At 40.4% G+C, this 260,231-nt stretch overlaps 10 protein-coding genes and 1 pseudogene across 14 annotated transcripts; 3 read left to right on the top strand and 8 right to left on the bottom strand.

Annotated features, from left to right (window-relative positions):
* Positions 1-2,121: 2,121 nt before the first annotated feature.
* On the top strand, positions 2,122-160,114 carry cadm2b (cell adhesion molecule 2b). 3 transcript variants are annotated; one of them, XM_086216502.1, is made up of 12 exons: positions 2,122-2,524; positions 3,632-3,861; positions 110,780-110,806; positions 127,113-127,262; positions 139,454-139,606; positions 140,289-140,426; positions 148,351-148,509; positions 148,813-148,903; positions 149,084-149,262; positions 154,737-154,763; positions 156,545-156,667; positions 156,755-160,114. In XM_086216502.1, the coding sequence occupies exons 2-12, from the start codon at positions 3,801-3,803 to the stop codon at positions 156,871-156,873; spliced, it is 1,227 nt and encodes a 408-aa protein (XP_086072628.1). In that variant the 5' UTR covers positions 2,122-2,524; positions 3,632-3,800; the 3' UTR covers positions 156,874-160,114. The 3 variants fall into 3 exon arrangements, with proteins under 3 accessions (XP_086072628.1, XP_086072630.1, XP_086072629.1); XM_086216504.1 differs by lacking the exon at positions 154,737-154,763; XM_086216503.1 differs by lacking the exon at positions 2,122-2,524 and having other exon boundaries at positions 3,585-3,861.
* A 14,046-nt stretch (positions 160,115-174,160) lies between these two features.
* On the bottom strand, positions 174,161-177,236 carry rwdd2b (RWD domain containing 2B). The gene is made up of 4 exons (XM_086216508.1): positions 176,715-177,236; positions 176,552-176,619; positions 175,717-176,088; positions 174,161-175,617 (listed from the first exon to the last, which is right to left on the bottom strand). The coding sequence occupies exons 1-4, from the start codon at positions 176,925-176,927 to the stop codon at positions 175,374-175,376; spliced, it is 897 nt and encodes a 298-aa protein (XP_086072634.1). The 5' UTR covers positions 176,928-177,236; the 3' UTR covers positions 174,161-175,373.
* usp16 (ubiquitin specific peptidase 16) lies at positions 176,599-182,769 on the top strand. Of its 2 annotated transcripts, none has more exons than XM_086216506.1 (19): positions 176,599-176,918; positions 177,418-177,479; positions 177,650-177,716; positions 177,809-178,005; positions 178,090-178,193; positions 178,290-178,402; positions 178,498-178,706; positions 178,780-178,875; positions 178,948-179,078; positions 179,180-179,267; positions 180,184-180,265; positions 180,399-180,490; positions 180,576-180,629; positions 180,712-180,876; positions 180,990-181,620; positions 181,746-181,840; positions 181,983-182,069; positions 182,155-182,302; positions 182,386-182,769. In XM_086216506.1, the coding sequence occupies exons 3-19, from the start codon at positions 177,656-177,658 to the stop codon at positions 182,505-182,507; spliced, it is 2,475 nt and encodes an 824-aa protein (XP_086072632.1). In that variant the 5' UTR covers positions 176,599-176,918; positions 177,418-177,479; positions 177,650-177,655; the 3' UTR covers positions 182,508-182,769. The 2 variants fall into 2 exon arrangements, with proteins under 2 accessions (XP_086072632.1, XP_086072631.1); XM_086216505.1 differs by lacking the exon at positions 176,599-176,918 and adding an exon at positions 177,236-177,312.
* A 92-nt stretch (positions 182,770-182,861) lies between these two features.
* On the top strand, positions 182,862-189,011 carry bach1a (BTB and CNC homology 1, basic leucine zipper transcription factor 1 a). Its single transcript, XM_086216507.1, has 5 exons — positions 182,862-182,996; positions 184,175-184,432; positions 185,307-186,449; positions 186,546-186,752; positions 187,750-189,011. Exons 2-5 carry the CDS (start codon positions 184,193-184,195, stop codon positions 188,137-188,139), a joined length of 1,980 nt encoding a protein of 659 aa, XP_086072633.1. The 5' UTR covers positions 182,862-182,996; positions 184,175-184,192; the 3' UTR covers positions 188,140-189,011.
* A 4,387-nt stretch (positions 189,012-193,398) lies between these two features.
* LOC147254924 (glutamate receptor ionotropic, kainate 1) lies at positions 193,399-219,631 on the bottom strand. Of its 2 annotated transcripts, XM_086216509.1 has the most exons (16): positions 219,209-219,631; positions 210,214-210,381; positions 209,825-210,082; positions 207,708-207,889; positions 207,351-207,404; positions 206,207-206,380; positions 204,930-205,073; positions 200,418-200,525; positions 199,919-199,960; positions 199,453-199,566; positions 198,548-198,751; positions 198,249-198,472; positions 197,411-197,529; positions 197,062-197,279; positions 196,168-196,393; positions 193,400-196,094 (listed from the first exon to the last, which is right to left on the bottom strand). In XM_086216509.1, exons 1-16 carry the CDS (start codon positions 219,291-219,293, stop codon positions 195,805-195,807), a joined length of 2,610 nt encoding a protein of 869 aa, XP_086072635.1. In that variant the 5' UTR covers positions 219,294-219,631; the 3' UTR covers positions 193,400-195,804. The 2 variants fall into 2 exon arrangements, with proteins under 2 accessions (XP_086072636.1, XP_086072635.1); XM_086216510.1 differs by lacking the exon at positions 199,919-199,960 and having other exon boundaries at positions 193,399-196,094.
* A 771-nt stretch (positions 219,632-220,402) lies between these two features.
* Positions 220,403-223,363, bottom strand: LOC147254925 (claudin-8-like). Its single transcript, XM_086216512.1, has one exon. The coding sequence runs from the start codon at positions 223,351-223,353 to the stop codon at positions 222,259-222,261; it is 1,095 nt and encodes a 364-aa protein (XP_086072638.1). The 5' UTR covers positions 223,354-223,363; the 3' UTR covers positions 220,403-222,258.
* A 3,429-nt stretch (positions 223,364-226,792) lies between these two features.
* Positions 226,793-229,474, bottom strand: LOC147254926 (uncharacterized). Its single transcript, XM_086216511.1, has one exon. It carries the CDS (start codon positions 229,374-229,376, stop codon positions 226,812-226,814), a length of 2,565 nt encoding a protein of 854 aa, XP_086072637.1. The 5' UTR covers positions 229,377-229,474; the 3' UTR covers positions 226,793-226,811.
* A 5,489-nt stretch (positions 229,475-234,963) lies between these two features.
* On the bottom strand, positions 234,964-236,981 carry LOC147254927 (uncharacterized; annotated as a pseudogene).
* On the bottom strand, positions 235,734-239,199 carry LOC147254928 (uncharacterized). The gene has a single exon (XM_086215247.1). The coding sequence runs from the start codon at positions 239,035-239,037 to the stop codon at positions 237,595-237,597; it is 1,443 nt and encodes a 480-aa protein (XP_086071373.1). The 5' UTR covers positions 239,038-239,199; the 3' UTR covers positions 235,734-237,594.
* A 5,506-nt stretch (positions 239,200-244,705) lies between these two features.
* On the bottom strand, positions 244,706-247,154 carry LOC147254929 (uncharacterized). The gene has a single exon (XM_086216513.1). It carries the CDS (start codon positions 247,016-247,018, stop codon positions 246,038-246,040), a length of 981 nt encoding a protein of 326 aa, XP_086072639.1. The 5' UTR covers positions 247,019-247,154; the 3' UTR covers positions 244,706-246,037.
* On the bottom strand, positions 247,140-249,523 carry LOC147254930 (uncharacterized). The gene is made up of 2 exons (XM_086215031.1): positions 247,207-249,523; positions 247,140-247,147 (listed from the first exon to the last, which is right to left on the bottom strand). Exons 1-2 carry the CDS (start codon positions 249,182-249,184, stop codon positions 247,140-247,142), a joined length of 1,986 nt encoding a protein of 661 aa, XP_086071157.1. The 5' UTR covers positions 249,185-249,523.
* Positions 249,524-260,231: the final 10,708 nt, after the last annotated feature.

Raw genomic sequence — 260,231 nt, forward strand, 5'->3', positions numbered from 1 at the left:
AGACTCACCGGGTGTCTCAGGATCAGCCGTTGAAAAATCAGACTATAAAATCAACTATAGATGCATCGATGGATTTGGGCTCATCTGATTAAAGTGTTGCTTTTGCTTCAATGAAATGGTGAACGTAAGGATTAAGGGTTAAGATGCTGGTAGGAGTGTTAATTTTGATGTTGTAGGAACACCTAAGTAAGATGTTTATTAAATTAATATGAGACAAAAACTGTTTTGTAATCTAACAAGTTATTGGATTTCTCCTCTGGCTGTATCTGCACATTTTGGCTTTAATTTCAAAAGCACAGACTGCTAGGATCATATCCCAAAGATAAATGCAAAGTAAAACATGGTCCTTTGCATCTCAGGCTCGTGTCAGCACCCTGTGCTTTTCTGCTGAACTCACACAATGAATATATTCTCATTGTTTCATGAGAGGAATCTGCTCTCAAAGATCTAATGAAATGACGAGGAATTGACCTTCAGGACTCGTGGGATGGATTCTTTACCATCATCCACAAGGTAATGGGCTTTAAGTTCTGCTCTGAATTATAAATCAGTTATATGGTGAATGTATGTCACACAAGACTGCTTAGTTCATCTGGTTTTACAGTTCAGAAGGCAACAATGGATCCAAAGGGAATAGAGACTTGCATGGCTCCAAGTTAAAAGGCTGAAACACAGCATCAACATACAAAATGAGAGAGAGCCCAAGGCTTAGTTAAAGCTCCCTTTTCAACCCTTCCTGATTAAAAGATGTAACGGATTAGAACCTGTAGAAAAAAAATACTGCATTAATTTCTTCTTTTGCAATGAAAATCAGTGATCCCTCTGATTGATTGTTTGGATAATGACTGGCAAAGATTCACACAACATTTGAATATATTCCCTCTGAGAGAAAAAACAATGATTTAAAGCCTGAGATTATTTTTTAGCTCTAAAAGATTTTTCTCAGGTGGTACAGGCAGGTCAGCAGTTTGATTTGAAGTGGGAGTGGCATGGAAGGCCAGCGGGCAAAATTGAACCAAATTCAGCCAGTGGCATGTTAAACCATGTGTAAAATCCTTGCGATGGTCTTAGAAAATGATTCCTGACGCTCACACACGTGCACACACACACACACACACACACATGTGCACACACGCGCGCACACACACACACACGCACACACACACACACACACACACACACACACACACCTCTGTCTTAAGGGATGGTCACACTCATTTATGTGCACCACTCATAGGAGCCTTTGAAGGAAGAGGGATGTCCAAGAGCCCATTAACCTCGCCTGGGCACTGATTCCTGACATCCACCGAGTGTTCACAATCTCCTTTCCACACAGCACAAGCAGGTCTCTTTTTTGGGGGTTGATTTTATTTCCAAGAGAGTTAATAATAAATGTCAATAGAGCAGTGACACATTTTGAGCTGTCTAGTGTTGACTGCAGGTTTGTTTGTTTGCTCATGAAGCTGTTAAGCCTCAGGGGTGGCTGTTCAAGATTGTCCAAAATTGTTCACTGAACTCTGCTTGCTACAGGCATATTTGATTAATTAAATCACTAGTGATTTTTGCTGGCACGCACGTGCCCGCACACACACAGACACACACAATAACAATTGAGAGAAACAATGACTTCCTTTTAGAGCCATCCAATGCTGTAATGGAACCTAGAATTTTCTGGCAGAAATGGGGGACTTGAGATAAAAAATACAAGACTTGACACTAATGTGACTGACATTCTTTAAAGATTAGATCATGACCAATATACATGATTTGACACTTAGAATTGAGAGATTTAACTTCTTTAAAATACAATGTTTGCATTTCACTAAATACTGACAAGTTGTCATGACCTCGTCTGGGCTGTGTCCATTTTTAATTAAGGAAATAACTTCTTGTTCCTCGGTTTCTATCCTGTTTCTAGTCACTTTCTGTTTTATTTTGAAAGCACTTCCTCTTCCCAGCACTTGCTGTCTTTATCTGTTTCCCGCCTTTTTTGAGTCACACACCTGTGTCTCATCCGCTCATTGGACCTGGCCAATCAATGCCCTCTTCCTTTTGTCTTTCAACCAATCAGCTCCCTCCCTGCCCTCTTGTCCTCCCATCTGTTTCCGGTTGGGTCATTGGTTGAGTTTGTGTTTCAGTTTGGTCAACCTGACTGTAAACCTGTGTGTTGTTCACCCCTTCTGGTTTTGCTGCTCTGGAATCTACTTTGTGTATTTTTTTTTTTAATTTGTTTTGCTGCGTCAATTTCCTTCTCCATTTTTGTTGTCTGCATTTGGATCCACCTGCCTCCAAACCACCAACCTTGACAGAATTTTTGCTTTGCATTCAAAATGTGGCGGTTTTTTTTTTAAATTTCTATTCAGACCAGAAGACTCCCAGTGTGCAGAAAGAAAAATTAAGCAAAGAAAATTGAAAAAATTGGTTCAAAATATGTTATTGATGAGTCTGGTTGAAGGCAAGGACTGCACCTCAAACATGAGCCACATCCACCTTTACTCTCCATCACAAGAAGGCCGCCAAGAAGGTGAGTTGGTCAAATGTGAGTGAGAAAGCTGTCGATAAGATTAAGTTGCCCTATGTTAGGTTCGGCTAAGAATCCAAAAGATTTATTAAGAGGACAAAACTGCAAATTTAGACTTCAATTTGGGAAATAGTCTGACTTGACTTGTTTGGTTGTAACCACAGTAACTAGGGACTTGCTTATGACCTGGTGGGACCTATTCCCACCTCTATTTCCTGCCCTTAATATTACCACAGCCAAAAATGTCATGTGTTTGGAATGGTTTAGAATGGGCCAAGAAATAATTCATTAAGTCTGGCAGCAAATTCAGTCGGCGGGCAACCAGGTGGTGTGTTTTTTTTTTTTTTTTTTTTAAATGCGTTAATGTCCCCTTGGTGGACTGACCAGAACTGTCTCCAGTCTGGTCAGGAACATCTAAAGAGCTTGGTGATTGGTTCCGGTGAAGACTGAGGTGTTAAACGTGTTCCTGTGACAAAGCAGATCATTTTAACATTGCATTAAAGAAAATAGAACAAGTGTAAGCGGACTCCACTTGGTCAGATTCCCTCCAAACGCAACACGTTTGTTAGGATGACATTTACGTGTTGAATATAAGTCAAAGCGCCAGTGGTTACAGGAAGCCAGCCTGATGTAACTAACAAAACAACAAAAACTCTTGTCTTTACTTGATTGCGCTTATCAGACTGGTCCTTTTATGCAAAATCCAAACGTTATGTGTGTTGGGGGGGGGGGGTACTCATTGCTGCTTGCTGCTTTAATTAGGACGCCAGCACAAACATGTCAGGGGCTGAAATCTGGGATTTATTTTTTTTTGGTGTTCTGACTGGCCCTACCGATCACCAATTCCCTGCAGAAATGCTCCTTTTGAAAACACTTCTTCTTCTCAGCTGAGATGAAAGAAGGTAACCCTTGTGTTACCTGGTGTAATTGTTTTGACAGTTTACCAGAGACGGAACTATTTCTAGGTGTTCTCCATTGGTGAAGCGTCTTCATTAGTCTTAAAGCGTGGGCGGGACTCTTGCTCTCTGCAGCGAGTCAAAGAGAGGCAATAAAGGGAGGCAGGATCTGCACTTTACCGACGAGCATCTGTGCTGTCCTGCTTCACTACAGTGATTACTGCCCCCGGATCTGCGAAAATACACAGGCAGAGTTCATCAATGTAACTCCGACCTGTCCAAAACTGTCACCTGGATAAGTCCACCCCCGACGAGAGGAGCCAGAAAGCGAGACAAGCGCTGTTGGAGTGTCGCCGTAGAATTGTGAAGGAAAAGAGAAGAATATGATTGTCAAGCAGCACTTGGTCTTCATCCTCTACAGCCTCTGTACGAGCGTCTTTAAAGGTGAGTGCTGGATGTTGCTATATAGACGGGCGTGGTGTGCGGGGGGTGGGTGGTGGGGGGTGCGATGTTGGCTGCATTAAAGATCATATGTGACACGTGAGCGCAGGTATTGAATGCAAAGCGGGTTGATTTTCTCTTTCAAAGGATGTGTGTGTGTGTGTGTGTGTGTGTGCGCGCAGCAGTTTTGCTCGGTGCGCAGCTGTCGACTGTGCTGGAATGCCTGGAAGTTGAATTGTGCGGCGTAATGAAAAGCAGAATGCGGCTACACAAGTTTTTGTGGGGTGATAACTTGGATGCTGCCCTCTCTTTGGTCTTACCTGACACATCAAACTGCAGATGACTCGCCCGCAGTCACCCTCTGTTAGCCTTCATCCTGTTACGTCCCCCTGAAGCTGACACAGGGATGCACTTAAGGTTACAGCAGGCTCTTGTGTCATTGAGACTATTAAATCTGGTCTCCATGTGGCCGTTAATTGTGTTAAATCGCTGATTTATTAGAAAAAAAAGAACTCTTTTGGATGTCCGCATCTGAGTTGAGTTTTTGCCACCAGCGCGGCCACTTTGCGCACTAAGAGGAGGCTGTGTGTGTGTACGCGCGCGTGCGTGTGCGCGCACTCGTGTGTGTGAGAGAGAGAGAGGAAAGGAGGACGCATCCTCCACCATCACTGACAACACCGTGGTCACTCATTCAGCGTGAGGCTGCTGAGATCAGGTAAAGGTGCGAGTGTGTGTCTGTGCAGCCTGGTCTCGTCATGATAACTCTCTCAACTCCCCACAGACCGTCCCGCTCTTGGACTTGCTTGCGCAGCCACCGCCCTGTGCGCGACTAGTGCGCAGATACCTACAGCTCACAGGGCTAGAGGGGCTACAGGGGCTATCAGTGGGTGTCATGTAAGGAAGTCGAAAGTACATTATGATCACTGATCCAAATGTAACAACACGCCATCAGGATCGGTGTATTTCTATTTTACCCCTTTAAAAGTTGTGATGATGTGCCCTGCAGGCGCAAAATGTGTTGCAGGGTCCTGCCCCAAACTCTGAAGTTTTCTATTTCAATCTTTGATTTTTTTTTTTTTGTCCAAAATAAAAGTCAGAAGAAAAGTTAAACTCTCTCCTGTAGCTTTGACTCAGTTCTAAGGTGCCTTAATGTTGCTGCAAGGATTTAAGCTCATAAACTGATGTCCTTGATGATGGTGCTTTGGACACTCTGCTGTCTGCAATTATCATCCTTACACATTTATTTCATTCTAATGAGCTGTCAGATTTGTCACATCAGTAAGAGCTTGATGTCACATCCACTTCCTGCTGTGAACCCTCATGTTTGTTTTTTGTCATCTTCCGTGTTGGAGATGTTCAGGTTGTAAGTTATATAAACCCATTAGCGACAAACTGTGTTGTTGTGTAACTTTCTGATTCAGTTCTTTGGAAATTGACCTTTTTTTAAATTAGTTTCAACCAGAGCCTTTAACATTAATCCCAAACACACAGTGTAAAATAGAATTTTCAGAAACATGAATGCTATTTTTCATCTGGTATTTCTTGCGTAGGATTTTGAAGAGATTTCAGCTGTTATTTATGTTGTGACATGAATGAGGATATGGAAGCGTTTGAGTGGAAGGTTTCTGTTTAGTGGTGGACCTTGAATGCATCAAAAAGGGGAACATTTCCAGTTTGCAGCACATTACCATATGGCAATGGTTCACTGTCCAGATGACCTGAGCATAGTCAAGTCTCTGCAGGATGATCTGAGAAGCTGTAATGATGTATTAAATGTATACATTATATGTATCTAAATAAGTACATGTAAAACATATAAGCTGAAATATAAAATGCCTTTTATCAATCCATTTTGATAAAAGTTGAAAAATGTCAGGTTTTTAGATTATTCACCCCTATTACACTGATTAGTGATTAAGTTGCTCTCAACTAAGGGGACAGCATGGTTCAGAAGGTAGAGAGGCTGTCTGCTAATGGGATGGTTACTGGTTCATGACTAAGTTCTCCCCCAGGGAAGATGTTGTAGTGTCCTTGAGGAAGACACTGAACCCCCATTGCTTCTGATGAGCTGGTTGGCACCTTGCATACCAGCCTTTGCTGTGTGTGTATGTGTAAAGCGCCACAAAATTCAAGATGGCTCCTTATAGCTGTCCGTATATCAGACAGGGTTGCATCCTAGCTACTATTTGGCTGGATCATACTTTTCTTTTTATAGAGCTGCCAGTATTCACATTATTCATTAATGGGTTGACAATTAATAGAGAGCGTGTCTCAGAGTTACATTATCTTGTCCAAAAGCTCCTCAGATTAAGGATGCACCAACTGGATGCTGATGCTATCATAAATAACTGACAGTTTGGCTGATTGTCTGTTATGATTTGTCACTACATGGATGAATTGAATGGAAGTTGCTGCTGCAGGACAATGGAGCAGAGCTAACTGAACACTACCAACCCAACAATTCCATCTGTTGCGATGTCTAATGACATCAGTCTTCCAAGGGCTTTTCAGCTCCGTGAGGGACTGCAACGTTTTTGTCTTTACAGAGACGTGAATAAATGAAAACATCAGACGTGTTCCAGTTGGAAAGAGCAGTCAGAGTAATGAGGTGGCAGCCTGGCTGTTTAAATCTTTGTGTTTATGGTGTTGTAATGCTGAACTCACTTGCTGCATGTGGAGTTCATGATTATGAAATGTGAGCTGAAAGGTTGTGATTGTTTTAGTTTATGTACAACTGAGCGCTATTGTAAAGGTATGACAGAATTCTACAGCTGCAATTTGCACCAAGAGGCAAGAATTCACTCAACTAAATCTCAAACTCTTCGGGTGGAATTTACCTCTCCACATGAGCGACTCTGACCACCTTACTGGACTAATTAATAGTGAAGTTTAGTGATTTTGATGGCTGCTGTTCTGCTATAACCTAAGCCACCACAGTAGTCAACAATTCCTCCAACCCATACAGCTATATGAGCTGTATATTCAAATGAGCGCGGTTTTGATGGAAATGGGAAGCCAGCATTCACCGCTGGCATTACAAAATCAACAGCTGTCTCCTGCTGCAGCTCTACAGCATCCACTCCCCATCAGCCACTGTACAGTATCCAAATATCTCATCAAAACTGCTGCAAAACAGCAGTAACCACCAGCTTTTCCACTCACAAGCCTACAACACAAGTCAACACTCTGTAGCCATAATATCTGTAGCCAAGCACTGCAGTCGCTTATGTATTATACCATCCACCACTCCCTCCATTTTCTTCCCTTAATCAGAATTTTCATGACTTCCTCCTTTTCTGTGGTTATAATTACTACAGCCACTAGGTGGTATCAGTCCCTTATCCATGAATGAAGATCAGTTTCACCACTCATACATACAATTGCATAGTATTGGTGTGGCAGATATCAAAATGTAGGTACAGTATAAGAACTGAAGATGGGAGTAAGTGAAACGTCATGCACTGCCTTTTAGGCCATAACTAATATGTCACGTTCTAATAATTTTGGATCTATTAGTTGCTTTGTTCAGTAATTCAGTGTAACCTGCTCATTATTTTTCTTTTTTAAATATTTGCAATGAAATCAGTGAATTTCTCCAAGTAATCAATCCGGTCTGGAGTGAATGCATCCTTCTCAGAAGCTTCATAATGCTGCCCTGAGGACCTTGATGAGTTTTTACACAGATCATTTATGATACTGAACAACTTTTGGACTTTAAGTCCATTTTCTTTTTCTTTTTTGCTGAAATGCCTCGCTTACCGCTGTTTTGCCTTCGACCAATCAGATGTGTTACAGGAAGCTTAAGTGGGAGTAATGAGTCATGGGTAATAGTTTGGTTACTAATTTGTGTGTTTTTACAAGCAAAAAATAGAGAGATGGTAATAAGATACATATGCTTGACTTTTTTTTTTTTTTAAATTGAAGTGAGGGAAGTAGTCTGAGCAGCAGCTGTTTGGGGCACATTTACAAAGAGTGCCCTGCTTTGCAATGTTAACGAGTCTAAATGGATGTGGATGTGCATCATCTACCAAGAGCCTCTTTTTAGACTGTTAATTATCTGTAAACACGTTTCTGTGAATTCAGGCTCACTGTCAGGTGACATAATTAAAAAAAAATGTAGTGAATGCATCACCTTCTCAGCATAGGTAATAAAGTGCATACAACTGCTGTGTGATCGCAGTTCAATGGACAGTTAAATTGCAGTGCGGTGCAACACACTGCAGGGATATTGAAGGCAAGATCTCCGCAGCGCTACTCATGCACCATAATGCTGAGATCCACTTCAAGCCGAATGACCATATTATTTGTAGTTTGCATTGCTGAACTCAAATCTGTTGCTGCAGCCCAAAGTGTTTCAGTGCCTAAATATTTCATAAGCTGTCCTCATGGAGCAGCATAATTATTATGTAGAAATCAAAATGAGCTTGATTGCCTTAAATTAATATTTTGATATAAATGAATGTCCCCTTACATTCAAACCATTGCCAAATGAGTTCTCACTATGCTCATTAAGCTCATCATTACAAAGTCAATTTCTGCATTTCACACCTGGATGGAGTTTGTCTCTGGCTGAGCTGGCTACTCGTAGTTAGCCCTCTGCTAACCTGAATGTGGATAAATAACAATCACACTGCTCGTCTACACCTTCCAAATGTTTGCAGACTAAATTGACTAAATTCTGATTGTGAACAGTCATTCAGCGATTATGACGCCCCCCCCCCCCAAAAAAAAGAAATGCATTTGTTTTAAATCCATAGCAGAAATGGCAGATTACAGCAGATGTAATTTTTCACATTATAGCCTTAATATTAAAAAAAAAAATTGAACTAATGATGTCACCTCATTCACACGTTCATCATCATCATCTCTCCTCTTCATTTAAATTATCCCTCAGTTTTCTACACCTGTTCAGGTTGTATATCAATTGTCTCGTCTCTGGAGTCGGAGGTGCTGTCTCCATATGGCCTCAAATGTGCACAAACTTAGGGCTCTCCTCACCAGAGTCATTGCAACAGATTTCAACAAAGGTAGCTCATGCAGGCACCTGACAAACCTGTCACAGCTAGTGACTGTGGTGGGGAGGATAGTAATGCTAAATAGCCATATGGTGCAGCTATACTTAGCCTCTTTGGAGAGCTGTGGGCTGGTTTTGTCAGAAATATACCTTTTTTTTTTTTTTTTTTTTTTTTTTTTTTACAATCTGCATGTTTCTTTGTCTGGCACAAATTGTCTGATTTGGTCTGACATTCTTTCTACTCAAGTGTTTCATCACTTCCCGTCTTTCTTACAGAGACCAAAAAATCTTCAGATTCCACCAAGGGGTTTGAGCGCTGAGCCTTTTTATAATTTCTTATCTCGTCAAACACTTTGGCGAGTACAACTTGCAGGTCACATTTGAGCGTTGCTGTGTGTGTTTGACCGTAACGTGCGGGTGCAGTAATGAGGGCACAGCACAAGTGCTTTTTTTTTTTTTTTTTTCTAAATCTTTAATCTGGTATCAAAACCACAGTCATCAAAACTACTGACAACGAGACAAGGAGGTTGGGGATGAATAATTCTTTCCCAACGTAAATGAAAAACGTCCTCTCTAATTAGGGAGGGAATTGAGGCGAGTAATAAAAATGCAAAGAAATCTTGTAAAGGATTTGATATTTCATTTAAATCTCCTCCAAATAGATTTACCTATCAACAAAGAATGTAAAGCCTGCCGTCTATTAGCTGTGAGGTGCAGAACAGGAAATGATTTGATTTGATATTAACGTACATAAATAAAACATCAAAACATCATGGAGGACCTCTTGAAACTTGTTTCATCGATGGCATTTCAGAAAACATAGTGTGGTATGTTCAGGAGTGGCATTTGCTAATGATATTCATACCATTACAGTTTATGCGACGTTTTGTTTTGTTTTTGTCTGGGGATTATACTATGATACTTGAGGAGTTTCTACACACACACAAAAAAAAAAAACAATCGTGTTACACACAATAATAGAATACATATGAATGTGGAGAGTATATCATGTATAGTAAATGACTTGCACTATTCAGTGTTTTCATTTGCACCTCCAGTGAATGAATATAGCTATTAACACATTTTCTGGTCTGCATTCACATTATGACACGATATCAGCTTTCACATACCAAACAAAAGAATATGGTATTGTGTACATAACAAAATGAAGCGACATAATTCTAGAGGATCAGGACTCAAGTTATTACTTGTTTTGTTTTGTTTTTTTACTTTCAAGGATGTACTACTACAGGACAGACTTTGCAGAAAGCTATTTCAACCGTTAAAATAGTTCAGCATCATTCTCAACTTTTGCACAGTGTAGTTGAGTGTGAATAACTTTCCTACTAGCGCAGTCAATTTTTCATTTTGACTGTACTATGACGATTGATGCCCCGCTTCATAGTTCTTTATGTGAAAATGGAGTTCTGTTTCAGCTTGGATCTTGGTGTATTGGAAATCTCTTGAAATGAATACATATTGGACGCCGAGTGAAAGTGAACCCCAAAATGTCACATATTGTGAGTAGCAGGGAGCCTGTGAGATATATGCATGGGCGCATCTCCTGTGGGTTGGAATAATCAGGCAGCAGGAATAAGCTGGCTGAGCTGAAGGCAAGGTATGGCAGAGGACGGCGGTTTACATTCAAGGATACCTGTTCCTCACCACTGAGGGTTCGCTTATCCCTGCAGAATATCTCCAAGCTGCCAACGGCTGGCTGTGGTACTGTGTACTACTGCAAATGAATAATCCAGTAAAAGGGACAAATGTACTCCAAAAGAGCCGTCGCTGCTGTGCTTGCTTTCTGTTGACAGATATACATCTGTAGGGATAAGCCTCAAGCCAGAGGCAAATGTGCTCAGACAAGTGGGGAACAGGCTTAAAGATTAGCTGCTTACTGCCCAAACTATGGCGTGTGCTGTCAGTCTCCCTCTGCTACGCTCTTTTTCATAGCACTTTTACATGCCATGCCCCATCTGAGTGGGTAAAGGCTTAGCAATGACATTGACTGACTGTAAGGGCAACTATTTTGACCTTTTTTTTTTTTTTTTTTTTTTTTTTTGAATGAAAGAAGTAAAGAGATTTTTTTTTCTACTTGTTTAAGAAACCTGTCTGAAGATTCTTATAACTGTAATGCCAAAAATTGGTCATGCTGAAAAGTTGTTAAAGCAGTGCTACATCAATCTCAAGCTCCTGCAGAGGAACCTGTGTTCCACATAGTCACAGAGGAAATCCACCCTAGAACAGGATCCACATGTGTTCACATGATTCAAGACGCCTGATATCCTCTTGTTAAACATGAACAGCTCAATGCTGAAACTAAACCACACAATGAGTCTCTCATCAAGTGTAGAATTACAACTGCATGACAATGACCTCATATTTGGCATGTGGTTTGGAAAATGGATGCTTATTGTTAGAATAGAAGGTTGTAATGTTGGTACGCTTGCTCATTTTCTGCAACTTCTTGCGTAGGCCTTGGGGATGGGAATTGATAAGATTTTTACGATTTCAATTCTGCTTAACAACTCGGTTCTTTATTTATTCTCATCAATTCTCATTTGGAAAAAAGAGAACAAACGGGTCAATAAGCATAAACTTTGTTTGGAAGTAACATGACTTTACAAACCCAATAGTGAAGTGGCGCTAACATGATGGGCAGTGTTGGTTAGTTACACGGCGTTAAACTTTATCGCATGCTGTTAGTGCAAATGGTTCTGCATCGTGGTAGTATTTCCCCCTTTGATGAAGTATCCACTTTGCAAGTATTGCAAGGTCCCCTGTTGTCATCCTTTCTCATGAAATGTAACGTAACTTTTGAGCATTTGTGCCACTCGAGTGCCATGTTTCCTGCTGGCTGCAGTGGTGAATGACATCACCACGCACCTTGTGTAGCTTGCGTAAGAAACACAAGGTGCGGGGTGATGTCATTCGCGCTCACTGGAATCGATAAGGGAATCGTTTGTAAAATTGGCAGATGAATCCAAGGAACTAAAACACTGAGGACCGATTCCTATCCGTAGTAGGCCTGTCACAAACTTGGCTGGACAATAAATTGTCCCAGAAATAACTGATAAATGATATTGTTGTCAATTTAAGACCCCTATAACACTTCAGTAACGATAATATGATAGCATAATTAGGCAGTGATATTAGTCGTTGGTTGCCATTGGAAACAAGTTAATTTACTCTTTCAAATTCTGGCTGGAACTGTGCTGTCAGTGCACATAACCAGTTAATATTCAAAATGACAACATGGACCTTCCTGGTTGCATGGAAAGAAGCTGGTGTTCAGGTCTTGCAAGCGAATGATCAACTTTTTTTGTTTTGCCATGTGTGGTGTGAGTAAGGTCCTGCTGAGTGTTGGGTCAGTGAACATCAATCATAACATATAAAGTCATAGCCTTTAACCTGCACAGCCGAAAAATCTAAAAAGTTGGGAGGAATTATCCACCAATGATGACAGGCCTTTATACTGTTTGATAAGCCTGTTCATTGGATACTTCTTCAGTAAACCATGGCTCCACCACATGCAAAAACACAAAAAAACAAAACCTAATGGAGTGGAGCTAATAAATCCAGGCTTCCAGCAGTTCTTTCTTCAAAAGAATTTAAATACAATATAGTGTTTCCCCCAACATCATCTATTTGGTGTGTCTGCTGTGGTGAATTAGCAGCAGCTTCACGTATATTGTGCTCGTTGTTATACACCAAGCTGAAATTTAAACTCCTGCACTCTGTGTCATTTGAGGTTTCTAAATAACAAAGATTAATTTTCTATTACCACTGCAAATGTATGGGTGGATTATTGCAGCCATGATTCATTCATTGTGTCTGCAACACAACACGCTGTTTTCATCAAACTTCTATAAGAAATGGAAAATAAAATTAATGACTCTTTCAGATAGTTGTGAAGCTGAGGAGAATGAGAGCTTGAGGAATACTTCACTGAGCCATACCGTCTCATTTTAATATTTCATATACATGTATTTTCAAACTCTTTAATATTAAACCTTTTTACTCCATTTGCTAAAAACATAAATGACACCAAGGTGTTTTTGTACTCTGGTTAGAAGAATATGTAGTTAACTGTTAAGGTCATCAGCGCAAAACGGGTCAATGAACATTTAATAGGAAAAATCTGAACTGGATGGATGTGTAGAAGAAAAAAGGAAAGCTGAGTCAAGCTGCATTCAAATAGAATGAAAATGAATCTTATTGTTGGAGTGCCATGATATCATGGGATACCGAGTGCACCATTTTTCTTTTTTTAGGATACATTACAAATCATGATTCATTTTAAGCCTGCAATGTTTCATATTTTATTTCTGATAGATTTGGCAAATAAGCAGCTAACCAGCAATACTGTGATACACACAAAAACGATTGTGAGGCTGAGGTGTTCATGTAGTGACACTGGTTTAGTTGGAAAGGCAGAAAGCATCAAGCTGTGTGAGGTTTATGGTCAAGTCAGTTTTATTTATATAGCACCAAATCACAACAAAAGTTATCTCATGACACTTTACAAGTAGAGCAGGTCTAGTACCACACTCCTCCAATGAATTTACACCCGGCAATTCTCCATGAGCAAGCACATCCTGCAACAGCAGCGACGAAAACCTTCCTTTTAACAGGCAGGAATGTCGAGCAGATCCAGGCTCAATGGGGATGGCCTTCTGCTTTGACCGGTTGGGGGGAAAGAGAGCAGTAGAGCGGGGCAGAGACAAAGACAGATAATGGAGGAAGGCAGATATTCAGAAGAAAAGACAGGGACAGAGCTAAAGAGAGAGAGAAAGGGAAGAGAGTGATGGAAAGACGGGGACGTGAGCAGGTGGTGCTAAAGGTGGCAGCATGAGCCTCCTCAGGTCTGTAGCCTCCTCCAGCAGCGCCTGGGATCTGGGATGAGGGGAGCCTGAAGGCTCCAGAGAAGAAGATGAGTAACACATGAGTATGATTTATGTATAACACATATAGGAGGACAGAGAGGAGGAGAGAGAAGCCCAGTGCACCATGGGAGATCCCCTGGCAGTCTAAGCCTGTAGCAGCATATCTAAGGCATTCCCCACATTTCAGTGGGGTGCCTGAAATGAAGCCTCTGCTTGATTTTATGCCATTTGCAGTGCTGACCTTTGCCGATCTCTCTTGGCCCTCATGACTGTTGAAGTGGGCTTTGTGCCTGACTATGGATGAGCCTGTGGATCTCATTTAGCCTTTGAGATGATCTCCCCTTTTGCTCTTGCTGCAGTCGCGATGAACGAAGTCAATGTTTTCCGTCAGAAATGACAGACATCATTCACTGACCCACTGGGCATGTTACTGAGTCTTATTTTCACACTGGAGGATGCATTACCACCTCATGTTATGTCATCCTTGTTTTTCTGTTGTCTGTTCGTGACCTTTTTTGATTGATGTCACACAAGTAAAATACAGAAAAGTTGTTTTCAGTCTAAATGTAACAATCCATTTAGACCATTAAAAAACTGTCCTTGGAAACCTGTGGCATTTTTGTAAATAACCTCCAAAAAACCTGGGGCTTTTTTCAAGAACGAAATTATCAGTGTTCAGTAAAACCTTTTTATTTCTCATCATTTGTAGCACAAAGAAAGATAAAATTAAAACAAAACTAAATAAGCCCAGACCTTTGGCTTTAATGCGACATGACTTTGTTTTTTCAAATAATCATTTTTTTTTAATCGTAGAATGACCTGACACATTCAACTTGGAAAAGAGAAGCATGCAAAGGTTGCCTTGGGTCTTGAAGGTAGAAGAACCCATATATCGCATTAGTCTGAAAATCAGATGGTATTAAGAACAGAATATTGAGCATTAAATATTTAGACGCTCATTAAGTAGGTGCTATAGATGTTATTTGTTTTGACTGTTGCGTGTCTGGGGGGTTTCCAAAAAGAATGACTGACTATCTGAGGTGTAAACCAAACACCTGGCAGCCGGACCAGAAGTGACTGAAGGGGTGCCAATGTGCAGTTCCTGGCTGAAGTGAGATTTTGATGCCACGGGCGCAGTCGCACAACATGCACATGTTATTACACACATTTGTGTAATAATTCTGACTCTACTACCTTGGGGTTTTCTCCCATGCAAAAGAAGAAAAAAATAAACGAAAGATACACAAAATGAACGGAAATTTAAAAAAAAATACGATAACCATCTGAATACTTGAACTGTTGTGTAATTTGCCATCCTGGAAATTTTTTACCCATCTCTGGCCCTTGGGTCAGACGATGACCTCATAATAAGGCTAATAAGTTGTTACACATGTATAGTAAAACAGATTATTCAAAAATGTTCAGATTCATGACCTCAGGTATTCAAAATTTTTAAAAAAGGAAAATAGAGAAAATATGGAAAATGAAATTTTTGTTTCAGCAGCTTTTTCATATTAAAAAGTCAGTTAGATATCCATCCATTTTCGACCACTTTATCCTGTTAAGGGTCGCGGGGGGGCTGGAGCCTATCCCAGCAGCCTTCGGGAGAGAGGCGGGGTTCACCCTGGATGGGTCACCAATCCATCGCAGGGCCAACACATAGAGACAGACAACCATTCACACTCACAGCCACACCTTTGGTCAATTTAGAGTCTTTGTCTTTGGACTGTGGGAGGAAGCGGGAGCACCCGGAGAGAACCCACGCAGGCACAGGGAGAACATGGCGACTCCACACAGAAAGATCCTGTGCTGGAGCTGTAGATCGATCCTGGAACCTTCCTGCTGTGAGGAGTCTGTGCTAACCACTGCACCACAGTGCAGCCATGCCACAATTTGATATTATGTATCATATGCTGAGTTTTGGTGTTGTGGCATGAATGGATGTTCTGTTGACAGTTAATTTCTTCTAATTTCTGTTTCAGTTTATCTTCATATGATTAAATTATTTTCAGAGTTAGAAAATTAGATTCTGTTATCATTTTGAGCAGAATCTTGTTTTCTTTTAACAGTACTGCCTCAGACCAATTTAGAATGTAAACAATAGAAATACTGTTGGTGCATTTTGAGTTACTGTCCTCGTTCTACACTGAAGTGTTTTAAATGTGTTTTTTTTTTATGCATCAACGGGGATCGCATCAGTCGCGCACACTTGATAGGATTGTGGATGGCTTTGCTGTGCTCATAATGCCCCTTCAGTCAGGCTGGACCTTTGAGCTGTAGATAAAGGAGACTCTGTTGCTCTGTCTTTGGAACTTTGATAGCTTGATGAAAGAAGTAATGCATTTTTCAAAGACTGCTTAGCGGGACACCTTGCAAATGTAATAATTAATTTAAGGGTAATGTTTTACATTTTGTGGTCATGGGATTTTATGTATTAAACATAGGATCAAAACTAACCCTGCAAGCAACAGACCATTTACTTCTGAGGAAATCTTGTAAACCATTCATATTCTCAGTGCGCAGAATACTCTCAGGGTCATGAAGAGCTGTAGATGATATCCAAGCCTATATTTTACAGAATGCAGGCAGATGCCAGTGGAAGGCCACCTGACCACCACAGAGGCCATCGTCGGCAAACAGAGAATAACGTTCACGTCCCCATGCAATTTCAGTCAATTGCGAGGAAAGCTACTTGGAAAACATGACCGGTGAATGAACACGCACTTTCAAATTTAACAAAGATGAGGCAAAGTAAAAATATATTAAGTGACTTTTTGCCTTGGAGCGTCCTAAAAAAAAAATGACCAGACATCCAACCTGTTTAGTTTTTTTTTTTTTTTTTTTGTGTATTTACGCTTTTGCAGCAAGCAGGTTTGACAGTTTTACTGAGAGAACTTGCTCTGAGTTATTTGGTCATTAACGATGCACATGTTGTCAAGTTCACTGCAACATCAGCAAGTGAGTATTTTCATAAAATGACACTGACTTGTCAGTTTATTAAATAGACCTACATAAAACTATAATAGTAAAAATACAACAGCCCTGAAATAAACCACTCGGAAGGATTATGATGTTTGTTTGAGGGAGGTGACCGACTACTGAAGTTATCATTTTGGAACTTTTTTGTGTAACTCCACCCCACAAAAAAGTGTAATGTGAATTCAGAAGCATTTACGGGTCTGAAGAGTGATGGTCACAATGAGGCTAAACAAGCATACCAGCGAACAAAAAGTAAAAAAAATCGTGGTGACGTTCAAGTCATTCGTCTGCTGCTGCATAATGTGTCACATGATGTCAGTAGGACTGAATAAAGTTGGAGCCGGCAGTTGAAATGATTTCATACTGCCAATATTGAGAGTTGGCTGTCGTTTTTATTTAAATCAGTGCACAATTAAACCAAAATCCTGATATTTTCCTCAACCGAACCAATTGTTATTTAACTGAAACCTACCAAGATGGTGCTAAAATTGTGTTGTGTCAGAGGGGTGGAGCTGGATGTGGAGGACTTGTTGAAAATATGTCTGTTTTGCACCAGCAAGATTCACGATATTTATGATGAATTATGTTTGTCCTTTTTACATGTCATCTCAAAACAAATTAAAGATGAATAAACAACCTTTAAAAAAACAAAACATGAAAAAAAAACTACTCTTTACTCAGGGGTCAGGAGGATAAATTGAGGATCCTCATAGCCTGAGGAAACAGTCTGCTGGCAGCCTATGGAGCACATGTATGCCAGACACATGCAACAAATCACCCTGTATTTCTTTTAATTTGCATCTGGAGGAATGTAGACAGCATCACACGGGGGAATTATCTTGACAGGTAATGTGGGCAACATCTTAACCTAAAAAACTCGGCATCTGGTAAATATTTTCCTCACCTTGACTTGTCAAGGATGTAGTGACAGAGCCAAGACTCTGTTAAGATGTGAATAAAATGGTGCCTGTTTGTTTGTTTTTGTTTTGTATTTTTTGGGTGTAATTTCATCCAGCAGACATCAGCCGGGTGATAGAACAGCAACAGCTAGCTCATAACCCTGATCTTGGCTCTGGTTACCCCTTTTTGCGAGATTATCGCCCTGCTTCGTGATGACATTTGGTCCCACTGCTCTGGCTGAGATTGACTTATGGTCTGCTGCCTTCCTTTTCTGACGTTGATGAACTGTGTGCTTCAGTAAAGGTGAAAACAAAGCAAAATAGAAAAAAAAAATAGCCAAGTGGAACAAAAAAGTAGTTAGGTTTATTGACCTACCCATGTTGCATCTGAATGTGCCGCAATCACTTTGGCTAAAAAAAACATTTGTGCTCCTGCACTTTGCAACAATAATATATTTGTGTGTATAGATGGATAGATATGCGCATATATGTAGATGATGTACAGTATATATCATATATATATATATATACATATTTGCTTATGTATGTATGTGTGTATATAAATATATGTATGTGTATATAGAGTATATATGTGTGTATATATCTATATAGCTATAGCTATCTCTCTCTCTCTCTCTCTCTCTCTCTCTCTCTCTCTCTCTCTCTCTCTCTCTCTCTCTCTCTCTCTCTCTCTCTCTCTCTCTCTCTCTCTCTCTCTCTCTCTCTCTCTCTCTCTCTCTCTCTCTCTCTCTCTCTCTCTCTCTCTCTCTCTCTCTCTCTCTCTCTCTCTCGATAGAGATATAGATATATATATAGATATACACACAGTATATATATATATATCTATATCAATATATATATCTCATGGGTGTGTCTGTGAATGAGTATTTGTGCATGAACCCAAGCAAACACCAACCCAAATATGGATAAAAGACACAAAAAGCACAACTTTAAGCACATGCATGTTTATACCCTTTTATTGACTTCCTCTTTAAAAGCTTCCCAAAGGTCTCTAAAGCTGAAGTGTAGATACTGAATGCAGGCATATTTGCAAGTGAAGGTGGGGGATAAAAGCATTGAAACTCATGTCCTCATAAAGAGGGATCAGCAGTCTGACGGGAGCTGCATACCGATGCAAGAGCCAGTGCTCGGAGCCAGAGAGCATGCTTTGCTTGAGGAAAAAAAAAAAAGCCCTAAACCCTCTAAGCTGAGCACAAGAAGGGGAAACTATGAGAAGATATGAGGCAGGAAGGCACACAAACTGTAAAAAGCAAATAGATGTTACATGTGTTATTTATTTATTTTATATTAAAATACATCTCCCATTTCCTTCAGCTTTTGTGCAATCAAAGGTGATGCAGTTTTTAGATAAAGATGCTTAACAGATAATGCGGCACGTTGATGTTTCCCAGATGTACTTCTGAATTTGATCTTTTCTCCTTGCACATTTATGTGATAAAACTACATTCCCTTTGGGTCTTAGCAAGACAAATTTATGTGTTGTGCATTGCCACTTTTGAATAAACAACACCTCAGATTATTAAGGACATTCTGCAAAGACTAAATTATATTGGGAATTGGTATATAAAGTGTTGCAGCACCTGCTCCAGGAGCATGACAGTGCTGAGGGTGCATTCTCACTGAACATGGTTGGAACAGTTTATTCCAACCCTCAAGTGTTATTGTTTGGTTTATTTTGGCAGGCTTGAGCTTTGCCTCAACTTCAGGAGTACTGGGAACAAAATCACTTGTGAAAAGGTGCAGTAATCACACAGCATGATGCTATACACACGTTGCTCCTGTTTTTTTTTCCCCTTGATAGTTTTTTTTTTTTAACAAAGTGGTATAACAAACTTTTAGAGCATTAGTCAGAGATACCTGGTAAATATAAAGCCCAAGAGGTGGTGATGCAACTCAGTACGTTTCACTTTTTGCAATTATGAAATGTCAGGTTACCTTGCATGCGTTTTCCCTTAACTGGGCTCTGGAAGGAAGCTGGGGATTTTTCTTGATCAGTATGATGGCAGTGTCAATAAGTACAATTAAATTTCATTAAGTGCATCACAGAGAGCAGAAGGAGAGAATGAAGTTGAAGTTCTTAAAAAATCCACCCTATTCACTGTTGCAAAACTGGGATTTGCTGCATCCTCACAGACCACACTGGAATACTGAATTGCCTCCATGTAGTCAACAATCTTGATCTGTTGGGCATATTCAGACTAACACAAGCCCGGGCAGAGTTTGCTGTTGTTGTATTATAGCTCTGGAGTTTCTACTTCAAGAGAATGCTAACAAATGTTCTGAGACTTCTCAGGTTTGTATCGTGTTTGGACGAGGCAGGTTGGACCCAAATCCAAGAAGCAGAGGCAGGCAAGGAAACACAGTTCCGGTATTTACTGAACAAAGTCCAAAATAAAGCAAAAAAATATATTAGTGATGAGTTCAGATTGGGGCTGCACGGTAGTGCAGTGGTTAGCACTGTGGCCTCACAGCAAGAAGGTTCCGGGTTCGAGTCCCGGCTCGGGCGCGGGATCTTTCTGTGTGGAGTTTGCATGTTCTCCCCGTCCCTGCGTGGGTTCTCTCCGGGTACTCCGGCTTTCTCCCACAGTCCAAAGACATGCAATTTGGGGACTAGGCTGATTGGATTCTCTACAGTGACCGTAGGTATGAATGTGAGTGTGAATGGTTGTTCGTCTCTGTATGCCCTGCGATGGACTGGTGACCTGGCCAGGGTGAAACCCGCCACTCGCCCGTAGATGCTGGGATAGGCTCCAGCCCCCCCCCCCCCCCCCCCCACGACCCTTGCTAGTAAGGAATAAAAGGAAGACGACGATGGACGATGGTTCAGATTGAAAATCCAAACCTGAAACTCCAAACTGGGAAAAATAAACTATAAATGTCCAAGCCAGGCAAAGTTCAACAGAAAAAAAAAAAAAAAAAAAATCCAAGAATATTATCCAAAAACCCAGAATGGAACCTTGTACACAAATGAACCACTGAAAGATCTGACGAAGCCTGAAACAAAACAAAGGACTCTCCCTGCATTTGATAGCAAGTCAATCAATTCTGACTTTTTTGTGAATGTCTGTTCAAATTATGTTCCAGTTTATCCGCTTCGGGAAAACTACAAAGCGCCTTGTGGTGTGATGATGGCTAGTTTCACATGCACGCACACACATGCACGCGCACACACACACACACACACACACACGAAAAAGAGACCGGCAAGGCTTGCAAAGATCCATCAATCACAAACCACTGAATGGAAACGGAAATGTAAAACTGTTATTAAAGCTATTTTGGCTTGCAATTACAATCGAACGCAAGGTAAAGCCTGACAACAGCGTTGTGAAATTCCATTCACAGTTGGAAAATAATGTTTTATGACGTGTTGGTAGTATGGTCTGATGAAGTGGCCTTAAGGTAAAAGAAGGAACCTGGAGCCTGGAAGGTTGCTGGTTCCCTGTTCTGGATGAGGGTTTATTAGCATAACTGAGGTTCCCCTTAGCAGCAGGACTCTTGACCCCATCTGGTTCCAGTGGAGCTGCCCAGTGACTAACAGATTAGACTCCCACTGTGATTGTGTGTGAAACCATAAAAAGAAGGTATTACTGTACTCTCAATTAAACTTTTGTGAATAATAAGTTTAAACAAAGCATAATAAACACTTGGTTAAGGTGAGGAAAACATGGACAGCTTTTGTTGTGAGATGTGGTATGGACTGCACTGTAAACCCTGGTGCCAAGCCCACCACTCAACATGCCTCCTGACTTTCTTATATTTGAACAAGACCAAACTCACCCTGACTGATTTCCATTAGCATTGTTTCTGCTGTGCTGATTACGTACTTTACACGCACAATGTGGTGTTCAGAAGTAGTGGTCACTTCTTGCATCCTTCGTTAGATTGTCCTGACAAGGGAAATGCATTTCAGAGTTTGTAACGGCGAAAATACACAGCTTCAAAATCCAGAGCTGAAAACCTAAATTCCAGATGGGAATGTGACATTTTGAGCCCAACAAGAGTGCTGCTGTCCCAAGAGTCAACTCTCCATGCTGTCTATTAGAAAATACCACAGGGAAGTATGTAATTGTTTGAATTGAGCTGAAATAGCTGTATAAAATCAGGATGGACCCTACAATAAGCTCTCATAATAGCCAGTCTGGAAAGAGCCTGCCTTTTTGGGCTCAGGGATGATTACACATTTAGTATCCTCTAGTACTGCTAGTGGCTGAGGACATCCACTATGTATCAGGTGACCTTAACTACTGGAGCTGTAGCATCCCCCAGATAATGACCACTCTGAACCCCAGGAGCAGACATCATCACCCCCATAAATACAGGGACCATATGGACTGTCAGGGAAAAGCTGCCGATAGTCACTTTTCAAATGGACTCGTGTACTTGTGGGAGGCTTTTGTGCTGTGGAGAGAAAAAAAAAAAGATTCTTCTGGCATTTTCACCTGAAGCCTGTGTTTTGTGGAGGCTTCGGTTCAGTTACACTGGCCAAATGGCAGATGTCTTTAACAGTGTAAAACAAATCTTCAGTGGTGGTCACAACCTGAAGTAAACGATATGTTCAGAAATACCAAGCGCATATGGGGAAGGGCTGTTTGAGAGTTATGGTGCCATTTTCAGGTCAAAAGCAGTGTCTGGTGTATCATAATTTGTTGTCTCAAATTGTGAATGATAGTTTAAAAACCTGCTTCCATAGAAACTGGTACTGTTTGAGCCTCATATTAAGGTAGCAAAGAACCTGTTTGCCACTTATAAAACCGAATAATAAATTACCAATGTCTTTTGACAGCATAGCACTAAATGTCTCCTACGTTATCGAGGCTTGGAAACCAATTAGGATGCTTTTGAAAAATGATAAAAGGGTGCAGTTGCTTTGAAATACCAAATTGATGACCTTAAGCTGTTCAGGACTTTCTCTACTTGGAGATGATTAAAAATTTAGATACTCTTGGTTCTGAAGGGTCAACACAGTGTGTGGTGTGTTCCTGTATCCACAGTTTCTGCCCTGATTGAACAATCACTGCGTGCAGTAGCTTGATGTAGAAGTAGGTGCCTGAGCACAATTGCTTTCTGTGGCAGTTACACACCAACCAATTCTTGCTTGGAGGTCAGTATTGATATGACTCATCCAGGCGCTGACAGTCTGCAACGCTCCTAATCCACGATTACTAAATTTACAATTCCAAACTCGTCTATTTTTTTTAAAACTTGCATTCGGTTTTATTCTGATTTTATGAATCATTTATGCAGCAGTAATGATAATCACATCCTATTACAAACAAGTTTATTTTAATTTGTTGAGTATTTTACATTTAATACTTTAACACAACAAATATTGAAAGACTTCTTCAACCCCAAATTATCATGTGTAATTGTCATTACTCACTCTCAGGGGTTTTGAAGTCATAAAGAATCTTTTCCCTCTGCATGACTGGAGAAAGTGCTAGCCATTAGCCACTTGTTGCTGGAAGCAAATGTAGATGAAGAAAGAAGCAAAACTACAAATTTAAATAATATGTAACCCAACCACCTTGATTTGAGCTAAAAATGAAAACGTGACTGTCGTCAGCATTTTGACACATCCTTCTAACAGCCCAGCTAGGTGAATGGATTTAAATACAGTGAGAGAGACAGAGAGAGAGAGAGACTGCGCATGTCTCTATTGACACATGCACAGTCTGCATGTGTGATCAATCTTTATAACAAACAGCTACTGCAGTCAAGCTTATTGATGCGACCTTGTGCTCAGCTGCAATGCAACAACTAAAATATGTCTCATTGTGCATAATATACATCCTGTATCTGGATATTGTTTTCATTATCTCAAATTTCCCTGCACTGTGAAAGCAGGATCTGAATATGCAAATCAGGTAGATGAAGCAGACTGATAGTCAACAAACGTGGGTCATCTTGGGTCAAGTGGAGAGATACTGCTATACAATATTCTTCTTCATGTCTGAGAAAAGGGTCATCTGTTGCTTTTTCACGTTCTGTGTGAGATAACATTTAAACCTTTTTGGGGATTTAAGTGCTCCCAGTCTCAAAACATTGCTCCTTTATCTAAAAGAAGGGAAAATCACGCCCCTAATAGATGATAATGGCTGGTTTTAATGGGGTTTCTGTGTTGCATCGGGCACTGACATTTCCTCATCCTCTCTCTCTAGTCCATCTATCATCGTGTTAATTTATCTAATTGGCAGCAACAATAAATGGACAAAAGTGTTTCAGCACTAGGCTTCATCAGATGAAAAAATAATGCAGCACAGTGCAAGTCTAACTGATGACACTGGTAATTGTGTCTGACTTAAATCATGTCTTGCTGCTCCACTTTTCGTGGTTTCAAAACACAATCGGTGAAACACAATCAGGATATTTTAAGAATTTCCTCCCAAATGCTGCAGTGGGCTGATCTTGAATTACTCGCACTTTTGCCAGTGGCAACACAGGAGCAGTAATGGGAAATATGGGTTTTCAAGATATTCTTAGCTCTACAAAAGCTTTGTCAAATTTATCCTAGATTGACAGGCTCCAGTGGGGATATTCACACTCAGTAGTAACAGTGAAACTATAACCCACTGTCAACACTGCACTAAGAGACGAGAGTTTACAAATGAAATGATGCAAATTTGAAACACATTTGATCAGTCTCTTCATTAAGATTCTGAAAATGGAAGTTCAAATGTCATCCCAGATTTAAAACACCCCAATAATAAATGTAAACTTTCGAACTGTATAATCAAGTCAATTAATCCTACTCGCTCATTGCTTTGCATTACAAAGTCCCAACGGTTGAACCATCTGCCCTGGGGTGACCAGAACCATGTCTGATGGAGCTAACATTAATGTTAGCAGGGCTTGCCTATCTACTAGTGGTGTTAGCACCAGCTGTGAAGGTAGAGGAGTTACACATCAGCCGACAATTGAATGCTTCAGGGGCCTGGCCAAGTTCAGGGACCACTGCTAGAGACTCACAGAATGTTATCTCCACAGAATTAAATTGTAAAAATCCTGCTGCTGTGAAATGTGTGATATGTGGATGCAGCTGCAGTGGCAACTATATTTTTTCTATGTTGGTTTGTTCTGCAGCTCAAGAGGCAGTTATTTAATTTCTTTAGCCTTATATTACTTTTTGCACCTGCGGCATTGCCCATCGGTCTTTTTATCTGTTGTTGAATAAATGTTGTCCTTGTGGGTAGCACAAACTCAATGATTAGGTTTACATTAACTGTATCAGGCTTAGACATAGGAAGCAATGACTGTTGATGGCTTGTGTGTGTGTGTGTGTGTGTGTGAGAGAGAGAGAGAGAGAGAGAGAGAGAGAGAGAGAGAGAGAGAGAGGAGGGAGAACTGGAGCGAATCAATGACCAATGAAATAAGATTCTTCTTTCTAAATGCTAAAAAACACAATCAATACGGGTTTATATTGCACCGCCGCCAATAAACTGATCATACACATCCAGAAAGGTTATACTGTCATTTCAGCAGAAAACTAAGAAATGTCAAATTTGGCCCCAAATTCTGGAGTCTAGCTAGAAATAATGCCATAGAATTTTATACCTCTGCCAATAGTAATGACCTTGACTTTTAACCACCAAACTTTTTTTTTTTTTCCCGGCCATCCTTGAGTCATTTGAAGACATTAACTCGAGGAGCTCCAGAGATATGGCAGTTGTGAGGTAACCATGACCTGAACATTTCACCTCCAAAATCTTTCCCTGTCATCACTCACTGGACAGTTAAGCCAAATTTGAAGGAATTCCCTCAAGGCTTTGCAGATTGTAATGCAAAGCAATAAACAAGTAGGATGTAGTGACTTGATTACGATTATGATTTGATTTATGGCATCCGGATCTGCTCCCGTGCATCTGGATCAAGATTATTTAATAATCCATATTTGGGCAAGTTGGACAAATGATTTCCAAAGCCTGCCTTTTTTTGACCCAAGAGGAAATGGACATACAACTGGGTGAACATCCCCAGAAGACCTGCCCTGGCCTTACTCTGGCTGTGACTGGCTAGTTTGCAGAATGCAGATGGAGAAAAATATTAAGAGGATTTTGTGAGGATACTACAGAATTTTTGACATTTTCTCCAGGGCTTCTGTTTGGGAATCAGGGTTCTATATTCTTTTTTGTGTTGTAAATTGTACCTCAACCTTATTGATGGCGTACAAAAAAACAAAAACAAACAAAACAAAAATGACTACATATCCAATCAAATATTCAGGTCAAGCCTTACAGCAACAAAGTCCAGAGTTCATCCCAGGTCTTTTCCATGTGGCAATGGCATGTTCTCCCTGTGTCTGTGTAGGGTTTTACTCGGTGCTCCACTTTCCCCTCACATCAAAGACATGTATGTTAAGTAGTTAATACTGCTGTCGGTGCCCCCAGAATGAGGCAAGAACTGGGGTTGGTCCCAGAGTGCTGTGCTGCGGCCACCTACTGCTCCAGCGAGGATTGGTTAAGTGCAGAGGATAAATGTTGTCTGCTCCGTGACAATGCCGACCTCATTTCATTGTTTCTTAAATGACCGAAGCATTTTCTCTTTAGCTCTTTTGCACAGGAAAGGCATATGTTGGTACATGCTCATGTAGGTCTTTCTCATGCTTTTGCTCATGTGATTTAATTCCTCAGACATTTTAGTAGATATGCTATGATTGTCTACATGTAGGAAGGGTTGGGGGGGGGGTAATTATGGGAGTGATTTTGTATTAAAGGTTTTTGTTACAGGCAGCACAGTGGTGCAGTGGTTAGCCTCACTGCAAGAAGGTTCCGGGTTTGAGTCCTGGCTCGGGCACAGGATCTTTCTGGGTGGAGTCTGCATGTTCTCCCTGTTCCTGTGTGGGTTCTCTCTGGTACTCCAGCTTCCTCCCACAGTCCAAAGACATGCTAATGGGGATGAGGCTGATTGATTCTCTAAATTGACAGTAGGTGTGAGTGTGAATGGTTGTCTGTCTCTATGTGTTGCCCTGTGATGAACTGGCGACCTGTCCAGGGTGAATCCGGCCTCTCACCTGAAAGCTGCTGGGATAGGCTCCAGCCCCCCCCCCCCCCCGCGACCCTTAACAGGATAAGAGGAAGAAAATGGATGGATGGATGGTTGGTTTATGTTACATGAGCTCAATGGGCACAAAAATGTAAAAGAAAAAAAAAAGTAAAATGTTCTTTGGCTCCTGGTTCTCATTAATTGTCTCATAATACAGGGAATAATCTGAGCTGTCAAACCGAGTGGCGAGAACGTTCAACTCCACCGTGTTGACGTCATCCTTCTGTGCGCAGAGCCCCCCCACTGTTGGATATGCCTGGTAATGTTATGACATTTTGTGATGGAACATTACATTTATCGCGTGAAGAATGTAACACAATTTGTCCAGCTGTGGCCGGATTATTAATAGCCAACAAATGCATGGCTTTAGGAATGAAATAAGTAAGTGCATTGTATAAAAGGAATCCATGGAAGCAGCACTTGAAATATCACGATGCTGGAGAGCACGATTCCGGGAATCATTTCCATTAATTGGCTCAGTACTTGGAAAAATAAAGGACACTTTCTACCACCAGTGTATTTAACTAACACACTATACCATATTTTTGCTTAATTACTCACTGTGCCATTATTTTGAGGGATAATCTTACTTTGCAGCCAATCAGTAATTAACAAATCTGATTTATAAGAATTAAAATGATTTGTGATATAGCTTTGAGTATTTCACTTGATTGAAGATATTCAGTGATGAGTGATTAGATTGCCAATTAAAATGAAATGGAACGTATTTTCAAGTGAACCCCTGCTGACTGAAATGTTTTATATTAAGTCTGAAGTATGTCGATAGCCAATTACATACAAGTTCAGCAAATCCTCGAAGGCTGTTCAAAATAGGGAGGATCTTACAGGACATTAATGAAAGTGATGGTTGTGTAGAAAAGTGATAAAGAAAACAGCTTCTTTCGTGCTTCATTCGTGCTGCACCTTTAAGAACATTACATGCCTGTCTGCCGAGCAAATGTCACGAAACCATAGAGACGCATCTGAAGTTTTAGTAAATAATGTGTTAATTAACACGCCACACTGAGTTGGGTTAGCGGGGCTGCTTGGGTGACAATGCATGAAATTAATCACAACATGCCTCTGAACGAATTCAGTAAAGTTGTGTTTCTTGCCATTTGTGGGAAAATTTGTGTGATCATAATTCTGTAATAAACTAATAGAAAGCCACTAATCAATCAGAAACTTTTAATATATTACCAAATGTTTAATGAGTGTGATAAAAGGTACACATGTTGATATTCTTTTTGTACAAAATGATGCAGTTTTTTTCTTTTAGTTGATCAGAAAACAGATGCATTGTAATGTTTAAATCCAATAAATTCCAATAAGTTTGGGTGTTAGAGAGGCAGTATTAATGTCTTTTTGGTATTACATTTATCCCTGTAACAAATCTACATAGATACAGAATAATGAGGCTAAGGAACAACAATCTATTTCCAAATGAGCTTCAGAGTTAATGCCTCGGATTTCGTGTATTCACATTTATAATTATGGTCATTTTCAGCCATGTTTCTGGCGGCTACAGTGTGTAACTTTTTCTAAGATATCGCTCAAACGTTTCATGAGAATATGGACACGACACATCTCGACAGATACTGTACCAGGGCCTCTCTTCCTGTACGTACGGCTTTTTTTTTTTTAAAAGTGATTTGCTGCATTACAACTTACATCTCTTCTTTTTTCTTGCTTGCCTGTCCTGGAAAAAGCCCCTGTTAGAGGAATGGACCTTTCCATCATGACACGCTCAAATCCTCCTTCATATTACATTATGATCAAATCAAACATGCATTTCCTCTACTTTATCCTGAAGGATACTGGCAGGGAGAATTTATTTTCAGAACCTCTTGGCAGGTGATCATGTTACGCCTTTCCTTCCATCTCACCTCCGTCAGATACTGAGAAGCTGAGCTGATATGCCTGGAAGTGTTGTACGTTTTCTACAATGCACTGTCAAGTGTCTCAGTTGTTTTTTGTATTCATTTTTTTTTCAATTCATGTTACTTTAGTAAAAAAAAAAAAAAACTCACTCACTTAAGAATTTATTCACAAATTAGAGACACTGACAAGTTGGATTCATTTTAGTCATAGCTATGCAATTTTGGGATTTTTGACTTCCATAACACAATCGCCAGAATTGCTGATGACCAAAATTATTTTGTTTACCTTTACACTTCACTCCTGTATTCTGCTTGAGGGAAATTGCATTCTTATCTCTTCGTTGGGGGAACCATTATATGTGCAAGCCTTAACATTGTGCAGGGAAACACTCTCGTTTTAAGCTGGAGCAAATGGATCCCGTAAATGATGACGGTTAGGTATAATTGCTTAAATTTCCATGATTGGTAGATTATTTTTAAAACCAAAGGGCCTCAGTGCTCTTTCCTCTTATTTGCACCATGTCAGAAAAGGAGAGTTGTAACCTCAAAGGGGCAATTATGTCATAGAATAAGAGATTATAGTTGGGTTCCTGTTGTCTGGGTTTATTACTGTAACCATTACAACACTCGTAGCCAAATCCTAAAGAGGTAGGAATTCTGACACGATAGTTTCCCAACTCTGATTCATTGCTGTTTGTGTTAAATACAATTTTTTTGTGTTCTCATTTTTATTTTTCTGTCATTGACGTATCAATTCATGTAACTCACGCAGTCTGATTAATTAATTGCGGTTTCTAGAGCAACCGCAGCAAATATTACAACATCTATATCCTCTTCTGCCTGGAAACAAATTTAAATTGTCCTGGTATTAGAGTCGTGTGTGAGGTTTTGACAGAATGAAGGCAGCAGACATTTATCAGTCATCCCTCTGCTGCTGTTGGTGGGGTTGCTGTAGCTATGTTTACTGGAGTTAAACACATTTCTTTTTAAAGATTAATGGTGAAACTAAACTGCTGCGCTACATACAGAAAGCTTTTGCTGGTTCATACCAATTAGCTGCTACAAAGCAGTGCCGTTGTACTTGTTCATGATGTGTGGACGGGTTTTAAAAAATAACTTTTATTGGCTTTTATTTTGGAAGCTTGTATTGCACTTGCAGGAGCATTGTTTTGTTGTCAGCTCGGGTGAAAATTTGTCTGGTACGTCTCTTGGTTCACTTTGTCCGCTGCATCCTTTCTGCTGGCTGCGATGTGATCAGTGAAAATGAGCTTAACTCTGTCACACAGGGACTCACCATGACTTGATGTCAGAAAGTCAACATATAACACATCAGAATATATTCAAACAGTTTTGACACTGTGGGGAAAAAAAGTCTAGATTATGTAAGAAATCCTGATGTGAATTCATCTGATAAAAATCAGGATTTTTCCCCCCATACCTATACAGTCGATTCCAAGTCCGATTTTTCAACATTTTCCTCATCATGAAACTCAGAATACCTGAGGTTTTTTTTGTTATTTATTTTGCTGAAATCAACCTCACCTCAACTCTACAGGTTACACATCACAAAACGATATTTTTAAAGAGGGCTATCGTTCATCTTGTTGAGTTTATATTGCTCATGTCTTGTAATGCATCATTTTCTTGTAATTGATCTCATTTTAAACGCTTAAATTTAGTGGATTATTAATATTTACCGCCCATTATATGGCTGAGCAACTTCTGTCCTCAAGAGGGCATTTCAAAGTTAAAAAAACAACAAAAAACCATGGATCTACCACTTTGAAATGAATAATAATATCTAAGGGAAGAGGACTGGCTCAGATTGGGCTTGAAATGTTCTAGTGAAACTGTCACTGGTAGAGTAAAGGCTGCAATACCTACACAGTTTACAAACTAATTGTTGTTCCTGGAATGCTGTTCAGTATGACGCAAGGCCAGTATGACACAAACAGCACTATACAGCAAGTATCATTGAGCTGTATGTTTGTACCGTGAAAGAATACAAGAAGCATAAAATGATACCTTGATTGACATGTCAATGGAGCGGTGCAGGAAATACTATTTGCCAGTGTCCTGTTTCACAGAAGCAGTTGGAGAGCGCTGCTTACACACAGGTCGCAAATTACAGCAACTTCACAAAAGATTGCAGCTTACAGTATATAAATATATTGCAGATACATTTTGAGAAGTACAGCTCATGGAGGGATTGCAGGCCTGGGATAGCATTTGTTTTCGTTAATGAAATGGGGCATATTTATTGCGAGGGGAAATTGCAAATTGCTGCTTGGGTATGTTTCAAATTTGGAGAAATGAGCCTCTGGAAAACATAATCAGTAAAAGTAATGGATGAGCTTGACTCTGTTGAAATACAATGTAGGTGAGAGAGAGCAGGAAGGGAGATTCAGGAGAGTAATTCTAACTGTCCCATACACCAGAGCAAGTGTCGACTGTGAAGGGAACGCACAGCGGTTGGCGTTGAAATGTATTCCACATGGGGCTGCTCGCTGAAAGCCTGAGCGGACTGAGATTCTTCAAGAGCTCAGAGCATTTTTTTTTTCCACAACACTGCTGTTTATGTATATACTGATTCTATTGCGGTCATCAGCGAGCAACCAAAACCTACAGTAAATGAATCACCACTTTCTGCTAAAGGAGACTGCTAGTGTCAGCAGCAGACCTGTGTTCTCCAAATTTTCTGTGATTTGTCATCAGTAACAATAATTTCCCGTCATTTCATTATAAACTGTGGAACAGTTGTGGTTTATTGAGAGAGAAAAAGACGGAGAGAACTTTGAGGACAGACAAGGTATTGTATTGACCAGCAGAACCTAAGACAACACCGAAAAGGTTGTGTGCGAACTTAATTCCAGATGTGTTGGGATTGGCACGTGTCTTACAAGGGATCTTATGGAACCGGAGTAATATGAATGTGTCTGAGTCCTTTAGTTCTCTTCAAATAATGAGTCCATGTCAGATGTTGTTTCCCTGTAAGCATGATTCATGTTAATGCATCAGTGGCATCCACCCTGAAAATGTATGGAGTCAATAGTGAGACACAGACAGTGCAAATAACATTGACTTGAGGGTTCGCAGAAAAAGCTCCAAGCAATATCCATGTTTGCATGCTCATTATTGCCTCTGCTCTGAGTTTCAAGAGGGTGCTTATGCTTATCAAAGAGTGAATTATCAGGCATGACATAAACAGGCATAATTAGACCATCAATCAAGTAAATTAGTTATGGATTATCTCTCTGTAATTGACCCTTTTGTGTTACAGGTTCAAAGTTAAACTTGGCAGAAGATTTTAAAAGTGGGCTGTGATTTATGTTTCCGCTTCTGTCGTCTGTTAATGGAGTGGAGAGTAGCCTTTTGTATGTGCTCACCAAATTCCAGCAATCATAGTCCCTTTGGGATGAGCAACTGCTGTTATTTTGTTTATGCTGCATCAATGATGACGAATCCCCTTGAAATTTGTCTGAAAGAAATAGAATTCACATCCGCTTGCCCCCCCCCCCCCCCCCCCACAAATTAGCCCGAAATGAGTCCGTCTTAAGTGATGAATCAGAAGCTAATACTGAGAGGCAAAGCTTGGCAGTGAGTGGTCTATGCCAATATGGCACACTCCGGATCCTGAAATGTCCGTCCAGGCTTCTCTGAGATCTCTAAATGAACCTGACGTACTGTAGCAGAGGAGATAACAACAAAAGAGCTGCCAATGTACAGAGGTGATTTGCATCAAGACACTACTGGGCCTTCTGCTATACCTGAGTGAGCTTTCAGACAGGTTCCCAGACACACTTTGGTAAAGCAAGTAGCAAGCCAGTGATTTTGATGTCTTGAGATGTTTACTGCACAGGCGGCAGGGCAGCCGTGTCCCCCTCTGGATAGCTCCACAAATCCATCCTGTTGCCTGAAAAATCACTTGACCAGAGAGAAGTGTGAGAGGAGAGTCGAATGAGCGCTTTGAGATGTGCACCATTAATTCAAATTGCACTGTTTTCCAGGCGTAGCGCTCATTTGCTTTATAAGCCTCATGGAGAAAACTGCATGAAGGGACAGATCGGATTTCTGAAGTGAGGTTGTATGAGGTGTTTGTTCATATCTTTGGTAGATTAGGGTCAGCATGTCTTCCTTGAAGAGAAGCATTCCGCCGCAGCACTCTCGTGTCGTGGATATGTCAAAGAAAATAAAAGTATTTTATCCAGTGAAATAAACGCACACAAATCTCCAGAAACCTGTTGGCTATATTTGTATCTTTACCTTGAGACAGCCCTTTATTTTGGATCTACATTTTGGGGTTAGGGTTAACCCTGCTGACAGCTGTATCCCAGTGGAAGAGTTCTCATGACTGTCATCCCATGTTCGGATTTGTGGTTTAAAGTTTTATGAACATTTGCTCATGTGCTTATTTATTTGTTTTATGTTATTTCATTCTGATTTGAGCTGTTTGTTTCCAAACAGCGAGTCAAGCAGTCACACCACTTTTTCTGCTTTTTCACTTCATCTTCAGCATCCTTTTTAAAAGAAGAGGACAACCTTTAGAAGCCATTGCATTAGCTATTCAGAGCCTAACATCTGCCTAACATCTAAGAAAACGGTTGACTTTGGATCCCTGGAGAGGGGATGGAAGCTATCCAGTTTTCTTTAAAAAACGTTTTATTCAGAGCCAGACTCAAGTGCCTGCCCATCAGGGAGTTGCATCTTAAGGCATTTCCACATTCATTTCTGCATTTAGCCTTCGTTGTTGGCAGTCATAGTCTCAGTGTAGCTGTAGACTGTGGACGCTGGCTCTATTTGTCCTTTCACCATCATCAAAAGCTTCCAAAGTCTGAGGGTTAACACTTCTGTTTTAGCCTCTCATTATTAGCTGCATTAACAGCCATTTTGAGAAGCATATTATTCCGTGGCTTGTCGAACCTGGCAATGATGTGACCTCACGGAATGTCCCTTGCGTTTGGTGGCCTTCGTATTCTGTGGGCTTATTTTTCTCACACTGGGTCCGAACTGCACAAGAGCAGTGAGACACATGCTCACAGATGCCAAAGCAACTATTTTGATTAATGGCAAGGGCCATAGGGAAGGTGGTCTCTCCAGGTTTTCATCATACCATGTCCTGTTGCACGGAGGGTTTTTTTAGAGGCACATAATAATTACTCAATTCCCTCATGTCAGTCAGGGGCACCCTTCTATTGAAATGGGTGAAACGTAACCGCAGTTGCCCGTGATTTTTAGCGACATTGCAGTACTGGTATGTGGCATGTCCTCAAAATATTTAGTTCATATTTAAATTCAACAGCAGCAGGAGCCAAATAAGAACAGTGCAAGGTTGCTCTGACAATGGCTTCTGTTCTCGCTTACATAATAAGCTTCCCAGTGGTTGAAAATGTCAGTTTCTTCATTGATTTCATAACTCTGCTTTTAATCCTTTTATTAATTGCTGGTAAATTATTCTCTTAAATCACAAAATCTCAGCCCCGCAGCCACCTGGAGCCAACTGAGACTCGCTGAATTTCAAATTAAAAAGCACAAAGATAAAGCTATATATTTTTTCCTGTGCTATAAGGCTAAATTAAAGGTACAAAATAATATTTGCATTTAAATCTCACTGAATTTATTTAACAGCATTTCCCAAACATTGCCACCCACCAGGAAACCTGACATTTATAGTCATCCCCTGGAACTGTGTCTGTATGGCTTCCCAGTTTTACTAATATGTTGCTGATTAATTTAATGCTAGTTAACAGATCTGCTACATCATGAAATTGATTTGTAAACACCTTATTTCATCAGATTGAGCAAATAAGTTTTAAAATTCCTTTTTTATTTTCTCATGGAGTTTGTCTTTGTTTAGACGTGCATCACTGTGGTTGTCATGATGGTGAGCCGGACAGCCAACTGCAAGAGTCTGCTGGTGCGAATCAAAATTAAAACTGTAGAATTTCTCCAAAAATGCTCTGCTGTCGCTTGTTTAAAGAGAGAGTGCAGCTTAAATGGGTCATCATTGTAAAAAAAAAATGAGTTTGACAAATGAAAAGAAGGAAAGATCCAAGAGTAAAGTAAAACTAGTCGGAGCTGTAGAAGGTGCAACATGGCGTAGCAGGTAAGCCAGTTAATCAAATCAATTCATCAGTCAAATTGGATTTATAGAGCTTTAAATCTCAAGTCAGAATTTTCCTCAAAGCGCATTACGTCTAGCTGTGGATTTAGGTGGGTTCATTCGAAACTAAGGAAAACAACTATTCTTAGTTTCAGGTGATTAGACACCAACTGAGGACATTTATAAATATTACATTCCTTTTTTGCTCTATATTCATCCAACAAAAACCTCTTAATCTACTAGTTTAAGACAACACGGTCTTTTACACATCCTCGGTGGTGGCATAAATCATTCAGGACTCCACTACTCTGTTATTTTTGAAAGTGCTGTTTGTAGTCGCGAAAGCGGTGCCGTCTGACGCTGCACCGACTCTCACCACCACACTCACCAGCCCAAGTGAATTCTCAACCTGTGGGAAACACACTTCTACTAATCTGAGTCTCCTCTGATGAATCCAGATTACGACAGGCTGTTGGCACTCAAGCAACTAGCACACCAACACCCGGTATTTCAGACTTTTTGTTTTTACAATGCTAATTTCATGGTGTGGTGTATTTTCCAATTTCATCCTTGCATTCATTGTAGCATGAGGTAATTGTGGAGCACCAGTGTCTACCATATTAGACAACTGCTGTCCTGTGTTCAAGATGTCTGTGCAGTGTGCGTGTGTGTGTGTGTGTGTGTGTGTGTGTGTGTGTGTGTGTGTGTAGAAGCCTACAGGGAAGGACCATGCTGTGGATATCTGTCACTCCACTATTCCAAAGAGCTTATCACAGAGGGAACATTTTCTGCTTCACCAGTTCGTTGAATTGCGATTCTCTGTACGTATGTGTAATAGAGATTCTTACAGGATGAAATAGGCAGTTTTAATATGCAACTTTATATTGTAGGAATGGAAGAAAGACCAAATGGGCCATAATTTCATGCAGAAACACAATCGTAGTTTGAATCATGTCAGTTTCCATAAAAACATTTTTTTTTTCCGGTCTTTTTAAAGGTTGTCTTACAAACTGAATTAATTTCCATTAGTACCTGTAGTTAAAGGAGAAATACTTTATGTAGCAGCTCTGTTGTCTCACAGCAGGCAAGAATGTCAAAGCTGTGATATAACAGATGGCACGAGATGCCTCAAGTAAAAGTCCCTCAAAGGCATCTGTTAATTGTGTTTGAAGACAGACACAAGTTGCTGCGGTAGATTAGCCATTTTTCTGGGTTTGATGTTCATATATCAGATGACAAGTGCTGGTTTCTGATCAACATCAAGCATTTACAGTCACACAGGCTTGCAGTACAGGTTCAAATAGTTCCTTTACGGATAATCCTCATTTTCAGGGTCCTAAAGCAATCTTAACTAGAGCAGCAACATCACATTCTTAATCAGGATCATATTAGGATTCTTTTGAAAGATAATGCAATTGATAAAAAATTCAAGATTGTAAATTAAATTTGCTTTTCCTCCTAAATGATAATAATATCAAATACAAATGATGTTGCTGGGTTCTAAGCAAATAAGTGTGTCCCTGGCAGCTCTGTATCACCACACTGCTGCCTTTTTATAACGTTGTGACACATTTTTACCTCCTAGATCTTTTCAATTAGCTTGCTGCTAAGATACCATTCACAAAACTTTCAACTGCCTGTCACTATTTCACATTAAAAGCCTAATAGGGGCAGAGGGGGGATTGGCTTTGAGACACAGGAAGGCTCTTAATGCAATTTGTCATTGCAGGAGTTTTATAGATGATAGTTTAGCAGCAAAAATGATGTCAATTTGGAGATTAATTGCATTTGAAAAGAGAAACTATGAGCCAAAGTGTGGTGAATAGGACAACTGTGTTGTACTGTTAAATTTAGCAGCAAATTATAATGGCACCAGTTCTAATAATAGCGGGACACACACACACACAGGGACAGACACCTACCCATAGTGTGAAGGGGAAAAATAGATAAATAACTAATCTTTAAAGTATTTCTGTTTTAAAACAGACATTTGTGAATACAAATCTTTGTCATTATACATCCATTTGTCAGTTAATAAGAGGCCAAGTCTCCTCCTTTCAACTTCAAACGCACTCTAACTAATCTTAAAACCCAACGTTAATATTTATGAGAGTTCAAGAAATTTCTTCAAATGTGTCTTAGAAGTGATGAGCTGAACTGCTCGCAGATCATCACCACACAGAAAAGCATGAAAGAGGTTAAATGCTGAGAACTAATGTGCTAGATACACGCAGAGTCTGGAGTTTTGAAGAAATGTCAAATTTAATGTCTATCAATGCCATGGTGACCCTTACTCATGATAAATGGTGGGGAAATAACATTAAAGAAATATTAAATATCATCCTGACATTCATATAATTTGCATTTTACTTCCCACCGTTGTTAAAATTCTTTGCCTGCCACACATTGATTTGGCCTGTGCATGCACTGGCCAGCTCTGTGCTAATTCCTGGAGTAAGATATTCAGCCATTGCCCTTTTTAAAAGCCCAAAGTTTTCAGACCAACTTCACATTAATAACCAAATGGCCCCAGAGTCTGGTGTTGTGTTGTTGCCTGGAATTTATTTGTCCTCCTATAAATTATTCAGTATTTTGCATTGACTAACTGCCATACCTTTAAGGTTGGATATCCAGGACCTCGGCATACCTTGCATCTTAATATGGCAGGACTCAGAGGGTGAAAGACAAAACCTAAAATGGCCAAATCTTTAGAAGAGTTGGCCTGAAAAGCTGCAGTTTTGTCATCACTCCTTATTGTTTGTCAACTTGTGCCTGGAGATCTGTATATTAAATTTGCTGTGCTGTCATGTCATGTAAGCCTGTTGCTGTCTGAGTATCTCCGTAACAGCTTGTGGGGCAGAATGTCAGATTATTGCACGGTGGAAGGCTCCTTTGTTGTCAGGCCAACATAGTGTGGGGTATCATGGCCTGTCACCATCAGGATGTCAATGCAGATCCTCAGTCCATCTGTCTATAGACATCTACTGTGAAAGCACATAACATCCCCTCTGACACCGCAATTACAGACGACTGGCAGAGGGATGGCAGCCTGTAGCTGAGATAAAACAAGCTCACAGCGAACCATATTGCTTACATTCGATCCGGCTGCGAGTCAGGAAATGAAGTTGAACCTGTGTGTGGCAGTTATCCTGTTGTTTGGAGCATCTCAGGTATGTTATCAAACTGTTTCCTTTTTTTTGGTTTATTTACAAGGCTATGAGAGGGTCAAGATATCCAAGAGCAAATACATTTACTCAAAAAGAAATCTCCTATTCTACTGACAATTTTGTACTTAGGCTTCATTAAATACGCATATACTACAATTCACACGAGCTGTGTCATTTTGACTGGAGAACATAAATATTACACACTCATAACCAAAATTATAAAGGTAATTTCCAAATGCTAGAGACATAAATTAAATTTAGCTTGAAATAAAGGCTCTATGCTGTGTTTCTGCTCTTTTCACACGAAGGCTTACTCCCAAAAGCTCAACTAAATGAGAAAATTACATTATTTACTGATGTCATTTAAGCAGATAAAATAAATATAAAACAGTTTAACCATCAGTCTGACCAACTTCCTAAACATACAATACCTATTAGCTGAAAAAAGAGGATCAAATTGCAAGTTTAGAGCAACATTACTTGAGTAGAGAGAGTATCGTGTTTAGAAAGAGCTGACGCCACAGCGGAGTGGTCCAGCCTCTCTCATGTAAACAGGTAAATAAGCCCTTTAAATTAAAAACTGGAACTGGCTAAGCTATCTACTGCTTCCCCCTGAGATTACTCCATTGTGATGTTCCCTTTTACAAGTTTTTAGCAACATCCACACCAACTGATCTGGTTGCATTAGCGGGCAGTAAGTGCTTTGGAGGAGTGTTTGCAGCTGTTGGGTTACTGGGGAACTGTTGGGTGTTAATAACAAAGATTCTTGAAGGCTGAGTGAAAAGCCCTCTGTCCTAGAAATGAGGAAGATGCTCGCTTTTTTTTTTTTTTTTTTTTCAAACCCTGGTGATAGCAAAGTGCATTTTATTGTCTCCCATAGAAGGCTTTTATAACATTAGTCTTTGTGCTTCACATGAGGGAGGAAGTTTAATGCAAAGAAGAACTTAAGGAAATGTACAGTGGGTGTGAATGCCAGTTTTAAGAGTAACAAGCTCCTTCTAAACAGAATACAACTCATATAACTGGTAACTAGTTAGTAAGGTGACCTCTAATTTATTTACCCTTATCCAGAGGTTAAACTAAGCCAGTTCATACTGAGGTATAATTACAGCATGCCACACTGTTCTAATGTCTACCAAATATTGAAATTATAACTAAAATAGCATTAATTACATCATGAAGGTGATCAATATGCAAATATTGTAAATGCAGTTTTTCTACTTAATATTAGCTATGGCAGAACACACACACTACAGAAAAGACAGAAGGCGTTCACCAAAAATCTTTTTTTTTAATAAATTCTACAGATATAGTCTAATATTTGACAGCGATGGTGACAGATAAATGAAATGCCACTGTGAATAGCTTTCATCCTGAAATGGCACCTGTGGGAGTACCACAAGGTACCATTTCAGGATGAAAGCTATTTAGTCTAAAATAAGCCGTGTTGTGTATGTGAAGGTGTGGAAATCTTTTTCTGCAATAATTTGATATACTAAGTGAAAGGATGTGGCATAAATAGCTTAAATGTAATGGGTGATGAAAAAATTGCAAGCAAAGCTTGAGCCCAGGAAAGTCGCGCTGTATGATGTAATTGACTTTAGACCATCGTGCCAATTTTACAAACTCACTCATAGTTGAGGCGTCAATGCTTTGAGTCACGTTACAAACAAGCCCTTTAGATAAAACCTTTCAACAACATCAAAACAGACGCTTACTAGATATATCTTTTAATATTTCACTATGTATTCACATGTTTTTTTTTTGTTATTGTTGAAATAATTCACAATGCTTGCCCTCAATGGGTGAAGAGCTTTGTTCAACCCTGCTCTGATCTGGTCAACCTCAGTGGGGCAGTGAAGCTTTCCAAAATTAGATGCTGCTTTTGCACAATCTGCTTTCTCAATGAAGGGGTTGAATAAGCCTTCCTCTCGTATAAAAACTTGCACAAATCTCTTAACCTTCTCTCAAAGAACGGATCTCAAGTAATCAATTATGAAACCCCCAAAAAACCCACTGGATTCTCTTGGTAAACTCGCACAAGTGTGATGGTAGTGGGTGTGTGTGTGGGAGGAGGGAGCTTCAGGGATGATGGATATAATTGTCGCTGTGTGATTGTATTGTATTTTTATACAATTGAATTTGTACATCTTAATTGCATTTTGTGCTTCTTTTATGTGTACCTGTCCAGGGACTGCAGATGTAAATTAGCAAATCGCTCTACTTCTCTCATTAAATGAAGTTTTCTCGTACCTGGTGCCTGATGAAATGAACACGATAAGCTGAACTTACTTTGAAAGCATTAGTACTGACTTGGTGAACTTATCTGGCCCACCACTTGCATCCTAAATGTGCTGACATCATCCATTTCATCCCTTTAAACTTACAATTAGATACACTCTCGTTGGTGGGCTGACTTCAAACGCATCGCTTTATACTCATCTAAATTTATACAGGCAAGGATTTTTTGCCACACATCCTCCCCTCCATTTGTGCTTTACCTTAGATTCAGAACACAACCACACCCGGGTGATGCCCAGCGCAACCCCAGGAATCACTGAGCAGCTTCATCGGTGCAGCTGGAGGTTGCACGCCTTGCTTAAGGACAGTCTTAACATCATCATTAAGCAGATTTTCTCAGCTAATGCATGGATTAGGTCGTTTTCATGGACAGACATAAATTTAAACTTTTCATCAACAATGCGATTCAACGGACTGAATCTCAATATTTGATCACCTTTTCAAAGTAACTTTTGTTCACTAATGTTAAAGTTGCCTTCCATATGCTGTAGTGGTGTATTTGACTGGACATAAGCCGTTTTTAAATTTGCACATATATGACGCACTCATGCCAAGTACTGTATTTTATTCGTAATGAAAAGTGATAGGAGAAAAGACAGTGCAGAGAGAGCTTTTGTTTCAGGTTCTAAATAGAACGGAACAAACGAAAATTTTTATCTAATGATGAAATATAATTCATCCTGAGGGGGGTAAAGTCTGCACCAAATGTCACGGCAATCCATCCAGTAGCTGTTGGGACTTTTTAACTTGACGTAACAACCTGCTGGTGTTTCTTGAAGAAAAGCAAGTATCATTAAGAGACAAGGTTACATTCATGTAGTGAGTAAGTATTTCACACTGGAGGAGGAAGTAAAGACTTCGGTGGATGGTGGGCTTTATGAGGGGACACTATTTGCCCAAAATACATGAATACAAGTTTTTCTGAGATACTTTTACTTTCTAATAATCCCAAAACAATGGATCTGACTTGAAGCTGGTCCCCAGGATATCGTAAAACTCGTCATCAAGTTTGTCTTTCAAGAAACGGTGTCCCCGTTGGTCTTGTTATGTTACAAATGTTTCCAGGAATTTGTGTGTGTGTGTGTGTGTGTGTGTGTGTGTGTGTTGCTCAAATCAATAACAAAACTGTTTCTGTGGAAAAAATATGCAGCCAAAAAATAAATAAATTAATAAATTTTTAAAAAAAGCTGCAGAGATTTTAAGATAACTATCTTTAAAAATTAATCTTCTGCTGCCACAATACATGGTGGTGAAAGTAATTTTGCTTTTGCCTCTCAAAAACTTTGAACTGTGCTTAAGTGTAATGCACCAAAATCCACCAAAATCCACAGATCAAGCTGCCGGTTGAGCAAGATGTGTGTAAGACAAAAATAAATTAACGTGTTGGAGAAAAGCCCAGGATAAAATGTTGGTGATGTGCATTCTAAGAATTTATGTAGACTTTCAATGTCTAATCTCAGTTTCTGTAGCTCGATATGAGTTCTGAATATACACTAAATATGAACCTTTTTAACAAGAGCAAACGTAATGGCGTCTGTACAATTACCAACCTATTTGTTCTGAAAATGTCAACGAGACATTTAATTGAACTGCGTGTTTATTGTTTAGGTTGGAGTGGTGTTGAATTGGACTGCATTGTATCAAAATTATTTTTCATTTGGGAGAAAATCCCAAACACAACAGCACTCTAACACTATTAAAAATTATGATACCTTTTTATGATTTATGTTTACCTTGGACAGTGTTGGGGTGGGGATGTGTAAGGGACGTAGCAGTTTTATGCCCATACCTAACCTGACCTTGAACATTGACATCACTAAACACAATTTCCGTGACTCTATTTTATTTCAAGAATCTGTTTTGTGGATGAAAATCAATTCAAAAGGCTTTGTTGTCACATGGATGGACATGATTCTATAGACATTGATATGAAAAGCATTGTTGGGTTTCTTACTTTGCAGAAATGTCGAATACCAGCAAGTTATTCTGGGTTGCAGTGAAGGTGATAGGAGGGAATATCAATCCAATTTGCTTTCTAACATTCAGCCATTAAAGCAGTATGTTTTATATACGTACTCATGGACCAAAATCATTTACATTCAGGTGGAGAATTGCTCTTTTCCAGTTGGGGTGCCAAAGCTCTCATTATAAGACATGATTATACAGTAAAAATTGACATTTTCAGCTTCTAGATACTCTTGCACTTCAACAGGGGATTTATACATTAAGATTAAAAGCAACTGAGAATTTGAAAAACTAACTACTTGGACAACTTCAGAAATTATCCAGAAATGTTTTTCTTAAGAAGGTTAAAAGCTTGATAGATCTGAACTCAGACAAATAGCTGCTTTTATTTAGTTCTGAGTCTGTCTCCATTATGCAGCATTGGCTGTGATCTCGGGAGTTTGCATGGGGATACTGAAGGTTGCTTTAGTTAAGTGCCTCACATACTCAAACCAAGGACAGTCTTTGAACAAACAAGACAGATTAGTATGTTTTAATTCTAATAAGAAACACGTGTCTCCGAGCCAATCTCGGCTTCAATTATATGGGGGGCCGACCATTGCTCGAAAGTTTTTTGATGAGGTTTCAAGTAGCAAGATAATGTAAAGACTGACGGATCTTAATAATCAGTGGAATCGGTCAGTTCTTTACTTAGCATCCCGCCGGGTCATTTCCACATTACGCATTTTTGAAAATCTTTTAAGTAATTTTCTCAGATTTTTTATTTATTTTTTTGTTATATTGGAAAATAGTGAAATTGGGAGACAATAGAACCAAAGTCATCAAAGTCTCATCATTTGCATTTCCAGAAAAAGTAATAGTGCGATACTTTGTCTTCAGACATCACGAGCGAAACGTTTTTGTTTGACTTCACACTGCTGATCCAGATGACAGCAAACAAGACTTGAAACTGAATCAGTCTTTTGTATAAAGAAAATGAAACCCTACTTTTGTGATTGATTTAAGGTTGAACATAAAAGTAACTTTGATTATGAATTTCTTTTTGTCTGGGTCTTTTGTTGACATGAAAGCAGAAGATGTGGAATAATGAATTAACATGTATCTGATATAACCTGCTTGATACATATAGCAATAGCTATAGCTTGATATTCCCATCTCCCACTTTTCTGACTCTCTCTCTCTCTCTCTCTCTATTCTATACATTTTTTAATGAAAAACACAATCAGTATTATATTTCAAAAGTTGCCTCAACCTCCCCCTGTGGTCAGTGTGTCAAACCCCTACACTGTCATTAGAGCTGCTTACCTGAATATTTCATTTTCACTGCCTCTCACTTGAAATCTTGAAAACGCTGATGATATTTTGTTTTTCAATAAAGCCCTGGTTTCAGGTCAAATGTTAAAAACTCTTGTCAAATTTGAAACTATCACTTTTTTTTTTTTTTTTTTTTGCTGCCATTCTATTTTAAGAGCGACTGAACAGGCTGAAAAAGTAGGGTTTTGTTCTCAACTCTGGTTACAGGTTGCACGTCTGTTTCATCATCAGAGCTGGGCACACTGTATCAGATTACATAATGGGGTTCTTTTTCTTACTCTTCGTATTTTTAGATAAAAATGCTATTTCTTTGCAGCTGTTTAAAATACTTCAATAGTAAATCTTGAAATTGTATTATTTCTCTTTATTTATTCTGCTTTATGACTGTCATCCTGTTAAAAAGCAAATTTTGGGAGTAAAAAAAAGAGCGCATCACATCTGTGTTATATGGTGGCGTAATGGTACATAATTAAGATTTCAGAAAGTAGCTTGGATTTGAATTTTTGATTTGGTATGATGTCAGTACAGCAGAGGGAAACAAGGTAAACTCACTCATTATTGTCTCTACTTATTAAACGGCATCTTATTGGAAAAATATGGTTCTGTCTTTCTACAATATTTAAAATGTAGCTTCAACAGCTGCAGCCTGTTAATAAAATCCTTATGTATGTATGTATGTATGTATGTATGTATGTACATCAAAATGATAGTGCCTTGAGCGACTTTATGTCCTTCTGTCTCATTTTTTAAAATTAAGTTGTTTTCATTTAAATACCTTTTTTATATTTTGAAATTTTATTTTTAATGATCTTTACTGTTTTTATTCCTATATTTTGCACTGAGCGTTTTAACATGATCCATTTCCTGTCGTATGGTACGACTCTTCTCTTCTGCTGGACACTCCCTCACCTACCTGCCAGCTTTTCACTGGATCAAAGTCACATGACCTTTGAACTTACTTTTACAGTTGATCCTTTAGCTGGTATGTGTGGATGTTTATTATTAATTACTTTTTTTATACCCCTTTAACTACATAGCCATCTATACAAGTAATGCCTGCAATGTGCGTCTTGATGACCCTGATGAAGGCCACAAGCTGAAGCGCGTCAGCCTACTGAAGTTTTCCGATATATTACAAGAGTTGCTGGAGCGTCTTGACCTCTTCACATTTCCTTTTACTCTCCATGTACCTTGGAAGTTGGTGAAATTGTGCCAGAAAGCCCACTCAGCTTCATACGGCCTCATATCCACCGCCACAAACACATCACATTCTTCGTTGTTATTATTAGCCCAGTGTGAATAGTTAGCAAGGGGCTGCTTAAAAGCCACTGGGTATTTCCTGTTATCAAACATGAATTGTAGTCAATTTTAAGCAGAGTAACAAAAGAGCATAAATGGAGCGGTGAGATGAAAAATATCCGTTTGTGAACTGGATGAGGTTGATTGCATGACCAGTGATTCCATAGGAGGGAGAGCAGGGGGCGGCTTCCTTTGCAAACAAAAATAAGATTCCATCGTCGTCTTCCGCTTATTCCTTACTAGCAAGGGTCGCGGGGGGGCTGGAGCCTATCCCAGCATCTACGGGTGAGAGGCGGGGTACACCCTGGCCAGTCCATCGCAGGGCCAACATACAGAGACGAACAACCATTCACACTCGCATTCATACCTACGGTCAATTTAGAGTATCAATCAGCCTAGTCCCCAATTGCATGTCTTTGGACTGTGGGAGGAAGCCGGAGTGCCAGAGAGAACCCACGCAGGGACAGGGAGAACATGGAGACTCCACACAGAAAGATCCGAGCCAAAAATAAGATTATTTTTCCTATTTATTATTAGTATTTTTCTTCCAGTTTCAGCAGAACTGTAATCCAGCAGCATGGGTCCAGGCAGTATTTCAAAGTTATTCAACATGGGATTAAAGTTCACCAAAATGTTTGTGATTGTACAATGTTGGAGGAAGTGCATTACCGATGCTGCGGAGTTTCAGCTGGAAATCTTTGCAAAATAATACACATTGTCTTTAAATATTAAACAGGGTGGTGCATTGAGAGTATCAACAATTTCAAATGACAGTCTCTTACCAGCGGGGAGTCGCATAATAATTTGAAACTTAATGTAGTTCAAAATTTCACTGCTAACTTTAAGAAAATATTTCATTTTCAATAATAATTGCGTGTGTATGAATCAGTAGTTATATTGTCAAAGACAGGCGTTGTAAAGGATCAAGCATGATGACATAAGAAGTGATTGCAATGAGAAAAGCCTGTAACTGTGAGTTTGAGCTCTCATAACAGATTTAAGCTGCAACTGCTCGAACAAATGGCTGATAAATTAACCATCAATAAATTCAGTGTGTTTTTTTTTTTTTCCCTCCATAACTCATCAGGCTTCATTCCAGTTAAAGTCAAGTGAACTGTCTGGAACCTATGAGCTCATTTCCATATTGTTTGTAGTTGTATAATGACTCAAAATTAGCTCCTAATTAAATCTGAGGAATTCACACTTGAATGCAGACAGTGTGTGAGTGTTAGTGCACATGTCTCAGTGTGCGCCTGCTGCGTCCATCCATCCATTTTCTATACTGCCTACCCGTTAATGGTCGCGGGGGTGGGAGGTGGAGCCTATCCCAGCTGACAATGGGCGAGAGGCAGGGTTCACCCTGGACGGATCGCCAGTCCCTCACAAGGCCATCAGGATCAAACCAGCAACCCTCCGCTTGTTAGACGGCCACGTTACCTCTGAGCCATGCCGCCCCTCCTGCTGCGTTCACTGAAATTCATTTAATAGTTCTTCGCAGAGGATGCAGAAAATAAAAGGTGATACTTCCAGGATCAAATTTACTTTGAGGGAAAGTACATTTTGTTAAATGTGAAAATCAAATTTAAGCTACAAGAATGATATCTGTATGCAAGTGATGAAATTCTCACCAAATTACTTTTAATGAAAGCACTATTTGATTAAACTTCTGCACGTTATTCCCTCAATTCTAGAAGCCGACTGGATTCTGAAAACTCTGACAGCAGAATATCTTTTTCTGAATATTTGTCAGGCGCAGGGAAATCATTTACACTGGTTTTCTTTATAGCGATTCTGTGATCCATGTTTCAGCGCGCTTCATCTCTAATACTCCTCTCGGACATGCCCAGCCAGTACCTGCATGAATCACGAGTCAAACAATCACCTATTAAGAAATGCTTGGTGTTTTTTTTGTTGTTTTTTGTTTTTAATGCAAATAGGATGCAGCAAAATAAATGCAACAATAGCTGATCTTTTTGCAGAGCCCATAATTTATCACTATTCTATTAGCTTCTGTTGTTTTTTTTTTTTTTACAGTAATATCATTTCTTGATGTTTAATTGCACCGTTCCCTCGTCTTGATAATTTGCTAATTTACTGCACAATATTAGTGCATTACTGAAAACTATTCAGCTACTTCGATTATACACAGGCAGATGGTTTCATTTGTATGTGGTCATTAAACCACACATCCTCTTTGCTGATCGGTTATTTGAATTTGCATTTAAATGTGTTTGACCTTGAGACTTTGCACACACTGCCTCCTCTTTGTTGCTTCACACCTTTAATTGGCTAATTATTTTGGGTTTTGTGCTCAGCCTGCTTCATTATACTTTGTTTTTGCTTTCTCATGTGTTGCTGGTGAGAGGTGATTAGGCAGGAGATTTGTAAGTGCCAGATTTTCTCGGTAATTTTGTTTTAAAGTGTTCAGCAAATTATCTTGAATTTTTGAAAATACTGGGTATTTGGAGCTGTAGGTCCAATTTGGCCTTTCCTTCTTTTGAGGGTTGTTCGAAGGTAAGATAATATCGATGGTTCATTTTGTTGTAATACACAAAAGTGGTTCAGAAAGTCTGAGCTTCACAGTGTAGTTTGTGCAGAAATCTCACTGATCTCTGCATAAACAGATTGCAGGTGGTGGGTAACAATCCAAGCCAAGACTCTAAATGCTGTATGAAACCAAATAAACATCAGACCATTGTTGTGTGCGTGCTAATATAGGCTCTTAAACCTTTTCAGGCTTTAGGGACTCTCGCCAAGGAAGAGGTGCACCGCTCGTTCTTCAACGCAATCATCTTAAAATGAACCTGTAAACTGTTAGTCACACTAATTGACAGCGAGTGACACATGGTCTATTCATATTGCGGTGTAGCTCACCTATAGCTGACAGATGATGACATTTGTCTTGCGCATACAAAGCTGCCTGTGACAAATTCTCCGGGAGGAAAAAAAATGACCTCTTAACCATAAAGGTATGCAGCGTATCTGTCTGAGTTACAAAGATGAAGCTATTTTATTGGAAAAGAGCTTTTTTTTTTTCTTTTAAAGCGCAGGGATGCTGTGTTGAATATTGAAGATTTTATTCGATAAGACCTTCAGTTTCACTTTCCAGTTTTATATTATTGTTAGGCTGATTCGGTTGTATGAATGCACTCACTGATGAAAGCTAATAGCACCAGCAAGTTAATGAATTTCGTTGAAAAGCACTCTGGCATGCCCAGTGAAGTATAAAACATGTACATGATTAGGCTGTTGATGCATTACTGTTTTCTGCCACAAATTACATTTTAATTTGACATCACACATGTTTTTTTTTTTTTTTTTGGTCCTCTTGGAAGCGTTCTGGTATTTGGGACAATAGCATGCGGTGATCATCCCTGCAGCCTTATAAGCCAAATGCCAAGGAGCTGTCGCATCACAATAACAGTTTATTATTTTGCCACCTGGCCACAAACCCTGGCCTCAATAAGGAATATTTAGAACCCTGTAAGCTGATGACACTGATGGGCAAATCCTTGTTTGATGAGGAGGCACGTAAGCAAATGATTTACGTATAAATATTCGAAGCAGATGGAAATCAACCTCTTGAGAATCCATGATGAAAGCAGTTGAAACGGCTAAGTGCAGTTCAGGAGGAACTGGTCCCTGTCAGGTATAGAAATACATCTCTTTTCACACACGTCATATCTGTCTCTCTTTGCAGATAAGATCCAAACACAGATTGTAGGTTTCAGGAGCTTTTTAAGCATCCCGGCTGCTTTTATTGGAGCTAATTGGTACTTGACAGAAGGAAATACAAACTGGTTGCAGAGTATTTGCATGCATGCTGTGTAATGACATAAGCCCATGGCTCTGCTTTATATTCCAGTCTAGGTGTTATATGGGAGGTGCTGTAAAAAGACAACAAAATCCAGATAAGGTGCCACAGTCTTCAGAGTAACTATTGCAAAACTGCCAGCTATTGTATTCAAGGTTTACAATAAGACAGATAAAGGTTTATCCGTGTCACTGTAAAATGGAAATGGTCTTTTCAGACAGCTTAACAGAAATTGGATACATGGGTGAGATTTCACTATCAAATAGATGCAAGGGTGTAATGTGCATTTAAATATGTTCATTTAGAAAGGAAAATGCTAATAAGCAGTCTTTATGGTGGCTAAAGGACAACTGTTGAAACCTTCCCCCATTATGTGATGCAGGCCTGGGGAGGAATAATTAAAATTTAAAATGTCAAGGCATCGCTTCATCTTGTTTCAACTTTTATTAGACTTTTATTAGAAAGCCATCTCCTGACAGATAGCAATTTCAGGGGGTAAGAAAAGTGCTCTCCATTTTTTTTCTTCTTTTAGTTGTGTTTTTCAAGTCACTTGTTGCTTTACCGGTTATGCAATAAACACTTTTTTTTTTTTTAAATCATCAAGCTTAAGCATCCTTTTGATTGATTCATCAATGCGTCCGGACAGAGCCTCATCATCTTGTTTACTCTCAGGGCGTCTCTGTGTTGCAACTGTGAGTCGAACCATCTGGTTGTGTGTCAGGAAGAGGAAACACAAACCAGTTTACTTTTCAGCAATAGAAGATGATTCCAGGAGAAAATACTAATTACAGCTTCCTGAAATGAGTTTCCTTAGACAGCTGACAGTATCCAAAATAATCTCTCTTCCTCTCAGTTACAGGGAAATTTTCATTGATCTCCCTGAAATCGAATATTCAAGGTATGTGTTAAAAAAAAAATACTGATTTTACTGTTAAGAGTAGCCAAAATGGCATGTGTGAATTTATAATTAGCCAATAAGATAAGTAGCACTATGGATACAACAACTACAATAGGAGAGGTGGGTTATCCCATGTAATTATATTCACTGCTTGATCTCAAAGTCTGTCAAAAATTAGATTTTGTTCAGTGGCCTAAAAAAAAAAAAAAAAATCCTCAAACCTCATCCAGTGACATTAATCGTCACATTTACTCAGCAACAGAGCTGTCATGTTGAATAATGTTAACCCCCCCCCCCCCAAAAAAAACCCCACATCTGATCACCAAAATGTTGCAGACTTCGAGCAAGTGCTGCATGTGAATGCAATAAGGAATGATAAATGTGTCAGACAGCACAGCCGGAAGGGGTAATACAATTTTTGAAGCAACACTCAAATTCTGACACTAATCTATGCACTACCTGAGTTTGCTTTTGTTTCACAGTATTACAACAAAAGAAGGTGCAAGTCGCATAGCAGAACTAATGGAGAGGAGCATGATCCTATTCTCAGGAGGCCGTAAAGTCCCAAGATCAACAACATGAAAAAATAATGAGTTCAGCCTCAGAAAAGGCAACCACAGCAGAGTAACATAATGATCCAGGAGACTGAGTCTGATGTGTATACTGGCAGCTTTTTATGGTCACAGTTGCTTCACCCCTCCACCCCCATCCCACAATCCCTCATCCCACATCGGCTGTATGAGAACGACTGTTCAGGAAGATTTGAGAGCTTTGGGACAGAAACAAAAAATCATCTGTAACCATAGAAACGTAAATCTATATCTTTTAATTGGCAATGTGAGAAGCTCTGCAGCCAGATGCTGCTTGCTGCAGGAAGTAATGTTTTTTTTTTTTTTTTTGCTTCAAACCAAAAAAAAAATCATGATTGTTGTAAATTCAATTAAGGCGTAAACAAAGTAAGTGACACACGGGTTGATTGTGTCTGCTAAAGATAACTTGCCTTGCGAGGCGGCTCTAGCGAGGTGTCGAGGTCACAAGATCATGAGAGAAACCATCTTTTCAGGCTTCGACCTTGTGTTCAAACTGGCAGATCTCTCGACCAGTCAGTATCCTTTGAGGAGATAAGGGTGTGGTTGAGGTGTTCGGAGCAACAATGGCGGCTCCTGAAGAGATTACCATAGATGCTGTGATAGCCTCTGCTACATCGGAAATGGAGAGTGCTTCCTCTTCCAAAGGGAAGATATTTTTTCTTTACTACTTCTACTTCAGTTTGTGATTTGATTGGTCAAAGTTAATAACATGTCTTGTCCTGGCCCACTTTCTGTTTACTACACTTTGCGGAAAAATTGACTGTAATTTCTATCTCAGTCGAATCAAACAAAAACTTCCTAGTCGACCAGGCATAATGATACATGGCAGGAAGATGCTGATGGGATGTAATCTAATTATTTAGCCGTATTTCTTATATCCTTTCATCGTATTTATTTTCTCAGCATGGCTTTTTGACTGTTGAAACCTTCAGCATCTTTGTGAATGAGGGTAGAAAAGCGCCATCTAAATTTAGTTCATTTACCGTTTCAAATAAGCATTTCGTCTGCATCCATTGATACAGACACACTGAATACATCTAGAATGCCTGTGGTTTGTATAAATTCATCTGTATTAGCAGTTTGAGATGGCCAGCTAAGTCAAGCCAGGTACAAAAGTGTGGTGAAGAATAAGTTTCAAAGCAAAGTGAAACAATTCTTGAACATAAGGCAGAGCAATTGCTCTCTTTTGTCATTCTGTCTTTAAAACTGTTCTAAGGTGACTGTTTTTGTTCAAATGGCTCAAAGAAAGAAATGCCAACATCTCCTCTCTTAAATAAATCCCTGTTGCACTGGATATTTTTGCAGCACGCATGAACGTAATTGTATCCGTAGAGCTTTGATGGATGAGACTGAAGAGTAAAAGTCGTATAGATTTTGTAGGTTTGTGCTGTGTTATTTTAGCAGTCTCTTCCGGCTTTCCCTGTTTTTTTGGAGTAGACGGATGAAGGTAGGTATATGGGCACAGTGAGGGCAATGGAGTGTGGCTTGCCTCAACCTTGTCACTTTGATAGAGTGAATACATTGTGAGAGATAATGGAAACTTTCTATTCAGCGAGGGCTGGAATAAAGAGAGCCTCCCTACTCATTCATCAACATTGATTACTGTACAGCCCATGGCCTGGAAAGAGCATGGGAGCACTCCTTCTCACAAAAGACCCTGCTGAATCGCAAGTAGAGGAATCAGAAAACAACAAAAGTGCAATACTGGCCTTTAAGCTGCCCCCCCACCTCCAAACCATGTCAAATGAAAACCCACAAATAAACAAATGTTGATAAGGAATGTTGTCTCTGTACTGCATATAACATTGTAGGAACACCTTGCTCTAAATTTGCCTCGGAAAGTTTAACAACTACATGTGTAAATTGTCAAATGGGGCCCCATTAAACACTTAAACATGTCCTTACTGAAATCACATTGAAGACATTACATGATATTAGCACTTTCTCCCTGAGTGACGGTTTAATAGCTACTCTGCTTCCTCTCTCTGACTTTGGGATCATGAGTATTCACAGCAGGTTGATCAGGTTGTTACGACAGCTGGCCCCAGAGGACGTTTTACCATGTCACTGTGTTTTACAGGGTCCGTGGCAGATTCCAGCACATTAACAGCAAAAAAATATGACTGATCAAGGTCAATACTTAATATCATCATTTGGCAGTTTTACAACGAGGTAAAAAGATCTTTTTGTAAAAAAAAAAAAAATTGAAAAAATAAAAACCAATAGATTTTGACACATTAGTGTTGGACAAGATGTATTTTCTTTGTTGTTGTTAATGCTACTGTGTGATAAAATGACACTATTTTTAATCTTATTGGGATGAGTCACTTGCAGCATGTATGTTTTCCATAAGCCAGTATATACGATCTTAAACTTCAAGATTAAAAAAATGAATACATATTGAACATTAATCTCATTTCAGAGAGAGAGACAGCAGCTTTCATTTCAGTAGGATGACAAGGTTTTATTCGTGGAGGCTTTTGTTTGACCTGATTTAATATAAAGTACTTCAAGTTTCAAGAGTTGATACAACAGTCTAGAAAGACTTTGTTAGTGTTTGATGAATCTCAGCAGGCAACCTCTTGTCTGCCAGCATCATTTGATTTTGACATTTGGTTAAATATAAGTTTTTTCATCAGAATAAATAAATATCAGGATGTCTAATGCTTTTAACCAACCAAAACCCCAAATCTACCAAATATCAACCTTATTGTTTATGTCTTGTTAATGTCAACCTTATTGACCTGATAAATTCAAACCAAACGTCAGCCCAGTTCAAAGTTCAACACCAATGTCTGGTAAATGACAACAGCTATGGGTATTTCTTTGTTATAATCCAGGGACACTTGGTAACACCCCCCCCCCCCCACACACACACACACACACACACACACATACACACACTTGCCCCGTAGCAGCTCTTAGCACCTTGCTCTCAGCATCTGTTCACAACTGCACGAATGGTGACGTATTCCATGATGAGTTGGCTATCATCTTTAAACTGTACGCAGAACACAACCCATCTCCTTTGTTTGGGTGGAGATGTGAGAGAAGCTGGTTAAGACTAAATTACTGGGTCACCCTTTTTCAGCCCTAGTGAGCGCTGTTCTTTGGCCATATCCATAACATCCAGTGGAACTGGAGTGTTGCATTATTAAAGAACAGTTTTAACTCGAAAACATGGCTAAAGATAGATAGTAGTATGTTAATGCCTACAAACCCCTTGCCACAAGAGTACACTAAATTAAAGCCAGTAACAGTCTTAGGGAAACATATTCTCTGTGTTATCAAGTGGCAGTTTGCCTGATAACAAGCCTTGTATGTTTAATATCAACAGTTAAATTGTCTGGAGCATAGGAAGGCTTTGCCACAGCTTTATGGCCACAGGCCCATCATACATACTGAACACCGCCATGAAAATATAAACAGAAGTTCTGTCGGTGAATTAGAACAAAAGGCAGGAGCGCCACCACTCCTGGCTCTCCAACATTTCATAACAAAGTTGGCAGATATGAAAGCTGTTATACTGTATGATACATGCACAGGGTCCAGCGTGACAAAAATAAATAAATACTTGTCAGACCGCTCCATTATTGCAATTACAGGCTTTGTTTGCGTTGACAGTGTTTTTCCTCACTCGTTCTGTCTCGGACAAATTGAGGTACAGTACTTAAGTCATCAGTATTTAAAGGCCTATTTACTTTGCATTTATAGTGTGATGCTTACCTAAACAGATATAATTATAAACAGCAGGCACTGACAAGAATGGATGAGTGTTAGCGAAATACATTCCCCTCCAAATGATTCACTACATGCAGCTGAATTTCAAGGTTTTCTCCCTGCCAGGCGAAAGCTACCTCTATGACACATCTATGCAGTAGCACCACTGCAATTGTAACAAAAAGGAATCTTGCCGATCAAGTGGCCATGTATTTGAGTGCGGGACATGTATGACTTCAGCTGAAGTATCAACATAAAGCAGACCCATTGAAAACTCTTTCAGTTCACTCGATTTTCCTGGTAAATCTTCTGATGAATGTGGTTCTTCAATTGATGGCATTTCTCAGAAGCAAAATTAAAATAAATGCACCTATTGAACTCCTTATGGATTTGAAAGTACAGTTTAAATTATTTCAAGAATTTAACATTCTTAAAAGGAACTAGAGGGGCTCTCTGCAGAGACCAGCTCCCCCAAGGACAATGTAAAAAATTGTTTTACACTATATTAAACCGATCCGCCGCTAAACTTAATAGGCTCTTCCTCGGCCCATGTTACAGCCTTTCCACCAACTTCTGTTAATACTTGCCAGATTGTCCCCCCCAATTCTGCTTCAGTTGAGCACTTGGACAGTACACACCCTTAATGCAGTTTTTTCTTGTTTGTTTTTTTTGCTATGTTAAAGGAACATGCATGCAACATTTTTGGGGGAATACGCTGACTGTATTTGCAAGAAAATAAGTAGCTTTCTCTCTCTCCTTTGCGCACCCAGTCAGGAAGAGACCCACAGAGTGCAATCAATGGTAGTGGGTGGGAAGTGTTGGTATCCCTTCATCAAAGGTTATCAAATACACTTTTCTCTATTTTTTCCCCAGCATTTTTATAATTAATGTTGTGCATAACATTGTCACAAATCAATTAAAATTACATGATTAAGTCATTTTAGAATGAGGAGAGGCATGGAAGAGAAAGGGAAGGAGGGACATAGGAGAGATGGAATAGAAAATAACTATTTCCTAAAAAAGTTGCTGTGTTCCTTTTTAAACTTTTCTGCCTCAAATATGCAATGATTTCGTCTTTTGCCAATGCAACGAATGAAACAGACGCTGGTGGAATTGGCCTCCTTGGTGGAGGAAATGATACTTAATGTACAGTTGCATGGATGGAGACAAGCTACAGGGACATAAATTCCAACATGGCGCTAGTGCCCTTAGGTAAACAAAGATGAGAGTTTTAAAATGAAGAGTGATCTCTGTTACAACAACTGGTACTCGCAAACAGTACATGTATTGGGCTGATTGCTTGGACTGTTTAGCATAATGCAAGTACTGCAAGGTGGCAATTCCCCCGGGTGAGATTGTTTTATGTGAGCTGGCGGCCACATGTGTTTCACCGAGGATGCTGCATATGCAAAGATTCAAACGTGACTTTCTGCAAAGTGGATGTCAGCTCACACTGATGAGCCCTTCCACAAAAGCAACACAAACACTTAAAGTGGGAAGAGACAAGTCACAACATGACAAGTGCTCTGGCAAAGATCCAGGTTTTTAATCTCTAAACAGACTGTTTTTCAAAACACCAGATGCACTTTTAGCGTGTGAGCAGTTACGTCAGCTCACATGACTTTCCATCTAACACAAGACTGAGAAATGCTGTATTTTTCATTGTTCTGATTATGATGAGATATCAGATCGAGAGTGAGACATTTCTATCCAGGTCCTGCTGTGATGAACCTACGAGGTCTTATCTGGCTCCCCGTGTTGAGATCGACTTGCGACGTGAGCACCGTGACAAAGAGCCGTGATCAGCTGAATTTCCTAACGGAGTCAAATCCGTTATAGCTCTGCCTTTACTGTGCAAAAACTAACATTTGAAAACAATGTTTTTTTTAATCTGACACAAACTTTAATCCTTTAACATGATGTTTAGGTTGCATTGTTTCCCTGCAGCCTGTGAATAAATGCGCCGGAGTCAAATTTCGGCAGGCTACTGTGGATTTATTAAACACGTTGGATACAGGGTGGGAAGACAAATATGTCCTTCACACAGAGGATTAGATATTATCAGCATGTGTTTCCCACTGCTAGCCCAGCCCACTCAGTGAAAACCTCAGAAATGAATAGCTGAGCAGACAGAGAAGCCTGAAGTGAGGCGTGGCCGTTGACAGGCTATGAATGAGGAAGACTCTGGAAAGCAGAGAGGGCAGATGCTAATGCAACTTGTTTTTTGGGTTGTTTTTTTTTTTTTTGAGTTTCCATTTCTGGAAAGGCTTTTTCACACCTGCTTTGTTTAGTCCAGCTGGATCAATATCTGGTGTGTGTTTCCCCTGTAGTTGGTTTGGGCAGGCGTGAAACCACCAAATATGAATCTGACCTGACTGTCGACAAGGTGCGCTAAATATTTTTGGATATGATGGAAGATGCAGCGTATTTTTAATGATAATATGTATTATATGAATAAAAAGTAAAATACGAGCATGAATGCATTTGTTTCGATCATGATGACGTGACAAATAAATCAATTCTGCCCCTGGTATGTGGTTGGCCAGCGAACAACGAGCTGGAGCAGGTCAGCGTTTTCTGGCAGCCAGCTGTGCGGGTCTCCATAGATAGCAACACACAGCAAGCAGACTGTGGAGATGATAATGGCGTTTATGAGGAAAGGAAGTTGGATAAGGATTGTTGCAGTCTGTCAGTTTTTACGGATTCTTTTTTTTCTGTGCTTTCCAAGTTGATGATCTTGATAACTTACTATCAAATCATTATTGCATTATTTTTTATGCACATCCTACCTTACCAGCCACCCCCCCCCCCCCCCCCATCATAACAACATCTGGCAAACTGAACCTTAGGAGGAGCTACATTTGGCTCACAAGCTCCACTTTGGGCAGCACTGCCTTGTCTCTTCAGCTCTTCTTGCTCAAGAATGTGTTGAGGATCGTAATCAAATAATCAAAGTGGGCCCATGAAGCGTGTCTCTTGTTCTCATATCAGTTTGTGTGATGTCTATGTGGTTTTCATGCTTATAACATGTTGGGGGGGGGGGGGGGTTGGTCAATAAAAGAAAGGGCAACTGTCAGATTTCACTTTCTTTCACAGATAATGAGACTAAAACAGAATAATCATCCAATATTAATGCTATTAATGAGTAGTCCTTTTGGCTTTAGGATTATTTGGGAGCCGCTATGAACCCCCCCCCCCCCCCCCCCCCAAAAAAACAGGACTGAGGCCTGGTTGTTTTTGTTTTGATAGCGATGACAATATTTTGTGATTCGGTGGTATCATTAATGATGTGCTGGCTGCTAAGAACCTCATTAATAAGGGATTCAGATTATCTGGTTGATGTTGCCAACGCAGGTGACAAAGAAATTTGCTGCAAGTTTAAACACTAAAGCTCTGTTCCTGCAGCCGTAAGAGTGGCACGTCACAGTGTTTCCTTCCTTTCTAATTAAGTTTTGTTTGTTGCATCGGGATCTAGGGCATTCTTTTCATGACCACCCACTGGAAATGAAACTTGTCATACTTTCTTCAATGTCACATTCAATTGATGAGATAAAAAAAAGAAAAAAAATGCACCAGACATAAGTGCAAAGCCTTACGAAGAGAATTTTTTTTTTTTGAACTCTGCCATTATGTGCCAAGTGGGATGCTGAGATTAAATCTGCTGTTGACTCGTGGGTTTATCAGGAGTCACATTGCCCTTGGCGAGGCCTCCTGTTACTTGACTTGAGCCTTGCTTGTGGCCATGTTTGTCTTTCTTGAAAAGATATTTGCCTTTATAATTAAGTCAAGAGAGATGCCATCCAGGCCTTGATATCCCATTTCAAGGCTCTTTCTTAGCGCTCCTCTGAGCAAATTAATTTAATTTTCTTAATGTGAGATTACAGCCATGGGCATCATGAGAGCTCGGCTCTCAATCTATGAGTAAATACGCGATCAAGTTATCATTAAAATGAAAAACGGGCTGTTATATGCTAATTGATTATAAAATGACAATTGCCTCGCAGTTCAAACAGCGGTAGTTTTTCAGTCGCTGGACGTCCTCACAGGTTGTCTTCTGTCAAGATCAGATAACCTCATTAACATTGCTTCAGCAGGCATTTATGTGGACTCTTTTCCATCTCAGAAAAACTCAGTTTAACAGTTCTTCATTTATCTTGTTTTCACCGGTGAAAGTCCTTGAAATGCAGGAATGATGGCCCCACCCGTTTGTGGGAGGGTTATATAAATGACACAGCTGTAGTCAGCAAACTTTAGATTTGTCTTCAACTGTGAAACTATGTGTTTATGAGGAGTGCATTTGACCTATAAATCACTCAAAAATTATGCGTGGAGGACTCTCAGAAAACTGTTATGTAATTTAAGGAAGGCAGATTTTCTCTGGAGTCGTTTCAACACAACTGAAAGAAATCCACCTCGTCGAAGTCATTTTTCTTTTCTTTATTAACTACACAAATATTTCGGCATAGAAATATGGCTCGGTGTGTTCGACTGAATCCTTAAACATGGAATTTCTTATGCTGTGTTAACACCAAATGAGAAAGAAGCGAAGGAGATATTTTGCGTGACATGATGTCATCATGGGATAAATGCAAATTTGTGTCAGGCAATGCAAAAAAAAAGGATGAGCTCAAATTTGAGGTTTTGCAGTAAACCCCTACATTCTCGACCAAAAAAAAACGAAATCTTGAAATACATAAACTGTAGCTGTACAACATCACAGTTCTGAAAATTGCAGTCAATCCGGAGTGATTAAAGAAAAGTGTACATTCAAGTAATTCTCCATGTCTTATCGAGACCATTCCTAATTTGCTAATCACTTTTTTTCTTGTATCATTATTTGTCTTTTCATTCATTCATGGAATATTCATTTCATGCTCTCAACTTCCTGCATTCTGCCACGTCACTTAATTGTTTTTTTGTCTTCTTCTCGGATATCACGTATGACATTTACCCACCAAAAAGTGCAAGGCGTAAATGATTCATTTATGCATTTCTGTCAAGCAGTTGCGCTGCTGTGAGAAATGATCCTTTAGTGCACTCGTGTGACTTGATCTGTCCGTTCAACTGCATTTACATGGTGGCTTTTTTTTCTCATTACAAAACCAGTTTATGAGACCTTGTGAAAATGGGATGCTCTGCCTTCCTATCCTGATACCACTGGGATACATCTCAGTGCACCGTGTTGCTGGGAGGTTTGCTGTTAGCCCAGTGATAAAGCAGACAGTGTGGAGATAAAAATCATTTTTTACAGAACACCACATTCTATTTTGAATTGAGTTATCCGACTTTGGCAGCACGACGTTACCATGGAAGTGAGTTAAGGCTGTGCTCTTTAGAGTGGTTTATTATCTGTTTTATCTATAATTTCCCGACACCTAAAACACGCCAGAGACTGCATCTGTCTTAGCTCTTTCAGATTTGGTGCCAGCGGCTGGCGGTTTCGTTACAAGGGCACTTGAGCTGGCCAGAGTATCACTGCAGTCCTTTTTAGACTAGACAGATGGATGTGAGTCATAAGGCAAAATTATGCCAACCAGTGGTCGATGAAATGGCAGATGGGTGGGAACTTGTGAAGCATCCCATTAGCTATGTGGTATAACTGCTATCATCCTAATTACTTTTGCACTTTGGGATTATTAGGGAAGGATGTCACCATTTTTAGCTGAAGATGAGATAGGAAAAAAATGACTTACTGCTGCAATCAGAGTTTCCTGTAATGCTTCAACACTGAATATGAACGCGAGGAGCATGGAGAGAGCAAGACGCTTATGGCCTGATGTACAGTTTCAGAGCCCTTTTGGAGCCAGCTCATCGAAATGAAACACATAAATACAAAAACACAGCAATTTATCAGCACTCAAATGATAGATTGTTAAAAAAATCCTTTTGGATTCCTTTTTCAATTATGCCTGAATTGTCAGGGGCTATAGGGAAATGATAGTCAACTGATGTTGAGTAATTAGATTAGTACAATAATAGGATTCAATATATTTCTTTGTCCTCTGTGGCAGATATTTTAATAAGAGTTGAGACCCTACCAGGCCATTAGCCAGATGGGTCAGAGCAACTTAATCTCCAAACAATGTCTTCATTGGAGCAAATGACCTAATTAGCTTCATAATACAGGACGGTGAGTCGTAAATGAAAAGGTGGAATTGTCCTTCTCAGTTAAGAGTAATTATACATGAGTTTCTGTGGTGAAAGCAGTCATAAGATTAAGGAGCTCCATGATACGCCGTGACAAATACCGAAAAATAGATTTGCTCTGAAATAGCATTTATTCAAATTATTTTTTGCAGCTGATTTTTACCTTTTTAATGAACTCAGTTTACAGCTGTGAAACAACCCTTTTTTGGGATATTTTCTGATGAATGTGAATACAGAAATCCTGAGTACAAGATGATAACATGCTCAGTTAAGCTCCATTCATGTTGTAAAGTGATTCTGAAAGGATTCTTCTTTGGAACGCACGTTGAGTCCCTGTGGGTGTCATCATGGTTTTCTGTTCATCTGGCGACGTACCATGGATCATTTGTTTTGAGATGCAACTGATTAGCTTTTATTTACTAAAATTCACTCTGTTTTGACAAACAGCTCTCAGGAAGTAGAATTAAATTGGCCTCAACATATGGTCGTCAGACGAGGAGAAAAACGGAGCAAACCCACCTCCCCCAAGTGATGCCCTCAGCAATAGGCAGGCGACGATCGTGAGTCCAGTGCTAAAGCCAGGCTGCTTTTACTTGATGAACAAAGCTGTTTTAGAAACTATCTCCTTTGCCTTTCACTTTTGCACTTGTAAATGTCATCTTTGTGCTTCTGAAAGATTTTTACAGATAGTTTTTTCCTTTATTTCATAGCAGCTTTGGTGTAGGTATATCAGAGAAGCAGGGAGGACTCTGGGACTTGATGTTACAAATTCTACCATAAAAAAGATGCGTGTGGACTCATGCAAGTGACTTGCCGCTGCAGTGGTACTTGTACACACCAAAGGAAAGATCGAGCTGCAGCTGCTTGATTGTGGCAAAAAATAATCAGTATTAATGTGGTCAATATTGAAGTTGTGATCATTCAACACAATGGCTCGCTGACTCTGGAAATATCACTCAGGTTTTGGTTGTTTTTTTTTTTCGTGTGTGTGAGTTGCTGTCCTATCTTATTCAGTTCCACAGATTTTTAAAACTGTACACTCAGCTTTGTAAATTGAAAGTATTTTCAAGCCACTTATTTTCTCTCAGCGAATGCCAGTGGGCTTTAGTAAGTTCAACTGGAAAAAAAAGAAAAAAGACGCAGATGAAAATAGATAAGAGAACATCAGATTTATACAGTTAATGTGACCACATTATCACAACACACACGAGGAGAAAGAAACAACTTTTTACCAGTTGTTTTACCACTGTAACCCAAATGTAGTTACATCATCCAACACTGGAGGTGCTGCTTTGAAATCTACTTACAGTAAAACGAAAGAAAAAAAAAAAAAGAACATAAAACGAGCCAGTGAGGAAAATAAAGTGGGGTCCTTTTACACTCTCTTAACAAACTCCCACAGCCCGTTTGACATCCCCTCATGTTCCCTGTTGTTTAAATGGGGAAACGAGAGATCATTGGTCCTCACAGGTTTGCTTAGACGTCATTCACAGTCGAGGTGGCTATTATGAATTATTGCGCTCTTGTGGCTGAATTTCTGCACCTTCCAGGACAGCTAAAAATAGAATGTAAAAAAAAAAAAAAGAAATAGGCCTGCGGTATATATTTTATGTTTTTTCTTCACGTTCATGAAGTATTTGAGCTGAAAGTGCAGCAGCTATTTTCAAAGTACAGTATGTCTGAACTCATTTTGATCATTTGCCTCTTTTTCATGAATACCTCGCCATTTTCAGGCAAGGTGACATCACGTCTTGGTGTTTCTCTCATATATTCAAAGTACATGCAAGTCACATCCGTTGCCTGGAGGCATAAATGTAAGGGTGAAAGATTGTCTGTTGTAGCCCCGTGATTAACCGTTTCCCCGCCTTCTGCGGCAGTGTGTCCCGATACCGTCTTTCTGACCCTGAATAACAAGAAGTTTAATAAGTGCATTACTTAATTTTTTTCTCCTATTTTGTTCATCTTCCCGTCTGATGGAAGCAGCTACACCACAGACTAGATCGACGAGTGCCTTCTAAACGTTCGACTGCATCATCCTCCTCGCTGTGATTGAGGGGGCTTCCATTTCAATCCAATTAGAGATTTTTGTCTGTTCTTTGTCATGCTTAACCCTAATGGATACTGTGCCAAATCTGTTGTTGTCGGTATATAATACAATATTTCAGTTGTATGCCTAAAAACTAGGTGACATTTCAAATGTGTATGATTTCAAATTGGTAGTAATTGGAGTTGAATTCATGCATGAATTCCTAGTATTCTTATAGATGCCTTAAGATTTATTTTTTCTTTTATTTCCACTGTACACCCACGTCCTTAAAAGGTTACTTTTCTCTCTTGAAATTTAGCATTTTTGGATAATATCATTATTTCTCCTGCCAGAAGCATTGATGTGGGAGCACTTCGTCTTTTACCCAGGAGTAAAATTGCCATGATCATCATGCTTATGTCTGTTGAGATTGCACAGTTCTTTGTCAGTGTCATTTAAAAAAAAAAAAAAAAAAAAAAAAGGATCACAAGTCTTTTTTTTATTTATATACTTTGAAAACAAAATCCATTTGTTTTGACAGATGCTTGTTCTGGGGCAGCGGCCAAAGCTCAGCTTGATTTTCTGGATCGTCACGCAAGACTTGTGTTTTATACTTTGTTGTCAGACAAACAAAATTGTTCATTTGGCACACTGGTGAATAATTATCTCTCCTCAAAGGGATGTAATTGTTGAACTTGTTTGGTTGTGGGGGTGGGCAGGACAGGTTGTTTTTTTTGTTTGTTGTTGTTTTGTTTTGAGAACATAGCTTTGGCCTACTTGTTAGTTGTTAGTCATGTGAACCCCAGATGTTTCTCTCGTGCATGTATAAAATATCTTGGAAAGCTGATTTTATTTCATGGATCTCTGGGTGGCATAAAAAAACAGACATATTTTAGTAAGATTGTGTCGGGTTTCAGGCGCCATGATGTCATGTGTTTGATGTTTTTCCAGCATTACAATGGAGATTTAAGCCAGCCGATCAGAAATCCCTTGAGATTTGACAAGTCATGCCCTTCATGCAGAAGCTATTAATTATGTGTTTAATCATTTAGGATGTCTTTACTCTCCATCTTAATAACTCACCCTCTCCCCTGAAGCACCAAGCAAATGCAGTAGATTAGCAGTCATGTTGGAAGGTATATCTCTAAAGGTGATGCCAATGTCATTTTTCACGGGGCGTAACAAGGCAGAGATTTTTATGTTGGCTTTTATTGGAATCAAAATGCATATGATTTACAAAGCGGAAAGGAAAGAAGAATCATCTATTTACTGTTGCTGCGACAGCCCCGAGTGATCAGATGTAATCCTTGCAGGTAGCTAATGAGCTTTTATCACAGAGGAGGTTTGTTCCTTTCTTTTTTGTGGGGATGATGGAGCTGTTAACACTGCTCGGCTCCCTGACAAGAGTGTGTTTATTCAACTGTTTAACATCCATTCAAAGGTCCTGCCTGCTCTAAAAGCCTCTTTACAGGGCAACAATGCACAAATGATTTTGGTTTGATAGAGCTTTGAAATTAGACAGACAATTGTAATTAATTCCTTGTTGACACTGCAATGAATCCCCCACTTTTTTCTTTTTTTTTCCAAAACTGAGATCTGGTTTTGTTTTTTAGTGAAGGGTTCATAAGTGTTTTTTTTTTTATTTTTTTTTTTTTTATCTGACAATATCCAGAATTTGCAGCAGCAGCAGCGACATGTTTTTACCGACAATCCCCTCCTTTAGATTGAATTCAGCTTCCTTGTCAAGCTTTATTTTCTTAGCTTTGATAAGTTTGAATTCGGAAGTTTTTTTTTAGTTGTTTTATCCACACAGATGTTTGGAGCAGCAATCAGCAGTTAACTGTTCACACAGCCCTGCGTCGGCAGCTGGTGTTACCTCTGAGGACTGGTTCAATCATGGGAGGCTTTCATGTGTCAAAGAATTTGAATAGTGACCTCTGTGACTGGAGATGTGTTGTGCAGGTTGCAACGCTAATCTTGGCTGAAGTCTAAACAGGGAATTTATTAGCATTGCTGCGTGCATGCATAACAAATTCCCTTCTCAGCCACATTTTAAAAGCTTTTGAGTATTCTGGAGGTGTCAGCAAGGATATTTAGAGGTGAGTTTAATTAGAGCGCAACTCCCCTCTGCAGTGCTGGCAAAATGCATAATAGCTCGAAGACACAAGAAAGCCGCTTTATAAGCTTGTCATGGTTTTTATTTCCCGATGTTCTTCAATCTATTTTGTTTGCAGCAAATCAGCGCTATCATTTACAAACAAGCAATATTGTTTTATGCAATTTAATATGTTACCTACATTATGTCCCAGAGGGGCGGGGGTGTAGAAACTACATCTCTCTCTGTCACTGGTAGATGTAGAAGACGTTTTACGTCCATGCAGTGTTCCCTTATGAGAGAGGGAGGGATTGTGAGGTCTTTTACTCTTTAAAGGAGTCTGCAGCAACACAAAGGAAGAGTAATGATCAGTCATTTATATAACACCAAATGTTGGCTCCTCGAACATCACACCAAGTCATGGAAGTTGGCCAAATAATAAGTCATTATCACGCAGCCAGCCAAAGACATTCCAGCCATGGTCTTCCACTAGAATTATCACACATCGTTATTTTATTAGACCAGTGCATAAAACGAAAACATGTTAACAGCATAAATGATTGCTTGATTCAAGAATAATTTGTGGATTTGTGCAAGTAGCGTGCAGCTCCTGTGGAAACTGCACACACACACACACACACGCACACACACACACACACACAAAGGCCTTCACAATACGAGACCAATGTTTGAGCTGTTTGAGTGTCATCATCTAAATAAAACAAGCAAAAATTGTAGTTGTTCTCAACATAGAACAACGCAGTCGTGAGGTGTGTTTTCTGACGCTGCTGAGAGGGCACTGTGCAGGTGTGTGTGTCTGTTGGCAGCATATCTCAACTCCTAACAGACAGATTTGATGGAATGTGACGGTAATTTTAGTTGCTGGCAGAACATTAGAAATAACGAATCGATGCGACATGGTTGAAAAAGGAATGTTTCAGATTACATAATCATTTTGAATTAATCCAGATTTTAATTTGGAAGACTTATTGTTTCGCAGAACATTGATTTATCACACATTTCATAACAATACGGTCATGTTCTTTTGGCTTCTAATTGTTTTGATTCTCAGGTTTGTTTTTTTTCTTTTTCATTTTTGCAATTTTTAGGGTCGGACAAGAAAAAGTGACCAGAATGCACTGGGCTCTTGACCTTCCCTTCCTTCCTTCCTTCCTTTTTTTTTTCATCTGTCTTGCCTCAGTGCCCTTCGTGAAAACATAGCAGACAGGCTATTTCTTTTTTCGGGAGGAAGATGAGTTTTGCCAGGGATTTCTGCTAGCAGGTAATACAAGGAGAAGTTAAATATTGTCTACTCATACTGTAATGATGATGGTAGTGAATACACATTTTTATACTTAACGGACTAAATAAAGAGAGGAAGAAAACATCAATTAAAGCAATGATCTTTCCTAACTCAAAAACTAACCCTTAGTGCTGACACGTCATTAATAAAAAAACAAATCGGTTGTCATTTTGTTAAGTCACTATAGATGTTACAAAGACCTTTCTCATTAATATCACACACAAAAACGAAGAGGCTCTAATCAGTGCATCGTGAATGGAAAAACATTTCACCCAGGATGTAAAGACATAATTGAGAAAGCCGTTTAGTCGAACAGGAAGATGATTTTCAGGAGACGCAGGGATGCATCCAGACAGGACAACATTGCCTTATAGCTCCATTAAAAGCTAACTGTGTTAATGGAGTTTTAATATAAAGAAGATCCCCTGTGTTAAAGAATTTGTGCAGCTTGAGGGAAAAGGGAGCACACCTGTGAGAGTCAGGATGACAATCATTTTCATAGATTGGAAGGTGAGGATTAGGAGCTCTCTCTCTCCCTCTCCCTCTCTCTCTTTAAACGTAGAGATGAGGGCATGTTGGTTAACGAGAACAGCCTGGTTCTGCTCGGCTCTTATCCGGACGCATGCAGGACAGCACGTGTACTGTAGGCTCCCGCAGTGATATTCCCATGATGAAGATGTGAGAGGGTCGAGGTTTGTAATCACTTTGTCAGAAAAGTAAAACATTATAGTCAAGGACATGCATTTTGTTCTAGCACATCTCTACTGTGAGAATATTCCAGGTACAATAAGTACTATTTTAACTATCCCACGGCACAAAATGGCCTTAATACCAGCTATCTGGAGGGCTTGATTGGTTTGCTTTAGCCTTACAAAGGCTTTGATTTCCTCCATGGTGACACACTCACTGTGACATTTTTTTTTACATGAGTTTCCATTTCATGGAAAGGTCATGACATTTATTGGTTGGAATGTGTACAAAGCCTGTACTTAGAAACCACACACGGGCAAGTTTTAATGACAAGCCAGGCTGTTATGACATGACACCATCAGCACCTTGTTCTCCAGAGTTTGTGAAGCAGGTTTGGATCATGCATTGTTGTGGTGGATTTCAGATTCAGATTCCACAACCTCGTGTCAAGACAACAGCATGATTACCTTGATATACTTCTCACTTCAGCTTGTGATTGGCTGTTGGAGTAAAGAGGCAGGATTCGTGTCCTACAGTACAACCAACCGTATTTTGTGTCACCTATTTTTATTCAAGATTCTATAAGTGATTTATCCCTGGAAACATCATTTCCAGAGATAATGAGGTGATTACTGACTTGCCTCAGCATGTCAAACCCTAACTAGACATAATTCAGTCAGAATCTCTCTCTCCTCATACTGTAGAATCTTAACTTAACAATTAACTCTGGCAGAATGTCTCACACTTTGATCCCCAAACACATCAGCAGCAGTCATGATGTCCACTGCTGTACAGAAAAAAATGGATGGATGTCAAGAATACATTCAAGTAAAGATGTCATATGTATGTATTAATAACACACGTTTGCAAGCAATGTGGTCTGAAACAATTAGCACCATTAGCTTGTAAAGGGAAACGATAAAAACACATGAACAAAATAGAAAGGCGATGGTTAACGCTGCCTTCTTCAAAATTCATTGTTAGAGAATTAAAATGCAATGAAAATAAAACAGTCTGCAGCTTTTAACTTTGCCACAAGGAAGATTTGCTGCGTTCTGTACTTTGCATGAAGCTCCTGGAACATTTAGCAGAGGAATTGAAAGCGCTGTTGTTCTCTTCAACATATAAGCAGAGGAGAAGGGTGACCTCTCTCTCCATCTTTCTCCCGACGTGGCGTTCAGGTATGAATCAGACAGCCAGCTGTGACGGCTGATCATGGATGCTGTCAGCCAAAGAACTTTTCAAGGCACTCCAGCTTCATAGCCAACTACTCCAAAGGAAGATTGATGCCCGGGATGCATTGAAGGATTGCTTTCTGGTGAAGTCATTGGGCACGGAGATTGAAGCTCACCCATCGCAGAGCAATGGTGACAAGACTCATCACCGGAGAATTATATGGAGAGAAGGGAGATAGAAAACACAAGGTCCCTGTTCAGTCAATCCTGTTTAGGGTAAATTCAGAATGAGCTCCAAGTGGGAGGATCAGAGGAGAGTAAAAAGAAGTCTAGCTTTGTATTCCCAACATTTGTTCAGCAGTTGTTTATTTCAATGAACTTTACGTAATGTGCTGAACAGTGCAGCATCCCACTGGTTCACAAACATAGTGGCTTGCAAAAGAAATTCACCCCAGTTATCAATGTGTTTTGTCCAACAATGGAAGACAGGACGCTCAAGTGGTTAGAGAAAGGAAGCCAGAAGCAGGGGTTTTAATATGCGCTTAAGAAAGAAAACAGAGTTTCGCCTTCAACTGGATTCCGTTCATTTTAACTGCATTTTAACTGCAGGTGTCATATTGCAGCTGTGCCTCCCAAAAGTTGTGTTTATATTAGATTACGGTGCATCCATAATGTTGCTCTTGATAAGAGAGTCACCTTTATTCTCATTTCTAGGCTGATCTCTGACTGATGGTAGCACACATTTTAATAACGCCCTTTCAGGAAATCTAAAAAACATTGAAATTCAGTACACACTCACACTTTAAAAAATGTCATATACCCACATTACTTGCTTCATTTATTCTTTATGGGCCATCACTCTTTACTTTCATGCCCTCATCATTCTATTTGACTTCACAAAAGTGACTTATACTCAAGGTTTTTTGTTTAGTATAGATGGGCCCTCCAGACAATTACTTTACCGGAGTGAACGATTAGCTCTCTCTCTAAAAAAAAAATTTTTTTTTTTAAATCCTCCACCTAGTCCCACCAAGGAGGACTGAAGGTCATCCATCTGTCTGGCTCTATTTTTCCTGTGCTTTGTTGTTGAGTTGCTTTTCCAATATGTGAGGAGAGTCATTCCGTTCAATACACCGCTTGCCGCGGCACTACTGCTCGGCACAGTGATAAATCACAACACAGAGAAACAGAGCTTTATTTGCATTCAGCTTCCATCCACTTTTGAAGCTGCAGATTTGGAATTGAATTTTTTTCCCCCCTCCCAGCTCCTTCTTTCTCTTCAGTAAGAGGCTATGATCTCAGGACTCTGAGCTATCTACCTTGTTTTTCCGAGGAAACTTGATTCAGCTTGAATCTGTTAAAGCACAGCAAACATTTGCATATCCACAGAAATGCCACTCGCGGGTTTCTCAGCTCAGTAGCTGGAACTCCACAGGGGTGAATCTTTTAAAGCAGCCGTCTCTCAATCTAGCTAAAAAAGCATTAAAGTGAACGGCCATTTATGTCACCATAAGTTATGGTGATTAAAGTGATAGGAGATAGTGACTGGGGCAGGCCCAGAGGATGCAAGCCTTCACCAGATTTTGGAAGATAAACACTGGCAGGATGTTGACTGGCTCCCTCCTGGCTTTGCAGGCAGCAAAAGGAATCTATCACGTCAAAGAGGCCGTAGCCTCTAGCATACTCCAGATTGCTCCGTCTGCATACACACACACACACACACACACACACGCACATGCATACACACACTCATGTCTGCTCAAGGGCCGGCCCCTTCCACTTGACCGCTCACAGTGGCAGAAAGGGTATATACTCCCCGTGACAATGGCACTCTGTTGTCCTCCTGGAGATGGAGCTCAGCCCCTCCAACCTGCTTGGCTGCCAAGAGCTGGCCCACATCAAGCCTCATGTGCTGTGACCTTCATGTCCTACAAGCAGAGGTGAAAAGCAGAGCAATTCTGGAACGACACCTTCCATCAAGCCAAATGCTGGACGATGTTTCCTCTACTCACTCATTCTAAACGAATTAGATGTAATTTAGTATTCATCTGTGAGTCAAATGAGTCACTGGGGTCGCCGGTGTAGAGCCAGACTAATCTGCTTTGCTTGATCCTGTTTAAAAATGACTGACAGAGTCCTGATAAAGTCTGAGCAAACTAAAAGCCGAGGCCACTAGTTCATCTGAAGATGGCAGGAGGTTGCTCCCTTGTGATTACATCTCAGGGTGCAGCCACCATTTAAAACCACAAGGCAACCATTTTGAGTTCAAAATATTTCGAAACTCTGAACTTACCGTGTAAATAAATATACAATTAAATTGATTCAGACTTGCATCCGGAATTCAGTCTCAGACGTTCACATACAATGTGGTACCAATTCTGTATCACATGATTTGTATTTGTTTTCAAATACCTTCAAAGACAACTGACAATATGTAATGTTATTCCAGAGGAATATTACGAGAGATTTACTGTTTCTTGTTTTGTTTATCACAAGGACCCTGCTCTGTTGTTACCATACTTCTACGGTAGCCTAGAGGAGACACTTTTGCCATTTTCGCCTTCCCTGCATTTCTGCAACCTGGCTATGTGAGCCCACCATTTAGAAGAAAATGAAGAGTAATAAATGATTTATGTGGCTGACTATTTAAAGAGAGGTATGAGAATGCAAAATCTTATTGTTAAAGGAACAAAAACATGAGCAAGCGAATACCATATTGAGAGGTGACAGCAAAAAACAACAACAAAACAAAACAAGGGGAGACAATGAAGGGTTCTTTCTCCAAATGGAAATCACTGATGAGGGACAAATGTTTGCAGAGGGATGCTAAAGTTGCCTGTTTTCTGTATAACCTAATTTCATCTGAAAGGTTCTCCTGCAAGCTTGGAAAGTCATTCACGTGGTGAGAACTTGAAAACTGAACTGCTAGATATGAGAAACTCTGCACATTAGCCTTTACGATGCTTTTTCAGCGAAGAACTTAAACATGATTTTACATGGAAGCTACCAATCTTCTGAAAGGTGACCTGTAGAGAATTTGACCACTATTCTTGTTAGGCCATGAATATGACAGTTTTCTATCTTTGGTCTACCAGAAGCGAACGCAAAATAACTTTAGGAGTCTTATTTTATTCCATTCCATTTCATCTCATGTCTTAAGTCTTTTACCTAGCAATGGACGCTACTCCTCGTGCTGGGCTATTTTGTAATAAATTATGGCAACCCAAAAATGGAACCAACATAACAGACTCTTAAGCTCCAGACGGATAAGTGCGATCATGACCCATGATAACCTGAGGAAGGAGCACTCGGTTAAGGACTTCTCTGAGCCTATCAAAGAACATCTTCCATTCGCTGGCATTTAATTGGATGTGTAAAGCATTAAAAGTGCAGCCATATGCAAGTTACAGAAACTACAACCCTATGGTAGAAAAATGAAAGAAGGTATATGTTTCCTGTCTGATTATAAGAGAAACATTGATGTCGGAACTGTTATCCTGCAATCATTTACCCCCCAACCAGCTTCTGAATCTAATTACCACGGTAACCTAAGAGTGTAAACAGGGATGTAGATCATTGCTCTTCAAGTCAGACTTGCAAATCATGTAGGATCTTGGAGACATTCCACATGTATACATTGGTTGTTTTGTTGTTGTTGTTGTTTTGTTTTGTTTTTTTTCCAATTTCAGCTTTAGAATCACTAATGACAAATTATTTTAGAAGGAAAACATATTTCACAGAATTCACCATTGAAATGTGACTTTCTTACTCAAATAGCAAAAATCATTCATGCTAGATTCACCATACAGGAAGGGAGTCCATATAAAACTGGAGCATTGATAAACCAGCAGAGATGTTTCTGGTAGCAGAGCTGAAGCTTGACAGTATAATTAACAATTTCTTGGTGAGATGTCTGAGCACAGCAGCACTGTTTAAAAGATGTTACTTCTGTCATTAATGTCACCACCTTCACGTTCATCTTTTAGGCACTGCAGGTGCCATTAAAGCATACTGTGAGAGCTCCCGAGTGAAGACATTATATCAGAAATTAATATGCTAATCATTCTACATAAATAATCATTCTCGTTGAATATTGTCAATAGACTAGTCAGTATTGCATCAGAGGAGCTCCACGTTACTGGCTCCCACATAGCTGCGGGCACAGCCGTTGCTCCTTACTAAGCCTAATGAAGCATCGTGCACTCCTGTGGCAGCCTACTTAATCTCGCCACCATGGTCGTGTTGTTTGAGAAGAAACCCGGTGTTGAGAGGTTGGAGTTGTGAGCCCGACTTCCCATCAGGAGCATGAGGTGCCATCTGTTGAGGTGTTACAACTGGGGTTCAGTTGGAGTTGGATGGCATTGTTTCAGCTATGTCAGTGCTTTCCGACTTCATTCGTGAGGAGTCTGACGCATTAAATTAGGGCTGCACAACGAATTTTGAATGAATTTTTTTTGTTTGTTTATTTGTTTTACATTCTACATCGTCACAGATTGTACCAACAAAGTAATACTGTATTCCTACTTTATTTATAAATATATCTATATCTATCTCTATCTCTATCTCTATCGCTATATCTATCTATCTATCTATCTATCTCTCTATCTATCTATCTATATATCTTGTTGTTATGTTGTACCTCTATTCTTTTGGATTGATCAAGCACAAACATTTAAATTTCTACTTTTGCAGCAAAAAAACAACCAAAATCCTGTTTGCTTTTCTTCTATCTATGATATTTAAAATGCTTTTACAAGTTGGCTGCATTGACAGTTGCCACATAAACAGAGAGGAGAAGGATTTGTTTGTGTTGATGGCCACAACTTCAATCAGCTCACTTGTTACCACACTGGAAGCCAGCGGCACGGATCCTGGGAAAAAAAAAGAAGAAAAAAAAAAGTTGACAGCTCCTTTATTTCTGAAAATGCCAGAGCCCTGTCACTGCTGAACGGCGGCTGCCTTTTTTTTCTTTATGATTATAGAGTCAGCCAGTGCCTCACCAGATGTCATCACACGGTTCTGTTTATGTTGGCATGTTGAGGGGTGAAACATTGTTATAGAAATGCATTACCACCCTTCATTAAACTGAGACCAATCGCAGGCAGGATTATGTAAATGAACCCTGATATGAGAATCAGTATGCTCAGGACAGAGAGTCAGCAGTGCCAGGAAGAGCTGGCTGGGAAGCTCTCACTGGGAGCCAAGTGTCTCTGGCTCCAGTAGTGGAGAACATGTGTTGGTCTTGATGTTTGAGTTACTTTGCATTTCTGCTCCTGACAGTCTTCATCATCCATTTGGAAATCGCAGAGGTAATTGGGGAATATGTCAGTGCGGAGATAAAAAGGTAGTCATTAACTCTTCTTGGGGAAAAAAACCCCGTTTTTCCTTGTTGTTCTATAAATGAACTGTAATGGTCAATTTTTAAGTATATTACAATGCAAATCAATCAAGTAATGACCTCAGCCATCTGCGCATCTCCTAGTTCACATCAAACTGGCTGGTTGCAATCTGGCAGACACACATAGGCCCATACAGCTCTGAGTCAGGGAGGCGGGGTGACACCCAGTCATTAGCAGCATATATTTGGAGAAATTGCTTCAGTTCTGTTGCTGGAACTGTTGCAAATAATTCCAAACCGCTTGTTATTTCACGAAGAAGTCTGTGCCTCGACGATTAGCGAAGACCGATGAAACAAAGGAATAAATGAAATCCACACTTTTACACATTGGCTGCATTAGACAATCAAAACAGTCTAATTCAGCATTTTACAGTAACATGAAGTGGTCTCTGCAGAGTTAAACTAATCCTGTCGGCTCAGGCAGAGACCTGCACATTAGCTCCAAGTGTCTGCTCATATCTCTGCACAAAAAGATGGATATCTCCCCAAGTGGGTACCTCCACTCACATTTTTAATATTCTTGCCATAAGGAGAGCCCTCATAAGGAGCCTCTGAGTGTGTGACTGCCCACAGAGGTAAAGCTCCACAGGGCTGAAGGTAATGGCCATATTGCCTGAAGCTCTACCAAGGGAGGGATGAGTGTTGCCGGAGGCCACTGTCAAGAGAGGAGGGCTGAGCCCCATATTTGTCATGGCTCCTCTATAAGAACCACTTTTACCCCCCCCCCCCCTCCAGACATCTTTCCAAAGCATTAGCAGAGAAAAAAAACTGATATAACTTTTACCGTAACAAAGCTCTGTCGTCTTCTCCGTGAAATGATGATTAGACGACAGCAGCTGGAGACATGCTTTGGTTAGAAAATTAGACCACATCAATTATTCAAGATTCACCTGCTCACTTTGTGGCCCTAAGATCCTGTGATGCTCTGTTCAAATCTCTTCGGGATATTCTCCGCATGGTAAAGGCAGCTTGTACGAATGGCTTTGTAAAACAAGAACAACATTAAGTTTGAATGATGTCCTTCGTATCCATAATTAAACCGAACATCATCCCTACAGCTAGATATATATCAGAAAAGATGAGTCAGGCTGTGGGCCTGTGAAACGCCATGAAATAATGCACTTGGCTGTTAGCACTTCCTCATGGAGCCACAGATCACAATGTGCAGACCCCATGGCACCATAGTCCACCGCTGGGCAGAGGACATTATTAAAGAATGGCCAGTGGTTCTGATGTGATATAGTTTGCCTGGAGGCTGCGAGAACACCATAGCTATCTTATTTCTGGTCAGTCTGCCAAGGATGTTTTGTACATAGTTAAAATGAGTGGAAATATAAGAATTTCTTCAATAGCCTTTATTATGTTACAGTGCAGTTGTGCATCGACTGATGTCTCTTTAAGTATTTCTTTGATGTCAGATTGAGTGTTTGCAGGATGCCATTAATATGGAGCATATTGTAGATTTTTCTTCCTTCCCAGTAGTGACTGGATGTACTATATTCATTATATTTAGGTCATTTGCAGGTAGAATGTACAGTCTGTGCTCTTCTGCCGGGGACAAGCACCTTGCCTAAGAGACTAAAAGGATGGAACATAGTTTTGAAGGGTGGATCACTAAGAGCTCCAGATGATTATCTGAGGCAACTTGGAAGGATTATAGAGTGTTGGCCAGTCCGGAAGTTGCATTCTTTCATAATGTCCTCTGCCCGTGGGTTCCCTATACCACCAGCCAGTGGGATTTTCCATTGGATTTCCAATTGTTGCTGAAAAGTTCTGTGGCTAACAGAAGTTTATGAAATGAACACATTTTTTTTCTTCCAAAATGATAAATCTTCCAAAACTGAATCCCACTTCTATGTGGTGTACATGCATTTATACAAGTAGAACACTAACGCAACTTTGCACTTACTCTGCTTTAGCTGATGACATCTTATTTATCCACTTGGTAGCAACTGCCATATTTAAGATGCGTAATTGCTTCCAAATTCACAGTTGTCAAATTTATTGATGTTTTTCCTTCTATAGAACGTAGTGCTTTTCGAGTGTTAACCACTGAGCTTCTTCAGGCATCTTCTTACACTGAAATGAACAGTCACCCTCCTTCCTCGTCCACTTATCTCCTCGCCCAGTGCCCCAATCCTTATGAAACTGTTCGTGGCCACAGAGAATTGCCATACACAGAGAGTAATGTTTGTGATAAACATTATTTCTGTGTGAAGTTTTTTTTTTACAGACAACACTTTGGCCCCAATCTTTTTTCTTCTGAGTTAGAAAACAACGCCATTCTGCCATTTAATTTTTTACAGGAGTTACAAATCTGTTATTGTCACGTAGCAACCACAGCGACACAGAGACAGTTTTTGTCACTCAGTCATTGAACATCTTTGTGTCAGAAGTGAGGGGTGATGTCACATAGACAAACTACAGCCTTTTTTTCCCAAGGAGGAATATTTAAATAAGTCACACACCAATGCAGACATACATTTTCTTTGACTCCTTCTGGTACATGTTTGGATTAAATACAAAATGTTAAGTCTAACTACAAAAACATAAATAGGTTCAAATAGACACAATGTTTGTAAAGGTTTCAAAGAACTCCAGGTCTTCCTAAAATTACTCATAATACAGGGGCATCACTCTAAATGTTACATTATTTATTTGCATTTTTGCAAAAATCTTTAAATGAAGGTCTGTGCTCTGCTAGGTCACAACATTTCCTCAGCTCTGCATTTATTAGTGATGCATATGTCCCTGGGTATGGAGTAGTTTCACTGAAAACTTGGGTTCATGTTGGAGGTGCTTTTACAGATTTTACACAAGATGTCTTGCACAATATCAATGATTTTGGAGAAGTAGCCAGAGCTGTTTTTATGAGCACAGTTTCACCGAACCACCTCCCTTCCCAAAAAGAAGCTGTAGACCAAGAGTGTTGCAGTTAAAGATATCTATCCCTTGCATAATCCGTTAACAGAAACATTTGGAATTGGAAATAACTGCTAAATCTAAGGTCAAAGAGAATGGCTAGAGAAGAAGTTTGGTGCAGCCGAGCTGCTACTTGATGCCAACTTATCGGGCAGCTCTGGTTGCTCTTTCTGGAGGCCTTCGGAGCTCCTCTGAGAGCAGAAACATGATCAGATTTATAGGGCAGCAGCTGCCACTCTGCTTTCTTCAAGCTACTTGGCTGCAGGGAGATTTGTTAGTATTCACTCTCATCACTGATAATCTGATCCATTTCTGACAGCGCAGTATAATGATGATCATTCTTAAGAGAGTCAGCTTATCCCTGACTGCTTCAGTAAACCAGTTAATTTAAGTGTGGCTTCCTACCCTCGTACAATAGTGTGTGTGTGTGTGTGTGTGTGTGTGTGTGTGTGTGTGTGTGCGTGTGTGTGTGTGTGCGCGCACACACAAAGGTTTTGAGTATAAGGGAGGTGTGTTGAGGTGGAGTCACACACCACAGCCCTCGTGATGCACATTGATTCGTCTGCACAAGGTTCATTGACTGTACAATCAATCATGGGTGTTGCAGATTTAGTAAACCTTGTTTGCAATCATCTTATGAAGGTGATCTCACATTTTCCATCAGGCTTTAAAGTTACTTGTGGAAGCAGCCAGGCTTGTCAAATCTTTTAACTCCACTTTAAAAAACAATAAGTCTCACTTTTACTCTTATACTTACTTGCTTAAATACCGTGTATGTGTGATATTAATCTGTTTGTTTCATTCACACTATTTTTTTGTTGTTGTTGCATTTAGCTATGGTACAGCTCCAAATTGGAGAAGGATGAAAATTTCAAACTTACTTTGGGAAGATCCTTTACCATCATATTTACGTACCCCAAACTACCTCAGCAACTTAGATCCGCCCCCTCTTTCAAAGCTCAGCTCAAGGCTCACCGCTTTCATGTGACTCTCAAACATTTCTCAATCTCAGTTTATATTCTCAACTATTATTAAAAATTACTTATTTTTATCCCTTCATTTGTCAAATGAATTTTGTCATGCTCGCCTTTGGATTTTGTTTGTTGTTTTGCTCTGGAGATGAAGAATCCCTGCATCTGTGATGCACTGTGCTCATTTATCCATCCATCGTCGTCTTCCGTTATTCCTTACTAGTAAGGGTCGCAGGGGGGCTGGAGCCTATCCCAGCGTCAATGCGTGAGAGGCGGGGTTCACCCTGGACAGGTCGCCAGTCCATCGCAGGGCCAACATACAGAGACGAACAACCATTCACACTCACATTCATACCTACGGTCAATTTAGAGAATTCAATCAGCCTAGTCCCCAATTGCATGTTTTTGGACTGTGGGAGGAAGCTGGAGTACCAGAGAGAACCCACGCAGGAACAGGGAGAACATGGAGACTCCACACAGAAAGATCCAGTGCTGGAGCCGGGACTCCAACCAGGAACCTTCTTGCTGTGAGGCCACAGTGCTGACCACTGCACCCCCGTGCAGCCCGTGGTCATTAAATATTTCATATATGAATATATATTTATATATAAATATATGTATATGTGTATGCATATATATATATGTGCTTAAGAAATAAAAGTGACCTAATTTAATATACTTTTATGATATGCTGAGTACTCACTTCCATTTATTTTAGAGTTCTTTCTTTTTTATTGTAATTACTCTCTTTTTTTTACTCTGAAGCACTTTGAAGTGCCTCAGAAGGAAAATACAGGAACATGAAATACATACATTTACTCTGCCTTTTAGTGTAATTAATGTATTGGTGATGCATGTACTATATGTATGTATGATCTAGTGTTTCCATGTAGTATTTCAGCTCTTAGATTAGTCTCTTTGTGCTTTTCATAATGTGAATATTTCGGTGAGCTGCAATCATTTTAATTTTCATTTTAACATCCTCTGAGTAAAGTTCAGATGAATATTTTTTGACAAGAAATATTTCTATTGACTCTGATTCCATCCTACACATCAAGGCCTCAACTCCAAAGTGTAAAAAAACAAGTATTCTTCCTTTATGCTGAAGTTCATAGGAAGTAACAGTAACTGATAGCTGCAACCAAAATGAAGAGTTACATACTGAGGAGCTGTGCCATACTGGCCCCAGCATGCATGTCATCTGAGCGATGTGTTGGACTGTAAAGTTGGAGGAGTTGTTGTTGTGAGTCACTTCTGTAAGTCCTGGGAAGCCAAGGCTCGATAGTTCCAGTGAAAGGGAACGTTCATGCTGAGCCGATGATACAGTCTAGTGGAACTGCAGCGATTTTTGTGCCTCTGTCTTCTGCGTGTGCTTCCTTGCCAAAATTGGATGCCGTCCTTCTGTCATGAGTCATTGGTTCTTTTCAGAGATGTGAAACCTGTTCCATCTGGCTCCTTGTGTGCAGATGAAATTGAATGAGCAGGACGCTTGTAGAAACAGAATAATTTGTTACTATTCATGAAAGAACATTGCTTTGCCTAAGTGATACCGTAGCTTTCCCTCAAATAACAGCTTTTAGCTTGTGAACACAGAAGTTCAAAAAATGCTATTATAAAAATGTGGCTGGATGATCATTGTGATCTCGGAGGCAGTGAGACCACAGCTGCTTTGACACCCTTCCCAAGCGTATACACGCACAGACACACACACACACACACACACACACAGAGTCCGGTAGCTTACCTGCAGCTACAGAAATACTGAGACATTCATTAGCCGTCTTTCTCTCTGTGGATCTTGTTCCAGATGCTTATGCCTTAGTAGTTCTGTCGGCCAAGCTGCTGGTGTCAGAAATAATAGCACTGTAGGTGTATGGCCAAGAAAAGTGTGACGAGAGCACTTTCATTCTCTCCAAAAGAGGAATAATGAAGTACATGGTCTGTGCAACCCATGGGAGGTGTAATTTCATTTGCACACCTGACAGTTTGTGATGTGCATTCCTTTCTCTTGAGCAGAGAACATGATTTATTTGCGCTGCTATTTTTGCCTGACCTAATTTGACACTATTCGCATCACATCAGTGAGGTGTAAATGAACCTAAGGAATATCAAAGTTAAATATTATTCCCCTAAGGCTAAAAATATAGACAGCAAGGCTTTGCAGAAGAGCATAAAATACTAGCTTGCTGTCCTTCTACTTCCAAACTCCTCTCAGCTGCAAAAAATTATAAATTAAATACGGAGCAACCAAGAATGGTTGTGACAAATTCAGCCTCAGCACCTTGATTATTCCTAGCACCCTAGCTGTGACCACACCTTGCCCGATAAACTGATCTGTTACCCGTGTCAACAAATCATTATAAACTCATGGTTGACTTTTGATGGCTCTGATGCAGTTCCAACCTTCACTTTTACTGCAGTCCATGTGTAAAATTTTGTTTGGGCTGCAATCTGTGATCCAATAGCTGTTGCCCTGTAAAACCGGAGCAATTTCTCCTGGCTGCTCTGTTATGGGTTGTTCATCTCACAACAGATGTGTCAGTAATATGGCCCAGATACTAGAGTGTTGGTATTAAAGGCTGGTATAAATTGAAGCCTCGTAAGTCATGTTTTACTCCTTCAAGGATGTAATCGATGAGGAGGCCCTCAGTTTCAAGAACCATATTAGCCCAAAAAAAAAACAGCAACATGGTATCTTTTGACAGATAAATTCATTTTCTGATTACAAGTGTATCTGAATGTTTGCACTTGGAGAGGATGTGAAGTGGAACTGTAGGGCAGTTGGCTGAAGTTCATGCTCACAGCTCTAACTGGTCATCTCCTGTGGTTATATGAAGTGTGTCAGAAGTATGTTTTAGCCTCATATAGCTTTTGAGAGCGCATAGAGTTTAACCCCCCCCCCCCCCACACACACACACACACACCCCAGAGGGTGTTTCTGGCAATCATTAATTAGGAGAGTTTTCCTTTTTTTTTTGTTGGAACATTGTTTCATTTTTGCAGCACATCTGCTGTATAGTTCAGTATCCAAGTACATATATTGTTTCTCCACAAGCAAAAAAAGCGTATTTTAAGTGATGAGGAAGCTACAGACGGTCTCACAGACGTTATGGACAAAATGTTACCTTTTGTTCTGGTTAGATTGAGTCTCAAAAACTCCTGGTTGGTCCTCACAAAGATCTCAAGCTCAAAATGGAGTCATAGTCACTCCCCTCCTTGTGAGACCACTGAGTGTAGAAGAGTTTCCCTTCTCCTCTAAAGGATGTTGTTAACCTTGTTAACATGGGATTATAGCATTTTTTTTTAATGCAAAAAGATGCTTTTATGTTTTGAAACAAGTTGATACAAAATTTTGTCAGAAAGAAATCAGTCCTGTCAACAGGGTGGTTCTGTCATTGGTCTCCGTTTCATGAGCATGCTACAGCTGAAGTCTTTTCAAAGTATCTGTTCCTTTGAGTTGATAAATGTATTGAACCTTGGCACCAGTTCCTTTTGTTATGATAAGATACGAATTCTCGAAGAGAAGTTCTACTTCTCGGTTGCAAAGTTACTTCGCACCTGGAATCAAATTTTTTAAAAACATTAACGTATTAATTTCTGATTGATAGAGCAGTAAATCTATTGTGTTTCTTACTTGTAAAGATTGACATAAGTAAAAATTAATTACCATTCAAATACGTCCGCTTTCAGGGGAGTTTTCTCTTCACCTCTATGGGCTTCCAGTTGCGGTACTGAAGGTAAGCCAAACAGTTGGCAGCTAACCAGGAAACTAGCAGGGTTTAAGGTGTTTAAGAAGCAGACTTGAATGTGAGCTGTTAATCATCAAGCTGCAGGTGAGCAGTGGAGGTGGAGAGGTGGGCTGGATACATGCACGGGGCCACTCGAATACAGATAGATTAGCACACACTCAATAGAGGTGGTGTGTTACATTTAAGCCATTTCAAAGCATCTTCTAAATATACAGTTTTAATTAGTAAAGATATGTTTTTAGGGGTTAAATCAATGGCATGAATTCTTTAATATGCACTGGGGAAAGTTCAGTGAATTAGAATACTGCTGCTGTGCTCTGACAGCCCAAAAATCCCTGATCATCAATATTTCACAGGATGTCCAGGATATACATATTCATCTGATTAACGTTTTGTAAATAAACATAAATGGCCTTTAACAAACAATAGTTTATTCCGCAAAATAACTCTGTAGTCTAGATGAGTTATACCAACTTGACTAAACTCAGTTTAACTAAAACCAAAGTGGAGGTTGCAAAGGGGTTTCTCCCCTTTATTTCCAGTGTGACACACATGACAGCGGCTGCTCTGCTGAGCTTGTGAATCCACGCAGACGGCATTCATTAGGAAGAAGACAAGCTATCATGCATGAGCCCATAATCAAGGACTGGTATTAATTATGTGAAACAGATGACATGAATCTCAAGCAGGCGGGATTCAGCTAGTTTGAATGAAGCCAGATCAGCAGTGAAACTGTAGAGTAAAAGAGAGACTAATGCCAAGTTCTACATCGTGTTCTGGGCTAAATATGTAAATAGTATTTACATACAGAATAAAAACACATGTATTCCTTTAATAAAGCTCTTCGTGAGTATGTACATACTGTATATGTACGTATATGTGCTCCTACACAAAAATGCATATTGGTCATTTGATGAAAAATGTTCATTCTGAAGTAAAAGCCGATTCCGTGCCTCGGGTCTGACATATAACGAGGACGAACTGATTCTTTTTTAGCCTTGTGATAAATATAATGATACCACGTGAAAGTCTAAAGGCACCAAATTTATAAATCTCTAAAAGGGAAAAAAAAAAAGAAAGGGCACCATAAAAATGAAATATGCAGCCGATTTAATTTGCATGGAACTCACTCAAGAATGCAAATAATGATAACTTAGTCATAGAGCAGGTTAATGAGGGGCAAGGGATGAATGAGCTCCTTTGTCACACCATCTATAAATAAAATAAATAACTGGCCACCTCAAAATGTCCACTAGCGCAATCGAAAATGATCCAGTGAATTCCCTATGCATCGCTACGTGTATGTCTTGACATAAAGGATGATGTTGAATTCTATTGAATGATTCCATGTTTATTACTGAGCTGTCGATGTTGCACTGGAGTGCGTTCTATTAAAAGGTGTTCTAATATTTGGACCGCCGCATTTACATGCAGGAGAGGGACAGAAAAGCAGAGATACTTCTCAATTTATTTCATTCCAGTAGACACCTAACATTACTGACATTGTGAAGGAAAAAGTAGGAACTTTTAAAACTTAGAATTCATGGCAGCTGTTGTATTGGATAGATTAGATGTCAAGTACAAGAGCTATGAAGAGACCTGTTAGTGTAGATTCTGATTAATTTTAAATGGCAGAATTTACATGCTTGCTTCTTTATTGAGCCTAATCTTTTTTCTTTTTTTTTAGGTATATTAGACTTTTATTCAAAAGAAAATTTTAATATAAAACTGAGGAGTGCATTGCATTGAAGTGGATGGTTGAATATCCTGAATTTAGCGGTCATTCTTTTGGCTTAGGTGCCTTAAACATGGACGCTAGAAAGATTTGCCATATTATTTTTGCTTCGAGTTTATCAATAACAACCTAACATGGCATTAACATGGAATATTGTACAAATGAGACCGACACATGAGGAACAAAAATGGTTGCGCAACACGAGAATTAATTCAAAATGTTTTCATTGTGAACATACATTTGTTTTTGTCCGCCGTGTTTCTGCCATGACATCACAATTCATCAACTCATATACCAAAAATTGCAGTTTCAGAGTTATGGTTCTAACTTGAATGTGGCCGTCACCCGTTTCCCTGCCTGGAAATATTTTTTTCTGATTATTATGACACTTCATAAATGACACCTTAAACTAGCAGACACTAAACTCAAGTCATTTCTTTAACAAATTGAATTCACTTTGATTTATTACCTTCAATATGTTAACCGGGATATCTCATCACCCCCAAAAATTTGCCAAATGCTCAGTATATGAACACATATAAATCCTTATATCTCCAAGCTCACAAGGTTACAGTCTTCTGACAGCAAACTGCCGGCAATCAGTCTCTTTGGCGAAAGCCTATTCTCTCTGTCCATCTTGTGAGGAGTGTGATGGAGGGCTCAGCTGGGAACATCAGTTTGCTAACACCCACCCCAGCTTTGCCCTCTCTCCAGGGGCTGAAATGATACCTCAGCAGCCGTGTGTGAACAACCGCTTCCCACAGGGTGCATCCATCACGTAGCAATACAGATGCATTAGTCGAAGGTGATTTTATTTTAATTATGGAGTTGCTTTGAAAGCAGGTTATTAAAAAAAAATAGGGTAAATACCACTGCATGCCTTTTTTTTTTATTATTATTGTGGTGTGGGGTAAACAAATGCTTGAATAATAGCCCGTGTGCTGTACTGAAGGCAAGGACGCTCTGTGTGGTTTGACCAGGATGACTGCTGGACTGACAATGCTGATAAAATTGAAGCTTGTTTTTCTGACAGCATGGATACATGAGTAAATCTGATGATTGCTGCTGATCGTTCCGTCATAGACGAACACTGTCACACATATCGGTTATGACAGAGCTAAATTACACATTGCACAGTAGGCAGAGAAGTGAGTGAATGCTTGTTTCGACAGGGGGATGAGATGAGAACATTCTGAAGTTGTTGAAAATGTGAGAAAATAGACCCTGCAACAGCATCAATAGTTATGTATTTCTTGTTCTCTTTGGTAAGGGGGCAATTTTGGGCTCTTTTTAGGGGTCCTTCAGCACTCCTAAAACTCATACAAAGCAATACAAAGCGTAACAGCAGAAAAAAATAAGTAGGTTTGAAAGTTGTGGTGGAGCAGATTAAAAACATAAAAATAGAGATGTTAAATAATACAATTGTTGCGTTGTTTTTTTTTTTAACAGAGAATGTTAGATAAAATGAATTACGATGATTCAGAAAGTGAGTTGTTCCGCAGTGACTCAAGCAACATCTCTGAGCATTTCTGGATTCTCACTCTCCAGCTACCAAATAAACCAGAGCGGTCATCATGTTTCTCAAAGAATTTAACAGTCAAACGGACCAAAAACTGATTCATGAGAAAGAGGTTGATTTACTTTGCTGCTTCAATTTTTATTTATTTTTATTTTTTTTTTAAATGTAACTCAATCCTTATTGGAAACATTATTTTCTATCAATTAAAATTTCCACTAATATGAATGTATTGACTACTATGCAGTAAAATGTGTGACTTAGCATTGCTGTTGAGCCACCTTACAAGCTCCGTGCACGCAGGTTTACTCCTTGAATCGCCCCTGCTTTGACCATGATAATTGAATAATTGCTCAATAGTCCAGAGTAAAACAACAACCCCTGCTGCTTAGACAAAACTAAGAAATAGCTTCTCTTTCTCTTCAGTGATGCTGAAAAATTGAAGGCAATATAAAATGCTGTTTGAGCAGAAAGTTAGAATTAATACACAAAAGATCAAATTCCAGTTCAGCAGTTTCTGTGTGATTGCAATAATAAAGATACTGAGCCTTATCTTGAAACAGTGTCTCACCCTTAGACCCAGGCAATTGGTGGATTAGAGAGCTACAATTATTGAACATGGAGTGAGAAAATGGTATTTATTGGCATTATCTCAGTTCATGATGTCAGCCTGACTCGATTAACTCCTCCAGTGAAGAGTGAATGAGGTTATGGGTCTTATCAGGAGGGATTGTGCCTGTGAGCTGTTTGCTGTTTGCCTGTTTGCCTTTGTCAGTCATGAAGACCTTCTTATTGATGACTGGGGTCCGGGAGGCTAAACCGATATTACAGTTTTTAATGGCAGCTGTACAGCACAGTGGAACCTTTGTTCTGCCTGCCTCCAAGCAAACATCCCTTTAATCAACTTCTTCACCTTGTAGGGGAGTAGCTGTGGAGATATGTTAATGAAAACAGGGAGGAAGCACACACCCCGTGTCCAAATAGGCAAGGGCTGATGGTCCAACACATCGTGAGAGGTGTTTGCAAAGCTATCATCCTAACAACTTATGTCTCCCGCTTGTTCTCTTGGCATCATCGGAGGGGGACAGACTGAAATGGTGGAACACAGACCTCATGACAGACGAGGTGTTTGTTCTTCACTGAAGATATCAGTGGCAATCCAGGCAAAAGCAACGATTATTCATGATGGATGAGCACTGTTCATTGCCACTTGCAGTGCTGCCTCAAAAGAGTGTAATAAGTATAGGATTCAGTAAATCTCTCCTTATCAGCTGACTACACAGTATGAAAAACCTCAACATACTGAATATTTGCCATGCAGAAAGGTAGACACTGATGCGAGGGCCTATTATGACTAAAATGGTAACCATTAAAAGAGAATGACACACTTGGCTCGGTGACATTTTTCAGACACGTGAGCAACTTTGATCCCAAAGAAAGTGTATGAAGTCTGTACACCCAAAAAGTGTATTTTGCCTTTCAGTATTCACAAATGGGTGTCTTAAGCTCACAAAGACCCTTTCTGTTCTGCATCACTTCTTTGTGAGTCCAAAATTCAGAAGTACCTGGCTAGTTAGCTTGAGAGTAACGGCGCCCCACAGCCGCAAGGTGCCGTGCGGCAATTCACATCTCCTCTTCTCTGATTAGGATCGTTGTTTGCGCTTTGGGCTCTTAAAACATGAGAAGGTTGGCCTCAGGGGGCGGGATGGGAAGGCGATCCCTACCAACAAACACCCAGCTATGCAGCAGGAGATACATGATTAGAACCTGTTTATAACACGTTCATAACAAGTTACTTCTACACACAACATATTAGGGAAGAAAAACACAAATGCATATATACTTGCATACAAAATGCATTTGCTGAGCCACAATGTGGCAGTTTTGTGATATCCCCAATGAAAGCCCAGGAGGTGAGAAACAAGGGGCTTGATCCATCCCCCCCAGCCCCGAAAATGAGATTTATTTTTTTTTGGCTTCTGTTTTACTGTTTTGTAAACATGCTTTCAAATGTTTTTTTAGACCCCGCACCCTCTGCCCCGAGCCTGGTCCCGATGGAGTAGAACCAGGCACCAGACCTGTTATTGTTTAGCCAGTCAGATGCTTAGCAGCTCTTGCCTTGAGGTACCAGGCCATAACCATTGTTTTATATCTTTGTGTGCATGCACACACACACGCTCTGTCTGCGTTTCCGTATATTGTTTTTGCCGTAGTTTAAATCTGGTAAATAACGATTTTTTTTCTTTAAAAAGTGAACGTGTGTCATTTCTCTCTGTTTTGCACTGTGACATGCTGCAGAAAGCCTGGATGCCCTCCGAGCACTACTTTGATGATAGCTTGTGATGGCCTGCCCAGGTGTGAGAATAACATTAGACGTGTTGGGCAGGTGGCAGTGTGAGAGAGGAGGGCTTGGAGGCTCAATAATGAGGGGTACGCCAGCTAGACCCCCATCTGTTTCCATGAACACAAGTCTGATCCATTAAATTGCAGCACTCTCAAGTTTTGTCACAGATGAAGAAACGTCTACTCTGATGAAGTGTGATCGCAGGGCATCGAGTGCCTTGAAGACATTTGATGTCACTCGACAAAGCGCATTTTCGCTTTGACAGCTTCTTTGCATTCATCATCATTTATCATTTACACTGATATTTTTTTGTTTGAATATCAATTGAAAGAATTTAGTGACGCAGAATTCCTCAAAGGGCACTGGATCGTTACAGTGTATCTTCTTTGCTCTGTACTTTTACAGGAACATTTGTAAGGAAGCTATTTTTAAAAGGGCCGGCCCTGACCGTTTTCTTACTAATTGGGAAATGCGGTATTGCTCTGAGGAAGATGCCTCAGTAAAATGTAATGAAGCAAGAGATAAGAACTGCCAAAATAAAACAAGTCAATAAAACAGTTGCCTCTAAGTAACTGTTAAAATTACGTTTAAACTTCTACTTTAAATAGCCTGATTTCATATATATTCAAATTTCAATGTAAGTTCTACAATGTGCAATGAATGAGCCAACAGTTTTTGTCTGACAATAGACATGTGAAAAAAAATCCATTTGTATTGAGCTAAATACAGCTGATAAGTTATTTTACCGTTTGAAACATTTATCATTTATAAACATTAACAGCAATGCAAGTTGCAACTTCTAAGAAGGGCAGCAATAAGCAATAGATATTAAATATAGATACAGATAAAGATCATTTGAAGAGTCCAGCACAGAATGTTTTGGAAAAAATGGGACATTAGTGTTCATGACTGTTCTAAACTATGGTTTAATTTAATTATTCTAATAATTTCAATGAAGCATCTTTCAAGAAACACAAGGATGCTTTATAAGGCCAAAAAAATGCAACACAGTCAACACATGTTTTGAAATGTTTGGGGTTTTTTTTAGCTTTAAAAAAAAAAAAACCCACGTGTAATTAAAAAGTGTATATGGTGGGACAAAATTATTAAAGCTGCATTTTTCCTTGCTGTGTGAGATGGCAGGGATTATTTACACACAAACACAGCCAACAAATACTGAACTGCTCTTTAGGGCTATTTTTTCTTCAGCGGTTCGGCTCCTGGAGATGGCACACGCTGATTTACATAACACACACAGCTTAACTACAAGGGCAAGAGGTGCAGCAGTCCAGGGCCCCACATCAGTTACACAAATATTGTGATGTACTGTGGAATTTTCTTTCATTATACTGATTATTGCAGAAATGCTGTACGGTGATAGAATCATAGCATGAGTTGATCTATGATTCCAACCCTAGTCCATCCAGCTCACTTCACCTCACTGTCTTCATTTAGCCATATTTATTTATTCACTTGTTGCTTTCAAATGCAGCAGTGCAATTGTTTTTTTGTTTTTTTTTACACGGCTAGTTTCTTAAGAGTTTTTCAGCCATTTAGCAGTGTCTTTCTAACTCTGGATAATTGACTAAACACATTGTAGTTTGCAGAACTGCAGTAGAAGAGTTTGAAGGACTGTTATCGGGGTGTTTTTGGAATTATCCAGAGAGAGGCGACATTGTGTTTGGGAGAGAGAAATTGTTATTCAATATCGTTTCTCATTGATGTGAGCGTGACAAATGGAATGCCACTGACTTTCACTGTGGTGGAAGTTTGATGCCGAGAAATTGCAAAATCTGAACAGAAAGAAACTTGAAATAACACAATTTATAGGTGCTATAATTTTAATAAATCTGTTTTTTTTTTCTTTACATTGGAGAGAAAAGCCCTTATCTGCCATTCTAAAATATTCCAAACCTTGAAAAATGTCTGGGTCATTTGAAATACACCCGAAACACATCCAACATCACCAACTAGCAGAAATGTCTTCATCACAGTGACAGATTTGCACCGCTGAGTGAAAACATCCTCGAGTGCATGTTCTGTACATATTTTGCATTCTGGTTTTGAAAATTTAAAATGACAATTACACTGTGGATATTTCATGAATATTCCAGCTGTTTCCATTTTACATAATTTTTTCTTTGTCTGAACCCATGCAATCTTTGATTCGGTTGCCATGCTTCTCCCTGTCGCTCCTCGTCCGTATGACACACAGTGCAGCAGCAAACAATGCTGGCTTGTTAAAGCTAAACATTTTGCTTGTGTTTTCTCTCTCTTGTGGTTCTTAAATCATGTATTGTTTTAGAAAGGGGGAGAAAGGTGAGTCGAGGGATCAGGAGTAAATTACGGGACCTGAGCTTCTGGCAATGACCCGATCGACAGCGTTGTTTGCTTGCAGAGCAATTTCATGGGATTTTCTACTGTCGGCCAAAGTGGCTGCTGTTTTTGTCAGACCCTGCAGTGCGCCTGGTGTCAAAAGAAAGTGACTTCCCTCATACCCTGCCTCAGAAACAGGCTGGGGACTGTCCTCAGTGTGTCTGCTGGCTGGTTTCCAGCAGACACATCGTCTCATCCACAGCAGGGCGTGCCTCCAGTTGCGGTGGGTTGCTGCTTCCAGTCCTCCCCCTCCCCTCTCTATCGCTTTCCCTGAGCTAACCTCATCAAGGGCTTGATTGTTCTTGACTTCACTGGCTCGTATAGGCATTTAAGTTGCTTGATTACTCTGAAAAGAGGGAGGAAAAACCTTTTGTTGTGCACGTCAAAACCATGACGTGTCATCATACCACTCCAGTATTGATCAGGATGAAGGATGTTGTGCCAGCAAGTGAAAAGTGATTTCTCCCAGTTAGTCTTGTGAAGGGGCAGTTGCTCTGACATGAGGTTTTATTAAAATCACTCTGTGACAAGGAAATTATACTTTAACTTAGATGCAGAGTTAGACTTACTTCATACACCTCTGGTAATTAGCACAGTTTGCTAGTTTTTCAAACCAGCCAGAGGACTTTCAACCACCAGTGTTATTATTTTAAAGTGTTTTCTCAGCAGGGTTCTGGTCCAAGTGTAGATGCCAGTGGGAGCTGAATTTCTACAAAGGCAATAAAAGAGGTTGCTAACAATAGTGCATTTTTGATCCAGTGGATACTGTGTTCAACTGCAGCCGTCTTCAAAACTTTACTTTTTAGGGCCATGTTTACCTCCTTGAAGCTTTATATCTATTGAAACGTAACTAAAGAACGGGCGACAATACACCCGTATCACTGTTTTCAGAATGAAACGCAGCGCAGTTTCCCGTCCATGTTGCTGTGTGCATGAGAGAGAGAAGGTCAGCCATCTTGGACAATAAATTTTCCTTTTCTTCCTGGATTCAGAGGATCGTGTTAATGAAAAAAACAAAACAAAAAAGTTTCATAATTACAGACAAAAAAAATTCACATCATGTGAAGATCACCTGAAGCTGGCTATAAACACTATTTATATGACAGAAATTCCTGTATAGACAGATAGGATACTTTATTTCACACAGGGAAGTGTTGTTGCAGCAATTCTCATAAATCATAAAACACACATGAATTACAAAAGTACACAACGACCTAGTCCCATGCACTTGCCTGTTTATTAGGTTCACCTTGATAAATCAAATGTGGTGTAATTCAAAAGCCCTGCGGGAAATCCACCCTTCGTGATGATTACAATGTTGGGTGTTGTTCTTCAACAGCCGAATACTGCAGTTTTCTGTTTTGTCTTCAGTCGTATGCAGACACACTTAACAGGGGTTGAGGGAATCTGACTCATATGCATAGTGAGTCATTCTTGAAAGATTATTTTCAAGTCTAAAAAGTCAATCTGAAATTTAAAACTCGCTTCTTTAAATTATGATGGCCTGTAAAAGGAGCTGTACAGCATTTCAGAGTTGCAAGGCAGTGCGTGTGTTTGCGTGCGAGCGTGTGTGTGTATGGGCAGCTTCCATTCTCCCGCAGCAGCTTTCATGGTGACAAGATGAGAGGCAGTTGCCAACTGTTCACAGCTTGTTGATGAAGCAGGAGCCGACAGTCAGGGCGAGCCCGTGGACGCCACAAAGCCCGTCTGAAAAATCTGTTTTAAACCTACGCAGGCTGAGGGGTTCAACACGTCCAGTGTGGCAAACCATCTCGCCCACAGACACAGTGACCTGCTCAAAGACTTCAAAGTCTATCAGGTCAACCAATGTGATAGATACCATAATGACACAATGCCCTCAAATGAAAGTCTAACAAGTGTGATTTCTTGGTTCTTTGGTGACAAGGAACTCTTTTCATCACTGAAGTTTGACAAGGTAATAAAGGTGGATGATAACTGCCGCGTTGCATCTGCAACTAGTTAAAACTTCAGTAAAACTTCCAAGCTGCTCAACTCACCACTCTGCAGATTAACATAACCAGTTATTAATGGTAAACTTACAGTTGATCAGTACTGGTAGCAGGAATCAGCAGGAAGCATTTAGGTGCTTTTAGGTCGACTAGAAAATCTGCTCTGCAGGGTGCAGACCTGGATGAAGGAAATGTAGAGAGATTTCTGTCACAGATATGCTGTGTTTTAACTCCTTCCCTGCCAGCCAGTTCTTCAAAAAACAAAAAGCCAGCATCAGTAGTTGCTTTTGCTCTTTCAAAACTAGGCAATATCCTCTTCTATGATAGTGTAAACCAGAAATTTCTCATCAGAAAGTTTCTTATTTGCACAAAAACATGTTAATTAGCTCCCTGATTTCTTTCTTGCAATTTATTTGTTTTCAATATAAACTAATTTTCTGAAAGACAGTGTTTTTAAAAAAAAAAAAAAATCATCAAATGAACCAGAATTGCATTGTGAGGTACCAAGAGGTTCCTGTCACTTAGCTTCAAAACTCATTGTTTATATTATTCAGCTTTTTAAATTTTTTTTCAGTTTTCAATTATAAAACATATCCTACTGAATCCATCATCCATCCATTTTCTATAACACATCCGTTAAGGGTCGCGGGGGGGCTGGAGCCTATCCCAGCTGACATTGGGCGAGAGGCGGGGTTCACCCTGGATGGGTCGCCAGCCCAATCATAGAGCCATCAGGAGCAATTAGGTGCTCAGTACCTTGCTCAAGGATACTTGGACATGGTCACCGGGGGGAATGAGGATCGAACCAGTGACTCAGGTTGCTCGACAGCCACTCCATTTCTGAGCCATCCCTATCCTATCCCAATGATATACAAATACATATGCAGTTATTTCATTTTTTAAGGAGAAACAGGAAGTATCTGTCCAGGATGGTGTCTATTTCCTCGTAAATGCAGAGTTTTTTTGAGGTTTCTGTCGGATCCTGGATTGACAGGGTGTAGTCGGTCACTTCATCCTGGTATCAGCCTGGGTCAGATTAGGCAGTGCTCTCGACAGTCTGGTCTGTTTCTGGTTGTTAAGACTGTCAGCTGTTGCAGGTAGTGGGCTGCTTCTCTTTTATCATTTATTTTAGAGACGCCACAAAGCTGGAATCCACTTGTGTGTGTTACCTGCACCAAGAAGGTCATGTTTTTTAGTACCGCTTGTCTGAAACACACAGTTTGCTTTATCTACCTGTGTTTTCTTGACCTTGGAAATTGTTGCTCTTAATGTTATTTGTGCAGGAGATATTAGATGGAAAAAATAAAGGTCAGTCTTTAAGTGAAGATCTTTTTGTCAAACTTTTTTTCTCTCTTCATGAGGAGAACTCAATAACTGTACCAGCATCCCCGTCTGTTTTCAATTCAGCATCAGGCAGGCCCTGTTGCTCACATTTTACTCCTAAAATATACGTATCTAGGTTTATTTTAATATCCTCTGTCGTCTGTTACATTTCTTTACACATGAGCCTATTAGGTATTTGAATGGGCTACAGGATAATGCAATATTTCTGGCGTGCTGTGTTCCAGCCACAGCTGCGTTCTCTTTCAGGGCTGCTGTCCAGGGTGCTGAATGTGCAGCTGCCCTGTGTGTTCCTCTACATTTGTGCTTGGGGACAAGAATGTATATGGCTGGGACTAATGGCCATAGTTAGCTTTGACTGATCAGCCTAATTATGTTCCTCCCCTGGCAAAGTCAATATATGTTCAAGATTCTGGCAGCTAAATCTTTGCAATCCCCCCCCCCCCCCAAAAGTTTCCTCCACTTCTCTATCATTAAGAGTTACACATTACCTTCATCGGCGCGTCTGTTTGTCCATTACCAGGGTATCTCAAAAACGAATGGACTGTTTTCTTAAAATTGGGAGCATGTGATGAACATTCGGCAACGATCCTGGCTCCTGCAGGCTGTTGAACGCCATCAGCTGCTTATATTTCTGCTTTTAGCTGTATTTTCTGGACATGTCATCATGAAATTTTGATCAAATTCCTGCAGTCCATGTGGAATTTTCAAACGATGAAAATTTCAGTGTGACCATTTTATCTGTGATCCGAATCGTGTTTGTGATAGGCCTTGTTTTTTAAATCAAGGGAGAAGTAGAGCTGATGGATCGTCTTCTTGATTGGTGATGTTGAAGCGTCCTGTGTGTCTTCCCTTCGCCACTTAAATATACTCCTGTGCCTTTGGCTGAACAGGCCATGCCCCCCCCCCCCCAAAAAAAAACAGAAAAAAAAACAAATCAACAACAAAAAATCGAGGGGCCTATACCATATTTTCAAAATAAATAATTTGTGGATCATAAGACCGCAGCTGAATTATTGTGACTTAAGTAGGAGAATGGAGAATGCACAACTTTGTGAGTCTAAACTTAACCATTCTGTCTTAAAAATGTCAAGGAAACATCTTACAGCTGGGTGAAATTATTTTGACTTATTTGCTTCTGCTTTTCATATTCTTCAAAAAGAACAACATTCTCCTTTTCTTCCCACTTTGGCTTTCTCTTTCTGTCAGTATTCTCTTTGCTGTCCGTTTTGGAGAAGCTAAGGTCTTGTGACAATCATGCTGTCAGATGATGTGAGTGAAGTGTAACCATGGTAACTGAAGTGTACATGTGTGCATTGTAACAAAACTTGAAAGCCTCTAGTCATAACACTAGATGCAATGCTCCAGCTGAAGAAAATATTTATATTTTAACATTTATGCAACCAGTCATGCCCTTCAGTGACAGGACTGAGGAAGGGGCTGCTCCGCTGGATTCTCTTTCCAACATCAGATTCATTAAGAGTACCAGCATCACTTCCTTTGTCACTGGCACTGCAGTATCAGGTCGTAGGAATCAGTAGCATCAGCCAGCACCATGATTGAAAAGCCAGCTTTATATTTGTGCAAGAGCAGTTTGACCCTTAGTCTAGAGGAGTCTGGATGTGCCTTTCCCTGAGATGAGCCAAAACAGTTGAGGAAAATTCATTTCTGCTTGAGCTCAGCAGTGATGGCTCCTCTCGTCTCTCCTCCCTGGAAGAAGGCATCCATGAAATTTCCACTGGCTGTTTTGAAGAGTTCTCTTTCCTTTTCCTATTGGCAAAACTAGCCGTAAGTGCCAGCAGAGTTTCATGCAGGGACAAAAAATTACATGACCTGACAGGCTCACAGCCGCTACGACCTTCTTCACCGTGTTGTTCACATGTAAGCTCAGATATGCTGTCAAATAGAAGGCGGAACAAGGAGATAGTGAGTTTGAGCTTCCCCCCTCACGGGAAAGTCATCGTGTACTCGGTGCCATAAGACATTGACCAGATTGATGTTTCCTCCTCATTATGTCGAAAATGTAAATCTTCTGCTCTTCCCCTCACGCTCCGCCTCTCCAAACCAATGTATGACAGTTTTAGTAGAAACACTGTCTTTCTAAAAAAAAAAAAAAAAAAGATAATTCACATGACAGTCAGGAAAATCTGAGATTACTGTCACAGAAAAAGTCTTTATGTATACAACAAAAATAGAATAGAAGTGCATGCATATGAAGTGTTTTTTTTTATCATTAAAGCTTGCCACACAATAGGCGTACAATTGGGGTGATTTCTTTTTGGACAAATGCAGGTGCATTCCTAGGTTAATCTGGACAGATTATTTGTCTGAATTATCCTGTTGAGGTTATCAATCAAAATCTCCCTATTCCCATTTGATTTCCTGTAACTGTAAAAGGAAAAGCGATAGAATATTGATCATAAATCTGCAATAGCCGATGACAGTGAGCCTGGAGGTGTCACCAACCTGATGTTTTGTACTTGAAGCAGTAGCTTGTAGTCGTAGTTGGCATAGCAAACTAAATAAACTATGTTCCCCTTCTGTCGTGACTTTCCCCCCCTCCCCTTTTTCCTGCTTTTCTATACACAAAAGGTCTTGAAATCATCAATATTATTTAGGATGATGAGGGTTGTCCTTCTTATTGATTGAATCACTTGATGTGTGCTTTCTCATGATTAACTATTCAAAATCTGCTTAAATCTTTTATCACGTCTGTGGTCTCCCAGATTTTAAAATTCAATGCAAAAGCAATTTTTAACGCAAATGTTGGCTTCTCTTGTGATTTTAAATTTCAACCACATTGTTCTCCGTTTTAACACCAGTCTTAATACAGAGGTAATTTACTCCACGGTGCATGTCTTAACAAGCAAGGCAGCTGAAGGGATTTATGAAGCATTTATTTCACATCAAGGTGGAAGGTTGTCCTCTGGAAGGCTTTAGAAGATGACCATTTGAGAATGTGAGCAGATTCATCAAAGTGGATTATCTTTGTCGTTGTATTCCCCCTACATTGACCTTCTTTAGAAATCCATCACTTCGACATGTAAGACAACTGTGAGTTTATTCTGAAATGTAGCAACTGAAGGTGATGAAGTGTGTGTGTGTGTTTGTGTGTTTACAAGGGCCTCACTTGTACTTAAGTATGACATAGTACTATCCGCAGTTTCACCTGAGACATTTGTATGAATTACATTTAGTTGAAGGGTTCTTCACAGTGACAACTCTCACTTCCATTTTTCAGGCATGTAATGACCTTGAGAACATCAGCTCTTCTTCTTCTCTCACTTATCCATCCATTCCGTTTGACTCTCTCAGAGAGAGAGGTGAATCAAGGCCTGACAAGACAGACCAGTGACGAATCAAAGTGAAGAAGCTTGACCAAACACTTAATTAAATAATGCATTCAGCTCCACCCAACACAGTTTCCATAAATAGCACCTAAAATTATTTGTACTTGGCAAGAAACACTTCAGTCAATAAATGTGACATGTAGTCGCTCCAAGTGTACAGCATTATCAGTGATTCACAGCTTGAAGTCCTCTTCACAGGAAAGAGAATCTGTTTTACCTTCAAACATTATCCATGACAATGCGTTACAGGGCAAAATAACTCAAATACTTGGATCTAGGCCCAAGATAACCTCCGGGTATCATGCAGAGTTTTAATGTTTTGTAAACACTTTCAAATACGTCCATGTATATGTATGACTTCAAGTCACATCAAGCAAACTGTAAACATCTTGTTTGTGTGGAGCTTTTATTCTCCTGAACAGCACAGAGGATGCAGACTTAATAAATCAGTATTTTTTTGTAGCATGCCATCTCTTGCCATTTCTATCCTAAATATTAGGTTATATTTTTAATATAAATGGTCTTCTGCTGAACCAATTCCTGACACCACACACTCGCCTAAATAAGCTCACGGAGTATAATTTCTGCCACAGTGAAACGCTGTACGTGTAGTCATGCAGCAAATAAAGCAGCCTGCATATTGCCATCTTAGAACCCAATTCAGACTGCATTAACGACTACAGTCCTGAGCCTCCCAACTGTGCAGTGCTGTAGTCAAGGTATAAATCAGGTGATTTGTGTGTGTGTGTCTGTGTCTGTGTGTGCGCGCCCGCACATGCATGTGTGTGTATTTGGATGTGATGGGTTGCTAAGTCTCATTTCAAAAATGATTGGAAGATTATTGTTTTATCAAATCAAATGGTGGAAATATCAGCATAATGTGTAGGTATTTTTCATTTAAGCCTGTGATAAACCTCGTTACTGACATTATTGTTCCGCGCTGATACATTGATTGCAAAATTGGGTTTTAGAAAGATGCATTTCCCTCGTGTGCTATATGAGGATATGGAGTCTGACGGTGTCATCATCGTGCTAGACTGAAGCCAGAGGAGATGAGTGCAGGCCTGCTATTGTGTTGGCAGATTAAGACTTCTAAGAATTCTGAACTGGATTGCCGTAAGCAGGGACCCGCCTCATCTGCATGCACCAGGCCTCTGCGAGGCATCGGCGCGACTATATAATGTCAAGAAATTTTCTGTAAAACAAGGAAATTTGATTTATTTCAAAGCGTAGAGTAGAGATAGACAATTCAAAATCACTTTGAAGCATCACAGTATATACCAAGTACAACTCAGCTGGATTGAAGCGTCTGCTCATGGTGTGGAGTCATGCACCCCGTGGTGTACACACCATAAAGCATCTTGCAGGTAATGTGGAGTGATGGAAAAACTGCAGGCAGTGTGGCTGCCTTTGTTGTGGTGTGTTTCCCTTACGACTGCTATAAAAGCAGGTTTTTATAATCAAACAAACCTGTATAATTAAACTGTTTTTCTTTGTGTGTGATGTGATTGGAAGGTGCAGACAGAAGTCAGCTTGTGTCTTAAAATGAAATTGAAGGTATGAATCTTTCATGTTACCCTTTAAAAAAAAAAAAAAAAACATCTCCTTATACATCTCAATCAAAAAGGCAATTTTGTTGAACTGACAATTGTAATGGTAAATCTTAATAGTTGTGCCTGAAGCAAAATCGTTGATTTGTTGTAAGGGCTGGTAAAGTTCAAGGCTGCTACAGACTGAACTGTGTCAAAGAAAACAACTAAGTAAAAGGGGTCAGTCCAGAGGACGATGGTCTTGGTTTGATGGTTTGAGCTTCATCTTAGCATCAATCTCCAGTGGGAAAGCCACAACTTCTGCTCTCACCAGCGTGATTAATCTCTACACACGAGCTACAACTTCAAAAGCATGTTCATGAATTAAACAAAAGGCTTTATTTCTTCCATAGCTGTGAGTTTAAATGACTTCTTTAACATTTATTAGGTTGGAAGTTGGCTCTTAGGCTGGCATTTGGAAATGAACACTTCTCAATGGTGCTGTCAGTTGAAAAGCTTTATTTCGTATACAGCGATGACTTATAGAACTAGACTGTTTCTGCAAGTAATGTATTAAATATCAGTCTAAATGCATACAATGTTTAATCAAATATATGGAATATGTCCAGAATATTTAAAGCATAAAGCAAAGCAAAAAGGGACTAGAAGATGCACTCAGAGAACGTAGACCTCTGCAGAACTCTAGCTCATTACTCAAAGACTGTAAGAGCTGTCACTTAAATTTTTATACCGTGAGAGACGGCAGACCCTCTGCTGTACCAAGTCATATAAATTGTCTTTTGTAGTGTCAAAATGTGGAAAATACAGCCTGTTAAAGCAGTACCCTTTTTAGTTTCTCTCTTGAAAATCCTTGTCTCTCTTAAAGGGGCCATAATATGAAAAACTCTGGTTTTCAGTGCTTGTGCGTATATTTGGGTCTCTGATGTGCCTGCTAACACACAAACTGAAGTAAGAGAACCCAGTGATTTTGATGTAGGATGGCTTGCTCTGTTGTCTGTGTTTCAATGAGTCATTCAGATTTGATTCCCCCTTACGGATCACAAGGAGAAACCTCTGCACCCATAAGTGTGTGTTTTCATCACAGGCTGCCTCAGGATGCAAACTCTGGTTATCATAAAGAACATGACGTTTGCAACAGCCTGATGTGTAATAGCTCAGGTATGAAATTATGAGAGCAGTTTCTCCAACTCTGGAAACAATAACTAAAATGCCTGGAATGTTAATGAAAGTCAAAAATAAATAGCTATATCCAATCAATGATGTAGATCTACTATGGAATTCCTCCTTGACCTGTGCTCTACCGTGAGGGTCAGGTAGCTTTTGCGCTTCATAACACAGAAAGTTAAAAGAAAAACCTCACAACTCTTGAACTCAGTTAACCGGAGGGGTGGAGGAGAAAGAGGGAAGGTTGAATTTCTATGGCACGTTTTTGAATTAACAACAAATTTCCAATTCACACACTGATGCAGGCAAGCTTTGATTCAAGCTTGAACGAGTTCTAACGGTATAAAGTATCCTGTAGTCATAAGCTCAGGTGGACCCTCTCCTATCGGTGGCGGTAGGGAGATGGTGCTGTGTGGTGGTGCTGTTCATTTGGGGCATGTTAGGCCTCATTTAGAAGGCCATAATCAGAGGGCAATCCAGGGCACACAGCACTAAGTGGCAGTCATTAGACACCTAATTATTCATAGGTGTGTTTTGGGTATGACATCAGTCAAACTAATTTAAGTGGTTTTTTGTTGTTGTTGTTGTTGATGTTGTTTTGACCTTCACATGATTTTAGACCAATAGGTTGTCCTGCTAATGTTGGGGTTGGGGTTGCATATGAGGTATCAAAACCCTCCGGCTTGTATGAGCAAGCAATGTATTGAAGGTATTTGACACTGTACTATTTCTTCTGAAATTCCTCCTCTTTTTTCATAACATTTTAAATGCTTGTTCAGTTGTCAAACATTTTACAGCAACAGGGAGGGAAAGGAATATGTTGGGAGTATTTAATAGTATCTTCAGGGAATTTAAATAAAATCAGTTTATGTAATTTACACCACTACAGAAATCTCCTCTTGTCTCCATAATTCTTGAGTCTCAGTTATTTGTGTTTTGTTTTTTGTTTTGTTTTGGTTTTTTTTTTTTGGGGGGGGGGATTAACCTCTTGGCTGGGATTAAACTGTGCATCAGTTTCTGTTATTGCTGTGGATGTAAGCAGAATCGACTGAACACCAAAAGTGAAATGAAAAGACAAAAATGACGAGTTCAGCCTCAGGCTTAATATCTTTGCCCCGTGGCTTAGACATCAGACCGTAAACGTTGAGGACCTTTGTTGCATCTCTCACTCTGGTTTCCTAACATCTCATGATCATTTTTCTTTTTTGAAATGATGGAAAAAATAAACTTCTTCTGCAAGTTTACGTAGAAGCAACGGACCTTGTGTATTAAAGCTGATTTAATAACCCCCAAACTGAGGTATAAAAAAGATAAATGTGTAGAACAAACTGCATTTTCCTTAGTAAAATGTTGAAAAAGCAGTTTTGGATATTGCATTTTTATTAGTTTGAATTTGTATTTTAGAAAATGAATAAGAATGACCACCTCATGACTGTATGCCAACCAGCGGTTTCCATTCTTATTTTTCCAGACTCTTTAATTACTGTATGTGGTGCAGGAACTTAAATTTGAATATAGAAAGAAAACTGTAAACTGAAGTTGACCTTTCACTTTTTTTGATCGAACATCTAATTATTTCATGTTATTAGACATTGTTGTGAAATATTTGTTGTGATTGTAGAGTTATGACCTCTTGTTTAATCACAGTGACCTTGACACTTGGCTACCAAAGTCGCCAGCAAAGAGGTGTGAAATGTATGTCTAACCTATTGTTTTAGAACACACCTGCTCTATTACCAGGACACAAGGTGACGTAAATGAGAAGAATCAACTGTTGTGTTACTTGCTGAATTCCTGGCAGTGGTTTGGTTTTACTGACATCCTCCATTATGGTGTACATGGCTTTTGAGCTGCATTCATTTTCAAAAATAGCAGTGCGACACGAAAAGATGAGTAGGTCTCATTCGCACCATGACACAGCCCTGTGAAATCAAGGTTTCTCAATTACTGTGGCTCGCCTTCCTGTGCTAGTGTTGCTTTGCTGGAGGGACACTCTCGGGCTTTCGTTACATGAAGTGCTTCAATTGAAACACAGTAGATACAAGATGAGAAAATTGAAGATGGGATTGGATCAGGGTGTTGTTTATGTGTGCCTGTAATGTTACCTATCACTGTACTCTCAAAGGGTGCTTAAATTGTTGGGTTTTTATAGGATCAGCAGTGGAGGAGCAGGCAAAGCAGCAAGGGAACCCTGCATGCATTTCTGTGACGTGTGTCACGACTGCTTATTAAAGCCTGAGCTCTTTTAGGGGGTTTCAAAACTTCCGTTTGTTTGCTCTGGTGCCAATAACGCTTCTCAGAGGCGTCAACACATTTGCTAGTCCAGGTCAGATCTGACTTCACTGTCTGCTTGAAACTGATGATTTGAATTATTTACGTCCCAGTATTTATTGAACTATGTGTACCCTGCATTTGTTTGGAATATTTATGATTTGCTGAAAGAGAAGACACACACACGCACACACACACACGCACACACAATCACATATATAACAAAATCTTCTGCTTCACTAAATATTAGTTAGTATTTAGCCTTTGAAAAACTACATTATCACTGTTCAAAAAAGTTTGCGGTTGACTTTCAACAAATGTCAAGTGGAAGGAGCGCACCTGGCAGGGTGGAACCATGAATTATGAAGCCATAATAAGACTATGATAGCGGGACACACATTATTTCCTTCAAGGAATGTTCAGTTCCCGCCCACTCTGCTGTAATTTAATGCATTTTTCAGCCGAAAACCAGAATGAATATTTCTGAGGTCATAATACGGTGATCTAATAGTAATCTGCTTTTGTTGGAGTCACTCTCCCCCATCAAATTAGCCCTCATTAATTAATGAATACAGCTGAATAAAACACAGTAAACCGATTTTGCCTCTGTCATCACTTCTCCACCTAGTGAACAGATAACATACTGCAAGTGAGTTAACACATGGCACTTGGGAAGGTTACGCATGTGCCCTGCATTCACTATGTCATCACACTGAGTCTCAGTCCAGCCAAAGACCCAGCCGGTTCAGGGATCAGACAAGGAGCCATCATGGCCTTCCTGGAACTTTGTGGTGGCTCATCAATTACAGTAATAATGAGCCATTCTTTTTTTTTTTTTTTTTCTGTACAATGTCCAACACGCATTACAGTAACTGTAAAGGGCATTCTTATATAAAAACAAAACAAACTATTACATTGTGTGCAGTATGCAACATCAGTAGATCTGTATTACTTTATATGTATGTGTGGTAAGAAGAGTGTTGGTAATGTGACAGGTTGTATTTGTGGAACTCGTCCATCCCTAAAACACCAATGAACCCTGACGAGAGACATTTCCAGGAGGACCCTTCACGACTTCCATGCCACGCCACAGCATCAACTTGCATCACATAATCCTTCTTACACACTTGTCTCTCAAGTTAACCGCGATGAGAATATGATCACTCTGGGTGAGACTAGATTCCACGTAGAGTAAACCACGCCCCTTTCTTCTCGAAGGATACAGGTCGATTAAAATGAGTGTAATAAGGAGGCAAATGCGTGGCTTGAAGCCTGACAAGATGTTTTCTCATGTGATCCAATGACATTACAAATTTGGCTGCCTTGTAAGGTGATTGAGTCTTGATTAGCAAGTAAATCCATTGGATCTCTCCTGCTGCTTATTAACTTAGAAACATGACTAAATTCAGGCTGCTGGGATTCTGACCAAATCATGAGAAGGTCCCATGTAACTCCAATCCTCACTTCTTTACACTGGCTTCTCATCAGATTCAATATCGAGTTCAAGATTCTTGTGTTTACTTTGGGATGGTTGGGTTGTTTTTCTTCACATGACTCAAGGGACTAAGCCTAGAGGGATGTTGTACCTCATACAGATGGATAAGCCCCCAGAGGAAATTTGGGATTCCATCCATCTATCTTCAATCACGTATGCAAAATTGGGTCGCATTCCTGCCGCTATTATGCGCGATCATGTTTTGTCATGACTCATATTTCATAACCATAGGGGGAGTAGGAATAAGGACTGATGGGTAGATTGTAATTCCTACACTTTGGAACCCTCTCTCATTAGGCGTAAGGTCTGTGGATGATGTGGACAGTTAAAAAGTCCCGCCTGAGACCTATTTGTAAGGACTTCATGATTTTTTTTTCATACACATTTTGCTCATGTTTTAAAATGTTAACACAGTACATAAATCACCAACATCAAGAAATAATCAACAAAAGGCAAAAAGAAGCAGGACTTGTTTTTTTTCTTTAATAAATAGAATTAATAGAATATGTTAATATTTTAGAAAAGAAGTACATTTAAATTGATAAATGTTATCTAAAAAATAACATGTATAAAAGTTGTGCCAGTTTGTCGAAATGGACTTTGGGACGTCTGCTCCTTTGAAGTACTCCATACATAGAGTCTGCCTCCTTATAGAGATATACAGTAATATATCAACAGAATGATGATGATGAAAAGGATGAGCAGCTACATTAAAAAAAAAAAAGATTGAAACATACATTTGCAAGGGAAATAGACCTCGTAAATTTAGATTTAACAAGCATCCCGACATGATTTCACGCATGATTTCTGGTTAAAAAAAAAGCCCACAGATTTCTTCTCCACACTTGCATATACTGCTGAGGTAATAAGCGCATCAGAGGGAGATCGACCAATGAAAAAAGCCTGTTGTGCTCGTCATCATCCATTTGATTTATTAAAGTCAGTTGTATCTGGAAGCTTTCATAGAGAGTGTGCAGGATTTTCTCTTTGGTTATGGAAGCCTCCAATCTCAGTTACCTGCAATTTACCTGCAACTCGCAAAGTGCACAGTTGCCAAGAGCAGCTTCTAATCCTGCCTTGTGATTTCACCTGAGAGTAAGAGTGTGTGAGCTGAATATGATGAAGTGCTTCCAGTCGAAGAGTAACTTACAGACACATTGTCCCAGGAGAGTTTGTTTTGTGACACTGGCAGAAGAGGAGCACTGATGGCCAGCTGAGGGCCAGAGGCCACCCTTCTCTGTGTTCCAGGACAAATCTCTCAGTGGTTGGTTAAACTCATCGCCATAGGGACCCATGGCTTTGTTGCAGGCCTGCAAAAGCGCTTCAGAAATATGTCTGACAGATAGATGAATGCTCTTCAGTCTGTCACACTTCGAGCTTCCTCAGTGCAAATACAGCCAAGAAGCTGCTGCAAATGTATTCCTCCGGTGGCCAAACTGGCCTGACTCCCATCTTTCTGTCTCGTTGCTTCTCTCTCGTTCTTATTGCTCTCTTATCTCGTGTTCATTGACATGCTATTATCCATTTTATTGTTTCATTCCAGCACGTATTGCTCTCTCATTCCTCTATTGTGGGGTCCTTGTTAATTCTGGCATTGGTTCTTGGAGTTCTTGTCTTGTCTTTTGTCAGTAATGGGTGAATTGATGTTTCACATCATCCTCATCTGCTTTTGAGTATTTGTGATGGGGTTTGCCAACATTTAACTTTGCAATCAAGAACATGCCGAACCTACAGTAACATAGTGTTTAGCCTCCCCCTTTCAAGATGCTAATTAGCAACTGCTTTCCACAAGCGAATTTAAGTTAATAAATGTCACAAACCGTAGCCTTGTACCGCTTCAGACTCATCATGCACAACGTTGCAGTCTCTGACAGCCTCTTGGTCAAAGCGATAAAGAATGTAAGACCCTGACGTGCAGTTTACTGCATCAGGCGACGGATGGAGCGTCAAAGCTCTTCTCTCAATGGGCTTCATGTATGAATTATTTTGCCACAGCAACAGGTGTAGGTTGGAGGTTTTGGTGGTTTTTGGGTTGTCTATCAGATGGATGGCCACCCCATTCTTGCAAATTCAGTATCTCAGGATGCCCTGAGGAAATGTCCTCAAATTTGTCACAAATGGCCACTGGCACTCAAGGATGTGCTAAGAATACTTAGGTGGTCAAAGGACACGTGGTCACATACAACCGTTTATCTAGTTTGGCTCTTAGATTTGTTCCCACACAAGGCTAAGGCTGTGCCATTTTTGAAAATTATTTTGACTGATATTATGGAAAAAATGTGTGATATCTTTTGGAATGGTACTTTTTGCATGATTATTCCAATTTTCATTGAAATAATCATAAAATGACAGTGTAATTTTTGTGGAGATCAGTTGATGATATTTACTGTGAACTATCATGTCTACAAAGGCAGGAAATATCTGCTGCAGCACAATATTTAATTTAAAATGGTATTTAGAGACACACTTAGCCTTTAACAAACATTTCATCCTCCCAGCAATTTCAAAACCGCAGAAGGGCATACTGTGATTTTGATTAAAATGGGTTTTTTAATCCTCAATTGGTCATTAGCCAAATCTCTCCTTACAGTATTGCATATTTGATTATCTTGTTAAACCTTTGATCATGTGAGCAAGGTAATTTACAGATGAAATAAGGAAACACACAAAATAAACCCGCATCAAGGCAGCAAACGTGTTCAAACCTGAATTCCACCAACTGTTTGACAGGTAACATTAAACTCCGGTAAAAGAAAACTTAATGAAATGAAAATGTTTCCTGGGCCTTTGATAGGAGTTATTGGACGACGTATCAAAAGTCATCTCCCACATTAAAAAGCGAAGTGAGTTGCAGTCTGGTGTCAGCAGCGCTTAAGCGTAGAGCATTAGTTGACAATGATTGTTTTCCACTTCAGGCACAGTACTTAGAAATACTTTTCACCAGCTATGACTAACGTCAGCCTTCAAGTGACGTAATGGTGTTTCACCTGAGTGAGTGTGTGTCAGTTTCAGACCACCCCCTGCTGGGTCTGAGAATCGTGTTGTCATAAGTCATAGGAGTTCCAGTTCTAGCATAGCAGTGACCAATTAGCCATCCATCTTCAGCACCACATTAATCAACCTGCATACGAACTGTGCAGCATGAAAGAGCTGTGTGCTCTCCCCGGCCACCACGTAAGATGCTATTTTGTGCACATTTAATTTCACATTTTGATTTGGACTTTGACGGAAAAGAATTGTTTTCTTTTGAGGTGGGAGAATGGATCTGGATGCTGCCTTGGTGTGTGTTGTGCGGCTCTAGGTTAGTCCCACAAGAGTCTGCTGAGCAGCAGTATAGGAGTAACGCTTCCCTCAGTCGCTCATTATTAAATACGAGGAACAATTGGCATCTTTAACGAGTGTTAAACATGAAGACACCGATATGTGTCAGTGGGGTTGGGGGTTGATGATCTTTGCATCGTACACAGTATTAATGTAATGTAACACAATGAGTTCTGAACCTTGATCATTTAAAGAATGCCAATAAATGGGAAGGAACAGAAATGTCCATTGATTTTATTTGAGATTTTCCCATATGACTCCCAGCAGTGGTGGGTCCCCTTAGCACAGATGTAATTAATAGTAGAATATTGTATGGATCAAAAGGATCAGGACTGCAACGACCTAAAAACTAAAATGTGAGTTGACAAAGCTGCAGAAAATTTCGGGGTCAAAATGAATTGAGATTGAATTGGGTTCAGGGTTGGAACATAAGCAGGTTTTACAGTGATGGTTTAACATCTTTTGTCAGCCATCAGTCACAACTGGCTTCAAGGTAAATATGCGGTTAGCTCTTTCTGCGCCCTGAAGACATAAAGAAGTAATGGAGAGGAAAAAAAACAACTTTGAGTATAAGACACCAACTTGTGGGTACTTGAAAGACATAAAAAAAACAACCTTTTTGGTTCAAGTATCTGTTTAACTGTTGATAATTATCAACAGGAATAGGCTTGTCATGATACCAGAAATTTAGTAGTCAATACCAATACCACTTAAATTCCACAATACTCGATACCACGGTAAAAATAAAAAATAAACAATAAATCCCCTGCAGTTCAACATACATTCCTTGATTTGAACCAAGTGAACAACAAACAATATTGTCTGAATTCAAATGCACTCACCTTGAATTCTTTGTACAAATCTGAATGTTTGTCTTTTAAATGCTTTGCCAAGGTTGAAGTGTTGCTCCCCTTCGCCGTGGTACGGTGACGGCATTTTTTTGCATATCAATAAGTAATCCCTCCTCATCAGCCTCGAATCCAAAGTATTTCCATACGCAACTTTTGGCGTTTTTCTTCTCAATTAATTGAGGGGCAGCTGTCGCTGTAGTTGACGACCCAGATGCGTGTGCCTCCGCCATGTTGCATGTTGTTCTTCTTAGCAGGGTAGTCAGTCACGTTCATTTACAGCCAAAAAACAACGCTAAAGAAGCAGCCAGATCTGGCTCCTCGGTACCAACGGTACCTCGGGTATTCTACAAAAGTCAGTACCGTCACATTTTCAGAATCTTAGTACCTACTTGGTACCGAAGTATCGGTTCTCATGACAAGCCGAAACAGGAAGTATGAAAGTAGAGATGATTGCCACAAATTAAATTGTTCGTGGACGTTTCATGCGTGAAAGCTATCATCTCTCTCAACGTGTTGATTTTTCACTACAGTAACTGTTTGAGAGAAAAAGAATACATATGTTTTCTGTTGTTGGATATAGATTCCTGCACTAAATTGCACACTGGGTAAAACACTTGGAAATTCTCACAGAGTTAAGGTGTGCCTCAATGTTCAGCAATGTCAAAGCCTCGTACTCCACAGTTAGACTATATACTTGAAAACATTTCCAGCTCACAGCAGCATCTTCCCATGGTGTCTGACTTTGTCAACATTAATAAATTTAGAGGAAGTCAGACATTAATAACTTCTATGTAAAGAGAGAAGAGGAGCATGCCCGGGAGCGTGCAGGATGATTAATCAGTGTGTCAAAGTGTCAGAAACAATGAGTTTTCCATTAGAATGTCAGATGTTGCTTTGTTCTTCTCATTAGATCAGAGGGTGTTAAAGGGTCATGAAGAAATGACATATAGATTAACACCGTGTCCTTACAGCAAACTTCAACACGTATTTTTAACTCATTTGGTAATATTTCCACGAGGCTTCAGCCACGCGTTGATACGACAAAACGAGCACTACGACTGAACTCGTGGCACGGTGATAAAAAAAATAACAGCAAGTGACTGAGTGCTTTTAGCATGTACACAGACACATGATGACATCATCGACGATCATGTCGATAAAGCTGCTTTCTGAGGCAGAAATGAAGCCAAAAGGTTCAGCGTGACAGCGAAAGCCAACGTGAGACGTACGCGGTGTGAACGATGTCACCTACACATTCAGCTGGAAGGCGATAGTTCCCTGTTAACTGTTCGACGTTTCCCAAAATAAACTGGATGCGTCAGCACACAATTATAGAAAAGAGGCACAAGAGAGGTTAATACTGGTGAGTTAAAGTCTTGAAGAGCGAACCTCCGGTCGCAGGAGGTTGCTCTCTTTGAAAACATTTACCACCCTACGAAGCCTTGACATTCCGCTCAAGGTGAAAAAATTAGATTTAAAACCAAAAACGATTTGGCTTCTCTATCAATGAATGTAAAATTGTTATTGGGAATGTATTTATTCAGATTTTCACAAAAAACAAGCAAAAATCTGAGCAAATGGCATTCATTAGGGAAAAAGAATCAATTTGAAAATACATAAAAAAAAAAAAAATCTCCATTGCGAACATTTTGAATTGTCTTTTTTTGAGCTTTGGGTCATTTGAAGCATAATTGCTTTTCTGTTTCACTTTTTATCAGCTTTTTTTTTTAGACTTCTTCACAAGCTTAAGTGCCTTTTCACATTAAATGTAGCCCTCTCTATCAGCTAAAGTGATTGTGTGAGAGTTTCGTACACTTTAAAGATTGTTTGGTGTGACATATTTGGACAAAATTAATACTACTCACCACTTCAAACATGTTTGAAAAAGCTCAAATTTTGAAGTAAATAAAAAAAAAAAAAACTCTTTACACTTTTAATGCTTGTAGGTCAGAAGTAGACTTTTTTCAAAGTCAATCCATCCAGGAAATTACCCAAGCTGTCGCTAAAATCTAATTTTTCCTTCAAGCAAATTGAAAATGGTTAATGGTTGCTGCAGTGTGGTAACGGCGGTGATAATGTTGGCTCGGTTTTACAACTGTAAGGTAACCTGTAGAGTTTACCATCCGGGTTGTGGTCCTCAAGCACCTTTCTGTTTTCCAGCTGTAAAGTTGTCTTCTGCGTAAAGTCTGGGGCAAAGGTCGCCACTTCTTAATGTTTTATTCTTTCCCCAGAGGCTTTCATGAAATCTGCAGTCTTTCAGTAATTTGTCTTTTGTGAGTACAAAAGCACAGATAAGAATTTGTCACCTTTGAGGTGGATGGTTGCCTGTCTGATCCTGCTCCTATTGTACTACCTGGGGAAACTGGTGGATTTTGATTTAGTGCGTGATGTCACAATCTGAATGAGTGCCCTCATCTTTCTCAGACTTTGACTGCACTTCTTCCTTCGTGTAAGGTGGGAATATTCGTGGGGGGGGGGGGGGGTGTTGATTGCTAAAAAAAAAAAAACCTCTTTTCATTCCTTTATATTTGTTTTTGAGTTTCCCATTAAATTCAAATTCTTCATACAAATTCAGTGGTGGCAATAACCTGATGTGATTTAGTGAACTGTTCTCATCAGAAATAGCCTCTTTTTTTCAATCCAGGTACGCAGGGGAGCTGTGTCCTTGTGTGAACCGAAGCCAGGAAAAAAAAAAAAGTCTCTATCTTGGTTTGCTTGGTGAGGCTTTACAGATTAGAGAACAATTAATTTTATTCTAAACAGTGCATTCACTGACACAGATATGATGTTGGGCTTTTTTTTCTGTGTTGGGTGCTTTTAATTTGAGCTCATGCAATTCTGTCAGATTTATATTTTTTAACCAATGTAAAATCTAAGGTTTACAGCAAATCTAGTCTAAAGCCTTCAGTCTCGTTATTCCTACAAGCAAGTATCTCTGCCTGAAGCGCCTTCCTTTAAGTTACTACTGGAGACAAACAAAGCGCCCGTCTCTGGAGTGATTATGACAGTAAATTGTTTACCAATCTGCAATGCAAACCTGCGTGGTGTGTAATTTGCACCGAAGGTGAAAGTTGAAAGTCATTGACTAGAAGTCTTCCCAGGCACTGTCAAATTAGCCCTCGTGGGGAAGATTTAGCATGCTTAACTTTGTAATCAACAATTGTTCAGCACTTAATTGTTTGGCTTATTTGCTATATGATTAATTTTCTATACAAATATTGCACAACCAGATTATACATTATATCCTGTGCCACAATAATTTCATACAGCCACAAAAAAGAGAAACGGAGCAGTTCATCTTTGTAATTACTGTTTAAACTGTTTATTTTTGCTCTTGTTATGGCAAAGTATATTTTTGCAACTATATTTTTGCCCTATTGAGCCTGAAGATCACCCATCAGCCTCACTGTAGATCTTTTTATCTTAAACTGAAAGTGCAGTGCCAGCAATTGTTAGTGTTGACCCCAGTTTGACCTCTCCAATTTATTAGAGCACCTAAATGCTTCCTGCGTGTTTACCTCCGCGTAAGTATGTTTCCTGGCCCTTGGCACATATCTATGAGGCATTCTGTGTGTTTCTGAATCTTTAAAGTAGACCCTGACCTGCAGTATACAGCTACACATGATTTCTATCAAAGTGGAAACAAATGTACGTTTAATTATCTCATGCAATTCAGAGTAGCAGTGCATCCTGGTTAAACATGCTGGAATTATGTACTGACTTATTCATACATATGAACGTAGGCACAGATCACCCTCCTACATCTGGAAATGTGAAGCACGCCATGGCAGATGCAAAAAAAAAAAAAAAAAATCAGTACCGTGCAGACAAAATAGGGGAAAAGAAGGAAAAATGCCACCTCAAACACAAAAGAAAACGTATCAAAACAGGCAGCACGGATTTATGAACAAGATGATCTCACAGGCTGCAGATGCAAACATATTGATGTGCACTTCAAGGTTCTTAAAGAAGTAGCATTTTTTTTTTCTAATAGCATGAATCAATGCATGAGTACTATACTTGTAAATATACCCCTTCATTACTTCTTGTGGACTAAATGACTAAACGTATAAAAGTATATAATATAATGTTATGTAAATTTTAATTATAAGATAAGTAAACTTTGGGCACTCAGACCCAAACATAACTATTTTCATTTCCACTACTATAATTGCTGTACTTTTTCAATTGTGTTGTATTTCCTGTAGAGCATATTCAAGTGTTTTGCTCATGCTAATTATTATGTGTCGCATATGGTATTTAACCCTTGCCTGCTTTAACTGCTCTTACATTAACACACATAACCATTTCCATATTTGAGCCTAGGGCAGTGGCTCTGCTGCCTCCCTCCTGGGAGGAGGGACACCAGAGCATGTTACCACCCTTGGACGGGAATGTCAGGTGGCTCTTCCTCTCGTGACTTTTCTCCAGGTGCCTCTTCTTCCTTGGGGGCCTCTTTATCCGTTGACTGGGCACTCTCTCAAAGGTCTGGATCAAAATCAGGATCGATTTTGACTTCCAGTTCAGACAAATCCTCTTCTATCTCTGGTTAAACTTTGACTTCCTCTTCATCTGATTCAAATATTCAGTCCAGAGCCTCTCTGACAGTAAATTGCCTGCTCTACAGTAGTGTTACCCATTCATTTCCTATGCTGGTCATTTGACAGGTGTTACAAAGTTGATTAGACTGCCCCAAGTCCAAGTCGTGGTCAGTAATTTTCTATGCTCGAATGCCGAGGGTAGAGGATATCATAAGAACTTGAGGCTATCAGAGGAAAAATATAATTTTTATGATTTTAAGAATTCATGTTGTAAATTGGTCAGATTCAAGCCAAACACCATGGAAGGGTGTCTTAGTTAAGGGGTTTGTATTTTTTGAGAGGAGACTGCTTCTTACTGTGTCGCTGCCAATGTGGTTTCTGTTGTTTTGAAAACTTGATTCATCATTCGCTGACATTGGCTTCCTGTGAAATTCACAGTTTGAAAATAACACACTGTTTGGTTGAAATGTTGAAACAGGACTTGCCAACGAGGACACACACGACTTGTTTCTGTCTTTGTGATGTTGTGCTGATGCTTATAGGCTTCAACAGTTTACATACCATAACAGGATATATTAAAGTGCTCCTCACGCATTACCGCACGTGCTGCTTTAATCTCCCATTTTCTTTTCACTGGCTAGAGAGTAAATAATTATCATGCTATCAGTGTTCCTCCTTCATTTTACCAATCTAACCTGCTGTTTTCTTGCCTTGCCTCCTCATGCTATCAGTGGCTGGGACAAAAAGCAAACCGAAAGGTGAGTTATTGCCTCCATTTTCTTGCTACATGATTTATGTTGCACACAGATCCCAATAAACAATGTTTGGTGCACCTTTTTATCTCCCCCAAGAGCCCAGGAAGCATTAACATATACTCGCTTGTGGCAAAGCTTTCTGGGTATTTTTTTTTTAACTTGAATTTCTCTGGGAGATGTTTGCTCTTCCTCCGACACAACCTGCTTCACACATGTACAGATTCACATGTTAACACCAGGGAGTTGGCCCCGTCACACCAGTCCTGCTTTCCCTCTATTTGTGCAGCTCCATCGGAGCAGCTGGGGGGTTGCTCCTGGTTCAAGGACACCACAGCTGTAGATGAAGAAGCACTGTTTCTCATTTGCATTCCCTACACTCTGATTTTCCCAGATATACTGTGTTTTCAAACCGGAGACCTTCTGGTCACAAACATGCCTCTCACACTTTTTATTTTACCATTGCCCTTCAGTAGTTAATGGCTTGTCCTGATATTTGGTCGTGTAGGTGTTCACTTCATTGCTATTGATTCAAATCCATTGGCTAATAAATTGTCATTTTCAGATTCATTATGCACTTAGCTGAGAAATACAGAACCTAGAGGGGTTATTTTCTTTCTGCCCACCCACAAATGGCTTCTGCATTTACAGCCAAAAAAACTCGATGATTTACAGACCGATTTTCCTCCTTAGTCACGAATTGTGCCTCCAGAGTGTTAGCCTAGCCTCCTCAGAGCTGGAGCTATTCAGTTCATCCCATCCCTCCAATAAGCTGTTGGAGAGATTTTTTGCGCAACCCCCCCCCAAACACACAGTTTCACACACACACACACACACACACACACACACACACACACACACACACACACACTCATTTCATGTATCTGAGGGATGTATGAATCAGAGGATAGTGAATAATGCTATAGGGTATTGAATTCATCTATTTGCTATATTCGCTGGCTTGTTGTACATTCATTAAATGAATTTAACTTTTGATGGACTACTGCTTCCTTTGAGTTGTACAGTGGAATGAAATGGAGCCTCCTACAAACATGCCCCGCTAATACCCATTCATTAATTAGGCCATTGTTTTCGTCAGTTATTTGCATGTCCTGATTTTTTTTCTTTTTTTTTGGGGGGGGGGTGTTTTTTTCGTTGTTGTTTTCAAACCAAATCAGTGCTGCTGATGATGATCAGGAACGAGCGCTGAGGGTTTGTCTTTTTTCCCCCTTTTTGAAAATGCAGCGTTTTCTAATTACAGACGTAATTAGGGAGGTAGGTTGTAATTAAAAGAGGATACACATTCAGCATCCTCGCCATGAAATCTAGTTCAACATCGGCAGGCCTTTTTTCCAACATTACAGTACTTTCAGCTCTCTAATTACAGTTAATAACTTTTATTTATGACGACAAAGATAATGAATACGACCACATGTATCGGTTTTGAATATTGAACAATGGAAGTACTAGTATTCTAGTAACTTCCTTTTAAAATGTTAATTGTTGAAAGAACAATATGAAGGATCGTTCTTTCCAGTATAAAAGAAAACTATTCCTCTGGATTTATTTACCCTTTGTTGTTCAGATTAATTTGCTCTCTGACAAGCCTCATCTGGAACACACATGTGGAACAATGCTCCTCTGGTGCTTGGAAAAATGCTATTTTACTAAGCGTGGAAGTGTAAATTGGGGGTAAACTGTTTCATGACATGAATCTCAAACTTTGTGTCCTCCAACTTGAATAAGCAAGTAAGTAATTATGATATTTTAACCAAGTAAATCGCAAAAAAAATACTCAGTAACCATTCTAGTCGTACCAGTTGGGTGATTTGAGGGGAAAAGTCATCACCCATATTAGTAAAATAGTCCAAATGCATCCCCCTTGTTAACATGGCATCCCTCCATTCCCTCCCCCAGTGGCAGAGAGAGAACGGGGCCAGAGGGCTTGTTTACTTTAATGTGTTCGCCTGACTCGCTGATCCTTTATTTGACTGAGGATTGTGAAAGTTCAAATCTGTGGCCCCGACTGACACTCTGAAATCTGAATATCTGGAATCGTGTGCTGTGAATTAATAAATCCAATGAACTGTCTGTGATGCTGAAGTAGCAGATTTAGAACGTTTGGCTTTGAAGTAATAAATAACTACGACTATAAACAATAATAATCATAACAATGATTTCATATTTTATCCCCCGAAGATTTGAAAATTCCCTGGTGTGCACCATTAGCGCAGTCATGATTTACTATTTTTGTGAGCTCTGGTGTCAATATTCACATAATGTTGCAGCTCATGTTTCTGGTGGAATCACATAAATAAATTGTTCCTATTTATATCCTTGAGACTAGCATCTCTTTTGAAATTTAAGCGACAGCAACATGTAGCACAAGACCGAGATGATCCAAGGCATGTTACCTGTGATATTCCAATAATATCTCTTTCCTTCATCACAGTCAAACAGACTGCCACCTTCTTAAGACATTTTCAAACTCAGTCGCCTGCTTTAAATTTAATCACATATTTACTCATGTCTTTGATAAAAAGAAGACATTTGTTGCTGGGAGAGAAGGATGACGGAACACAGTCGTCTTACTGGGTCAATCTACAGAGAAGTAATTTATACTGAAGCCAAAAACCTGAAAGACAGTGTTGTGATTTCTTCATTGTGTTAATTAACTATAATTTAGTTCATATTCTAATATGATAGCAAATCAAGTGTTTTAGAGCAGGTTGAAGTGAGGGTTCCATTAAGATATGTTGTGTTTTTGATCATTTCGAAAGTTATTTCTGATCGCATGATTTTGTGGGGGATGCCTACAGCCTCATTTATTCCCATTTAAATTCTCAATTAAAGAGTCAAAGTACAGTTGAATTTTTTGACTCCGTTAGGCCATTTGTCACTATTAGATTTAATATTAACCTCTCAAGCAATTCTTAAACGTGTCGGGATTCTACAAATACTTTCATCAGATCAGATGTACAGCCATGTAAGCAGCAACAGCTGAACGTGTAATATCCTGCTGCACCTGGAGACAATACAGTATTTCTGACCCACTTTCTGAAGCTGATGTATTGCCTCTTTATTCCTTCCTATTTTTTTTCCCGCGCAGCAGAAGAGAAAAGAAAAAAAAACACTGCTAAGAGTTTCCCCCCGCAGGGATATTTATTGCCAGTTCTGTGGATTGTCCACCCCCTACCTCCCCACTGTGGTAAATCACAGGGGAGGACAACTTGCAGTACCACCTCTGAGTCCAGGGAGGTTCACTTTTGCTCAGGTTCTACTCAGTAACAGGCACAAAATGTCCTTTCTGATTGAGGCTAAGTCTGACAGACAAGCATGCCACCTTGGTTATTTTCTCCTGAACAGGCTCCACGGGGCTCCACGGCTCAATCAGCTCATTTAAGACCGCGCTACCACTGAAAACTTCGAACACAGGGCAGAACTGATACACAGTTGTCATGCAGCGCAACGCAGAACTGATAGAAGCTTTAAAGAAGAACAGCAATCCCCACGCGGGTAAAGAATGCATGCAGTTAAATGTGTCATGATAAGGCTGAATGTTAACGCACAAAAGATTCTTATCTAAATCTGCAAAAGCCATTCGGGTATTTAATCCTCAAATATAAACATTTGAAACATGAACTGCAGCTTGATTGTGTCATCCATCCGGTGTCATCCATCCGGCATCCATTTGTTTGTGAGTGACAAGTACATACGTTCCTATTGTACTTGTAAATGGGGTTCAAAGGAGTGTGACACTGAGTACATTACTAATCTTGACAAAAGTAAGCACAGCTTTTGATATTTCCATAATTACATATGGATTTTCCATAACTGAATCAATCGCATATTTGTATAGTCAAATGTTCCCTGTTGATTTTAAATTGTTACATTATCTAAGCAGAATATACTTGAAGCAGTACATCTTAAGTTTTAAAGCATGCATCACTTTCGACAGGTAATTTAAGGATTTACTTCGGTTAATGGATTAGACCTAGATTTAGTGTTAATTAGCTACTGTCTGTAAATAGGTTCTTAAATCTCTGCAATCAACTAAGCAACAGCTTAGAGGAAATGTTCATTGAATGCTTCACATCATCAGGGCAGCTTTATACTCCAGCATTCCTGTTGATGTTACAAATGTTTTCAATGACACATATGGTCTTTCTGTAGCAACAAATTACTTATAATATGTCCCCCCCACACCACACACACACACACACACACACACACACACACACACACACACACCTGTTTTCTCTTAAGAGTCTTAAGAAAAGGTCACCATAGGTGAAAACAATCAGATATAATGGTTTCACCTCACGGGGCGATTGATAAAAAGCAGGCTGTCTTATCTACACTCATTCACTTTCAGGACATTTCTGTTATCAACACTCACAGTTGAAGTTAATGAATGTGTCAGGGAGCATATTTTATTCAGATATCCACATGACGAATGTGGTTGGATTCTTCACGCTGTTCGCATCATTTTTCCACACGCTATCTTGGAATTTACCAATTTGCATAAACACTTTAACATACCATACTTAGCAGGCTAAGTGCATGTTTTGTTATTTCTTGTTTGGTTAGATATATATGCCTGTTTTATCATGATGCCATAACTTTCCTCACTCGTTCTCATGTTCACAAAATAAATACCGTTGTCACGTGATCTCACGAGTGTGAACAGATAAATAGTAGCGTGCAGTCAGGGTTGTAATGCAGGCAGCAGCTAACCAGCATCATCAGAAGTTTTGTGGACTCGAAGCATGTTGTTTACGTGATGCTCTTCAAAGACACACAGTATAGTATATATCAGTTTGTAACAAGGAGATAAGGCAGACACTGAGCTGCCCCTAATGGCAGAAGCTACACACAGTGTTAGCTGGTGTAAGTGTTTCCAAATGGAAGATTGTATTCATTCAATCGTCCTCCACCGAAGGGGCAGAATTAATCTAATTCCCCTGACTCCCTTCGAGGGAGGGTGTTGTTAGTTTTGACAGAAAGGCCATATAAATGCTATACCAAGTGATGATATCAACGCTGCTGTGGAGACTCATGTGACAGGCGGCCATTATCTGGACAGTCTAAGACAGACACTCTCAGACCTGATTATGGGTCTTTCGAGCTGCTTCATCAAGATCAGGGTAGAGAATAGAGGTGTGCAGAGTCATCGTTATCTCTGCATCTGATCAACAACAAAATTATATGCATTTGGAGTGGACCATGAAAGTGAAAGTGCCCCATGCACCATTTAGTACAGTGCTCTGGCACCACAACACACAAAACCAATTTTCAAACAAGGCAGAGAGAGTGCACCATGAAGTAAGTGACATAGAACCAGGCTTTCTTTGTGTGAGCCGTCATCTATGAAGCCTAAAGCCGCAGCCTAAGATAACGAGTACCATGACTGTGATTATCAATTTACTATGTTAACCACAGATGTCTTTCCAAAGAGGGTGTTAAGTATGTCATTTGGCTTTTTTGACAAACCAAATTTCACAAGGATCTCAATGTCACGGAGATTATAATCGACTTCCCAGGGCTGCAGTACCTATGTGAGATGGCTGTCGGCTCAACATACTGTACCTCTTTTACCCATTAATCTCGCTTCATGCTACACCCCTCAGATACGAGTCAAGACTGTGTCTCTGCCTCCTCTCTCGCTCGTCTTGATTTTCCTCTGAAGCACATTTAGTGTTCTATCTAGCTGCAAAAAGAGTTTTTAGATGATGGGACGGTTAGATTTTACTGGAAAATACTAACAAATTCTTAAGCCCTCAAAGGTCCACTAAAAAATTGGTACTGTACTCAGTAGACGAGCAATAAGCTGAAAAACAGTTATGGTGACAAACTGAATCATATTGTAATTGCAAACTGATGCTGTCACTGTTTAACCCCTGTGGAAATCTGCGGTACCACACAATTCTGACAATGCCCCAATAATGAATGGAAATAAAAGTGTCGGGTTCAGGGACCACATTCATTTTAATATTCCAGCTCTCTATCCAAAACATATTTAGAGGACGGTACACCTACACACTGCCCTATAATGTGGAAATGTCAACCCACCAGACAGAAATGTTGGTATTTTACACCTCTGCACACCACCAATATAAACTCAACATTTTTAAAAAAATAAAAATGTTTTGTGTCAACATTCCTCACAGCAGCGAAGGTGCTAATCTGATGATGTCTATATGTACAGAATATAGCTAGAAAGTCTGCACTTGAAGCTGTGTGAAGGTGGTAAATGGGTCCAACAAACACTGGATTTTGCATTTAGCGTAACCTAAAGGTGGTGTGTGTCACAGAAAAAAAAAGCGCCCATTCAAAAAAAACTGTTTGGAATCAGGCTGACAGGTGATTGGATGAGCCATCAGTCATGGACTAACTTCAGTTAATTAAGGAAGGTCGGGTTCTGACACGAAGACATAACTGGAAACCTGACAAGAGGGTTTCTGGCACGATCTCGCAAAACCAGCTGCCTCGCGGTTACACTGGGAGACCACCGTTCGAAAACTGTCAACCTTTCAACTGCAAGTTTAACCCAAGTCACGTTATGGTAACCGAGTGTCTATTTTAACCTAAACTTCAGCTCATCATTAAGCATTTCTCACGAATGAATTGTTCCCACAGTGTGTGCTGAACACTGATATACACATTTCTAAAAATGTTGATATAAACCACAGTTTTTGCCCAAGAATCGTTATCTATGGTTTGCAGAAAGGCCGACTTTTTATCTTTTCCGCTCAGTTCTTCATCATGAGGTAGTGAATCATTCGTGTCCTGTCAAAAGCTTCAGAAGTGCTACTCTTTTTTAGCGCAGACAGTAAAACTGAAAATACATGAATAAAATCCAGGAACAATGTCAACTAACTTGCTGCCAACTGCACGTTCTTTGCATTCGACACTGTATTTTTCTTTCACATCAGTAAAGGTATTCTCAAACGGTGCGATCCAGATCACATGTTGTTGAGCTCTGCTGCGTGTAAAAGAGCACATTCGCAGCAGTCCTCCTCTGTCTGTGATCAGATTCAGACTTCTTTAAACACTGAAGCTGTTATCTGTGTGAAATTGTCATTACCACCCATGTTTGCTGGTTAAACTCGGCGCCTCACTGCTCCTGGAGCTCTGTGAAAATAAAAGAAAATTATCACAGAGACAAGTTTGAGAGAAATGGATTTCATTATAACCTCAGAATATCCTTATTTGCAGCGAGGCGAAGATATAAAATATTTAAAGCTCTTGAAATGTTCTAGTGTGAAGGTTAAATGGACATCTGTGCATAAGCTAGAAATGTATAATCATTGGCTGCATGGGTTAAGATTTCTCTCGTGTCAAACTTCCTCTCTTCCCTCTGCTCGCTCCCAGGTTTATCTTCCATATATTTATTGGAAAATATATATTTAAAAAAAAAAAAAAAAGTTGAATGGCTGAATTTATACGAAATGATTTCCCTTGACACGTCTACTATTGTCAAAATGGCTGTTATAAATCTTTTCTACTTCACCCCCGTGTTGCCTTTCCATATCATAATGTATAGTTTCCGTAACAACACAATTACTGTTGTTGCTTAATGATGATATTAGAGAAGGATTCAACAAATTGCAAATTGGAAATGCAATTTTGTCTCAGGAGGGTTTTTAGACTGGATTTAGTGGATGATTTTGGATTTAGCAGTCCAGGCGTGTCTGGTAGGACATTTCACAGCCTTTGGGTGTCCTGACAGTGACATCTTTCATCTTGAGCCCAGACTAGAAACTGCTACGAGTTCTGCCTGCGGTACTAAAGCTGCACTCTGACTCATAATGGGCCAGAAGGTCAGGAGACATTGCTGAGGGCAAGTTATCAATAAAAGTTTGACATCTGTGTTAAAAAAATGAGTGATCAAAATGGTTGTGTATGGCTCTATTACTGTGGCTAAGAGCCTTGCCAGAAGTTGTTGGCTAAAATAGATAAATGACGTATGGCTGTCATATGAAAATAAGTCATAAAACATATGACATTTTGACATGATTCTTTAATCAGAAAACAACATCGCTGGATTAAACATGAGGAATGTAACTTAGAATGTAAACATAAATTATAGTTAGTTAGTAAGATATATTGGACTGCATTCACATGAAGAAACGAGTAGCGACCATCTTTGTTTTGGTGCCATTAGCTTCTCAAGGATGGTACAGAAAGGGAGCCGTGGAATTTATTTTACAGTGAGTGTATGTACAAGCGCAAGATGATCCACTAACTGAGAATTATGCATTAGTCATAGTCTGATTTGATGTGTTTACATGCACTTTAATTATGCAATATCTGAAAAAGACTTGACTGCACGATGTCAGATTTCTCAACGTAAAACTCATACTTCTTATTTTTTGACTGATGAAAAAAAAACTTTCTAGTTTGAAACTTCTTGTGAAGCCCACTTTGCCCATTTGTAAGAAACTATACGTAAGATGTCTACGAGTTCTTGAATGTCCATATTCATCATTTCACTGAGCATGAAGTTCATCTCCAAAAAATGCGTTTTATCACGGCTGCCTGACATGTTTACATTTTAACTTCTGGTTTCTTTTTCTTCTGGGTTTTCAGCAGCAGAGCGTACACACATGCAGAATAATAAAATGAAAGTAATTTGATTCATCTGTGTAAGTGCAATGAATAAAGTGGAGGATTGGGCAAAAAAAAAAAAAATAGGTGTGTTTACCTGACCACCTGAATACTTTGATAACTCAGAAATTCTAATGAGCAATTTATTTGTGTGCTCTTAAACACATTAGTACGACTAATTCATTTTGCCACTCAAATTTGTCTCTCAGAAAGTGTTTTAGAAACTACAGTGGCCTTGAGACTGATTTTGTTGGCTGTTGTTTCTTTTAAAAAGGGGATTCGTCTTCAGTTGCTTTTTATTTTGCTAATTAAAAAGTGTGATCATCAGTCCGTCAAAATTTCAGCAGTCAAACCTTTCATGTTAGCCAAAATTGAAGCTGCAACTTCAGCATCAAGCGTGAGCTGGTGAAAATGCAAACATGTTCCATTCTTTGTAGATAAAAACATGAACTTTCCTGAAATGTAACCAAGAGCTGTGAGTACCTTGGTGTTTGATCATGAGGATAATGTAAGGGAAATAAAGGAAATGTGAAAGGAATGTTGAAATAAAACTGTTCCCTGAAATGAGCCCTGATGTGCACCACATGTATCTGGAAAGGTGAAGGAAAAGGTCATTGATAGAAAACGGAAACATTTCTTTCGTACATTTAGATTGACAACTACTCGGAGTATTCTCAGAGACACGAATCTTTCATCTGCCGCTGCTCTCATGGGAAATGAACTTGGAGGAACTCTGCAGGTTATTTTCAGTGCTGCTGTAGAAACTGTGCTATTTTTCAAAATGTTATTTCCTTGACATATATCAAAGAGCACACATCAATTTGTCATCCCGAGTTACTTTAATCTTCCTTTCTTTAGAATCTTTTTAGATAAAAAGCAACGACTTTGTAGATCTTAAATGATGAGGAAAGGTAAATCAAGATTTTGCTTCTTCAGAGGAACGTTAACTGTAAAATTAGCAAAACAGCAGTTAATCCAATTTTTATGTACAGCAGAGAAAAGTCCTGGTGTCGAAACAATGTGATCTTTGAAAGTGCGGCTGTGTTAAGTGAGGACACCTTACTCCAGCTCGAGTGAAAGAGGAGTATCACTTTGAATCCTACAGGATGTTAAGAGCAAAAAGCCATGCTTTTAAAAAGAAAACTTCATACTGAGTTGGAGCAGAGAGCTGTCTATTTGTCTCACATGGGAGACAGCAAGCTCAGTTATTTCTTGTTCTCTTCACCAAGGAATGCACACCACTAGAGGCCTCAAGTTTTAATTAAATGGAATATTTATACACTGCGGATGTTCAACTTGCCTCTCTCTCAACACGCTGGCAAATAGACCCAACTGTTTAGAGTTGGCCAATTAATTACAATTTTGTCAAGTTGCAGCAACACCAGTGATTAATTATTCTCTTCTCAAGAACATATGAAGAGTTCATTTACAAAAGCAGATAAAGAGCATTTTTATGCTTAATATATTACAAAAAAAAATCATGATTTCATTTCTCAAATTGTACTGACATTTGTTTTGTTTTTTAATCAATGTCATCTGTTTTACAAATTAGATCTTCATATCCTCTGTTTAAAGGTATTAATGCAAGACAGTCAATTAAAAACAAAACCACTTTTTTGTCAAAGCTTTACATGATTTATGCACATAATGTAACCCGAATAATATATATATATATATATATATATATATATATATATAATATATTATATATTATATATAATATATTATATATAATATATTATATATATTATATATATTATATATAATATATTGTATATATATTATATATGTATATGATATATATGTATGTGTGTATATGTGTGTGTGTATATATGTGTGTATATGTGTGTGTGTGTATATATGTGTGTATATGTGTGTGTGTGTGTATATATGTGTGTATATGTGTGTGTGTGTGTATATATATATATATATATATATATATATATATATATATATATATTTATACAATATATGTATAAACAGAATATGGATACAAATGACATGTAGCACTAGCTGTATGAGAATTGAAAGAAACTCATTGGTGAAATAACTATAGATTTATAACTTTTGTGTTGTCATCAAGTGATAATAACATTGTAAATTCAAACATCAACCCTACATTTATAGTAGAAAACTTTCATTTGGAAAATATTGCATGAAATGTGGCACTTTATGCATTTTTTTTCTGTTTGGAATTTGGAATGAATACCGATTATTTATATATTGACTCCATTTTAATGAGTTGTTTTTTTATTGTCATTTTATGTCCATTTTGTAATAGACAAGACAAATTTATGTTTTAAAGCTCTTGCAACAAGCACTAGCAGTGACTTTACATTGGGACATTATTGTAGTTCCTCTTTTTTGATATTCCGTTTCTCCAATACACACTTATAGTATGTTAGGGGATCATATGACATAATTATGCTGCATCTTGCCAGTTGTTGGCACTGCGTGTGGTTATTGGGGGAACTTCGAAACAAGATTTGTAAGAACAAGCACCTGGGGTGAACTTGTGGTTTGATAAACTGCTTGGAAGACGTTTCAAATTAATAATTTTTTTTTTTTACGGCAGTGAATGGAGGCATTACTATTTCCTGAAGTACTTTTTTAGTTATTTGTTTTCTTTTTATCCTCCCTGCAGTTTACATTTCATTCTGCAGGGGTGTGCTTGAATGCTCTCTAACCATTCATCAAGGCACTGCTTTCCATTATTTGGTGCAGTCAGCTGAAACTGAGAAAAGGCTTTAGGAGTGCAATGGCTCATTCTTCCCCCAGGAACGTTCTGTTCTCTTCAACAGAGATGTTCCTCATATTTTTTTACTATATGTCCTGGATCAGCGGTCATTAAAGCAGTCTGTGAAATTATATATGCGCCACAGTTGTCTAATGATCCGAACCTGGTTGCTGAGAATGCCGAGGTTCTCCATGAGTATCATGTCAAACGTGAACCATCAGATTTCCACACCATCAATGATGATAAAGGTCTGCATTTACAGTACATCGCTTAACCCACCCCTCTAAGAACAGTCTTGGAGAATTCTTTCTTCGCCATATTAATATTTTCCCTCAAAGAACTCAAACTCACAAATCAATATCCAAAGTATTGCATTCTTGGCTTTTAAAATTGTTCATCCAGGCGCCCAGCTACGCTCTCATCTGTATTCTGATAACCGCCTGAACACAAGGCTGTCTGAGATTAGTTTATCGTTAATGCACATTCAACAGCCAGCCACTCCGAACATCTGTATCCATATTTATACGCCACACCTGCCGCACAGACCGCATCCAACACCAACATGTATAGACAAGATGAGCACACATCTACATTTAGTCTGTGTTTTGGCAAACATCTGTTCCTGTGGATTCCCTTTCAAATCTACTCATCAAATATTTGTGTTTACAATGAAGCCGCTATCCCCCTCTCCTGTTTACATTCCCACCTAATTTCAACTGTGCATGTAAATATTTAATTCATGAAGCGGTTGAATTTCTGAGAGTTCCTGTCACGGTGGGGAGATGTTTCAGCAGCGTTCCGACTGTGTGAGGCACAACTTGACTAATCTTGTGTGTGCTGACATTGTGACTGATGATCGGTGTGCTAGTAACCAACCTGAGTGTGGACTATAATCTCCCAGCTCAGGCTGATATTGCCAGTTTCACTAGAGAGGGCTTCTCTTGCTTTAACACTAAAAATAAAAACAGCAGCTCTCAGATCCATGTGACCATCATAAAAAACATTGTTAAAGGGAAAGCACTGCCAAGGGACCAATTATGGTTTTAAGAGTTAGGGCCATAAGCAGACTGATGTTGGAAATGTTTTGATATAGAGAACATACACATAAAAAAATAAAACAATAAAAGGCTTGAAATTTACTGATGAAGTGAACATTTAATTTAAAAATGAGTTAATTTTGGCTTCACGGGTCATCATTTCATGTTTTTAATCTGCACCTCCCTTTCAGAGAAGCCGTAAAGTGGCTGGATTGAAAAGAGAGGGAGGGAGAGAAGTGCCTATGTGACTGATCACATATTGAATTTTTCATTTGCTATAGCACTTCATGATATTCACGGATTAAAGGAGAAGAGTTGCCAGCATAAAAAAGCAAACAATAATGGTATTCATGTTTTAGAGGGCGCCAGCTTCTTTCATCAATATATCTTGTGTTACTCAATCCTCACCTCACCTATTTTGCTGTCATGGCAGGCAGTAGCTTCCTGTCTATTGTAAACATGGCAAGCTGTCAACCCGCAGCCAGCCATGACTGAAAATAAGCAGTTCCCTTTTATTCACTATAATACATCCAAGCACATGAAAGGGGATACTGCAATGCCGAATATTGACATTCTTTAGCCTTTGGAGCTGATATAATGTGTGTTTGGACCGTCCTCCCCGAAGACATATTGCAAAAATGCCAGTTTATTTGTCGTTTCATCTCTGCACTTCACATGGTTGTCTTGGATCATCGGGGCAGCAGGTGACCTTCATTCCTTTATTACATGTCTCACATGTTTCCTTTCACTTTTGTAGGAAAACACAGCCATGGCTCACTGTACTCTTCATTATCTTGTTTTTACCTAGAAGCTTTTTTATTGTCTTTACCTCACACACGGTGTTTTTTATTTACTCCAAAAGCCACAACATGGAGAAGTGATTCCTGCATCTTCTTTGCAGTATTGTACCCATCTTGCAAAGACCTCTTTCTGGTTTTAGTATGTCCAACTCATTTGTTTAAATGCTGGTTTACATTGTTGGTAGATTGAGCTGTATCATGGTTGTAATCCTGAGGCAAAATCTCGGGACTCTCATCCGTGCTCTCGTGCCACACATTGATATTAATAAATGCTCTTGGTAAGCTTTTTATGCTAATTTATCTATTTATTCTGCATCTTTACTCTGTTATTTAAAGGAAGCATAACTTTGTTTCATATGGATGTGCATACGTGCATAATTAAATGCCAAATGAAGGAAATCTGGTAATTACTGTAAGGCAATTCACTGAGTCTGTCGGTCACTGGGTGGGTGGGAGAATGAGTGAGTGGGACACTGATGGGCGCTCAGCAATGTGTAGTACCACAATTGACCATCAGGGGCAATGAAATGGGACTAAAACTTAAAACTGAAGCATTTTTAATCCAGTGTTTGTTGACATCTTCATCAAACCAAAGTGTTATGGTTTGTCTTTAGCTCAAATCAAAGTGTTTGTGGACTGAGCACACAACTGAGAGTTGGTAAACAGACATGTTTGGAAAGTTTTACTTGGTTGTAGTCATTCTTCATTATTCTGAGGAAGATGTACCTGAATCTCCATTCAGGAGTCACAAAGAAGTCAAAACTTATTTCAAGTACTCACTATTTGTGAATACTTTAAAAGCAAATTACACTCTTTGGGGGTAAATATGGCTTTAATTAACAACTCTGGTTAGCATTCAATATTCACACAGAAATGGTTTACACATGAGCATAGTCTGTAATTCTAATTAAACTTTAGTTGCCACCCAGTACCGAAAAAAAGAAAAAGAAAATGGAAAACTAGTTGATTGTTGCACTGTGTGACCACCCAAAGAAACATTAAATATGGACAAAACAAATTACTGTGAATTACTGCCAGCTGATGAGGATTTTTGTGATGATATTCCAACATGTGGCCAACATGTGGAGGGACATCGCTGCACCATGCTAACTCGTTATGCTAACCAGGGGCCTCCCCTGACAGCTGGTCCCAACTAAGGACAGTTCCACATCAGTGAATGCTGAGGTTTGCTGAGCAGTTGAAACAAGAGATGTAGTGAAGTGTTGCCAGATCATTATGTACAAAGTTGACATTATTAATTCGACTTTCTCATTAATATCTCATTTGTAGTCCAGTCTACACTGGGGGAACCCCTTGTTGACACACACGCACACTCACACACACACACACACACACACCTGAATGTATGTGTGTCCAAAGTGAGTTGGGTTCACAGGGTCATGGAGAGCAGTTCAGCGTCCTTGGAGTTGTTCTTGGTTCAGTGACTTTCTAGAATATTGTTTGGCAATGTACTGAAGGAGTAAAGCCGGCTGGCCTCCAATCACCATCTCAAAAAAAAAATGAAATACACTCTGTAGTTGGCGCTGGGGATTATGTCTCCACAGAAAGGACAGCATTTGCCATTCTAGACTGCAACAGAATGTCAAGACAGTGGAATTTCATGAATGTATTAGGAGAAGCCCAGTTAGCTGCAGTGTATACAGACCTGCACTGCTGCTTCTTTGAAAATAATGCTCTTGACACGGCAGCACTTTTGAATGTGTAAACAGCCTTTATTGGCCTCATGGGTATAATTAAAGGAATATAGCAATCAAATTTACCCTACAAAATCAAACTTGCGAGATGACAAATGTATATTCATTACTTTTTGGATTTCAATGCTGTGCATGGCCTTCACGTGAGAAAGATGGCGGAGATGTGGTGCAGCAGAAGATATAACACAAAAAAAGTTGCCGCCACATGGTTCCCAACGCACATCTGCGCCCATTATCTTTTTAATAGAATCACATGCATAGCTGATTTGATGGACTCCCTTTCTGACAGACAGCTGCTTTTGAATTATTGAAATTCTGACATTTTTTAAGGCATGTTATTGTGATTTAATGAGCAGATAAGTAATTTCACCAGATGGAATCATGTCACTATTTATAGCCATCCTCACCTTCACCTCTACCTGACAGTGGTGTCCATCAGGACAATCGAGGTCAAGGAAGGTCTGCAGACCTTTTGCAGTCCCACCTCCTCTGCCCCCCCCCCCCATGTGAGCTGGACTAATGAGGCAGACAGCTGCTCCCTTGGTTGAAATGTCTCTGTGGTGAACTGTCCCTGGGAGAGGCAGCGACAATGTCACCTTCATATTCAGGCATATTACAAGAGGAAGCCCAAGTGGACTTGGGAAATCAGAAAAAGAGTGTGCATGTGTAACGGTTCACTCTGAATATGGCTTCTGTTATGAGCTTCAATATAGTTGTTGTTTGCTATTGGATCCTTCAGGGGACCATTCTGGCTGTGAGGCTCACTTTGTCCACTTTGTCTTCCCCTCAAAGAGTATTGGTTTTAGACATCTGTTTCTGAAGCTTGGCAGAGTTCAATAAAACACAGGCAGAATGTAAATGCCTCTGCAATGTAATAAGGGGACTTTGCTGAGACGACAAGAACAAATGCGGAATAAGAAGGTACAATCCAGCAAGGCTGGGTGATTAGGCCTCATTTGGATGTCTTTTGCGCACTGTGACGAGCGTCTGTTTCAAGGCAAGGCAGTCGCTTGGATCTAAGGCCCACAGTGTCTAGGATTATGGGTCAATTTACCACACAGCTGCAGCTCCAGACTCTACAGAAGAACATGACTATCTCTAATTAGACCATGCTACCAATTAAGGCCCTGCAATAAGGCAACAAGGAAGGTGCTTTACTATTCGAGAGTGAAACCAACCATTGTTTGCAGCATGAAACACTATTTCCTTGCTATAACAGTGGTAGATGTCCATGTTAACCAGGCTCCCATTTCGCCATGCTATGGTTTAGTGTTATGTAATGAAGACATTAATGTAATTGGGCAATACGATGACAGAACATTAACTTTGAAAGTCTTCATAGACAGTAATAACTGGTGTAGGATGTATTCATGTCGCAGCCTTGACCTCAAACTCTGTCTCATAATCCCACAGGTGGCCAAGGTCAGTTCCCCATAACTCAGAATGTGACGGTGCTGGAGGGGGCCACAGCCAACATGACCTGTCGTGTGGATTACAATGATAACACTTCCCTCCAGTGGTCAAACCCTGCACAACAGACCCTCTTCTTTGGGGACAAGAAAGGTGAGTTATATTCTCCAGGATATTGGTACTAATGATTAAAAAAAATGATATAAGAGATATTAAGACAGATTATGTTTCATACTTCATTAACTTTCCAAATTTGGAATGTACAAAATTTTCCCTGCCTGCAAGCTAACAATTTGATTGAATACAGGAAAAAGCAGCATAAGAGAGAAATGTATTACCACTTAATGTCCTGGCAGACTTTAATCGATTTATATTTCCATTGATCTTTCAAGGACACAAATTAAAGCAGAATTGACCATTGCTGGATTGAACTTTAGTCATCGCCTAACACTGACGGTGTTGTTTACAACACTTTAAAGCCCCCAGATCCTGAAATGATTGGGCCTAATTAGCATTTTAGCCGACCTACATTTGTATTGCTGTTTGGGTGTCACTCTGAAAATGAGGCATACTGTTGCGACCTCATGAAACAAGTTGATAGATTGGAATTTGGCTAAAGGAGAAGAGTGGACTGGTCTTGTACGGTCTTTGAGGTGTTCATCTGTCGGAGTTTCTCACAGCCTATTACCCATTTCATTTATGCTGTAGCTGCTAATACAATATCATTGGTTCAGTGATTGAAGACAAACTTTCCCTTTGAATAACAATTGATAGGAGAGAGAGAGACAGAGAGAGAGAAAGAGACGCCAGAGTGAACCAGCAAAATGAGAGTCATCTTCTGATTCGAATAAATACATTCTCTCTCATGATTGATTGGATTTAGTGACGAGGTCGAAGGTGTTTTATTGGATTAAATTACTTCCAAATACGATTATGTGAAAGTTAACTGAATCCTGCAGAGATACTCTTGTGTGGACAATTGTGAATGTGCCAGCAGGATTTTAATTCAAGCAAAAGAACATTCCTTTTTTTGTTTTTGTCTTTATGTTTTGTTTGTTTGTCTGTACTCTGATGCACAATAGACCTTTTGTTATCATTCCTGGCAGTTTCTTTAAAACGATATTGAAATAAGATGTAGCACATAATGAATCGTCTTATGGACATTTCATTTAGCCTAAATGAAGAAGCTCGGCTTTGTTTCGGGTCACTTTTCCCTGTGAATACAGAGCAATAATATAAATGCAGAATGCTGCTGCTTCAAAGCACGTATACGGTGAGTTTTGGGGGCCACTCTGCCCTTCTTGGGTAGCCATTTATATTTCATGACAGAATCCTTTGCCTGCAATAGGAACAAAATGAATGTAGCCACGCAGCATAGGTTGCAAAGGCGAATTGTAGCAACACTTGCTCTCCATCATGTTTTAAATAGCCAAATAAAAAGCTTTATTGGCACAACTAATACGATGCCTGTGAGGCTATCAGGAGGCGTGGAGCAACACAGGCTTCATGCGAGGAAGAGGGTGGGACACCTGGGAAGGAATCGCCGCAATGCCAAATCACCAGTTAATTGCTTGGCACAGGGCTGCGACTGTCCTTCTCCTGTTTGTTGTGCCTTCTTATAGGAGCCAATGGAAAATGTCAGATTCTAAATTATGCCACCTTTCAGTTCAACAACTATCTGCTAACTGGCTGAGCTTGAGAGCTGTTCTTTCCGCCTGATGAACAGGCTGCTGTCACCGAGAAGACTTTAGATTATGAGCAGCTTTTGCATTTTCTTGCCGCTTGTTGTTTAGATAAATCTGTCCCTCTCCTTGTGCTTGTTGTCTTTGTCCGTGTTGTCCACCTCTATGCTTCCGACTATCCCTTTGGGAGTCCGTGAAAGGATGACCATATGCTGGCGTTTGATGTGCATGCAAGTCTACCCAACTCTCCCCTCACAAAGAAAGTTTGTCGTTTTGCATGTCTTATCCAGAGGAAATTCAGCTTTTATGTGTGATGATACCAAAAAAATTACATCTGCTGTTTTGTCATAAATTTAGACAGAAAGCACCGCGAGACTATTAAAGAATAAAATCTACTCTGGCTGTTTCCCTCAAACTCAGTATTAAAGATAAAGGCATTTGTCTGGATGTGTTGTGAGTTTGATATTAAATAGGAAGGGTGGGGGGGGGGGTTTATTAAAATGATCTTTTAAATCCTTTTGAACAGCTATGGCAGAGTGAAGAGAAACATCTGTATAAAAGCTTAAGTTCTGTATTACATTAACTGAGTTTGACAGCTGCTGGGTAAAGTAAGACAAAAATCTGATCTTTGCCCTGAGGATAATTTGTTCCATTTTAATTCAGGTCTGACAAATGAGAATATGAAAAAAAAAAAAAAAAAGCCCCAAAGACTATTACAGACAAGGAGGAAAAAAAGATATGTGTCTCTTTAGAATCTCAGACACACTGTGCCGGACGTTTTCGCCTGTGTAATACTCTTTATATGAGTAAGAACATGTAAAGAAAATGTTTGCATCACGCATCGTTCGTCAATAAATTTCAGCAATGCCAGTGACTAAATGCCTCCTTAAAATTACCACCAGTTTTGGCATGTAATTAATGGTGGATTATGGCTTAAACAAACTAGTTTCGACCAACGGGGGCAGAGGGAATCTGAGCCATGGGGGTCTCGAGTTTTAAAGTCCAATACTTTCTCCTTAAGAATTTGTATGCAACAAAACATGCTCAGTTAGGTGGACCTACTCCCAGATATGCATCACAAATTGTCTGCACAGTCAGTAGCAAAATAAGGTATCACCAGGCAAGAGGGAAGGACGGTAAAAGCAGTTCCTGGCCATTTGCAATGAGATATAATAATACTATTTGGAAATAAAAGAAATCCAAAAAGGAGTTTTAAGAAAAAGCCAACATCTTTGAAATATACCTGACATTTAAATGAAATGATTCTTCAGAAACCACAGGCGTAGGCTTTTAGTCAAAATTGCAAGGCCAAGAAAAATTAAATTATTTTGAACCAGTATTTTCAAATTTGATGCAAGGGGACAAGGAACACATGAATCCAGGAAAACAAGCAAATAAACTGAAAAAGCACAAAACAGTTGGAAAATAACACTGGCAAAGCAAAGTGAGGATTTTTGCTGACAATAACTGCCAGAAACCTCAGGACTGAAATGGAATGCGCTAACAAGACAACAATCAACAGGTGGTCACACATGGCAGGGAAGGAGCTGATTGGGTAAGAGAGGACAGAGCGAGGCGGGGCTAACTCGATATGACACAGGTGGGCTGCGTCTGAATTGCCAAGTAGCAAACTACGTCCTACTGCTACGACCTACTGCGACAGCCAACTCCTACAACCTAAACACAGCAGCACCATTCAGACACCCTAGAAGATTGGTGGTGAAGCTCGACCTCTGCTGGCAGAGCACAGATACAGCAAATAGGTAGACAGCATCAATGAAAGCCCCACCTGCTGGCCTGACTGTCGTACTGCATTCCACTCTTAACGCACCCTTCATTCATTCTCTATTATTAAGCACTTTAACGCACCTGTAAAGGTGTGTTCACACCGCGTCGCGTTTGGTGTGAACACACCTTTAGTCCTCAACAATGACTATAAATGTTCGTGTTGCATAAGAATGGGAGACTGTTGGTGGCGCAAACTTGGCTTGCGCATCCACAAGTTTTTAGGGGACGAAGAAGAAGTCCGCGGTGCATTGTGGGCCATAGGTTGCTCCGTAGGATGCACCTGAACCAACCTACAATGTGGGCATGTTTAGGCTGGAATTTAAGTTGCAAAGTAGGTCGCTACTCGCGCCAGTTGTGGTTTCGAACAGCCTACGACCTACTCTGCGACCTACTCGGCAATTCGGACGCAGCCGTGGTCACAAAGAAAACAGAGGGAAGTGCTCACACAGACAGGAAGTGAAATCAGCGAGGAGTGCAGTAACAGAGTGACATCAGACATGGAAATATAACCTACATAAAACAAAGGAAAAACAAAACAAAGACCAAACCAAGATTTTTCTCAAAAGTCTACAATAATCACAAATTTAAGAGGCCAAAACTTAAAATCATCACGGTCCAGACAGAACTGCAACATGTTAGGCTGTTCTCATTCACTGTTCATACTCATACCCACAACATGTATCGCATTATAATTCATACTGTATATGACCAACATTATCATGAGCCAGAAGCAAGATACAGTGACAAATTCCTCCATTTATTCTTCCTTTACCCAAAGCAACACTATGGATCCTCAGCATGCGTCTTCAGGTGTTGGCAAGCGAAGTACCTGCTGCTTACTGTTGCACACTGATTGCTTGTGTCACTGGACATTTATATTGTTACGAATGAATAATTTTGCGCAACATTTTGTAAGGTATATGGATTAGGGATGCACAATATTTATATTTATATATTTGATGCTTACATCATCACGGGTTAGCTTGCAACTGATTTGTCAGAGAGAGGAGATTTGCATCTCTTGATGCTTATAGTACATTTATATGCTAGTCACAATTTGTACATACTTAAAAGAAAAAAAAATTTAAACATTCTGAATTTGAAAAAGTGGCATATGAAAAAGCCCATAAATCAAATAAATATCTGAAACCAAAAGCCTGCCGATGATTTCATGCATCAGTAAAACAAATGTTCCAGGAGAGTACATTGAACTAGTAACATCAGCGATAGAAGGGTCAGCAGAGGGTATGTGGTAGCTGCTCCTCTATACAAAGTACTGTCACTCCTCATCACAGATCTGGGAGAATGATATGAGATGTGGTTGCGGGTGGGGAGGAAATGGTGTGTGGGTGACAGCTCAATGGGCTCATGAATCATTGGTGAAAGTGTAAACGATGGGAAGGATCTCATCGTTTCTCAAAAGAGGTTCAGTCAAACCTCATGGAGCTCCAAGAGAGTGTTAACCTTGCTGCATTCCTTAAGCCGATCCATATGGGTTGGTCTGTCTCTGCACATTTGTCTAAAGCTGAACAGAGCCCTCCTGTTATATCATGCCAGCTGGCTCCTTTACTTTTTCTCATCCATTATGTATATCTGAGTCTTGGTGTGTTGTTGCCACCTCAGAGGCTTCAGACTATACTATAGCAAAGACCTGCATGCAGATGCCTACACACTACCGTCACAGCTCTGACACAACACAGATAGATCGTATTAATGGCCAGGCCAGCACATCATTCATATATTAGGCCAATTAGTGGGAACTGTTGAAGGGAGCTGCTCTGTGGTGGGCTGCCATGATGAAGAAATTGATTTAGACCATATGTCTTTTGTAGAATTATCCCTCTTACGTGTCGCCAAGGTTATGAATTATTATTACTGAGCAGGACAAATGAGAACAGAGCTGTCCTTGGCTGTCGTCATTATGATTTACTTCACTTTTGGCTTCTGTGGAAAAAGAATAAAAGCTGTAGAGAATGGTAATGACATTTCAAAAGGCATGCTGGATGAAAGAAGAATCTTTCGACAGATGTGATGAATATGAATAATGCAATTAATGGCATCCTACTGCAGGTTGCACGCCGAACGCTGATGACAAACTGCTCATTTCGATCTACAGAATGTGCAGACCTATACAGCATAAACACGCTGTGGCCAGTTTCACACCACATTTCCACATCTCCATTACATCTTCCAGAAGTTTATGGTTCATCATTCATGGCATCTAATTGGGGCATTCAGTCTAGATCATAAAGGTCACAAAGCAAAATTGATCTTAATTGGCTTGTAGTAATCAAAATGCTGTTATGTGCTAAATGAATGCCTTAATGTGAGCATTAAAACATTCATTAGCTTTGGAGAATGAAGGATAATTGCCAAGAATGCAATTACTGGAGTCAGCAGCAATGGAAGCATTTTGGAACCTCCGTTCAAGTAAACACATTTAATGGCGTAGTGGACGCTCACCTCAGCTGGGTCCCACAAGTTTCATCTGTCTTCGGTCGCTACTGTTCCCGGTGTTTTTAGGAGCAGGAGGAAAGAGAAAAGCCACCTAAATTAACAAATGAAGTTCATTTCTAGGTTGTTCTTGTGAAGGTTTGCTGACTTCTCAGAGGTGCGATGTCAGGTTGAGAGACTAATGGGCTTTTAAGTTTTACCTCCATTATCACTGAATTGTGGATCCTCCATTATGGCAGTGCGTGAGGCTATTATGAGAAGAGCTGTTTTTATATGTTGAGGTCTGTACCTCACTCTAGTGATAAAGCATATCTTTAAATTATCATAGATGTCTAGGGTACATCTGACAATTGTTTATGTCCTCAAACATGGACTCTAGACTAAAACTAACAGAAAAAGTAGATTTCCACAACTCAGACAAGGCAAAATTTGCCAAAATTCAAATGGCTTAAATAAAACGAATCTGCATAAAATTCTGTCTTTTGATGGAGGCATGCAAACACTTCCCACCCACTATCATTCATTGCACTGAGCTAACTAGCACTCAGCTGTAGGTCTCAGAGTGCACACATAGAGGAGGGAAGTATATCTATCATCTCATCTGGCTCTAGGGAGGATGGACAAAAATCATGTTCCACAAAAGTAGGCGTCTTCCTTTGAACCGTCCAAGAAATAAAAAAAAAAAACAGTTTTTATTGTCTAAATCTGGAATAAGAGTAAAACGTTACTCATCAAAAAAAACAAAAACAGGATAAGGATGACAACAAACAAGTGCATTCGACATTCATTAAATGAAACAACAAAAACCAAATGCCTATATGGCCACTATGTCATTGTCATATGTTATTTTTATCAAACACAGAACTGGGTCAAATAACACTGTAATCTAACTGGATTATGTAATCCCACTGGTGCTTGTTTTAATAAAAATTTAATTTAGAGAGAATCCCAGTGTGCAGTACAGTGAATTTAATGTCAGTCGACTGAAAATGGACATACAAAAATATATTCGGTCTCATTATTCATTGCTTGAAGAGGGACGTAGCATCGCTGCTGGCAGATTTTCTCCTTATTTCCTTCCCTCCTTCAACTGCTGAAAATTAGTCCAATTTTAGTGGCATCTGCTCTGTGGGATCTCAGAGAGAGCGGCCAGTAACAATGGCCCTCTGGAATAAGGCTCTTTCCTTCTCTTAATTGCAACCACATGTGTGGTGGGAAAGAACCCCCTGCCTGCACCACTCGCCCTGGAACACATCCAGAATCGCCCACGCAGTCACTGAGCACACACAGCTAGCAGCAAACATACTGTAATTGCAAAGAGTGGAGCCCCTGGCTGGATGGGGGGGGGGGGGGGGGGGGGGTGAGGGCAGGACCCTGTGTTAGTGCTGAAGGACAGCAAGTGCTCTCACATTCCAGGACAAGCTTAACTTGAACAGGCCATGTAAAAATGGCCAAATAGGTATGCTGGAAATGTAACACTCTGGCTGAAATGGCTTCCTTGGTTTGATTAGAATGTGTAAAACTGGATCTGGAGGCAGAAAATACTGCTGATGTTGAGAAACATCTGTTTACTTTAGGGGTGGGTACCGAACTTCGGTGTTTTAATTGCACCGACCGAAATGCCTCGGTACTACCAGGTACTGAAAATGTCAGTGTCTTTCGGTGCCAATTTTCGGTACTTGCGAGGTAAAAAGCGAAGCTCTGATAATACTGATGGTGGCGACTCTGGCGACAAGTGGTCTAGGGTGGTAGAGGAAGGCCCCGCCTTAGTCTCTCTCTGATTGGCTTACCCTGATATCCCAACTGCCAATGAGAGGCCAAATAGGGCGGTTCATGACTTCACCAACCAATGAACATTATACTTTGCTTCCGGTTACACGTGTGTGTGTTTTGTTACCTGCATGTCTGTGTGAGAGAGACGCAAGAGACAGTAAGATAAGAAATCCCCCCGCAGTCAAAAGTGTGGCTCCATTTTATCAGAATCGACGCCAATAGAGCGCGATGCAAACATATATATGTTCAAAAACATTGGCAAAGCTGAAAAGTAAGACTCAAAGTTTTGTAATGAAAGGTGTAATGTAATTTTCTTTACACTAATTTCTTTCAATTAAATTGTTACAGAAAAAGCACCGTACCGGAACCGGCACTGAAAATCAAGGTGCCGGTACCGAAAATTTTTGAAAGGTACCCAGCCCTAGTCTACATGCATCTGATACATGCAATGTTCTCTGGAATCCATGGATGTGCAGTAAGACCAGGAGCACCAGCTGCTGAAGCCTTGAAAAAAGGTCTCACGCATACAACAATCTTGACTTGCTATGTAAACAAGACTCAAACGGTCATTTCAGTTCGCAAAGTCTGATCCATCCTCTTCCCCCCCAGACACAAACCTCTCTCTATAGATGTCATCACATTCCACCTTCTGCACTTTTTGCACACAGCCCTGCAAAACCACTGCCTTGAGGGCTTCCCGTAGTGTAGGAGCTACAGACTGGGCTTCGGTGTTTTATGAGTCTGTTGGCAGAATTTACCTATGTTGAATCAAAGAAATGATCGTTCTCTCAGGAGACCTCAGATTGGTTTTCTGTCATGGTTGGACCACCAACCAAACATTACTTAGTATCAAATGGCAGTAGCTACAGTATCCTTTGCCCTGTGGGGAATCAGGATGTCAGTTTTACTGATTTGAGGCAGCCTTGGTAAGGCTTCCATCTCAGGAGATGTACTGCGCATTAAGCTGCCACGCTGCAAGGCTGCAGCATATACACTACAAGGTCAGGGTGCAGATTTATGCTTCCTCCTAAGCAGAATGAACAGCACAGGAGCTATTGCAGCTTTAGTGGAAATTAACCTTTTCATCACATTGATTTCCTAAAGCACCTGGAAAAAAATCTTTGTCAGATGCTGGCATCTGGGTCTGATTGTGACGGATCTGCCCACAATCTGGCCCCCTTGCCTGCATTGGATTCTGATAGTGGGGTTTTCTGGCCACACACTGTTCAAGTAATAGGTAACACTTGTCTTTGGTTTTTTCAAACCTTTATACATCTTATTTAATCAATATGTCATTAACCCACATGCTGCAGTGCCAGTGGCTGCTGACAAAAACGCATCACTCAAGTTCATCTTTTATTTATTTCTGTGACTTCTGAGATGCTACTTTACTTTAAACTAAACCAGCTAATTTAATATTTGAGCAACTCATGTTAAGATTTATTTCTCTGCCTGATGAAAATGCTTGTGTTTAAAATTTTGTGTTGATTCTTGAGATACTGACACAAATAAAAGTGCAGTTCTTAATAAAAACTGAACTGAACAGAGATGAGAGTAAGAGGATCCAGGTGTGCTACATTAGGGTGGGGCATGGAATGGAAAAGAGCAGGAAACCAAACAAAGACAGGAAGTAAGCAACACACACATAAGAGCGGAACTACAAAATAAAACAGGAAGTAAAGTTCAACATTACAAGTCCAGACTAGAATTGTGACAATATCAGCCCCACGCTGGTGCTAAAATCTAGATCAGCTAGATTAGGTCCATTTATTAAATCCAGGACATGGACATATTTTTGTATTTCAATTCCTGTTTTTTTTAATCCGGTGTTCAAGATACTGGTATTATATATATATATATACCTCAGTCGATCAGTCAGAACAACTGATAGATAAATCTCTGTTGCCATGATTCTCTCTATAATACTGTTCTGTAGGTCCGTGTAGATCATGCAGAGCAGTTGATAATGTTTGTGGGGGGAAAAAAACAGCTGGAGAACACTGAGCACTCTCTTCTCCTCAAAACACACGGCTGCACGCAGCACAGATGGAGCAGGTGTAGCATGTACGGAGACCTGCTCCACCAATATGATGTCGTGCCCAGTGATTGTTCAGCGCAAGGCAAGCCAGCAAGCTTCTCTTCCCGCTAGGGAAGGTAGGGTGTTGTTGAATAAACGCTAGTATTGGATATCGGGTATCCAAAGCTAAGGAGTCATTTCAGGACTGAACAAGTTAGAATCCCCTCTCACTGTGTTGAAAGCTCTGTTCAGAACTTGGTTATTCCATTCTTCATAGAAAACAAGCTTTCTTCAACCTGAATTCATCCCACTTTCAATAGATTTCAGCAACAGATTTCAGCATCAAAGTTTGAAGAAATAAAAGAAATAAAAACCCAGCATAATCCTACACATCTCTGGTGTTCAACCATATGCTCAGCAGTGCAAAAGTGTGGTTAAAATATATCAAAATGCTTCAGTTTCCAAGATGCAACACAAGCAGCATACAATACCGTATTTTAACAAAACACTGACCATAAAGATGAACAGCAGAGCGGTGCGTTGCACTGCAGTCGTTTGGAAAATGCTTTTTAAGAGCATTTGAATTTCTTTTTGTTAAAAATCCTGTCAACAACAAATCCACTGTATTGCCGTAAATTCAAGGTGGTCACAGTTAGTGGAACAAACAACGTCTACGTATTCTGGCAGTGCAAATTCAACGAAACCTTCTCAGGAAACAGCAGGGACATTTATCAGCGTCTCAGATGTGTGCAACATGGGGTTAAGAAGACGACGAGATGTTCCTCTGCTCCCTCTTTTCTGTGTGTGCTGCACAGATAGACAGATATGGGCAGGGGGAAGTACAGTATGTCGTCTCATCCACAGCTTTGATCCTCCTTGCCTGCACTTCCATATCTTTTGAGTTCTTCTACAATGTTTGCTTAGACCCTAACACCTCTCCAATGTATCCATCCACCAAAGGGTTTGCTGTTTCCAGCGGGTGCCTCTGGGCATTTTTCAGCTCTGTAGTGAGGATGCTTAACTACAAAGAACATCAGGCAGCTTTGTTTCAGGATGCAGTTTGCTACAGTAAGACTATCAAATGTTTGTATTAAGCCCCGTAGCGCATAATAAGCTGCCTCTCTGATGGCACAGCTTGTTATTAAATTTTAATTCTAGCTTGAAGTTTGTTTTTTATTTACACTAGTCTTTATTCTTGGATAACAAAGACTTTCACACACAAAAAAACGTCTTTGGGGCAAACACCTTTTTTTTTTTTTTAAACGTATGTGATTATAAGATAATGATCATCAAATGACAGGGTTTAATTGAAGCAGTGTTGATAATGACCTATGTGTGTTTAAACCTAATAAGCATTTCGTTCTAATCTAATTGCGCATCACGTGTCTGCTGTGTATGTTTATTGATAAAATCAAATGAGAAAAGAGGCAGTGATTAATGATTTTCATAGAGATGTCCTCCGTATCTGATGGCGCTCCACTTTACATTAGCTACGTTGATTAAATCCTAATCGACACGTACTTCTGCTGCATTTTACCAGATTCGCCCTGTGTAGTTACAATCCAATAGTGTTCAAATTACTTCAGATGAAAGAGTGTCCGGGGAGGGAGCTGGCCAGGCCTAAAGGGAAGGAAGATTAGGAATGTGTAATTTATTAAATGAAGAACATTTTTCTTTCTTGCCTCTGTGGTTGGTGGCCAGTCAGAGCAGGTGATTTGGAATTTTTAAATGATATAAAAGAGGATAAAATGACCTTTTTCAGCTGAGCTGCATATTTTTGTTCTGGGTTTAGGAGCGTATTGTTATACACCTGACTGAGGTTGAACTGGGAGATTTGGATAGAAGTCAGTTCTCTACATCAAGGCAGTTTAAGAAATCTCTGAACTCTTGTTCATAACATCTAGTAGTTTGGGAATCCTAAGGTGGGAGCTATCTTAAAAAATACTGTTTAGCTGTTGTCTCGATGGTTTGAAGAAAAAACAAAATGTCAACACAAGTATTCACCTAGTATTTCTGCAGTTATTGCACTGCAAAATGAAGTAATAATCCAAGTTATGCGCAACACAGTGAAACTTCATTGCATTAATTTATATCATCAAGTATATGTTTGAAGCAATGCCAGTTACTCATCACATTTTGCTTCAAGTCATCATTACTTTTTAGATTGATATATCAAACATCATCATTTTGTCAAATATGACAAAGTTATACATAGAAATATTAAGTGGTACCATTTTGACTGCATTTGAGTGTATTGTTATTGATTGTGAATCAGGCTGGAAAGCAGACAGGGACGTTTCCATATTACAGTATTTATTGTCTGGTGAAATTTAGCTGTTAACTGGCTTCTTGTTTCCATTATACACACCAATTCAATTTCTAGATTCCCTCTTGTTTCTATCTTCATATTTCACCTTAGGTGTTATTTGGCATGTTTGTTATACATGACCTATATAATATTTGTTAGCTTTCACTGATTTTTGCTATCTTTTGCTGCTGTAAGTCTTGAAATTTAGTTGTGGGACTAATAAAGGATCATCTCATTTCTACTGGAACCAACACTCTTTGATTTTGTCCTGCATTAACTCTTTTACCCCCCCCCCCCCCATGTGTCATCCTTTACTCTGCAGCTTTGAGGGACAACCGAATCGAGCTGGTTCGAGCCTCGTGGCAGGAACTGACCATCAGAATCAGTGACGTCAGCCTGTCAGACGAGGGTCTGTACACCTGCTCGCTCTTCACCATGCCTGTCAAGACCACCAAGGCCTTCCTCACGGTTTTAGGTGAGCACGTCCTCTTCGTCTTCACAGACCGGTTACCTGCTGCTACATCTTCAGGTTCAGACTTTGAAAATATGTTTCTGCAATACATCATCCACCAGAGTAAAGGATGGAGGTTACACAGAGGCAAGACAGAAGCCAAAAAAATTCCATCAGGATCTTTTTCACACTTGAGAAAAACCTGACTGTCAGAACTTTAAAAGAACATTTAATGAGTTTTAAGTACATTCTTTTTTTTCACTGAGATGACCTTGATCAAGTAACTATAACCTCAGAAAAGAAAGTAGCTGAAATCAGTTTGAACAAGCTATGTGTCTGACTTTATTCAATTATCAAAATAAATTGTTGTCGTATCTGTTGTTGAATCTGTTCAGGTGCCTACATATCTGTAGTAATCATCTGTTTGTTCATTTATTCATTTAGCTTATTTGTGATATGCTTTGGTTTTATATTCCATTTTGCCTCAGAACACTTTCCAAACTAGACTTTCATAGAATTGTAGAATTAAACAAAGTCCTCATTTGCACAAGCTGAATTCTCATAGAAAAACCTGCTAGTTTAGATCAATTACAGCATTTGTGGCAAATCACACAGACAAATTCAGATGAATACAGCGGGAATTATATGCAGGTATATGCAGGTATTCACTGAATGAGGAACTGCATGACGTCTCCATTCATCTCAGGAGTGCCAGGAAGGCCGGAGATCACAGGATTCACCAAGCCTGCCATGGAGGGGGACACAATCACCCTGACATGCACCACATTGGGCAGCAAACCGGCTGCCAACATCCGGTGGTTCAGAAATGACAAGGAGGTCCAAGGTAAGCGTGCGGTGTGGATTTCACCGAGCATGGCATCCTCTCTTGTGCACTGTTGGTGGAGGCTTTGCAGTCAAGTCATTCAGCTTCTACTTTCCTCTGCGCCGCATTCATCTTCTTTCATCGTTTCCGTGGCCAGCGGTTTAGTGGTGCCATGATCCATGTGGCTGGCCGGCGTTTCTGCCATCATGGCAGTCTTCCACATTCTACCACCGGGCCGCCACTGCAATTCACCGTTAGTTTCCAACATCGAATTCAGTGAACAATATTTTACCATTTTTTTCAGTTTCTATTGTGTTATATACGGTATGTGTTCCTCACTTCCTGTCTATCTATTCTATCCATCTGTCTATTATCGCCAACACTCCAGGGGGGTGACTTTTTACTGTGTCACTAGCGAGTGGGAACGGGTGGGCTGAATAATGGCGACGGTTGCAGGAAACTGACCGTGGCTACTTATTTTCGTTTTGGCAAGCTTGAAATTAACATTGTGTTCTGAAGCTGTTACAAAATTATTACCTCAGCTCCCGAGCTCACGTCACAATGGAGACAGAAAGCCGATTAGCGAGCTTTTTTTTGTTGTTTTTTTTTTTTGTCAGTGTACCGGAGCCTCAGATCTCTTGCAGTTCAGTTCATTAAGATGAAGATGTAAGTGATCTTTTTCAGCACAACCTGGCCTATTTGAATATGAACGCTCCTGTAACAACCTGATATTGTGAAGGGTTGCAGTACCACAAAAGAAAAGGCAAAATACGCATTGAATGTTTTTTGAAATACGTGATACATTTTTAATTTTTAATTGCTGTTAGAAATATTGATCAAAGTATCAAATGAGGGCTTCTGACGATTGATGGAAGGAAAAAGAACAGCAAGTTCCGGCAGTAGAGGAAGAGCCTTCAGCAAGTGTGGATGTGTGTGTGTTTCATGTGGTGTGTTCAGTTAAAAAGAGATTTTAATTCCTCCCTGTTTGATAACCTCCGCAGCACAGAACTTCATGTTTGAATATGATGAGTCGATCTTACCGTGCTCCTCATTCCTACTTGTAAGCGAGTGGAACCCATCCATCCTATCCCCAGGTGGCTCTAACGGAGTGCTTTATTTCTTATTTTTGGAACAACAGAAATGAAGATGAGTCAAGAAAGATATGCAGAAATGCAAACTCAAAGAGGCCACATAACTAGCTTCACCCCGTCTGAGAGAAAGCTCCAACAAAGACGGTGCATTAGCAGCAGACGGTGCAGTGTAATGTGAGCTGATCACACTAAACCAGCAGAAGTTTCTGTTGTGCCTTACAAGCGCTCACTTCCTTGTAAACCTCTTTCCTGTCTGAAGTTCAGCTCTTTGTTTTTTATCGCTTTTATCATCTTATTTCTGCTGTAAAAAAAAAAGAGGCATAAGAAGACAAAAACATTAAAAAAAATAAGAATGGAATGTTTTTCCTCAGTTTGATAGCAGAGGTAAGCAGTGTGGAGCTCTTTAATGTAATGGAGCCTGCTGTGGAGATTCAGTGTGACAGTTGCTATTTATTGAAGATTTGCACTAGAAAGCTTTTTTCCTGGTGGTTCTGTCTGTGTTTGCCCAACATGGCATGATGATTGATGCGAGAGGGGCTGGGATATGAAGCTTTCTTGTTGAAATGACACGCACGTAGATTCCTGAAGGCCAGTGGAGAACCGGCACAGACTTGCTGTCCATCTAAAGAGACATAGAGAGTTTCCTTTTTCTTAGGTGTGTTTTCAGATATACATCAAACTGAATCTTTAATTCCCCTACTTTCAAATTTCAACAAATGGATATCAAACAAATCTCAAAGAAATCCGTGAAATGATTGTGACATCTTTGCATCTCAAGATTTGCTGGGACAGCTCATTAGAAACAATAAGAAGCCGGTTAGGATCCTGGTTCAGATGTGTACTGCTGTGGGCAGAGATTAATGTTGTTTTTCTATCAAAAGTGATTCAATCACTTTTCATTGACAACAATTTCTTGAAATTATTATACAGTGTATTATTATTATTATTATTATTATTATACATTCAGCTTTGGAGAATGTTCCTCGGTGTCAGCACACTTAAAAATTTTAAGCTTGAACGTCACCAGGTCCATAATCCACCGTAATCTCACTAGAAACAGCTCTGTTTGTGTAGTGGTTAAAAAAAAAAAAAAAAAAAAACAGCTCCCAAGACAGAAATTAACGCTTGATTAAAGTTAGGATTAGGTTAGATTAAGGTTAGGGGTTTGCTGTTAACTTTACAAACTTTACTAAAGTTATTCCTGATACCTTTACGAACAAGGAAGCATCAGTTAGGGTAAAATCTCTCATCTCCGACTGTAACGTCTTGTGCTTGTTGCTATCACGCTGACAGGTAATCACCACAGACAATAGGGAAGCAGTCTAATCAGCTGACCTGAGTCAACAGAGGATTCAACTGCAGTTCGTGGTTGCTATGGTGATGATAACCGCTTAGTCTGTTGTGATGAACTTGGATTATGACTGTAGCTCTTATTGCCTCACTATTTATATTTTTCTGAGAGAGGAGACTCCGAAAGAAACTGACAAATGGCAGAAAAAATAAAAGAACATTCTCTCCAATATATTAATGGGAATTCAGAATAATTTCCACATTTACCCAAATGTCATGATAGCGTGATATGTGAATTCCATATCAACAAAAAAATCATGTGCCCCAAGTCAGCCTCAAACTGATGTCTTGTATAAAATGTATTTTTATGAGCTTTACTCGGGTACAATAGGCTTTATTAAACCGCTTGGGCAAACAGACCTGGTGTGATGCATCCCCGAGTCAAAGACAGATAAAGAACAAAGCTGAGACTGGAGGGCTCGACTAAAAGACTTCATTTCCATGTCAAAGTGTCAAAGAGGGGGGAATGTCAATCAGTGCTCGGGATCCAAATCTTTTGTAGATGCTGCTTTAAAGCTTTCTTTAGAGAGTATGTGCTGGGAGCAGCATGTTTTGCAATTGGTTCTTTTGTGGTAGATCATTGCCACCAGTGTCTGCTGTCAGTCAAATCTATCCTCATTGGGGGGAGCAGTTTACAAAGCACCAAGACGACAGCAGGTGTAATAGCAAAAACATGTCATATTTATTTCATGCTCTGATGATTTGTTTTCCAACAATTTATATTAGAAGCACACCAGCATTACAAACCTCAAAATGCAAATGTCATCCAGTGTCAAATAATTTGCTTGCAGACTATAGAGCCATACAAATTATTTGTGTCGCTGAATGACAGCTCGGCTTCAAATTGTAATCTATTGAGGGGGAGAAAAAAAATCCACCTGCTGTCACTCTCTGCATACGCAAAGTGACCTATATTGGCTTATATTCCTTTCATAGTGACACAAAAGAACATTCAAACACACATTTACACTCCGACATTTATTATAGCCATTTTTATGTGTGTGATACCCCTCTGTGTTCCCTGTTCTCTCAGAGAAAGCAGAGCAAAGATGAAAAAATCATAAACTTTCTTATTTCATTTTTAATATCATACACCCTTTATAATGCATACATGCCTGGCTCCCTGCAGCTTGCTCACTTTTTCAAGCGTGTCTATTCTCCTGCTTTAAACTGTCAAATGCAAATGGCAACAAATCTGGCAATTTTCTCCAATCAATAGAAAATGTTAGAGCCTGTTGTCACCACCGCGGCTTCTGAAAGTAAATTGGAAGAGCTGATCAGTGTGTTTTCACTGCAGCATTAAGCATGCGTGGGCTGTGGTGTCTTTCAGTGCATCTTTCAGGCTTTTGTGTTATTTTCTCAAACTTATTTCAACCTCTGTGCTTCCATTCATAACAGTGTCATCTCCCCTTACATGCGCTTATGTTTTCACTGTCCCCAATTATAGTGCAGATGATCTTATCTTGTGCTGCTTCTTCAGATGTTGCATCGCATCCTCATCAAGGTTATAACTTAATACCAGATTATGTACCTTATTCATAAATTAGATAAAAAAGGAATGAGCAAAAAAAAAAAGAAATGTCACTCTATTATTGTGTGGATTCCTTTTTGTTTGTGTATCAAATGTCCCTCTTAGTTCTCATGCTTCCATCCCGCCCCCTGCAAATAAACCTAATATACATTTTAGTCATTTGATTATTGTCAATTTTAGTCTCGTTTTAGTGGACAGAATCTGTCACTGGACAAACATTTTCTACCTTTATTTTTTTATAACATGACTTGGATACAGGATAATAACATGTAGTCATTTATATTGTAATGCGTTTACCTCTTGAGCTCTCATCCAAAATACTAAAACTCAGACTTGTCTTAATATGATCAAAATGTGTTGATTTGTCCTGTAAAATACTTAATAACATGTCTGTGCTTCTACGGCTTGAACTATTTTATGCCATTTATCACAGTACTACTCCTGCGAGGTGCTCGGCTTGTTCAGCTATAACTGAAATGCAAATTGCCAACAATACCCAGAAACTGCATGTTAGCATGACCTTGGTCTAATTTAATTGTCTTTAGTTCTTAGTGACAGTTCGTGAAGTCAGACAGAAGAAAGGTTTGCAAAAAGCATGATCTGTACTGTTCAGTGGAAGACATACCGACAGTATATTTGATCACATACAAGCTGTTTTTTCTTGCTCCCGGTTATGTAGGGCAAATGACGTGTGTGTGTGCACGCGCGCGTGCGTGTGTGCGCGCGTGCGTGCGTGCGTGTGTGTGAAAAGGAAGACTAATGAACTAAAAGTGAATGAAAATTAAAACAGCACTTTTGGCACCATATAGCACCGTGGGGGTTCTAGAATATCTTCACATCTACAGTTCATTAGGTGGGCTAGTTGCATTATTATGTGGGGCTGATCTGCACCCTTGGGCACTGGTCTGTTGCAACCACCTGTGTTCCTCACGCAAACCCCCACGACTACACTGATTCTGTCTGGACCGAGGAGATGTAGGTATTTCAGTGTGGTTTTAATCAGATCAACCCCTTTCTTGCCCTCAATCTGCCACCTTGAGCCAAGACTATCACAGCGCCCCACAACTCAGACGGAGGTGCAGCTTCATCACCGGCATGATGATTTCCCCAAACTTTAATAACCATAAACGGGAGGAGACAATGAGGCTGGGAAGATATTTATGCTTCCATGCCAGCTGTGGCCGTAATGTTTTTAGGGTGTCTGTCCAGTTGTGTGTGTGTGTGTGTGTGCGCGTGTGTAGAACCTGTGAGGAAGTGGCCTTTACCACAATAATGACAGCTATGAAATCAAGACTATAATTAGCGTTTGAACTAGACCCTTTTATTTAAATTTTCAAACCTTCATTTCTTGTGTCTGTTTTAGTCAAATTTGCATCTGTTTTGATGTTTCAGCTTAAGTGTAATTGAAATACAAACGCCTGAGGGAAACCATTAAGGCATTTTAAACAGCTGTTGTGATTGCATCATAAACTAGACATGGTCAGTTGCCCGTAACTGCCATCCACAGAATGTAGCATGCTCATCTTCATGTCATTATTCAACCACCTCCCCCTGTTTGCAAATGGAATGATAAAATGTCAAAGCACACAAAATCCATTACGGCAAGTAAGAAACATTAAAAATTTTGTACAAGTCAATAATCCGATATGGCTACCACAGGAAGTAGAGATTTCAGATCATTCATTTCTTAGAAGAAGTGTCCTTTCTTGAACATTTCATCACTGTATGAAAAAAAATTCATCAAGGCATGTATGAAATATTTGAATTAATGAAAATGAACAAAAAATGAGGATCTGGCTTGGGCTTTATTGAAAAGGCGTACTATTTCAACATGATATACGGCAGACAGGAGCAGTGGAGGAAGTGGGAGGTTACAGGGGTAAAACAGATCATCTCTCTGTGAAACCTGGTTCAGAGGATACAAATACGTGATAACCTTAAGCTTAATAGATACCAGTATAAAAGTTGAAGTCTTTTTTTTTTTTTTGGAACCCTGTTTCTCAAATCAGATCTTCTTCTGTCTACAATTCTGTTTGAAAGTGATAAGATCAGATATATATTTTTTTTCCTGACATCTCCAAACTACCTACAAACCATAAACTCAAAATGTATCCACGGAGAAACGGCTTGGGAATGACACAAAAGGTGATTTTAAATGCTACTGGCATCCAGACTGAGATGCATCTGTCGAAATCTGATTCTTGTTAAGTTTCTCCTTGATTTCTCGACCCCCTCAAAACAAATTCTTATGTGGGATTTTAGGCATCATAAATAAAATTTGAAATTTGATTTGTCAAAAAAGAAAAAGATCTTAGTTTGTGTGGTTTTTGGTCGTCCACAATGTCAAAAATTAATCTGGAAATGCAAAAGACAGATTTGGGCCGGCATTCTGAACGAAGCCTACGTCTGAGATCCAATAAGAGCCTGTCACTGCAGCTCAGATGCAGATGTGGTGCTGACAGGAGCACCTGTAAGCACCTGAATCTAGATCTGCTTCGCCTCTTGGGGGTTCGGTTCAAAGCGGGCGCACCTGATGCACATGTACATTCTAAGAAGCGCTGCCTCTTCGTGCTCTCTGGTGATGCTAGCAGCCTCCTTGAAACAGACTGACAGACTCTTTGTGGCAAGCTCCGATGCTGCAGGCAATTCGACGAATGAAAAGAAAAGCTGGAGAGATTTGTGTTTGACTTCAGACAGACACACACTATCGGCCCCTTTGTATTTTAGGGCAAGCCGTTTGACTTTGGTATTTACTCAATTATGTCATCTTTTCGATGCGTTCACCAATGAGACGCCCACCACTTGCCTTCTTCTTGTTAGCACCGCTTTTAGTTTAGAAGTTGCAAGTTTTATTTTAGTTTCATAGAGGTTCTTAGTTTAACCATGAAGTAAAAAAATAAAATAAAAATATTTACCCTCTTGAACAAACAAGACAAAAAGACTTTGAGACGAGCTTTTTTTTTTTTTTTTTTTTTTTTACTGTCGGTGAACTTGGAGATTACTTTTGAATGCCAGTTGCATCATCACAAAAGACATTTAGAATAACTTATTAGTAACAGTGCGCATGAAGCAATCAAAGAGAGTCTGAGGAGTGTTTAATAGACAAATGGACAAAAATGTGTGCACTCCCTGTATGTGTGTGTGCGTGTGTGTATTTGTGAGCGGGTGCATACAGTGCGCGTTTATCGATCGACTCAGGTTCACACTGAATTCCAGAACATCCAGAGAGAATTACAGGAGGAGGATGTTAACAGGTGAGCAGTGTTGCAGCTCCAGTGAACATGACAATATTCCAGGTAATACCTTCGCCAGTTTTGCTTTGTTAAGGGGCAACAGTCTCGTACAGTAGTTTCCAGAAAAGAGTGTCACAAGGTGTTGACAGCAAACCCAGAAAACTACCAAGAAGGGATTTTTTTTTGTTTTGTTTTGTGAGTCATGAAATGAATACAAAATCACAGGATTGGAATAAATTGAAAGACAAATTAGGACCTGTAGCAGAGTAAAAGGGGGATGTTTGGTCACAACTGGTAAGAATAGAAAGGGAAGGTGTGACTCCGCTGCTTGAAATCCTCTATACACTGCAGGGGGGCTTGTTTGTGTTGACTTGGATGTTTAGGAGATGGTCCTGGAGGAGCAAACACACCCAACCAACCGAGTCGATGCTCACGCTGCTCTCTCCTCTCACTATTCACTCTACTTTGACTTGACTTTCAAAGACCAAGGATTCTCTCCCTCAAAGGAGAAGCACAGAAAAACAACAACACTGCAGCTGTCTATGTCAGAAAAACAACTTGAAATAAGATTTCAAGTGATACAGTTTTATGTTTCTCACGTTTTAGTTAGCATTCGAGCCTCTCAGGTGCTCTTGTAAAAATAATTTTTTTGTATGAAAACTGTTCCACAACAACATTAGCGATTCATAAGTACATCTTTCCTCCTGTTTTTTTTTTTGTTTTTGTTCGACTCTCTGCAGGGACTAAGGAGGTGAACGCCACTGGGAAATCCTTCCTAGTGAGAAGCAGCCTCCATTTCCATGTGGACAGAGGGGATGACGGCGTGGCATACACCTGCAGCGTTGAGCATGTGTCTCTGTCCAACCCCTACATGACAACTGAGGTCCTGGAGGTCCATTGTGAGTGGAGTCATACACACCCTGCAAAAGCTGGATTAGGTTTAAGATTAGCATTGAGAAGAAATACTCAAATTGAGATTACATTTATGTCTGCAGGTTTAGCTTTGCATTTCCTCGGGATTAGAGAAGGATTAGTTTGCAGGTAAGGGATTAGTACCAAAGCAGAACAGGGATATGGGCTAGAGCTAAGAGCTGCCCAATGGGTAAAGAGCTAACTACTGCTGTACTTTGCCAGTGTTAGAGTTAAAGCCTTTAACACACAGTGCTGTCACAGCTTTGGATTTTTATGTCTCCTCCTTGCAGATGCTCCCCATCTGGAGATCACGGGTTCACTGATTATTCCACAGGAAGGGCAATACTTCAAATTGGAGTGCGTTTCCATAGGCAACCCAATGTAAGTTGGCTACAGCCTAAAAATGGGATGAAATTCAACTTCCCATGCATTACAGAATATCCAAACTACTGTTTATGTATTCATAAGCAGCAAAATAATCCCAAAATCTCATCGGTTGTTTTATCTGTTTGTTTGTTTTATTTGTTTTGTTGTTGTTGTTGTTGCTTTTTGCTTCTCCAGACCTGAACCAGTGTTGTGGTCTAAAGATGGAGGAGAACTGCCAGACATAGATCGTATGATCGTGGAGGGCAGAGAACTTACTATCACCACGCTAAACAAAACAGACAATGGCACATACCGCTGCGAGGCCAGCAACCACCTGGGGACCAGCAGTGCTGAATACATACTGTTTGTATATGGTGGGTACTTGAGTGAGGGCTAGTCTTAACACCGGTGATCAGCTCAGCTGCCGTTTCACGTTCAAGGCCTTACTTTGTGCCAGGAGATAGTTTGTCTGTCTGGCAGATTTTCACAAAGACGAATGAAGATAGTCTCAAAAAAACAAACGGTGTAATAATAGGTTGCCATGATCTCCTGGAATTACAGTGCTTCTGTCAGGTAATCAGCGCCAGTCATAACAACTATTGGAGTTGTTGCCATTTTTGTACTTACACGTGTTAACAGAGCTTTTATTGCCAGTTTTGTGGGAAAAGTCGTTTGTTGACAGATTGTTGAAAGAGCCTCTGCAGCCTTGTAAAGGATAAGTGGATACAGCAAATGGTTATTTAGAAAGCCATAAATCTGGAAAAAGCCTACTAAATTCCATTTTAATTAACTTTTTTTTTTGTCTATAAATCCATGTTGGAGCTGCTTGTATTCAACTGAGATTTCAAGAATTTAACAGAGTATTTTTATTTCTCCTCACCTGCAAATAATGTCATATTTTGTTTTTGAGTCACTGAATGATTGTTTAAAATAATACATATATATATTTATATATATATATATGTGTGTGTGTTTATATATGTGTGTGTGTTTATATATATATATATGTGTGTGTTTATATATATATATATATGTGTGTGTTTATATATATATATATATGTGTGTTTATATATATATGTGTGTGTGTTTATATATATGTATATACAGTATATGTATGTGTATATATATTTTTATACATTTTATATATATGTGTGTGTGTGTGTGTGTGTGTAGAGAGAGAGATAGAGAGTGCACAGTGATATATCATAAGTAGTTACTGCATGATAGTGATGCAGCATAGGATGAAATTGAAGTAAAAGGCGGCTGACCACAGTATTTGTCCGCCTCAAATGGTCGGGGGTTTGCAGAAATTACATTTCCTCAAGAATTCACCTCCAATCTGGCTGTGGCACCATGCAGTATAACCCAGTTTACTTCACTGTACTCCACATATTGCTACATAGGTTTAGCTTTTCCCACGAAGAAACAGAAAAAAGTGTTAAGGATACAGAATTTAGCTTCTGAGTGGCGCCTGGAGGAGAGATAAGTTAATCCATGGACAGTGAAGGAGCTGAGAGAATAAAAAAAAATACAGCACGGTGAAGAAATGGATCATTAAGGCTCCTGCAGCACATGTTTAAAATGATTATCAAGTACAGCCAAAGAAAAAAAATGACAAAAACAAGGACAAAATATTAAGATTCAACTTTTTTTTTGTTATGTTTGTTTGTTTTCATTTTGCCAATTAAACAGTCTCATGTGAGCCTGTTGAGTTTGTTTGTGAGGAGCTATCTCAGCTCCGACGTCGGACTTATTTAAGCTCTGGAGCGGTTATGCGCAGCAGCTTCTTTGTTCAGTTTCAAAGGCGCAGGCTTTTGAGCAGAGAAAGCCCTTCAATGGGGGAAAAAAATTAAGCAAAAAGAGGATGGCCCATTTGTCCTTTCAACTTTTGTCATCTCAATCTCTTCTTTCATCATTGCTCATTGAACATGGGGAGGCAGTGCTGTCAGGCTGGCCCATCTCATCCTGTCATATCTGCTCACCACGTGTTCCACCAGAGTTTAATTCTCCACATTTTAGCTTTTTTTCTTCACTTTTTTCTTCTTTTTTTTTGGGGGGGGGGGGTATTACATATTAAAAAGTCAAATTTCTAATAGGCAGAATGGGATTTTTTTCTGCTTTTTCTCACTCTGTCAAATTAACAGAAGAAATAGTCAAACTGAAGTGGCTGGGGCGTAACGCTAAGTAACGACAGAAGAATGCCGACACCACCTGGGGAGTTTCACCCCAGGAAATAGTAAGAGTGAACCTTTTAATAATCGTATTACAAATCAGACACACAGGTTCATACCTGACTAGACAGATGTGCTCCTACTACATGAAATAGAAAAAGATTACTGCAAATTATCCACAGTAAATATGAAGATCGGTGCTGCTGGAAGGGAAACGACAGTGGAAGTCAATTTAAAGAGGATAAAGCTGAGCTAAAATTGGAAAGTGTTTTATTACAACAGTGTCTAAAAACATATAGCAAAACAATAATTATAAAATGATCAGATCTTTCAGATAATGCAGCTGCCAGCTTTCAAAATAAATCAAAGAAAAGAAGGTAAAGGCCTATTTCAGAGAGGCTGACGATAAGACAAAGCAAAACAACACAACACAAAACAACCCGGTTTGTTAACAAAGGACAACTAACTAAATGATATTCCAATAAACAATACAGCATCTAATTCAATTGATAACTCAATTACCCAACCATAAACTCAACTAATTAAGGGCAAAACTAAACAAAATGGATAAAAGCAAAGGTTTAAAAGGAGCAGTTAATGCTGGGCCACTGACCGTCGAAGGTACGGCGACGTCACATGACGGCAAGGCAGTGAGACGGCTGGGCAACCAGAGGCTCCAATGTCCGGGAGAGCCTTTACACGTGGAGGAAGCTAAGGTGGAGTCAGGCTCAGGGCTGCATTCACCACATTGCTCATTTTATTGCGGTTCACCAATAATGCAAAACTGCTGAAAAAATAGCATTAATAACCCTCCGCAGCCCTCTCCCACTCACTGCAAATGTCCCGGTTACGAGGGAGAGGATGAAAAATTGAGTCGAGCAGGTAAAAGATGTTGGAGATGGGTTCATTTCCGCTGATGATGACAGTCATTCTTCACAGCATGTCTGGCTGAATACTTCCAGGGTCTCTTCGGATCATCTCAGCCTCCGAGTCTAATTTACTAAAGACGGCAGAGTGGAGAGGCAAGAATGTCATTGCTCCTCCGCGATTTATTACCATCTACAATTATGCTCCCTAATATACTATATTAAATAAAGCAAGGAAACACAGCATATCATAATTACTCTCGGATCTGGTTAAGCAGACGTCTTTTCTCAAAGCTGCTACAGTGCCTCATTGTCTCATAATATATTATTGGTTTGTTACATTATATTTAATGATTTGTTGAATCTCTTTTGCCCTCGTCTTGAAGTCACTGAAGTCACTTAAATACAGTGAGGTTAACACAAGCTCAAGATAATTTAAAGGCATTTTTTCCTCCTCAAAATATGTGCGTAAATAACACACTTGTGAATTTGAATGCCTTTTGCATCTTAAAAATGGTATTTGCTCTCAAGTGTCTCAGCAAGACTAAAGAGTTTATCAATCACGAGTGAGAAGACGCTCGTTAGTGGTGACATTGAATTCTCGAGTCTGTAGTGTAGTTTGTTCATGGCCTAACTTAATCACAACTGAGGAGTGTTTCTGCTTTAAATTTAAAAGTCTCGTCAGCTTGACATCCCTGCGACTTCCCTGTGTGGCTCACCCCTTTTCTGAAGTAATGTTCTCATTCGCAGCCTGAGTCACTTGCTCAACTCTTTTCTCATTGTAGCTGTTTGCTGTTGCGCCTGTACTCAGTCAGGTGAAAGACGAGAATTAACCCGCAGCACAAGCCATGCGCACACAAGTGCACAAATTAATTACAGTTTGTGCACTTTGATTTTCTCGTACATTTCCTCATGTCGAACCTGCTCCCCATGCGGAGCTTCCTGTTTTGCTCCTTCATTTAGCAGACGGCATCGTCTTACGACCTCCATCATCAGCTCCTTTGCCCCCCCAACCTCCATCCTTCCAGTCGGCTAATGCCGACATCCCCACATCAGAGAATCCCTTCTGCCTTCACAGGTACACTCGGACCCCCTCCGCCGCCCTGCATCGACACTCCATGCGCTCGCAAACTTAACAGTGAACACACAGTTGATGATTGATGAGCTTTGCTACCAGGCTTTGAGCTAGAAAATAGCATTGTTTTACTGGATGAATTCAATACTTCATTCTCTCTGTACTCTTATTTTTTTGCTTTGTTTTCTCCCCACACACAGCATTGTTCTCTCACCAGTGTTTTATTACTGTTACTGATTGGTTTTATTATTGTTAGCTGGCAATAAATACTGTAGGAGTAACTTACCACACCGGAAAGTTACGTTTGTGAACAAGTGCGTAATTTATCAGCTTGGCAGAAAATTGAAAACATGACTGTCTTCATGTTTTTGTTGTTAGGCTGCAGAGTCTCGACCATAATAAACAAGTACACTTGGCTTGAATAATCTTCAGTAAAGTCCCGTGCTGCATTTGTTTAGGAGTTAATCTAATGGAATTAGTCATGGAGTATTTGTGTGTGACTTTGTAAAATGAATTCACAAGAGCACTCTGCAGGTGAAACAAGTGAAGTCAGCCAAAAAACTTTTGTTTTTCTAATAGAGAAAATGTTCTGGATTTGCTACGGTAGGATAATCACCCCCACCCCCCAAAAAAACCCCAAAAACTTTAAATTGCAAATTCGACAACTTTTATAATGATGCTGGAAAAAAAAAAAGTACAGATCATATTCAAGATATGACTGTAGTTTTCTTTGTGAAGTTTTCCAGTGTTACAAGTATCCCAGTAGACATTAGTTTATCCTCAGCTATCCTTCATCGCTGAGGTCAGACTGTATAGAAGCGCTTAGATATCCGTCTCTGAGGTTGTTGCCTTCATCTCACTCTTTGGAATGTTTTTTTTTTTTTTTTTGCCAATTTAGATATTATCATTCCTGCAAATGCAGGACCTCAAGGGATAGCAGTAATTATGACAAAGGAAAAGGAATAAATCAGTTAATTTGAATGTATTTGCAAAGTATCATGTAAAAGCAAAGAGGTTTGGTTGGTGCTGTCAGTTACGGTCAGCAGTGCCCTTCATTCCCGTTCTCTCCCTCTTCACATTCGTTTGTTTTGATCCACTCAGTCTATCAAAGGTGTAACGAAAAAAAATGACAATGCAATAACAGAGGGCGCATGAAGTTGAGTTATCCTGCTAGCAGACAAATGCAGGTGATCACATGGCCTCCGTAGCAGTGGTCAAAACTACGCCTCTCCTTGTTTGCAACAGTATGCATTGAACTGCAATGGTAACGAATCATTATTTATGACTACTGTCTTTTATTTTGGAAGGTAACATACTTCAGGAAGTTCTTATAGATAAAGCTGTGTTTTATCAGCGATAACAATAGATTACATGCATTCTCTGGTTTATAGTTTTTGCATATTCCTGCTAATAGACAAACAAAAAAAAAGTGACTTCGCTGGTAATTACAATTGGTGGTAATAATAACAGGTAATTTTTTTTCCTCAGGCACGAATGGACCTTTTGTTTTGAATTTAACACGTAAATGCATTTAATCTTGATCTTGTCCTTCCTTATCGATGGTTGGCTCCAGCTCTGGCTTTGCTTTCCATCACTGCTGCACGTGGTCAGAGTAATTCCTCAGATGCAACCATGCTAATTTCTCATGTTTCCTTTGAATCGTCTGGTCACCTTTTTTTATCACGGTGTTGTTCGTCTTCCCTTACTGCTGTCAATGTCTGCAACCATGGCAACAGACAAAGACTTTCCAGGGCCCACAACAGGTAAATACCCCCTTAGCTGATCATTCCAAGCCAGCTTTACTGTGTGTGATGCTGGATCTGGATCAGGACACATCCCGGTCTCCACCCAGCATGAGCCAAACCATCACCATGCATGGGTGCGCACTCCGCTGACGCCAGCCACTTCCTCCAGTCATGTCACAGCCTGCATTAGCTGTCACTCAGTATGATTCTGGTTAGGTTTGTCTTTGTGCTGAGATAGATGGATCTATTTGGAGTTACGCCGTTTACACCAGGGAGTAAATGTGTCTTTTCTGATCTTGTGACTGCAGCAGAAACGAAACGCGAGGTTAAAATTTTCTTTGAGGGAACTCGTTCTTGTTCATTTCTGATCACATGATGATTATTCCTAAATAGATGTATCTCTTTCATCAAGTTTAATCTGCATTCATTAATTACATCGTGGTTGGTTACATCATGGTATCACAAGGTGAAGATGGAATGTGGAATTCCATTTAATGTTGTCATGTAGCTGAACATCAGCCAAGATAAAATAAGGTTTTTTGTCAGAAGTTTTTGTGTCAGTCTGTGCACTCTCTTCATCTTAATGTTGAAAGATATTCAAATTTTCGCAACAGTGAATGCTTTCTGTAGTTTTTGCCAAAAGAGTGCATTAATGTGTGATTTAAAGCTCCAAAATCTGCTTTGACAGCCACTTTCTGATGTTAAAAGGTGGATGGAAGTACAAGTTTTTGTTTGGCTGACATGCTCAGCAGAAGTAATTCAACTTGCCTCGTTCCTGTGCACCAACTGAGTGTGATATGACAATTAATTGTGCTCCTTGTTGATAGTGGAAATTACCTGTTCAGATCATTATATCCATTGACATTCAAAACTTTGTTTTTTGAGGCGTTGTACAGAAATAGTTAGAAGTCTTGGGTGCCTGGCTGCAAGTACCTGATAAAACAACTGTGGTAATTCTCGTCTGCATGGAGTTAAATAAACCGCATGTTTCACACAACTTCATCTTTTTTAATTCTTAACGCCCCATAGGTTGGGTGTCTGAAAATTAGGGTTGCATTCAGTCAGGAGAGCAGCATAATGAGGTTTCAAGCAACATCCTCGCCATCATTTCCCAGGGTCACTTTGCAAAACTGAGCACAAGCCATAGTCATTCATCAGCTTGAGATAATGAGAGCACACAAGGTGCACAGTGAAGACACGGCCACTTACCGTTTATTACAGTACACAAAGGCATGCCCCTGCCTGGGAAACCTTCAGCACGCTCCCTGCCCGGAGGACGCCTTGTGTTAAATAACACTTAAAAACCTGACCCTGAGCAGCAGAATGTGTCAGCAAGCGAGGAGAAAACAGACGAGAGAGTCAATCCAGGAAGCTTTGGCAAAAAAAAAAAAAATATTGCTCATTTCAAGTTTAAAGTTCTCTTCCAGTTGTTAAAGTCATGATTTTAAGTTGGGTAGAGATGTGTGGTTTTACCTGTGATTACTTATTTTATACACCAATTCAAGTACTACAAAGCAACAATGCCAGATTGCTCTAAATATCGAAGAAGCTCATTTGGGACTGCTGTGCTTTGTTCCCAAGTGTAAAAGCTCCATCTGTTTTGTTCTGGGGGGGGGAGGTGTTATTGTTGGGTTTTTTGGGGGGGATAATTGCAGAATAAAATATTTTCATTGCTGTTTAATAAATGTCTACAGCTGCATGAAACAGCAGAAAAATAGCTTGCAGGTGTTCATATTTTCTCATGAAATTACCCACATTTCCTTCCATCTGTCTCTCCCTGTCTCCCCGTCTCGGATCAGACCCTAACGCGTTAGGACAACACGGACCTGACCACGCATTAATTGGCGGCGTTGTTGCTGTCGTGGTCTTCATCACCCTGTGTTTGATAATTGTTCTTGGACGATATCTGGCCAGACATAAAGGTAAGAGGGTGCTTAAACCTCCCTTGAATAACAATTGACTTGTAAAATGGAGCAGAGGCCTGTGAATGTGTCTCCTCGGGTCTGCAGGGACGTACCTAACGCACGAGGCCAAAGGAGCAGAGGACGCCCCCGACGCAGACACCGCCATCATCAACGCCGAGGGAAACCATGTGCATGCAGAGGAAAAGAAAGAGTATTTCATTTAGTTGTTTTTGTTTTTGGGGTTGTTGTTTTGTTTGCTTTGTTTCATGACAACTTTTGACAACGGTCGTGCAATTTTAAGCTGCCTCAGTGTCACAACATGATCTGTTTTACTTCTTATTCTTTCATCTTTTCCAGACAGCTTGGATATGCTGTTTTCAAAGCATTTTGCTGACAATATCGCCTTCTTCTGTAATCTGAACCACGTACAACTTTTTGATCGTTTCGATTTCAGTTAAGGGTGCCTAAATGCTGTATATTTTTCCGCTGCTCCTCCACTACTCGTATTAACTTTTCTTTTTCTTTCTTGTTTTTTTTTACATTCTCTTACTTACTCTTAATTTTAAACAACTACGTTGCATTTGTTTTAAATCATGCAGCAAAATTGAAATGTGATTCAACTCAAATCAGACTCCGATCTCAAAGGGATACTTCACCCAAAAGGTGTTTTTCACACTTCCAGATCAGCGCTGCTGTGAACGAGTGCCAACCTGCATGTGTTATAGTTTTTAGCTGAACTGAAATATAAGTGTTTGTGGATTACTCAGTTTACAGCTGGCTAAACCAAACACGGTTTAGATTATACCAGATGATACACTTGGGAGTTGTCACTCCGTTACTAGACAGGTTTTTGGGCAGTTTCGTCTTGTTGCTGTAGCTGTTGTTGGCCGTCATTCGCCATTAGCCCCATGCTAGTGTGCGTGGCTGACTCTTTCTGTGTTCTGGAGTCCCAAAAAAGCGATGGAGGAGGACAATAACGTCTTCTTTAGCTCAAGACGCTTATTCGCAAGAACTTGAGTGGGGAAAAAAACAAAACACTTTTTCAGTGAAGTGTCACTTTAAGGCCAATTTACACCAAAGTTTCACAGCTACTCGTAACGCACTGGACCTGCAACATTCGGAAACTTGTCAATTGTCACTGCTTAAACTAGATTAGAGTGTTTCGTTTCCATAGCAACGACCTTCAGCACTTCCACTCCGACAACTTTCTAGGTGGGTAGTTTTTTTGGGGTTTTTTTTCTTTTGGTAGCTGGATAATTTGTAGCATCTTAAAACATGGATGAGTACAGTGACAGTGAGTTATTTCCTACAGTTGCAGTTCCGAAACTGCTGAAAAAGCAAAAACATACACACACAAAAAGAGAGGGTTGAGAATTTGGAGTCGTCCTTGGGTGCCTTAACCACGTACCCAGGGGGCTTATATGCAAATTCAGTCGGTGAACTTGAGGCAGAAGATCTCCCCTTTTTGTCAGTTTCTCACGTCTATTCCCGCAGTGGTTCTGTCATTTAGAGGAGTTGGTGTCACCTCTAATAAGCAGAGAAAATACCAACGATGGAGGCAGCATTTCACCAGGGGAACGGCTGATGATAACTCTGCACCTCCTGAAATAAGTGACGTGGCTTACGTTCTAAATCCAGCCTCTGGAGACTTGACAAGCTGAGTCACAGTTGATGTAACTTTTCCCCGCTATCGTTTCTGTCTGGAATATTTGGTGTAAACTGGCCCCTCCATTTTCAGACTTTCAGACAGTTCAAAAAAGTCCTTATTCATGTTTTGATGTGATACCAATTAAACAGTGACCAAAACAACAAAAAAAAAAAGCTTTAAAGCAGAAGTGCGGATTTGTTGCTATGGAAACAATACACTGACTCATCTAATTGCAGACAGATTTCAGAACATCGCAGACAGGTTGCAATTTTCAGACTCTTGGCTACGAGTCTAAACTAAAATATGTGATTTCCCTCAGATTAATGACATCAGAGGAAACTTTTTAGCGATGAGTGGTTTTGCTTGGAGTTTATGCCACAGCCATGCTAAAGCAGCTTTCTTACAGCAGATGACGAATCCATGTGATGAAACCAACTCCTTCTCAGCATCGACGGAACACTCACCCACACGTTCATTTTCTGTTTCTCCTGCTCTTTTTTTTTTTTTTTTGTAACGTTGATTTTTACCGACAGAGGATAAGTTAGAAAATTAAAGCACAAAGTCTGAGGACTAACAAGGAGGGAAAACACAACAACTGATTCTTGTCTCAGGATTCAATATGAGTCTAGATGGAGAGGTGGTGTAAGATTACGCGATGGAGGTTTCAGTACCCTTGCAATTATTATCATGGACGAGGAAGTAAAAAAAAAAAAAATGTTTGCTGCCGATTCGAAGATCCACACTGAATGAGTGGAACCTTGTGGGGTTCATTATATATTTTGACTTTTATTGATTAACTATGCTCAATGTGTGGATATTGCTGTAAAATACTTTGCTAACGTGAATATTGGTGGACAATATTGTTGAATCTTGGGATCCCTGATGCATTACAATTTGTATATGAGCATATACAGTATTTAAGGTGGGTTTTCTTTTGTTTGGTTGTTTTGTTTTTGTTTTTTTTTTTGGTTTTTTTGTTTTTCTTGTTGTTTTGCTTTTAGTTTTTATCCATGGCAAGCAAGAGATTGTTTTGCCAGAAGGTATGTAAATAATCTGTATGTATTCAATTTTAGTAAAAGGAAAATCACACATTTTTAATTTCAGGTCCTCTCCATCACTTCGATGAAATTTCTTTCACTCGTTTGAAAATTTCTTCAAACAGGGATTCTAATGAATTGCTTAAAATGGGGGGGGGGAATCGGGTCAAAAATATATGTATTTATTATAATGATTGATTGACATTTATTATATAATACTATATTGATTGATATTATTGCTGTTATTACTAAAGTAGTTGTCTTACATGAACTTTTCCATTTTTTATTCTGTAACTTCTCATAAAAAAACAAACAAAAACGATACAAGGATCACCATTATGGCCTTTGAGTTTGCTGCAAACAGTATTAATCACATGTTGAGGCATTGGTGAGTCAGACATCCCCTCACTGTATAAAGTCACTGTATCAAAGATATCCAACCACATTGCCAATGCTCATACATGTTATTTTGTTAGTCACATATGATGCTATAAATAACTCATTTTGTATAAAGTTTTAATCGCTGTAATTAATTTGCTTTGTATGGGGGATGTGTGAGGTTTGCTTTTTTCCTCAGTATTGAATATTCATTTTTCAACTATGCCACTGTAAAAAAAAAAAAAAAAAAAGAAGAAAAGAAAAGAAAAAGAGAGGCAAAGTGCGGATTAAAATATGAACAACTTGAAAACTGCCGTTTTGTTGTGATTCGTGATTCTAGCGCTTGTGAGTACTGGGTTTGATATGTAATGTAAATGTATGTTGAAGGATGCGACTTTGACCAAAGCTGCACTTTAATTGTCATTTGCTTGCTCAGTCTTTGGCATTATTAATATATGCAAAGTGTCTAACTTGTGGAAAGATTAAAAAAGCATGAAGCTCCTCGGGAAGATTGTCCAAGGCTCTCAGCTCCACTCAGGATTTGTGCATTAATACGGGGGTGAAAAAAGGAAGACAAGTGTCTTGCGGAATTCCACCCGTCTCACCGGAGCTGAGTTCGAAATGCTTGAAGTGGCTCCGTGGGACTTGTTGCAGATGTCAACGCAGCGAGCTGCTGTTGCCCTTATTTTAACAAGCTAGAGGAGGGAGGAAGTGGTGAGGAAACCTGCAGGCGAGCGACTTTGTGATTTGACACTGTGGTCAAGTTTGCTTTCTTTAGTGTCAGGAGCTGATTGCATTAATTGGAAGAGAAATGATTACACTCAAGATGAAACTTTATTGATCCCTGTGGGGAATTACAGTAATTAAAAATGCTTCAGGGATAAAGGACAAATGGAGCCGTATGAAAAGATATTGAATGGGTAATGAACATGTGGAGGAGAAAGTGAAAACAATAGTTGTGTTTCCATCAGCATTTTCTGATGCTCTTTTTTGAAGTGTCGTGTTTAAATGTGCAGAATGGAAAATGGCAACTTTTTAAAAAAAAATTTAATAAGCTGTGATGTCAAATCTTAAACTCATTTGGCCAACCAGCTGTTTCTCCCACAGGCGTCTTCTCGGATATTTCTAAACTTTGTCCTTAAACCCAGACAGCATGCAATATGGCCAGTACTAGCTGGCACCGATCACACAAACTACGACTTGCACGTCTGAAAGTAATTTCCTCCAGACAGCTCAATTTTTCACTTGTGGATGTTTGAGTCCGGCTTCCAGGTTTTCAACCTTGTCTTCTCTCCTTCTGCTCTGTGTTTTAACACCATGTGTAATGTTTCCTATACCGTCATGTTTTGATTTATTTTTTTTAAAGCACATTTCCAAGTCAAGAGTTAGGGAAATGCAACTTCGATGTGTTTTCATGTAACCTGCATTTTGAAATATTTAAGCAGAAAAGTTGGACAGAAACTGCAAAATTTGAGAAAAGTCCCTCAATTCTGAAAAAAAAGAGTGTTTACTGTTGCTCGAGGCTGTTTTTTTTTTTTGCCTTTCCTGAAATGCGCAGAATGTGAAAATGAATTTCAAATTTTCCCAAAAGGTCCTTATATACTGTAGAATTACATGGAAACACAAATAGTGGTGGAGTTCAGAGTTTTGGCAACACATATTGCGTTTGCTATAGAGGGAAATATGAAAGAGAATGGATGAATTGTAGAGTGATACAGGTACTACCAGCAGCAATGTCTCTTCATGTCTCCTGGGCTGAGTATGTATACAAATAATGCAGTGTATGGAGAATCAAACGGCTTGTGGAAAGACTACCGGGGACATGTGGGAAAACTCCTGGTGTGTAAAAATGCGTGCATTATATTCACATGATCTTAAACACACACGGACATGCAGTGCAACGGTCTGTAGACTGGTCTCATAATAGCTCGCCCTCATCAAACTTATATTTGACTAAAGCAAACGTCTATTTCAACATCTTCCCGTAATAATCCGGCCACTACAAACCCTTCCAATTTGGAAAAATCACAGAAAGCAACGTTTATGATCCATTCTCACTGCTTCAGTGACACAGAAGAAGTGCTGGAGATTCAAGGATGGATATAATAGCCTTGTGTAAATTAGAGATATCACATTAAATATCTCTTAAAGGAAGATCTCGTTCCGGGACACAAGGCCCGCCTCATTATGATCCTCCATTCTTGTGTTCACATTGACCTTGAGCATAATGTTGCTTCCCAGCAGACTAATGTAGCCATTATCAACACACTGTCCGGCCAACCATCTGCCTGCTTCACACAACACCACCACCACCACCACCAACCCCCCGCCCTCTTCCCTCCCCTCTCACTGAGATGGTTCCCAAAGCTCACTTCATCATAACCAGCAAAAACCCAGCCAGTTTGAATAAACGTCACCTCGCGCTACCACACTCCTTCGCATTATTAAAAGCTCAGTGCTTCGTTACACCATAAATTGAGATAGACTGTCGTGAATAATGCCTGGCAGAAAATAATGCTAAGAATCCATCATAATTTAGTAATTGGATATCGAGGGATGTGGGGAGGGACATTTATGCGCAATCATAAATAGTAAGTTGGAAAATGGATTTTCTCTTTACCCTTGAAATGTGAGAACCGTACCCTGGGCAATGTAACAATCACAGCATGACCTCTGAGGAGGCCTTGTAAGTCTTAGTCAACTGAAGAAACTGATCCCCTCTGTACCCTGTAGGCAGGGTCCATATCAGTCCTCCAGCTCACAATAAGCTCTTATCATAGCAGAACAGAAGTCTCTAGCAAAATCCTTCAGGGACCAAATGATATCTTTAAAAAAAAAAAAAAAAAAAAAAAAAAACTATTACACTTTAGCATATTAGGTCTACAGCACAATTTTGATTTTACTGTGTTGAACATGAATTCTTGAGCTAATAGCAGTGTCCTGTAAGAGTCAGACCGCTACTTTGAGTCCAAAGCATAGAAACTGTTACACGTTTTAACTGTAACTTGGACCAGGCAGTTGTCAACACAGTCTGTTTCTTTTCCATCCGCCTGCTCGGCTGTAGATTAGTGACAACTGGAGGATCCACGTCAAGACTGCGCGCGGAAAAGCCCTCCAATCCTGACACAAATAGTAGTCCTTCTTACGGATTAACAGCACAATCTTTTATGCAGAAATAACAGTAATTCCACTTGTTTTCACTATCCAAGCATGTAAATTGCCTTGTGTAATTCACTGGGCGATTTGCTGAGGAAGTAAAAGGATAAAAGGATTTCAAAGATGGAGTGGGATTGCAAAGTAAGTATGTTAAACAGAAAGAGATGAAAAATAAATGTTTGTTCTGTGGCTCATTTTAATTGCAGATTCAATAGGTATTAGTGACACTGTAGGGTGCGAGGTGAATAAGCCCGTCCTGGAATCCATACCATATTTGATTTCATTAATCACAAATCAAAAAATCCAACTGCATTTGTATTCCAACAATACTTGTCATATTTATATCTGCCAAACAGAGAGAAACAGAAACAATATTTCAGCGGAATTCACTGGTAATCACCGCTCGGTACCCAAACATGAGGCGCACAGAGCAAACAGCAGAATATGAAATTCATAATTTTTCAGTATTCCCCTTGTCATTTTCAGAAGTTTGAGTTGGGAGACTGTTATTGTTGACTTGAGACATCTGAGGTTGTATTGTTTGTATCAATGCTTTTGTCTTTGACTGACAGCTCATTGTAAATGAAAACTGGGAAGAAGAATAACTGCGTGTTTACAACACTGCTGTTACTTTGGACAATAGCAAGAAAAATCTCATGAGGGTGCCAAATAGCGTTCAACTTTTTGAAAACTATTTGTCCAGTCAACCAGATATGTTCATTGTTTTCCTGCTGCTTTTATAAAAGAATGTACAGTAGCCGTGAAGCGCGTATCAGAATGACAGATAAGAAAACGACTCTAAAAAAAATCAATCATTTATAGCCTGTAGTCTATTTTACATTGTGTTTTGATGCTGTTTTGTATTTGTTTTTGCTGTTGTGTTATGAGTTGTTGCGTTGTTTCCTAGTTCAGGCTGTGTTTTACTATTTGTTGTTTCGTATTCCGATTTGCTGCTGTGTTATTTGTCACTGGGCTTTCGTATTTGCTATTGTTTTTTGTTATTTGCCATCGTATTATATATCATGTCACATATACATCATTGTTATTTTGCGTTTGCTGTTGCAATTTTATACTTTCCGGTTTGCTGTTGCATATTAAGCTGTTGTGTTCCTATTTGCCGTTAAGCTTTGCTATTTCCTGTTTTGATTTCATATTTGCTGCCGTAGTTTGAGTTGCGTTTTCCTATTTGTCATGCCGTTTTCCTGTTTGCTGTTGTGTTTTGATATTCGTGGTTGTAGTTGTTGTATTTGCCATAGCGGTTTGCTTTTTGCCATTGTGTTTCGTGAGTTGTTGTCGTTGTTGTGATTTGCACTCCATGGCTATCATGTGTCCTTAACTGACCTTTAAAGCTCGGAAAGGTGGGGCACAAGCTAAACACTTTTGACTTATAGCAGCAACATTCACGCCTCATCTGCTGAATCAGAGAGCTGTAGCGTATTATCTTGAGGTGTGTTTTGCCTAATCATATTTGATGAGATTAAATGGATCACTCACACTTCCACTTATGACAGGGCCGAGTGGAAGTTAGAAGGAGTCAAATGATGTGGAACAAAGAACATGAGCTTGTGTATCCCCCTGGATGCATCACCACGCCATTAGTCGAGATGAATGTGTACAGTCAGATACAATTCCCTCGTTTCCTGCATGAGGGCTTCCACTTTGCGAGGTAGCGGCTCCGTTGTGCGAATCAGGCCACATGTAGTCCCGTGGATTGATGACAGAAACAGGGCTACCCACTGTATTTTAAACTCATTCATTCACTTCGACTTACATTCTCTGCGGTGCATCTTTAAATAGTCTGCCCTGGGATTGTTTGTCTACCATTTGATTTATTCTACATTGTATTTTTAGATCTAATTAAAACAAACTTTTCCATATTGTTTGGCTGAATCCTGAATCGTGCAAGCCCAGGAGAGCGCACAAAGTGAAGCCTTGTCTCCCCGAGTCTTTTGGGGAAAATGCTCGTACCTGTGGCATAAGGTATGCAATAAATAGAGTGCCATCTGTTTGGATTTGAGCACTTGAGATTCTTCCAAGGAATTCACCAGAGACTTAATTAAAGTTGGAATATTAGTGAGTGGGAGACTGATGCTCCTCCAATAAAATGACAGCTATAGGAAATCATAGCTGCAGTTTGATTGAGATAAATTTGCCTTTAAAGTGGAAAGACGGGGCTGCACTTTAATGATATTAGAATATAATTTAGATGCTTTTCATTGCAGTCCAATCAATTACTCTTCTTTTATATACCATCTCCCATTTATCCTGGCCACACGAGTGGTTTCCAGCAAAAGGGCACATCATGCAAAACACAGGGTACGTTTTCTCATTTAATGTGACACATTAAGGTGCTTCAAACATAACTACCCAGTTAATCAGCAGAAGAAGAAAAAAAAACACTGCTTTTTGGAAATGTGTATGAAACATTACCTAATTTTACCAAAAATATACAATGACAAAATGGGGAGCGACAGAAATACCTGATGTAACTTTTATTCAGATGACGATTGTTCAAAATTAATGACTGTTGTTGTATGATAAAATGTTAGTAACCACTGGCATTGTCTTGAAGTAATTTGAAACCTTAACATCAGTCTTTAGCTACTGTAGTTGGCATAATTTATAATCAAATCTCTTCTGATTCGAAGTGACAACTCAACAACTGTACCATCTGGAAAAGATTTAGCAGGCGGCCGGATTTTAAGAACATTAAAAAGACAGACATATTAAGGCCTTCAAATTCTGTCTTAAAACACAACTTCTCAAACTAGATTATTCAGTCTGATCTTCTTTTTACGGTTATACTTTTGAGCAGTTTTTTTTTTTTACTTTGATGATTTTCATTTAAATACATATTTATGACCTATTCTTGACTTATGTTCTGTTTTATTTTACAGGTTTTGCCTATTTTTAACCGTCTTTAAAAATGCTTTGAAATGCCCCCTCAATAAAACACCATCATTATTATTATGACTATAATTGCACACATTTAACAAAGCACAGCACATTATAACACTGCTTCTCCTGAGAGCATTCCAAACACTCTGCATTATAAACACAATATTAACCCTCTGAACCTGGTTTGTAAAAGGTGCTGACAAACCGCCGTGCCTGCGGGGTGCCAGCTGCCTGGATGAGGCTGGACATCAGGCGTTGCCGTCAGCTTCGTTATCAAGTTTTCGGTTTTAAGCATGTCTGCTGATGTCATGGGACAACATCAGGTTAAATTGCTCCTGGTTTAAAGTAGCCACCACTCGCACAGTTAACACAACCCTCGATAGCTCAGCTCTGTTCTCTGTGCTGTAGCGCTTAATGCATTCGCCAATACAGTTAGCCTTTTCTCTTGCCTTATCTTTATTAATCTATCTCAACTATGACATCATCACTGTTGAAAATATTGACCCGTGCCACAAAATAGTGCGCAGGAAGATCAATTGCAATGAGGTATTTAAAACTGCTGCACAGAACTGCTGAAAGATTATGCCATTGATCAAATTATCCAAAAATATTCTGTCTGCAGCAGTTTTGTTTTTTGTTTTTTTTTTTGTAGGAAAGACACCATTTAAGAGCAAGCAATTGATTTCTCTAATCCCAGGGTCCCAGGAGTGGATGTGTGAGAACGCCACAGCGTCTTCCTTTATACAACCGCTGGCCGGGCGCCAAAGGCAGAAATATTCAGATGCTACATGGGAAGCAACCACTGATGTCGAAACACAATTGTGGTTTGTGGATGGGTTTGGCTACAAACACAGTTAACTTTCTCTGCTGTTGATAACACACTGCAGACGCTTTGCGGCCTGTTACTCATTAACACGGTCCTTTGGAAATAGAGCGCTTTAAAAATGCTGATAATATGAATATAAAGAGCAGTACTGTGTACGTAAAGGGGTACAAATGCTTTGAGTCTGGCAGACAGTGGTGTACCACACAGTTCATACTGCAGGCTTTCTGTGAGCCCAAATGTGCACTTATGACCTCTTGGAAACAAATACGGAACCTTTAAGGCAACAAATGTACCTCTCAGGTAACATTTAAAAGTGAACCAGCGAGTACAGAACAGGTCTTTGGTTCAGAACTGCGGGTTTACATATTTCTATTGCTTAAATCAAATAAGACCCGCAGCAGGTTATGGCAAGTGTATGAGTTACCACAGCAACAAATCCTGTCGACAAGTGAACCTCCGCTGCGTTAAAATTAAAGCTGTAAACCTGCAAACGCTGCTTCAGCCCAGGATTCTGATATTCTCTTTTCAATTACATAGAAAATAGATAAAGGATGTGATTACCCATATTATTAATCTTTCTGAGGAGACGGCATACAGAATTGATGAAGATATGGTATAGCACATTGCAACAATAGTCTATCATCTTCTTCTCTTCTCTTAAACTTCTTATAGCATTGTAGGTGCTAAAGAGTGCATACGAAGAGAGTGGAAGTGCCACTGGGATTGCTAAAGCTTGAATACTTCCAGAGCGCAGTGCCAGTCGTCTTTATGATGCCAGTCAGTGTGATAGTGAGCCTCAGGGATTACTCCAGACAGACAGCTCAGGAAGACAACTGATTAAATAGTAGTGTGAAGAGAGAAAATGTTTAATTCAAACATTTATTTAGTATTCATGGGATGGACAGCCATACAAGAGTTCACCTTGAGGGGTCATTAGGAGAGAAGGTCCAGAATCCCAAAGAGCTGTCAGGCCAATTTTCCACAAAGCACTTGGAAACACAACTGATTGTGTGTTAATTGCTTTGATTATCAAGTTTACTTTGGCAGAATTGACAAGGGTAATGCAACACACAGAGAATCAACAGACTGATGTGCTGTAAAACAGAGTTTTGTTGTTCAGCTCTGGGGACGCTGTGATGTATTTACCAGCTCCCTCAGTTATCAAATGATTACCACATTAAAAGTAACATTTACAATTTGTAACATGACTCATTTGCCCGCTACAATTTTTTCATCAATTGCATGCCATTTACAACATTGCATCTGGTCGTTGATCATATTGATTGACCTTACAACTGTGCATTACTGTGATAAATAACTAATGCCAGCCCACAAGCTAATAAATACAGTCATGTTATCAAATGTTCAACAAGCTCATACAGCTACAAGCCATCCACAGTGCTGGATAACCCCACATTTGACTCTGCTACATGTTATCAAGCTGTAGTGGAAGTGGCCTCATCTCACGATAATTTAACTTTACTATATGCTATGCCATAGCTTTACTTGAGACAATTTCTCTTGCATGAAATTAAAGTACATAACATAAATGGAACTGTACTACATTTCCTTGTACACGAATGTAATTTCAGAACCCATGATTTCTCACCCTCCACCACAAAGTTATCATACTACGGGTGATGTTATCGTTCATATAGTCAGTCAGTAAACATAACGTTTTACTGTAGAAGAACACTATGATTAATGCGTATTCATTTCAAGTGTGGATTATAACTGGTATTTGCAAAAAATTGAAAAGAACAATAAATATTTCTGGCATTAGGCGCGGCACAATGCAGGATGCACTGCAGGGTACATCCTTTTCAGAACTGCGAAGATTTCTAAGCGTAAGTTTGGAAACGATTCATAATACCACGCTGAAAACCTTCTGTTGAGGGTTTGCAGCCTCAAGTAAAGAAAACAATAGTATTTCTATGAGCTTGGGTCTCTGAATGAGTGCCAGCTATAGAGACATGATGATGAAATCCCTGTGTTGAAATACCTCACCATGACGCTCAAAACTAATTCAATTATATGCATCACCAGTTCAATAGACCTACAGAATTGGGCCATTGTCTGATGAAAAAGGAAAATAACAGTAAATCATGTGTGAATAAAGTTTAATGTAAAAATTATTTTCACAAAGAGATGCCAAAATTGGCTGCAAGAACAAGGGATAACGGACGATTTCAGCAGTCGTTTTGCCAAGCTGTTTACTGTGAATCAACTAGGTCCTATTTAGTATGCACCTTCGTTTCGAGTGGGGATAAAATGATGTAGGACCAAGTAGGGCAACAACCAGAAGGTTCAAAAGGTGGAAATGTCTTTAAAGAACATGATTCATAACTATTTATGACATGAATAATGAATCATACTTTTGTTTGTTTGGAATGAGGCTATATTTCTGCAGAAGGAGCGGGTCCTCTCCCACAGAGCCTGCCATCATTGAAGCTTCACATATCGGCCCGAAGCCGACCAACCAGCACCTCTGCAGTTTGGTTTGCTCTTTTGTTAACCTTCGCAGTTTCGTTATTTCTTTTCATATTTATTAATTAGTAGGAGTAGACTCTTTGTTTTTTAGTTTGGGATTCTTTACTCTCCTGCAATTGTGTTTGTTGCTGATTGCATTTGGACAGCAGGGCTAATGTTTTGTTTACAGCTGATCGATGAAATGCCAGCCAGCATGACCGCCATAATATACCATACATGCCCGCACACACACTGCAGCTCATACCTGATCAGAGCTCCATTCAGAAAACACGCATTTTCAAAGCTGTTTATCTCACAGGGATCTCTTGGACAGACTTGAAAAGTACAAATCAGTCTCATGATGCGGTTATTTCTGCATGAATTTGATCCCTTTATTCCAGGCAGAGCACAGTGAATTCTAAGTAAAAAGCAGCATTCATCCACCTGATGTGACCAACTGTTGAAGTGAGTGGGCTGCATGTGCTGTGGCTGCGCGTGCTGTCCATGGTGTAGTTGTGATTTTGGCCATGACTGAAGAAGGAACAAACCGGTAGAAAGGAATGCTGCATCTACATCGAGGTGATCCTGTTCTTCTCCTCTTTTCTGCATGGGAAGGGGTTAATCATGTCCCATGTGATATGAGCCTCTCGCTATGGGACACCAGACTCAGCCCCCCAGCCCCTCTTCATGACCTCAGGGGACTTAAATCACTAAAGAAACTGTTTTTGAGCAATTGTAGGCCAATGGAGTTCTTTCCCTGGGAAAAATCAATGAAGTTTTATGACTCTAAGGAAATAGTAGCTTGAGTTTGTATGAGAATCCATCCATCCATCCATTTTCTACCACCTATCCTGTTAAAGGTCGCAGGGGGCTGGAGCCTAACCCAGCAGTTTTCATGCGTGAGGCGGGGTTCACCCTGGACGGGTCACCAGTCCGTCGCAGGGCCAACACATAGAGACAGACAACCATTCACACTCACAGTCACACCTACGGTCAGAGTACCAATCAGCCTCGTCCCCCCTGATGTCTTTGGACTGTGGGAGGAAGCTGGGTACCAAGAGAGAACCCACGCAGGAACAGGGAGAACATGCAGACTCCACACGGAAAGATCCCATGCCTGAGCCGGGACTCGAACCCGGAACCCTCTTGCTGTGAGGCTACAGTGCTTGTATGAGAACCCAAATTTCTAAAATCTAGGATGATCTGTGAATGAATCCACAGGCTCCAGACAAGATTTGACTTTTTGGAAACCTTTTTTGTGCGTTTTCTCCCTGTTTTTTCTCCCCAGTTGTAGTTAATTCACCTTACCAAACTGTCCTGTGGTTGCTCCACCCCTCTGTTGCTCTGAGGAGCACTGTGGACTACCTCATGCTTCATACGCCGGGTGTGGGCTTGTTGGCTGCATCTTCTCACAAGAAAGTGGGGGGTATCACCAGGTGGACCTCGCAATGTTGTGGGAAGATTCCCCCAGGTCCCCTCCCCCCTGAACAGGAGCCCTGACCAACCAGAGGAGGCGCTAGAAATCTGACCAGGACACATATCCTCATCCCACACCCAACCAAGCTGAAGGCCAAACTGAACTAGCAACCCTCGTGCTGGTAGGCAACACTACAACACCACTACACTACATGGACACTCGCAAGATTTTCCTGAGGTTCAGTTTACAGATGCATTCTCCCATTTCACCTCTAGATGTCATTTGATTCAATACTGTGGTTCTTTAACAATTAACTATGAACCGTCACATATACAGGCTGCCTGTAGGTGCCTTGGGTGGGATCTGTCAAATGATGAGAGCTCAATAACTTGAGAAATGTCAATAAGCAACAACTCCAACATGGTTGAATAGCTGTAAATGATCTCCTCAGTCCTGTCATGACTCAGCTCCTCCATGTCTCATCAGCGCATTAACTGGAGCAGTAAAAATACACAATGGCCTCTAAAAGCCATTTTGAAATGGTGAGGTCTGGTTCCCCAGGTTCATTTCCAAGTTAAAAATAGGAACGTCACCTTTAAAACAATGAGCTGCACTGAGACTGATAGCTGGTGCACTGCAAAATGAGCACCAGTGCCCCAACTTTCACCACCTTGTCTCACTCTGCCATTTTGTGATAATGATGTTAGAGTCACGGAGGCTCCTGCTCAGAGACAGTAAAGTACCGGTGAGATTTCCTGATCTTCTGAGCAGGACCTTGATCTGTTGCACAACCTCACTGCCAAAAAGGCTAAGCTGACATGTTGTCCTGGTTGGCAGAATAATCATCCTACAATAAGTGGCCTCGATATACTTCTATATATCTACAACCACAGTGCCATCTGAAGGTTGAGGGACAAAGGCATTTTTCATTATTGAAGTTCACTGTCTTGTATTTTAAATGAAACGATCACTCAGGTTGGCATGGCTGGTCTGTATTATTGAACAGTCGAGTGTAGAGCCCAGTCAAGGAAATTGCTCCGTGGATTATCATCGAAATGCATGAGTGCATTTAGACTGCTTTTATATTGTAACGTATGAACGTTTCACACTTACTAATTTACACCTGGAGCTTCCATGCAAGATAGGCCTCTTCACAGGAGTAACTTCAATTATCTTCTTTCGCCACCTGAATGTCACCTTACGTTTTAGCAGTAGCTCACACCAGCCCATGTAGGAGACTCGCCTACAGTTGTTTGCACCTTAGAATGCCTGGTTGTCCCTTCTAAACATAATTTTAATCATTTTTTCTTCTGGTATTGTTTTTGCAAAACATCAAGCAGCTGATGATAACAGTCTTTTTTTAATGAAGGCAAATATCTGTAAAAATTTGATTTTAATTCTCTTTGTTATAAAGCACTTTGAAAGTAGCTATGCATATAAAGTTTATAATTACAATACAAAATAAAAGTTAATAGTACTTTGCATGATCATACCCAGTACAAATGATACAAAACTGCTGTGTGGGCTCTTAAAATATTACAAATGGGTTAAACTTGTTTTATCTCCTGCATTTTTTTTAATAGCCTAAGATGTGAAATTCCTCACGTGTATGATTTGCATTCAGATACTCGGGAAAAATGACCTCTATCAGTTTAATTTGGTTTCCTTTTTAATTTTGAGAATATATAAGAATCCTGCAGATGTCAATGGAAACATCCCCAGACGCAGAATCACAGGCATCCCCTTACAGGCAAACTGTTATCTTATTTAAGCCAGAAATAACTGCAGAAAAGTGTCGCTGTCTTACATTTTACAGACTACTATCAATAGCTCTAATAAATAAGTCATTAAGATGGGAGAATACAGAAGCTGTGGGTCAGTTACATTACAAAAGATGGCAGTATAAAGGTATTACGGGCCAATATTGATCAGGACTGTTAATGACCTGCGCAGCAACTGTAGCCAAGAGCGGGTCAATAATGACATGGCCCCAGTGGCTATGATCTCTATTGTAGGCAACAGAGACAAAGACAAGAAACATAAGCACTCGACATCTGGCAGGTAGATAATGGTAATGAACTTCTCATGGAGGGAGGGGGATATATTGTCATCTTCACTTTGCTTTTTTTCCCATCATGGCTTCAGTTGAAACAGCAGCCACTTTTGGCTGACGGGATGATATGCTGAAACCTCATGTGGGCTGCTCATCAATTCACTTACCATACCCACAGCGGTGAGAAAAGTTGTATGATGAGATATACATCAAACATTAGCTCTTTCTTGTCAATCTTTAAGACTTGTGTTCTGCTTCTTGCTACGGGAAGAGTTACGTAGTTAAAGAGCGAGTGAAAAGGCTCCCCGCAAGAAAAAAACAAAAACATGACGCATCCCGACTGTCATCTCTTCGTAATGGTATGGATTCAAATCAGGCATGATCAAGTGGGACAATTAATATCCTATTTTGTCATTGCTGTCAAGTTTGTCCCTGATCTGTTCGTGGACTATTCCCATCATGCACTCATCATCTTAGCTGAAGGCGATTTAAATTACTTTTCCTGCTCAGCTGTTATTAAGGTCTACACTGTTGCGTACCGCGCACTTCCCCATCCACCATCACCGGTGTCAAAGCCACGTCTGCATCTCCCGAGGGAGAGGCCTCCAGTCAGAGGCTATTTATAGACCTCCTTGCTTATAATTTTTTTTCTAATCAACAGGGTGAATGCCAAAGGCGTTCATCAAATAAAACTACTGCATCCTTGAGCTTTGTAGCTCTACTCTTTACTGAATACAGACTGTATATAAATATAAATACATATACTGTATATGGTTGTGTGGAGAAAAAAAATATATCCTGGAAACAGTTTTTATATTCCAGCACCTACATCAGAAATATAATTTGTTCTTGGTATACATTTTATTGGATGACAGTGAAAGTGTGAAAACGATGAATGGGAAACTTAAGGCTTGTGAGACTTTATTTCCTTCCACTATTATTCTTTAGGCCTAGACGAAACATGTTGAATGCAGCAGTGCAGTATTCAATTATACAGCTAAACTGGACTTTATTATTCTGTCAGTGGGAAAAGAAGTACAGGGAGCAGATTCTAAGCACCAGTTTCTTTATTCTTTGGGGGTTTCCTTCTCAAAAAGGTTGAGAGGAAAATCACTGGACTAGATGTTCCGTTTTGCAAACCTGCTTCATTGAAGAATCCGTCAAAGACTAAGCGACAGAAACCTACTGGATGTCAATCATCCTTTCAGAGGTTAACTGAATAGAGTTAGTCTGTTAACGATGCATCAAACCTTGATATTTACACAGGATGGAATACTCTTCCGTCACAAACGAGCACATAATTCTGAAAGCATCTGATTGAGCCCGCGCTGACAAGTTGTAAAAATTCATTTTACTACAGAATTGCTACTCCAGGATGAGATGTTCAACCCAGAGATGAAGATGAAGAGCAGGCTGCTTGCCCTGATTTTGTCTGACATCCTGAGAGACCGGCAGCAGCGTGGAGTCACCTGGGAGTCAGGCTCTCCTAGACAGCAGGAAGACTCCTCTTCTGAAGTCAGAATCGCTTTACCCTGAGACTATGTAGATAAGTGTGGTGTATTTACAGGTCTTGTTGCTGTAAACCAGTCAGGACCGCAAATATTAATGAATTACACTCAATGTGACACCTTCCATCGGCAAATTAATCTGCGTAATTTATTCAAAAATGACAGACAATTGAAGATTTACATTACGCCATCTGAAATTGTCAAACGTCATGATTACAGTTCTTTGAGAAATATACACGTAGAGCATCTGGAGCCACAACATCTTTGGTGTTTTTGGTTTTAAAAAGGTTAACATCCTGACATCACAAGTATAATCTAATACTGCCATAATTTCCATCATGGATTATAAAATACTGCCATCTGTTGGGCGGCGTGACCAGGCACATTTGGCAAGTCAACTAAGTCCATAACTACCTCTGACATGTGGCTTTCTGTGAGGTTTTGGGACTCTTTATTATTATGACTTTCACAACAATCAGTACAGCTCCAGTAGCAAACTCCCTGACAAATGTGTGCTAACAACAAAGGCATGATACAATATGGAGGATTCATTACGCTGATAAAATCACATCTGAAATAACTGTATATTTAATACAGCATGATTGAGTATCTCCAAAGTACAAGATAAGTGAGACACCTGTAGGTGTTTTTTTATTCTATTTTGTTTTAATTTATATGATTATCTCAGGGGGCTAAATATAGAATCTCTCAATAATAATAATAATCATATAATAATGATTGCTGGAGTGTAATCCATATTATTAACAATGCATCAAACAAATTATTCAAAGAAAACAGACTTTCTGCATTGCTATTATCAATAATTCTTATGAGGTAAATCAACAGATTTTGTAAACAGATATCAAGTGTATAATTGACTGAGTGTTTCAAATATGAATGTGATATCAGAGCCGAAAATCCTATAATAGTGTGGTAGCAATACACGGTGGTACAATTTCAGAAAAGAAACACCTGGGGCAAGGTGTGATCTGCAGCACATGCAGTGCTATTAAAATTGCAAATATAACTGGGGTCCTTGCCAACTCTAAAATGAACACCTTTTTAAAGCTACCTTAGAAAAATATACCGACTGCTGTATGTGTAAGAACTCAAATTAGGAACAAGTATTTTTTCTGCCTTTTATCCCATGAGGCTGTAAGAGCGATTCAATAATTGCTAACTAAATCAATGTAATAAATTATTACGACTGCATGTTTGCAAGAGAACACCTTATAATTCATGCATTTCAGTGTTTGCATTTTAAGTACATAACACTTCTTGTCAGGAGAGGTGACAAGGCACTGGGGAGAACCTGCACAACACTGTCTCGCTTTCTACCTTCCTTCAACACCAAAATACATTTGAAAGATATCACAACAGCCTCTCTCATTTAAGAAGTGGTAGAGCAGCCCAAGGTCCATGTGATTACCTCGGGTCCCATGGGGGTCGAACACAGCCTCTTCAAAGCCTGTGAATTTGCGGAGCGCATCTACAGTCCTTCTGTCCTCATCCGAGCCGTCAAGGGGAATATCTTCTCTGTGTCGAATCATGATCCTCTTCCATGTCAGAACCTTCACTCTGTCAAAAAAAACCAAAAAAAACATTTGAGAAGATAATAAACTCAGCAGCTCAGCAGACTTCTGACTGTGACATCTAAAAAACACCAACCCTCATTACCTGGACCAGAACTCCTCACAGGCTGTTTGAAGACCTTCCACACACACAATCCCAGGCTTTCCAGGCATACTAAATCCAGACAAGTCCAACTCCTTCGACCATTCTAATATATTCTTCCTTTTGGCGGTGTTGTAGATGTGGTGGCTGTAGATCCACAGTCGACTGAATACTTCCTGTGACTGTGCAGCGGCAGCAGGCTCTTTCTTCGGAGCTGGTGCTGCTGATGAGCTCTTATTTATGAAGACCCGCAGGTTGTCTTTCACCCAGTCCACAGCAGAGAGCACACACACTTCCCCTTGACAGTTTTCCATGAGGAAGGCATTCAAACTTGTGTGAAGTTGTGTCTGCTGGGCCCTGCTGAGACTGGCACACCTGAAGCACAAATAGAACACACTGTTGGAATGATTCAGGGAGCATTTGATGGAAAGCTCCAACTTTTGTTGAACTAAACTAGCTGAAATATGCTAGCAGGAAACTCATTCCTCTCCTTGTTATCTTAGTGACAGGTTTTTTTAATCCATGAAACCCCCCTGCCCCCCAATCATTAACATTATTAGAAGGTATTTGTTTCATTTTATTTTCATTTTTCCCACGACTCCATAGTATTGGTACGAGCCGCAAACTCGTCACCTTACAGATATTCTGAGTGAAATTGATTTGCAGAAAATTAAACAAACTTAGAGAAGAATTTGAGCAATGGCAGTGTCATCTCTTCTTTCGAATTTTCTACATGTTGCCTTATCTTCTTTTTTTTTTGTTATCTTTAACTCAGGTATTCTCTTGTACTTCAGCTGAGCTGTGAATAATTGCCAGTGCTACAGTTCAGCTGTCTTACCTCACAGTTATCTCAGGTAATGCACTGGGATACTCAGACGGGTAGGCACAGGACAGAATGACATCCACCTGCGTGGAGTGATAAATAGCAAGAGTTAGAAATGACGTGTATTTTGCGGACGCGCTGAATTCAATCACATAGAATAAAAGTTGTGTCCGGTTACCGTCTCGGTCCCCTCAGAGTCCAGCCTCTGTTTGAGGAGAAACTGGGGTCTGGAGGGAGGCGGGCTGTCTGTCGAGGCTGAGGCGTCCACGTAGTCCCTCAGCTCGGCGAGTGCCAGCTGGTCCACCATCTCCAGCTCCTCCTGAGTGGGAAACATGCTGGTCAGCAGCTCAATCTCTGCCAGCTGGGACTCAGCCCATTCCAAGTAAGCCATTATATCGAAATAGTGATGATAATAATGGCGAAATAAAGCTTCGGCCGCCGTGTTAAACTGTTCTAACAACGCTTAACTGTCGCAAGAATCAAATATTTTGGCGATTCGGTTAAAACAAATCACTTTGTTTTTTCATTGTACAGTAAGGACATGGTAGTGTGGTTTTATCGGTACCGGTAATTAAATATAGAACTAAAGAGACATGGAGTGGGACACGAACATGCTGAGTGTACAAGCCTACTGCTTGTGTGAGGGTCTAGCAAAGGTTAGCTTCTCAATCGTTTTGTTTCCACCGGACTGTTTATCGACACACACAGGAAACAGCATACTCACCGGACTTCAGAAACAGTGACACCGTCACGTTTTGGCTCTCTATTATCTGCATGTATGCCAAATCACAGGAATTTGTTGACATATTTTCGTAGAGAGTGATTTTAATTTCACGGTTTAATAAATTGTTGTTGTTTTTTTTTAAATAAATTTGGATTAGATGCGGTATCCGCACGAAGTAAAAGAATCTGAAAAGAGTGGTCGACTCCTCCGTCTGTGACAGTAAGTTGATTTGACCAAGACAGTGGTCATGATGTTTTATCCTCTGATTTAGAACATTTATGAGCATGTTTGTTATAAGCGGTCTAAAAAAACAAGCATCTAGCCAAAACTTAGGAAGTTTACATGACTCCTGTGTCTGAGTTCCATTAATCTGTAATACCGGCTTGTAGGTGAAGATGGGAAAGAAAAGGGGGAAGGACAAGAGCTCCAGAGAGGATGAGGACTCTGACCTGACAGGTGAAGTCACAGTACAAACAGTGTGGGGGGTCCTGGTAAGTTTCCTTCAATGTATTTTTTCAACAACTCTGTGTCAATTTTTTTCTTCATAGGTCCATCTTGCAGGCATATTAAGAAAGGAACAGACCAAAGTCTTCTAAAGAAACTTGCTGGGACTTCTGATTGGATGAACTGCCAGGACTGTAAACATGATGAAATTAAAGAAAACACCAGCGCCGCCCTGCCTCAGAACTCTGAAGAGGGAAAAGAACCAGCACCAGTGTGGCTGTGCCTGAAATGTGGCCATATAGTGAGTTTGTGTGACCTGTTTATCTGTCAGAAACAGATTTTGACACTGATTTGAATTCTTGTTAAATTTCCACTTTTCTACAAGGGATGTGGACGAACCTCTGAAAACCAGCACGCCATCAAACATTATGAGACTCCTCGGTCAGATCCACATTGTCTTGTCATCAGTTTGAACAGCTGGAGCGTTTGGTAAGCGTGTTTCTGTGGGGAGTAAATAACACAAGTATACATTTTGTTAAAAACCAAAAGTTTACTTGCTTGCTCTCGTTATCATGCACTGTCAAGGTGCTACATATGCGATGATGAAGTCCAGTACTCCGGAACCAGTCAGCTGGCTCAGCTGGTGTCCAACCTTAAAAAGAAAACCTCATCGGATCCCGTAAAGAGTCAACAGAGAAGTTGGTACCATAGAACGGTTTAGCATCCTCATGTCAAAGTGTTTGAACGACATGTTTCCATGTTGATTGTAATTTTGTTTTTTCTGGTTATGAAGGCATAAAAGAGGAAGAGACAGAAACTGTAAAAGCAGATGAAAGTGAAGACAAGGAAAATAAGGAGAACAAGGGCCCCCAAAAGAAAAATACCAAGAAAGAGAGTGCTGAGAAATCCCAGACCTCCAGTAGGACAGAAGACAGTGGTGGTGTTTCGGTAAAGGGACTCTCCAACCTGGGAAACACTTGCTTCTTTAATGCAGTGATTCAGGTAAATTATACAGGTTATCATTCTGGTGATAAAAATGGAGTGATGCTAAAATGCTTTCAATACCCTTTTTCAGAATCTCTCCCAAACACAAGTGCTAAGACAGACTCTCAACAAAGTGATCGAGGAGAAGACGAGCCTCAGCATTGAACCTGGTGCTTCGTCTGATCTGGTGAGTTACTTTCTAAATGTTTTAGGTAGATTTGTTTTGAAAACTAAAGAGTGTGTTTTATTATGATTGCAGGAACCTATCGTAGCACACTTAGACCAGCCAGGATCCCTGACTTTGGCAATGTGTCATCTGCTCAACGAGATCCAGGAATCGAAGAAAGGTGTGGTAACACCTCGGGAGCTGTTCACACAAGTCTGTAAAAAGTGAGTGCAACTGTAAGTTTCAGCGGAACTCAAGTTGACTATTTGCTTCCTTACATCATTGCATTAACTCTTATTTATCATCTCTTGTCTTCTGTCTGCAGGGCTGCAAGGTTCAAAGGCTTTCAGCAACAAGACAGCCAGGAGCTGCTGCGCTACCTGCTGGATGGGATGAGAGCTGAGGAGATCAAAGTAGGCGCTCACTGTCAAGTGACACTGTCACATCAGAGAAAACACAACGTTTACTGTAAAAGTGGCTGTCATAGCTGTCCAGGCATGACTTGGCATTCTGAGACAGAGATTTGATTGTAAACAACGGTTGAAAGTCGACTGACATGTCGCGTACTCTCCACTTCCTGTTTCGGGAACCAGTTTATCTTGAACAGCACTACCCAAAGTGGGGCACTTTTTTCACTTTCGCCTGCAAGATGTTTAAGAACAGAATAGATAAATAAGCAGTTGGCTTGACTGTAAGAACTTTATTTTGTTTTCTTTTATGTAAGTTGACTAATTTGTTGGATCCTTGATTATTAATTACACTTAGTGATTGGTTTAGCAGAAGCTGAATGCTAATTTGTTGTCAGAGTACATTGTTTTAATTGTTTCAACTTAACATGCACTTAAAAATTTGAAATTTAGAGGAACCTGAAGAAACAAGAAACACACATTTTATCGTCACGTAAACGTATAGTGGGAAAGTGTTATTCATCTCTGGAAAAGCTTGGGATTTTACACAGTGTGGGATTGCTTTTGGCCTGCGGGCCATTGTTAAGTTTCAGTTTTGGCCTTCAAAAGTAAAAAGTTTGGCCAGCCCTGATTTAGAGTGTAAATGTAGTCACAAATTGAGGATGCTTAATGCATAAAATGGAAAGAATTAAAGTTTAACAGCTCTCCCCCTGATTTATTGACCTCAGGGATTTTACTTTCAAGGAGAACTTCTCAAACGGTTTGGTTAATTTTCTCAGAGCAGTTTTTTTTAAGAGCTCAATTATTGCAAAGATTCTAAAATCACTGCGACTCATTCACAATTTTGGACATCATATATCTGCTGTGTGCCTCCCTGACGGTGTCTTGGGAGGTTGTGTTTATAATTTGTTTTTCTCCACAGAGAGTGAGCTCTGGGATAATGGAGACATTGAAACAATCTAAAAAGAACACCGATGGAGAACAGCTAAAAAAGCTAATTAAAGGTAAGCTCGAAGTGGTTTTTTTGGATTAATATCGCTGCTGCCACTGTCTCAACAGCAAATAAGACTTTATAATCCTGTGATGATGGACGACTAAGGAGAAACGTGGCAATTAACAATGGACTTTGAATTTCAGAGTATGAGAAAAATGGATTTCCTAAGAATTTTGTTGACCAAGTTTTTGGTGGGGAAATGACCAGCACTGTGATGTGTCAACAGTGTAAAACGGTATGTATTGTGGGCCAAAAAAAGAAGTAAAATCTAATTTACGGTGTTACGTTAAATTCAAGTGGGCTCTCGTTGGCTCTTGCAGGTGTCTGTAGTCACAGAGATGTTTCTGGATCTTTCCCTTCCTGTTTCCGATGAGGTAAAACCCTTAGTTGTGTTGTGTACTGACAATTTATGAAGCAATTAGTTTATTTTATAGATTACCATATCTGACCTCATAGGCTTATAGAAAGAAGAACCAGAAGAAAAGAGTTCAGAAGATGAGTGAGTCGAGCCAAGATGGCAGAGAAAGTCCAGCTCTGAATGGAAACGAGGACGTTCCCACCGGCTGCGGTAGCAAGTACCAGCAGAAGAAAGCTAAGAAGCAGGCAAAGAAGCAAGCAAAGGTACCTCACAGGATGTACCAATGCTTTTCTGATCATTCACCTTTTTAACAGTTGGATAATAGTGCAGAATAAATGATCTTGTGTTTGCTGTGTTTCATTCTCTCGGCCCTCAGCATCAAAAGAGGCAGCAGAAGCTTGAGAGCAGAGTCACTTTAAGCAGTCTCACGTCTCCAGGCTGCTCAGTGAGCGAACAGGCGGAACCTACTGCAGATGCAGAGGATGGAGAGAACGCTGGCTACCAGACTCGTGATGGAGAAACCAGCAGACCTGACAAGGACCAGAAGAAGTCCGACATCGAAAAAGAAGATGGCGAGGATTCATTGGTTGATTGTGACTCGTCAGCTGGCAGTCGTTTCACTGTCTTATCAGAGGAGGAGCAACCGAATGACAGCGACTTAGATGAAGAGAAAACATCTGACATGGACCAAGTAGATGAAACAGACTCACAGCTAGCAGGTAAAATTGAGAAAATCAATTTGAATGACGCCTTCATGGAATCAGAGGCAGCGGAGCAAGCCATGGACAGTGAAGATGAACCACTCGAGGCTAAAGAGTACGTCGTCGTAAACCAGGATCCAGAGCTGGCCTTCCACACGCTGGCTGCCAGGCCGTCCCCTGAGAAACAGGAGTGTTCGGTCCAGTCGTGCCTGTTTCAGTTCACAGAAGTGGAAACTCTCACACAGAACAACCGCCTCCTGTGTGTCACATGTAATAAACAGCAGTCCCACAAAGTCAAAGCTGCAGGTATCCCAGCACATCATTGTTGTTCTTAGGTGATGACACAGTGTTTGTCAGATGAGGATTTTGTTCGGTTTTCCGGCGGGAGAACCATAAAGTCCATCATTGTTCTTCATGTTTTCTTTGTACAGGATCCAAAAAGAACATCTACACTGATGCCTTGAAGCAAATGCTCATCTCCTCACCGCCGCAGGTGCTCACTCTTCATCTGAAGAGATTTCAGCAGGTGATCCAATTCTCAGCTTTGTTTGTATTTGCACAACTAAACTCACACTACGGCGGGTTGTTTAGTTTATTTGTCTTTTATTAGGAGCTGAATCTCCTTGTTTCATTTATTCTAATGAGGTTATCTTTCTTGTTTTCACTAGATGGGCTACAGCATTTGTAAAGTGAACAGACACGTCCACTTCCCTCTGATACTAGATCTAGCTCCTTTTTGTGCGGTCAAATGCAAGGTAAATATCAGTACTTAGAATGTTAGGCTGTTGCAAATGCGTGTTTTCTTATAAGAAACTTTAATACAACACCGTCTCCACACAGAACATTGCAGAGGAAGAGAGTCAGATTTTGTACAACCTTTACGGTATTGTAGAGCACAGCGGAACAATGAGGTCCGGTCATTACACCGCCTATGTGAAAATACGACCTCAGTGCACTAAACCCTCATCTAACGGACTTGCAGCAGGAGGTAGGAGCCCTCAGGTGGCGTTTGAATACAGACATGCTTCTCTCATTTGAAGGAACGCCTCTAACTCATCTCTGCCTTTTTAGGCGACGCAGAGCCACAGAGAGGGTCCTGGTTCCATATCAGTGACACAAGTGTCCAACCTGTCAGCGAGAGCAAAGTCCAGAGTTGTCAAGCCTACCTCCTGTTCTATGAAAGGATCCTCTAATCTAAATGTGCCTCACTCTTCAGGAAATCCAATCCAACCCACTGCTGCTTCAGCTTCACAATATTTGGGATGTCATAACCAACCTCAGCCCTTTTCCTCAGTGACTTGTTGTGGTGAACTGCTATAAATCACTCACAGGGGACTTTTTGGGAGCTTGGCGAGATTGATACTTGATTCAGGCATTGAACAGATTGAGTTGGGTTTTTTTTTGTGACACATGAAAACTATCAGGTTCAATATAAAGACGTGAATGATAATTTCTACCAAATATTTATGCTTATTTTGTATTTATCATTAATGAAATCCTTCAATAAGTTTCCCTTGTTCTGTGTGTATTCATGCTGACGGCTGTTTAAGCGCATGCGCAGTAAGAGCGCTAGCAGCTTTTTCCTGGTCCAATCGGTCGCCTAAAGGGAAGGTCTGGTTCCGGATGAGATCCAACTCTACCCTAATTTTACCAATGGCACTATTATCAAGTTGTCACGGCAGGTCGGTGGATATTTGGCATCTTGTATTTATAGTTACAAAATTATTGCTCCCGGTGTTGTGGTTTTCGATCAACACGAATAACGTAATACGTCCGCCCTGTACAGTAGGTAAAGTTAGTTCCAGCTAACGTTCTAAACCTGGCCTAGCTATTCCGATATGACAACATTCCCAGCCATTACCTAATTTAACGATACCTTAACCTGAGTATGATGGGTTGGTTTTCCTTCCAGTCTATTGAGGTATTCACTAAAATGTTTCAAAAGTGTCTGGAGCTTTCGAAATGAAACCCCGGGCCCCGCTCGGTAACTTGGCGAAACATGAGTCAGCATTTTGAACGGTGTCAAATAGTGAAAAATAATCCGAATTAAAGTCGTCAGTTCTGTAATTCACAGCTAATAACCGCCGTGATATCGTCCAGCGTGAGTCTCGCCGATGCAACAGAGAGATGAATAGTGTTTCTTTGCATGACATCAGAAGTCAGTTGGGACTTGTGGGGTCTTGCCATCTCTAGATTATGGAGACCCACATCGTTAATTCTCCTTAAAGCCAGTAATGCTGATCATGACACATTCAATAGCCGCAACAGTCTTGCGTAAGCATGCAAAGTAGTCATTTGACAGTCCCGTGATCTTTCCTGCTGCCCGTAACAATGCTAGAAGGAGCAAGAAGAGGTGTATTTTTAGTAGTATTGTGTAAGGGGGAAAAAAGAAATCTAGATTCTGTACCTACAGGTTTATTTGTAATGCTAATAAATTCTAACTGATAGCTTGAAAGGTTTCCCAGACCTCATCTACACTTTTAAAAATGTACTTTTTGGTGTCACTGATATGTGAGAAATGCCTGCCATATGTTCCTTGAGTAAGACGTCAAAATGAACCATGACCCCGAGAAAATAGTAATGAAGCAAGGTTGTTTGGTTAACTAGTAAAAGCTTGGTTTTCCCTTGATAATTATATTAACCTGTTATCATGATAAAAACCCCACTTTGAATAACTGAATAATGAACTTGTGATCTTAAGATAATGGCGTTAAAAAAGTCATTTCAAACATCCATTTTTAACTTCCAAGTGAAGCTCCATTTTTAAAATTTTGTCTTTTAATGAATAGACTCATCACTCACAAGTCGCACTGTTTTGACCACCAGCTCCTCTTTTGACTGGGCTCCCTCTGTCACACAGGCTCAGCTTGAATTAACCATGTCCCTCCAAGCACCTCGCACGTCAGTATTCACGTTTCAGTCTGCAGTGCACAGCACTCATGTTCTCCAGTGTCTGAATAACCAGAGGCAACGGGACATCTTATGCGATGTAACGGTGGTGGTGGAGAACAGGAGCTTCAGAGCCCACTGGTCCGTCTTGGCTTCCTGCAGTGAATATTTCCACGGCAGGGTCACCAATGTCACCAAACAGAATCCCATCATCACCCTGCCTGATGAGGTCAGTGTCTGGTTGTTTGGATGAAGGATTTGGGGAAAATTTGACACAGCAAGGGATCTTTTTTTTGAATTAAACTATTGAGAACGGATCATGAATAAAATTCTGTCATGGCTTTGATATCTTGAATTTCTGAAGTTAAATTGGAATTTTTCAGTTCAAGATGTTCAAACTCGGAAGGCAGCTAAATAATCTGATAAACCCACCATGACAGCAGTGTACGCTGTTTATTCAATCAATCTATGCCTCATGACAAGCACAATAATAATGATAATAATAGTCGAATGTTGTTTTTGATGGGAAGACAATGCAGCGCGTATATGATTTACAGGCTTTTCCGAATGTGTCCCACTCCAATCGGATTCTTATATATATCATATATATATGATATCAAAACTGATTTTGCTGCAGAGGTCTTTTTATATTTACATCATGAGGCTGCATTGAAACAAACAGTGTTCAAAATGCAACAAAACACAGTCAGTTATTGAATTGTGTTACAGAACGTGTGTCACGTTGTGTTACGGTGCTAATGCGCTTCGGGTGAACTGCTGTTCTGCGCCTCTGATATGTGCACATCTTGACAGAAAACTGTTCATGAAACCATGTGTCATATATCTGTTGTTTAATTGTAGCTTTTGTTCTCTTGCACATAGATATTTTGAATTGTGTGTGACAACAATATGTCTCTTAGTCTTTATGGTAACAGTGTGTTTATTTCAGTAACCAGGTGAAGTTAATCAATGTCAAAGCCTTAATGTAACACGTTGTTACACATTTCCACCCTTCTAAAGTGAAGTCTCTCCCTTATTTGAGCTGGTCAGGTTTCATCGAAGTATTCTGTAGTAGATGAGTTATATTCTGTTCTCCCCCCCAGGTGACTGTGGAGGGGTTTGAACCTTTGCTTCAGTTTGCCTACACATCAAAGCTGCTCTTCACCAAAGAAAACATTCACGCCATTCACAGCTGTGCAGAATTTTTAGGATTTCATAACTTGGAGTCAGCATGCTTTGATTTCCTCATCCCAAAGTTTTCTGAAGGCAAATCACAGGAGGCCAGACATCGATTCTGCTGTCAGAGTCGAGATCCCAGCGAACGTTTTGTCTCCAGTGCAGAGAGCAGCCAACCAAAATCATCTGATTCACACAGCTCTGTGCCTTCAGGAGGTGCTGAACAAATAGACTCCACACCACAGTGTTCTCAGAGCGTACAGACCGACAGTCAGGAGGAACACTTCTGTTTGGAGAACTGTGGGCCACAAATGCCTCCCCTATCTCTGGAGCTAACAGCAAATGGTGTGTGCCCCATGTTATCTTTACCGTGCCCAAATTCTGACAGTGCAGGTCACTCTTCTCAGTTCTGTGATAGAGACATTTTGGCGATAGGAGATGTGTGTAATCAAAGTGAGTTGGATTTGGCAGGCTGCAGCTTACCATGTGAGCTGTCAGTGCCAGGGGATGTGAATCCGCCAGAACTCAATCAGCCAGCAGGCAGAGATGTTAAACAGACCGTAGAACCGCTTGGTGTTGAAACTCACTGTAACCTCGGTTCATGTCCACTCAACACATCAGAGGCAGAAGATTGCAGTGAGTTATTAGAGCAGACTGAGGCTGGCCTTGAACAGAGAATGTCAGACCCTACACTGCCTGACCTAAGCCATGAGGAGGGATTTGGGGAGAGGAGCAGCGTGGAGAGAGAGGTGGCAGAACATCTGGCGAAGGGATTTTGGTCCGACCTTTGTCCATCTCAGGCTCAACCACTCCCCCTAGAACCCATCGACCAAAACAATCTGGTAAAAACATCTGACTTTCATTGGCTTAAACAACTGGACCTGAGCTCCAATCCTGGGGACTGTCCCTTTCTCAGGGACCTCGGGACAGGTGATGACCCCGCCTCACACATTGACAGTCTGTCCCAGTCAGAGAAGAGCCCCTGTATGTCCTCCTCGCTCAACTCTGGGGACGATTCAGACCTGGACACAGATGGAGATACTGAGGCCAACAACCGGAGAGCAGCAGAGGTCATTATTAACATTTACAACTATTGTGTGTGTGTGTGTGTGTGTGTGTTTTGAGTCTTTAAGTAGCCTTTAACTTCCAACCCCTCTACTGTACAGATTCAGCTTCCATTCCCAGTGGAGCAAATCTCAGCATTGACCCGGAGTGGCTTCCAGCAGCTACTGAGACAACATCAACTGACTCCAGATCAGCTGGAGTTTGTTCATGATGTACGCCGTCGAAGCAAAAACCGCGTGGCTGCGCAGCGCTGCAGAAAGAGGAAGCTAGACAGCATACAGCAGCTAGATTGTGAAATCAAAACTTTGGTAAGTTTCTTTTGCAATATCTGATCTTGTCTACAGAATATATTTTGCTCTTAAAATCCACTAAACCTGACACAAATTTCTAAGTCGCCAGTTATGTTTACAGTACATAACTTGCTGTCATGTTAGGAATCTCGTGATTAATACACGACAGAGCTGAGGAGGACTGAAGGTTGGTCACACATTACAAGATCCGCAAGTCATTGTCATCACATGGACGTAACTTAGATGGGTTAAACTTGAACCAGAGTTAGCCTGCTAGCTGTACTGAAGAAGCTAAGCTAAAAACAGTAGCCTCTTGACTGAAAGATAAGGATCCATCAGCGGTCATAGCTGCAAACCATCAAAAAAGACAGAAAGAAAAGGAAAACATGGGATGTTGTTTGCAAGTGTTGATAATGTATATCCTGTTTCCAAATGCATTTCCTCTTCACTGTTATTGACTGATGTCCTGCAGATACAATAACAGCACTTGGAAAAAGCTCATATTGGCCAGTTCGGGCCAAAGATTCAGGAAGAAACAAGTTGAAACCTTGGCTACTTGCTATGCAGCATTCTGCCAGTTTACACTGCTGCAGCTCTCTCTGTAAATGACTTGTCTCCTCTGAAACCTTTGCTTTAAACTGGCCTTTTAGGAACAGCAGGTTTCACCCTGTGTCTTCTGCTCATATTTGTGCTCATTGCTGAAGCTAGAAGGTATTTGGCATGCTGGATATCTGGGATGTATCACAGACGCACTCTAATTGCATATTTGAACAGTTTACACACATGTAGCGCTCCAGCGCCAGCTGGAACTATAAAACTCCTTGAATGCAAAAAATCAGAGCTGAAATTATGGAGTGTGAGCTTGGCATATCATGTCCATGGCACGATGCCTAGTTTATTTTACATTAAAAAAGTTATGTAGGTCAGTAAATTATTTAATGAGCACACAGAGTACTTGTCAATGCTAAATATGACATTGCTTTGACTGAGCTGTACTGTCATCCATCCTCTACAGAAAAGTGAGAAAGAGAGGCTGCTACATGAGCGAACTGAACTGGAGCAAAACCTGGAGGAGACGCGTCAGAGTCTCTTTAGGTTGTGCAAGAAAGTCAGCGTCAAGTCTGGCTCAGATCAGGACCACCTGCAGCTTCTTGCCAAACTCTCCTCACCAGATTTCCCCATCTCCTCTGGACCTGGGAGCAAGGACAAGGAGTCCCAGATCACTATTGAAATGGTAAGTTGTTCCTCTGAGTCTGACCCGAATGGGCCTCCTGCAGGCTCCATTCAAGCCCCAGCACCTCTAGCCAGCACACAGACACAAGAGGGAGGCTCTTCTTCCCCACAGAGCTGCTCTGTCCCTTCTGCTCTCCTCAATGCCTGTTTGGACATGAATAACAGCTTATAACTAGACTAGTTCCACTGTCATTCCTAATCACGGAGGACCTCGGGGGGTGCACAGAGTGGTTGCACAGATTTTATTATATACTGTAAGCCCCTTTTTGAAGGAGATGGACCTACCTGGTTTATTTTGCCTTTTTTTTTTTTTTTTTTACTTTTCTCTGAATAATCTTAAGTTCTTCTTAGCTGTATATGTACTATGCATTTCACTGTATTAACATCCACTATCTTTAGCTTTGACTGAGCAGAGAAGTGTCAGGTAGTTTGCCTAAGTTTCCATTTGCAAAGTAGGAGGGCATTTCTTGTGGTTTTTGTTTTGTTTTTCTTTCTCTCAGGGAAACTTCACATTCTGACTATGCTTCAGTTACTAAGATCATAATTTTTTTGATACCTGTCTTTCCACCCAGATTTATTGAGGTACACATTCTCACAGTTCAAGACATGTTTAGGCTAACTAGTCGCTCATTACACTCGTGTTATGTACTGTATAATTCCCCAACTATGTTTTTTTTTGTTTCGTTTTTGCTTTGGGTTTTGTTTTTTTTTTAAGTTGATGACCATATTTTTTTTAACCGCTAACGTCACATTTCAATAACATTATTGGAATATAGGTGCATGGTAGGATGAGGAATGGTTCCTAAATGGGTCCTAAAGGGTTTCAGGAGTTCCTAGGATGCTAAATGTGCCTTATGCTATAGAATAGTATGATATCAGAGAAACAAAGGCATTTTTTTTCTATATTCACTCTGAGCACTGTTGCACATTAACACAGAGCCAATACTGACAGCATTGGCATGCATTACGGTCTGTCTGCACGTTGGGTATTTTTTATTAAATGCTTTTATGGATAACAGATTTAAATAAATAACATTTTGTGTACCATTTACTTTTTCATTTCAAAGACCTGATGAGTAGATGTGTTCCTATTAATGTACAGTACCATAGTTTGGCCAGTAGATGGTAGTACAACTCAATTTACCAGAGCACCAGAATAGAGTGAACTATGATTTCTCTGCCGTTGATTCCTCATAGATGTGTCTATGGAAGCTCATGCCCAAAAGTTTAGGTCACTTTTAATTCACAAATGTAAATCAATGTGCTGATGAAGATTCTCAGACATCCAGGTTATGATATACGCTGTAAGCGTGAAACACAGTTGAAGGTATAAGAAGCCTCTTCAGTTCAAGCCCTTTGGAAAATAAATGAAACATCTGCAAGAAATTTCAGTTCCAGAAGCTTCTGTATAGCACTTAAACTTTGTTCATATAGCAGGAAAAAGTGACCAGAACCTGTATATTTGCTTCCCTTCCATCACACGGAATCTGATACTTCACATACTACTATTTGTGGTCCTGAATCAGATTCAGGTCTGGTATTTTAGTGTGCCTGAACAGTCATGCAGCTGCTGCGTCAATGGAGATCAACAGTTCCATACAGTTCTGGGCTGCGGAAGTCGCTTCAAAGTTGGGATTATTCAACAACTCTGCGAATACGGCCGTGAAGGTTGTATTTGGAGGGAAAGTGAGCAAGTAGTAGACGGGTGGTAATGATACGAGTCTGTGTTTGAGAGCACAGTGAAACAAAGAGAAAGACATGAACGTGGTTACAGTGTAAAGGAACTTAAAGCAAACTTGAAAATAATGTGAACGATCCACAAAAAACAACGACAACAACAAAACAGAATGCAGCCGTGAAGCTTGAAGTGTCAATAAAACCGTCATGACACTTTTACATGAGTTTTTGCTGATTTTCAGTCTGACACCATTTAAAGAAGATGGTCTCAACAGAGATTTATGACAAAATTTTTAAAAAAGCATAAAATAATATCAAACTAATTAGAGCCAAAGCTGTAAACAAGAACGTGGATACAGTATACACTTCCAACTGATGGTTAGCATCGCAGGAACACAGACGTCCGTAGATGTATTCGCTGTACGGGGGGTGAATCAGCGAGCTGTGAATGGGCCTCTCAAATGAAAGGCATATTCACTGAAGGATCATCATGTAGATTATAGAGCACATAAAGGAAAGTTGGCATGAGATTGCACACGTGAAATTGGAAAAAGGAAGTTGTAAATGTTTCCCATTCATTTCGTCCAGCGGTGCAAAACTGAGTCATGCTAATTGTTCTGTAGACACAGGGGAGCGTTGAGAAGCATTGACAGCAGGTATATCATGTTCCAGATTTTCAAATGAGTAGTCTGACTGAACTCCTTCTTATTTCTGAAACTATAAATGACTGGGTTTGACTTTAAATGAAGGCTCATGTGCTGCCTTGTGTTTTTTAAAATGAAATACCTCGTGAAGGGAAATGAGCCACCTGAGCCTCTGTACGTGCCACCAAAATAATGAACGGTAGCGGCGATGTTCACCGCCCGCTGCGCAGGAATGAAGCAAATATGACTGGAATTGTTGGATGCCTTGATTTGTGGTAAATTGTAAGGGGAAAAAAAAAATAAAATATATATATATATATATATATATATATATATATATATATATATGTGTGTGTGTGTGTGTGTGTGTGTGTGTGTGTGTGTGTGTGTGTGTGTATAGGGAAAGAAATAGCATGAGAAGTAACACACATCTGCTGGAACTACGTGTAAAGCTTCTCACCAAAGACCTTTCAATGACAACACTTGAATCTGTTTAAAAATAATAACCACACTGTCTGTCTGGAGTGTTTCTTATCATTTTGACCCTCTTTTCTGCAGTGGTAGGCCGGTTATTTTAAACGCCCACTGATACCCCAAGATATTACTAACCAGAGACAAGGTTTGTCCTCACCTCGCTGGGTTTATTCTTGTCAACAAATTCAATTTTTGTGCAGAACGCAAAGCGTTGAAAACCAAATCTGTGGATCAGGAAAATAACACAACATAGTATTGATGTATGTGTGGTTAAGTGTGTCTGTGTATCCCTCCTCACCGCTAAGGGAAACCTGGCTTGAGCAGTTCAGTTTAAATATCCTGGCATCTGCAGAGGAATGTAGCAGCAGCAAACAGGTACTGAGAAAAAAGAACCCAACAATCCTGTCTTCTAAAATCCAAGAGGATATTTTATCATGGTGTTTTTGTCTCATTTAACTCGGGGGTAGTGTCTGTCTTTTTGTTTTGCATCTAAATAGTTTGGCACTTGAGGGCAAAGAAAGAAAAAGCAAATGTCACTGTGTTGTCCTTAGAACACAGCCCTAAAGTTTAAATGGTAATTATAAGAGTAACCCTGAAGCTTTTGATTAGTCAACACACACACGAACAGAAGAAGCTGCAATTCTGTTCCGCAACTGACGTTTGATTTAAAAGTCAAAGGATTAGACCATGATGATGATGATGATGATGATGATGCTACAGGCATCATCTGGCTGCGAGACCATCTGTAGAACATCCTAGAGTTGTGACACTTATAATACTGAATTTTCCCTCAAGAATTCGGATTCTTCCCCTGTAGTGTTTGCATCTTTTATGCACAGTTTGGATTTTGGAGCATTGTAACTCAAAAAAAGTAAGATTATCCTCTTTTGCGAGCTACACAGGAAGAGAGACTTGATTTGAGGAGGAAGCAGCTGCGCGGCATTGCAAGGTCAGAAGCCCATAATCCGCGGCCTCATTCATGCAAGATTAAAAACCTGCTCTGAGTTCTGATTAAGAACGCAGGGTTAGAAGATTAAAGACCAGCAAACAAAATGAAAGCAGTTTAAGCCCAATCCTGGAATTCATCAGAATACCAAAACCTTAAACGGTCATTACAACGGGCGATTAATGCAAAGCACACTTGAACTCTTCATCGTTCTTGATATACCCTCAGAATCCAAGCACATATATTTCCTTTTTTTCCCCCTTTTCCCTCCATTTTTTTTTTTTTCAAATATGAGGCATTAAAAGAATTGGCTCAGATTACTGGTAATCTGATTACACCCCTTTGTCGTTTTATGCCTAATTTGATTTTTCAACAAATTATATGCATGTGCATTTTATGGTTTCAAAAATGACGCTCGTGATTTTCCTCCGAAAGGTGAGTATCAGTAGAGACGAAGCAGAGAATTCACAGTGTGGGTGTGTCAGTCGGGTCCACATAGAAACTGACCTCCTGCAGGCTGATGCCGACTGATTTTCAGTCCCAAAGATACAAATCTAGATCTTACTGGACAAGCAGCAGCATTGTGTCATGATTGCAGCATAGCGGTTGCAAAAATAACTTGTGTGTCTGCGTGTTATTTTTGGACGAACATGAGATTTCCAGAAAAGCATGCAATCCGGTTTATGGAACATCTGGACATAACAAAATCCATTGTTGTTCACCTCAGCTAACACCAGATTATACCTTGATACTCCAATTAGCTTTTAGCTTGTCTACTGCAAAAGTGCAACCGCTGCTAATAAAAACTGCAACGACTTATACAGAAGTCAGAAGTGAGCCTCCAAACAACGTTCACGTTTTCTTGAGGGGGGTCAAAGTCTGAACTAGAGACAGATACAATACTTTTTTTTTAAATCATCAGTATTAGCATAAGGTCCATGACCTTCTTGTGACACATATAAAGCTTCTAAGCTGTTGAGCTACTGTATCCTAACTGATTACATGCTGCAGTCACTATGAACTTCATTTTGAGGGTAGCACAGAGAAAGGGGCTGTATCCCATTGACAGGATTATATAAATGGGGGCCATAATACTGTAATCTCTCTGAGAAATGAGAGAAACCAGAGGACATAGCGACCCCAGCTAGCTAGCACCCTGGTCAACCTTCAGATTAAGAAACAGCTGAATGCACAGGGGCAGATTACATTCACACTTGTCGTCTCGTCCTGCCAGTCCTCACTGTCTTGGATGCGCCACACTGGAAGCGGCAGTCATTATTCGTCAGTTTTACTGGTAACAAAAGCTAACCAGAGGTGGAAATGTGACGCTTGCTAAAGTGCATTGACTCACAATTAATTTCAGCGTTGTGTGGAAAAGAGCTGATGGAGACTTTTACATTTTGGGGCTAAGAAAAAGGGGATCATTTTATCGGTCACATACTTGAAGTTGAAATACATTCGATGCACACTGTTGACTGGTACAAGTCTATGTTCTATAGTTTTATTGACTGTCATTTTACTTCCTACAGTCTATTAACAGCTGAAGAGTCAAAATATTTAATATTTTCTCTATCTGCTGATCTAAATCCAGTGTAGCATCGGTTCAAAAATAGTCTGTGTTGTGGAATATAATGAAACGATTAAGCAGCTTCATTTGTGCAATTAAGTGGAATACGCTGTGATAATTGATTGAAATTGCTTCGGGGAGAATAATATTCTCATTTAATTGAAATAGAAATATCCAAAACTCTTTTAGTAGAGCTACAAAAAAAAAGTCTGATTGAGCGGATTGGAAGAAGAGCAATCCACTAAAAATACGTCAAGAATCAGGATATATTTATTGTTCTATGAACAATTTGTAACATTTAAACAAAAATAAAAGTGACCTCCATTAATAAATAAAATGATGAACAGGAATGGATTGAAATGAATTAAAAAGTTAATGTCGTTGATGATGAATGGAGACGATTTCCATTTTTTTGAGACGTAGGTTCTGTAATCAACTGTTGAAAAAAAAGAGTAAATAAAAAGGACAGTGTTATTAAAAAAAAAAAGAAGAAAAAAATGGTCAAAACCAGACAATCCAGTGGACTATTCAAATTCACAGGATAGTTATGGTTTATTGTTTGATTTTGACCTTACAAATAGACTGAGATGAAACTTAACAGTGGCATAAACTCTAAAATCTGTACTGAACAGTTAAAATATGAAGCAGGTGAGCTCTGATCATTTTTTTAAATGCTCTTAAACATTTTGAATGAAATCATTCTTGAAATTGCACCACTTAAACCCTGAACCTGTGGAAGTTCAAATGTGCTCTCCAGTAAGACCAAACCTGAAAGTATCATTGTGCGCATGTTTGGGAGACTTAATTTACCAAATTAAGATAATTGGAGCTATATTGCCTATATAATGTGAGAAATCAACCATGTAAAAGTCCTAAGTACATTTTTCCATCTTCTGATTGATTCCTTGTCGAGGAGAATGATGAGGCAATAGACAATTTATCAGGAACGGCTGTGACATAAATCAGCAAATGTATCACAAGGAAGGTTTTTTTTTTTTTTCTTGAAACGGACAGAAATTCGACCATGTAGGGATACGCATCGGTGTTACCTGTCTAATTCCAGGAAGAACTCGCCTCACAGTTACCGGATTTTTCTAATCTGTGCGACAGACCAGAAACCAGGATTGTGTGATGTGTGTTTATAATCCACTGTCTAAGGAGGCTGATATCTTAAATTTAGGTGAGGTAACTATGAGCCTGGGGAAGGAGGGGGATTTGGAGAAGCAAGACGCCACAGTCGATATATATATATATATATATATATATATATATATAAACTGTTGACAGCCATCGTCACGATTTTAATGATGACCCGCTTGAGCATTCAACCTAGTGTCCATCGATACCTGTGCTAGAAGGGATAGTTATGAATGAAGTGACACAATAGTTTGAACAGTCTGCAAATATTAATGATGCAAGCAACACTTAGGTATGCCAGAATAAGACCTTGGTGATGTACAGTGAAGTATATAAAAAGAAAATGCGTGATGAAGTGGGGTTTTCTATTGTGAATTAAAAGCAAACATAACGTTCTTTCTAAAATCGTTGCTCTCTTACAACATGAGCCATAATTTAGGTTTCGAGAGAGAGGTTACTTATCTTTTCACCTCAGTGACGTGTCTCACAAAAAGCGTTCCCTGGAAGCAGGTGGAACTAATGTTTTAAAGACAACTTAATAGAAATATCACAACAATTAAAAATGGGACAGCCACAGTCAGACTCTTCTCAGCTCCTTCTTGATGTTACCCAACCGCTTCCTAGTTGCAATGTGCTTTTAAATTCTAGAAAGCTTCAAAGAAAAAGAGAGTAACCACACCGAAACCAAACAACCACAAGTGAAAGGGTTAAAGATGCAGTGTAATCACATGACTCGTCATTCTGAAACAATTGCGATTAGACAAAAAAAAAAAAACATATACATGTATGTTCATAAAATACAAAAAGAAAAAAAAAAAAGCATACACATGAAGCATCTTGATAAATAAAATTAATAGGAGTGCTCGTTCAAAAACAGTCTGCCGAAACCCGTGAGCACATATAAAAGTGGCATGAAATGACCTCCAAGTTTCTGTGCGCTATGAATAAGAAAATGCAAACAATCTTTACTTCTGCAGCTGTTGAAATTGACATGACAGACAAAAGAACATCGCTTTGCCATCGTATTACTCACAATATCATGGATGACGGTAACATTTTCCCCCACATAGAATAGTTACAAGATTTTTGTTTTTGTTGTTTTTTTTTTATTGTGTTTTTTTTGCGAAAAAAACAAACAAAAAGGCCAAGATGGTCAAGTGTCGCGACGTCAGACAACCATCAGTCATCTTAAAAAGGGTTTTCTTCCAACTAAGATGTTCGTGTGCTCTACATCAAAACTACTGAAAACACTAAACTCAGCGATAAAAAGTCATTTTTGATTGTAACAATGCAGCTTGACACATTCAAGCGTTTTGTTGGCTCGGGTATGAAGACAACACAACGCACCTCATGTAGGTTCACGCCAACCTTTGGCCGCGTCCCCCCAACGTGTTAATACTTGTTGTGCCATTCACACTGGCCGACACTCACCTCCTCAATGTCCAAGTTTTTCCTAGATTTGTAAATAAATTCTCCAATGGCTACAAAAACGGAGAGGACGAGTCCAGCTGCCAAGACGATAAAGATTCCTCCGATGTTCTCCACGCCCAAGGCGCTGGCCTCCTTGCTGTCCTCCTCTGGGCAGCCGTTTCCTCGCCACCATTTCTCCTTCATCATGTGCAACTTGCCTTCTTCCTGCAGCTGCAAGATGGCGATGGTGACTTTGTCTCTGTAAGGAGAGCCTACAAAGGGATAAAACAAATGACTACCGATCGTTGTGACATCAACTCGAGAGCGGGGTTTATTATAGCTTACCGATCGGAGTCCCCACACCGTAGCCCTTTGAATCGATCAAGCCTCCGATCTGCGTCAGGTTGCAGTTGCGCTGGCTGATGTACTCAATGCTGGTTGACTCCATCAGAAGAGCGTAATCTGTGGTGAGGACCCTCTGGATCCCCTCACGGTTGTTTTTCACCAAGGCCGTGTTTTTCCTGCTGCTCATGAACGCCCACATTTTCTCGTAAGTTGAGATCTTCGATTTCTGTTGAAGTAAAGTTGAGATTAAAATATAAACACCTGATTGTAAATAAAGGGAGGCAGGAGCTTTGCTAAAATATTAAAAATCACAACGATTTCCTTAAGAAATACAAGAACTTCCAAGTGTGGTGACGAGCCTTCAGGGCTGCCCAAAGAAGGACACGTGGGCCAAATTCAGCCTGATGTAAAATAATAAATAGTCTAATAATAGGAAGAAAAACATACAACAATCCTTTTTTTCAAAAATTACTGTAAATCATAGTTTATCTTTATTTTCCCCTATTATATCAGGTGCAAAGTGTCAGTTTCGTAGTGCCGAGTGGTCTCACCTGGGGGTCTAGGCAGTAATTTAATGTGTTCTAAAAACACATTTGTCATATATTTATATAAAATCACTGTAAGGGCTTAAATAATATTTTATTAAAAGGAACTTGGGATCATAGCACAATTTGATTTCGCTGTTGGCCCTCTGAGGATAAAGTTACGGCACCCCTGAGCCGTATTTATGAGGAAGTTCTGACCCAAAGGAGCCCAAATTTTAACTTTTTTTTTTTTCCGTTTCCATCTGCTTGCCCATCATGACTGAGGCATGAAAGTTCTTTTTCGTACCTAATCATTCTTACTTTCCCCATCCTGAGAATTTACTGTAATCAATCATTTTGTTTGTCTTACCTTAAAAAAGGTCATGGTGGAGCCGTCTCTGACAGCGCCGTACTCTATTTTCGTTTGCTTGGCCAAGTCGTCTGCAGAGTCTATGGGCGAGTCCATTCTCTCCACAGTCAGGAAGGCAGCCAAGTTGGCAGTGTAAGAAGAGATGATGATCAATGTAAAGAACCACCAAATTCCACCCACGATCCTGGTGGAGAGGGCCTTTGGCATCAGTTCAGATCCTGTGAGGTCACACCGGGTCAATTATGAATTATTCAAACCGATGACTTCAGCATAAATGAAAAGTAAGCATAAATTCAACCTTGATTGAAATCAGCACTAACGCATATTGAAATTATTTCAGGAAGCGTACCTTGCTGCATGAGCGCTCCCACTCCGAACCAGACGCTGTTTATAAGAGTGAAATTGTTCTCTACCACATCTGAGTCAGGGTTGCAGGGGTGAGGATTGTACCACTCGTAGGGAGTGAACCTGAAGGTGAAGATATACACAACCACAATTAAAAATCAAGTAATAGGATAACTTGGGATTCTTTTCACGTACTGCTGCTGTGCGATATATTAATAATCTCATTGCCTTTGGCCAAAAAAGCGAGGTCTGGTTTACCAGGACTTTCATTTCTATTATATTTTGTTTTATGTAGATATATCTATATTTACTCTTGTTATGGCTTATTGTAGGATGTGTATGTATGTGTGTGTATATATATATATATATATGTACAGTATATGCGTGTGCGTGTATATATATATATATATATATATATATACACACATATATATATACACACACACACACATATATATATATATATACACACACACATATATATATATATATATATATACACACACACACACACACACATATATATATATATATATATACACACACACATATATATATATATATATATATATATATATACACACACACATATATATATATATATATATGTACACACACTCTATATCAGTTGCAAGCTCAATCAAAGTACATACTTCTTCAGGAACCAGACAAGATAAAACTTATTGTCTGTTTTCACATAAAAGACAATAACTACACACACCTCCGATTAGCAAGCACATGCACATCTGCATTCACACATCCTACAATAAGACAGAACAATAGGAAATCTTTCCCCGTTCTACAACTTCCTGCATCCCCACTTTTGCAAAAACATCGTTTACCTGGCAATGACAAACAGTACACAGCTGACACCGAGGCACGCCAGGAGCACATACATCCAGATATCCGGAGACAGTGGGTTGAGGAATGAGAAAACTCCCGGATTGGTGCCATTGGGTTTGTGGTAGAGGATGCTGATCCCCAGAGTCATGAAGGGCTTGGAGAAATCGATCACTTTCTCCCTCACGTAAGTGATCGTGAGAGGGGCCACGGCGAGGTCGGCCACCTGGAAGAGCGGAGGCGGTGAAAAACAGCTGATTGTGATGATCATTTGAACAACCCCCGATGGGATCGTACTTACGTGATCGATCAGCTCCCGCACCATGCCGTTCCACTCGCCCTTGTCGTTCTGAGCCCCATATTTACCGTCCGACACTAGCTTGACCTCGTAGGAGAACCCCAGGATATTGGAGAGCTCTTTGAGCAGGTCCAGGCAGTAACCCTCGAAGCGGTCATTTCCATAAAGGGGCTTATCTGATTTCTTATACATGACATACGGATTCTCCTGGAACACACACAGTAGCCAAAGTTCATTTACACAACACATTTCAAAATTGTGCATTATATGAATAAAAGTATGTAGATTTAAAAGAATAACTGTATGGATATGTGCAAGAGTAATTAAGAAAACAGCACAAGGCACAAAATAAATTACAGAGCATCAGGGCTTTGTTGATAGGGAACATGAGAATCTGTTCACCAAAAATAAGAATTCCAGATCACTGATTAAAGAAACAATCCAAACCACCTCCAGGAACCTCATATTGATCTCTTTAATTTAAACGTCATTAAAAAAAATCTCTGTCAAATATTCTCCAATTTTGCCTTCACCCTGTTAAAAGTGGTTCTCTGTGGTATTTTTCCCATCTCTAATCGAGCATCTGAGGACAGAGGGTGCCGTATCTTGTCCAGATTATGAATTTGGGTTCATAAATAAAATTGGACTTATAATGTCTGGTGAATGTGAGATCAGAGTCTATAACAGCGCCAGGATTTCAAACACGTCTTTAAAGCTGGAGAGTTGAGGTGATTGCTAACGGCAATTCTCTTTCCTTTGTTGTTTTGTCCTCGTTTAATTTAATAAAAATTTTGCCTCATCCAGTTTTTTATCGATTCCTAACTCTGGCAGTGATTCTGTTGGCCCGTCGTTTCATTTACCAAGACGTTCCTCCATTCCAAGAATAACTCTACTGATAATATTCATACCAGAATCGTGGTGACAATCAGGGTCCTGTTGGCCATTGAGTCTGTGACATTTGTGGATGAGTCTTTGTTGTTTTCCGTTAAATTAAGGCCTGTTTGAGAGTTCCACACGCCGATCTGTAAAGATAAAGCATACAAGTGACAATCTACGGCGCTAATTAGACGAGGTTGTCAAAGAGTCTTAGCTGCTCCAGTCAGCCTTGTGAGATCAGGATAAGGAATGCGAAAAAATCAAAAAGGGAAACAAACAACACAGGGGAAGTAAAATAGAAATACAACAGAAGGAAATAGAACCATCGGGAGAGGAGCAAAAGGAAAGGAATACCAATCGTGTCTAAAACTTGAAATGCTACATCTTACACAGAAATGTTTGCACATTTCTTTCCCGCACTACTTCATTCTATACAAAGGGGAGACACTATAGAGGACAGCTACTCCTTTAGTCTGCCGGGGCAGCTAAAGCACAGACCTTTTTCCACACTTTATTCAGGCGGTTGTTGCCTGCGATTGTCTTGCAGATAAAAAAAAAAAAAAAGAGTACTTTAATTTCATAGCACACTGAACTTACAGGGAACAATAAGCAGGAAACTATAGCAATAATTAACATGTGGAGGATAAAACTGGCCGCAACTAAATCTGTGCCTTTGCTTCCGACTATGTTCAATGGAGTTAAATGTCTATTCAGCTGCTAGAAACATGAAGCAGACCTGTTAATGCTGAAAAAAACGAGTCAAAGTTATTCAAGTAAGAGCTTAAAGAGACAGCCATTATTACGACCTGTGTCTCAAACAGCTGCTTTTAAATCCGACACAAGACTTCAGGATTACTATATTTTTCATGGAGCAATGTTTTATCAAGTCATCTGTGTGTAACTGCCGATTCAAACGAATCAACAGCCTCGTTTTCTCTCCTATGAGATTACAATTACAGCCAGTACAGACAGTATCAACATAAGTCAGACAGTTCACCTTCTCCAAGCCATCCTCCTTTAGGCTGATGACATCTAAATCAAATTCTTTCCGCAGGCCATCTGTCTTGTTTATAATTATTTGTCCCGTCAAGCCGTTCCATTGTGCCTGTGGCGAAGAGCACAGAGAGCAGGAAACATGACCAATGAAATGCCTCCATCCTTTATTGTCACAAATGCAAAATCAAGCAGAAAGCTAGGAAAAATTTAAAACGAGTCTTAAAAAAATAAATAATTGATGAATGCTCCACTAAGCAAAGAACACTGACAAAGGCTAGCTGCATCCTGATGTTTTGTTTTGTTTTTTTTTTGCTTTGGGTGAATCCTGGATATATTAAGTGTCTCTGAGTAGGTTTCATAGTGGACGGTGATGTAAATGGAGCAGGCAGGCATGGCCTCTGTCTAAGCGGAGAGCAGCAGGCGGGCAGCCGAGCTCAGAGATATGTTAATGCAGTTTATAATGAAGTGTGCTTAGTTGAATAACAGTCAGTTTAAATCTCTGTTACGGAGGCTTTAGAGAAATGAGCTGCATCTCAATTCTGCACTGACTGACACCATGCAGAAGCTAATTTAGTGACATGAAGATGGTGCGTCTTCAAATAAATCGCTTTGCAGAAACCCATCATAAGGCGTGTCGGGATTTTTACATTTTCTAATTGTGACACGCACCCTGTATTTGAATAAATAATAAGGAGGGGGGGTTGACCAAAAAGGAATGTCAAAAATGTGTCCTCCTAAACTATCATCAACATGAATGTCGCGTTACATCTAAATGAAAAATAAGCCCATCACAGATTAATAAACAAGATTTATCTATCAATCTTGGTTTTCTTGATTACTTTGTGTGTGTTTGTGTGTTCCTTGCTCTCTAGTGAAGCTTTTCTCAACAAGGCCTCTGGATTATTGGGAGTAACCATGTTATTACATTTTCAAGGGGACATTGCTGTGTTCAAGTGCATCAGGGGGGTAGAGGACACTTCATTCTCCAGTGAAAGTCAAATTTCATAAATAAAACACAGTCAAATGAATTTTGACTTACACTGGTGTGCCGTAAATGGCTAAAGCGGAATTTTATTGTTGATCTTGAAAATAATCTCATTCTCATGAAATAATCTGAATCCTTTAGTATATACAATGTCCCAAAACATTCGAATAACGCTGATCTCAATTTTCAGCCACTAATGGCAAAAGCAGCAAATTTTGATGTTTAAAAGTTGTTGTTTTTTTAAAGTTTGTGATTCATTTTCTTTCGCTCGACTAACTGGTTAATTATTGCAGCTCTACAAGTGTGTATGTGTTCTCAGAGTCTGAAACCGGTGACAACAAACACACACGCGCACACACACACACACACGAGCAGACCATCTCAAATCACGTGAAAAAAAAACAAAACAGTTTGATTGAAGACTGCAACATTACTGCACCCTAAGATCATTCAGCCCAGATTATTAGAAAAAAGAAAAGAAAACTTCAGTAATGAACAGACGTGTTAAATGACGGTGACAATGCTGAACATTTGTATCTTCTTCACAGTCTAGAAAAAGAAATGTACCACTTTCCTTTTTTAAATCAAAATATTTCTATCAAATCCTCTGAACATCTAGTTTAGAGGGGGTATCACTTGAGGAGGTTGCTCTTCACACAGTCTTATTGCACACATCTGTGAGACCTACTTAGCCTCTAAGTCCAGATTTATTTCTGTCATTAAGTCCCTCTTTTAAATCCTCACCAATCAAAAGAATTCTCTGTATTGACCATGTGTTGGTGTCATTACTGTACAAGGAGTGATGACATGGATCTTCTGGGATTGAGGAATCCAGATGACATAGAGGATAAGAAAGAGATGTTGCCACACTAATGAAACCTCGCCGAGCGTCCATGAATGAACTGGACGGACACTATAGACTGTTCTTCTTCTCCTCCCTCAAAAGTGTGCTAAATGAGCCTATTTTGCTTTAAAAGAATATATATTTGGCAAAAGTAAACTTTTAAAACTAAATACAATAAGTGACAGTGCAGTGATTCCTACAGACGGAACTGTTTTTTGTCTTCCCTCCCCCATGGGAGCAGTGCGTCTTGTTACACATTTAAAACTGCAGATGCACAAAGGCAGAGATGTGCATATGCATTCTCTTTATCTGATTTATTGAGCCTGGCATACACAGGGGTCCCGTTTTATCAATCTGGATTAATTATATACACAAGTGCTGTTCAGAACAAAGGAATGGAGGAAATCAACTCCGGAAATTCAGAGCAAAGGAACCTGGTCGTGGTAAAAAAGAAATGAGGCTTGATTAAATTTAGTACACCAGCCAATTATTTAAAATGCGGTTTGTGAATAATAAATTCTGCATGTATGTGTGTGTGTGTGTGTGTGTGTGTGTGTGTGTGTGCGTGTGTGTGTGTGTGTGTAAAAAGGAAAAAAAAAAGTGATAAGAAATTCAAGCTCTGTGAAATTGGCTTTTTTTTTTTGTTTTATGTTAAAATTCCACCTCGTCTTATTTTTCATTTCCGGCTCACCAAGCTGGGAGCGGTTAATGCAAGAACCCGAATGAAATAGAAAACTTGTCATCGGACAGGAATAAGACTCAATTGTGGTGAAGGACCAGAGTTGCAGCGACATCAAACATCCTGAACAACACAGCACATACTGGGATAATAAAAGCAGGCGCTCAAAAACAATCCTAACACAGCCTAGGCTTCGCTCACTAAGAAAAAATTAAAAAAAATTAACCCAGTGTTCACACTTAACGGCTCAATGAAGTCTCAAGTATTATATTTAGTAAAAATAAATGATTACTGTCCAAACATGGTGGCCTGGTTGCCATTGGCTTCCATCATTTCGGACCCCTCCATTCCCTCTTCTTGCCTTTTCGATATGCACCCAGAGTTCATATTGCATGTGAACTCCAATTCTTTCCACGAGGAAAGAAACGTTACGTCGTGTTGTGTGTCACTGAGAAAGAGCAGAGAAGAGCAGAAGTCCTAGCAACCATGAATGACAATAATCAGTAGCGACTGTGATTCTATTACTCACTCATTTCTGCTCAGGGTGAGTGTTTTCTGCATTTTACTGTCATTTACTGGGCTCTTCTCCTTCTCCTTAATGTAAAACAGAACCAAAACCCAAACTGAGACAGAAAAACTGTCGCAATTGCGCTCCTCTTGCAGGTCAGCATCAGAAGACACAGGCTGAGGGTTATTACCCAGAATCCCTTTCCTGTCTCGTATTTTTACTGCAATGTTTTGTCTCATTTGTGTTGCACACAGAAGTCCCTGTGCACTTAGGTTCCTTCCCGGCTTCAACGTCGCAAAAGTGATCCTGAGCTCAGCATGAGTTCGGAATCAGTAATCCAGCATTTGTTTGAGTTGTCGTGCACCAGGTTACTTGATCCCGGTGATCCAGTGATTCCAGAGAGCCACCATGAACAAGATCAGGGCCCTGAGCTGTGAGTGCTGTTACTGTAAGTGTTGACCCTGCAATGAGGTGTCAAAATGCTTTGAAAAGGCCTATTTTTAGTGTTCATCTTGATCACGTTAATCCTATTTTCTGTTTGATGATAATTTAGGGTTCTTTCATTTGCATATTTTACTTACTGCAAACACAAACATTGCTATAGTTGTGTTGTTATGTCCACTGCCCTTTATGGCCCTTAAAATTAATGCGGTGTAATAAAAGACAAGATATAAGATGTCGTGTTTACTGAGGATGAGAAAGTATGCGGAGATGCACCGTTAATCAGCAATTTATATCTCTGGGAGTTGATGTAAAATGCTGATCGCAGGTCTATTTATCCGCCGCCTCACTCCCACTCCTCCATTTGGCTTCGCTCGTTTTTTTTTTTTTGTGTTCCGCCTCTAAGGGCGCACTGTCAAAGAAACATCTAATTAGAGAGTAAAATCTAACGAGGAAGGTAGCTATTATTTTAAAATTACTATATCTTGGCAAGAGGTGAGAAAATCAGCTTTCATAATGAAAGTAAGGTAATTACCAGTGAATGTGTTCTTGTCTTACCCATTTCTGCTTTTAAATCACTTCACCATATCCTTGTCAGGCTTCATTCTTTTTTCGAATTGTGACATACTGAGAGTATACCGTCCCACTACAAATACTGACTGGAAGAATTTTGAACAAATACATTTAAGATTGAGTAATCAGCTTGTGCAATTATCTGGAAATTATGTTTACCAGCACAGTCCTTATGTAGCGAAGGCTCAGGCAAACAGCTGCTGCTCTCGTCAGGATCCATCTAACAACCCACTGAGCTAAGAAAGCTCATGACGTCAATCTCCCTCCTCTGAGAAACATTATTTTGAACATAATGGGCACACACATGTTCCCCGTTCATCATCTGGCTCATAACTCTATTGTTTCTGCTTTTGCGCCCAAGGAAATGAAATTGAGGCAGCAAGCAGCAGACTGAGAAACTGATGGATGCATGGATGAATGGATGGATGGAGGGATAGATGGCGAAAGAGGAGCGGGTCCAACAATTGACAAAACTGAACTCACTTCTTTGAGCATGTTCATGAAGCGTGATCCAAAGCGCCAGGGTTTGTGTCTGTGGCACTGAAGGGAGCTGACGGTGATCTGGGAGGCGCGTTGCGAGGCAGCAGCCACCATGTAGACAGCGTCATACATCAGAGCTGCTTCTGTCTGAAATATGATGTCATCATCGCCAGGGAACACAAATCTCATGTCACACAGCAAAAATGTTCACATGAATAAAGTTTCTCAGCGTACCCGAAACCGATAGGGGTGAGTTGTACAAAGTAAAAGACAAAGCAATCAAACAAAGAACAATCAGCCACGGTGAGCACAATCTGGTGAGCAATTTTATTCAAAGTATCTCGCTGGATAAACACTCACAAAGCAACAAGCTGCATTTTCACTCAAGTGAGGGCAATGAGGAGCTTCAATCAAACCTGAAGAGCATTATTTTTTGCAGTAAAGGTTATGTGTTTGTGGATCTACATACTGTGTACTCTCTCAGTGATTACTTCTCCATCTTTAGAATGTTCGCGTTTCATTTCAGACGTTCGTTTCAAACACCGCCTCGATAAAATCTCACTTTTTGTATATTTGTTTTCTTAAATGTTTCCAAAAAAAAAAAAAAGGAAACTGCTGGTAAGATTTAATGTATAGATAAAAAGCAAACAAGTTAATGTGAAAACCAATTTGCTGCACAAGTTTTTCTTTATTTTTAGACTAACTATGTTGCTCTTACACATCCTCCTAAACAACCCCCGTTTTATTCTACGGACAGAAACTCCTTTCGCCTTACATCTGCCACCGTCATCCCCATCCCTATCCTTGTACAGACTTCAACATTCTAAGAGATGATGACAGGAGCAAGGAGTAACGCTCGCCATCAGGCTCTACTTCCTGTCTGCGAGACTAAACTATGGGCTAAAAAAATTCCGTTGCGTGTACATGAGTGCACCAAATCAACTTCAATCAATAATAAAATTACACGAATGAGACTGGAACAAATAAGTGTTTTAATCAAACACTAAAAATAAATCAGAATGAGAAAAGCTGGAAAAGACACATGAAGACCCACCACAATGGGGATGAATGGAGAGCAATACTCCTCAACTAAAACTCGTCAAAGCTAGTTTTCCTTTACTAAGATGAGACCACGACGCTCAGAACTAAAACTTGACCCAATAAAAACAGAGTGAAGACGACAAAGACTAAAAATAGCGGCCAAAAAGCACACACAGGTGAACCCGCTGAGACAGCTGATACCATCGAGAATGAAAAGAGGAAGAGAAAGGTAATCTCACTGTCATCATTCCTTCCATCATTCCACTCTCAGCCTTGGAGGGGGCCTGCAGTCGCTCCATGGCCCACCTTTCCACCACCGAGGCCACCTGAGGACTGTCTATGTTCAGCAGTCGGAACCCCGTCATGTTGACGCCACTGTAGCGGTACGGCTCCAGGTCGAGGGCAAACAGGTCCTGCAGAGACACGATCATGACGTCATCATTGCAGAAATGCCAAATAGAAGATTATCAGATTCACCTAAGAGAGCAACAACGGCACAAATAAGCTAATATTGAGGCATCGCCATCGTTAGTCCATTTCAATTTCTGATGAAAAGCCAAGCAAAAAAAGTGAAATGTAAATATTTTGTACTTAACTTGAAATTTGAGATGTACTAGCTGTTGAGCATTCTTTGGAACACGAGTTTGGGTTCAGTGTTGAGACACAACGACAACAACACCTTCTCTTAACACTGTATGACCATAAGTCCTAAATAAATAAACTCAGGGGAATTCCTCTCCCTCCTACCCTCCTCGCTTACTCAGTCATTTTGTCTGTCATTTTGCTAAAACACAAATTAGCCGTGGCAATATTCATGAATATAAACCTTCATTTCAAACTCCTCAAACAGAAAGAACACTCTTCATTACGGCACTTTTTTTGATCTCGCATTTTTCAGAATAGAAGCGTCAGTCGTTGCAGTATAATGAAAGAAACAAACATATTATTATAGTTATTTGTATACATCATCATTATTTATCATTCGGTTACGCATGGCGGTGATTATGTGAATGGATTATTTGTCCAATTCCTACTTCAGAGTAGACGCGAGTTGCTCTTGATTTAAACACAGGAACCATATACTGTGTAAAGCCATGAAATGATGCCAAGGGCACAGGAAATGTCTTGCAATCTTATTATGAAAAAAAGCACAGATGCCTGAGTTGATCTGCATAATCCTGCCACAACAGATGCTCTTGGTGAACACACATCTAAACGTGCAAAGGACAAAAGGACTCTTAATGGTTAGTATGTAATGATGGGGCTCATTGTAAACATATACATACATTAGATCTGCAAAAGGTTTCGAAGGTCCTGCACCCAAAACAAACCTAAAATCTGTAGTTGAGGATGGAAATATTTGTAGTTTAACATATTTCTTACCAGCGTGGTGAAGAAGAAGTGGTAATATTCCGTCATCATCCCCATTGACAGGATCTAAACAGGATGTCGGACATGTTAAATCAGGTTTGTCCCCACCGGCGTCTCAAAAAAATCTTTCCACTGCCCTACAGCCAGGAAATCCAGCAGGTACAATTTCTCTGCTTCACTTTATATTGTTTGCACTAGCAAGTATTCGAGTGAGTATTTACTACAATTTGTTCATATCAGATTCTTGTATTCAATTCATTTCCGGTGTAGTTTTCGGTTCTAAATAAGTATCGCTAACTGATTGCTATCTGATGGTTTCTCACTGTGAAAATACGAGATGGTCATCAGCCAGATGTTTGTGTTCTTCACCTGCTTTAGAACATCAGCTGATGTTTGATAGGAACAGTCAAAAATAACGTAGAACTCCTTCCCCTTCTTCATTTCTTTCAACAGAGGACGAGCATCTTTACTTCCTGTTGGCAGCTGGCGGATCTTGATTTTTATGCTGTATCTGGATGGAGCTTTAATCAACTCCTGCAGACGGATCAGTCCTGAAATGAAAGAGAGGGATATCACCGTTAGACAAATCAGTCTCCTCATATTAAAGAAAGCTGTCTGTCTGGGGCTATTTTAATCACATAAAGATCCACATGTGGTGAAGTGCCAGATTTCACTTCAAGAGATAAAACCTTTATTGATTAGAAACACATGAAGGCACAGCAGACTTAGTAAAGACAACAAGCATGATTAATGTAGAATATAAAGGATGAACACAAAATATGTATGTGTGACAGTATAAGAACTAAATACAAATATATGTAAGAATAATAATCTAAATGGAAATAAAAAAACAGATGCACGTACAGAAAATATAACCAGTGACTGTACGCCATTAAAAAGACAATTATTTATGCTCGCATTATAACACAATATGCAGTTTTGTAAAGTGATGCATCTATTATTTGCATTTATTTGTTCATCTCTCGTTGGTCCATCCAACCCCTTCCTTCATCTGTAATCTGTTTTTTTGTTTGTTTTTCAGCACATTCCCAACATTGCGGACGAAATTTATGGCGCAACTTCTGGTAAAACTTTAACTTCACATGTAAAAGTACAAAATGCGCCCTGTGAAAGCAGAAGCAGGCTAACCCCGCCACCACGGACTGAAAAGTTTAGTGGACAAATGAGCAACGATACGGCGTTTTGACGAAGGACTTCATGACGTCACTTTTGACTTGACATTTGGTTCTCGGTGGTGTTGTATGACGTCGTAGACGTGACGTTGTAGTCTTTGCAGTTTCACCTGAGATTTTCTCTCCGAAACATCTGTCACCAGCCACACCTGGAGTAGGCTCCTGTTGAAACTGGTGCTGTGCAAACGTGTAATCCCACTTAATGGCACGATTATAATTTCTCTAGCTGGTCTCCAGTTGACTGGGACCGGGAGCCACATTAATGTGTCAGCGCTGACATAAATAGCGCGATTTTGGAAGTACATCGGAGGTCGCAAAGGTGCGATATGTACCCAGATAAATCTCCCCAAATGTCCCGGCGACATCACCTGGAATTCCCTACCAGATTACGATGGAATAGCAGTGATTTCTTTCCCTGGGTATTGCTGCAGTCAAACTGATAACCTGAACGATGGGAGATGCTTTGTGTACTGATCTTGGATCTGCTGCATCACTTTGCACCAGACATGCTGCACATGGCCGAGGAAGACGGTCTTCTGGGGGTAATGCATATTCCATTACCTCTCTGCATCGTGACGTAGGGGTTGAAGGTGTATGCACTGTGACAGCACTAGTGACACCCACACTTTCTGTTGCTATAATAAGATTTTCCTCTTCATCATTCATCTCCAGGTCTCGTGCTACTAATATTCCGGTCGTGCTGTCTTGAACTCAGCTGCGACTGTTGTTTGTGAGGAGTTGCAGCATCTTAGTTCAAGGATATGATGACGTTCTCTGCAGCCTTGGCCAACGAGGCCACAATCTGCTTGGCAACAGTGTGCTGGCTCCATTTTAGCCCACGGAGGTCGTGACCGTGCCGTAAACAGTGAAGTAATTACAGTGTACAAAATAAAATGGAGCCAAGAAAACTGTTTGACTTAGAGGAAACTCTGCTGAAGCGGCTCTGTTTCAATTAACCTGCTGCTAGATGAGATGAGAGTCTTTATTCACAATGAAATCACTTTTACACCGAACCCTGGTGCCCTTCAACCACTTGTGAAGCCAGCGTTCATGGGCCGGAACAACAGGTCCTCTGCAGCGAGTGCACAATCCGACGTGATCATCTGACCTGGTGAAGTGATCTAAAACACAGACTATGGACTATATACTATATATATATATATATATATATATATATATGTATGTATTTGATGCGCTTGAACTTTTGCATTGGGAAACCATGCTAACTAAATAGAAAAGGATTAAAGATGCGTTTTTGATACCTGAATATCCGTCATGAGGGTGGATACTCACCAGTTGCATCCTCGTAGACTACTGTGACCGTCTTCCACTTGTAGAACTGCACTATATCCAGCACAGCTCGGCTTATGGAGGCATATTCAGGATAGAGGTTAATATAGAAACTGTCTTTGTTGTCCACTGATGGGTGTTTCCAGCGTGTCTGGATGTGAGGGACTTCAAGGGCGTTGCAAATGGACTGGACTGCACTGACAGATGAGCTGTGTGATGGGCCAAACACGGCCCCAACTCCCAACGCCAACTGGTCGCAGGCTGAAGTCATAAAAGACAAAAAGAGGAAGAGGGAGAGTGACCAGCTGTACGGATGCTTGAGTTCACCGCCATCTCTTCATTCAGCGTACTCAACGCAAACTGCTTTAAAAATGAAACAAGGTCAGTCTTACCTCTTCTTGAGGCCTCAAAACTGTCAAACAAATTTATTCTCTGAATATCATAGGTCAATGTGGTGTTTGGCATTAACGTCCTGTTCCTGTTAATGTTGGTCACGGCAAATTTAAAGGCCAGCTCCTCCACACTAATGGGCTCATTCTCAAGAGTCTCGAAGATGCCCCCTGTAGAAGGAGAAGAAAAACAGTGGCATGAGCCAGATTATTCTTGGAGTGAATGAATAAAATCGCCTCACATGACGCAGATACAGAGATGGATGGTCTCTGCTGATGTGTAGCCTGATATGTAGCCTCGGGCTGCTCTGTCAAGGATATACAGTATTTGTTTTTCTGAAATGTTCTGATTTGTGTGAGGATGTGGAAGTCCACGAAGGCAGCGCTGTTCTTCTGTTCATTAAAAACATGAATCTTAGGATAAACCAATGTGCCAGCAACAGATACATTTAATCTCTGAGGGCAAGTTACAGGGGGGCGGCGTCTAGCAACCGAAGGGTCGCTGGTTTGATTCTCTCTTCCCCCGGTGTACATGAGCAAGATACTGAGCTGCTCCTGATGGCCCTGCAATGGACTGGCGACCTGTTCAGGGTGAACCCCGCCTCTCACCCAATGTCAGCTCCTACCCCCGTGACCCTCAACAAATAAGCGAAAATGGATTTTCTTTCTGGGACGTACAGGCGCTAGACAGGTTGGCAGGTTGTATCTTTTTGAAATTACACTCACACCGGTTTGAGGTTGATTTAGGAGCACCGAGGATCACCAGGTGCGTCCTCTAACATTTTCCTAGCCAGTCTTTGGTAGATTTTGAAGGATATATGACATAAGTACAGTCTTACTGCAGGACTTGATGATGTAGCAGATCAATGCAGCTGGTTTATGATGCTTTTATTTGTCACTGAGAAGCAACCTTTCCTGTAATAATAAAGTGTTGTCGCGTATAGGAATCAATGAGTAAAATTCACCTGCTACTTGGCATATTGGATTCAGTTTTAATATGGAACTGAGCTTCTGTTCCCAAACTGCGGTTATTGTAGAATTTTTTTTTAAGTTTGAATATTACCATGACTACATACTGACAGTTGCATAATGTGGCCCACTTTTCTGTTTAGCCTCCTTCTGTCACATAATGCTACTAAGGGACTGTTTGATATAACTGGATTAAATCTCATTCAGAGAAAAGCTTCACCTCTACTAACTTCACCCTATTTACATGACCTCAATTTCTCAAGCTGAGTCGATGAAGTTTTATGATCACTTCGATAGGAAGATGAGCTATGCAGCTGGTTCATCTCAGACCAGTACCTCCAGGTCTAATGCGTGATCACGGCACAGACACAGATCCTGGTTCGTATTTGACTTGAAACCAGTAATTCCCTTCAGTGCAGCACTCAGAACATCCCATCCATCCATATCCATATCCATCCATTTTCTACCGCTTATCCTGTTAAAGGTCGCGGGGGTGGTGGGGGGGGGGGTGGCGCTGGAGCCTATCCCAGCAGTCTTCGGCCGAGAGGCAGGGTTCCAGTCCATCACAGGGCCAACACATAGAGACAGACAACCATTCACACTCACAGCCACACCTACAGTCAATTTAGAGTATCAATCAGCCTCGTCCCCTCTTGATGTCTTTGGACTGTGGGAGGAAGCTGGAGTACCAGAGAGAACCCACACAGGAACAGGGAGAACATGCAGACTCCACACAGAAAGATCCCATGCCCGTGCTGGGGCTCAAACCCGGAGCCTTCTTGCTGTGAGGTGACAGTGCTGACCACTGCACCACCGCGCCACCCTCAGAACATCCCGTTTCCTTCAAATCAGAGTTTATCTGATTGGTCTGTCTTGTAACATCAAGTCTCAGAACACAATGTAATTTACAGTGAAGAGGGTGCACAAATCCATGTTGTGTTTTAAAACACTGTTTTCAAAGAATCCCATCAATCAGATGCATACGCCTCCTAGCATATCATCCGTCTTTATTGAGGCCAGCATGTTGTATGAAGCATTCATCTTTTAACATGTTGTTGCATGTTTTCAGGGCAAAGATCAAACACACTCTTGCATGTATTCAAGAGAAAGCCTACAATTATTTTCAGTATTGATTTACGAGTCAATAACTGTTTCCTGTTTTATTACCTCCGCTGAGGAATAAGTAGTAAGTAGAAGTAATAATGTGATCAACTGCTTTGACTCTTAGCAAGACGACTCATTAAATTGGAGATGGATTTCGATGAAATTAGATCAAATTGTACTTATTCAGAATATAGGACAAGATGATTTCTGTTAACTGAAATCGTCTTTTCTATTTTTCCTTTTTTTTTTTTTTTTAGATATCCTGTGAATAGTCCAAATATACACATGCCGGTGATCAACTGTCTTGGCAAAATATTACTATATCACTTTTACACAAATGTGGTAACTATTGCAGCGGGACAGCAGATCAAAGATTTCAAAGTCAGTTGATACCACCAGCTGCAACATTAAATTGAAGATACATATCCTTTAAAACACCATCAGTCGAGCTTCATGTGCCAGGCCCTCGGGGTTGGGGGGGTGTTGTTCATAGTGGAGAAGATCATTCTGAAAACCATCCAGCTCTTAATTCCCTGTGCTGCTCCAGCAAGATGACCGCTCTAGCGTGCCGCGGCCAGCAAGAAGACCATATATAGTATCACCCCAGCCGCGCATAAGTGCTCCATACAATATTTCCGTGCAAAATGCAATAAATTTGGATTAAAGCCAGAAAAAGCAGACTTTCTGTGCCCTCGTCGCTGCAGACAATATCCCAGCATGTCTCCTTGACTCGAGCCTTTCAAATGTTAATCATCAAAACATCTGGGCCTTCAGTGATAGGATTTCTGAGATAATACAGTCGCAGCTAAATGTTTGTTGTCACCACACTGACAGTCATGAGTGGAGGGAGACGCGAGGCACTTGTCAACAGTTAGTCAGCATAGAAATCACGTACGTAGGAGCATCCTGCAGCATTATACTCAAATTTCCCAGTACATTGATTTTGTCTGCCATTTTCAAAATGTTTAATCAATATGTTCACAATGGACACTAATGATAAAGATTCGATGCTGCAAGATGACCTCACTTAAACTCTGAGGCCGGAACAGTATTTGAAGAATTCCCTGTGAAATTGTGATTGATTGGGAAGGAGAAAGGGTTTTTGAAAAGCTCCCCTTGAGACCATGATTGTGAATGACCTTTTTCTTTGCTGTAGCATAGCCTCAGCCCCTAAACTGAGAGAGCCTTGTCTGGACTCACTGGTCACTAAAAGCATGCTTGAAAGTGCCAGTCCTAATTATGGTTACCGAGTCTCAGTAATCAGCTGCTAGGACCTGTTAAACTCCCTAATGCTCATCATTACCATATAAAATTCCCAAGCTAAAATGGAGCAACCTTCACCGAATCTTCCCGAGGAAGTAAATCTCTATGTAGTCGATGCTGCAGTTTCCTCTACGGGTGACAAACGCAGGTTTTGACCGGCCAGTCTAAGTGTTTGTTTGCTGCAAGTGCCAATGTCACCAGGCTGATTAAGGATTCAAAAACAAAATAATCCAGCTTCACAGCGTCATGTTCAATCAGTGATTTTGTTTTCCTCATACATCAACAAGGCACTGGTAAACAGATGGTTCGCTCTCTGCAAGAGGTAAAAATAGATGCCGCTGTTTAGATTTTCTAATTTACATTTTTTTGTAGTTGGCCTCTAATCACATGCATAATCACATGCACCCATTCCGAAACGCTCCAAACGCACTCAAAGTATGTACAGTATGATATTAGAGTTGCAGAAATTCTACAATGCACAAGGATGCGGTCATTCTTAATCGATTCAGATGTAATCTCAATGCTAGTTCATATCTTGATGTTGAACTCAGCTGTGAGAGCAGCATTGGCCAGTGTGCACACAACTCAACATTCACTAGAATGACAACAAAAGTACCTTTAAACATGAAGTATATTGACACCGAGGCATATAGTACAAACTACAAGAGAGTTTATAGTGTAGGGGCCATCCAATAAATGACATTGGTAATCCTATAGAAGCTACACATTTAAGGGTCAGATGAGCTGCTAGCGTGCAGGTACCAACAACATCCTCTCACATGACCATTGAACATAAACATGCGGAGTGTTTAATTGTTAAATCTAGCTCTACAAACTGTTGATGCATGAAACTCATATTTTCAGGACAAGACAATGGCTTGGTTTGCCGTCGGCAGCGGTTGAATATGTGGTTGATTTGTCAAAGGAGTCGTCTGTGTGCTAGTAATGTAATTCCTCGAATACTAAATCCAAAAGTACTTTAGATTGACCTCTTGACCTTCAATACTCTTCAGCTCCATTCATTCTCTATGTCATGTAAAACTGCATATTGGAAGGATGAAACTCGGGTTTCCTCTTTAGCCCCGTGACCGCTGGCCAAAAAAACCTGCTAACACCTGTTAGCCCCGATTATATCTGCAGCTTTAATCTCCTTTTCCTCCTGGGTCAAATGATCCTGTGGTAGACGTGGTGCACTTCCAATCAGTGCTCGACCACTTCAGCAAAAACACCACCGGAACTCTGTTAAAATATGGATGTGAAATGAAGTTATCCATCTGTTATCGGGTTGTTGTGCAGCAGAGTAGAATGTCCAGCTGTAGTCCCTCAGTAATGATCGCGCTCGTGACCACCATCATCCACCTGGGCAGCTGGAGGGATGCATAACATTCTGTAAGCTAATGACTGAAATTGTGCTTACTAACCAAAATAAAACATATATACTAACAAAAACAACTAAGGTTATCAATTTAGTTTGTCCTGAGCTCTGGACACTAGAGGAACTTAAAATAAAAAATAATGAGCTTTAGGTTAAAGGTGAAGAAGCTCATCTGTGATTGGACGCCTCTCCCTGAAGTAGACAAGCACGTGGCTTCTGTACTTCAATTAGCAATTACCATGCAACATCCCAACATCCCTCCAACCCGCTTTGGTGACAGTCAGCCCTGACAGTTTTTAAATAATCCTGCTCATGGACGGACATAAAAAATGAATAAATAAAAGACATGGTATCAGTGACACCTCCTCGTCAGTGGAGATGTAACGACAACCACATTTCCCTCAGCCTGCAACCAAAACTTTATTAATGTTATGAAGTATTCACAGAAGTATGCAACCTCACTGCGCTACTATGAAAAAGCATATGATCTCCCTAACAAGCTGTCGTACCAATGACTACTGCATACCTGCGCCATCATATGTGTGTATGCAGTGCTTATACATGTTGCTGTTGGAGTTCAGCAGGAAGAGTACTTCATTTCATTTCTGTTAAATGGGCCTCATTTAGTTGACCTGTTCAGTATCATAGTGTCCTTTCCACAAGCACTTTTCAGGAGTTTCACCAAACACTAAATGTATAACATCACTAGAAAATATAACCGAGTTTGTTTTTAAGCCCGAACAATTGTGATCCGATGAGGCTAATACAACATTAATGTCAAGGGCAGCCATTAATAATTTATATCGCCATCCCAGCAGACCTTTTTTTTTTTTTTATGATCAGCAACAACAAACAAACCTTGAAATGTAACAGATGCCTGAAAATGAAGCAGCTTTGATTGCAGCTAATTAATAATATGTAATCTCTTTTCCTGCTGGTGGAAAACTTTCACCCCCTCCAGCCGAGATTCAAACAAGCATCAATCCGGGGGCAATTTGCATACATCAGTTGATTTATTCCTTTGGTTCTACTTTCCATGAAAAGTAACAACAAAAGTCCAGCCATTTTAGATGATTTGAAGTCAAGTGAGTTGATTCTTTGCGGTGTGATGAAAAATGGGTCTTGAGGATCATGGGGACTCTTGGCATCTTCCAGTGAACATTAACAAACGCTGGACAAATTGAACTGGCTTTATATATGTCACAGATAAAATGGAGAATATGCATCTCACACTGTGCGCTTGAATATGAGGTGAATCCGCGGAACTCAATAGTCCACCAGCAAGCAGATGAACAACTGGACACCGAAGCTGAATGTGATAATTTCTCATTAATTCCAAGTCACATAGTCATTATTGGGTGCAGTATTATGTTTGTGAAGAAATAAACAACTTACGTCACCCGTGCGCTTGAGCCTGCTATGAATTTGAAATGTGTCTTTCTCAAGTCTAACATAACAGATGTAGCAACATTAACACCACAAAAACTAACATTTTCAAAATGATATGGAGCAGTAATTTAAAAATAAATCCTTAAAAAAAACAACAGCAAACAGATGTTGTTTCTGTACTATTCAGAGTTTTCAGATGGGCCATTAAATACTACTGTGTATTTAAGAATGCGTCGGTCATTACATTAAAAGATAGTAACATACTCGTTTATTATTGTCGACCTTCCTTAGTGAGCGGAACCGTGATCCTTTGAGTCCACAATATTTTATTTATTTTTGTATTTATAATAGCTTTTTGATTAATGCAATTTACACGGAAAGAACAAACTGAAATTATTGTACCGTGAATTACTTTTCATGGTAATTTTCAGGCTGACTGAGCTTCCTTCTCCTCTATATGAGGACAGTGCTGTGGGGTGATGCATGCTGGGAGGTCACAAAAACAAGAGTCTGTTGGTGCTGCAGGCAAACCGGGATCATCCCTGGAGGCTTTGTTTTTTTTTTGGATACTTCCGCTCATCTATTCAGTGCAGAGACGTCAGGTTTATGGTCATTGTTGTAATCCAGAAATCCAGCGTAACGTGAAGAAAATGATCTTTCATGTGGTCCCTTCAATTATCACATGAAGGGGAGTCTTTTAAGGCAGAGGAACACAATGACGTAGTGTTTTCCTTTCTCGCCTCCTCCCCATCCTGGGCCAGTTCCCAGTGAGAGAGACCCCCCCCCCCCCCCAACAAAACCACCAGTGCCACTCCAACCTGGGCCCGTGCCAGACTGTGAATGAATGAATGAGGTCCTACCCAGTCTACGATCTTCGTTTGATGTGGAGCACTGAGGTCTCTCTGTTAAACGGAGAGCTGACACCATGACATTTTGGCCGAGAGAATTAAAATGATGATTTTTGCATCAACTCATACAAAAAAAAACAACACACCAGCCACTGGCAAACATTCATAAACAAATTCAATACGTAAAACGTGAAATGACGAGGAAAGCAGCAAATAAAGAGAAGAGGCCGGGCGTAAAGCTGCTCCTTCTGTCTCCCTCCCCAATGATAAGATTTGGTCGCTGCCATATTTGGGGGAAGAGACGATCTGCATAAAGCAGATTAGTGTTAGTTGTTTAAGGGCTGTGGGGGGGGGGGGGGGGGGGTTAGGCTAACCATTATTACCAACCCCAGTGAGTGGAAGAGTCAGTCACAATCTGATGCCAAGGCTGGGTAATGTTAATTGAAGCAAGCCCCACAACATATGGGAGAGATTATGTGTAGGGTTCATGATGAGAATGATAAAGATTAGGTGTCCCCGGACAGTGATAGTTGATTTAGAGAGATTAACAATATGGAGCAGAGATTAGGACTGTAAGAATGGGGAGGTGGCGCTGACCTATTAGTCTTTACAGTTATGCAACACCGCAAGTCTGATAGTTAAAGTCTTTTGAAGTAGAGGAAATTAAAAAAAAAAGAAAAAAAAGAAAATACAGAGCTGCCCAGGGCATTGAGCGGAGCACAGAGTCCCGAGGCCTAAATTTAAAAAGCCATGTTTTGTGATGAAATCTTCTTACCGGTTTGGAACAGAGGATAATGAACGGGAGAGCAGTCATTTACTAGCAAACACCGTCGCGCCTGCTTTTGTTTCAGTTGCATCAGAGGGAGTCTGTCTAATTACAAGCGCAGGGAAGTTGAAAGCAGAGTAGCCTTTCCCTTGAACTCACAGAAGACTCTCACCAGTATCTGGCTATTTGTGCACTCATCCACTAATTCAAAATCACTTTTGACTCTGTTTGGTCGGAAATAAGCCAAATTTAAAAGTTTCAGTGAGACTGCTCCCTATTCATTTGTTAGCTATTTCTCATTCCTCTGTGCCAAAGACAACATCACGCCAAAAAAGTCCGCGGTTTCAGATGCTGCAGTAGGCCAACTCCATCAATCATCTGCCTGTGACCCGCTCTGTCAACATGCAGGAACACGAGGGGGAGAGAGAGCGACTCTGGCATTGGCCGACCAAAGTGGATTAACATGATTTTTGATGAAAACCGATCGAGTCGTTCCATGTCAGCTGTTTTATCAACCCACCAACCCTTTATCCTCAACCGCTGTAACACAACAGTGAAAAAAAGATCAAACGAACCAACGGTGAAACTTAAAAAAAAAGATTCTGTCCCCAAAACATAAATAACAAATTAAAAGTGTAACAATGCTGATTATATTACAATGACATAACATAAAAATAGATGTTACTCAATTATACGACACAATAAGATATCAGTGACCTAAGAATATCTCACGTAGCAAACAAAAAAATCCTTGATGGAATTGTCGATGTCGAATAAAACCTTTTATTTTTCAGTCTCTGCAGCAGATGGAACGATGAAGTAAAAAAAAAAAATACTCACACATTGGACTTGAATGTGAAGTGACTTTACTTTTTCTCACTATCCATTAGGTATATATCTTTTTAATCATTAAACAACGCCTAGAATGAGATGGGGGTTGCATCAGGTCTTCAAGGTCTCATAACCCACATGATGCACCAGCTGGAAGTGTATGATGTCTTGTTACAAAACCAAATCATACATGTTTTAAATACCCAGGAGGAACGGGAGGAATCTAATGATTTTCATGTAGACATGAAAAGAAATCAAAATAACATGCACTTTAGGTACTGTGAGATACTATAGAGATTTACTCCAAAATATTCTGTTTTTTAAAAAAAAAATTTTTAGAATATCAGTACAAAGAGAGTAATCAAGGTCTCGGAGGCATAAGATAAAATCACTGTCAGTCATTAAAGTTGATTAAGAATCACATTCAGAAACAAGGACACTTTTATCACTCACCGATTCTCAGGACTTGCTGCGAACTGAACCAAAACTCTGCCATAAAGTACAGCAGCGAGAATAACAGTCCCTTCCTTTTGGCCATGGTCCTCCCTCCAGGATCAAATCTAACATTGATATCAGTTTTTCCGGCCTCGATAATTCATGCCGATAACTTGCCAGTCCTTATATCCGTAATAAAAACAAAGTGGAATCCGACCCACATCCTTCCATCACTCATTGTGATGAGGGGAAAACAACAAAAACACAAGCTCCACTCGCAGTTGTCGTTGATCAAATCATCTCCAGTTTTCTCCTTCTAAAATCCGTCATGTGCCATTTTAGCTTTTACCTCCCATATTCACTGTCTAGTTATCAGGGTTTATTTTACCCAGTGCACACTTGAATAGTAGGGTGCAAGTGAGGAGGAGGACTGAGCACTGTACTCCTGCTGTCAAGGTAGCGTGGAAAGACAACAGCTGTCTGACTCAACATTTCAAAATAAGGGCACTTGGGCAAACGTGGCAACCACAGAGGAAGTTAAGATGTATAAGAAGAATATTCAGTTATTCAATTTGCATTTTAAGTAATGAAAAATATGAAATACCCGTAACTAATGAACTGCTGGGAAGACCTCTAACGCACCTTCCATCAGCGCATATTCTGTTCTGTCTTAATTGGTACATTAGTGTTATTTAGCACATTCAACCAAGTATCCTTTCCTCATGACTGTATCACAGATCATGGTGTTATCTTGTAAATCATCTTTTATGTATATATGATGTTTCTTTTCTTTTTCTCTCTTACACATATTTCATGCAACTGTTTCCCTGCGCTTTCTCAACGTGGAAAGTTGGGTCTGTCCGGTTTACATTAAATTCTAAAGTATAGTTCTAAGCCCGCTCTGTTTGGAAAGCGGCATGAGATAACTTAAGTTGGGATTCGGAGCCGAATGAAGGGAACCGTCTCGGCTTGAGCTCAGCTTTTATTATGAAAGCACAGTGTTGCTTTCAGCTTCGCTCCAACTGCCTGTGGCTGACTTGACACAGCTGAGGGTCCCTCCCGTGCAGGCACTCAATTGAGGGCACAGCCAAGCTGCTGATCCGCAAACATGGATACGTCCTGAAGATTATCTTCAAATCTGGCAACATTCGACCTCAACAACGTCTTTGCTTTGGTACACCGAGGAATGATTAAATCTTTGCTCCAGTCCTGATGGAAATGCAAATCTAATCTTCAAACTGGTCCGTGACGCTCCCTTGAAGATTAACTGTCTCAAACTGTGTGTTCGACACATTCTCATGGTAAAATAAAATGGGTTCATGTAATTTCAACTTTGCTTTTTTTTCCCTCCCCCACTTGAAACTGAGACAGTTGCATTGATAGAAAACTGCTGAATTTGATGCTCGAAAAAAAAAAAGAAAGACAGAAAGAAGCATCAGTAGTTTCTTGTGGTTACTGTGAAGACACGTTTTATTGATTTCCCTTGAAATGAACTAATTTGAAGTCTAAATTAGAAAGTTTGTGTTATTTCTTGAGTTCCACACTTGAAGGCACCAATATTGCAAACTGTTCTTAAAAAGGCTCTAAGCAATTTGTCGCCTGAGATGAAAAGGCAAAAATGATCAACAGTCATTAGTAAAGAATCCCTGCGAAATAAGAATGCATCCATCAGTTATGTAATTGAATAAGAATGCATTTTCCTCTAAAAGGCATAATTAATCCACATTGAGAATTTAAGAATGCACTCAGTCTCGGTTGGGTTGGTTAAACGTAGTGTTTATGTTATGAATGAAATTGTGCAACATGATTTTTTTTTTTTTGTCTGTGTGTGTATGTATCAGAAATCAAAGCTACAGCTAATGATATGCAGAGGACAGGGGGAGGGGGGCACTGGAGTCCAGTCTAGAGCGTCAGACACTCATCGTGTTATTTGGTGTCATCTAGTGGTGAATAATGACGGTGGCTTGGATGGTAGCAGGCCGGCCGCCATTGTGTTACTATTAAACAAACATGTGGAAGTGCCAGACGGGTGTGTTGTTGATCCAAAGCAGACTTACATGCAAATCCATTTCAGTGTCTTTCATCTTTGCTACTGACGCTCATTCACACTGTTCCTTTTTTTCGTTTTATTACATTATATTTGACTGCTACAATATCACACACAGTTAGCAGATTTATTCTCTTAATGTCCATGACTTTCTTACTTTTTTTGCCATGTATTTTCTTTTCTCTGTCACTGGTAGCATGATTTCTCAGTGAGTACATACATCCTATGACTTGGTACTCAGGATTCAGGATCTATAATTTGATCCGGGGGATCACCTCCAAAAGTGCATCACATGACCGACAGTTCTACTAAATATCTCTAAATCCGCCCTGTCATTTTTCAGATATTTTCCTGAAATCAGTCCTGTTTATAGACTGTAGGGTGCCAGTGTGGGAAACAAAGCTCTTCACTAACAGCTTTGTCTCATGACTCACCGACAGCTTGTGACTGAACTGCGTCACTCAACACACGTGCAAACACACACACACACACACACACACACACACAGCTTTTGTAACTCCTTAATTTATCATGCAGTGATCAACGCTAATAATGAAAATATTCTGTAGGTACATCATTTGTCACTAAGAACATTTTTTTTCTCTTCAGTTGCTTCTAAATGAGCGGTGACAAAAGAATTGTCACAGTAGACATAAGAATTAAAAAAACCTTAAACCAATTTAATCATAATAGATCTCAAAATATAATTGGTATATTAAAAAAATAAAAACACAAGTCAACAGTGAGTACTCTAAAATCTACGACAGTCAGTTTCTACTAGAATCGCTAATGTAAGGAAAAGCCACTATTTATACACAATAGTTATAACCTGATAACACACCCTCATATGTTATTTGCAGTATAAATGATAAAGTACAGTTATGGTCCAAAAACGTGAATATGCTGTCGGTGCACTTGTATAAACCCTAAAAGTTTGCCCTCGTGTCTTCCATCTATTGTTCAGCAGTTGAAATGATGATAGACTATAAAAGTACTTTGTTTTGATTCATGATTTTACTTCTTAAATGTACACACCACCACTGCTCACGCTGTGAGAATCAGGTTCAATTCTTGAGGCTTTATATCCGATAAAAACAGGAGTGTGTGGAAGCGGATGGAAACTGGACTGGTGGGACATAGTTGGGTTGCCAGAACAGGTTCTAGAATACAGTGAGGCGTTTTGGCTTATGTACAAAGAGTTTCCTGGTGTATAAAGACTTGCACCATGGTTGGAGCTTCTCAGAGAAGAGTGGGGAACCATGCTAGCTTGGTAAAACAGGGAGGTGTTTTCAGGCAAACCTGGGTTAAAGACCACTGGAGGGCTGATTAGAGCTCCATCTGCTGTCATTATTTGAGAGACGTCCTGCAGCGGAGTCGCTAGCTGTTGTCTAGCAGAGCTGTTGCTGTGCTGCAGAGAAGGCTGATGTCTGTTGGATCTGATGCTGGACACACTGGAGATGGGGTGATACCTCATCAGAGCTGGCTGGCTTTGTGAGGGCTTATAACCTAACAAGTTATCTGGGTGGTAAATGTCAAATGATCCTTTGTCTGACGGGAAACGGCGACAGACAAACAACATGGCGGAAGCAAAAAGGAAGGCGCCGGTCACCCAGCCGATGTAAAGAGCCTCTCCCAGTTCCCTCCTCTGGGCATCAATCAGCAAAGGGTTGTAAAAGTCCCTGATGATGACGTGTCCTGTCCAGGATACGGGGATGAAAACACAGATACAGGCCAAGAACTGCATGCCACCTGCAACCAGCAGGATTATGGTCTTAGCCCATTGATTACCCTGAAAACAAGACATGCATCGCATTCCTGCCAGAGCCACCATGAGCCCCAGTCCTGACAAGGCCACAGAGCAGCACATCAGACCCCTGGCGGCCTGTAGCTCTGGAGGCAGGAACAGCAGGGAATCGTACACCTTACACTGCATCCTGATGTTGGCTTGTCTGTAGCAGTTCATCCACAAACCCTCCCAGCGTGTCTCCATCACAATTATATTCTCCCCGATGAAAGCCGTCACTTTCCACATGGGTAATCCAGTAGTGGCTGCTGCTCCGATCAGCCCAACCAGGCCGATGCACATGGCAGCAATCTCTGAAATTCCCTGAACCATCGAGTGATGCACAAGATCCCAGCTGTGTCCCGATCTGAAATTAGGAAAGCTCGCGCAACTCAATTGCAATGCTTCAGTATCCCAGAGAAAGAGACATGTCAGAGACGAGCGCAAGGCACTCGGGCTTTTCTTCTCATCTGAGAAGTTTGTTTACTGTGAGCTGCAGTTTGTTGTGGGAAACAGACTTCATGGGCACCTGGTTGGCTCTGAGTCATGAGGGTAGGAGTGACCTCCTCTTATTTTGTGTTTATGGTTCCTCTGGTTGTACAGCAGCATGTCTGTGCTCTCCATGACATCATCAACAGCAAACACAAAGGGCAAAACTGGAAATAAGTTTTCAACTTATACATCTTCATCACGTGCTGATTTATTTTATCAACGTAGATGTCAAAACTAAATTGTGAGTGTTGCACATGTTTATATTTGTAAATATATGTAATGTGTATGAGAATGATCGAGAAAGTATAAAGTATTTGCTTTTGATCACACTCTGAAGGATTTCTACCCAGTACTTAAGTACTGAAGACGTGATTTTGCTTTTGTGGCTCTATTTGAATGGTTGATGCAATGCACTACATGTTTACGTACTGGACTGGGGTCCCCCTGTGTCTTTACTTGGTCCAGTCCTTGTCCTGTTTACCAGCGGCTTTCAATCAGTGGTCTGGGGACCACCAGAGCAGGTTTTAGGAGGTTCCTAGCTAAATAATGGGGAGTTCATTAGTTCATTTTCAAGAAGTCTACACTATTAGAAAATGTAGAAGAATTATTTTTGATAGAGTATACCTGTTACCTCGCCAATGCTACCAAAATCAAAATAACATTGAATTGAGGAGAAATATCATATGTCATATTTTAATTTTTTTTCTTCTACTTTCAAAAAGTATCAGATAGCACAAGATTTCCAGCAGCTGCATCCAGAGAATGTGGGGAAACTCTTCGAGATCTTGCCGACTTTGAGCGACCAAATTCTTGCATTTGCCCAGCGAGAGGGAAAACTGCCCGTAGGCTTAATGTCTTCACACCAGGTAAGCGACCGTATTTCTTCCTTTGTCGAACACAACACACAAGAACCATTTGTACCCTGTATCCTGGGTGTACAAATGGAACCTCGCATGTCCATTTCATTCCATTTGTACACTCTTATGGTGGTTATTGAAATTAACATGTTTAAGAACCACTGGTATTGTAAATGTATTGGAGGAGTCCACATACTGTACCAGCTATGACAAAAAAGTGTTCTGGACTTGGCATACTCTTGAGATGTTAATATCATATGTGTTTTATTTTGTAGAGGGAGCTTTGAAAGTCCTACCGAGTCTACTTCCTCCACAAAACTACAGGGGGGATGACGGAAAAGTCCACAGACCCTCCATAGAAGAGTCCTGCAAGTCCTTTGTTAATATCCTACCAGTAAGTTTGATTAGTTTAAGAAAAAAAAAAATCCCTCCCCTTTGTTGCTACATTGTCGTGGTGGGGAGGCTTGTGTGCCTCCGTTACCAACATGGTGCAGTACCTGAAGGACTTGAAGGATGCGATGCTGTTCCCACATGTGTGATTCTTGGTGACAATAAGACGATGAGCCAGGCCTTCACCATCATCTCAGACAGCGCCATCGAAGTGGACACTTTGCTTGGTGCCGTAGACCTTTGTTTTAAGGCTTATTTTGTTTTTGACTTGAATTACTCACTGGTGTGTCGCCCTACCTGGGAGTTTATGCAATCTGCCGTATATCAAATTGGTGAAGGAAAGAAGAAAGAATCCCCACATGTTGCTTTTTTGAGAACATCAATTGCGACTGAGTGTGAAGTCCTCCCAGTTTCAGTGATTTGCCAAAAAAGGTGATGGCTTATGATGCTGTTTAGTGATGGTGCTTAAAAAAAAATGTCAAAAGAAAGAAATGATTTTCTAAAGGACAGTAAAGCGCAGTTCAATTTATTTTTATTATTATTTTTCAATTGGCTTGTTCATTTGATGGTTATTCCTTTCTTTGAGTTAAATCACCTCAGTGACCTCTGTCCTTGGGTCCAATTTAACCACCAATAGAGTTTATTTCAAAAACTAGGTTGGGTTAAATGAACAACCCAGTGTTTGGTTGACATTTAACCAAGTCATATAGTTAGTTACAACCACTACACTGGGTGAAATAAACAACCCTGTACATAGTTTATATTTAACCCACTGATATAGTTAGTTACAACCACTGAAGTTGCGATATTTGACTGAAGTGAAATATCACAACCCAGTACATGAGTTACAATGATTCAACCCAGCGAATGGGTTAAGACAATGCAGATTGTAGTTGGTCCAATATTATCCCAGTGGCTGGGTTATCGTTGGGTCATTTTTTGACCCGGTTCTTTTTAGAGTGTTCATGAGGCAAAATACAAAAATGAGGGATAGGAATTTTCTGTTTTGTTGTTGTTATTTTTGTTTCCTGGTCAGATATGAATCTGGGTTCACCCCGAAAACGAACGCCAATGTTTTTTTTAATGTACTTCCATTCAAAGTGACTTGTGAATTCTTCTCATCCCTCAATTGTGCTGTGATGGTCAATGTGTGCTTGGCAAACACGACTGAGGTGCCTTCAGGTCCACACCTTTAACAAGCAGTCTGAAAGCTGCATCTCATGTTTACTCAGATGATTTTTCAGTTCCATGAGTTCCCAGGAGTGCCTGCTCATCAAAGCTTACAATACAATAAAATATCAGTCTGTTTCATTTGAAGACTGAAGCCTCGCCTTTGTGTGACTGTTTCTATACATCAGCAAAACACACATATAAAATCATGCACTGTCCTGCACAAGCATTGTTCTTACTAGGTATCTGTAAGTCACAAACTTTGTAAAGACATCAAGTACACCATTGAAAAAGACTTTTTAACCATATTTAAAGGCGTCCATATGAATGTCCAGATAAATGTGGTACTACCACATGAAATGCATTTTTTGACATACAAAACCTTGTGACTGTTATTCGGGCCTGAACCTGAAGGAACTTAAGAAAATGGTCAGGTGTAGTTATTTTAAACAGCCCTGTCTTCGCAATGGTGGATGTAGTGAATACATCCTGAAATAAATGCCAGCAGTAACAGTGACAGCAGTAAGGTGCTCCTCACATAAACATATGATCCTGTCAGCTTTTCTCTTGTCTGAGAAGTTCAGAGAGCAAATGACAAAAGTAGGGTTTTGACATTTATTTTTCAGAGGTAAAAAACAAAAGAATTTTAGCCAACAATCCAAGCATCATCACAGCTTTAAATGACAAATGTCACTAAAACAGATGAACCCCTCCCTCTGTCCCCATCCAAAGACAGCAGGTAAGGCTCCAGCCCCCCAAGAATCATCAGGAGTTTTCAATCTCATCCTGATGTCAGCTGCTGCTTTCTGTTGCTGATGTTGTTTTTAAAGCCAAAGCATGGATGAGTTAAGATGGTCCTGAACATCCACCCTTTGCACAGCTTCAGCTGGTGAGCTGAGTGCTGCTCTTCCTGGCAAACTTGGAACTGGCGACTGCAAATTGATGGTTGGACCTCTCTAACTGAAATTTCAGGGCCTCCCTAAAGTTAATCTCTTCTGTACACTTTTGGCGATTGTATACTTCTTGCTCTGAGCGCATTAACTCTATTTGGTGGAGCATGTTTTGTTGTGTGACTCGACTCTGCTCCAGTTCATGCTGCAGCTTCTCAGTCCTCTGCTCCATCTGGGAGTGCAGGTTGGCCACTTGCATTTGAAACCTTTCTTCTTGACATGCCAACTGGGTCTGCAGGAAGATGTTGAGTTGCCCGTGACGGTCACTTTCCTGTGCTTCTCCCATATGCTGTTTCTTTTTTGATGTCCTCTCTTCAGTTTGAAGCCTGTTTATTTCCTTTTGCAGTTCTTCAGTTCTCTTTCTCTCCTCATCCAGAAGGAGGTCAAACTTCTTCTTCAGCTTCAGTGTTTTCTTAGCTAGCTTAGTTCGTTCTTTCATCTTTGTGTTCAGTTCTTCCCTTTCCCGCTCAAGCTCTTCTACACGCTCTCTTAACATGACACCTGCAAACTTGCTTTTGGCTAACTCCATCTCTGTGGCTTTTTGACGGCTGACCAGTTCCCCTTGAGCTTGCAGACGAGTTTCCAGGTCTTGAACATGTGCAGCAAGCTGGTCCTTGTCCCGCTGAAGGACATTTAGCAGCACATCCTTGTCTGTCAGCTGCATTTTCATCTGGTGAATCTCATTCTCCATGCTGTTTGCTCGTGCCTCTGCCTTGGCCAGCTTCTGGGACATTTTCTTTGCAGCCTCCGTGTGATTGGATGCTTCCTCTGTGAATCTATTTCGAAGACTTTGGTGTTCCTCCTTCTCCTGCAGCAGAGCTTCCTGTGTTCCTGCGTGAACAGCCACCAAATGCTCAGCTCTCTGTGTGGCCGAAGCCAGGCTGGTGCGAACAGAATCGAGCTCTGCTTCTAGTCTCTCATGAGTCTGCAGTTCCTTTTCCAATTTAGCATCAAGCTCAGACTGTAAGGCTTTCATTTTCTCATTACAGTCCAAGAGAGTTTGACTAAGGGTATCAGAATTCTTTCTGAGATCTCGCTTAGCATCCTCCAGTTCACCCTTGAGGATCTCATTCTGATCCATGAGGCTTCTCTCCCTGGTACTCCTTTTGACCTGTGAATCTTCAAGGTCTCTTTTAAGGATATTTATCTGCTCTTGTAAGGAGGAATTCTGCTGAAGCAGCTTCTCCTCCCTCTCACTGGCCTCACTCTGCAGTGCCTGCATTTGGTTCTTCTCCTTTACTTGGTTGGCGATTACTTCGTCCACCAAGGAGCGCTCCTTCGCAAGCAGCTTCTGCGACTGACTGTTGGCGAAGTCAAGCTTTTCCATGTTGTTGACCAGTTCTCTAAACTCCAGCTGCAGGGATCTGAGGGTTTCCTCCACCTTGTGTCTCTCCTGAACCTCAAATTTGTGCTGCTCTTCAGTCCTCCTCAGCTCATCTATTGTGGCCTTGTACTTCATGGTGGAATCATGCGCTTTTTCTTGCTCCTCTTTCAGCTCAAGCTTGAGGTTTTGTACATCAAATTCCAACTGCTGATGCTTCCACTCCAGGACACGATGAATACTCTGAACTTCCTTTAGAGTACTCTTCAGTTCAGCCCTCTCCTCTTTCAGCTGGTCAAAGTCTTCTATGAAGTCCAGTTTCTCTTCTAAGAGGGGAGCATCACAAAGGCTGGAAGTGTCTGATGATGGACTGAGAACACTGTTGAAAGACACACTTGAACAGTCCGTTTCCAGCTCTGCTGCTGCCCTCTCTAGCTCAGATATCCTCATCTCTGAGCTGTCGGAACTGGATGATGGAAGAGGTGATGAAGTCAGATTTTCTTCCTTCACCTCATCTGATGAACTGGAGGATTCTGTGATTTCTTCAACACCAGCGACATCAGTGGAAAGGTCCAATTCAACATCAGACTCTTCCATCATGTCTGTCTTTGGGTTGCAATTTCTCAATTTGCTTTGAAGTGATTCCAATTTTGCCATCTCATTCTCCTCAAGTGTAGAATGACAATTGTTGGCATCTACAGGGGAATGAAGGCCTCCCTCTTCCTCTTCTTCAGGAGAGGTGCTATCTTCACTCCTCATTTCTAAGGACCTTTGCAAACTAGGGTCTTCACACCCGTTTCTTAACTCTACACTTTGGTTGTGATTCCCAACCACGGTCAAAATTGATTCCAGTATCTCCATCTCATTCTCCTCAAGTGAAGAATCATTATTGTTTGCATCTACAGGGGAATGAAGGTTTCCCTCTTCCTCCTCTTCAGGAGAGGTGCTGTCTTCACTCTGCATTTCTAAGGACTGTTGCATACCAGGGTCTTCACACTCATACTCAGAGTCTGAACTGGATTCACTAAAATCCAGGAGAATATCTCTTTTTTCACCTTGTTTTTTCAAGGTTTGTTTTTCCCAGTTGGCTTCCCACTGATATTCATCTGAATCTGAACTGGAATCATTCTCCAGTCCTGACTTAACAAATGTATATCTTTTCTTTTCTTTCGACATATCTCTGTGGAGGAATATACTGCACAATATACTGATGTGCACTTAGAAAATCTGTGTCTATAAACCAGACGGGTCCTGAATTTGCTTGATGTGATGACTCCTTCTCTTTGCAATGTGACATCTTGTACAGCAGCCCACTTACAAGATCCCTAAATCAGATCTCAGTGATCTAACTGAAGTCAAAATGACTGACAATGGATTCAGTGATGATCACTGATCTCACTGTTCACGTTATTGATGATCACTGAATCTCACTGGTCACATTATTGTGGATCCTCTGTGCTCTGACTGGGACTTCAGGCGAGGGGGAGGCTCTTACTTTCATCGACTGCTCCGTGGACTTCAGGGAGAGTTTGTTACTTTGTCCCTTATATCTTTCTCAAATCCTGGATATCCAGCATCAAGCTGTGGATGGCATGCAAAAAACATTGGGTCTTAAAAAAATTGCCACTTGTAAAACTGAATTTGGATGTCTTACATTTGAATTTGAACTGGGCAGCTTTAAACATTTTATTTAAAATATGGATTTAAATTGTGGTGGTGCAGTGGTCAGCACTGTCGCCTAAAGCAAGAAGGTTCTGTTTAGAGTCCCGGCTCGGGCAGGGAATCTTTCTGTGTGGAGTCTCCATTTTCTCCCTGTGCCTGCTGGGTTTTCTGTGGTACACCACCCACAGTCCAAAGGCAGCAAGAGGGGAGGAGGCTGATTGATACTCTGAAACCGTTGGTGTGACTATGAGTGTGCATGGCTGTCTGTCTATATATGTTGGCCCTGTGATGAACTGGTGACCTGTCCAGGGTGAAAATGAATGGATGGATGGATTTAAATAGCAAAATTTGAAATTTAACTCATTATTTGGAACTGAATTGCAATAAACTTCAAATGAAATTGAATATTATGAAAAAGAATCATTGCTTCAAAATGGCTTTTCTATCTGACTTGAGTATATATATGCATATATAGATATAAAAAGAATGTATATATACATATGTATATGCATTTACACATTCACTGCTTAACACTTCTTTAAGAGAGGCACCTGTTCTGCTTTTTGTTTTATCAATGTTTTCGTCCTGTAACCCCAAACGTGATCCGATGCACAAAAAAAAAAAGAGAGACGAAGAAAACAGTGGAGCTTCATTCAGTCCTGCCTAGGTACTGGGTCCAATGACCTATAGTTCTCTACTTATTTTTCACTTTCCAAACAGAAGCAGGTTTCATAGAGGAATAAATCCTAAACTGTGAACAAACAGCAATGTAACAATTTAATCCTGTACACAGAGAAGTTGTGTCAGGCCCAGCAATTACGGAATGAAACATATCACAACGTAAAGGTAACGTTGACAAAATTAACACAATGGAATTTACCATGCTCCTCTCTACCTTAGCAGTAATGACAGCAATATATATTAAAATATACAATGAAAGCAGACAACCTTTATGCGTACGAAAGATGACAATATTGTTGCTATTCAACAACATGCACAGCATACCTCATCTTAGGCCCAGTTTATGCACAATGTTAGCTAGTGCTAATGCATAGCTATACTGATACCTCAGACCTCCTGTAAGATATCCTTAATAATTCGTGAAACAACTGGTATTGTAATAGTTTTAGAAAATAAAAACAGATAAAAATTTCAAATACTTTAAAAATACATTTTTTTGAAAATGACTATCGCATATCATATACATGTGTCATTTCACTGGATGCCACTTCCTCAATGAATATTTATGTGCTCACATACAGTGCAGCAACATTAGACTCGGGTAAGTTCATGTGACGTAGCACACAGCTGGGAGATGATGAATGAATGAACCTTTAACTGTCCTCCAAGGTGAGAGATGTCTGTTACTCAACAGAAACATGATAAATACTTAACAATGAGTGTGCCAATATCAGAAAACTAGCTGTCACACACATTATTTCATTTAATTAAATTAAATTTGTGATCTACATTAATGGGCTGATCAAATACATATAAAACCATCAGTGTGTGCATGTCCATCCAGTAGTAATTTGTCTGGTATTAGTTCAAGTATTTTGTGGAATAAATTGATCCCTGAGCCCAAAGACACTTTGGGGTGAAGATCCTCTTGTTTGTAATATTTGTTCGCCACATTGAACATTACTTTGACCCCCTAAACACACTGAAAAACTCACCAATTTGTTACGCACATACGCAAAAGTTTGATAATCTAAAAAAAAAAAGGAAAAAAGTCCACTTTGCTCAATCGCACCACCTAGGTCAGGGGTCTGCAACCTTTTGTTTTTATCAAAAGAGCCATTTCGCCCCCTCTTTCGCCAAAGAAAAACAGTCTGGAGCCACAAAACACAACACAACTTATAAACTTTTAAAAGTTGTAAAATTATTTTAAACTGTCCCTTTAACAAACACTTACACAATGTTACAACCACTGAATAAAACAAACAGAAGTGCAGTGTGCATGTGTGGGCCTACTCTGAAATAAATAAAAGTGAACTATGCAGGCCTATTTGAGTCCTTCCTAGATTTTTTCTTTGCAGAGAGAGGCATTTCTCTAATTTTCTGATCAAGTTCCCCTTTGTTTCTGAAGTCGGAGAAGAGATGCTCTGATATTTTTATGAACATTTCTTTGATGTATTCCCCATCTGTGAACGGCTTCGTCTCTTTACGATCTCCTGAGCTGCTACACAACTGGCAACTACTTCTTTAACGTATGTTTGCTCTGTTCAGCTTTCCATTGCAGTCCTGAAATTGCTTTCTTTTGCTCATCTTCGCTTGGGTATTTTCCAATGAATGCTGAGTGCTTGAAATGAAAATGTCTTTCAACATGACATTTTTTGTTGTTTGATCATTTGTTTACACATATCAAGCACACCAGGAATCCAGCGTCGTTAGCAGTGAAGGCAAATTCATCCGTCCATGCAGAGTTAAAGTCTCCTTTTTCAACACAGTCTCATGTCATAATGAATGGGTCGCACACTCAAGAAGCCGCCTGCAGGCAAAGGCGAGGGCTATAGAAGTCGATGTGACGCATATTTTAGTTGACAAATTATTTTTTAAAAAAGTTTACAAAATTAGATGTTAAAATAGGCTATATAACTGTAGTATTAGAAAATAAAATGCAAAAATAATAATGTATAAATAAAAATTCAATTAAGAAATAACAGTTATTCATTTTCATTAAAAAAAAAATCATTTTCATTTTTTTTTTTTTGTCAACACCAAAGGGAGCCGCACCAAGGAGATTGAAGAGCTGCATGTGGCTCCAGAGCCGCGGTTTGCTGACCGTTGACCGAGGTAGAGAAAAAAGGCCCGCCATGGCCTGTAGGAATGTCCTCCAGACAACCCAGATATGTTTGACGGGGAGGAGGCCTTGGGGCCAACCCAGGAAATGCTGGTGGGATTATATCTCTAGGCTGGCCTGGGAGTGCCTCGGGCTGGCCTGTGGGTCTCCAGAGGCAGCCGACTGGTACCGACCGGTACCGGCAGGCCAAACGGTGTGCAGCTGTGGCGGTTGCCAAAGCAAAAACTCGGGCTTGGGAAGAGTTCGGTGAGGCCATGGAGAACGACTATTGGTCGGCTCCGAAAAGGTTCTGGCAAACCGTCAGTCGCCTCAGGGGGGGAAGGCGGCAACTTGCCCACACTGTTTACAGAGGGGGCGGGAGGCTGCTGACGTCAACTGGGGAGATAATTGGGCGGTGGAAGGAATACTTTGAGGAACTCCTCAATCCCACCAACATGTACTCCATGGAGGAGACAGAATCTAGGGAGTGCTTGGGGGGGCGGGGGGTTGTCCAATCTCCGGGGCAGAAGTCGCCGAAGCAGTTAAACAACTCCACGGTGGCAGAGCCCCCGGGGTGGATGAGATCCGCCCTGGGTATCTCAAGGCTCTGGATGTAGTGGGGCTGTCTTGACTAACACGTCTCTGCAACATTGCGTGGACATCAGCTGAAGTGCCTTTGGAGTGGCAGACCGGGGTGGTGGTCCCCGTCTTTAAGAAAGGGGACCAGAGGGTGTGTTCCAACTATCGGGGATCACACTTCTCAGCCTCCCTGGTAAGGTCTACACCAGGGTACTGGAGAGGAGGGTCAGGGCATTAGTCGAAACTCAGATCGAGGAGGAGCAGTGTGGTTTTCGTCCCAGCCGTGGAACCGTGGATCAGCTCGTCACCTTCGCTAGGGTGCTGGAGGGGGCATGGGAGTTTGCCCAACCAGTCCACGTGTGCTTTGTGGACTTGGAGAAGGCCTACGACCGTGTTCTCAGGAGCATACTGTGGGGGGTACTCCGGGAGTATGGGGTGGATGGCCCTTTACAAAGGGCCATTCGGTCATTCTACCGGAGGAGTGAGAGTCTGGTCTGCGTGGCCAGTAGTAAGTCGGACTTGTTCCCAGTGAGGGTTGGACTCCGCCAAGGCTGCCCTTTGTCACTGGTTCTGTTCATAACTTTTATGGACAGAATTTCTAGGTGCAGCCGGGTGGCGGAGGGGGTCTATTTGGTGGTGGGAGGGCTGTTTGTGGATGACGTAGTCCTCTTAGCGCCATTGGGCCACGACCTCCAGCTCTTGCTGGGACAGTTTGCAGCCGAATGTGAAGCGGCTGGGATGAGAATCAGTGCCTCCAAGTCTGAGGACATGGTCCTCAGCCGGAAAAGGGTGGTTTGCCTACTCCGGGTCGGGGGGGAGGTCTTACCTCAGGTGGAGGAGTTTAAGTATATTGGGGTCTTGTTCACGAGTGAGGGTAAGATGGAGCGGGAGATTGACAGGCGGATTGGGGCGGCATCCACAGTCTTGCGGGTGCTAAACCAGTCTGTTGTGGTGAAGAGGCAGCTTAGCCAAAAGGCGAGGCTCTCGATTTACCGGTCAATCTACGTTCCAATCCTCACCTATGGTCATGAGCTGTGGGTAATGACCGAAAGAACAAGATCGCGACATGCGGCCGAAATGAGTTTCCTCCGCAGGGTGGCTGGGCTCTCCCTTGGAGATAAGGTGAGAAGCTCAGTCATTCGGGAGGGACTCAGAGTAGAGCCGCTGCTCCTCCATGTCGAGAGGAGCCAGTTGAGGTGGTTCAGGCATCTGGTGAGGATGCCTCCTGGACGCCTCCCTCAGGAAATTTTCCAGGCATGTCCAACCGGGAGGAGGCCTCGAGGCCGACCAAGGACACAGTGGAGGGATTATATCTCTCGGCTGGCCTGGGAACGCCTCGGGATCCTCCCGGAAAAGCTGGTTGACGTGGCTGGGGAGAGGGCAGTCTGGGCTTCCTTGCTGAAACTGCTGCCCCCGTGACCCGGACCCACCGGATGAAGCGGAGGACGACGACGATGTCTTCGGAAACCTGATGCCAGCATGGGAAACAAAGCTCTTCACAAACAGCTTGTGACTGAACTGCTTCATTCAACACACGCATGCGTATACACACACACACACACACACACACACACACACACACACACACACACACACACACACACTCAAGAATTGAAAACAACAATTCAACCATAACAAAACTCTTAATTATATTTACAAAAATAAAAAAAACAAGTCAACAGTGACTATTCTAAAATCTAGGACAGTCAGTTTTTACTAGAATTGCTAATGTAAGGAGAAGTCACTATTTATACACAAGAGTTATCACCTGATTACTCACCCTCATATTTTATTTGCAGTATAAATGATAAAGTACAGTTATGGTACAAAAACATGAATGTGCTGTCAGTGCACTTGTATAAACCCTAAAAGTTTACCCTTGTGTCTTCCATCTATTTGTTCAGCAGTTGAAATGATGATAGACTATAAAAGTACTTTGTTTTGATTCATGAATTTACTTCTTAAATGTACACACCACCACTGCTCACGCTGTGAGAATCAGGTTCAATTCTTGAGGCTTTATATCCGATAAAAACAGGAGTGTGTGGAAGCGGATGGAAACTGGACTGGTGGGACATAGTTGGGTTGCCAGAACAGGCTCTAGAATACAGTGAGGCGTTTTGGCTTATGTACAAAGAGTTTCCTGGTGTATAAAGACTTGCACCATGGTGGAGCTTCTCAGAGAAGAGTGGGGAAACATGCTAGCTTGGTAAAACATGGAGGTGTTTTCAGGCAAACCTGGGTTAAAGACCACTGGAGGGTTGATAAGAGCTCCATCTGCTGTCATTATTTGAGAGACATTCTGCAGCGGAGTCGCTAGCTGTTGTCTAGCAGAGCTGTTGCTGCGCTGCAGAGAAGGCTGATGTCTGTTGGATCTGATGCTGGAGACACTGGAAATGGAGTGATACCTCATCAGAGCTGGCTGGCTTTGTGAGGGCTTATAACCTAACAAGTTATCTGGGTGGTAAATGTCAAATGATCCTTTGTCTGACGGGAAACGGCGGCAGACAAACAACATGGCGGAAGCAAAAAGGAAGGCGCCGGTCACCCAGCCGATGTAAAGAGCCTCTCCCAGTTCCCTCCAGCAAACACACAGGGCAAAACCAGAAATAAGTTTCCAACTTAAACATCCTCATCACGTGCTGATTTATTTTATCAAATTAGATGTTAAAACTAAATTCATTCAGTGTTGCACAAAAACCTCTGCAGTACTCTTGATGTCCACAAGTGAGCAAATATCACTTTTTTACACTATCTCTCTCTCTCTCTCTCTCTCTCTCACACACACACACACACACACAGCCATAATGTACAAAAAAGATAGATTACTCATCTACAGAATAATAGTGACATTGCATCCCCAAATATTTTCAAGATACAACAGCAATAAAAACACCAATGACACCATGTTTTACTGGCAGAGATACAAACAGTCCTTCATGTTTATATATGTAAATATATGTAATGTGTATGAGACTGATAGAGAAAGTAAAAAGTATTTGCTTTTGATCACACTCTGAAGGATTTCTACCCAGTACTTCATGAGGGAAAAAAAATACAAAAATTGGTATAGGAATTTTCTGTTTTGTTGTTGCTGTTTTTGTGGTTGTTTTTGTTTCCTGCTCATATATGAATCTGGGTTCAACCTGAAAATGAACTCCAATGTTTTTTCAATGTCCTTCCATTCAAAGTGACTTGCGAATTCTTCTCATCCCTCAATTGTGCTGTGATGGTCAATGTGTGCTTGGCAAACACTAATGAGGTGCCTTCAGGTCCACACCTTTAACAAGCAGTCTGAAAGCTGCGTCTCATGTTTACTCAGATGATTTTTCAGATCCATGAGTTCCCAGGAGTGCCTGCTTATCAAAGCTTACAATACAATAAAATATCAGTCTGTTTAATTTGAAGACTGAAGCCTAGCCTTTGTGTGACTGTTTCTATACATCAGCAAAACACACAAATAAAATCATGCACTGTCCTGCACAAGCATTGTTCTTACTAGGTATCTGTAAGTCACAAACTTTGTAAAGACATCAAGTACACCATTGAAAAAGACTTTTTAACCATATTTAAAGGCGTCCATATGAATGTCCAGATAAATGTGGTACTACCACATGAAATGCATTTTTTGACATACAAAACCTTATGACTGTTATGACCTCTGTTGGTTTCAGTGTTCGGAGATTCGCCACACTGCTGCGTGTGTATAGGTGTCTGGATTGGTAGCTGTAGTTGGTGGATGGATGTCTCCATACCATTTTTGGAAATAGTTTGTCTGAAGCTGAAGGTTGTATTGTTAAGACTGTTAATGTGCTCTGAACCTGAAGGAACTTAAGATAATGGTCAGTTATAGTTATTTTAAATTTATTTTAAATAGCCTTGTCTTTTCAATGGTGAATGTAGTGAGAATATCTATAACTGTAAAGATAATTGTGAACACAATCAATTAGCAAGAATCATCTGCTTGTTGGTCTTCTTTATTCCTGAAATAAATGCCAGCAGTAACAGTGACAGCAGTAAGGTGCTCCTCACATAAACATATGATCCTGTCAGCTTTTCTCTTGTCTGAGAAGTTCAGAGAGCAAATGACAAAAGTAGGGTTTTCACATTTATTTTTCAGAGGTTTAAAACAAAAGAATTTTAGCCAACAATCCAAGCATCATCACAGCTTTAAATGACAAATGTCACTAAAACAGATGTACCCCTCCCTCTGTCCCCAACCAGTGACAGCAGGTAAGGCTCCAGCCCCCCAAGCATCATCAGGAGTTTTCAATCTCATCCTGATGTCAGCTGCTGCTTACTGGTGTTGATTTTTAAAGCCATAGCATGGATGAGTTAAGATGGTCCTGAACATCCACCCTTTGCACAGCTTCAGCTGGTGAGCTGAGTGCTGCTCTTATTGGCAACCTTGGAAATAGCAACTGCAAATTGATGGCTGGCCCTCTCTAACTGAAATTTCAGGGCCTCCCTAAAGTTCATCCCTTCTGTACACTTTTGGCGATTGTATACTTCTTGGTCTGAGCGCATTAACTCTCTTTGGTGAAGCATGTTTTGTTGTGTGACTCGACTCTGCTCCAGTTCATGCTGCAGCTTCTCAACCCTCTGCTCCATCTGGGATTTCAGGTTGGCCACTTGCATTTGAAACCTTTCTTCTTGACATGCCAACTGGGTCTGCAGGAAGATGTTGAGTTGCCCGTGACGGTCACTTTCCTGTGCTTCTCCCATATGCTGTTTCTTTTTTGATGTCCTCTCTTCAGTTTGAAGCCTGTTTATTTCCTTTTGCAGTTCTTCAGTTCTCTTTTTCTCCTCCTCCAGAAGGAGATCTAACTTCTTCTTCAGCTCCAGTGTTTTCTTAGCTAGCTTAGTTCGTTCTTTCATCTTTGTGTTCAGTTCTTCCCTTTCCCGCTCAAGCTCTTCGACACGCTCTCGTAACATGACACCTGCAATCTTGCTATCGGCAAACTCCATCTCTGTGGCTTTTTGATGGCTGAGCAGTTCCCCTTGAGCTTGCAGATGAGTTTCCAGGTCTTGAACATGTGCAGCAAGCTGGTCCTTGTCCCGCTGAAGGACATTTAGCAGCACGTCCTTGTCTGTCAGCTGCATTTTCATCTGGTGAATCTCATTCTCCATGCTGTTCGCTCGTGCCTCTGCCTTGGCCAGCTTCTGCAGCAGAGCTTCTTGTGTTCCTGCGTGAACAGCCACCAAATGCTCAGCTCTCTGTGTGGCTGCAGCCAGGCTGGTGCGAAGAGAATCGAGCTCTGCTTCTAGTCTCTCACGAGTTTGCAGTTCCTTTTCATATTTCGCATTAAGCTCAGACTTTAAGGCGACCTCCTTTAGCAGTTGGTTAAAGGTATCAGAATTTTTTCTGAGACCTCGCTGAGCATCCTCCAGTTCACCTGTGAGGAACTCGTTCCGATCCATGAGGCTTCTCTCCCTGGTACTCCTTTTGACCTGTGAATCTTCAAGGTCTCTTTTAAGGATATTTATCTGCTCTTGTAAGGAGGAATTCTGCTGAAGCAGCTTCTCCTCCCTCTCACTGGCCTCACTCTGCAACGCCTGCATTTCCTTCTCGTGTTTGGCGATCATTTCCTCCACCAAGGAGCGCTCCTTAGCAAACAGCTTCTGCGACTGACTGTTGGTGCACTCAAGCTGTTGCATGTTGTTGACCAGTTCTCTAAACTCCAGCTGCAGGGATCTGAGGGTTTCCTCCACCTCGTGTCCCTCCTGAACCTCAAGTGTAGAATCACAATTGTTGGCTTCCTCCTCTTCAGGTGAGGTCCTATCTTCACTCTGCATTTCAAAGGACTGTTGCATACCAGGGTCTTCACACTGATACTCAGAGTCTGTGTCTATAAACCAGACGGATCCTGAATTTGCTTGATGTGATGACTCCTTCTTTTCGTAATGTTACATCTTGTCCAGCAGCTCACTTATAAGATCCCTAAATCAGATCTAAGTGATCTAACTGAAGTCAAAATGACTGACAATGAATTCAGTGATGATCACAGAATCTCACTGTCACATTAGTGATGATCACAGAATCTCACTGTCACGAGTGATGATCACTGAATCTCACTGTCACGAGTGATGATCACAGAACCTCACTGTCACATTAGTGATGATCACAGAATCTCACTGCCTGTGTAGGTTCTCTCTGGTACTCCGGCTTCCACCCACAGTCCAAAGACATCAAGAGGGGACGAGGCTGATTGCTACTCTAAAACCTTTGGTGCAACTGTGAGTGTGAATGGCTGTCTGTCTATTTATGTTGGCCCTATGATGGACTGATGACCTGTCCAGGGTGAAAATGAATGGATGGATGGATTTAAATAGCAAAATTTGAAATTTAAGTCATTATTTGGAACTGAATTGCAATAAACTTCTAACGGAATTGAATATTTTGAAACTGAATCATTGCTTCAAATTGGCTTTTCTATCTGAGTATATATATGCATATATAGATATAAAAAGAATGTATATATACATATGAATGTGCATTTACACATTCACTGCTTACTACTTCTTTTAGAGAGAAACCTGGTCTACTTTTTGTTTTGTCAATGTTTTCGTCCTGTAACCCCAAACATGATAGGATGTACAAGAAAAAAGAAAAAAAGAGATCAACGCTTATCATGAAAATATTCTGCAGGAACATCATTTGTAACTTATGTTACTTCTAAATGAGCGGTGACAAAAGAATTGTCACAGTAAAAAAAATTAATCATAATAAAAATCAAAATTTAATTATATTTACAAAAGTAAAAAACACAAGTCAACAATGAGTATTCTAAAATCTAGGACAGTCAGTTTCACCTAGAGACCTGGAAGGAAAAGCCACTCTTTATACACAGTAGTTATAACCTGATTACACACCCTCATATTTTATTTGCAGTATAAATGATAAAGTACAGTTATGGTACAAAAACGTGAATATGCTGTCAGTGCACTTGTATAAACCCTAAAAGTTTACCTTCATGTCTTCCATCTATTGTTCAGCAGTTGAAATGATGATAGACGATAAAAGTACTTTGTTTTGATTCATGAATTTACTTCTTAAATGTACACACCACCACTGCTCACGCTGTGAGAATCAGGTTCAATTCTTGAGGCTTTATATCCGATAAAAACAGGAGTGTGTGGAAGCGGATGGAAACTGGACTGGTGGGACATAGTTGGGTTGCCAGAACAGGCTCTAGAATACAGTGAGGCGTTTTGGCTTTTGTACAAAGAGTTTCCTGGTGTATAAAGACTTGCACCATGGTGGAGCTTCTCAGAGAAGAGTGGGGAAACATGCTAGCTTGGTAAAACATGGAGGTGTTTTCAGGCAAACCTGGGTTAAAGACCACTGGAGGGTTGATAAGAGCTCCATTTGCTGTCATTATTTGAGAGACATTCTGCAGCGGAGTCGCTAGCTGTTGTCTAGCAGAGCTGTTGCTGCGCTGCAGAGAAGGCTGATGTCTGTTGGATCTGATGCTCACGCTGTGAGAATCAGGTTCAATTCTTGAGGCTTTATATCCGATAAAAACAGGAGTGTGTGGAAGCGGATGGAAACTGGACTGGTGGGACATAGTTGGGTTGCCAGAACAGGTTCTAGAATACGGTGAGGCGTTTTGGCTTGTGTACAAAGAGTTTCCTGGTGCCTATTGCCATTTATGCTTAATTGTATTAGGAATGGTGTTGGTTCATTGATAAAGCTACCGGACTGAGGCTCAGGAGTGGATAGAAAGAGAGAACAGGGACAGGATAGGGAAGACAAGGGGGGGGGGGGGGACAAAAACAACAACTACAACAATAGCAGAAAAAAAACAAACAAACAAAGAAAAAGTAACAACAACAACAGAGAGGAGAAAAGAAAAAAAAGGAAAAAACATTGGTTGCAGAGTTTCCAGTGCAGGCTTACCATTTGGTTTAATATAATTTTTAGATAAATGTCTGAGTGTGTGATTATGGGTCAGTTGTGCGTCGCATGCGTGTATGTGTGTATACGCGTGTGTATGTGTGTGTATGTGCTACGGTTTGTCTTGGATGCTGTGCGTAGCTGGCTGTAGCTGATGTGGGGGGGCCAGGACATCACACACCCAGTCCAGGATAGCAGGTAGGTCAGGACCAGGCCACCAGAGCACCCAGAAACCCCCAGGACAAGGGCAGCCCCAGGCCACCCCTCCCCCCAGGAAACAGCCACAGGCCCAACCACAATGACCAGGCCCACCGCCCCCGTACAGGGCTAACCCCCCCCCCCCAACCCTCAATCCCCATCCCTTCCACCCATCCCTTGTTCTCCCCCTCCCCCCAGAGCAGGCGGGCTTCAGGCTATAGGGCACCACCAGCCAGCCAGCCAGGACCCCCCACTCCTCTGAGAGGCCCAGCCTGCCTGCCAGGGTGAGCCGAAGGCACGCACGCCCAGGACCGCCACCCCCGGACAAAACAATCATACCCTCATCTTCCTCCATACAGGGGCTGAATACTCCATAGATGCTGATACGGTTCAGGGCCCCTCAGACTTAGTGAAACCGCCAGCAAGCGATCCACCGCACAACAGCAGGGCCTACGACCAACCCCAGCCCAACCACCACGCCGGGAGGAGGACCATCCCCCCCCCCCCCCCCAAGAGCACTGGCCAGACCCCCAGGCCTGCAATGGTGCAGTCAGCAAAAGAGGCAGCACTGGACCCACACCCTGCCCCAGCTGCCCCCCCCCCCCCCCCCCCAGCTGGGTGCAGGGTGCGTGTTGTGTGTGGGAATGTAGATGTGATGATGTGGATGACTAGAATGTAGTTAAAATTGGGGGAGGCACCCAGGTCAGCCCCCATCCCTCAGATGTCCCCCAGCATCTTCCCATTGTCTGGGAGTGGCGGCAGTCCAGGACATCGCGCCAGGGCCCCCGCCGAGGTTAGCAAACCCCTCCCAAATGTGGGTGCGACCCCCCGGGGAGTAGCAGGGTCCCAGGCTCGCAAGTCCCAGGTACCAAACAATCCACCTCTATCTCCCTCTCCACCCCCTTACCTCCCTCCCTCCTGACCCCCCTCCCCCACCTGAGTTGATGGGAAGAACAGTTGACTTGCTCCAATTAATTGAGTAGTCAGAAATGGTTGAGAATTTATCAATGAGTGCTATCGTTTCAGGGAGAGATGATTGTGCATTACGTAGGAAAAGTAATACATCATCAGCATAAAGGCTTATCTTATGGTTCACATTTTTTCTATCAATTCCCTTGATGTTGTTGTTCTGCCAAACTGCAGCTGCGAGTGGCTCTATGAATATAGCAAAAAGGGAAGGGGAAAGTGGACAACCCTGCCTGGTTCCTCTTGGGAGAGAGAAGCTTGGAGAAGTTTGATCATTTGTTCTGACACAAGCACTGGGAGTGCGGTAAAATGTTTTGATCCAGTTTACAAAGTTATCTCCAAACCCAAACTTTCGTAATGTGGTGAGGAGAAAATTCCAATTCACCCTGTCGAATGCTTTTTCTGCATCTAGGGAGACAATTGTGGCATCCTTGCTCTGACTGTTACAGTAGTCTATTAGGTTGATAAGTCTACGTGTGTTGTTGGTAGACTGCCGTCCTTTAATAAACCCCGTCTGGTCAGGATGTATTATGTGAGGTGTTATTTTTTCGAGCCTTGTAGCAAGCGCCTTGCAGATTACTTTAATATCTGCATTTATAAGCAATAGCTGTGGAAGTGCTTGGTCTTCGTCTGGTTTAAGGAGAAGGCTAATAATCGCACGGTTCATGTCGGGTGGAAGGGTCGAGGTTTCCTATATTTCAGTGAACATTTTGTAGAATATTGGTGCAAGCACAGGCCAAAACTCTTTGTAGAATTCTGCAGGAAAGCCATCCGGTCCTGGGGCTTTCTTAGTTTGGCATATGTTTAAGGGCTTCTTGAAGTTCATCGATTGAAATAGGTGACTCCAGAGCTTTTATTTGGTCTTGATTTAATTTTGGCAAGTCAATTGTGCTCAGATAGGTTTCAATGCAAGATTTGAATGGGTTAATCTCAGGTGAGTAAAGTTTTTTATAGAATTCCCTAAAAATGTAATTGATTTCTTCTGGGTCACAGGTTGTTTCCCCATTGGAGTCCTTAATGGAGGATATTGTTGCTCTTTCTTTATTCTGTTTTAGTTGGTTTGCTAAAAATCTGCTGGATTTATTGTTATGTTCAAAGTTCTCCAAATGTAATCTCTGCAGCTGAAATTGTGTTTTGATGTTGAGTAAATCATTTAGTTTTAGTTTTAATTCCCTTGATTCTCTCAGTAGGTGTTCCTCTTGGGAGGCGGCATAAGTTGTCTCCAAGGCTTTAATTTTTTCATTTAATTCTGTTTCGAGAGCTTTCTCCTGTTTTTTTTCTTATATTAAGAGTAAGATATTATTTTGCCCCACATGACTGCTTTTGCCGCCTGCCATAGCACACAAGCTGACACATCAGGCTGGTCATTTATCTCACAGAATATTGTCCATTCCTCCTTAAAGAATTTAATATAATTGGGGTCCTTGAGCAATGATGTATTTAATCTCCATTGTTTAGAAAGCAGTGTTCTAGTTTTTTCTGTGAGTGTCAGAGTGACTGGTGCGTGGTTGCTAATGGCAATGGGGTGAATCTTGGTGTCAAAGACGTCCTTCACAATTGAGTTACTAATTAAAAAGTGGTCCAAACGAGAGTAGGAGTGGTGCATTGGTGAGAAGTAGGTGTATTCCTTAAGCGTGGGGTGGCATTGCAAAGACCGAAATCACTCATATACTGCTTTATTATGTCGGATGATTGGCAGTTGCGCTGACTAGCTGCTCTACTGACTCTGTCCACTTGTGGGTTGCATACCAGGTTGAAGTCCCCCCCTACAATAAGTGCTGTGTCTGAGTGGACTGAAAGTGCTGTGAGGAAGCTGTGGAAGAAGGAGGGCTCATCAACATTTGGACCATATATACTGGCAATGCATACCTCTGTGTTGTGTGTGGATATGTTGACGATTACAAACCTACCTTCCGGGTCTACAATGGTGTTTTTACAAGTGAACCTGACGTTTTTGTGAATCAGAATGGCTACGCCTCTTTGTTTGGTGTTATAACTAGCTGTGTATGTGTGCGGGAACTGTGGGCTTAACATATGATTACCTGTTTTAGGTAAATGGGTAAATTTTGTAGGTGTGTTAAAATTTTTTGCCATTTTTCACGTGGGCCAATTCCACGTACATTCCAAGTGACAAACCGTACTTTGTTAGTATCTAAACTAATCTACTGAGTGTAAATTGTAATAAGTAGGTGAGTGAGCAAAAAAACGTGTACCTGTATCTTTGTGTGCGTGTGTGTGTGGTGGCGCCAAAGAGGATGAGAGTGCATGTGTGTGGCAAATGTAACAATATTATATACCTGCACGACAAACCATATAAACATCACATTTAAAAATAACATGTAACACAAAACAATGACAGGAAAGACAAAGGGGTGACATAAACACACACATAAATACAGACTCATGAGTGAACTTGGCATGTAGCAGTCTACCACGTGTTTTTATGTTTTTAGGTTTAACACAGTATTGAGAGAGAGAGAAAGAAGACAAAAACTACGAGTATGTACTTCCATTCAAAGTGACCTGCAAATTCTTTGCGTCCCTTAACTGTGCTGTCATGGTCAATGTGTGCTTGGCATCACTGTCCCAAATTGCATCCTTCCATACTACATACTTTAAATTTTGATTCTACTCAACTCAAAATGGAAAAAGTATGGATAGAACCCCAATGACGCAATCAAATCTGTCTAGATTTTGAGTATGCATGCGGACACTTGCCACACTCATGTCATCCATGAAAAAAAGGTGGCGGACAGCTGTGGTGAGAGTCGGTCAACACTGACTTGAATGGAGTCATCTTTACGTGAAATAACGGGGATAGGTTTGAAATTCTGTGTTGACACAGGTTTGAAAATTAAAATTCCTCGTCACCAAAATGTTTTGTTAAATGGATCACAAATTCACCAAACATGCATCTTCAGCCAATAGAATTAGGACTGTATTGTTTTAAGACCACAATAATGGTATGGGTCCACCAGACCCACGAAAAGGTCCTTAGTAACAGAACTATGTCCACCACACCAGGGTTAATATTCTCCATAGAGGAAGTGATAGCCTCACAACCAAATGGTCGTAACTAATCAAGGCAAACTCGCGATGTCAACAGGTTATAACAGATGGTGTCTGTACCTGGTGAAGCCTCAAGCTGCTAGGAAATCAACCATTTTCAGAAAAACTGATTTGATTTGTTGGAGTCATTTCAGCGACAGCATAAAAATGATCTTCCTTTCTGATGAGAAACATTGAATATTTGGATATCATATGTTCACTGACATCAGTTACAAATTAACTAGTGTTAAGATAATGGTCAGGTGTAGTTACTTTAAACAGCCCTGTCTTTGCAATGATGGATGTAGTGAGTACATCCTGAAATAAATGCCAGCAGTAACAGTGACAGCAGTAAGGTGCTCCTCACATAAACATATGACCCTGTCAGCTTTTCTCTTGTTTGAGAAGTTCAGAGAGCAAATGACAAAAGTAGGGTTTTCACTTTTATTTTTCAGACATAAAAACAAAAGAATTTTAGCCAACAATCCAAGCATCATCACAGCTTTAAATGACAAATGTCACTAAAACAGATGAACCCCTCCCTCTGTCCCCATCCAATGACAGCAGGTAAGGCTCCAGCCCCCCAAGAATCATCAGGAGTTTTAAATCTCATCCTGATGTCAGCTGCTGCTTACTGATGTTGATTTTTAAAGCCATAGCATGGATGAGTTAAGATGGTCTTGAACATCCACCCTTTGCACAGCTTCAGCTGGTGAGCTGAGTGCTGCTCTTCTTTGAGAACTTGGATCTGTCAGCTGCAAATTGATGATTGGCCCTCTCTAACTGTAATTTCAGGGCCTCCCTAAATTTCATCTCTTCTGTACACTTTTGGCGATTGTATACTTCTTGCTCTGAGCGCATTAACTGTATTTGGTCAAGCATGTTTTGTTGTGTGACTCGAGTGCTGCTCTTACTGGTGAATTTGGAACTGTCAGCTTCAAATTGATGGTTGGCCCTTTCTAACTGTAATTTCAGGGCCTCCCTAAAGTTCATCCCTTCTGTACACTTTTGGCGATTGTATACTTCTTGCTCTGAGCGCATTAACTCTATTTGGTGAAGCATGTTTTGTTGTGTGACTCGACTCTGCTCCAGTTCATGCTGCAGCTTCTCAGTCCTCTGCTCCATCTGGGAGTGCAGGTTGGCCACTTGCATTTGAAACCTTTCTTCTTGACATGCCAACTGGGTCTGCAGGAAGATGTTGAGTTGCCCGTGACGGTCACTTTCCTGTGCTTCTCCCATATGCTGTTTCTTTTTTGATGTCTTCTCTTCAGTTTGAAGCCTGTTTATTTCCTTTTGCAGTTCTCCATTTCTCTTTCTCTCCTCATCCAGAAGGAGGTCAAACTTCTTCTTCAGCTTCAGTGTTTTCTTCGCTAGCTTAGTTCGTTCTTTCATCTTTGCGTTCAGTTCTTCCCTTTCCCGCTCAAGCTCTTCTACATGCTCTCTTAACATGACACCTGCAAACTTGCTTTTGGCTAACTCCATCTCTGTGGCTTTTTGACAGCTGACCAGTTCCCCTTGAGCTTGCAGACGAGTTTCCAGGTCTTGAACATGTGCAGCAAGCTGGTCCTTGTCCCGCTGAAGGACATTTAGCAGCACGTCCTTGTCTGTCAGCTGCATTTTCATCTGGTGAATCTCATTCTCCATGCTGTTTGCTCGTGCCTCTGCCTTGGCCAGCTTCTGGGACATTTTCTTTGCAGCCTCCGTGTGATTGGATGCTTCCTCTGTGAATCTATTTCGAAGACTTTGGTGTTCCTCCTTCTCCTGCAACAGAGCTTCCTGTGTTCCTGCGTGAACAGCCACCAAATGCTCAGCTCTCTGTGTGGCCGCAGCCAGCCTGGTGCGAACAGAATCGAGCTCTGCTTCTAGTCTCTCACGAGTCTGCAGTTCCTTTTCATATTTAGCATCAAGCTCCGACTGTAAGGCTGCCATTTTCTCATTACAGTCCAAGAGAGTTTGACTAAGGGTATCAGAATTCTTTCTAAGGTCTCGCTGAGCATCCTCCAGTTCACCCTTGAGGATCTCATTCTGATCCATGAGGCCTCTTTCCCTGGCACTGCTTTTGACCTGTGAATCTTCAAGGTCTCTTTTAAGGATATTTATCTGCTCTTGTAAGGAGGAATTCTGCTGAAGCAGCTTCTCCTCCTTCTCACTGGCCTCACTCTGCAGCGCCTGCATTTGGTTCTTCTCCTTTACTTGGTTGGCGATTACTTCGTCCACCAAGGAGCGCTCCTTAGCAAGCAGCTTCTGCGACTGACTGTTGGCGAACTCAAGCTTTTCCATGTTGTTGAGCAGTTCCCTAAACTCCAGCTGCAGGGATCTGAGGGTTTCCTCCACCTTGTGTCTCTCCTGAACCTCAAATTTGTGCTGCTCTTCAGTCCTCCTCAGCTCATCTATTGTGGCGTTGTACTTCATGGTGGAATCATGCGCTTTTTCTTGCTCCTCTTTCAGCTCAAGTTTGAGGTTTTGTACATCAGATTCCAGCTGCTGATGCTTCCACTCCAGGACACGATGAATACTCTGAACTTCCTTTAGAGTACTCTTCAGTTCAGCCCTCTCCTCTTTCAGCTGGTCAAAGTCTTCTATGAAGTCCAGTTTCTTTTCTAAGAGGGGAACATCACAAAGGCTGGAAGTGTCTGATGATGGACTGAGAACACTGTTGAAAGACACACTTGAACAGTCCGTTTCCAGCTCTGCTGCTGCCCTCTCTAGCTCAGATATCCTCATCTCTGAGCAGTCTGAACTGGATGATGGAAGAGGTGATGAAGTCAGATTTTCTTCCTTCACCTCATCAGTTGAACTGGAGGATTCTGTGATTTCTTCAACACCAGCGACATCAGTGGAAAGGTCCAATTCAACGTCAGACTCTTCCATCATGTCTGTCTTTGGGTTGCAATTTCTCGATTTACTTTGTGATTCCAATTTTGCCATCTCATTCTCCTCAAGTGTAGAATGACAATTTTTGGCATCTACTGGGGAATGAAGGCTTCCCTCTTCCTCGTCTTTGGGAGAGGTGCTATCTTCACTCCTCATCTCGAAGGACCTTTGCAAACTAGGGTCTTCACACCCATTTGTTAACTCTGCACTTTGGTTCTCCACGGTCAAAATTGATTCCGGTATCTCCATCTCATTCTCCTCAAGTGTAGAATGACAATTGTTGGCATCTACAGGGGAATGAAGGCTTCCCTCTTCCTCCTCTTCAGGAGAGGTCCTATCTTCACTCCTCATTTCTAAGGACCTTTGCAAACTAGGGTCTTCACACCCGTTTGTTAACTCTGCACTTTGGTTGTGATTCCCAACCACGGTCAAAATTGATTCCAGTATCTCCATCTCATTCTCCTCAAGTGAAGAATCATTATTGTTGGCATCTACAGGGGAATGAAGGCTTCCCTCTTCCTCCTCTTCAGGAGAGGTGCTATCTTCACTCCTCATTTCTAAGGACCTTTGCAAACTAGGGTCTTCACACCCATTTCTTAACTCTACACTTTGGTTGTGATTCCCAACCACGGTCAAAATTGATTCCAGTTTCTCCATCTCATTCTCCTCAAGTGAAGAATCACTATTGTTGGCATCTACAGGGGAATGAAGGCTTCCCTCTTCCTCCTCTTCAGGAGAGGTGCTATCTTCACTCTGCATTTCTAAGGACTGTTGCATCCCAGGGTCTTCACACTCATACTCAGAGTCTGAACTGGATTCACTAGAATCCAGGAGAATATCTCTTTTTTCACATTGTTTTTTCAAGGTTTGTTTTTCCCAGTTGTCTTCCCACTGATATTCATCTGAATCTGAACTGGAATCATTGCTCTTCTCCAGTCCTGACTTAAAAAATGTATATCTTTTCTTTTCTTTAGACATTGCTCTGTGGAGGAATATACTGCACAATGTACTGATGTGCACTTAGAAAATCTGTGTCTATAAACCAGACGGGTCCTGAATTTGCTTGGTGTGATGACTCCTTCTTTTCGTAACGTGACATCTTGTCCAGCAGTCCACTTACAAGATCCCTAAATCACATCTCAGTGATCTAACTGAACTCAAAATGACTGACAATGGATTCAGTGATGATCACTGATCTCACTGTTCACGTTATTGATGATCACTGAATCTCACTGGTCACATTATTGTGGATCCTCCTTGCTCTGACTGGGACTTCAGGCGATGGGGAGGCTCTTAATTTTATCGACTGCTCCGTGGACTTCAGGGAGAGTTTGTTACTTTGCCCCTTATATCTTTCTCAAAAGATCTGGATATCCAGCATCAAGCTGTGGATGGCATGTAAAAAACATTGACTCTTAAAAAAATTCCACTTGTAAAACTGAATTTGGATGTCTTACATTTGAATTTGAACTGGGCATCTTTAAACATTTTGTTTAAAATATGGATTTAAATAGTACTCGACAGAAACATGATAAATACTTAACAATGAGCGTGCCAATATCAGAAAACTAGCTGTCACACACATTATTTCATTTAATTAAATTAAATTTGTGATCTACATTAATGGGCTGATCAAATACATATAAAACCATCAGTGTGTGCATGTCCATCCAGTAGTAATTTGTCTGGTATTAGTTCAAGTATTTTGTGGAATAAATTGATCCCTGAGCCCAAAGACACTTTGGGGTGAAGATCCTCTTGTTTGTAATATTTGTTCGCCACATTGAACATTACTTTGACCCCCTAAACACACTGAAAAACTCACCAAATTTGTTACGCACATACGCAAAAGTTTGATAATCTAAAAAAAAAAAGCAAAAAAGTCCACTTTGTTCAATTGCACCACCTAGGTCAGGGGTCTGCAACCTTTTGTTTTTATCAAAAGAGCCATTTCGCCCCCTCTTTCGCCAAAGAAAAACAGTCTGGAGCCACAAAACACAACACAACTTATAAACTTTTAAAAGTTGTAAAATTATTTTAAACTGTCCCTTTAACAAACACTTACACAATGTTACAACCACTGAATAAAACAAACAGAAGTGCAGTGTGCATGTGTGGGCCTACTCTGAAATAAATAAAAGTGAACTATGCAGGCCTATTTGAGTCCTTCCTAGATTTTTTCTTTGCAGAGAGAGGCATTTCTCTAATTTTCTGATCAATTTCCCCTTTGTTTTTGAAGTCGGAGAAGAGATGCTCTGATATTTTTATGAACATTTCTCTGATGTATTCCCCATCTGTGAATGGCTTCGTCTCTTTACGATCTCCTGAGCTGCCACACAACTAGCAACTGTAGCTGACTGTGGAAAGGTGATCCACTTCTTGAACGTATGTTTGCTCTATTCAGCTTTCCGTTGCAGTCCTGAAATTGCTTTCTGTCGCTCATCTTCACCTGGGTATTTTTCAGCGAATGCTGAGTGCTTGTTTTGAAAATGTCTTTCAACATGACATTTTTTGTTGTTTGATCATTTGTTTCCACATATCAAGCACACCAGGAATCCAGCGTCGTTAGCAGTGAAGGCAAATTCATCCGTCCATGCAGAGTTAAAGTGTCCTTTTTCATCTGAGATTTTTCGTTTTTTACTTATGGTTAATGAATGGGTCGCACACTCAAGAGGCCGCCTGCAGGCAAACGAGAGGGCTATCGACGTTGATGTGATGCATATTTTAGTTGACAAATTATTTTTTTAAAAAGTTTACAAAATTAGATGTTAAAATAGGCTATATAACTGTAGTAGTCGTAAATAAAATGTAAAAATAATAATGTATAAATAAAAATTTAATTAAGAGATAACTGTTATTCATTTTCATTTAAAAAAAATCATTTTCATGTTTTTTTTTGTCAACCAGTTCCGGAGCTGAGGGTTGCCGACCCCTGACCTAGGTAGAGAAAAAAGGCCCAGATATGTTCGACCGGGAGGAGGCCTTGGGGCCAACCCAGGAAATTCTGGAGGGATTATATCTCTAGGCTGGCCTGGGAATGCCTCGGGATTCCCCTACAAGAGCTGGTAGAAGTGACTGAGGAGAGGACAGTCTGGGCTTCCTGGCTGAGGCTGCTGCCCCCGCGAACCCAGATTGTTATTAGTCAAAGTATTTTATGGAATAAATTGAGCCCTGAGCCCAAAGACACTTTGGGGTGAAAACCCTACTGTTTGTAATATTTGTTCACCACATTAAACATTACTTTGAATCCCTAATGACGATGACAAACTCACCAAATTTGTCACGCACATACGCAAACGTAAAAAAAAACAAAAACCCACTCTGCTCAATAGCACCACCAAGGTAGAGAAAAAGGCCCACCATGGCCTATAGGAATATCCTAAAGACAACCCAGATATGTCTGACCAGGAGGAGGCCTTGGGGCCAACCCAGAAAATGCGGGAGGGATTGTATCACTCGGCTGGCCTGGGAATGCCTCGGGATTCCCCTACAAGAGCTGGTAGAAGTGGCTGGGGAGAGGACACTCTGGGCTTCCTGGCTGAGGCTGCTGCCCCCGCGAACCCAGACCAACCGGATAAGCGGAGTAGACATAAGAATTAAAAAAACAATTTAATCATAATAAATATAAAAATTTAATTATATTTACAAAGGTAAAAAACACAAGTCAACAATGAGTATTCTAAAATCTAGGACTGTCAGTTTCTACGAGAAACCTGGAAGGAAAAGCCACTATTTATACACAATAGTTATAACCTGATAACACACCCTCATATGTTGTTTGCAGTATAAATGATAAAGTACAGTTATGGTACAAAAACGTGAATATGCTGTCAGTGCACTTGTATAAACCCTAAAAGTTTACCCTCATGTCTTCCATCTATTTTTCAGCAGTTGAAATGATGATAGAGTATGAAAGCACAGTGTTTTGATTCATGATTTTACTTCTTAAATGTACACACCACCACTGCTCCCGCTGTGAGAATCAGGTTCAATTCTTGAGGCTTTATATCTGATAAAAACAGGAGTGTATGGAAGCGGATGGAAACTGGACTGGTGGGACATAGTTGGGTTGCCAGAACAGGTTCTCGACTACAGTGAGGCGTTTTGGTTTATTATTTGCACTTTTAAAAACGTATATCATTAGTTTTCTCTTTTACAAACCAGATTATTGTAACAATTTGTTATAACCATGCTAGCTTGGTAAAACAGGGAGGTGTTTTCAGGCAAACCTGGGTTAAAGACCACTGGAGGGTTGATTAGAGCTCCATCTGCTGTCTATTAAGTCCAGTTTCTCTTCTAAGAGGGGAACATCACACAGGCTGGAAGTGTCTGATGATGGACTGAGAACACTGTTGAAAGACACACTTGAACAGTCCGTTTCCAGCTCTCCTGCTGCCCTCTCTCGCTCAGATATCCACATCTCTGAGCTGTCTGAACTGGATGATGGAAGAGGTGATGAAGTCAGATTTCCTTCCTTCACCTCATCAGATGAACTGGGGGATTCTGTGATTTCCTCAACTCCAGAGACATCAGTGGAAAGGTCCGATTCAACATCGGACTCTTCCATCACGTCTGTCCTTAGGTTTAAATTTCTCGATTTGCTTTGAAGTGATTCCAATTTTGCCATCTCATTCTCCTCAAGTGTAGAATTACAATTGTTGGCATCAACAGAGGAAGGAAGGCTCTTCCTCTTCTTCAGGAGAGGTCCTATCTTCACTCCTCATTTCTAAGGACCTTTGCAAACTAGGGTCTTCACACCCGTTTGTTAACTCTGCACTTTGGTTATGATTCCCAACCACGGTCAAAAATGATTGCGATATCTCCATCTCATTTTCCTCAAGTGTAGAATGACAATTGTTGGCATCTACAGGGGAATGAAGGCCTCCCTCTTCCTCCTCTTCAGGAGAGGCGCAATCTTCACTGCATACCAGGTTCTTCACACTGATACTCACAGTCTGAACTGGATTCACTAGAATAAGCGGATTTACCAGACTCTTGCTCATCCGGTAGAGTGATTGAATGGCCCTTTGTAAAGGGCCATCCACTCCATACTCCCGGAGTACCCCCCCCCCCCCCCCCCACAGAATGCTCCTGGGAACACGTTCGAAAGCCTTCTCCAGGTCCACAAAACACGTTGACTGGTTGGGCAAGCTCCCATGCCCCCTCCAGCACCCTAGTGAGGGTGAAGAGCTGAACCACAGTTCCATGGCCGGGACGAAAACCACACTGCTCCTCCTCAATCTGAGGTTCGACTGTCGCCCTGACCCTCCTCTCCAGTACCCTCTGGAGCGACTTTAATGTGAAATTATGATCACATTATTGTATAATTTCACGTTATTTTCACACTGACAACCACAAGAGGGCGAAAGTGACGTAGAAGAGTAAGCGGCGCATCATCTACTTCCGGAGTTGGCGGAGATGTTTAGAAGTGACACCGAGGATGACGATTTCATTGGATTTAGTGATTTGGAGTGACACTAATGGTTTGGTAAACTTGTTAGCATATTCTTTATGCTATAGTTATCTGAATAACTGTTAATATGTTACGTTAACAGACCAGGCATGTTCTCAGTTCGTTGTTGATGCGTCATGTAACGTTAGCTGAATGTGTTACGTTAGCATACCGTACACCTATTCAACCTGTTGTTCTTTATTCTCATTTATTTCAAATTGCCTTTCAAGATGAAATGTCTGTTCTTGGTGTTGGATTTTATCAAATAAATCTTCCCCAAAAAATGCGACGTATACTCCAGTGCAACTTATATATGTTTTTCCTTCTTTATTATGCATTTTTTTGGCTATTGCGACCAAAATTTTAAGCAAGCAGTATGGAAGTATGCGATTTGGGACACACCAATAGCCTCAAACAGACGTTTCTCACATCTAAACTATATCTAAATGTGAACCTTAATTTGACCCCCTAAACACGTTCAAAAACTCATCAAATTTGGCATGCACATCTGATCCAGAGAAAAATTTGATCAACTTGAAAAGAAAATTTAAGCGCTCTGCTCAGTGTTGCTTGCAGGTTTCATTATGTATTTGTTTGATCAAAACCACATTTCATCCCAAAGACAAATATTAAAAGAATGTGATTTAGCTGGGATAAATGGTACATATTAATGATATATGCTTTATGTTATGGTCTACATTGCTTTTAATTAGGCTAAGGTCAACATCTGTGAAGTATTTTCAATTGAATAGTTATGACTGTATTGTTTTGAGACCACAATAATGGTATGGGTCCACCAGACCCACGAAAAGGTCCTTAGTAACAGAACTATGTCCACCACACAAGGGTTAATATTCTCCATAGAGGAAGTGATAGCCTCACAACCAAATGGTCGTAACTAATCAAGGCAAACTCGCGATGTCAACAGGTTATAACAGATGGTGTCTGTACCTGGTGAAGCCTCAAGCTGCTAGGAAATCAACCATTTTCAGAAAAACTGATTTGATTTGTTGGAGTCATTTCAGCAACAGCATAAAAATGATCTTCCTTTCTGATGAGAAACATTGAATATTTGGATATCATATGTTCACTGACATCAGTTACAAATTAACTAGTGTTAAGATAATGGTCAGGTGTAGTTACTTTAAACAGCCCTGTCTTTGCAATGATGGATGTAGTGAGTACATCCTGAAATAAATGCCAGCAGTAACAGTGACAGCAGTAAGGTGCTCCTCACATAAACATATGACCCTGTCAGCTTTTCTCTTGTTTGAGAAGTTCAGAGAGCAAATGACAAAAGTAGGGTTTTCACTTTTATTTTTCAGACATAAAAACAAAAGAATTTTAGCCAACAATCCAAGCATCATCACAGCTTTAAATGACAAATGTCACGAAAACAGATGAACCCCTCCCTCTGTCCCCATCCAATGACAGCAGGTAAGGCTCCAGCCCCCCAAGAATCATCAGGAGTTTTAAATCTCATCCTGATGTCAGCTGCTGCTTATTGATGTTGATTTTTAAAGCCATAGCATGGATGAGTTAAGATGGTCTTGAACATCCACCCTTTGCACAGCTTCAGCTGGTGAGCTGAGTGCTGCTCTTCTTTGAGAACTTGGATCTGTCAGCTGCAAATTGATGGTTGGCCCTCTCTAACTGTAATTTCAGGGCCTCCCTAAATTTCATCTCTTCTGTACACTTTTGGCGATTGTATACTTCTTGCTCTGAGCGCATTAACTGTATTTGGTCAAGCATGTTTTGTTGTGTGACTCGAGTGCTGCTCTTACTGGTGAATTTGGAACTGTCAGCTTCAAATTGATGGTTGGCCCTTTCTAACTGTAATTTCAGGGCCTCCCTAAAGTTCATCCCTTCTGTACACTTTTGGCGATTGTATACTTCTTGCTCTGAGCGCATTAACTCTATTTGGTGAAGCATGTTTTGTTGTGTGACTCGACTCTGCTCCAGTTCATGCTGCAGCTTCTCAGTCCTCTGCTCCATCTGGGAGTGCAGGTTGGCCACTTGCATTTGAAACCTTTCTTCTTGACATGCCAACTGGGTCTGCAGGAAGATGTTGAGTTGCCCGTGACGGTCACTTTCCTGTGCTTCTCCCATATGCTGTTTCTTTTTTGATGTCTTCTCTTCAGTTTGAAGCCTGTTTATTTCCTTTTGCAGTTCTCCATTTCTCTTTCTCTCCTCATCCAGAAGGAGGTCAAACTTCTTCTTCAGCTTCAGTGTTTTCTTCGCTAGCTTAGTTCGTTCTTTCATCTTTGCGTTCAGTTCTTCCCTTTCCCGCTCAAGCTCTTCTACATGCTCTCTTAACATGACACCTGCAAACTTGCTTTTGGCTAACTCCATCTCTGTGGCTTTTTGACAGCTGACCAGTTCCCCTTGAGCTTGCAGACGAGTTTCCAGGTCTTGAACATGTGCAGCAAGCTGGTCCTTGTCCCGCTGAAGGACATTTAGCAGCACGTCCTTGTCTGTCAGCTGCATTTTCATCTGGTGAATCTCATTCTCCATGCTGTTTGCTCGTGCCTCTGCCTTGGCCAGCTTCTGGGACATTTTCTTTGCAGCCTCCGTGTGATTGGATGCTTCCTCTGTGAATCTATTTCGAAGACTTTGGTGTTCCTCCTTCTCCTGCAACAGAGCTTCCTGTGTTCCTGCGTGAACAGCCACCAAATGCTCAGCTCTCTGTGTGGCCGCAGCCAGGCTGGTGCGAACAGAATCGAGCTCTGCTTCTAGTCTCTCACGAGTCTGCAGTTCCTTTTCATATTTAGCATCAAGCTCCGACTGTAAGGCTGCCATTTTCTCATTACAGTCCAAGAGAGTTTGACTAAGGGTATCAGAATTCTTTCTAAGGTCTCGCTGAGCATCCTCCAGTTCACCCTTGAGGATCTCATTCTGATCCATGAGGCCTCTTTCCCTGGCACTGCTTTTGACCTGTGAATCTTCAAGGTCTCTTTTAAGGATATTTATCTGCTCTTGTAAGGAGGAATTCTGCTGAAGCAGCTTCTCCTCCCTCTCACTGGCCTCACTCTGCAGCGCCTGCATTTGGTTCTTCTCCTTTACTTGGTTGGCGATTACTTCGTCCACCAAGGAGCGCTCCTTAGCAAGCAGCTTCTGCGACTGACTGTTGGCGAACTCAAGCTTTTCCATGTTGTTGAGCAGTTCCCTAAACTCCAGCTGCAGGGATCTGAGGGTTTCCTCCACCTTGTGTCTCTCCTGAACCTCAAATTTGTGCTGCTCTTCAGTCCTCCTCAGCTCATCTATTGTGGCGTTGTACTTCATGGTGGAATCATGCGCTTTTTCTTGCTCCTCTTTCAGCTCAAGTTTGAGGTTTTGTACATCAGATTCCAGCTGCTGATGCTTCCACTCCAGGACACGATGAATACTCTGAACTTCCTTTAGAGTACTCTTCAGTTCAGCCCTCTCCTCTTTCAGCTGGTCAAAGTCTTCTATGAAGTCCAGTTTCTTTTCTAAGAGGGGAACATCACAAAGGCTGGAAGTGTCTGATGATGGACTGAGAACACTGTTGAAAGACACACTTGAACAGTCCGTTTCCAGCTCTGCTGCTGCCCTCTCTAGCTCAGATATCCTCATCTCTGAGCAGTCTGAACTGGATGATGGAAGAGGTGATGAAGTCAGATTTTCTTCCTTCACCTCATCAGTTGAACTGGAGGATTCTGTGATTTCTTCAACACCAGCGACATCAGTGGAAAGGTCCAATTCAACGTCAGACTCTTCCATCATGTCTGTCTTTGGGTTGCAATTTCTCGATTTACTTTGTGATTCCAATTTTGCCATCTCATTCTCCTCAAGTGTAGAATGACAATTTTTGGCATCTACTGGGGAATGAAGGCTTCCCTCTTCCTCGTCTTTGGGAGAGGTGCTATCTTCACTCCTCATCTCGAAGGACCTTTGCAAACTAGGGTCTTCACACCCATTTGTTAACTCTGCACTTTGGTTCTCCACGGTCAAAATTGATTCCGGTATCTCCATCTCATTCTCCTCAAGTGTAGAATGACAATTGTTGGCATCTACAGGGGAATGAAGGCTTCCCTCTTCCTCCTCTTCAGGAGAGGTCCTATCTTCACTCCTCATTTCTAAGGACCTTTGCAAACTAGGGTCTTCACACCCGTTTGTTAACTCTGCACTTTGGTTGTGATTCCCAACCACGGTCAAAATTGATTCCAGTATCTCCATCTCATTCTCCTCAAGTGAAGAATCATTATTGTTGGCATCTACAGGGGAATGAAGGCTTCCCTCTTCCTCCTCTTCAGGAGAGGTGCTATCTTCACTCCTCATTTCTAAGGACCTTTGCAAACTAGGGTCTTCACACCCATTTCTTAACTCTACACTTTGGTTGTGATTCCCAACCACGGTCAAAATTGATTCCAGTTTCTCCATCTCATTCTCCTCAAGTGAAGAATCACTATTGTTGGCATCTACAGGGGAATGAAGGCTTCCCTCTTCCTCCTCTTCAGGAGAGGTGCTATCTTCACTCTGCATTTCTAAGGACTGTTGCATCCCAGGGTCTTCACACTCATACTCAGAGTCTGAACTGGATTCACTAGAATCCAGGAGAATATCTCTTTTTTCACATTGTTTTTTCAAGGTTTGTTTTTCCCAGTTGTCTTCCCACTGATATTCATCTGAATCTGAACTGGAATCATTGCTCTTCTCCAGTCCTGACTTAAAAAATGTATATCTTTTCTTTTCTTTAGACATTGCTCTGTGGAGGAATATACTGCACAATGTACTGATGTGCACTTAGAAAATCTGTGTCTATAAACCAGACGGGTCCTGAATTTGCTTGGTGTGATGACTCCTTCTTTTCGTAACGTGACATCTTGTCCAGCAGTCCACTTACAAGATCCCTAAATCACATCTCAGTGATCTAACTGAACTCAAAATGACTGACAATGGATTCAGTGATGATCACTGATCTCACTGTTCACGTTATTGATGATCACTGAATCTCACTGGTCACATTATTGTGGATCCTCCTTGCTCTGACTGGGACTTCAGGCGATGGGGAGGCTCTTAATTTTATCGACTGCTCCGTGGACTTCAGGGAGAGTTTGTTACTTTGCCCCTTATATCTTTCTCAAAAGATCTGGATATCCAGCATCAAGCTGTGGATGGCATGTAAAAAACATTGACTCTTAAAAAAATTCCACTTGTAAAACTGAATTTGGATGTCTTACATTTGAATTTGAACTGGGCATCTTTAAACATTTTGTTTAAAATATGGATTTAAATAGTACTCGACAGAAACATGATAAATACTTAACAATGAGCGTGCCAATATCAGAAAACTAGCTGTCACACACATTATTTCATTTAATTAAATTAAATTTGTGATCTACATTAATGGGCTGATCAAATACATATAAAACCATCAGTGTGTGCATGTCCATCCAGTAGTAATTTGTCTGGTATTAGTTCAAGTATTTTGTGGAATAAATTGATCCCTGAGCCCAAAGACACTTTGGGGTGAAGATCCTCTTGTTTGTAATATTTGTTCGCCACATTGAACATTACTTTGACCCCCTAAACACACTGAAAAACTCACCAAATTTGTTACGCACATACGCAAAAGTTTGATAATCTAAAAAAAAAAAGCAAAAAAGTCCACTTTGTTCAATTGCACCACCTAGGTCAGGGGTCTGCAACCTTTTGTTTTTATCAAAAGAGCCATTTCGCCCCCTCTTTCGCCAAAGAAAAACAGTCTGGAGCCACAAAACACAACACAACTTATAAACTTTTAAAAGTTGTAAAATTATTTTAAACTGTCCCTTTAACAAACACTTACACAATGTTACAACCACTGAATAAAACAAACAGAAGTGCAGTGTGCATGTGTGGGCCTACTCTGAAATAAATAAAAGTGAACTATGCAGGCCTATTTGAGTCCTTCCTAGATTTTTTCTTTGCAGAGAGAGGCATTTCTCTAATTTTCTGATCAATTTCCCCTTTGTTTTTGAAGTCGGAGAAGAGATGCTCTGATATTTTTATGAACATTTCTCTGATGTATTCCCCATCTGTGAATGGCTTCGTCTCTTTACGATCTCCTGAGCTGCCACACAACTAGCAACTGTAGCTGACTGTGGAAAGGTGATCCACTTCTTGAACGTATGTTTGCTCTATTCAGCTTTCCGTTGCAGTCCTGAAATTGCTTTCTGTCGCTCATCTTCACCTGGGTATTTTTCAGCGAATGCTGAGTGCTTGTTTTGAAAATGTCTTTCAACATGACATTTTTTGTTGTTTGATCATTTGTTTCCACATATCAAGCACACCAGGAATCCAGCGTCGTTAGCAGTGAAGGCAAATTCATCCGTCCATGCAGAGTTAAAGTGTCCTTTTTCATCTGAGATTTTTCGTTTTTTACTTATGGTTAATGAATGGGTCGCACACTCAAGAGGCCGCCTGCAGGCAAACGAGAGGGCTATCGACGTTGATGTGATGCATATTTTAGTTGACAAATTATTTTTTTAAAAAGTTTACAAAATTAGATGTTAAAATAGGCTATATAACTGTAGTAGTCGTAAATAAAATGTAAAAATAATAATGTATAAA

The sequence above is a fragment of the Aulostomus chinensis genome, chromosome 10 (genome assembly GCF_037954235.1).
Source record: "Aulostomus chinensis isolate RoL2024-O1b breed Wild chromosome 10, RoL_Achi_v1.0, whole genome shotgun sequence".
Lineage (NCBI taxonomy): Eukaryota > Metazoa > Chordata > Actinopteri > Syngnathiformes > Aulostomidae > Aulostomus > Aulostomus chinensis.

Excerpts from the sequence above, each read along its gene's own strand:
- LOC147254929 (XM_086216513.1), bottom strand. The coding sequence starts at position 247,018 with ATGTCCCAGAAGCTGGCCAAGGCAGAGGCACGAGCAAACAGCATGGAG.
- cadm2b (XM_086216502.1), top strand. The coding sequence starts at position 3,801 with ATGATTGTCAAGCAGCACTTGGTCTTCATCCTCTACAGCCTCTGTACG. Across the intron at positions 110,807-127,112 it reads GACAAAAAGCAAACCGAAAG|GTGGCCAAGGTCAGTTCCCC; the intron begins GTGAGTTATTGC and ends ATAATCCCACAG. Across the intron at positions 140,427-148,350 it reads AAATGACAAGGAGGTCCAAG|GGACTAAGGAGGTGAACGCC; the intron begins GTAAGCGTGCGG and ends GACTCTCTGCAG.
- LOC147254928 (XM_086215247.1), bottom strand. The coding sequence starts at position 239,037 with ATGCAACAGTCCTTTGAAATGCAGAGTGAAGATAGGACCTCACCTGAA.
- LOC147254924 (XM_086216509.1), bottom strand. The coding sequence starts at position 219,293 with ATGGCCAAAAGGAAGGGACTGTTATTCTCGCTGCTGTACTTTATGGCA. Across the intron at positions 210,382-219,208 it reads GCAGCAAGTCCTGAGAATCG|GGGGCATCTTCGAGACTCTT; the intron begins GTGAGTGATAAA and ends CTCCTTCTACAG. Across the intron at positions 198,752-199,452 it reads TGATTGTCACCACGATTCTG|GAGAATCCGTATGTCATGTA; the intron begins GTATGAATATTA and ends TGTGTGTTCCAG.
- bach1a (XM_086216507.1), top strand. The coding sequence starts at position 184,193 with ATGTCCCTCCAAGCACCTCGCACGTCAGTATTCACGTTTCAGTCTGCA. Across the intron at positions 184,433-185,306 it reads TCATCACCCTGCCTGATGAG|GTGACTGTGGAGGGGTTTGA; the intron begins GTCAGTGTCTGG and ends TCTCCCCCCCAG. Across the intron at positions 186,753-187,749 it reads ATTGTGAAATCAAAACTTTG|AAAAGTGAGAAAGAGAGGCT; the intron begins GTAAGTTTCTTT and ends CATCCTCTACAG.
- usp16 (XM_086216506.1), top strand. The coding sequence starts at position 177,656 with ATGGGAAAGAAAAGGGGGAAGGACAAGAGCTCCAGAGAGGATGAGGAC. Across the intron at positions 178,194-178,289 it reads TTGAACAGCTGGAGCGTTTG|GTGCTACATATGCGATGATG; the intron begins GTAAGCGTGTTT and ends TGCACTGTCAAG. Across the intron at positions 180,877-180,989 it reads AGGCAAAGAAGCAAGCAAAG|CATCAAAAGAGGCAGCAGAA; the intron begins GTACCTCACAGG and ends CTCGGCCCTCAG.
- LOC147254930 (XM_086215031.1), bottom strand. The coding sequence starts at position 249,184 with ATGTCTAAAGAAAAGAAAAGATATACATTTTTTAAGTCAGGACTGGAG.
- LOC147254925 (XM_086216512.1), bottom strand. The coding sequence starts at position 223,353 with ATGGTTCAGGGAATTTCAGAGATTGCTGCCATGTGCATCGGCCTGGTT.
- LOC147254926 (XM_086216511.1), bottom strand. The coding sequence starts at position 229,376 with ATGTCGAAAGAAAAGAAAAGATATACATTTGTTAAGTCAGGACTGGAG.
- rwdd2b (XM_086216508.1), bottom strand. The coding sequence starts at position 176,927 with ATGGCTTACTTGGAATGGGCTGAGTCCCAGCTGGCAGAGATTGAGCTG. Across the intron at positions 176,089-176,551 it reads TTACCTGAGATAACTGTGAG|GTGTGCCAGTCTCAGCAGGG; the intron begins GTAAGACAGCTG and ends TTTGTGCTTCAG. Across the intron at positions 175,618-175,716 it reads TGTGAGGAGTTCTGGTCCAG|AGTGAAGGTTCTGACATGGA; the intron begins GTAATGAGGGTT and ends TTTTTTTGACAG.